The sequence below is a fragment of the Choloepus didactylus genome, chromosome 6, assembly GCF_015220235.1.
Source record: "Choloepus didactylus isolate mChoDid1 chromosome 6, mChoDid1.pri, whole genome shotgun sequence".
NCBI lineage: Eukaryota > Metazoa > Chordata > Mammalia > Pilosa > Megalonychidae > Choloepus > Choloepus didactylus.
Genome location: NC_051312.1, coordinates 51,655,067 through 51,943,424, shown reverse-complemented (window position 1 = coordinate 51,943,424; position 288,358 = coordinate 51,655,067). Strand labels below are relative to the sequence as shown.

Genomic DNA, 288,358 nt, shown 5'->3' with positions numbered 1-288,358 from the left:
TCTTTTCTAATAATGTTTTAAACCATACAAGCCATTATCTGATAGTCAAGGTTAGGTGGCTCTCAGACCAAAATCTCTGCTGTTTTTAGTTAGAGAAAAATTCAGGGACAATTCAGTTCTATAGAAGAGACTATGCTAGAGAGCTCAGTGAAAAGGAAAAATAACTTCTAGCATGAAAAGATCCATGTTGAGAAAAGAGCCCACATATAGCAACATTTTCTCTCCTTAGGACTCTGTCATTCTTTCCTTATAACTCACTAATTTCCATAGATATTTGCTTCTAAAACCTTTTTGGGTGGGGGGTTGCTTCAAAAATTTTTATTAACTTTACCTAGTCATATGGCATAACTATTGATCATTGTACAAATTAGGCTCTCATAATATGCTGCAAAAATGATGAATGAATGAGTGAAAGAAGCAAATTCTGATGAATATTCTGGGCACTGTTTGGACCACCACTAACTACAAGTTTCTTAAGGCAGAGCTTATGACTTCCAGTGCTCTTTGTGGTCACAAATTTATGGGCATATGATCAGTGACAAGCTGGACACAGGCTTGGCTCAGTGAATAGGGCCAATTCAATTTCTTGGTTTGTTGCATTCTTGGGTTCAAAGTTTCTGCAGTGCAACAGCCCAAAAGAAGAAAATATATTCTTTGTGTGCCAGTCACTAGATATATAAGCGTGAAATGGAGGCTAGGCCAGTCTCTTACCTCTCTAGGCTTCCTTTAACTTTGTCTCAACTTTGTCTCTGCTGTGTGAAATCTGATTAATACCTCTCTCTGATATTCAAGTCTTTACAAAATAATGATGCTGTATCCTTAAAACTACAAAACCCACCACAAACTTTCCTCTCCACACACTTCTGAACCTTCCTGTTCTCTCTCTTAACCAAGATCCTTCCCATTTAGTTCATGTCAAAGGAGCTGACTCTAGGCATAGCCTCTGTTTGGCATTGAACTGGGCACTGAAGATAGTGCACGGGAAGATGGATACTCAATCTCTGCCCTTCAGGATTCTGTAACTTAGTTTGCGGATAAAGGAGACCAACTTAGTAACTGGGGAGCAGTTAGCAGGCACTATGATAAGGAGTTAAATCATGTTTTAGAGTTCACAGAAAGGACAAATTATTATGGAGTGGAGTGAAATGATATATTCTCTTTCCTTTAGTTTTGTACCTCCCAGAAACCTTCTCCTGGTGGCTCCAATGGTTGCAAATATTAGTGTTTTCTCCATACACTAGTATTCTTAACTCCAATGACATTTAGTCATGCAGTATAAATTTTCAATCCCCATGGAAACAGAAATATAAAGTGTGTGTTGAGGTTAAAGGAGAAGTTTAATTAAAATAAAAGTGGAGAGGCTGCAGAGGAATAGAAACACTCATTCATTGCTGGTGGCAATGTAAAATGGTGTAGCCACTGTGGACAGCAGTTTGGTCGTTCCTCAGAAAGCAAGGGCGATCCCTTTGCTCAGTATATACCCAAAAGAATTGCAAGCAGGGACTTGAACAGATATTTGCACACTGATGTTCATAAAGGCATTAGCCACAATTGCCAAAAGATGGAAGCAACCCAAGTGTCCATCAACTGATGAAAGGATAAATGAAATGTGGTATATACATACAAAGGAATATATGGTAACAGAATATAAATTTAAAAATCCAAGGAACTAACTACATTGTGAACCCTAAGTTAAACCATGGACTATATTTAATAGTACAATTATAAAAATGTGCTATCATCAATTATAACAAATGTTCCACATCAATGCAAGATGTTAATAATAGGAAATAATATTTTATGTGTGATTGTTCTGTAAACCCACAATTACTCTAATAAAGAAAAAAAATAAATGCCATAAAATGGGGAAGAATTAAATTTCTACACATTTTTAATATCCTTCCCTATGTCTCCTTTTTTGAAGAAAAAACATAAATTCAAATGTTTTCTCTGTGGATTATAAGCTCTTTGAATGCAGGAGTCGACCATTTTATTAAATTTTTGCTCCAGAACCTTATACTCAAGAATCTAACACAGACATTTAATAATTGTTGAATTATCTATATATATAAAAAAGCCAAGCAATTATGTTTGAAAACTTCTTGAATCTCACAGATCTCCTTCTTGACTTTATTTGTCCTTTCCTTTTGTAATGACCAAGCTAAAATTCCCCCATTGGTTCATGTATCTCCATTATTTAGAGATTCACTCTTTTATGTAAGTACTGTCTACTTCCTGGTGTCCTTTCATTACATACCACAGTTCCTGGCCTAATGGTATATGAAATCTCTAACACCCAAGTTATGATGCACTTCTGATTCTTTGTGACAAAGCAAGTTCCCCACAAGCAAAGGCCACCAATAGATACCTAAATATTGCTCACTGTCCACATTCTGCACTCTTTTGCCTTGACAAATTTTTTTACATCATTTCCCATCTTTTTCTGATCTTAGCTCCTCTTATTCCTTATCTTATTATCTTGTATTCCAGATTCTAGGAGGTGGAGGGGGTATTTGGGGTGGTGGAGAGAGCAGGGTCTGGAGCTGTTTGCCTGGCCTCGACTCTACTGTAACCATGGACAAGTTATTTACCTTGTGTATTGTAGTCTCACAGCATTGGTGTGAGGAATAAATGAGATCTGGTATTTCTCCCCTATTTTAATCTCTGGCTTTCTCTTTTGCCTTGGATCCATACCTGCCCCATGGGTCTGCTGGGCTCAACCAGACCTGCTTGATCCTGCCCTACCCCTAGGACTCTTCCTTAGTGTAACTGATATTCTCCCCAAGCCTGTTCTTATCCTCTCCTACTAATGGGGAAGTTGGAAATACCCTACCCAAGGTCTCAAAGAGTAAATGGTCCTTGAGAAGTGTTTCAGGTGTTTAGCATGCATGCATACACGTACACACACTCACACAATAGTCATTATAACCTGCAGGTACGTCATTCAATTTTGCCTTTTTCCTAATCAAAGGAAGGTCTCTATAACCCAGTTAAGTTGACACATGAAATCAACCAGCACAACCAAGGTAATGGCCTTGGCTTCCAACCTAAAGAAATGGCAGGAATGTTTCAGCAAAAGCTACAAAACGTAAATATTGTTCATTAGTTCCCTTTATTCTTTGGATGATAACCGTTCATTTCAATTCCCCTGCCGAGTTATGATGCCAATCAAAATTACGGCCAAACTCAGACTTTCCCATGGCCTGAAGTCTGCTAAATAGTTAACTTCACCATCTTCTTCCAACTTGCTGGCACTTGATAAATTAATTCTTAGAATGATCATTTTGAGTGATGGTCTCCAGTTTACATAAATTACAAAACAATCACAAAGGAAAACACCGTGGGAGTTCTCTGAATCAAGAACTATAACTATAGTGGATCCTTGTAAACTTCAGTCTCTGAGTTCCTTGAATGGCCAAAGTCCAGTCCTTCAACAGTCATATGGGAAAGTAAGAAGAGAGGGGTATTTGATGAGATTCTGACGGTCTGCCAAGGCCACCCCACCACAAACCGGAATCTAACTTTACTGATGCATGTGGCATTCTGGTAGAGCAATTGTCCTTTTAGTTAAAAGTAATAAATATTTTTTTGTTTAGAGGGAATATGGTTAGGACAGCTATTTTTTTTTTTTTTCTTTGCCTGTGGCAAACCCATAATGTAAACCAATGTGGTCTGGATGGGAGGAAATAATCAAATACCAAGATGAGGTCCTAATCCTTCAGGAGCAGAAGCCCATGATATAGAAGCTCCTGTAATGGCCATGAATGGATACACACAGCCACTACATGGCAGAGCCAGGATTCAAACCCAGGGCTGTGAGACCCTGGAGACCGTCCTCTCGCTACCATGTGACATGGCCTCAATCTGAAGTTGATTCAAGGTGAGACTGTCTTCATCCAGCTTCAAATCCAACTACTTAATTTACCTGAAAGAAAATCTCACCCCTTAAAATACCTACCCCGCATCCGGCAGTGTGGATCCAAGAACCTTAATTTAGAGGAGGCTTAAAGGTGGTTCTTCTGCGTAGGTGGGTAGAGTTCTCATATTTAATTTCTTATGCATTTTTCATGGCTATCTGGTTTTTCTAATGGATTTGATCATGCACATATGTAATAAGAGCAATATTTTTGGAATCCCTTTTGCTTTTCAGTGTACATGACCTTCTCCTCAGTCAGCCCAAGGGCTACATCTGTCATGTGTTTCAGCAGGAATGAAAAGAAAGATAATATTCAGCTTCTGATACTCCAGTTAGGGTTTTCAAGGCTGCAACAATATAATAGTCCTTAAGCTTGAGCTCAGTTGAGAGAAAATAATATATTCATGTCTTTTATCCTCACATTTCTTCCACCCTTCCTTTTAACATATTAAGAGCCAGGACTAGTCGGCTTGATTATAGAGTAATGGTAATAGGCACCCTGAACACACAGGAAGAGAAAGGTGGACATACTCATTTATGCTAGAGGGATTGGGGAGGAAGAGAAGAGGCAGAAGTAGAAGAAGTAGATGGTTAGTTATGTTTCTTACTCTCCCTTCTTTAGAGGAGAAGTGACTATTAATGAAGATAATTCAATATACCTCAACTTCTCTCACTAGACGATGACATACTGAGCTGTTCATTATGCTAAAAGAATAAACATCTGATTTTACTCTTATTCAGCAAGATAGGTATTATCTCCATTTTACTAGTAAGATAATATAAGATAGTAAGATAGATATTATCTCCATTTTATTAGTGAGAACATTGAGGGTCATGGAATTAAGTAAATAATTCTATTCAGCTGGTAGGTGGTAAAGATTTAAATTCAGGTAGGCCTTCTTAATAGCTTGTACTCCTCAGTACTATATTATAATGTCCTGATAATTTATGATGTAGTATCTAGATTAGAGATTGCAAAATCGAATTTGTTCATGGGCCAGGCAGGTAATGTAAATGGGTGAAACAGTTTGAATAGGATACAATTTGGGCTGGTAGGGCTGTGGTAGCCTGGGGCAGTTGTAATTCATCTTAAGATAATTGTTACCATGTAGAAATGTAGGCCTGTTATTGCCCAATTTCCAGATTTTCATAAAGCAGTAAGAAATTTGGATTTTTATGTGAAAATCCTGATTTAAAAATATTAAAGACAATTCAAGATTTAAAAAAAGTTATGGGCTAGAAAAAATAATTATATCAAACAAACGTGTCCCACAGTCCAATGGTTTGTACTCTTAGCTAGGTTTTTTGGTGGAGTTTAACCAACCTGTTGGGGAACTACTAAACATCCGCTCAGATTATTGCCAGAGTGACAAAGTTTGAATTACTGAATTCACAGGATTGTCATCAAGGCGCATAGATGTGAGGCGGTAGTATACATACATTTTGGTTTGGAGCTCATTCAAATGCTTAAACAGCCATGGATTGATTTTCAGGAGCAAGCTGCTGCCACGTAACACACATTAATTCCTGCTTTCTCTGGCCAGTGTGGAGCTGTCGTCATTCATGGGGGGTGTCCCAAAGGAGGGGACAGCTCAGTGTCTTGCAGTTCAGGTCCTGCTGCACCAGACAACACAATCCCGCTGTTTGACCTGAGTTCATCACAACAGAACAAGTGGAAGGGCCATTCCCAGTCTCAGTTAAAACTGGCTTCTCATATAACTAGTCAAGCCTGAGACCGATGGGAATCTGGCTGCAGGGGCTCTTCCTGGGAATGTGATATCTGGAATTTATGAAGGAGGTGGGAAAGAGTCTAACTCAGTACTTCTTTGGGATATTTTTCTTGGGGTACATATCTCAAATATATTCTGGATCGATAGCTTTCAACAGATTCTCAAATTAATTTGTCATCTCCAAAATATCAGTGAAGCTTTTTAGTTTGAAAAATGTTTAGGAGGGTTTAGAAATACCTCCCACCCCAGACCATCTGTCTAATAAAAACATTCAAGGAAGGAAGGTTTATGGACCCCTAAACATGGGCCATAGTTTTCTGCTCTTTTCTTTCCCCTGGAATGCTTTTTCTGGCCATCTCGGGCTAGCCAACTGCCCCCTTCCCCCCGCCGCCCTTTTCATTGTAACAACAAAGTAGCAGCAACAACAAAAAAATCTACAAAGCATTTCCCCATTCCCTCATAGGATGGTTTCTAATTTGTCTAAGCTATGAGTACACTGTTTATGTAGCTCTCTGATAACACTTATATTCTACCTTTTATAATTTTTTTTTTTTTTTTTGCCTATTTTCTTATTTTCTTTACAGGACAGTAAACTCCATGAGGGTAGGAGGGATGTCTTATTCATCTGGGAATCACGTGTAGTTTCTAGCACAGTTGTCCAATTGGGTCCTCAATTTAGTATCTGTCATTTAAATTGAATTTTGCGGTCTGGTTGGACTCACGAAGTTAGTTGGTGTTATCAATAAAATGTTGTAGGTTCTTGGCCTATAAAAAGTTGACAATGTGATGATAATGGATTGAGTGTTTGTGTGCTCCTGGTGCTTCCTTGGACAGCCAGTGGGAAGAAGAGGGCATGCCTCTGCGCCTAATTCTTTGCAAATTCCCAGCTGCAAGGCAAGGGATGATTAAATAAAAAACGATGCTCTTTCACTCTGGCAGAACCGTCTTGCCCTGTAAGTATGTGAGAGCTCTCACCTTGCTTCTTCACACCTATGTCCCTCTAACTCAGACTCATACGTGCTCTAACCTCCTCTCCCTACTGCCAATTCTGAGTTTAATAATATTAGTGGAAAAAAATGAATGGAAGTGAATTCTCAGCATGTGCTCTCTTCTTGTTTCAGTGACCCATGTAACTCAGGTCTCCCTCACTGGGACGCTGCATTGCCTCTGTTTTGTAGTTGTTTCTGCTTGCCAGCCTCTATTCTGCCTGGGCCCCAGTCTGATAATGGACTTTGAAGCCAGATAAACCTGATTTTAAATTTCAATGTCATTGCTTTCTAGCTTTATAAACTTGGTTGGGTTCAATCCTAATTTAATCACTTGTAAAACATGACAAATAATGCCTATTTTTCAGCCTGGTCTTAAAGATTAAATGAAATCCTAATGTAAATGGTACAAAATAAGCACTTAATGAATGCTACCTATTATTGGCATTTGTACTCTGTCCTGTAATCCATTTACCTTTCAATACTGAAGGCTGCCCTAAACTGAGGTCCTAGTTTATATCTTGCTTGTATAAAACATTTTACCTGGGTTTCATATATTGCAGCATGACTCGTTTTCCTTTTTGCTTTGCTCAAACTGCTTGATTCATGGGGTTGACTGGTATCTGAATTGCTAACCAATATCAGCATTCTTTCCCACTGAACTCAGACTTTACTTCAGAATTCTTCTTAACACTATACTCCAAACCACTACCAGTCAACTAGCATATAAACTCTGACCACTCCCCGAGCTTCAAACTTACATACATAGCCACCTACATCACCTCTCCTCTTAAATGTCTAACACTAATCTTAAACTTAATGCCTCTATGGTGGAGTTCAAAGATTCAGGGTTTATCAAGGAAGAGACAGGACCATAACATGGCAGCCTCATACGACATGCTTTACTGGGTGGTGCTTGGACAAGTTCGCATGAGAGGGGGTGTCCCTCTCAGCAAGATACTTTCTAGAAACAGTGGCATGAGGCCACCAGCCAGAAGGGAATAGGTCAAGGGAACTCCTGGGGGAGAGGGGAATCAGAGAGGATGCTTACATACCTAGGTGATGTCACTCAGAAGCAAGGTACAGGGTCCCTGGGTCAGAGAGTTACAAAGGCAGTGATTTGGGGTATTTTATGGCTACAAGGTTTATCTTACCTATGGTTAAGAGCTGTTAGTTTTGCAGGGTAGGCAGGCTTTAAATGTCTTAAACACAAGAGGTCATTTGAGATATACTTAAAGCAATTGGATGGGTAAAAAATTGAGTTTGGGTCAATGGTCCTAGCCTGTTTTGAAGAAATAAACAACAGGGACCATTGATAAAACAGCTTCTATTATAGAAGTCTTGATTTCGGTCTCCAAAATGTCACCCCCTCCTCTTTCCCGTATCAGAAATGGGACCATTATTTCTTCAATTCTACTTAGCTCTCAATCCTGGAAATATTCTTTGATTATTCCTTTCCTTTATACCCAATCCACTAGCAAGTCCCCTTGGTTTCTTTCCTGATGACTTCTTGCCCCTTAACTGCTACTGCCCAGTCCCTGACTCCTCACTTCTTACCTGGATTATGATAAACTCTTCCCCACATTTCTTCCTCACCCCAATCCAGCTTTCATTACTCTATTCTCCATGAAGCTGTCAGAGTGATGTGATGTTTTAAAATATAGAGCAGATCAACTAACTTATGTCCTTGTTGGAAGATCGCCAAAGGCTTCCCCACTCATTACGAAAGATACAAAATCCTTACAGAACCGCTGAAGTGACATGTGGTCTACGTTGCCTACTCTAAACTTCATTGCCTACTACTCTTTCCTTGGCTTCCTCTGCTTCAGTTGCATGCTGGTTTTCCTTCTGCTTTTCAAACACTCCAAACTTACTCCCTCCTCAGGGCTCTCCCTTTGCCTGAAGATTGTTGCTCAGATGTCACCTTCTCAAAAAGTCTATCTTTGATCACTTGTTATTACCTCTACCCTGATGATCCTGTACTCCCTCACTCTGCTTTATTTTCTTCATAGCATTTGTGACCACATAAGTTTATTCCTTTGCTTGCTTTTTATTTTTTGTTTCTTCTCAGTAAATTTAAGGTCCAAGAGGGCTAGAACATTGTTATTTTTGCTGCTGTAATCCTAACACCTAGAACAGAATCTAGTACATGGTATGTACCCAACAAATATTTGTTCAATAAGTGAAAGACAGACTTGACGAATATATCCCTTTGTCATCCCTGACTTAGAATTTATTAAAACTGTCACTTTTAACCATGGCTCTTTTCTCATCTGTCTGCACATCTATCCATCCATCATCTATTCATCTACCCATGGAACATTTATTGGCACCTGTTTTATGCCCAGTCAACAACCTGATTAGAGAGACAGAATTGTCCAGAGTACCATGAGAGGACTGTGCTTTCACTTATATAGCATGATGGATTCATCTCTGTGTGGGGTCTCTTTGTCCCTTAGTCACTTTTTTTCATGGCTACCAACAAATAGGCTCTCTCAACTCTTGCAAGACTCACCTGTTTTAAGTATAGATAATCATCAGATTTCTCTTGGTCTTTGGGGGTGCTGACCTGAGAATGGGGTGCCAAGACCTCTTTCTTAGGGTATATTTTGGAATCCAAGAGTTCTTTCAAGTCAAGGAATAGTTCAGCCAAAAAGGTGAGTGGCACCACTAAAGGTCCCAGACTGGAAAAATCAAATGAGTTGGCATTAGGCCAAAATGGGCACAATACAGCAATGTTAATGTATAGACACATGCTATACATGTTGTGAATAAAGGAGTTTATTCCCATGTCTCTGGACCATGCTATTTACTGGCTCAGTTTCTCAGGTCTCTATTTAATACAATTAAGCAGCTAGTATGCCTCTTTTCATTGACAATAGCATTAAAAGGCCTCTCTGATGTTTGTTTTGCAATTTTTACCCTTTCTTGGAATAGGTAGTACCATAGAGTTGAAATGAGGCTGCAGCTGTTTCTTGTTGGTACATAACGTTGCCATTTGTTCTATGGTTTGTGAAATGGAGAACAAATCTTTTGGACATGGAGATGTCCAGACTCTTGGCTCTCGGTCCAAACATAAAGTGATTCTACTTTTACAAGAACTGTGAATGGCCTAAGGGTTTTGACCAAATAATCTTTGATCTCTGGGAACCAGACTAGTGCCTAACACAGTCTATGTGTAAATGATGTAAGATGAGTGAGGTCTTTCCAACTTTTTAAATTACTGGACAGTCATGGAACCAGTTCAAGAATAACCTATCTTCCTCTTGTTGCAATGTGAGTCAATCACATATAACTTTATTTTTCTAAATAAAATTTAAATAGTATCAAAGGCTCCAAAGAATCTTTTGAATGGTTCCTTTATGCCCTTACATCCCAGGCATAGAATGAGAAAAAGAAAGAGCCTTGGGTGGGAAAGCAGAAGACCTTGTTTCTGCCTCAATGTGGGCCAACAGCTGAATGTGGGAACTTGTGAGTTGTTTTATGTCTCCGGGATTCTGTTTCTTTATTTGTAAAATGAGGGGCTCAAATTAGATTTCCTAAGAGCTCTTCCACATTTCACATTCTGTGAATCTATTGCTTAGACACCACCAAACTTATGTCAAAGCACACTAAGCAAGAGCATATTATGGGGACCTCATTGCATTTCAGGTATTTTCTTCCATATTAAATTAAATCCCTTATTTGTCTTTGCCTTGTACCTCCCACAACTTTATTTTAGGATGTAGAGTTTGCTGCCAGTTTTTTTTTTTTTTCCTTCCTTTCCTTTTTGACCTAAGTAGTAAAAGAGTTACTATGACAACGGAGTAATTTTCCTGTATGGCCACATTCAATTTGCTTAAGTAGATATTAGGATTGCAACATGTTTCATTAGCTTGGAAGCCCTTGGGATATAGCACTGAAAGTGCTGGGCAGACCAGAGGTTCAGGTTAAGCCCATTGAAACCTGGGTCTATTGACTGTGTAAGAGATGACATTTTCTTTACAGGGCCTGTGTCTTAGTTGCTTGGACTCGGTAAGTACAAAAAGTAATTACTAAAGGAAATTGTAAGAAGATCTGCTATTTTATCTAACAAAAAAAGAAATGGAAGAAAAACTTTAAGCAGAGTGCTAGATACCATAAATCAGAAAGTAAATAGCCAAGATATTAAAAAGTATGTTTTACATCTGTTTGTTTATTTCGCTTTTATATGAAAGAGGAAAATAGACCTTTATCTAAATTAAAGCTTAAATTCCCAAAGGCAGTATATTAAGCAGATAGAAATTATATGCAGCTAATGTCTAAAAGTGAAGAAAAAGAATGAATTTGGTCATTTGAGTAAAATGATAATTCTGATTAATAATGATAAATGTAATAAAAATAAACATTGATATTAATAGTTGCAGTAGCAGCTAACATTTTTGAGTGCTTTCTGTGTGGCAAACATTATCTTTATGATGGTTTACAAAGTATATGCTATTATTATTCCCACTTTACAGATAAGAGAAATGGGGGTTTAGAGAGGTTAATATCTGCACCAAAGTCATGGCTCTTAAAATAGGCAAACTGTGTAGCAAATCTGAGATTATCTCACTGTCACCCTTTGTACTTAGCCCTGTACCGTACCTACATTCACTGGATATTTCGTGCAACTGGGCAGACAATTGAGGGTGATGAAGATAAAAACTGGAGAAGGTTTGAGGGTACATAAACTTAATCTTATTCAAGTTGTAAGCCTGTGTTAAATATGCATATGTCTGGGAACTAATTTGGAAATGACAAATTGGACAAGCTGATGTCAGTGCTGCGTAAGACTATAGGTTGCATTTATGGGATAGACTGGAAGATTTATGGATTTTTTTTCACAATTAAAGAGAACCCAGGCAAGCCACCAATTGTTAAGATTTTAAGAGCATTGGGAAATAGAGCACACACATACACAATCACATCTATACACTTGCTCTATTCAACGCAAGGATTGCACTCAGTTGCTGAGATGGTTATGAAGACCCACAGTGCATTTTTCCAGACTCTAACTGTTGATTCAGTATTCACAGCAAACATTGCCTGTAAGAGAACACAGCAGAGCCCAGTGTTCAGATGGGGCTTATATATGATTGAGACCTCTCCAAATGTGCAAGGCCAGGCTGTGGTGATAGCATCCTCTAATTTTGGCTTATCTCCATATCATAGTGGAACATAAGAACATGGGCTTAAATCAGCTGGAACTGTATTTGCACCCTTACTCTGCCACTTACTTGCTGCAGTGCCTTAGAAGAGCGATCAAAACGTTTGATTTTCTGTTTCCTCAACAGTGAATAAGGATGATTTCTATCTCACAAGACTGCATAACAGTGTGGTGGACATTGTGGATACCTATCTTGACCCACTCCAGTGCTTTCTCATTGCATGGTTAGTATGCAGATTAGGTGGACTCTAATGCAAAAACCAATCAGCATTTTCTCATCCCCTTTGGCACTGTAATTGTGTTAGGGACAGGCAGTAATTCAGGCCTAAGCCAATCCACATGTGCTCTTCACCTGACCAGGTTCATCCAGTCAGAATAGACCTCTGGAATTTTTTTTTTTTTCTTTTTATGATTGGGGTGAGAATAAGTCCCTTCTCTTGTTCTGAACAATGTGATGTGCAGTTGTGAGGTCTGGGGTGGCTGCAGCCACAAGGAAAGTCATTCTGAAATTATAGCTATCCTATGTAGGAGAACAGAGACAAGAGAATTGCGAAGAAATAAAGCCAGAGCCCTGCTCAAACCATTCCTAAATCCACATTACTATTTCCATTTAAATGAGATAATAAATTTCCTTCATTGTTTAAATCTGGTTGACTCGGGTTTTGAATTTTCTATTACTTGCAACTGAAAGCATGCTAAGAGAGACACTTACTTTCAATTGTTTGGTTGTCAGAGGGCAGAAACAGCTATGGGTTTAGAGTGAACCTGTCCCTTGAACCTGTTTCTGGCCAAATTCTCTGCCCTTCTCCCCAAACCTTCAACACATTTGATGCTGAAACCAGAGAACTTTGTAATTAGAAGCAAAATGAGCTTTTTGCTATACTCTGTGACATACTGGGCTTGGGCTTCATTGCTTTAGCAATTATTACCTCTAATAGAAAATAACACAAAAGAAGAGGCTAGGCCTTTTAATTTTCCTATAGACCACCAAACAGCCTTGGCAGATAATAGCAGTGCATTTCTGAGTTGCGCATAATGGCTATTTTTCTTCCCCAGGTTGTCTATAGCATCTTGTTACTGAGTTTCAAGAAATAATGCTATCCATGTACAAAGTAAATGTAGCCAGTACAGTTTTAAAACAGGCTTATGGAATAAAATATATCATGTTTGACCTCTTTTGCATTTGTCTACCTAATAAAGTATGAGAGAGAGTACAAGAGAGTAGGTAAAGGGAAAAACAAAACAAAACATAAGAAAGAATAAGTGATTCTAGGAGCCATAGCGCTTCAGGGAACTAGTGAGCCAAAGAACTAAATCTTGTGGTTCTGATTTAAGCTTATCTTGAAGGCTCTTTTAATTCACTTATTCAATTTTTAATTATTTTATTCTGAACTAGGATCATGTATTAGTAAACACAATGCTAATGGTTTTAACAAACTCCAAAATTTCAGTGGCCTAATAAAATAGAAGTTTATTTAGCACTCATGTAACAATCCAACACAGGGGTCCTTGCCTGTGGTGTCAGTTTTTTTCCTCCTGGGAGTCAGAGGCTCATGGTTCTTCCATTTCATGCTATCCTATAGGGCAGGGGGTGGCAAATTATGCCTATGGCTGAATGTGGCCCACCATATGTTTTTTGTAAATAAAGTATTATTGTTACACAGCCACACCTATTTATGTATATATTATCCATGGCTGCTTTCCCACCACAAAGGCAGAAATGCATAGTTGTGACAGAAACCATCTGGCCAGCAAAGCCTAAGATGATTACTGTCTGGCCCTTTAAAGAAGCAGTTTGCCAACCCCTGTTCAAGGGACCCTTTGTCAACTGCATTGAACCAGCAGGAAATAAAAGAACGTGGAGAAGTGATAACCACTTCTTTAAATCCCTGGATCAGAAAAGACACACATTTCTTATGCTAGTTCATTGGTAAAAACTGGTCACTTGGTCATGCTACATGCAAGGGGTGCTGGGAAATGCAAGCTCCTTTCCAACAACTTGACATTATGAAAGGGAGAGCACCCATTTTGTCAACAGTTATCAGTCTCTGCCACAAAGCTAATCATAGATTTGAAATGGACCATAGAAGTCATAAACAAATTCCTATTCGTCAAGAGTCTCCTACATTTTAGACATGTTGGGTTCTTAAAAAAGAGAGATGAACAAATTTGGTCAAATAAATGAAAATATCATATACACATTTACTTCTCACTTGTTACATGAAGTTCAAATTTAAGACAGTCATCCAGAATGATCCTGGAGGGGATAATGGGCTGGTGGGGTGGGGTGGGGATGTGTGGATTCTATGTGGTTTCTGGTGCAGTGCTGCTCTAGAGTTAGCTGTTGGCTGTCACCAGGTGGTCAAGGAGATTGGAAAATGAGTTGTTTACCTGAGAAGACTTGGAGCAGAGGTTGTCAGAATTGGGGCTTAGTGGGCAAGGACAGCTTATCTACAAAGACTATGCAATGAGACTCATCAGGTAACTTTGCTGGACACCAGGGAAGACTCCATACATCAGCAATAGAGTCAGCTGCTGGTGGTGAGTTGAGGAGGGAGAATAGACTTGCCTGTCAGGTCTTTGTAATTCAAGTTCAGTATTTTTCCCCCCATTCTGTTTTTTTTTTTTTTTTTTTTTTTTTTATTAAATTAAATTAAGTGTCTACTTGTTGCTTGGCAGTGAGGATACTAAGATGAATAAGACATCATATTGCTTGGAGTACACATGATTTAGTATAGGAAAAAAATTGTGTATGCCCAGATACATATTCCCACCTGGGGGAGTAGTTTAAGGTGTTAAGAATGACTTCCTTGAAGTGATTAGTTGTGTCTTAAGAGATTAGTAGGATTATGTATACAGAAAATAATGAATAAGGGAAGAGGGTCACCAAGGGAGATAGAATGTCATAAGAAAATCTATAGAGGCATAAAGTAGCACAGTGATTTGTAGGAAATTAAAGTTTCTGAAATTATTGGAAGCTAAAGTTCAAGGGGCAAAATAGTAGTACTTGAAGCTGGAATAATAAGCAGGGGCCATATAATATAGGTCTGGGTAGACCATATTGAAGACCTGGCATTCTATTCTTTTGGTGAAAGGGAACCATTGAAACATTTTATCTCTGTACTGCAATATTTTTGGTAATGTGACAAAGTAAGGGCATCCAGAATAGAGGCTGCTGACATATCGTGAAAATGATAGTGTTAAGAAGAAGCATAGAAAATGGGGGCGGGGGGGGGAGTATATTCCACTAAACAAATAAACCAAGATCAAACACTCAGAATCTCCAATAGGATGTCATTAATATGCCAACATAAGATATCCTTGAAAAAGCCACCCCAGAGATTCAGCAACTAAAAGGACAAATTCCACTTGTTTAGAACTCTGGAGGATGGTAGAGACTGGAGGACTCCACAAATGATGAATTGAAGAAAAAGAAAAATGTTAAGTAGGAAATTCCCACCCCAGACTTTCTGGTCTATTCCCTTCTCCTTCATTTGGTCCTGTGCAGGTAGGGAGATTCTCAGAGGTAGCAGCCCAGGTCCCTCCCACTGCAGAGGCACACTGTAGAGTCTCTCACAGCCATGAGTTAGAACCCCACACATATCCAGGCACAGGGACCCAAGTCCTCAGAAATCCAGGGCAGAACACAAGTTGCTGAGGAGTGCAGCACACAAAAGGAACCCCTGGGGAAGGGGGTTGAAGAAGAAAGACTGTGGTAGAATGGTTGGCAAGAAGTACAATGCTCACTCAATCCAGATTCTGTAGGCTGGACCACCTAAACACAAAACAGATGTTTCTGGAGTGACCCACCTTTCTGCATTGACCCCTTCTGGCTCCTCAGAGCAGGATATCCTACGGGAGAAGAAACCAGAGGCAGAAATGACTCACAGAATAAAAGAGGTGGTGCTAAACTGAACTGATTTAAGACAGGATGGATCCTAGAAGTGAAAAGTGTAAGGAAAATGGGGCACTGAGTTAGGGAAAGAATTTAAACAAATACTAGGATATGGAGAGAAAATTCTGCACAAAAACAAACAGAACAGATGAAGATACCTGAAGAAGCAAGAGGAAAGGAAGGTTTCTAATGGATGTGAACAATTGCACAAAGAGTACAATCTTAAAAATTGCACTGCATATAGAGGTCAAGAATCAGAGTTGAGAAAATCTGAACAGGTAACATGGGCTAATCTAAAGGTCTAAAATAGGTCAAACCACACATCAAAGAAGAGCCAATAAACAGTAAAACCCTAGACAAGAGAGAGAAATTGACCTTCAGAGTTAAGTCATCAAGATAATCAAATGCCTAGACATCAGCAAAAAATTAAAAGCCATACTAAGAAATAGGAAAATATTGCTCAGTCAAGGGAACAAATTAAAACTTCAGAGGAGACACAGAATTTGGAACAACTAATCAAAGAAGGTAAAACAAATACCCTAAATCAATACAAGAAGATGAAGAAAAATATGGAAAAAGAGCAAAAGGATATTAAGAAGAAAATGTCTGAGTATAAAGAAGAATTTGAAAGTATAAGAAGAAATATAGAAATGATGGGGATGAAAGGCACAATAGTTGAGGTTAAAGATACATTAGAGGCATACAATAGATTTGAATAGGCAGAAGAAAGAATCAGTGAACTAGAAGACAGGACAATTGAAATCATAGAGTCAGAAGAAGAGCTAGAGAAAAGAATAGAAAAAATTGAACAGTGTCTCAGGGATTTGAGTGACAGCATGAAATGCACAAACATACACATAATGGATGTCCCATAAGGAGAAGAGAAAGAAAAAAAGCAGAAAGGATATCTGAGGAAATAATGGCTGAAAATTTCCCAACTCTTATGAAAGACATGAATATACATGTCCAAGAAGTACAACATATGCCAAAGAGATTAAATCCAAATAGTCCTACACTTAGACACCTACTAATCAGAATGTCAAATGCCAAAGATAAAGAGAGAATTCTGTAAGCAGCAAGAGAAAAGTGATTTGTCATATACAGGGGATCCTCAATAAGACAAACATTGATTTCTCATCAAAAACCATGTAGGTGAGAAGGCAGTGGTATGATATCTTTAAGGTATTGAAAGAGAAAAACTGCCAGCCCAAAATTCTTTATCTGATAAAACTGTCCTTCAATAAACAGGTAGTGTTTAAGATATTTACATATAAATAGAAACTGAGAGAAACAAGAGAGCAACCGTACAAGAAACACTGAAGGGAGTTCTGTAGGTTGAAAGGAAAAGACACAAAAGAGTAACTTGGAGTAGTGTGAAGAAATGAAGATCATCAGAAAGGGTGACTAAAATGTTGAATGCAAACCCCAACAGTACTGTATCCTCAATTGGCAAATCCACTCTTTAATTCATATAAGAATCAGAATACAATTCAACAAGAAAAAGACATATTTCCTAATAATGGAATGTAAAATATAAAGTGGTAAAGTGGAACAAGGACAACATAAAATGATGAAACAGATGGATATGAAAGCAGAGCACATGTATGCTATTGAAGATAAGTTGGTGTCTTTTTTTAAGACAGTTTTTCAGTTGATCAGAAAAAAATCAACTACACAGTAAAGGAGATTGCAGTAAAGGAAAAGAGATGCAAACACACACACACACACACACATACACACACACACACACACACAAGATATGACATAAAAACCAAAGGACAAAATGGCTGAAGTAAGTACTGACTTCATAATAATAACACTAAATTTGATGGTTTATCCTCCCCAAACAAAAGGCACAGATTGGCAGAATGGATAAAAAACCATGATCCAGATTGAAAGAACCTAAGATGGTGGCTAGGGCAACCAGGGCAAAAAAACACTTCCATGAAAAATACTAGATAAAAGCCACAAAGTGACCCAGAACACCAGTTCCAGCAATGCACCAGCTGGACAAGGTCTGCTAAATCCACAGGGACTGTGCACTTGGTGAAACCAGGACTCTGCATTCTGAAATGAATGAGTAAGCCTGCTGAATATCTGGCAGCCATGCTGCAGGGTGGGGAAACTGTGGGTTGGCATTTGGCGGTGGAATAGTTCTTTTTTAAAAACCCAAAAGTGGCTGCAGATAGGGCAGCGACAATCACACAGTGAAGCATGGCAGGAACGGGCTGTGCGAACGCCTCAATATCTGGCATGGAAGATAGCCTTTCATGCACCAGCTGCTTATTGTCTTGGAGTGGAGAAGGCAGAGGTGAGCCAAAAGGGGTAAATAACCATGCCCTTGCAGCCATCTTCCCTGTGGGCTGGGAATGCTCCTGCCCAGTGCCAGCACCACAGCCCAGAGCCGTGCCAAAAAACCCAGTGTGACAGGAAGTGTTTCCAGCAACATGTGCACATGCCACAGTATCAGGCATGGACAGTAGCCTTTCACACACCCACAGCTACTTGTCCCAGAGCTGGGAATGTGGAGCTGTGTGAAAAGGGGGAAATTAACATGCCCCATACAGCCATCCTTACAGCAGGCTGGGAATTCCCCTGCATGGCCTGGTGGCCCAGAACTTCCCTTGAGAGACAGCGCACACTTGTGACATAGCACAACCTTCCCTCAGCAGAAGCCCTAGAAGGACATGGCTTGGAAGAGGGACCCACTCGGAAATCCCAGAGACCATATGCCAATACCAAGGACTTGTGGGTCAGCAGCAGAGACAACCTGTGGCAAGACTGAAATGAAGGTTTAGACTCTTACAACAGCCTTAAATCTCCAGGAACACCGGGGGGTTTGATTATTAAAGTGGCCCTCCCTCCCTAACTGCTCAGACACATGCCCCACATTCAGGATGGATAGGACCAACACCACACACAAATTTGGTGCACCAATTGGACCCCACAAGAATTAGACCCCCACACACCACAAAGACAAAGTTGGGAAGAACTGACTTGAGGGGAATAGGTGACTCATGGATGCTATCTGCTGGTTAGAGAAATTGGATGACACCAAGCTGTAGATCTGACAAATTAGAGGTAAGGGCTTGAATCAGGCTACATTTCCTAAAATAACCCTATCAAGTTAAGTAAATTCCAAGAGGCCAAAAACAACAGAAAATTTTAAAGCATATGAAAAAAAACAGGTGATATGGATAACCCAAACCCCAACACCCAAATTAAAAGATCAGAGGAGACACAGTACTTGGAGCAAATAATCAAAGAACTAAAGATAAACAATGAAAGCATGGCACAGGATATAAAGGACATGAAGAAGAGCATGGCATAGGATATAAAGGACATGAAGAAGATCCGAGAAGAGCATAAAGAATAAATTGCAAGAGTAAATAAAAAAAATAGGAGATCTTATGGAAATAAAATAAACTGTTGGCCAAATTAAAAAGACCTAGATACTCATAGTACAAGACTAGAGGAAGCTGAACAACGAATCAGCAACCTTGAGGACCACAGAATGGAAAATGAAAGAACAAAAGAAAGAATGGGGAAAAAATTCAAAAAATCAAAATGGAACTCAGGGATATGATAGATAAAATAAAACATCCAAATATAAGACTCATTGGTGTCCCAGAAAGGGAAGAGAAGGGTAAAGGTCTAGAAAGACTATTCAAAGAAATTGTTGGAGAAAACTTCCCAAATCTTCTACACAATATAAATACACAAAGCATAAATGCCCAGCGAACTCCAAATAGAATAAATCCAAATAAACCCACTCCAAGACATATTCTGTTCAAACTGTCAAATACTGAAGAGAAGGAGCAAGTTCTGAAAGCAGCAAGAGAAAAGCAATTCACTAATTACAAAGGAAACAAGATAAGACTAAGTAGTGACTACCCAGCAGCCATCATGGAGGTGAGAAGGCAGTGGCATGGCATATTTAAAATTCTGAGAGAGAAAAATTTCCAACCAAGAATTCTTTATCCAGCAAAGCTCTCCTTCAAATTTGAGGGAGAGCTTAAATTTTTCACAGACAAACAAATGCTGAGAGATTTTGCCAATAAAAAACCTGCCCTACTTCAGATACTAAAGAGAGCCCTACCAACAGAGAAACAAAGAAAAGGGAGAGAGAGATGGTGAAAGATTCAGCACTAAAGAGATTCAATATTGGTTCATTGAAGGACAATAAGAGAGAGAGGGAAAAAATATATCTGACAAACATAAACCAAAGGATAGGATGGCTGATTCAAGAAATGCCTTCACAGTAATAAAATTGAATGTAAATGGATTAAACTCCCCAATTAAAAGATACAGATTGGCAGAATGGATCAAGAAATATGAACCATCAATATGTTGCATACAAGAGACTCATCTTAGACACAGGGACACAAAGAAATTGAAAGTGAAAGGATGGAAAAAATATTTCATGCAAGCTACTGCCAAAAGAAAGCAGGAGTAGCAATATTAATCTCAGATAAAATAGACTTTAAATGCAAGGATGTTATGAGAGACAAAGAAGGTCACTATATACTAATAAAAGGGGTAATTCAACAAGAAGAAATAACAATCATAAAAGTTTATGCACCCAATCATTGTGCCACAAAATACATGAGACAAACACTGGCAAAACTAAAGGAAGCAATGGATGTTTCCAAAATAATTGTTGGAGACTTCAACACATCACTCTCTCCTATAGATAGATCAACCAGACAGAAGATGAATAAGGAAATTGAAAACCTAAACAATCTGATAAATGAATTGGATTTAACAGACATATATAGAACATTACATCCCAAATCACCAGGATACACATTCTTCTCTAGTGATCACAGAACTTTCTCCAGAATAGACCATTTGTTGGGACATAAAACATGCCTCAATAAATTAAAAAAAAAAATTGAAATTATTCAAAGCACATTCTCTAACCACAATGGAATACAATTAGAAGTCAATAACCATCAGAGACTTAGAAAATTCACAAATACCTGGAGGTTAAACAACATGCTCCTAAAATAAATGGTCTATAATGTATAATGTAGGGGAACTAGTGATAGAGAGCAATTAATGAAGGGGGAAAGATAACCCAATAAGAACAGATAAGCTATCATAGGTAAATTTAATGTTCTGGGAATGCCCAGGAATGACTATGATTTGCTAATTTCTGATGGGTATGGTAGGAACAAGTTAACAGAAATGTTGCTATATTAGGTTATTTTCTTGAGGTACAGTAGGAACATGTTGGAAGTAAAGTAGTTGTTTTAGGTTAGTTGTCTTTTTCTTACTCCCCTGTTATGGTTTATTTGAAATGTTTTTTTATTGTATAGCTTTAAAAAAATTTTTTTGATATAGTTAATTTAAAAAAATAAAAAAGAATGAATTAAAGAAAAACAATGAAAAAATATGCAGAGCCCTCTGAGGAGCTGGTGGAGAATGTGGGGGTGTTAGGCTTCCCCACCTTGTTGGTTGCTAATGTGCTCACAGACATAGGGGACTGGTGGCTTGATGGGCTGAGCTCTCTACCACGGGACTTGCCTTGGCAAGACTGTTGCTGCAAAGGAGAGGCTAGGTCTCCCTACAATTGTGCTTAAGAGCCTCCTCCTGAATGCCTCTTTGTTGCTCAGATGTGGCCCTCTCTCTCTAGCTAAGCCAACTTGGCAGATGAAATCACTGCCCTCCCCCCTACATGGGATCAGACACCCAGGGGAGTGAATCTCCCTGGCAATGCGGAATATGACTCCCGGGGAGGAATCTAGACCCAGCATCATAGGATGGAGAACATCTTCTTGACCAAAAGGGGGATGTGAAAGGAAATGAAATAAGCTTCAGTGGCAAAGAGATTCCAAAAGGAGCTGAGAGGTCACTCTGGTGGGCACTCTTGTGCACAATATAGACAACCCTTTTTAGGTTCTAATGAATTGGAATAGCTAGCAGTAAATACATGAAACTATCAAACTACAACCCAGAACCCATTAATCTTGTAGACGATTGTATAAAAATGTAGCTTATGAGGGGTGACAATGGGATTGGGAAAGCCATATGGACCACACTCCCCTTTGTCCAGTTTATGGGTGGATGAGTAGAAAAATGAGGGAAGAAAAAAAAAGGCACTCAGTGTTCTTTTTTTACTTTGATTGTTCTTTATCACTTTAATTTTTATTCTTATTATTTTTGTGTGTATGGTAATGAAAATGTCAAAAATTAATTTTGGTGATGAATGTGCAAATATATAATGGTACTATAAACAACTGAATGTACACTTTGTTTTGTATGACTGCATGATATGTGAATATAGCTCAATAAAAATGAATTAAAAAAAGCATGATCCAACAATATGATGCTTACAAGAGATTCACCTTAGACCCAAAGATATAAATAGGCTGAAAGTGAAAGGATGGAAAAAAATATTAATTGCAAATAGTAACCAAAAAGTTGCTTTACTAATATTGGACAAAATGGACTTTAAGTCAAAAGCTGTTATAAGAGACAAAGAAGGACACTATACATTAGTAAAAGGGACAACCCAACAAGAAGAAATAACAAAGATAAATACTTAAGCACTTCACCATGGTGTCCAAAAAATACATGAGGCAAACACTGGCAAAACTAAAGGGAAAAGTAATCACCTGTACAATAATAGAGATTTCAATACACCACGCCCATCAACAGATACAATATCTAGACTGAGGATCAGTAAGGAAACAGAGAACTTGAATAATGTGATAAATGAACTAGACCTGATATTTGCAGGACACTGCACACCAAAATGGCAGGATATGCGTTCTTTTCAAGGGCACATGGGTCATTCTTCAGGATAGACCAAAGGTTGTGTCACAAAACAAGTCTAAGTGAATTGTAAAAGACTGAAATCATACAAAGCATCTGCTCTAACCATAATGGAATGAAGCTGTAAATCAATAATAAGCAGAAGACTGGAAAATCCACAAGTATATGGAAGCTAAATAACACTGTCTTAAACAGTCAGTGGGTCAAAGAAGAAATTACAAGGGAAATCAGTAAATATCTTGAGATGGATGAAAATGAGAACACAACATATCAAAACTTATGGGATGCAGCAAAGGCAGTGCAGAGAGGGAAATTTATAGCACTAAATACTTATGTTAAAAACAAGAAGAAAGAGCTAAAATCAAAGACCTAACTGCACACCTGGAGGAACTAAAAAAGAACAGCAAACTAACCCCAAAGCAAGCATAAGGAAAGAAATAACCAAGATTACAGCAGAAATAAATCAAATTGAGAGTAAAAAAACAATAGAGAGAATCAACAAAAGAAAAGTTAGTTCTTTTCTTTGAAAATGTCAATAAAACAAAAAATTAGAGAAGACACAAATAAATAAAATCAGAAATGAGAGGAAGAGGCATTACTACTGACACTACAGAAATAAAAAAAAGCATAAGAGGACACTTTGAACAACTGTATGCCAACAAATTAGAGAACCTAGATGAAATATTCAAATTCCTATAAACACACAAACAACCTACACTGACTTGAGAAGAAATGGAAGACCTCAACAGACTAATTGCAGGTACAGAGATTGAATCAGTCATCAAAAACCACCCCAAAAAAGAAAAGCACAGGACCAGCTGGCTTCACAGGTAAATTCTACCAATCATTCCAAGAAGAATTAATACCAATCCTGCTCAAACGCTTCCAAAAAAATTAAGAAGAGGAAACATTACCTAATTCATTTTATGAGACCATCAGCGTAATACCAAAGCCAGATAAAGATACCACAACAAAAGAAAATTACAGGCCAATTTCCATATAGATGGAAAAATCTTCAATAAAATACTTGCAAATTGTATCCAACAGCACATTAAAAGAGTTATATACCATGATCAAGTGGGTTTTATCCCTGCTATGCTAGGGTGGTTCAACATAAGAAAATCAATTGATGTAATGCACCACATTAACAAAAGGAAGGGAAAAATTATGCAGAGAAGACATTTGACAAAATCCAGCATCCTTTTTTTGATAAAAACACTTAGAAAAATAGACATGGAAGGAAACTTCCTCAACATGATGAAGGGCATATATGAAAAACCCACAGCTAGCATTATACTCAATATTGAAAGACTGAAAGCATTCCTTCTAAAATCTGGAACAAGAGAAGGATGCCTGCTGTCATCACTGTTATTCAATATTTTATTGGGAGTTGTAGCCTAAACAGTTGGCAAGAAAAAGAAATAAAATAATAAAATAAAATTTCCAAATTGGAAAGGAAGAAGGAAAACTTTCACAATTTGCAGATGACATGATCCTATATATATAAAGTCTTGAAAAATCTACAGATCTACTAGATTTGGTAAACAAATTCAGCAAAGTGGCAAGGCATAAGATCAATATGCAAAAATCTGTAATGTTTCTATGCACTAGTAATGAGCAATCTGAGGAGTAAATCAAGCAAAAAATTCCATTTACTATAGCAGCTAAAGGAATCAAATATCTAGGAATAAGTTGAACCAAGGATGTAAAGGACTTGTACACAGGAAACCACAAAACATTGCCTGATGAAATCAAAAGAAGGCATACATAATTGAAGGACATCCCATGTTCATGGATTGGAAGACAAAATATCATTAAGATGTCCATTCTACCCAAAATTATTTACAGATTTAAGACAATACCAAGCAAAATTCCAACAGCCTAATTTGCATAAATGGAAAAGACAAATATCTCATTTATTAGGAAGGGTAATAGCCCCTGAAAAGCCAAAAACATCCTGAAAAGGAAGAACAAAATTGGAGGACTCACACTTCCTGACTTTAAAGCATATTGCAAAACTACAGTGATCAAAACAGCATGGTACTCATGTAAGGTTAGATATATTGGGCCATGGAATTGAATTGAGAGTTCAGGAATAGACCCTCACATCCATGGCCAAATGACTTTTGACAAGGCTGTCAAGTCCACCCAATTGGGAAGGAATAGTCTCTTCAAATGGTGCTGGGAGAACTGGATAGCCATATGTAAAAGAATGAAAGAGGATCTGTATATCACACCATGCATAAAAATTAACCAAAATGGATTGAAGACCTAAATATAAGCACCAGGATTTTAAAACTCCTAGAAGAAAACGTAGGGAAGCATCATCAGGATCTTTTATTATTATTATTATTAACTTTATTTATCAAAAAAAATTTAAAAAATTATTTCAAGATATTTATTTTTCCTATACCTTTGTTTTATTTTTGTCTGGAAATTTTTTTTTTTCTTCAGGATCTTTTGTTAGCCAATTTGTTTCTTGCACATTATACTGAAAGCTTAAGCAACAAAACAAAAAATAGATAAATGGAACCTCCTCAAAATTAGAAATTTTGTGAGTCGAAGAACTTCGTTATGAAACTGAAAAGACAACATACTCAATGGGAGAAAATATTTGGAAACCAGATGTCTGATAAGGGTTTAATATGCAAAATGTGCAGAATATATAAAGTTTAATACGCAGAATATGCAGAATATGTAAAGAAATCCTACAACTCAACAATAAAAAGAGAAACAACCCAATTAAAGAAATGGTCAAAAGGCTTGAGTAAAATTTCTCCAAAAAGATTACACAAATGGCTAAAAAGCTCATGAAAAGACGCTCAACAACAAAAGTCAAAACTACAATGAGATACCATTTCACACCCACTGGACTGGCTACTATTAAAAATAATGGAAAATAACAAGTGTTAAAGGGGATGAAATAGGAACACTCATTCATTGCTGGTAGGAATGTAAAATAGTGTAACCGCTGTGGAAGAAAGCTTGGCAGTTCCTCAGGAAGCTAAATATAGAATTACTATATGACCCAGAAATCCTGCTACTAGGTGTATACCCCAGAAGAATTGCAAGTAAGGACTTGAACTAATATTTTCACACTGAGTTCATAGCAGTATTATTCACAATCGCCAAAAAATGGACGCAACCCAAGTGTCTATCAATAGATAAATGGATAAACAAAATTTGATATATGTCTACAATGGAATATTATTTAGCTGTAAAAAAGGAATGAAGTCCTGATGCATGTGACAGCATGGATGAAACTGGAGGATATTATGCTGAGTGAAATAAGCCAGGCACAAAAGGACAAATATTGTCTGAGCTCACTAATATGAACTAATTATTATAAGCAAACTCATCGAGTTAGACTCTAGAATATAGGTTACCAGGAGACAGACTAAGGGTAGAGAATGGGGAGTAGATTCTTAATTTGAACAGAATTTCTACTTAGGTTAATTGAAACGGTTTGGAAATTCATGGTGGTGATGTAGCACATTATTGTTATTGTAATTAGCAGCACCGAATTATACATATGAGTGAAATTAAAAGGAGAAATTCTAGGTTATATATGCTACTAGAATAAAAATTAAAAGATAAAACAGCACTGTGTAACACAGTGAGCCCTATTGTAGACAAACTATATTTACTAGCAGAAGATTAAGAATGTTCTGTGATGAATTATAAGTACAACACTAATGCAAGGTGTTAATAATAGGGTGGTATATGGAAAAATACACCTAATATAAACTGTGGACTATAGTTAATAGTACTATTTTAATATTCTTTCATCATTTGTAACAAATGTACCACACTAATGCAAAGTATCAACAATAGGGGGGTATATGGGAATGCTATATTTTTTACACAGTTTTTCTGTAAATCTACAATTTCTCTAATTAAACAAAATTTTTTTTAAAACATAATAATAGGACTAATTTCACAGGTCCTGTATATTGAGTGCTTTAAATGAGGTAATCCATATGAATTGCTTTACACAGTGCCCAGAACACAGAATTTCTCAATAAATGCTGGTTATTCTTTTAAAAAAAGTAGAATTTTATAAAGTGCTATCATCAATTGTAACAAGTGTTCCACACCAATGCAATGTGTTGCTGGTGGGGTGGTTTATGGTAATCCTATACGTTATGCGTGATTGTTCTGTAAACTCACAACTTCTGTAATAAAAAAAAATAAAGAAAAGAATCTCCAGTAAGTTCCTCATCAATAGCAGCATCCTTAATTTGGCCATGGTTCAGCTAAGGATGAGGGGACCATTCCCAGGGTATTTTTTCTTGACATTATGAGAGGTGAGTTTGTACTATGAACATCCTTCTACATTCTGCTTTAATATTATATAATCTAGTTCGTACCTTCTAACGTGTTTCTCCCCATTATTTTCAACCTGTTTTACCTATAAAAAATTAAAATGCAATGTTTTGTTTTGGGGAAGCAACAATCCACTCTGGAGTTCTGGATGAGTCACTGCTGCACTCATCTGTTTACCTTTAGAACAATTTCACTTTTGGTCCAGTCTTGCTGGATGATGAAAGGCACTTTTAGCTTTTAGCAGAGATGGGACTTCTTTCCCTTTTTAGCAACCTCTCTTGTTTATAATAATGTCTTATTCCTATATTTCATTCCTACTCGCCACTCTTTCCATTCTCACTGTCATAGCCATTTGCTTTGGCAATAAATAAGGAGTAAAAGGCAAAACAAAGCAGCCCGCCACGGTTCCTGACAATGATAAGTCTGGGGGAAATTTTTCAGAAGCCTCAAAGAAGGGACTCCAGTGGTTTCTCAGCCCACAAGTTTCAGCTGTGCTGGGAACAATGACTCTTCTGCTTACCTCCAAAGGACAAGATGAGACATGGGCCTTGTTTTTCTTTTCTTCCAAGCTTCAAACTTGAGCAAACAATCTTTACTTAACCCACATGGAAAATTTGCAAACACAAACACATTCCTCTTCTCCCATTAGTGCTGGGATGAAAAGCAAACTTCAAATTAGCTAATGTTCCTGTAGTAAAGTGGTTCCCTATTGACTGGGAGTAAGTAGGTGGGGGAGCTGACTTGAAGAGGGGTTGTTGCTGTAGGGCCAACAGCTGAATGAAAGCCAAAATCACCCAGATTTCAAGAGAAGTTTAAAAAAGTGTCAAGAAAATCATCTAGGTGGCACAGAACCTCACCTCAATTGTATGCTAGAGTTCCCATTACACATGGTACACACATCTGGGTGGCACTGTGAAAAATGGAGGCAGACTCTTGGGAAACAACCATCTAGCTCCTTGTCATGGTCCATGAATATTTATGGAGCAGCTCTTTATAGGGGTTCTTGGCGCCACCACAGTTTTATTGTTTGGCAGATTGAGAATTAGTTCCAAATTCACTCTTTGGTCCTCCAAGAAGAATGTCTGGGCTTCCAACAATGAGGTGGCTGTGTCATTCCTGTTGGAAGACGACCCTCTCGTTCCACCAGCAGGAATGTCCATGCCTATAATTTGAGAAATGAACCAGTTTGAGAACTGAACAGTCCTTACAGCAAGAGTCTTTGCAAAGTATTAGCCAGTTTGCTGTGAGTAGGCCATTTCATCCTCATACCTGTAGTGAAGTAAGTACTAAGCGAAATTCAGGATAGCATCGTTCTGGTAATTAAAAAAAACCAAACACCCAGAAAAGAGGTACCAAATATTTTGAACAAATCAAAAACTGGATTTAAAGGTTATAAGTTGAAGGTAATCTTTGATTTAGTGTAATAGTCAGCAGCCAAGAAGGGGAGAAATGACCCCAGAAGGGGTCCTTCTCTAAAGAATCACCACCCTTATCTGAAATATATCACTGTTTGGCTATAGTGTTTTAACTATGGACCCATAGTTTTAACTGGATATGCAAACTCACTGAAATTCTAGGAACATTTCAAGTATGTGTATGTGTGTGTGTTTGCATTTTTCTCAGGGAGACTATTCATTGCATTCATCAGATCTCCAAGGGGTTGTGTTAAGTCTTAAATATTAAGAACCACTTTTAAAGTGTTAGAGTAGAATGGGTATTTCCGAAATATCTAGCTTGGTACTTTTCACTGTACTCGGCAGTGCTACAATTTTTTGGGTGCATGAGATTCACCTGAGGTGCTTATTAAAATGCAGATTCCTTATCCCCATCTCCAGACAGGCTGATCTAGTAGATCTTGGGGTGGAGCCAAGGGTTCTACTTTTTAGTAATCACCCCAGAGATCATGGATCATATGTGTGGGCCAGATATCATGCTTTGAATGCTGAATGAATTTAGGAGGTATGGGCAAATGGGATGGCCATGTGCACACGGTTGGGAGAAATCACCCACCCTTCGAACCAAAGCAGCTCTACTCTTCCTACTTTGCATATTGTGCTTCCATGTAACATTTTATTTACACAAAGGGAAACAATAGCATGAAAGCCATTGACATAATCCAACACCTCCATGTTATTGAAGTGGAAACTGAGACCCAGGAGGTAAAGCAACTATGTCAAAATCACACTAACTGTTAGTGCCAAGGTCAGAACAAGAATCCAGACCGTCTTATTCCTTGCCCAGGCTTCTTCCATCATGGCTCATTCTTCTTAAAGCTGCACATTGGAGTTAAAACACCAAACAACTTTTTAGCATATTATCCAGGAAAGAAAAAAGGAAGTATTTAAGCTTTCTTATCAAACCATATAAGGAAGTTCTCCTGCCTTGGAGTGTTTGAGATAGAGGGAAACTGAGTGATCAGGAAAGGCCTGGGTGACGTGTGACTGAAAACAACTTCACCAGTTTGTTTGGTGCCGGCCTTGCCACTCAAGAGACACTGCCTTCAAGATAGTGTCCCCCACCTCCCTGCTTTAATTTCTTTAAAAGAAAATAACTTAGTGTTAGGCCACCCTGTGAGTTCTATTCATCTATAAATACGATTCTTTTCTTTTGTTTGAGTATCAGCTGGTAATTAATAACTTCAAGGTGATCCTTCAGACCTGGATTTAGAATTCCCAACACAGTATAAAATTTCAATTCTGTTAATAGTGGGTGGTGGGGGGGGTGGGGGTGGGTGGAGGGTGGGGGGACGCTTGCAATTCTTCATGGAGAACTGTATTCATTTAGCAATGTGATCATCAAAAGTTTTCAAAGCCCAGTCAAAGTAAATTTGGTCGGTGATATCAATTAACTAGGCTAACAAGAGTTGTAAAACCTGTCTGAAAATGTTTTCTAACCTCTTTCATGATTTCTGATGCTGCCAGATTCTGACTTAAGAAAACAGTTTCCTTTCTTTGTTCTCAGTTTCCATTTTGGGTCCTAGCCAGTTTTGAGAACTAGGAATTTCAAGGCTAGTTGACAAACTATCAAACCTTTTTTTCTTTTTCAAAACTTTGAAAATTGTTAACATGCAGTGAAGTGCTATTTATCCAGGATGCAAATAATCAACTCCTTAAAAAAGGACAGAATTGTGTTCTATACAGTTCTGTGCAATAATTATTGGCTTTCAGAATCTTGACCTGAGGCTCTGCAGGATCCTGATGTATCTAACTCATTAAAGGAAGATTCCATTGTAATCAGTCCCTGTTTAATGCCAAGAACCTTGTCTCATATTTTTTTTGTGTCATGGAGGTCCCAACAAGGAAGTCCCAGCAAAGGTACCTCCAGCCAATTCTGACATATCAGAGCCTGCCCCAAAACCTCTATTTCTGTGATTAAACAAGAAGGAGGTTGGGAAAAGAAAAGCCAAAACATCATTGCACCTGATGTGGAAGGATTTCACCTTATGGAAGATAGTACAGATTTGTGAGGTGGGTGAGGCTATTAGAGAAGGCAGACTGTGGGATTTTTCCTGGAACCACCCACCATATGAAGTTAGTCCCTTCTGGAGCAGTGCCTAGATTTAGGAAGGTGGGCAATGTGCTGGATATGTTTCATTTGCAGCCTCTCCCGATTGACTCTCCACCCTTCCCCACCCTGCTCTGAACCCCTAGGTCAGAGGCTGACTTTGGACATAGTAAGGATTTTGGTTGTTTGTGTCTTTCTAAGGATTTGTGCATTTCATCTAGGTTACCTAATTTGTGGGCATATGATTGTTTCAGGATCCCCTTATAAATCTTTTCATTTCTGTAAGATTGGTAGCGATGTATGATCTTTCACACCTAATTTTAGTAATCTGTTTTCTATCTTTTTTCTTAGTCTAGCTAAAGGTTTATCAATTTTGTTGACCATTTCAAATAACCAATTTTTGGTTTCATCAATTTTTTCTATTGTGTCTATATTTTTATTTTATTTGTTTTCCCTCTAATTTTTATTATTTCCTTCCTTCTGCTGGCTTTGAACTTAGTTTGCCCTTATTTTTCTAGTTTCATAAAATGGAAGTTTAGGTCATTGATTTCAGATATTTCTCCTTTTTTAATATAGGCATTTATGACTACACATTTCTCTCTAAGCATTTCTGTATCTGCATCCCATAAGGTTTGGTAAGTCTGAATTCTGTAGGGCAAATTGTAAGTTGGGAACTCAGTGGTGGTATTGAATTCCCCAGGAGAAACTGACTGCTTGAAGCAGAGATAAAAATTCTTCCTTCTGACTGCTGAAAGCATCAGTTCTCCCTATAAGGCCTTCAACTTACTGGATGAGGAGACTTCTCTCACTGCTGAAAGCAATCTTCTTTGTTGATTGTAGATGTAGTCAGCCAAAGATGCAATCAACTGAGGAATGATTTAAATCCACAAATTACCCTTACAATAACAATCAGGCCAGTACTTGCTTGAACAAAATAAATGGACATCATAACCTAGCCAATAGCACATGAAATTTACCATTACAATGTCTGATAAGTCTAGTTGGTTTAGCATATTGTTCAAGTCCTCTATTTCCTTATTGCTTGCGTGTCTAGTTCTATGCATTAACAAAAGTGAGCTATTAACATCTCTAATTGTTATTGTTAAATTTTCTATTTCTCCTGTCAATTCTGTTAGTTTTTGTCTCATGTATTTTGGGGTTCCCTTGCTATATATGATTGTTATGTCTTCCTGATGGATTTGCCCTTTCATCCTTATATCATTAATGCCATTCTTTGTCTCTAGTATTATTTTTGTCTTAAAATCTATTCAGTTGCCTTTTAAATATATAGAAGAGTTAAAAACAAAAATAAGTTTATACTTTTATGCTCATCTATGTAATTACCTTTACTGGTGCTCTTTATTTCTTCATGAGGATTCATGTTACTGCCTATTTACCATTCATTTCCTACTGACGGACATCCTTTAATATTTTTTTGTAAGGCAAGTCTGATCAAAATAAATTCCTTTCTTTTGCTTTTCCTGGAGTATCTTAAATTCTCCTTTGTTTTTGTAGATGCTTTGCTGGATTTGTATTTCTTTGTTAACAGTCTTTTTCTTTCAGCAGTTTGAATATGTCATCCCATTGCCTTCTGGCTTTCATAGTTTCTGATGAGAAGTCAGACGTTACTCTTATTGAGCATTTCTTGTATATGATGATCACTTTTCAAGATTCTCTGTTTGTCTTTTACTTCTTGAGAATTTGACTATGATGTGTCTAGGCATATATCTCATTGTGAATTTGTTGAGCTTCTTGGATATGTAGATCAATATGTTTCATCAATCACTGGTATGTTTTGTCCGTGATTTCATCCTTCTTTCACCTTTCTCTTTTTCCTCTTTCCTTAGGACTCCTATAATGCATATATTGGTATGATTGATGTTGTCCCACAGGTTGCTAGACTTTGTTGATTTTTCTTGGTTTTTATTTTTGGTTTACCTCAGACCAGATAATTGCCATTGATTTATATTTAACTTTACTGATTCTTCTGCCAGTTCAAATCTGCTGTTGAACTCCTGCAGTGCATTTTTCATTTCAATATTGTACTTTGCTACTCCAGAATTTCTATTTTCTTTAAAACATAGTTTCTGTCTCTATTGATATTCCCTGTTTGGTAAGACATCATTCTCAGACTTTAATTTATTAGACATTACTTTTTTTAGTTCTTTGGAAATATTTTAATGGTTTATTTAATGACTTTTGAAGTAAATCTAACATCTGAGCTTCCTCAAGGACCATTTCTATTGACTACTTTTCCCCTTATATATGGGGAATACATATGTGTGTCTCAAAATTATTTTGTTGAAAACTAAGAACCTTATAAATAATATATTGTAACAACTCTGGAAATCTGATTAACACCCCCCCCTCCTGCCATCAGGCTTTGTTGTTATTGCTGCTTGTTAGTTAGTGACTTTCTTGGACTAATTCTGTAATTATGCACTCTTTGTCATGTGCAGTCCCTGAAGTCTCTGCTCAGTTAGTATAGTGGTCAGTTAATTATTGTACAGAGTTTTCCTTAAATGCCTTGAACCAATATATTTTTTTAGTCTTTGCCTGAGGAGTTCTCTGTGTATGTGTGTATGTGTTGGGACATTGTTTCAGTGCTTTGGCAGGCAGTTTACAACTCTGCCTTAGCTTTCATTTCCTGCATGTAGAATACTCAAATTCACCTAAATATGAGAAATCAGGGCCTTCTCAGGTCTTTCCTGGGTATATGCACAGGCCTGTTTATGTGAGTGGCATTCTAGATTCCCAGGAATATGTCTTAGCTATTCAAAGCCCTTTATGGGCACCTCATTCTCCAGTTTTTCCTTTTTAGTTTTTTTCATCAACCTCTTGTTAATTCCAACTGATATTGCCTCCTCAGGCAGCTGCAATGTTAAGCCATTGCTGCTGATTAATTTTGAAAAATGACCTGAGGAGAGGGCTGTTTACATAGAGTAAGCTCTTAGTGTGGTCAAATAAAGATAAGCCCTGAGAGTGGAGCTTTTCCAGGGAACTTCCAGATGGATCCAATAGTGACAATTCCCTTTTGGGGTGCTCCAAGCTCATGTCACCCTTTTAGTGGCTTCTAAGATGCTAGTTTTAACAATTGCCATGGATGTGAGGGTGTTGGTTTTTAAGGCTATCAAAGAGCTGGGTAGATGGGGATGGAAGTAGGGCAAGTACAAACGTCACAAAGTTCACAGATCTTACAGATCTCACAGATTTTCTTGAACAAATGCTCCTCAAATTGTTTCCAGCCTTTGCTTAATTTCAAGGGTTCTAAAAAGTTTAAGAATTTTTGCTAATGTTCGTGTTAATTTAATGGCAGCACAAATTTTCAGAGGTCTTTACTCCATCATTCTGGAAGTACTTTTCTCACAGTAATGATTTTGGACTTATCTTGATGATAAGCCATTAAAAGTGTTAAAAGGGGGAGTGATAAGTTCAGATTTGTATCAGATCCTAGTATAGTGTCTAGTCCCTGACATGGCCTCTGACAAAACAGGTTTGTTGAATAAATAAATGGCAGTCCTCAGGGATATTGACCTGTGAGAGCCACTCAGCATCTGCCAGTTCTGACATACTTCTTTCCTCTCCCGCTTTCAGCATGACCTGGAGGTGGTTCAGGAGCCTAGAGTGGCCATTCCTAGGGGAGCTCAAGCTGTTTGAAGGGCCTAAGAGCTTTAACACTGATTTCTCAGGGGTTTCTGCAGGTCTTGTTGCTACGATCTCGTTTGCAGGGAAACTTGTAGTTTCCGGGGAACTTTCTCTTTATGTTCTTCACTTAGAAGTTGGGTGGTAAGCTGTCAAAAATGCTCAGATATCCTTTTTAGGGTTTTCTGGCCTGTGCTCATTGCCTCCTTTGCTGTCTGCAAGTGATCATTTGACTACAAGGTCCTGGACCCCTAAGGTGAGGAAAGTCTCTGCCTCAGGACACCAGTGGAAGCTAATCCAGAAGGAACAATGGATTCAAGATTCCTAGTATGTGAGCTGATTGAGCACTCAGTGGGTAGTTTCAGAACGCCCAGAATCTTTTTCTGAGCCAAAAGAAGAGGCTCCTTGTTACAGCTTTATGGAGGAAAAATGACAGAGTTTTCCCAGGATTCAGGAAAATATCTGAGTTTGGCTTTCTGTATTAGAATGTTAGACTTGGTTCCATGGGGTAAGATAGATTGGATGAAATTGTACTGTCAATGAAGAACGTAGCTTTGGGACTTAGGCACTTGATTGGAACTGCATTGAAAAACTATTGAGGCCAAGGGAGCCTGTCTCTGGTAAGGTCAGGTTCATATGGTTCTGAGATTCCAGACATGAGTTTCTAGGATGCAGTGAATAATGACGCAGGATTGGCTGGATATGGGACATGGCCATACTTTCATATGATGACCTTTGGGGTTCTCACTAAGCTCCCAAACATTTTCAATATCTTTTCTTGTGTATTTGTAGCTTTGGACCTAGTTCATTCTAGTGGGGCACGGACATTCTCTTGCATCTTCCTACACCTAGAGAAATGTACATGATTTCCACGGGTTCTTCAGGTTGGGTTTCCAGGCTTATAGGCAAAAATAACTGATCCAGGCGATGACCTAAGCTCACAACTCTAGGGTCCTGTCAAACTAACCACTTGGCAAAAAAGGTTAGTTGGCAAGGTCTAGAAATTTGAAGATGCTTCAGGTCCTGATGCATCCTCATGTGCCTTCTCAAATGTTCAAGAAACCTCTATATTGGAATCTCATCTTGTTTCCTTCTGGCTTGTCTCAGTAAAAGATGTGTTTCAATTTTTCTTGAAAGCAAACCCTTTTAAGAGTGCTGATTGTCCCAGAATCCTGAAGGACTTTGCTCTTATATTGTTTTCCTTCCATCTCTAGCGTATCCTAGTTTTCACCTTCTCTTTAAAAGGCAAAACTTTTCCCAAGACTGTTTTAATCTTTATCCTCTTTTGTTTTTTTTACCACTATTCATCTCTGCTTTCTTCAAAGAACTTAAAAAATCTTCTTTCACCAAGATCACCAACAACTTCCTTCTAAATCTTATCCTCTTTTCACTTGATTCTGTTAGTCACATACATCTTGTAACTCTTTTCTCCTTTAACTTCGGCAACTCGGAACTATCCTGTTTCTGCTGTTGCTTCTCCTATGTCTCTGATTTCTCCTTCTCTTTCTTTTCTTCCTCACCCTGAACCTGAACTGTTTGTAAACTTAATGGTTTATTCCTTAACCTTGTCTCGTTCATGGCACTGAATACCAACTCTGAGAAGATGGCTCCAAAAATCCTGATCTCTACTTACAATCTTTCAATCAAGTTCAAGTTCTATATTTCCAGCAGTGTTGGGATATTTTTTCTCACATTATCTTCTGTAACATCAAATTTAACCTCTTCTTTCCTGTCACCATTTGCCCACAACAGCTCCATTTCTGTTGGTGGATTTACCCTTTTCTAAGTTCCTCAAGCTCAAAGATTCTCTCCCAGTCTTTATATCTAGTCAGTCACTGAAGACTGTCTAGACATTCTTTACAATTCCTCCTCCTCCCCAGTTGTTTATTCAGCTCTAAATCTTGCCCTGCAACCCTAGCTCAGGGCCTACCTCATAAGCCTTGCCTATGTACTACGATGGCTTCTACCACAGGTTCCTTCCTTGAGGCTGTCTTCCTTCCACACTGCACATACCTTTCAGGTTCATGTTCATAAAACATCATTTTCACCATATAAATTCTCTGCTTAAAAAAATAGACATACATTTAAAAACTCTGAATTTGCTTAAGGTTTGTATGGAATAGCTTTCCTTCACACTCCCTTAAAAATGCTATAAGAAATAGCATAATGATATTACTCTCAATTAAAAAAAAAGTTTCCTGAATATGTGTGTGTGTGTATGTGTGTGTATAATGCTTGTTTTGTATCTACTAATCTATCAAAAATACTTAGTAATACATATATCAAATGCTAACAATGAGAATCTTTAGGTAGTGGGCTTATGTGTGATTTTTGTTTTCTTCCTTTTTGCTAATTTTTAAAATCTGAGCATAAACTAATAATACTTTTGCACAAGGAATGTATTGTTGTAACAGTGAAAAACAACAAAATAAACCATAAAATCTTTATTGAGTGCATACTATTTATATGGTCTTATTCTACATATACTTTATGCTTCCCATTGGAAGTCGTTAATTCAAAATCAAGCAAGACTAAGCACCAGGTGAGAGTATTGCAGCCCTCCTTTAAAAAAAGAGCATGATTTAATATGCTGTATTGTTTTATAGCTGAAAGAAATATGGTTGGAAGCAAGGGTTCTACCCCTGAAACAGAGTTCATTTAATATAATTCTCATTTCTTAGTCATGATTTTCTCTTCTGCAAAATGATCTAACCATTTCTGATAAAAATTAAATGTGTATGTTATTGTTTAAAGAATAGCAAAGAAAACCAAAACCTTTTTTTTTCTTTCTAACTGGTCTATTTTTAGGAAATATCTTACACCTACTTTAAGCAGATGCAGCCTTATATACAATCCCTTTCTCCCCTCTTTTAAAAATCAAATATCTATTTTCTGAAGAGAGAGTTTCATTTGGTTGAATGTGTTTAACCCCACCCATACAAATAATCACTTACCCAGAATATTTCTGATGGTCTAAAAGTAGCAAAGAACACCTGATTTATTTTACTACCCTGGCTGGAAAACAAGTTTGACTAATTAGTTCATAATTTTTGTTGTATTGATTTGAGACCTTCTAGCAAATGTCTTAATGCTTTAGTTCCATAGCTGGGGGAAAAGTAGGACAAGAGTGGAGTTCACCCAGCTCTGTTACTTTAGTAACATTTATGGCTGTGTTATCATGGTTTACCTAACTAGATTGTTTAAGGTAGTTTACTACTTTGTAATCTCATTAATCTCATAGTTGCTTTGGCTGGTCTTTTATTCATAATTCAAAAATAAAGAGGTAAATATGGAGTGTTCCTGCATGCCAGCTCCTGTGGTAGATGCTGATGACTTTATGGAGATCAAAATTATTGTGTCCTTATGGAGCTTACACTCTGACGGGTGGATAGACATTTGTCAAAGAACTAAAAAAAAAAAATGTAAAATTGCAAATTTGCCAACTGCTACAAGGAGAGAGGCATGGCACTTTGAAAACATATCATAGGGGGATTTGACCTAATCACAAAGGTGTCTGAAGGTTTCTCAGAGGATGTGATAATTGAACTGAGATCTTATGGAAGGAGTAGGTGCTAACTAGGTCACTGGGAGGATAAAAAAACAATGGATATGAGATGTGGTTCTGTTTTCTTACTATCATTACTATTATTTGAGGAAATAGCCACCTACTGAGCTTTTTTCATCCAGTCTGTGAAATCAGAATGTGTCTTTTGACAATTTCAAGCCTGGAATTATGATAATTTCTTATCTGGAATAAATATTTCCTAACCTGAAATTGATATACCTACAAAAATAGTATATACAGACTCAAAGTAATTGACAACCTTCACATTCATGAAAAGAAATAGAAAAAAAAAAAAAAAAAAAACTTGGTGTAATTCATGGTCCTTTTATACTTTCCTTACTCTTTTAACTATTTCCTAATTCTCTATCTATATTAAGTAATAACTCTTACATCTACCATATTTCTCATGTTAAACCTGAATTATGGGATTCTTTCTGTGCCTTATTTCATATAGTGTTAAGAGGGGTAATACTCTTTAGATTAATCCTTCCTGGGTTAAAGTCCTTGTAATGATGTACTTTGTTTTTGGAGCCCCCGATCAGTAAACCGCATACTTCAAAAAGGGACCATCTAAACCCAATGCACCATTCAGCATCAAGCCAGCCAATCCCCTAATACCAGATAATTATGTAAGGACTTTACATAGATAATAAAACATCAGGCTTCCCCTCAGGGGAGGACTTAGTGGAATAGTCACCTATTCTGCTCCTTTCATATAAAAGAGCCACTTTTCCATCTGAACTGAGACCAAGTCAGCATGGTTGGTTAAGCTCTTCTTACTGAGAACAAACTGAACCCAGATGTGAGTGGAGGGAGGTGGGCCAAGTTTGCTTTTGGTCTTGGCAGTGCCAACAGGCTAATTTTTTCAAAGCATTGCAGTACCAGGCAATTTTGGGCCATGCTGTAAAGGTCAAGCTTGTTCATTAGCAATTCTTTGATAATTACTTTGTCACCTATTTTCCACACTGACAACACTCTTAAATTATTTCATCTCCCCCCTACCACCTTTTGAACAGTCCTTGTGTTGTGTGTGTTTGTACTGCATTGATACTAAATAGCTAGATTTTAGATCATTCTAAGGTGGCTTAATTGGGCACTTTTTAAAATGGAAAAGAAAGTGAGACTTTTAATTGGTGAGCAATTCTGAAGTAGAAACAGCTTAATGGGTCTTTTGATCTGTCTAATTTTGAAATATGTGTATAAAATGCCCTTTCAGAGAAACAAAATAGCATGAGTCAAATGTTAGACATGGCAACATAGCAGGAATGAGGTAGATTCCTTACCTCAGATTCAGTGGCTTTAATTTAGCAATCACTGGTCTAACTGGTGGGTTCATATTGCTAGGATGTTTGGAAAAGATGGAGACATAGGTGAAAGTCAACTTGAGTAGAGGAGAGAGAGACTTTAAGATCAATAAACAGCACTTAGTTGAAACCACTAATGAGGTACACAGCATGTCTCAGAAATCACAAGTTTATTTTGCTTCTGTGAGAAGTTGAAATAACTTGTGGCCGAGGCTGTCAACACACTCAACCACAGGCTTGTGGTGGCCTCTGGTTTTCCTAGCCACCTGAGAAGTGTAAGATTCCAAGAGAAGGGCAGAAGCCCTGGCATCTGAAGCATGCAGTTCATCAGCTTCATGATGGAAAACAACTTGATACGTATTATCTTAAAGCACCAAGGATTTATCTATGAAAACCAATTTCTTGCTATTCTCACATACTCCCACATTTTAAAGAAAAATACACCTCTTGCAAAGTTGGCACTATGAAAATGTGGAACACAGATTTCATCCTGATCCCTTCTTTTTTTTTTCCTTTTTTGTGAGTTAACTATTATCCTCAAGAAGATTTTTATGTGTGGGGGGTGGGATGGGGACAGGGGAATAAAATGAAATAAAGAACATTTATTTTTATTCATCCGTCTGGCACTTAGTGAAGACTTGAGTAGTCCTTGGGTGGGGGCATGGGGAGGATGGTTCTTTCTTTTCTCTGATTCTTAAGATTTCTCTTCAAATTGCCATAATCCTTAGCTCTATACTTGGAACATTATGAGTGCCCTCTGGTGGACAAAATGTCATTTTAAGTTTTGTGTATATTGACTGAACATGGGTAGGTATGGAGATAATCAGTCTTATGCTTCAAATGTCCCCATTGAACTTATGAAATCCCTGGAAAATTAGTTCCTGATGTCCTAGGGTGGTGACAGCAGAAAATAGTTCCATAAAATAAAGGGATAAAAGGCAAGCTGGGGTGGTACTCCAGACCCTGTTTGCCATCAAAATAGTGTCTTGGAACTGTACGTAATTTGGAACCTGAACAGGGGACTCAAATGTCTTAGGGGAAGACCAATAACCCTACTTCTTGGCCATCTATTCAAAGATCAGAAATGCTCTCATTAAGAATGAGGCACTAATGAAATAACTTGGGCACAGGCAAAGCCACTAAAGGTTATGACTGTTGGCATTTAGTGGTTAAAATTCTTGAAGAAAAAAAAAAAGAAAGAAAGAAAGAAAGAAAACCATAGGGATTATGTAACCCAGGCCCATGCCCAACTAATGCAAAGAGCCTAAACAACGCAGGCCTTAGCAGCTAGGGCTCATAGAGCATGTTTTCTCATTGTTTATTCAGAAGCCCCTTACCTTCTCTATTGGAGCATGACACATTAATGGCCTAAGGCATACAGCCTGGTTCTTCTTTTGCATCTTTCTCAATTTTTGACTTCTTCGAAGTGTAGCAATCTGATTTAAAATTCATCAAATTGAAAAAACTCTAAAGTTAAGGACAGTGATATGCTGGTAAATGTTTAACAACCGGTAGCCAGAAAACAAACAAACAAACTTACTTTGTAACATTTGCCAATCTCCATTGTGTAAATAATCTTACCAGGGCTGATATCAAAGTACCTACAGGAGATCACTGAACACATAAATGGAAAGAGAGACGTACAATTGGCTTTCGAAACTTGTACAAGGTTATGAAACACTGCATAGGGAACTTTTAGTTTTTTTCTGTAGCTTTAATATTTTGGACCAGGAAAACATATTATTTTTATAATAAGAAATGGAAAACTCAAATAGAAGTTATTTGAAAAGTTGGCCCTAACTGAAGAAATTAATACTTACAATAAAAAGTATCTCATATTGACATATATTACACAACATTAAATACTCTCCAAAATGTTTTCAAGCCCACTATGCCACTGGAATCTTGTATTAACTCCATAAAGTAAATAGGATAGATGTCTGTCTGTTCTGCTACTTTACAGGGGAGGAATGCGAAGAACATGGAAGTTTCAGCAATTTATAGAACTGGTCTTAGAATTCTAGTTTTCTAGCTGTGAATCCAGTGGTTTTTTCTGTTTCACACAGATGTTAAAGGGCAAATTCAAAGTGAAATTGCCAATTTTTAACTGCGTTTCCAGTTTTCGTCAAATTACACTGTTTGCTTTGCTTTAAACAGAATGGCTTATCCGCAGCTTTTACTTCAAGAAGCAAGTTATGTCTATATAATGCTATGCTACCACTGGCAGGCTTTCAGATGACTCCAAAAACCATGCAGCCCAGCTCTCATGGACCTGGAAAATAAGAGCAGAGACTAATTATATTGTCCAACCCCTATGCTCTCCTTTATCTCATTCGTTTATGGTTCAACCAAAGTTGATAGAGTCCTGGATAACTCTCATTTCTGCCAGTGACCCTCTCATCCTTGTGCTTAAGAAATGCCACCTGTCTAGTGTGAGTATCTCCTAGGCATCAGCAAACCACTGAGACATGAAAGTCAACAGCTTAGGACTATGGAAAGAGAATAGACTTGAGAATCAGGAAGATCTTAATTTGAATACTGCTTCTGATACTTACAGCAAGTCATTCAATTTCTCTGATCCTCTGTTTCCTCTTTGGAAAAAAATAATTTCCTATCTCACAGGAAAGTAGAGAACACTAAATGAGATGTATTTATTAAGTGCTTATCAAAACACCTGGCATAGTATAAATACTCAAATATGGTAGTAATAATAATTTCTATTATTAAAATGCTGAGTTTAATATGGCATTTCATAATAGTTCCTCAATTAAGATTAGTTTCTAAAAAATTAAACAGTCAGGCAGCAAATAGCAAAAGACACAGGGATGATGCACAGTTTCTTAAACCCAAAAAACTAATTTACCTCAAAAGTGCTCTAACTGCTTTTATTTTCTCTCTCTCTATACATTAACTTTTATTTACTCATTTCATGGCTATTTTATCTCCCTTTTACAGATGAGGAAAATCCCATGCTAAACTACCAATATTGCCTCAGAGAGGAGATGAGGCTTCCTAAAAAATTAAATTTCTGTTCTTGCAGCCATGACAAATATATTGTTAGACATAGCTTGTCCTATCTATCTATCTTCTTCATCATCTATCCATCATCTATTAGCTAAAGCTGTCTCCATGCTAACTGTAATCTCTGGGATTTATATTGTTGAATAACTTATTAATTGAAACGAACTAATTAAAACCCTTAATTCTAGTAGACGGCTTTTGCTCACTACTTTGTGATATCTGCACCCAGTCTTGATCAGGATTACTTTTTAAATGAGTATCAAGAAAGCAAAGCAAGAGAGCATTTCCATTTCAAAACTACACCATGCATTGGGCTTTTCCCTAAATTTGGAAATTTTGGCTGAATTCAATCATCTTTGTGCCTTCAATAAATAATACGAATTTTTCTCTGTGGAAATATTCAGGTTTGTTTTAGAGATTTTGAAGACTTCAGAAAAGCACAAGCAAGGTAGTACAAACCACTCATAATCCTATTTTTACTCAGAGGAAACAACTGTCCACATTTTTTTTGGAGATGTGTATATATGTGTTTAGGGTTTGTGTATATGTCTATGGGTATACACGTTTTAAAAATAAAATTTTTGTTTACTGTCTTATAACACTTTTTATTTTAACCTAATAATACATCATGATCATTTCTTGATGTCATTCAACATTTCTTGAGATTTCATTCTTAGTGGTGATATGCTTCTGCATTGTGGGGAGAGACCATGATTTATTTGACTAATTGACTCATTTTGGGTGTTTAGGAATGTGTTTACTATCTTTGCTGAGATTTATATTCTTGTTCTTAATTATTAGCTAGTGCTTGGTTTAAAATTAATGACTTAAAGGTAGAAGTACTCAGTACCACCCAATCTCTTATGTCTTCTCCCAGGCAAAAGATTTAGACCTTCAAACTGTGCTATTGCTGACTGGAGTGATCTTAAAAGATGGCTTGGAATTTCCTTTCCTAGAGACTTGAGAGCAAAAAAAAGTAGAGGAAAAAGATTTGCTTTGAGAGTTGACATGTTTGCTGTAGCCAGGGGATATATTACAGAGAGAAATAAGAAATACCATAAAAAAGGATTTGCTTTGTTCCTTGGGGTTGGTTTTCCTCTCAGCATCCTTGGAGAGATTGATTTCATTTCCTGTTTAAATGGAGGCGCTTCCTGTAAGAAGTAGAATGGCTTGCTCAAATGAGAAGGATGCAGTCAAGGCAGTCATGGCAGGTGCAGTTAGCACAAAGTGGGTGGTAAGAGCGTATGTGGGCTCAGGCTTGGGAAGGGTCATGGCAATGGGTCAGAGACTGCAATGGATCGACTGTAAGGCACAAGAGCCAACCGTGCAGTGTGTTAGGCTTGGAGGCAGGGCTAAAGCCCTGAAATAGTCATTCCTGGATTATGAACTGTTCAGATTGAAGGTCAAAACTAGACATATACCAATATGGTATATTTATAATTAATTATTTATGTTTGGCACAACTTCTCAAATGTATATGTGTGTTTATTTAATACTAGAATCTTTTAATGTGTCATAATAAGCATTCAATTAATAGTTTTTAAATAAGTTACTTCACTAAAGATTATAGAAGATATAATGTTTAAAATATTTATGATATATTAAATTATACATTATATATTTGTATGTGTGTATGAATATATGTAAGTGTATATACACACATGCATGTACAATTTAAATCTGAAAGTCCCAGTGGTCAAATAAATAAGAGATATTTGGTTAGTGTATCAGTCCTGAACATGCTGCAGGATCTGGTGCTGAAGAAGCTGCTTGCATTGCAGGAGCTGGGCGCTGAGGAAGCCATGCATGCTGTAGGAGCCTTCAGAGAGAGAATATGGGAACCAGAAAGCAAATCCCCTTTCTCCTGCTATATCTCTCCAACACCCACTACTGACAAGGCTTAATGATGCACCTGCTGGCAAAGGGAAAATATTCAATGGGCCCAGATCCATTTTTTCAGAACAGGCAAGAAGGCTGAATTCAGAGCTGAGAGACATTAAATTGACAAATGGAACCATCAGTTACCAAATATATGTTGTTGATACAATAAACACATATAAATTCTGAGTTGTTTCTCTCAAGGGTCCTCATAAAAATCCCTTAAAGGAGTGTGGTGGTTTGAATCTATATCTATCCCAGAAAATCATGTTCTTAAATTTAATCCATTTCTGTGGATGTGAACTCATAATAAGTAGGACTTTTGAAGAGGTTACTTCAAGGTGTGGTCCAGCCCAATCAGGTTGGCCATAATCCTATTACTGGAGTCCTTTATAAGCAGAATGAAATTCAGACACAGAGAAAGCCACAGGAAGCAAGAAGCTGAACATCAATGGAACTCAGAAGAGAAGGAAGACGCCAGGAGATTCTGCCATGACTCTTGCCATCTGACAAGCTAAGGACCAAGAGTTGCCAGTGGCCAACCCCAGAACACCTAGGAAACTAAAATAGATTTTGGTACCAGGAGAGTGGGGTGCTGCTATTGCAAGTACCAAAAATGTGAAAATGGCTTGGGAATTGAGTAACAGTAGAGGCTGGAAGAATTGTGAGTGCTCAAAAATCAGTGAGGACTATAGAGAAAGTTTGCATTGCCTTAGAGAACACATAATTTGTCATGAATGTTGGTAAACATATGAACATTGAAGGCAGTTCCAATGATGCCTTAGAAGGAGGTGACGAATATGTTACTGGAAACTGGAGGAAAGCAATCCTTGTTTTAAAATGGCAGAGAACTTGGCAAAATTGAGCTCCTATGTCAGATGGAAGGCAGAACTTGTCCATGATGAACTTGGTTATTTAGGTGAGGAGATTTCTGAGCTAAGTGTGGAAGGTACAGCCTGCTTTCTCTTTGAAGCTTATAGTAAAATGCAAGAGGACAGGGATAAGCTGAGAACTGAACTCCTGGGCACAAAGAAAACAGAAATTGACGGTTTGGAAAATTCTGAGCTTCCAGAAAGTGAGTCCCCAGATATCAGTGCTCTATGTGAGGGTTTAACTGAACATGGAACCAGTCAGTCATCTCAATGGAAGTCAGGATTGGAAATGCAGTTATGCAGAAAAGATCTGTGGAATTTTCTATTGTCTGATGGTTTGGACCCCTGTGAACTTGCAAAGTTCACATGCAAAGCTGACAATTTTTTTTTTTTTCTTTTTTTGCATAATTTGTATGAATGTAACAACTGCCAGCCTGGACTAAAAGGGGCAGAAGGAAGAATGACTTCAAGGGCAGAATCATGGAAGCTGATGTCTGGACAGAAGAGATCTCCTCAGGCCAAGGGACGGGTCTCACCCATTTGTGTGGAAAGGGTGCGTCTTCCCCTGTGCTTGGAGGGGGCTGCCTTCTACTCCATTGTTCTGGAAGAGTGCTGCCACTCCAGTGTTCAGAGAGGGTGGAGCCTGTTCCCTAGGGTTTGCGGAGAGCCTGCCCACCATCCTGATGCTTGGAGAGGGTGGAGCCCTTACGCCAGCATTCAGGGATAGCATGACCACTGTGCAAGTGCTTGGAAGGGATGAGCTGCTGCTTCGTCAGACCCAGAGGACAAAACATCAATCTATAGATGACTCTCAGACCTTGAAATCTAACAGAGTTTGCCCTGATGGGATTCAGAATTGTTTGGGACCTGTGACCCCTGTTTTCCTTCCAATTTCTCCCTATTGGAATGGTCATGTCTATCCTGTCTGTTCCTCCATTGTATATTGGAAGCAGATAACATGTTTTCTGGACTTTACAATTCTGCAGACAGGGGAGTTGTGTCCGAGGAAGAACTGGACTACACCCATAACAAATTTTGATGAGACTTTGTACCTAGTATTGTTACTGAGATGACTTAAGGCTTCTGGCATATTTTAATGGAATGAATGTATTTTGCATCTAGAAAAACATGTTTTTTTGAGTCAAGAGGGTGGGGTGTGGTGGTTTGAAGCTGTGTATACCCCAGAAATTTAATACCTTCTTGTGGGTGTGAACCAATTTTAAGTAGGACCTTTTGAGGAGGTTACCTTAGTTAAGGTATGGGTCAACCCAATCCGGATGGTCTTAATCCTGTTTTTGGAGTCCTTTATAAGCAGAATGAAATTCAGTCACAGTGAGAGAAAGCCACAGGAAGCAAGAAGCTGAACATCAACAGGACCCAGAAGGAAATGAGACTGGGGGATGCTGCAAAGTGCCTTGCCATGGCACAAGCTAAGGATGAAGGTTTGCCAAAGCCAATCCCAAAATGCTACAGTCTTTGGGAAGAAAGCATCACCTTGATGATCACTTGATTTGGTTTTTTTTTCCAGGCTCAAACCATAAGTGAATAAATCCTTATTGTTTAGCCCAATTCATTTCTGTTTAGCCCAAACATGGTATTTGCTTAAACAGGTTAGGAAACTAAAACAGGAAACATACAATGAAGTAATAATATTATGTAAAAAGAAATGTCCTCAACAAAACCCATGTGTAAAAGGTGATTGTAATATAAACATATATGTGTATATATTTTGCTATTTCTCACAGTACTTTCCTCAATATTTTCATACCAATTTATCCACAGTGGAATTATTCAACACAAATCTTATTTACATAAAGTTTCAGCTGAAGAATCTTAATCAGTTATTGTCCCTGATGGAAATATTTAAATCTGGTTGAATTTTACCAGTCATGCAATCCACAGCCTACTGTCTGTCAAACAGGACTGCATCTACAATTACTTGTATTTCCCATAGCAAAGATGGAGTGACATAATGAGCTCAAAATAGGAGTAGTTAGAAGGACAAAACCATTAAAGGATATATATATATATATATATATATATATATATATATATATATATAACACTATGCCCAAGACACTTTTAGAAAAAGCTTATGTTTCCTTTGGTTCTTTTGAAGAATCAGTGTCTACTAGAATAAAAAGGGGCATCCATAATGAGTGGCAAGCATCTTGCTACTGTCCTTTATTGCTGGGCCAGCAAACTTTGTTTTAAAATGCCAAATAGCAAGTGTTTTAGGCTTTGCAGATCATATGGTCTTCGTTGCAACAACTCAATTCAACTGCTATAGCTTGAAAGAAGTCATAGACATTATGTAATTAAGTGGCCATGGCTGTGTCACAGTGAGACTTTTACGAACATGTTACAGTTTGTTGACCTCAGCTTTATTGGGTAAAAGATACTATATAACTGCCTTAGATTTCTGGGGTTTTCAATCTATACTTTGCCAATGGAGAAATGTGGCAGTTCTTTCACTGCTTTTGAGCAGAGGTCAGCAAACCTTTTCAGTCAAGGGCCAGATATTAAATATTTTAGCCTTTGTCGGCTACATATTGTCTTTGTGTCTCCCCCTTTTCCTCCTTCTTCTCCTTCTCCCCTTCCTCCACATCCCCTTCCTCCTTCATCCTATTTTTCCTTCGTCTTCTTAACAAGCCTTTAAAAATGTAAAAACCTTCCTCAGCTCGAAGGCCTTACCAACTCAGGCCATGGGCTGTAGTTTTCTGACTCCTGATTTAGAAGAGTGATTTAGAACCTTTTGTTTTAAATACTAACGATTTGGTGGTACACATAAAGGGATTAAATGGCATCGACAGTTTTTTGATTGCTCTTCAGCATGATGTGGCTGTTTGAGCATAACTTTTTCCTGCCCTGACCTCACTCTCTTATATATTCATAATTCAAAGTTGTCTCATGCTCCAATAAACATTGAATCTTTATTTGGTCCCAGCTGACGTTACATAATATCTTTTATCTTTTATTCCTGGCAAATTATATACCATTCTATAGTCCATTGCCCGGTCCACTTAGTTTACCATTTTATCAGTCGATGCTACCTTAACATCATTATTCTCTGTTGAAGCAAAATGTTTTTTTACATATTGAAAAAGTTTGGCAACATGCCTTTGAAGGCTTTGCTCTATACATTTTTTTTTTTCCTATTAGGATATGGCAGTTTTTAAGCTATATAAGCCAGTTAAGCATGTTGCCTTCATTGTATCTATGGGAAGTTGTACTAGGACAAACTGAATTGCCAGGCAATGTTTAGCTGAATGCAGACAAAGAAAACAAGTTCTAGAAGTTGTTTCTCTGTCCATCAAGGTCGATTTCACAGGCTACAGCAGTGTATCCTTTGGGTATGTATGTGAAGAGCTGATAGGCAAGGGTTGAGGGTTATTTAGAGGCTCTTGTAATACCAGACATAAATCACATTCTCCTTAGAGCTGCAAAGAATTCTTTTTTCTTGCATCAGGTTAAGTGTTAAGAGCCAAATGAAGACTAGGCAAGTTGGCAATTTCTATTATAACTTGACTTCTTACTGTCAGTGCAAACTTGGGGCAACTCATTTATTCCCTCATTGAATTAGTTTCTTCACATATGGAATTGCAGCTAAAATCTTTTACTTATAGCTTTGTTATGATGATTAGACAACTTACATGTAGGAAAATCAAGAACTTTGTGTAAGAACCAGCACCATTTATTAAATACCAGCCCTGTGCCAGACATTTTCATGACACTCCTATCCCCTATACAAAGACCTGCATTCCTCATGTCTCATTACCTTAAGAATCCAATGGAGACAGGAACAAATCTATTTTGAAGGATGTATTCATGTAATTTTTTAATACATTCTCTCTCTCAAATCACATATTTTTACTTGAAAGAGGACCTAGAAGTCTTTCCTAATGAACATATGTTGAACAGAATCAAATTGATGATATTCTTTAGTATGTGACACACTATTATCAATCCTTTCTGTTTGTTAATTTTTTATATAATTGATGCATATCCATTTGCATTCCTCTATGACTCATAGACACCCATCCCTATCTAACATATTCATTACATGCCTTTCCAGTTGACCTTCATGTGTTTATGTGGATATATATATTTCCTTGAAACATGTATCTTGTTTTGTGGATATATTTGTCAAAAGCACAAAAATCACATTGTGTTATAAATATAATTTCTGATTTTTTTTTATTTCACATTTAATATTTAGATATATCTATCTTTGCTGCTATATTCAAATGCATCAGTAGTTCTGATGATTGTATAGTACATTAGATATGTTTGCCACATTTTATTCATTTCCCTTCTTTATAGATACTTAGGCCAGCTCAAACTCAAACTAATATAAACAGTGCTGCAATGAACATCCGCAGTGGTAGAATATCACTATTCATCATCAGTATTAATTGACCCTTATTGCGGATGATTGTATTTCTTCAATATGCTGACTTCAGACTTAGTTATGTGAATTACTTGAGCTGATGAATTGGGAGCAGAAGTGACATGGAGACATATGTAGCATGGAGAGCATGCACGTGCCTCTGCTTTTGTGAACGATAGATATTCCAGATAATTCCTGCTCTGTCAGCCTGGGTCCTGGAGTCAGGGTGATTAATAAACTCTGAGTGAGATACGCTGCCAAACAGTGTTGTATGAATAACAAGAGTGAGAAATAAACCTTTGCTATTAAAAGCCACTAAGATTTGGAAAATATTCATTACTGTAGCATTATCTATCCTCTTTTGACTGATAGAGCAATTGACATCACGATTATTTGGGACTTTAGAATTATTTCTCTTCAAGGGTGGGTTGAGGGTATTTTGTTTGCAGAAAGGAGAGTGAACCTAATATTTGTGACGACAAAGGTGTACTACAGTGGTCATTAGGACTGTTCAAAAATGTCAGTTTTCTCACTCTGGATATTTGGTAGGATTGTATTTGTTCCTACATTTTGACATGCCTTCTTGTGGATTTGATATGAGAATTTCTCTGGGTTATATAGCCAGGAGTCAGATTGCTAGATTATAATCTCCATCGCTCATCATAATTGGTATGACAATACCCTCCCTTTAGCAGAGCCAACTTTGTGCAAGAATTGATTGCTTTATTTGGGCTTCCTCTAATTGCTAGTGAGAATGAGTGTTTTTTTAATTTAATATTGGTCAGGTTGAATTGCCTTATATGCACTGGATAGTTTTAATTTTTAACCATTTAAACTTTGTGTTTCTTGTCCTTTTCTTGCTGATTTGCTGGAGTTCCTTGTATATTTTGGATGCTAAACCCTTGAAAGATTTTGATTTTGCAAATATCTTCTTCCAGTCTGCCACCCATCTGTTAATTTTGACAATGATGTTCATTAAACAAAAAAAATTTAATTTTTATGTAAATTTGTCAGTTTTCTGCTCATGGCCTGTGAGTTTGGAATCTTTTAAAAGCAATCCACCCCCCACCCCTAAGGTAATGAAAATAATTTTCTATCTGTACTTTTATCAGTTTATAATTTTACCCTTCTCTTTTAGGTCTTTAATCCATTTGGAGGTTAGTATGAAGTGGGAAATATAACTTACATTTTCTCCACATTATTCTCTAAATAATTCAATTTTCCACTAGTAAGTGATGTCACTTCTATCATATGTTATGTTCTCAGTTAAATGAATCTGTTTCTTAGTTTTCTATCATGTTCCATTGGTCTGTTTGTTGATTCTGTGCCAGGACCACGCTGTTGATTACTATGATTTATTAATGTTTGGACTGTTCAGGGATGCTTATTCTTCATTAAAAATTTTAGAATAAATTTTTTGAACTCCTCAGTCTTATTTATATTGGAACTACATTAAATTTATGCCATCATTTGTTGGAGTGTTGACATGTTTACAATGCTGTAATCTCCTCCATCAATGCAGCATATTTTTCTGAAGGGAAATGGGGGAGGTCATTTTTCTCCACAGAAGTCTCAAGCATTTTTACAAAGTTTAATTCTTAGATGTGTATATTTCTTCATTGCTATGTTATTTGTTGGTTATTACTTATGAACAGAGATGTTAATGATTTTGAGGAACTGATCTCATCTCCAGCCACCTTAGCCAACTCTTACTCTGAATGCTTTGCCTCTTGATTCTCCTAGTTTTGCATGTAACTATATCATTTAGTATGTTATTTAAAAGTGGTAACAACTCCTTTCTATCCCCCCCCCCATCTTATCATGTTGGTTAGTACCTCTAGTACCACATTAAACAGCTACAATAATAGCATGCACCCTCTTCTCCCCAATCTTAACAGAAATAAATAAAAAATTTCACCATTAAGTATGATGTTTGTTAAAGGCTTTCTGGCAGTTTATTATTATTATTAATTATTATTATTATTATTAAGTTAACTGTTTCAATCTATCTCTTGTTTTCTAAGACTTTTTCTTAATCATAATGAAATGTATTAATTTTATCAAATGCTAATTCCTTATCTATTGAAGTGACCATGTGAAATGTCTCCTTTAATTCACTAATATGGTAAATTGCATTGATTATTACTGAACCATACAGGAATTCCTGAAATAAACCCTACTTGTCATGACTTTTTGGTGTGCTATTGACTTTGGAGAGCTAATGTAGGATTTTTGCATCCATGTTTATTAGTAAAATTGCCCTGACTCTTCTTTCCTTATTATGATCTTACCCATTTTTTTTTTTAAATCTGGTTTTAATATAGAGGTTTTACTAGCCTTTTTAAGTGAATTGGCTGGCTTTTATTGCTTTTACATTTTCTGGAACAACTTGAATATATGGTGGCTGTCTGTTTCTTTAAAGTTTGTTAAACCTACTGCATAACTATCTGGGTCTGTTTTTTTTTTTTTTTCTTTAATGGGGTGGAAGAGGGAAGATTTTGAGTATTATCGTAATTTCTTTAATAGTTTCGGTTGATTCAGGAGTTCTTTTTCAGGAAAATTAAGTTTCATTTGTAACTTTTTCAGGAAATTTAATAATTTCATGTTGGTTCCAAATGTATTTCAATATGGTTGTTCAGTTCATAGAATTTTTCATAACTTTAAAAATCTCTGTTATAACTGCAGTTATTTCCTTTATTTCAATTTCTTATTTGCATCTTTGCTCCCCCAACTCAGTCTAAATTTGTTCCTTATTTTTTATTCTTTTCAAAACACTTGATTTTGCTTTGGTTAATAATCTCTTTTTTCTTTTCTTCTTTGTTTCACTGGTTTCTAGCACTATTTTTATTACTTCCTTTTTGTTTCTTTGGGTTTATGTCTGTGCTATTTTTTCTAGTTCTTGAGTTGAATTTATATTATTTGTTTTTAGTAGAAACTGGTTTCCTGAGCAGTCTGATTTTTTCAGGATAGAAGCATGAAACAGTTTTATTATTATTTTTTCAATTGCTTCCTTCAAAGATGCCTGCTGAGCTTCCCTTTTCCATCTCTTAGTAGCATCTTAGAAAGCTCCCATTGTTTCCTGGCCACTTCCAGGTTTTAAAAAGTCCAATCTTGTCTAGTCTAGTTTAAAAATTCAATCTCTTATTAACCTGGTGTTCACCTTCTCTATATCTTGATATTGGTCAGGAGTCATCCTGCCTGGGGAGGGGTGTCATTTGCTTTTACATTTCTCCCCTTTCACTATTTTACTTATAATTTCCCTGGTTTTCACACAAGGAAGGGGAGATTAGAGGAAAAGTTAGACACCAAAACAAATGCTTTTTTATGTATACGATTTATTGAAATCTTCTCTTGGCTAGTGATTCCTTCTGGAAAGCAACACCCTGAATGCTGTCTCTCATCAGAAACTCAGCACGGCCCCTCCCATTGTATTATTTCTTGATGGGGGATATTTACTCTGCTGAGAAATAAACTGAACCTCTCCTGCCTGTGTTCTCAGAAATACACTCCACAGTTTCTTTCTCCCAGGACACTTTTCCTTGGTAGGTAGCCCTTTTGAGCAAGATGATTCATGCCCAGCCACTTTCCATAGGGTCTACTTTGATTATGGAGCACTCATGCATGTTGATTACATAAGCTTGTATAATGTGTCCACTCTCAATATTAGGGATACTCCCTTTTAACATTTTGGTTGTTTCCATTCTGTTATAATTTTTGTATCCTGATTAATGTATTCAGAGCTAAAAATTTCTCTCTATGTACTGCTTTAGCTATGTTTTGCAAATATTGGAATATAGTACTTTTATTGTCACTCCACTCAACTTGTTTTCATATTTCTCTTATGTTTTTTTACTGAACCAAAAAGTAAGGTAGCAATATATACTTTTTTAGAAGCCATTCATTTATTATTCGTTTTCAACTTCATTGCATTTTGTAACTCACAGAAACATAATCCAAGCAATTGACTCTAACGTACCAATTTCAGGCACTGTGGGAAGGTGCAAGGGAAAAAAGACCTTGATCAGAAAATACTTATATATGATGCTAACTCTATTTCTTATCAGAGGAGGACATAAATAATGAGAAAGATATAAATCAAATTTACTCCCTTTGGAAGGATGGTTAATAGGAGGCTGACAAAAGAAGCAAGGCTAAGCAATATAGGAATAAAGCTCAGTCACAGAGTCCTCTATTAATTAGGGTTCTCTAGGGAAACAGAACCAACAGGAGATATCTGTAAATATGATATTTTATAACTATGGGGTTGCACAAGTCCAAATTCTGTAGGGCAGGCAGTTAACCGGCAACTCCAATGAAGGTCTTCGATGAACTCCCCAGGAAAGGCTGGTTGCCTGATTACATGGCTGAAGAAGAAATAAATGTTCTCTCTCTTCTCCCTTAAAAGTCTTCAACTGATAGGATTAAATGAGCTGATTGAATTCTCTCATTGTGGAAGGCACTCCCTTAATTGATGTAATCAGCCACAGATGCAATCAACTGACTGACGATTTAATAAACCAGCCATCTGGTTTATTAACTAGCCACAGATGTCCTTGAAGTAATGGTTAGCCAGTACTTGCTTGATCAGACACCTGGACACCATCACCTGGCCAAGATGACACATGAATCTAACCATCACAGTCCACCCCTTGTCAACTTGACAGCTATACACATCAGTTTATACCATACTTAATCTCTAAATAGACAAAAGCATACATATGTGTTGCCTAACAATACTCAACTGTCCTGTGTACAACTGGAAACACACTAAGTCTCTCCAGAATATGGTGAAAGTCCTTAGGTAACATTTACTCTTAAACTTGATATTCTATAACTTAAATACTACAAAATGAACAATACAGCTTATGGCATATTATAAGGGGATAAGACAGAGAAGAAAACAAAGATATTTGCTTTATGGAGAAATACAAACATATTCATAACAAAGCAAGGAAGAAATATTCATGTCATCATAATCACCATTTCTGTAACTGGTCATGTGGTCATAGTTCATATTTATCCCTATCTTCTTCCACTACTCATTCCATGTTCCCTTTACAGCCAGCAAGAACTTCAGCTGGCCATGGTTCTTTGCCTGGTGGAATGACCAAAATCTTCATTCTTGAGGTTTCTGGGCCACTGGTAGTCCTGCCTGAATTGAGTTGTTTCAGTTTTCCATTGACTTTAATCACAGGGCATGGTAGTACTAAGAGATGACCTAGGGTTTCTCCTGTATTCCAGGAAAATTCTTCTTTACCTCCATTGTGTAGTTGCAGTACTATTTCCACTTGATAGGATCAACCACCACAGCCAATACAGTAATCCCCTTCCTTGCCTATTGGTTCAGAGGCATGAGAAGCCCAAAGTGGCAGTCTTAACTTCCAGTTCAATGGAATTATTGTTATATCTCCTGGTGGGAGCACTCCTCCTTTGGATCTAAAACCTGTAGACCAGCAGAACTTAAGGATGCAGGGACAGGAAAAAAAAAATTTTCCTTCATTGTTGTAATCATCCATAGATGGAATCAATTGACTGGTGATTTAATAAACCAGCCTTCTGTTTTATTAACTAGCCACAAATGTCCTTATAGTAATGGTTAGGCCAGTGCTTGATTGACCAGACACCTGGGCACCATCACCTGGCCAAGTTGACTCAGGAAACTAACCACCACAAATCTTATCATCATATTAATCTTTCCATGTTTTTTTTTTTTTCCCCTGATAAATGTTGGGTATATTCTACATGAAAGGCACTGTAATAGATCTTTGGTAGGTTAGGTAGGGTGGAAGCTATGGTTGGAGAGTGTGGCAGAGACTGCCTAGGTGTTCACCAGACACATTTCTTCTTCTTTCTGGGTACACTGTAGCTTCCCTTCCCAGCTCACCTTTTCTAAGGTGAGGCCATGTGACCAATGCCCATCCATGGAAAGTAAGAAGGATGTGTGTTACCTCTAGGCCAGGGCTGTTAAAAGGGATAGGGAATGGGAAGTTAAGACTTAAAATGTACAGGGTTCCTATTTGCAATGATGGAAATGTTTTGTTGATGGATGGTGGTGATAGTAGCACAAAATCGTGAACATAATTAACAGCACTGAAATATATATCTGAACGTGGTTAAAATGGGATATGATAGGTTATATATACGACAGCAGAATAAAATTTTAAAAAATCCATGTAACTATGCAACACAAACATGAACCCTAAGTTAAACCATGGACTATCATTAATAGTACAATTATACAACTGTGCTTTCCTCAGTTTGTAACAAATGCTCCACACCAATGCAAGGAGTTAATAATAGGGTGGGATATGGGAATCTTGTTTTTCTAATGCATGATTTTTCTGCAAACCCACAACTTCTCTAAGCAAGAATAAAAATGAGTGTGTGCCTTTTCTCCATACTCTGTTTCCTTGTTATCAGTCAGATACAAAGGAAGATCACAAGGCCCCAGGAGGAAGGAGGCACTGCGTGGAGGGAGCATCCTGGGATCCCAGATAACTGGGAAGAGCAGAGTCACCCCCTTCCCCATCCCCACTGAGCCACACTGGAGAGGGCACAAGCTAGAAATAAACCTTCATTTTGTTAAGCCACTGAGATTATGGGGTCATTTAGCACAGCATCTATCACTTATCCTGTCTAATATAAGGAGTTTATGAGCTGGTAGAAAAAAAGACAAATATAGAAAACCACAATACTTTTGGAAAGTGAGACATGCTATTTGAGAAGTGAAGAGGAACTTCTGTTCAGTTTGGAAAAGTAAAGAAGACTTTATTGGAGGAAGTGAGAACTAAGTTGACATTAAAACTTTTTTTTTTTTTAAGATAAGATGTAGATAGCTGGAAATGGGAAAGGCAGAGAATGGGGAATTATTGCAGAGACAGAAATAAAAGAATAGAGAGGAAAATTGGGAAGTGTGCATAGGTCACATATCGGATGTTAGTTTAGGTGGCCAGAAAGCTATGTGACTGGAGGGAAGTAAGAAGTAAGGTTGGAAAAGTAGAGTTCCACTCAAAAGAGCTTGAATTGCGTTCTCTAGTTTTCTAGCATTTTTTTTTTTTTTAATAGAATAGAGAAGTAAAAAGCAATTAGTTTGTTCAAGATGACCAATTCAGATATGGAATTCAACAATATCTCATTGTTATAGTAAATCCCCCTAATCATAGCAATGTCTAATAATAGGGTAGAAGATACAGGGAGAAATTAATAAAAGATGAGGTCGGGGGTGGTGGTGGTAGAAGCCAGATCATGGTGCCCTATTCACGAGGGTGGGGTTTCTTCTGATTTCCATGGGATGTCATTGGATGGTTTCATGAAGATGAATGTTATGATCTGCTTTGTGTGTCTAAAAAACTGACAGCTGTGTGGAGAACAGACAGTGGGTGGGCAAGAGTAGGACACACATTAGGAAGCAATGAGTCTAGTGGGGCAGGTTCTCTCAAAGAAATTAAAGTCCTTGTTTCAGTGTTTTCATATGAGGAGAATAATGCATCTGTACACTGAAGGCAAGAGAAAAGAGCCTCAGAAACACACTGAGAAAGGTATTTTCACAATTGCTCAAAGTACAAGTATAAAATAAACAAAGAATAAATGAATAAATGAATACATGAATAAATAAAACACAGAGTAGTAGCAGAAAAACATAGTAAGCCGAGCAGTCTTTCCCAGGCATAGAATGTAGATTGATAACATCTCAGAGGGCAACTCTGATCACTTTATCTAATCCACTATGCCCCATCACTCTTAGCCTCCTTTGTTTTTCTTTATAGCATTCATCTTCACCTCAGATATTATTATCTAATTTTTTTCACTCATTTATTGTCAGTCTTGTTAAATCCCACTTGATCATAAGGTCCATCAGTACAGAGAACTTGTATTTCTTCCACTGTATCATCTGCTTTCCTGCTTAGAACAGTGCTTGGGAAAGAGGAGGTAGTATTTATTGAACAAATGAATGTATGAATAAAGAAATGAATTACTGATTGTTCACACCAATGTGTCTTCCTGGGCAGAATATGTTACTACAATGGAAACCTTTAAGACACAGGAAAAGGTAGAGTTGTATATAAGAAAGACTCTTAAGTAAAACATGTAATAGTGGAAAGAACATGGGCTTTGAAAATACACAGAACTGTAGTCAAATCACAGCTTCTTCATTCTCTAACTCTCTAATCCTAAGCATGTTAAATCATCTCTCTGCATCTCCATTTCTCATATATAAAACGGTGTAATTACTCTAATGTGTATAAAATATAACACATGGCTTATGCTTCCATTCCTGATTTAAAAAAAAATCATCTTTGATTTGGTGAAATGAATGTTTAAAGTTTTCTAGAATCCTTATATTTCACATTTCATTTCCTGACACTTTGGCTGGAACCGACTTGTATATCTGCCTTTGTTCCCTCCATCCTCACTCCATTAAAACAAATAATTTAATTCTTTTTCCCTTTGCTTTTCTTGAATCTTGCTTTCTACCTACTATTCCACACTGAGCCTGTGAAAATTTGTTTAACTGAACAGCGTTGCCTAGCAATGTCACGCTCCTCTCATGGTCTCAGTCTGCAGTACGGTAACTAGATTCCTGCTACTAATTCTCCCTTCTTCATATCTCTATATAGTCAGTCATTTAATAACAATTAGAAGGAACATTATGCTTTTATCACCTGAAGGTCTTATAGATGAGTCGCCATTGTTATTCATTCTAATAGTATTAGTGTGAACTGTTTCTTTCTCTTTTCTTTAAATCATTCAGGTTTTGTGTTTAAAGGTCAATTACATTTATTTCAAATTGGTAAGACAATCATTTCCTGTGCATCCTGAAAATAAAAAACCCCAATGGAGAGTTGCTTGAGAACTTTTTTTTTTAATTTAAAATATGTATCTGACACTCAAATGTTCCCTCCACAGTCTTAGGACTGTGATGAAAATGATATCGAGCATACGCTGGTGTCTGAAATGGAATCCATACCCCCTGGAAGCTGATACCAGGAATGGTGTGGGTATAGTGACCTGGCCCTGTTATTGTATCCATCACCACTAAATGATCATCTTGGCCATGCTATGAGTTTGCAAGCATTAAACAGAAAAAGCAACAGCCTACTCACAGTGCTACATCATGGAACATTGGAGGTGGGCAGATGTAAGAAATATAATTGGAAAGAGTAGTCATTTCAAGATCACTGATCTGTAGATGACAAGATAATCTCAAAGAACCAATCAATGGTCAGTTTCTTTTTAGAGATCCTCAGAGCAAGAATATTCAGATACAATAAAAAAATTTGGAGAGTCTCCTACTGTGTGGAAATGGAATTTGATCTCTTAACAATGGCTTTAGCAGTGCCCTCAGAATCGTACACTCTTTCATATGGATTCAAGAATCAGACCCAGGCCTGCCTGACTGCATACGTTTAACCACTACTTTATACTGCATGAGTTACAAACTTAAATGCCTCCTAGGGTAGTTTGGTAGCTGGGCCAATCTGGAAAGAGAGTGCTTGTTTAAAGGGTCAGCTTACTTTTTAGTTCTTAGAAGTGTGCTGCTGGTGGAATGCAGACCAGAGAGGACAGATCTTCTGATTGCTTTCAAGCAAGGCTGTTTATCTGATCTTTTCTATGAAATCTCTTGATTTTTAGTTGTTGACAACTAAGCAAAATTATAGGGCCAAACAAGTCTGGGACATATACAGCATAGGGCCTACTAGTCTATGACTCCTTGCTATGCTATTTGTGGGCATAGGCTGAATGAGATGAAGCTGATTCGTGGGAGCCCACTAGCTCTGCAGGGAAAGCACAGCTATGTTCTGAGTGAAGGACTGCAGGTCAAAGCCCTTCTAACAAAACTGACTCCAAAGGAACAAGAAAGCCAGAACAAATACTTCCTTTAACATATCCATTTCTGTCTCACAGGAGGACAAAAGGAAGTTTCCAGAGAAGAGAATTAGGAAAGAGGAAGGATAGAGAAGTGGCAGGGGGGTGGGAGAGGAAGTGAGAAGGATGCTGCGGTGGCAGCCTGGTTATGTTCCAGTCTCTTGGTCTTTCTGGGAGGCTGCTCGACTGCCCATCACTAGGCAAAGTTAAATTCTGCTATGGCCTTGATAGCTCTTGAAATCTAGATCTCCAGAAAGCTATTTAAATAGAACACTGTTGACTTGGGCTTCAATTTTGGGTAAACTCATTATCACTATGAAGGGTAAATAAAACCCGACATCAGTAATATTTACTCTCTTTTCCCTGCCCCTGCAGAAATCTGGTCTTTGTTTAGCTAGTACATTTCCCCATTTCTCCTGAGAGATGGAGAAAGGGAGACATTTTTCACTGTTAGAAGTGAGGCCCAAGAGAGGTGCTATATCTTAGTTAGATGAGATATATCACTGTCCTTGAATATATTGTTGGGATACTTTCATTCTGATAACTGGAGTCAAAATTTGTGCCTGCCTAGTCAATGTGGTAAAGATAGTGGATTATGTATCCTTGGAGCAGCCCCCAGAACATCCCATTCCTCCATCCTCATGGCACATGCTCAGGCCCTGGGATCCATCTTCGGTTTTATTTTCAGTCTCAAATGATTATTGATGAATGTCTGCAAAATAAAAAACCTATAATCCTTCACAAGTGTTTGCAATTTCAAAGGTTTGAAGATGAAAGATAGCTCAAAATAATGAAGCTATAATTCCTAGAACAGGGGTTTATTTAATAGAGAAAACAGCAAACATGACCTGGAGATGATGTAGGAGTGTGGAAAAGTCACAGTGGTAAAATGTTGAGGTCTGGGTGGAAGAGTCTGCCATCAGGGAGCTCAATATCACACTATGGATCAGGAATATCATTGCATGACCTTTAAAGCAAGGCAGTGTGGTAAGTGCAGGAAGATGTGTTGTTGAGAGCACAGAATAAAGGTGTGATATTGGGCATTAGTATCCAGTTATTGAAAATATGGCATAAGAACCAGCTCAAGACTGTCATGAGGCTAAGCCCCTGAGTTCTTTAATTTGACTAGATCAGCGGTTGCAAAATGGGAAGAAGTAGGTAGAATAATGGCCCCCAAAGATGCCTATGAACTAATCCCTGACACTCATGAATATGTTACCTTACATAGCAAAAGTGACATTGCAGAAGTAATTAAATTAAGAATCTTGAGATAGGTATGTTGTCTTGGATTATGCAGTTGGGCTTAATGTAATCACAAGGGTGATTATAAAGTGGGAGACAAGAATGTCAGAGACAGAGAGAGGATTGAAGATGCTGTGCTGCTGGTTTTGAACATGGGCAAGGGGCCATGAGCCAAGGAATGTAGATGGCCTGTAGAAATTGGAAAAATAGGAAAACGGATTTTACCCTAGAGTCTCCAAAAGGAATGCAGCCCTGCTGACACCTTGATTTCAGACTAGTGAGACATATTTTGGACTTCTGACCTATTGGACTGTAAGATAATACATTTGTTTTGTTTTAAGCTACTAAATTTGTGATAATTTGTTATAGCAGCAATAGTAAACTAATACAGTAGACAAACATGGCTTGCTTTAAAAAACAAAACAATTTGTCAACTTAAAAAAAATCATATTTCACCTAATCAATCCGGATTCCTGATTTTCCATAGAACTAGAATTCTTTCTTCAAAAAACAAACTGGAAACACTGTCAAGGCAGGTCATGTATTGTTCTGGAAACAGTCTGTCAGAGCTGCATTGTGCTGCCTCCTTTGGATGAGCCTGGACTTTCAGATTCATCACAGTTCCGGTCATTCTCTCCTGTCATAGTTATCATAATGGCTCTCTATTTTTGCATCCCATGTGCCCCTTTGGGCATTTGAATTTAAGCTCCTTGTCTGGGCAATTGTGCATCATCAGTAAGAGGGGTTCCAGACCTCACAGTTAGGCTGAATTTGCAGACTGGTGTTAGATGAGCACAGCTATCAATGTTGGAGGAGCAATGGAAAAGAGACCCCAAATGGTCAGTAAAATATCTGTAGAGTGACAGGAAATTAGTTGTTGGTTTGTTTCTTTTTAAAAAAAAATTGGTGTGGATAGACAATTGTGAATTTCACCTCCTTTTCAGGTTGGCTCTGTCAGTAGCTCACCAAGCCCAGATTGCTGACATCGTATAGTCTGTTCTGCCTATGAACGAATCCTGCAATGCCTCCTCTGCATGGAGCTCGGCTTGCTCCTCTCCTCTGGGAGAGGTGGAGGAGCCCAACTTCTGGAAATCAGAAACTCTGATGGTAGCTATATGGAGACAGTGTGGTGATGGACCCAGGAGCTGTGAGAAATGGCTGACAGTGGGTCAGAATTGCCCTTGTCGTGGAATGTGGGGGGAGCTCACATCACCAGAGGGCCTCGATAACTATGGAGCAGTAGTTTGGTATAGAACTAAGAGCCCCAAATGGCTCTGTTTTCATATTACCCAGCATGGTAATATGTTGTGAGCATTTGTGCTGCTCTGTCTAACATAATGGTGTCATGTTGAGTTTCCTAGGATTTTATTGGCACTGATACAATATAGCTGTATTTTTCCCCTGATGCTATAATTTTCCATGTTTTAATCCTGCAATTGTAGCACCATTTGGGTTAACTCAATTGCTTCGGTGCTTTGGTAAAGACAGCCCACACATAATGGCAATTTAAAAAATCATACAATTTTAATAATTGAGTGACTAAGACCCGAAGTGTCTGATACAGGAAGCTCATAATATTTTGTAATATGATTTTGAAAAGATAATAGAAGGTAGAGAAATGAGTATGACAAAGAAATGACAACACTTTCTTAAAGTGCTGCCATTAAGCGGGCATGACAAGCTCAGGTGGTTACTTACAACATTTAGCAAAGAAAGGTACTCTTCCGAGCTGCCGCCAGGGGTAACTTTCATGCAGGGAGGGTAATGTGATGGCCAGTTTGTTTTCTTTCCTCTTTCCTGCTGCCTTTATTCAAAGGATCATTTTACCATTCTCCAACTCCTGCCCTCTCTGAAAGGCCTGGGGGAGTTAAGGGGCACTAGGCAGTGCTGCCATTTTAAGCCTTCTGTTTAATTTTGTCTGCTTAGAGAAGTGGTTTTCATTTTTTTTTTTTTCCCCACAGCACTAGTATTCTTTCTTCAAAAGAGATATTTCATGGAAGTCTAATAGTGATACATTTAAAAGCAGCACACTCTGGTTGAAGATTTGGAGTGACAGAACGATTTCTTACAATCCAGGTTTTCTTCTTTCCCTAGCTCTTAGGGACCCAGGGAAAATGTTTGAAATCCATGGTCTTGGAGCTTGCTGAGAACCCTCAAAGATGCTTTGAAATGATATCTATAATCCAAGGGTGGATTCAAGTCAAGATCATAGGACTTGTAATTCAAATGGGCCTCTAAAAACTCGGTGATTTGAACCCTGTTCTGTAGCTAGGACCTGGAGGGCCTTGTTCAGATTAAAAGGGCACTTCTTTTAATTTCTTAGCTAAATGCTTTCTTTATTTGGTGAGATTGGGGAAAATCTTAGAATTGGAAAATTTTCTTCAGTGGTCTGTAAATATCATGATTTATCTAAAACATTTCCCTTCAGATGGAAGAAGTTCTTGTGAGAATCCCAGTGTTCTAGGCACTTGGTTTCCTCTCGTGTTGCATTCTTATCTCTAGAGGTGTTCCAGTTTGCTAATGCTGCTGTAACGCAAAACACGAGAAATGGATTGGCTTTTTATAAATGGGGGGTTATTTGGTTACACAGTTACAGTCTTAGGGCCATAAAGTGTCCAAGGCAACACATCAGCAATCGGGTACCTTCACTGGAGGATGGCCAATGGTATCCGGAAAACCTCTGTTAGCTGGGAAGGCATGTGGCTGGCGTCTGTTCCAGAGTTCTGTTTTCAAAATGGCTTTCTCCCAGGACGTTCCTCTCTAGGCTTCAGCTCCTCAAAAATGTCACTCTTAGTTGCTCTTGGGGTGTTTGTCCTTGCTTAACTTTTCTGGAGCAAAAGTCTGCTCTCAAAGGCAGTCTCCAAAATGTCTCTGTAAGCTGAAGCTCGTCTCTCAGCTCCTGTCCATTCCTCAAAGTGTCCCTCTTGGCTGTAGCAAGCTAGCTCCTTCTGTCTGAGCTTATATAGTGCTCTAGTAAACTAATCAAGGCCAATGCTGAATGGGCAGGGCCACACCTCCATGAAAATTATACAATCAGTCTTCACCGACAGTTGGGTGGGGTGCATCTCCATGGAAACAACCTAATCCAAACATTCCAACTTAATCAACACGAATACATCTGCTCCCACAAGATTGTATCAAAGAACATGGCTTTTTCTGGGGGACATAATACATACAAACTGGTACAAGAGGTTTATAAGAAATGGTTTCTACTTTGGCTTGATCACCCAGAGATTCTGGAGGGCCGATTTTTAGCTATCCTTCCTCAAAGCAGCATGTACTCATGGTCTTCTTACTCCTGTAATCAAATGGGTAAATAACGGGCCTGGGTCAGGTAGCCTTAAATGTCAGCTTTGCTACTGTCGGATGAGGGCCATGGATGTCCCAAGAGAACAGTTGGTTTTCTAATGACAAGCATTACACATTTGTTAGTTTCTAATGTGTCAAAATTAAAACACAGCTAAGCTACTGGAGAAGACTTGAAAAGCTCTAGGTGAGAAAGTTTTGATTTTGATAAAGGAGTTGTTAATACACTAAGATGAGTTAAAATTCACCCCAAATCATCAGTCAATAGGTAGAGAGCATGGATTTATCAGATGTCAAAACTAAACCACTTTGCTTAGCATTTCTACTATATTCACAGGATAACCTGGCATTGTAGAGATAGCTTAGGTGAAGTTTACTTGGAGGTGAGCGCTCACTGTAAAATTATAGAAAGCTGGCCTGCTTTTATTCTTGATCTCAGGATCAAACTCAGAAAGTAACCTTAAGGCAATCTCAACCCTTCAGGGGCTCAGTTGCTCTTCAAGGGAAAATCACTTGAGCCCTGTAGGTTGCTTTAGAGAAAAACTGGTGTTAATAGAAGAATTGCCTTTCTTACTTCAATGCTGTAGACTGTGAGTCGCCAATTTACTCAGACCTGAGGGCTGTGAGCTTCAAGAGGTGGCTTTGGATGCCCAGCCCAGCTCAAAGTCATGAGAATAGATCAGAGGCTGGATGGAGGTGTTTGGTGTCACCTCTAAATTGTATAGTTAACACCAGATATTTGGGCACACTGTAGGGGAGGAGAAATTTCCTATTCTTCTGCAAGCTTGGGTCAGTTTCTATTTTCTCCTCCCCTCTCATTCAAGTGCCTCTCTTAAACAAACTGTCAGATCAGCCATTCCCTTATTCTGAACCTCTTAGATAATGCTCCATATTGAAATTCAGCTCTCTGCAAGTGCTTAAATGGTTACTTTTATGGTGATTGGAATCAAGTTATTTCCTCTACTTAGAATATCCTTCCTCATTTCTCTTGTATAAGCCTTTCTATAATAGAATTCCCACTTACTGCTGTCTCTCCCTGTGGGAGCATTCCACTTCCCAGCTCCACTGACAGCAGACTGGGCCCTGTCAATTGCTTGGACCAATGAAATGAAAGAAAGGGATTTAAGCCACTTCTGAGTAGCAGCTTCAAGAGCCATTTAATGATTCTGTCATCAGACAGAGATAGGTACGTTCCACATAGGGCGTGTTCTGTCAGCCAGGTTGTAGAATGAAAAAGATATGCAGCCGAACCACAATGGGCAGGTAATACAGGAAAATAAAATAACTCGCTGAGATTTGCGGGCTGCTTGTTTCCATAGTACCATTATCCCTTCCACATCATGACTTTCCCCACTGTGGTTTCGATATATCACAGGTTATCATAAGAAATTAAATGGGAACTTTGGGGGGAGTTTTGTGGAAGTCGCAGATGACATGCGAAGGCTGCAGCTACATCTAAATCAACAGCTGCAAAGTATTTGCATAAACCATGAGATCCACATTGCTCTCACATAGAAAGTGCAACATTCTTTGGGGGTGCAGGATTGTTATAAAAAAGGCATTCTGGTAGACTCTGGCATCATACAAGAAAAGGCTAAGACCTTACATGATTCCCTAAAAAAAAACGAAGGTGAAGGATCTACCCCTACAGATATTGAGGTCAGTAAAGTCTGGTTTGAAAATTAAAAAAGAAGTTTAGTCTACATATTGTAAAAGTAACGGGAGAGGCAGCCTCTGCTGATCAAGAGGCAGCTAGGGAGTTTCCTGAAACCCTGAAGAAACTGATTGAAGAGAAAGGCTACAAACTAGAACAGATGTTCAATGCTGAGGAAACTGCCTTATGTTGGAAAAAAAAAATGCCTCAGAGGACATACATTAGCCCAGAAGAGAAGCAGAGCCCCAAGTTTTAAAGGTGCAAGGGATAACAGAACCCTGCTCTTTTGTGCCAATATGTCATCATAAATATATGTCATATGGTTCATCATAAAGGCAGCCCTGATATGTAAATCTGCTAACCCTTGAGCTTTGACAGGAAAGGACAAGTACCAGCTGTCTGTCTTCTGGATGTTCAATAAGAAAGCACTTTTCCTTGACTGGTCCCATCAGTGTTTTGTGTTGGAGGTTAGAAAATACCTTACCAGCAAGGGATTACTTTTAAGGTGCTATTCCTTCCAGACAATGCCCCTGGCTACCCAGAACCCTGTGAATTCCATGTTGAAGGTGTTGGAGTCATCTACATGCCACATAACAGAACATTTCTCATTCAGCCTCTCGATCAGGGGGCAGTACAGACATTTGAGGCACAGTACACACACTGTTCAATGGAGAGGATCATACAGAGGCCATCAATGAAAACCCTGTCAAAGACTTCTTCTCTGATATGAAGGGAGGGCCCAAAAATTTTATGGGGATTTTCCAGATTGTGGTGGGTGCCATGCCCCTAGCCCCTAGCCCCCATGATGTGGAAGGGATAACTGTATAACCTAGTAGAAGCTGACTAATTCACTTGGTCATTATTCAAAGCCCAATTCAATACCATCTCTTCCATGAAGCCTCATATGTCTGTAAAATGACATCCTGTATGTGAATGCTGAATTTGCTACTTATAAGTAATTTGACATTGAAAAAAGATTATTTTATCTTTCTAAGGTTCAATTTTTTACCTGTAAAATGAGGAGAATACTAATACCTTGAGGATTGACAGAAAGATGAAAATAATTCATCTAAAGCTCTTAGTATTCTGTAATTGTTAACTACTATTATTTATCTTTGTATAATTTATGTTGTCATGTCTAGTAGCTGGCACACTGCTTTACATTTAGGAGGTCTTCAATAGTTGTTGGATAAATGAAGGAATAAAAAAATGCTTATTTATATCCATACTGTTTTGCTTTCTTCTTAAGAGTCAAGATAAAGGCCATCACTGATTTACCAGATCTACCCTGAGATTTTGCCTTGAGTCAGACAGCTTTAGAAAAGAAAAGCATAGCTTTCATTCCTCACTCACCTTGAGTTCTTGAGGGGCCAGAGGAGAAAACAGAAAAGAATTCCTAGTCTCCAATCTGGCAGAGAATACTTGACAATCCCGTCCAGTAGAGCAAGGCATATTCCTATATACTTTCACTTAGGTGTCTTCTGCTACTCTTCGCCAGGAAACTCTGAAAGAGATAAATAGTGGCTATGGATTATAATCTTATTTTCAAAAAGAAAGGACGATTGTAAAGTAATATAATGTAAGGATGGATTTTATTACTTCCGAAATGCTTTTATAAAATGTTCTCATTTCATGTAAGAAATACTCCTGCTGTTTTTATGCTTACCCTTTAGGGTAATTTCCTTTTTCTATCCAGAATTAATTCCATTCTTTTATGGCTCCCCAAAGTCTTCATTTTCTAATGTTGCCCACCCATACCCATTCGTATGCCATCCTATAATTCCTGTTACAGAAAAACTTTGTCTCCATTGATACTAACTGTAGGACAGATAATATAAATCAACTTAGTGATTAGCTCCAAAATACTAGCATTGTAGATGACACAGTTCAGGAGATAAAAGAAATCATGAACAAGATGTATAATTAAGAATTTTATCACCTAAGTCTAGATCAGTATTTTTTCCCCACAGTTAGATACTAACTTTTCAGGGACTTCTTTTGTATGCCTCAGAGAACTTAACTAGAAAGATGGAAATCATTTCATCAGTTGTTTGTTAATTTAGTGATTACGTTTTTGCTCAAGTGATGACTCTTGCTTCTTCAATAATATAATCAAGTAGTTTGTTTAAAACCAAATGCTAACATTTTGTGGCACAAAATATGAGTGCAGTAGAAATTAATTAAATGATAGGTGTAATAGTGCCAAATATTGGGGATACTTGATAAGGAGGCATAGATATAGGTATAAGCTATACAGAAGGAGCATGGAAGAGTGGGGGAGTGCCTGAGCAGCTCATGGAAGGCTCCACATAGATCTATTTAAGCTGCATCTGGAAGGACAGGTCAAAATATAGCAAAGGGACAATGAAGAAGGGTTAGTTCCTTGACACCAGGAGGCACGCGAGATAAAACAGCAACAAGTTTTTGGAAAACTGTTCATTATTTGGAACTGCTGAATATGCGAGGATTGGGTTGGGAAAGGACCAAAAAGAGGCCTCTGCATACAGACTTAAAGGTATTTGGTAATTTTCAGGGTGGTAATTTTGATAGACTGGAAGATATGGATAGATGGAGAGAGCTGGATGCTCCAGGAATAAGGTTGGAGGAATGGAGAGGTAAAAGGAGTGTAGGCTGAATGTAAAGAATAAGCATGGTGTGTGATTGGGTGGATTCACAGTGGATTAGACAGGGTGCTCCAAAGAAACAGAAACACACACACATTAATATATGTTAAAACAGGCATGTATTTGCGTTATATATATATATTCACACACACACACATATATATACATACATACACATATATGGTGATTTATTATGGGAATTGGCTCAAGGGACCATGGGGATTAATGAATTCTAAATTTCATTGGGCAGAATTCAAACTGGAAACTCAGATAAAAATGATTCTGAAATGTCACATCTGAAGTTTGTAGGGCAGGCTACAAGCAGGAAATTCTGATGAAGGGGAAGTTGAATTTGCCAGGAGAAGCTTGCTGGCTGAAGTGGAGGCAGAACTTCTTTCAGCCTTCTGAAATCCTTGATTCTGGCTTTTAAGACCTCCAAATTATTGCGTGAGGAGACTCCCCACATCGCCGAGTGCAATCTCCTTTGTTGATTGTAGATGTAATCAGCCGTAGATGCAATCAACTGATTATAGATGTAAATCAACCTACAAAATGCCCTCACTGTAACAACCAGGTCAATGCTTGCTTGGCAAAACAACTGGACATCTCAACCTAGCCAAGCTGACACGTAAGTTTGACCATCAAATCTGTTTGTCAAAGATTCCTGAGACCAAAGATAAGCTCGTTTCTTCTAGTCCGGCTTCAGTGGAAAACACTTGTGGATTTGAAACTCCTTGAGGTCAGACCAATAATTTATCCTCTTGATTCCCAGAGACAACCACATACTTGGGGTCGTGCACAATGAATGCTTGGCAAAGGAACAAATTAGATAAATCTTTAAAATATTTTTCTGCCTTACTCATTCAGTGCCGCTTATTAAACACTCTTGTCAATTATACCCCCACATGCTTTGACAACTAACCCTCAGAGTGTCAGTTGTGGGCTGGGTTCTATTTTAAGTGATCTATGTGTGTTATCTCCTACAACCCATGAAGGAGATAGTAAAATTATCCCCATTATAGAGATAAGAAATTTAAGGCACATCAAGCAACTTTCCCAACTGGGGGAGGTGGGATTTGAACCCAGGTAATCTGGATCCAAAGTCTGCACATTTAGCCACCATGCCCTACTTGTTCCCAAAGACAGCAAACATTTGCTGATGAACCCAACAGTGCAAGTATTTTGTACAGTTTGCTTTGTAATAACCCTCCTAATTTTATGGCTTTCGGCAATGTGTTGTACCATTTTTGAAGAGACAGCATCATAGAATGGAAGGAAGACATGCTTTGGAGTTAGTTTGGACTCTATCAGTACTAGCTGTGTGGCATTTGGTAAGATATTTAACTTTGCATCTTTCCCACAGCTCATATTTGTAAACTGAGAAAAAGAAATACCCACAATGAAGGATTGGTATGAAGTGTATGACTAATTCAGGTAAAATTTCCGGCATACAGTAAATTCTCAATAAACATTAGCCAGCCATTAGAATTAGTTGCTCTCATAAATGTGTAGACCACCTGCTTCTCTTGCATTCCTAGGCTTAGATACTTTTTGAGAACAGATTAGGTACTAAATAAAGGCTGGCTGACTGGTTGACTGATATTTTTTGCCTTGTTCGGAGGAAGCTATCCCAGAACAATATGTTACTATTAGTCATCTTTCTCTTATTTGTACACAGTCCCTTTAATAACAGTTTGTACTTGGATAGTATTTTCTATTAACCAGAGTCAGTTTTACTAATTTTAATGAGGCTTGCAAATACTCGTATGATGGCAGGATTATGTTTTCCATTAAGGTTTGTCAGGTTAAAAAACGTTAGTGAGCCAACAGAGAAACCAAGATTAGGATATTTATATTCCACAGTGACTGGTTATCTTCACTTAGAAGACCGACTGCTTGAAAGTCCCATACTTTTTCCTTCTCAGGACGGTTTCCAACAGAAGTCCATTGCTGACATCAGTGACCAAAAATCTTGTGCAAATTACTTGTGCGTTCATTATTCTTCCACCTTTTTCTCAGAGTATGTTTATGCCTTACATTAATTTGTTATCTATCTACTTTAAATACTCCATATCTGCTAGGTAACATAAGATATATTTTTAGGTTTCAAATAATACAATTTTAAATGAATTCCTTTTGTAAAAAGCAAGCAACACTATTGACATGAACCAATGGTCTATTATATAATGACACAAAAAAGAGCCACCAATATTTGTTAAATTAATTGCTAGCTCTCTGGCCTGCCAATATTTCATTTTATAGTCTAAACACACACAATTTTGTCCCAAAGAGTAACACAATCTATTTATGCAATGTGAGCAATTATTTTTTTTAACTTAAGCAACAGATAATGAGACAGTCACTAATCCCAGGTGGCAAATCCTACTCAAAGAGTACTTTTTCTCCTTTTGCAGCCAATCTGTTGTTATTTTATTTTTTGCTAGTTAGTGTTCTTTTAAAAATTTTGGGTAGAGGACTCCTAACCTTTTGGTCTACAAGGCAGAAAAATTCTCTACTACTTGTTACTACTTGAGATCACCATATGTAGATCAGATTATTCAAAGCTGTTTTGTAACTCTTCTCATTAATTTTTTTTCTCTTACTATGTTACAACATCAGTGGTCTTCTGTGGCTTTCCCACCAGCTACATGTATACATTTTTGCTAGTTACTTCACTCCTTTTAGCTTCAGTTTTTTTTTTAATCTGAAACATGAGAGAGAGGTTATGCAATATTTAAATTTTTCCCCAACTCTAAATTGTAAACATTTTTGTCAAAATGCACTAAATAGTTAACTACTCAGTTTTATTTAATAAATATTTTTGAGCTAATGTCAATCAAGAAACATTGAATTTCTGTAGGCAAGTCAAACAGTAGTCTAGGTTGTTACTCTCTTATGACTACTGTAAACAAATTACAACAAATTTAGCAGCTTAAGCAACGCAAATTTAGTATCTTAGAATTCTGGAGATTAGAACTACTTTATGGGTCTCACTGGGCTAAAATCAAGGTGTTGGCAGGGCTGGCTTCCACACGGAGACTCTAGGAGAGAATCTATTTCCTTGCCTTTTCCAGTGTTAGATGACACCCATCCTTCCTTGGCTCATGTCCCCCTTCCTCCATATTCAAAGCCAGCAAACATTCAATCTCTCTGTGCCTTTCTTTCCTAACCATGTCTTCCTCTAACTGGCTTTCCTCTTCTTCCACTTTCTAGGACCCTTGTGATTACATAGCTCCCCCGAGTAATCCAGGATAGACTTGCTATTTAAAGATCAGCCAATAAGCAACTTTAATTCCATCTACAACCTTAACTCCTCTTTGCCATGTAACACAAGTTCTGTGGATTATAATTAGAATTAGATATTTGGGGGAGTTCAGAATATTCTACCTAACCTGGTTATATATGTATTTATTTAACATTTTTTTTTTTTTAAAGCAACTTGTTTTAGTTTCTTAGTCTGCTGAAAGCAGATACCATGAAATGGATGGCTTATCAGCGGGAATTTATTAGCTTACACTTTTGAGGCTGGGAAAATGTCCAAATCAAGGCATCATCAAGGCAGTGCTTTCTTCTGGAAGACTGGCTGCTGGCGATCTTGGACTCCTCTGCTACATGACAAGGAACATGGTGGCAGCTGTGGGTCTCTCCCTTCTCTTCCTGATTTCATTGCTTTTAGCTTCTTGCTTCCATTACTTTGTCTTATTTACTCCATTTATAAAGGACTCCAATAAGAGGATTAAGGCCCAACCTGAATGAAATGGGTCATCACTTAGCTAAAGTAGCCTCGTCAAAAAGTCCTACTTACAATGGGTCCATACCCATAGGAACAGATTAGCTTTAAGAACATGATTTTCTGGGGTACATATAGTTCCTACATACAACTGTCATAGTCCAGGCACACTGTTACACACTAGGAATATAGATAGCAGATACAGACATGCTCTCTGATATCTTGGAATTTGCAAGTAGGGGATATGAAAATTAAATTATCACACATTCAAGCATAAAATTGAAACTTTAATAAAGAAGGATGATATTTTGGGAACCTATAAAAAGGTTCACTGTACTAGCAAAAGGGGCCAGAAGTAGCTTCCCTCAGGAAGTAGTGGTAATTGAGTTGAGATTTGAAGGATCGGTTGAAATTTACTAAACACAGAAGAGAAGAAAAAGAGTTCCAGGCAGAGGGAACTGCATATGCAAAAGCCCTGTAGCAGAAGTGAGCATGGCCGGGAAGAGAGACAAAGATGAGGCCATGATGGCTGGAGCTCCATCAGGGGGTGCCATGAAGCCTGACAAGATAGAGCTGGAGAGGTGGGTGAGGTCAGGCCATTCTCTGCCATCTGCATTGATCTAAGAAGTCTTTATGGAAGAAAATAGACTGGGGATGACCATGGATACCTTTCAATATCCATACTTTACTAAGGACACTATGTAATTTTTCAATTGCTGTAGAACAAATTACCACAAACTTAGTGGCTTAAAACAATAGTTATTTATTATCTTATACTTGTGAAGGTCAGAAGTCCAACAGAGTGTGACTGTATTTTCTGCTCAGGGTATCAAAGGTTGAAATTAGACACTAGCAGAGCTGCTTTCTTTTCCGGAGATTCTGAGGAAGAATCTGCTTCCAAATTCATTCAGATTGTTGGCATTATTCACTTCCTTGCAGTTGTAGGACTGGGGTCCCTGTTTCCTTGCATGTGATCCTCTCCATCTTCAAGTCAGCAATGGCAAATTCTTCTCTTGCTTTGAATCTCTGACTTCCTCTTCTGCCATCCTCTTCTGATTTTAAGTCCTCATGCGGTTAGATTGGGATTAGATTGGGTCCACAGAGAGGTCCAAGATAATCTCTCTATTTTAAGGTCAACGGATTATTAACCTTGATTACATATGCTAAATCCCTTTTGCCAGGTAAAGAAACACATTCATAGTGCCAGGAATTACAGCATGAAATCTTCTTGGGCCATAATTCTGCCTAATATAAACACAGAGCTAGGCAGCATGGGCAATTCCAAGAGCCCCATCTTTTAATTTTTTACATTATGGCTGAGGAGGATAAGTTTAAGTACAATACTAATTGTGTTGTCATATGTGTGTGTTGTGTGTGTGTCTGTGTGTGTGTTTGATATAATCATAAATGCCTACTAGAACCAGGCATGAATATCTTTTTAAAAATAAAATATGGACAACTGGTTAATTGGAAAGCACATGGTCAACATAAAGGCTTTCAAATTCAATTTTTTAAAACAAAGTCTGTGCTGGACAAATAAAGCATATTTGTGGGTCAAATCTAGCCAAATGGCTTGCGAGATATAAACTTTGGATTAGATTCTCCATAAACTGTTGAAAAATAATGTAGAAAAATGACAACTAAAATTTGAGGCACTCAGACCTAGAACTACTTATTTCTTTTGTAACCACGAACATTTGATAAAATTAATTGCTTACTTCTCCTTGAAACATGCTCTCCTGGACTCCTTCTCTTTTGGTTCCTTTCCTACTTCAGTCTCCTTTGCCCCTACTCTTCCCAAACTCCAAAATGTGGGGGTGTCCCACAGCATGGTCCCCTGACCTTTTCTTGATCCATATTCATTATAGGTGATCTCATACAATCCCTTTGATATAAATGCCATCTCTTGGGTGATGACCCCCAAATTTATATCTTCGGTCCTGACTTCTCCTCTAAGTTCAGTTTTTCTATTCAGCTACTTCCTGAATATCTCCACTTGCATTTCTGATAGCCAGATACATCTTAACATGTCCAAACTGGACTCTTCTTTTACCCTCCCCAAACTGCTCCTCTCTAAATCTCCTCTGTCTCAGTAAATTGGCTACCCTGTTCTTCCAACTTCTCAGACCCCAAACCTTGGCATCATCTCTGAAGTCTTCCTTACTTTCAAATCCTATATCTAATCTATTAACAAATCATCTTGTCTTGATCTTTGAAATTTATCCAGGATCTGGTTCTCTCTCGCTATCCCAATGCCATCATCCCAAAACAATTCAAAATTATCCCTCCTTGGACTATTGTACTAGCCCCTTGCTTCCCTCTTGCTCTCCTACTGTCTATTATTCACACAGCCACCAAAGTGATTGTATTTGAAATTTAAAACATGTCAGATCATATCACTCCTCTCTTAAAACACTCTGGTAGCTTCCCATTTTACCCAGATTAACTTTCAAGTTCCTTGCCTTGGATCATAGTCTGGCTATACCTGTATATCCGACCTCATCTCTAAACTTTTTTCTCTTTTTTCGTTTTACTTCAATCGCATCAACCTCCTTGCTGTTCCTTGAACAGACCAAGCACTCTCCATTATTCTTCTCTCCACTTGTCTTACTCTCTTACTTCCTTTGGCTGTACACTAAGATATCAAATAATCCACAGACCTTCCTTGGCTACCTCAGATAAAATAGTGCCCCAGCCCACCACATTTTTACACCCCTTTTACTTTGCTGTATTTTTAAATAACACAAACACTGTGTGGTAAATTGAGTTAGGTACCCCAACAAACACATGCTCTTAATCTTATATTGCATCCCTGTGGGTGTGAACCATTGTAAATAGAACTTCTTCAAGCTTTGATTTTAATTAAGATGTGGCCCAAATGAAACAGGCTGGGTCTTAATCCAATTACTTGAGTACTTCTAGAGAGAACCTGGAAGTCTCAACACCGGAAAAGAGAGGACATCACCATGTGACAGGAGGCAGAGGTACAAGCCAAGGAGCCCCAAGGATTGCTGGCTACCAGCACCAGAACATACAGACTCTGGGAGAAAGCAAGTCTTGATGATATCTTGATTTTGAACTTTTTCTAGCTTCAAAACCTTGAGTCAACAAATTCCTGTTGTTAAGCCAAAACCATGTGTGTGGTGTTTGTGGTAGCAGTTCAGGCAAACTAAGACATAGTGCATGGAAGATGACACATATTGACATATTTGTTGGTTTACTGAACTCACCAGAACACACGATCTATGAGAGCAAGAATTTTATCTTTGTTGACTGAAACACTCAGTATCTAGAACAAGGATAGACATGTATTTGTTCAAGGAATAAATTATATGAGATTTGTGTGGCAGGGCTATTTTCTGAATTAGTGAGTTCTTAACTGGGCTGTGAATGAAGAGATGAGCTTAGATTGATAGGGGAGAAAAGTAAGGCATTTTTGTAAAGGGAGATGGTTTCAATACGGGCAAAAGCTAGAAATGAGCAAGACTAAGATTCTCTAAATATTAAATAATAAAAGTAGTAATAATGATAGATAATATTTATTCCATGCTTAGGTGTCAGATATGGCTTTACTATTTTATGTTATATAATTTTTGTGATGATGCTATCAGGTGGCTGATATTAAGCTTTAATACTGAAAGTTGGTTTATCTAACTGCTTGTTTAATAGCAAAAGAGTTCCATTCCCTTGATAATGAGCAATGATATAGGCTGTTGATATTTCAGGTACACACACCAGAGTATTCGATCACTAATTGACTATCATATGGCACCTTTGTAAAATCTTAAATATGAGTAAAGCATTATGTACAAAGATAGTTATTGCAACACTATATATGGATGAAAGATCAATGACAAATCAATCTTTCTAACTGAAGCACATCCAGCAATGTTAAAGACCACCCCCTCCCCAAAACACATAGTTTCTCTTCTAAAGGAAGATGGTAAAGTAGGCAACTCCAGTAATCAGAACCTCCACCAGAACAACTATTAAACAAGCAGAAACTATCTGAACCAACTATTCAAAAATTCTGGAGTCCAATAGAACACTGTACTGCATCCAGGGAAGAGATGGGGGAAGAGGCTGGTGAATCATGGTAAACACAGGTGAACTGCATTCTCTGTGTGGCTGCAACTGTTGCCCATCCCCTAGTCTTCCAGCTGGTAGCAAGGAAGTACTCAAACCTGGCCCCTGGTACAGCATGCTGGTGCCAGGGACGTACAAAAGACCTAGCTCTCCAAGATCTGGGGGTGTTCAGCCCACTCATTGATCATTGCTTTTGATTAATTACTTCAGTTCACTGAGGGCCTGGCTTTGAGGACAGTCATTGTACCCCAGACGAAGGTGGTGCAGGAGACTTAAAGACCATATGCTTCCTCAGAGATGTGGAGGACAGTGAAAGCCTGCATTTGCTGGGCAGGTGCTGAGTCAAGAAAGCACAGCTTTGGGGGAACCCTGGGGAAATCTCCTGGCACCCTTCCTGGCCCCTCCCCAGGACACTTTGGAGCTATCCAGTGCTCCCTTTGTGGGTCCCTGGCCTTGTTCTGGCTGGGAAACTCCTCTCTGGTATGCCCTCCCTTCCAGAATTTTCCTTCTAGGCAAAAGCAGCTTGAGACAGCTAAAGCAGAGTAAGAAACAATTGAGTTGGGTGAACTGGGGCAAAGGCTTACCTGCTTTTGGTTCTGCAGTGGAACACCTGGGATAGGAAGAAGGTCTGGGTCTTGGGAAGTAGAGGGGGCATTCAAATTCCTGCAAACAGGGGAACTCCTAAGATGACTAGCTAGCACAAGCCAGGACAAGACACAAGCTCAGAAAAGACAATGAAGACCCTGCACTTTGCATTTGCCTTGGACTGACCTTCTTCTCATTTGCCTTGGGCAGACCTTGGGCTTATCGAAGGGCTCAGCTCTGAAAGAGAGCACCAGCTGATGCAAAGTCAATTTTAAAGGCTGGGAAAGATGTTTTTTGCTTAGGTTTTCTTAGTTTTTAAGCTCCTGATGCTCAAGAAAATCTCTGTTGTATCATTAGCTGAATAGAAACTCAAGAAACAGACAACTGAGGGAATAAATCCTAGAGTTAACATTTTAAAAGAGTAAAATGTACCGTGTGCAACAAAAGATTATTATAAGACAAACAAAGAAACAGAAAATGATGGCCCAACCACAGGAAGAGGAAAAAAATTCATAAAACATCAATGAAGAAGACCAGACTGTGGACATATGGGACAAAGCCTTTAAAAAATAATCTTCAATATGTTCAAGGAGATGAAGGAAAATGCAGAGAAAGAACTGAAAGATATTGTGAAAATGATGAGTGAATAATATGAGACTCTCAAAAAAGAGAGAAATTTTAAAAAGGAACCAAACAGAACTACCAGAATTGAAGACCACAATAACTGAAGTGAACAACTCCCAGGATGGTTTCAACAGCATATTCAAGCTTGGATAAGGAAGAATCAGAAAACTTGAAATGAATCAGGCTGAGGAGCAGAAAGAAAAAAGGATTACAAAAGGCCAAAATAACCTAAGAGACTTGTGGGACACTATCTAGCATACCAATATATGCTTTATGGGAGTCCCAGAAGGAGAAGAAAGAGAGAAAGGGGCAGAAGGAATATTGAAAAACATATTGACAGAAAATTTCCCAAACTTAGCAAAAAATGTGAATATGCACATTCAAGAAGCCCAGAGAACACCAAAACAGTATAAGATTGAAAAGAAATACATCTGACACATACAAGTCAAACTGTCAAATACAAAAGACAAGGAGAGAGTTTTAAAAGCTGTAAGAGAAAAGCAACATGTTATGTACAAGGGAGTCCCAATAAGATTAAATGCCAATCTCTCATTAGAAATCATTGAGGCAAGAAGCCAATGGGTTGAAATATTTAAAATGCTGGAAGATCAGTTGTCAACCAAAAATTGTATATCCCGTGAGACTCTTTCAATTCGATGACAGAGAGATTAATTCTCAAATAAACAAAAGCTGAGGGAGTTCATTACCACTAGACCTGACAATGCAATGCTAAAGGGTTTTCTTCAGTCTGAAAGGAAAGGACATTGGACAGTGTTTCATTGTGGAATGAAGAAATAAAGACTTCCAGTAAATGTAACCATATGGATAATTATAATGCCAATGATATTTTATTGTATTTTTTGGTATACAACTCCACTTCTTACTTCTTACAGGTGCTAAAATGCAAATATGTACAAAGGAATGATAATTCTATTGTTTTGGACATACAGTATACAGATATAATTTCTTACAAGTACAACAAAAGGTAGGGCAAAACAGAGGTATAGGAACAATGTGTACATACACTATTGAAGTCAAATTGGTACCAAGTCAAATATGATTGTTATGTATTTAAGATATTAACTTTTAATACCATGGTAACCACAAAAAAAATATGAAAATACATCCAGAAAGAAATGAGAAGGGACCCAATATGGTACAATATAAAAAATAAAAAAATATGAAAGCAGACCATTAACAAAAGAATTGAGGGACAAAAAATGTGTAAGACTTACAAAGACTAAATAGCAAAATGGCAGAAGAAAGTCCAGCATAATCAATAGTTACTTTAAATGTAAATGGATTAAACTACCCAGTCAAATGGCAGAGATTGGCTGAATGGAAAAAAAAAAAAGCATCACCCAACTATATATTATTTACAAAAGACTCACCTTAAATTCAAAGACATAGTAGATTGAAAGTAAAAGGATGTAAAAAATATACCATGCAAGTAATAACCAAATGATAGCTGAGGTAGCTGTACTAATATTGGGCAAAATAGACTTTAAGTCAAAAACTGTTGTGAGGGACAAAGACAGTCCTTACATACTAATAAAGGGGTAAATTCAACAAGATGTAGCAATTATAAATATATATGCACCTAACAGCTGAGCCCCAAAATATATGAAGCAAATATTGACATATTTTAAGGGAGAAATAGATGATTCTAAATTAACAGTAGGAGACTTTAATATACCACTTTCAATAATGGATAAAACTTCTAGACAGAAAATCAATAATTAAATAGAAGACCTGAACAATACTCTAAACCTACTAGACCTAAGAGCCATATATAGTACATTTCACCCAACAACAGCAGAATACACATTCCACTCTAGTGCATATGGGTCATTCTCCAGGTTATACCATATCTTATGTCACAAATCAAGTCCCAATAAATTAAAAAATATTGAAATCATACCATATATCTTCTCTGACCACAATTGAATGAAGCTAGAAATCAATAACAGAAGGAGAAACGGAAAATTCACAAATATGTGGAAATTAAGCAATGTATTCTTAATCAGCTAAGGGATTAAAGAGGAAATTAGGAAATATCTTGAGGCAAATGAAAATGAAAACACAACATAACAAAACATGGGATGCAGCAAAGTCAGTGCCAAGAAGGAAATTTATAGCTCTAAATGATTACATTAGAAAAGAAGAGAGATGTCAAATCAGAGACCTAAAAAGAAGAGCAAATTAAATGCAAATTGAGCAGAAGAAAGGAAATAAAAATGATAGTTGACTGGAGGTAAATGAAATAGAGATTAAAACAAACAAACAAACAAACAATAGAATCAATAAAACCAAAAGTTGGTTCCTTGAAAATATCAATAAAATGACAAACCTTTAGATAGAACTGACAAAGAAAAAAAGAGAGAAAAAATGAAAAATAAAATCAGAAGTGAAAAAGGGTATTACTATCAACATCACACAAACTAAAAGGACTATATGTGTATAACTATGAAAAACTGTACTCCAACAAATTAGATAATCTAGATGAAATGGACAAATTCCTAGAAACACACAAACTACCTACATTGACTCAAGAAAAAATAGAAGATCTGAACAAATTACTAGTGAAGAGATTGAATCAGTAATCAAAAACTCCCCAACACAGAAAACTCAGGACCAGATAACTTCATAGCGGAATTCTATCAAACATTCCAAGAAGATTAACTGCAATCCTGCTCAAATTCTTCCAAACAATTGAAGAGGAAGGAATACACCCTAATTCATTTTATTAGGCCAACATAACATTCATACAAAAGGCAGATAAAAGACACCACAAGAAAATTACAAACCAATATCTTTTATGAATGTAGATGCAAAAATCCTCAAGAAAATACTAGCAAACCAAATGTAACAGCACATTATGAAAATTATACACTGTGATCAACTGGGAATTAATCCAGATATGCAATGATGGTTCAACATAAGAAAAGAAATCAGTGTAAGATACCACATTAGCAGAACTAAGGATAAACACACACACACACACACACACACACACACACACACACACACACAGACACAATGGTCATCTCAATTGATGTGGAAAAAGCACTTGACAAAATCCATCACCCCTTCCTTCTTGATAAAAACTCTTAGATAACTGAGAATAGAAGGAAACTTCCTCAAAATGCTAAAGGGCATATATGAAAACTCATGGAAAACATCATATTTAATTGTGAAAGACTGAAAGCTTTACCCCTGAGATCAGAAAAAAGGGCAAGGATGTCCACCGTCACAACTCTTATTCAACATTGCACTGGAAGTTCTAGACAGAGCAATTAGGCAAAAAAAAAAAAAAAAAAAAAAAAAAAGAAAGAAAGAAAGAAAGGCATCCAGATTGGAAAGGAAGAAGTAAAACTTTCCCTATTTGTTGATTACTTGCTGATGACATGGTCCTATATCCAGAAAATCCAGAAAAGTCCACAACAAAGCTACTAGAGCTAATAACTGAATTCAGCAGAGTGGCACGGTAGAAGATCAATACCCAAAAATCAGTAGTCATGAACAATCAGAAGAAGAAATTTTTAAAAATTCCATTTACAATAGCATATAAAAGAGTCAGATATCTTGGAATAAATCTAACCAAGGATGTAATGAACGTATACACTGAAAACTACAAAATATCGCTAAAAAAATTTTTAAAAACACCTAAATAAACAAGGACATTCCATGGTCATGGATTATAAGACTAATATGTTAAGATGTCAATCCTACCCCCAAAAATTTAGTTAATAGTGCTATTATGAACATGTGCTTTCATCAGTTGCAACAAATGTGCAACCTAACGTAAGGTGGTAACAATAGGGTGTTATATGGAAACCTGTGCTTTATACATGATTTTTCGGTAAACCCATGACATCTCCATTAACCAAAAAAGTATTTAGATAAGTAATTGTTTGAAACCCCAGAGTGCTATACCTTAAAACCAATAACTTACAGTTTTAATAAAAAAAATCTCAAGGATGCAGGTGTTAGAGCCATATAGATCTAGGCTCCAGACCTAGTCCCACAACTTACAAGCTGAGACACTAAGGACACTTCCCTTATATGTTTGTCAAGTTCCTCACCTGTCAGATGGACTTACCAGTCACACTATATCACAGGGGGCTTCTGAGGAGATATTTCTCCTTTCCTATGAAATTACACTGTTTCCTCTTCTATATCCCCAAACCTATCCCTCATCCTTAACATCTCTTGCATGATGTTCCCCATCCCTATATCCTGCCAACATCACCACCTATATATCTCTCAGAGCTAACCCATCTCTCTGGCTTTCCTTTCATTTCCCCCAAACTTTCTTTAGTATAGACCCTCAGCTTTTGCCTGAGTTACTGTAACAGTAGTCACACCTGCACTAGGCCTTCCCTCTCTTCATTTCCACACTGCAGTGAAAATAATGTTTTTAAAAACAGAAATCTGATCAAGTTCCTTCCTTCTCAACTACACAACTTAAAACCTTTCACTGTTTTCTCTTTGTTCATGGGCATATCCCCAAATCCTCACCTTATGTACCTCTCTTATCACATCACACATTCTTTGCCCCACCTCTTTCTGTTGTCCAACTCACTGGCTTTCTTTGAATTGGTGTACTCCCTCCTACCTTAGAGGTTTTGTGCTCTCTTTGATCAGAATGCTTTTTACTCCACCCAGCCCACTTTTGTTTAGTGACCTGTTTCTACTCTTCCTTCATGATTCAGCCTTTCCTCATCTCACAGACCATGTAAGTCTCATTTTTATGTGTTTTCTGAATACCTTGTAATTGTCCATTTAGAGCTCTGGTCTACATTTGTAATAATACATTATTACTGTGATCTCTTGGTTAATCCCTCCAGTGGCCTATAAGCTTCCAGAAAGTCACAACCTTGACTATCTCCACCGACAGCTCTGGTGGTTGCTCAGCACCACATCTTCTACACTGTAGGTTGTTCCATTACTATTTACAGGATGAATGATTAATTAAGGCCTTATGCAATGTTGTAGGCTCTCAATCACAGTGTTATTGCCATTGTCATCTTTAGCTGCTTCAAGCATAAGATCATCTCAGTACAATCCCTGGAGAATATGACTTCGAGTACACCTCTATCCTAATGGGCTCTGCCATTTTCCAAGAACAGACTGCAAATGTCCCCCAGATAGCTCAGACAACTATCCTGTTGTGTAGGGCTCTTTAAGCCAACATTTAAGTCTGAATTTAAATAGGAAGGAGTTAATGCCAAATAAACTGATTTTCATTTCTGTACAGTATATGAAAAAGTGTTTCTAGTCATTAGCCAAAGGAATCAGTTTTTTTAAGGCCACTCCCAGTTTATAAAAATAAAACTGTCGTCAGTGTGGGATAGGATGCCTTGCTTCTTTTGGTAAAGAACAATTTTTCTTCTAACAACTGAATCATGTTCATGAAACATAAATAAGAAAAGAAGGGGGTTATGACCTAACTCTTTCCTTTATTAAATGGAATTTCATCTGTTAAAAAAATCATATCTACTTTGATCTAGACTTTATCTTTCCAAACTTATTTCTGCTATTTTTAAATACTATTCCATTCAAATAGAGTCACTTGCTGTTTTATGTCTACACCCCCAAACTTTCCCCTTCTCTGCTTTTACTAATACCTGTTTTGCTGTCTACAATGCCCAAAATATATCTCTGCAAGTATACAGTTCTACATATCCTTCATTGCCCACTCAAAGGCAATCTCTTCTACAATTACTTTGTTGATCTCTTACCTGGAGAAGAATTTCTCCCTCTTGGGGCCTCCTGCAATAGGCCCCCAGCCCCCATCTTGAATCTTCCTGGAATCCTTTTTTTTTTTTAATTTAAATTTCTGCAATGGCATTTGTTATGTTATCCTTTGTAACTTAGCTATGTGTGCATTTCTCATCTTTTAGCCTAGATTTTAAGGTCCCTGAGGAAAGAGTTCATGTCTGAGTCAATCATGCTATTTGCATACTAAGGGAAATTTGAATAAATATCCATTAAATGAATAAATGAATGGGTAAATGTTTAAATAGTGGGAGTAATATACAGACTTTGAAGAAACACTGTTAACCTAGAAGAACCTAGACTTTATACTGATAGCATATGCCCATGCCATACCTGTCTATAAAATGAAAAACTAAAGAAACATCAATAAATCCTGACAGAAATTATGTATTAGTCCTAATCATTTTCTGAGATTTGAAACCAATTAAAGCTCAAAACAGTTTGTATATACATTTAAATTTCAGCTTTAGTTTTGCTTGTACTTCATAAAACATATTAGAAAGGGAAACACGGTAAAATATAGTACTAGATTGAACTGATTACAGCATTTCCATCCATAGACTTCATCTTTGGAGTTAACTAGGCCACATAAATAATGGGCACCACCATTGAAAATGGTATATGGATCAAGAATGGTAAATACGAGGTATACATACTTCTATGCCACACTTCTGTGGATAGACTAGACATTGCTAATCAAAGATGGCACTCTTTCCCACTCACAGCAATGGTGATCTCAGAAATTTTCTCAATCCAGTAGTCCAGACAGCCACTTCCAATATCTCTGAGTTGACACTTGAGATCAAACCTACCTGCTCTACCTCAAATCTAAATGATACTAAATGATAGTGACTTTTTACTAAGACTTTTTTTTTTTTTTTAAGTTTCAGGTGACAGATAACATGTTTCAAGTTGTGTGAAACTTCTGAGCCACTTACTCTTCTGTGATGCCTCTTGTAAAAGCCATTCTTAAGGCAACCCTGTTCCCCAAACTGTGTTTATTTTTTAATTTGATGGATGTCAGAGCCTCCTGGGCAACAGAGCTTAATACTCTTGGTTTCCCTGAAAAAAATTAGTTGCCCGAGAAAGGTTTGAATTTCATAAGTTTGTGGGTGACTTCATCTTAATTTTGTTAAGGTGTTGTGTCATAAACTTTTCCAGGAAACCAAAAATAGCCTGGAAGTCATTTTTGAACCAGGGAATTTGGGTAGCCCAGACTAAGAACAGAATAGAGAACTTCTACTGACTACAATTGCTTATTGGCATGTGGGTCTAGACTTAAGGTTCTCAACTGGGAGCAGTCTCACCCCACCCCCACCCCCACTCCCAGGGGACATTTAGCAATGTCTGGAGATATTTTTGGTTGTCAGAACTATGAGGGGATACCCCTGGCATCTAGTGGGTAAACACCAGGGTTGCTTCTAGACATCCTTGCAAGGCACAGGACAGTCCCCTGCAATAAAGAATTAGCTGGCCCCAAATGTCAATTGTGCTATCTTTGAGAAATCCTGGTTTAGAGAGTCACTCTAGCAGGAGAAATCAGGTATCTGCTTTCCACAGAATCTTTAGTACAAATCCTGGAGCATAGTAGTGCTTATTATTTCTTGAAGGGCTGAATGGAAGAATGAATGAACAGTGTTCTGTACATCTCTGGAACTCATAATGTTGCTTAGGTTGTTCTATAACTTCTCTGCTTGACTAGCATGACTTCACTTAAAGGCAGTAATGATGTAGGCCCCAGTATATTGAACAGGTAAACAAACACACTTTCTTTGGTCAAAATATCAATTTGTAATGTAGAGCTACAAAACAAAGAATTGATTATTGAAATATCATTGACACTATCTCTATAGTTAGAAATGTAAGACTTTCTCCTTAGACCATGTACTGGCAGCCATAAATTTCAGATTGTATGCACAAATTAGGTCAAAGTGTATTTTCCTCTCCTACTGCCCAGTTAACTTTAGTAACAATAATAATAATAACAGGGGAAAAAAAAAACAACTTTCCCAGCCCATGTGGTAAAGGGTTGACTCTGACAAAATTATTTCCAATTGTTTATTCACCAAAACTTATCATGCTAGTTAAAGAACTTTTAAGTATTTAAAGTTCAAGGTCTCCAGGAATTAGAATGTGTTATGAAACTGTCTTCCCAGGGCTTTCCGTTCTCTTGGAGGTGCTTTTGGCTTGGAGCTAAGCTACGGCACAGTTGGGTCCAAATCTGTAGGATTTCTCTGAGAGCCGTCTTTTATGTTTAGTGCTGTGACCTCTGGCTGGATCCAAAAAAAAAAGCATGCAATGGGGAATAAAACTGACATTTGTTGTGCCGCAGCAGTATAATAGGTTTACTAAATATTTTTTCCTCAGTTAATCCTCACAACTACTCCATGAATAAGTATTATGATTTTGCCCATTTTAGAGATGAGACTGATGCTCAGAGAAGTTAATAACCTCACCAGGATTATTCAACTGTAAATGGCAGAGTTTAGGTAGAACTCAGCTCTGCCTTATTCCAAAACCTCAGTTCTTTTTGGCTTCTCCATCTATTATTTGTTTCATTGGGGCTCTGGCTAGCTACATGCATGTTCCTTTATACAGGCACTTCCTCTTCCCTGTTTAAAAGAATAGACAAAATATGTAGAAAGTACAGCAAAGGGCAAAATAGATTGAAGTTAAGTTACAGGTTTTGTTTTGCTTTGTTTTTTGACAATAAAGCAGCAAGCAAATTCCTTTCCTGAGCTAATGTATTTAAAATCTGTTTTAAAATGCCCTAGGTAACTACTGCAATAAATCTGGTTTCTTTTCAAGAGAAGCGTTTGCAAGGGACTGGGTTACAGACCAGGGTTCTTCTAGAAAGTCCTACAAACAGCCTCCCCTTATCCATTTATACACACACACACACATACACACATATGCACACACACACACATACACACTCCTCAAGATAGGTTTGGGATACTCAGGACCTATGCCTTGTAAACTACTTAAATTCTCTGAGTTCAAGAGTAACACAGGAATAATAATTTGTACCTCACAGAGTTATTGTAAGGACTGAATAAGTGTATATGGATATGAGTTTAGAACAGTGCCTTACATAGCGGTTCCCTTCTCAGATCTTCATGGAGGACAAGTATCCCAAGCAGTGCATTGGTATCACATGTCAAGAAAAATTTGGTGGTATCTCCTTTTCCCATCTTCCTAGCGAATTGCCAAGGCACCTCTTGAAATTAGTTCATTGCCAATCAATGAGTTGTGCAAAATTACTCCTCACTTCTCTTTGCCACTTGGGATATCATTCTTAAGGTGTCTCCAGAATAATTTGAATCCGCATATAAACAAGAATTTATTCTCAGTATCTATCAATTACTAGCAAAGACAGAATGGAATCTAAGTGGTCATTAATAGTCCCACATAACTCCAAAACAATTGCTATTTACAATTTGGGTGTATATGTTTGTGTTTCTTGAACAAACTTTAGGAATCAAAATTTGAGGTGTGTATCATAAATAAGAAATGCCCTGTGGCTCTCCAACATGCCAGATTCTCTGAATTCCTTAAATAAACTGATCATGTTCCCATGATCACAAGCAGTTTGATCCCAATATGCCTCTGTAAAAGCTCTATTATAAATCAAAATTTCATTTATTCAGAAAGAAACATTTTGCTTTTTCTATGTGATCTTTCCCAAAGAAGATATTTTCTGAACTACATCTAGGGAAAATGTGTCTATATTAAAACTGACTCTTGTTTGAATAGAAATAATTGCATTTTTTACTCCATGGGCTCCCTGTGACTGAGCAAAGAAATTAATACTGAGAATTCCATTCTCCAACTGATGTCAGAGTTCAAGAAGTCTTGAAAAAATTGTCCCCTTTTCTTATCATTTTGATAACTGATTTTAATAATTCCATGTCAGATTTTCTCCACTAACCAAATGCTTACCTTAACTTTGCATGTTTTGATATTACCATAGAAAGCAAATTGAGTTTAAAAAGTATCACTAACCAATTTGCCTTATATAATGAATAACTTTGTTTTCTGCCAATCAAGTAAAATTATCTTTTAGGGTAAAACCTGAGATTAAACTTGAAGAACTCAAATTTGTATAAATCCTTAGATTATTTTTGAGAAAGGATAAAAATTGTCATCAAATAGATCCTGGCTTATTTGGGAAAAAAAGTTCTGTAGTTGTTACCATTTCCCCTCACTACAAAATGCTCCCTTCCATCCTGCTTTTCAGATTCAATCTTCTTTCCCAAATCATTTCAGCTAAATATAGTATTTTCAGGCTTACCAAGTTGTGATTTCCTGAAAGCTGATTTGGGAATATCTGTGTCACAGGTATTGAAAGTAACCAAAGCAGACCTTTGACTTTATTTCAGGGAGTAGTGTCTGGTGGGAAAACCAAGTTATGATTTATTTCAAAGGATTGTCACGGTAGTGGAATGTAGTGCCAGAAAACACTGTCCTTGTATTTCCTAGTCTTTCAGGTGCTCTTATGACAAGAACAAACAAACAAACAATTCAACCAAATGGTCACACACACAAATAATCCATAAAAGGAAATGTGACTATGTATTCCAGAAACTGAAACCTGCAGGGTTGATTAGTAATATAAGGTCTGTGGAATTAAAATAACATCAGAAAGTTTTTTAGAATAATAAACTCTCAAAAGTATACCACAGCCCTCAAGATTCTGCTTTTTTCTTGCAAAGTTTTCAACATATCACATATTCTGTAACCGGAAGAAAGTTCTCATTTGCAAAAGGGCAGCTAAAAGAATGGTCGGAGAAAGGAAGGACGCTTTGTATTTCCTTCTCTTCATTGTGACCATTGGTAAAAAATAAAAGAAAACAAAACACTCCAGGGCTGCCTGTCCCTGACCTAAGTCCTTTGGAGCGAGCCAGGAGGGTGCAGGCTCTGTTCAAGCCTTTAGTCAGTGATCTGTGAATAGCTCTCAGTCCCTTAATGACGTGTGCCCACGCTCCAAAGGGAGCAAGTGACTCAGAGCGCAGGAGGCACGGAGATTGCCTGAACAGCCATTAGCACGTCATTGGTAATCCCAGCGACACCTTTCACATCCGCGGCATTTGTCTCCATGCTCTCCACAGAAGGCTATGGGAATGTTTTATTTAAGGGTTCTGGGCTGCCTTCTGTCTGACGGATTGCTTGTCTGCAGGGCTTACTAAACACTTGCAGATCTTCCAAGAGGAGGGGGTGGGAGGTGGGGTGGGGGGTAAGGGATGCGGGATTCATAGTATAGTTACAGGCCATTTCCGTGAACGCAGACATGATGCTTCTGCACTTTAGAAACTGCACGGTGAAGGAAAACTGCAGCCCAAGTCCTTTGACTTCATGATAGAAAGAAACATTTAAGTTACGGCTCAAGTGAATTCTAATTACTTCCATAAATATTTGTTAAAACAGCCACTTGGGTGGTATAAAATAGTGATTAAGAGCACATCTTGGGTAGTCTGACATAGTCTGATTTGAATGCCAGCTCTGCTGCTTTCTAGCTGTGTGACTTTAAGTGAGTTACTTATGGTCTCTGAGCCCCAATTTTTTTTTAATCTGCAAAATAGAATTATCAGTGCCTGTCTCATTGGATTGTTGTAAAGGTTAAATAATTCAAAATGTGCATATTAGCACCTGGCAGATAGTAAACTTTTAAGAAGTCATTATTATTATTACTATTTACTGGGCATTGGGCTGGGTACTGGGCTACAGAGGTGCATGAGGTGCACAAGACACAGTTCCTTCTTGGAGAAACTCACAGTGGAGGGAGAGACAGGCAAGGAAACAAACAAGAGTAATGAGGTGTGATAGGTCTATATTAGCACAGTGGTTATAGTATCTTAGTGTGTGTAGGGATCACCCGGGGATCTTGTAAAAAATGCAGATTTTGATTCACTAGGTCTAGGGTGAGTCCACACTAGGTCTAAGGTGAGTCCTAACAATCTCTATTCCTAACAGGTACCCAAATGTTTATGATAATGCAGGTCCAAAGACCCTACATGGAGGAGCAGGAGCCAAAGCAATTTATCAGATAGTAAGGGAGCAAATAAAGGGGCAGATTCTGAGTGTGCTCATGTTCAAGTTTCTGTCTTATGGATGCTAGACACTCTCCATGTATTCCCCCAATTATTCTATCCCGTCATTGTACCTTCCCCTTCAACCCCACTCACATCCAATACCAAACACAAATGCAGAAGGCTTAGCGCTCAGTGAGGGGCATGTTTAGCCAGAGACGATTTTTGGAAAAGGTAAATCTTGAACCAGACCTTCAAAGCAGTGGTGGACATGGGCTGCCACCTAGAATGGTGAAATAAAGGGCAGCAGACATTTACGCCTTTCCTGTCAAAAGCATGAAATTGTTGTTTTAATATATTTCAAGAGCTTGAGAGTATGCAACAGGAGTTAAATATAGTTGTTGAACATTTGCCACATTTATGAACTTCAAAAATGTTAAGAGAACATTTTTATTTTTTTCTCTTCTCACTCAGGAGTCTTTGGAAATGTGTACAATTAGCATGGATTATCAACCTCAGCGGGTGGGGAGTTCCATGTGCACCTCCCACGATTTCTTAGGAGTGTAACTCCTGCAAGCAGCACCAAGCAAACACAGTGCTGGCTGCTTTCCTTCTGACAACTAAAGTTTCACTCCGAATCAAACCTAGAGGCATGTAGTAGGGCATTTGAGAGTTGGAGTGGTTAGGTTAGCACCCAACCAGTTTGCAAATCTGTGTTTGGGGATCTGGCACTTTCTAGCAAGGCTTCTCTAAACTCCTCCTCTGTTTTACCTGTCTCTCTCCTATTATTCTACACCTTCACAACTCTAATCATGCTGATTTTCCTGCCTGGGGTATTCTCTGCAAGCCCCCTTGACCAGTTGAATTACAAAGGCTAGTTTATGATTCATTGCTCTAGTCTAGGTAATCTTCATACCACATTGAACACATTCTTCTTTTCAATCATATTTTCCAGCTACAATTCTAAGGCTATGAGGTCTTTGAGTGCAGAACCTGTGTAGCTCTTATACTACCTACCTCCAAGGAATGTACATTCTGAGAGCCGCAAACCAACATCATAACAGTGATTAGGAAATTTTATTTGGAGGTGGACAGTCCTGGGTTTGAATCCCAGTCCTGCTACTCAATAGCTGTTTAACTCTGGCCAAGTACAATAGCAGCAACATAACCCACACTTACAACATTAATAGTGAACATTTCCTGAGTTCTGGCTGTGTGTCAGGCCCTTGTGCAAGGATTTTACACATACTCTCTCATTTAATCCTTATAACAACCTTAAATTGTATTGCTTAATCAAAGTCTTAACTTCTCCATCTGTAAAATGAGGGGAGGAGTAGCTACCTCTTCTGGAAATAAGATGATATATGCACAAGATTTGTCACAGTGTGTGACACTAGTGAGTATGTGTGAGTCTGCGCGTAGAGACACATGCACTTACATATATTCATATACTGAATCTATCCCCTTGGACTGCCCAACTACCTCAAATCATCATCTTAAAACACCTGTTCCTGTTCTTTCCTTCTCTTTCTCAGTTATTCACTCTACCACCCACCCACTCGCTCAAGCCTATAACCTAAAATGCATTCTAGTTGCACCTTGTTCCCATGACACCTGCGATGTGACAACAGTTGCAATAAGCACACTATCATAACAACCTATGAGGTCTGTACCATTAAAATCAACAGTTTACATTTTAGTACAACCTTAATACCCACACAACCAGGTGAGGTAAGTACTGTTAATGTCCTTGTTGTATAGGTGAATAAACTGAGGTGCAGAATGAATAAATAACTGGCATATGGTCCCATGAGGAGAAACTTGAATTTTAAACCAGCTTAGCCATAGAGCTATCCTCAACCCCACATGTAATTGATCACCATCTATTTACTCCACTTTCTAAATGGCTTTCTCATCCATGTCCTTCTTTCAGTCCCCATGGCCATCTCCTGCAACTATTGCAATAACCACCTAATTGCTTTCCCTGCTTCCATTTTTCAGCCCTTCTAAATCATCCTCTGCTTTCCACAACACTGAACTTTCTAAGGTGCACATTTAATATGTCAATCCTTAGTTTATAATCTTTCAATATTCCTATTTGCCCTTAGAATAAAGTCTGAATTTCAAAACCCTCCATCATCTGGTCTTTTCTCTTCTACTTTTCCTATCTTTCTCTAAGAGCCAGTTGAAATACTTGCATTTACCAGAATCTGCCATTACAGAAATGTTGGAAATAATAATAACAATAAGAGCCAGGTACTGTTTTGAGCCTTTTACATATGTTATCTACTCATTTAACCATCATGACAACCCTATGAAGTATGTACTACTCTAATCTCCATTTTATGCACAAGGAAACTAAGGCACAGAGTGGTTAGGTAACTTGTCCAACTTTACACAGCTGTGATTTAAATCCAAATAGTCTTGGCTCCAGAGTGCCTGTTCTTTGTCGCCACACTACATTGCCTCTCTTTGGAAAAGCAGCAGGGTATGCTGACATAGTGGGAATGTACTCAGAGAAAGACTAATTCTCTACCCAATCAGTCCCACCTAAGGAGGGTACAGTCTTATCTAAGCCCTTCCAAGTCCAGAAGCCAGAATGTACATTTACTAGATTACAGTGAATTCCATAACTTGCAGTTGGACCAGACATACCACAAGTACACAGCACCCTTTTATAAGCGTGATATCAGAGCAGGGGAAATAAGTTATGTAATTCTCATGTGCTTTATAACTTCAAGCTCTGAAAGCCTGCTGCATCCATTTCCATTACTGGGATATACCTTTGAGGTGAGCAGGGTACTTCTGTCAGTAACCCCTCCTCCCCACCTTTGGAAATAAGGTTTGAATGGGCACTGATCTAATACCCCTGCCTTATGCATCCTATGGGAACATTGTTTCTTTACATTAACGTTCCCAATCTCAAAGAATGGTAGCCATTTTTTCTTTAATGTTCATTTTAAATATCTCAACTTTAAGACATAATGTGTACATTTCATTTTTTAATTGCTGGAGGACAATTTTGTTTTCTCTCCTTTCCAAAACTGTGGTCATTCTGACGAACTGCCCCAGCCTAGCTTGCTCAGCACACTATACCTTTACACGTGCTGGTTGCATTGCTTGACAAACTCCTACAGTTAGAAATATACAATTCTTGCCCCTTTTGTGAAGTATTCTCTAATTCTGCTAAACCCACTTCTGTGCATGCACTCCATTCCCCTCTCTATAACATTTCTCAGGATGTATGTGTTTGTTTATTTACACTTACATTATTTACTTAATGTCTGAATTTACTCCACACATCTGGCTCAGAGTTTTTCAGAGGTTTCAGTCAAGATGTCAGCTGGGGCTGCAGTCATCTAAAGGTTTGACTAGGTCTGAAAGGTCTGCTTCCAATGTGGTTCACTAACATGTCTAGTTAATTTTGCTGGTGGTTGGTAGGAGGCCTAAGTTCCTTGCTGCTTGGTGCTCTCTTAGGGCTGCTTAAGTGTCCTTCTGAAACCACAGCTGGCTTCCCCCAGAGCAAGTGATCCAAGAGAGCAAGATCCAGTCTCAGGAGTCACACACTGTCATTTCCACAATACCGACTGATTGCACAGATCAGCCCTGGGTGGTCTGGGAGGGACATACACAAGGGCATGAAAACCAGGAGGCAGGGGTCATGGAGAGCCATCTTGGAGGCTGACCACTGCAGTCTACAACTCTGCCTTTGTCTTGTTGACCACAAGCACAGAGCCAGTGCCTGGAGGATAGCAGGGGCTCTATAAATATTGGTTGGATCCAAAGAAGAAAAGAAGGAAGATACAGAATGAAGGGCGAAAAAAAGAAGGAAGAGGGCAGGAAGGAAAGAAGGTAGGAAGAAAGAAGAAAAGAATTACTGTTCTTTCTTTATGTGGCTCCCTGATGAGATGATTAGCTGCTTGAGAACAATACTAAGCCTTTGTTTTTAATCACTTTAGCTCAATCAGTTTGCTCTCAGCTTAGCACAGGGTAGAATCATAATGAAAATGAATGTTAGTTGATGGAGTGATTCATTATATGGAAGATGGATACTTGAATGGGTGTGGAATTAAAGTGAATTTGTCTTGTCTTCTGACTTTGAGCAAAAGGTCTCTAAGGACTAGAACTGGATCATTTCCTTTTTCACTCTTATTAGGCCAATTATAGCATTGCGCTCACTAAGGCCCTAAAAACATCCTTGTTGAATTAATGCATGGATAAATGAACAGGTCACAGAGATCACTGTCTAATGAAGTTTTAAAATTTTTTAGAATTTAATTTGTGTCATTCAGAAATATTGTATATCAGCACAGATGCCCATTTTCTCTCCATCTTCTTCATTTCATTATTCTAAAAATTAAAATGGCAATAAGCATATAAATGGAGGACATTTTGTGTGTGTGTGTGTGTGTGTGTGTGTGTATGTGTGTGTGCGTGGTGGAGGTAAGCAGGGAGAGGATTATCTCTGTTATTTCCAAAGTAAATGTCGTACCCTTAAAAAGTCTACAAATTGATTCTCAAATGAAGCTTGAGTTCCCTGGAATTACCGCTTAAGATACTTGTTAACCCAGGCCTTTACAGTGTATTTCCCTATTTTTATGTAGCACTAAACAGTTTACAGAATACTTTCATATTCATTCTCTGGTTTAATCCTTTCAGTAACTTCCCATGATGGGTAATATCTTTGTTTTTCAGATTAAGAGCCTGAATTTTTGTGAGACTGTGATTGCCCAAGGTCACATTATTTTGGGTGTGGTAGAGCTGGAATTAGAACTATGGATGCTCTATTCAAATTCCCAACATCCCCCACCCCTCCCCAAGCAAGAAATTACAGTGCATGTATATGTGTGTGTGTGTGTTTGTGTGTGTATTGTGTGTGTGTATTTTCTGAAAACTCTCAAAGGGTTCTATTGCATTTTGGAAATGTGGATCCAACCTACGTCATCCATAGCCTTGTTACGAGGTCAGCTGAGAAAGCAGCCAACAGTAGTAAACCTAGGAGGTGGGCAGCTTCTGTCAGAGAGGTCTGGAACACATCAGAACATCTCAGCTGGAGGGCAGAGGCTGCTTTCAGAAGGAAACAGGCAAGTGGGAGGTGGTGTGGAGACAGCCTGGTAGGAAACACTATACTCAAGACTGGTTCAAAGATTGGACTCTTGGCCCAGTGTCGTGGGTGTGTTTGGTTGAAAAAAGAAATGAAAAGAGAAGAGAAAAAAAATAAAATACAGTCATATAACTTAAGAACAAGGGAGTGAATTGTATGGACATAGAAAAATTGGCCGTAAATAAAATTCTGGAGTTACAGCCAAGCCTCAAGGGATCTGGAAAATCATCTCTCTCTGTCTTTGCTCTGTTTCTGGAGGCTCTGGTCTTTCCTTTTTTGGCTGATAGTTTTTATCCCCCGCTCTCAGCAGATCGTTCTCTGCTATTCACTCATTTCCTTGCAAATGGCTCATATCTCCTTCAATGGGCAGTCTCCGCTCTGCATGACCTCTCTGGCTTGCTACACAAAATTCAGCCTTTTTGTTTTCATATTCCAAATGCATTGGGAGAGTCTATATGATTGGCCTGCATTGATCAGGTGTTTGCCACTAGTTGAGATAATGTGGTATGAATATTGGTATTTCAAAGGCTGGAAACTGGGAAGGTTCTGTAAGAAGGAAGTATGAGTATTGAGAAAATTAGAAGAATTTCTAGTTAATTTAAGATACTATGAAACCAAGGCACAGAGGAGTAAATCTAGGACATAGTTGAAGGGTACTATATGTAGGATTAAAACATGATCATTAGCAGGATGACTCAAAGTTGAACTTCTAAGATACTTATCTAGAGATCCTTAAGATGGCTCTAAGTAAGGATAGAATTGCCCACCTAGCCTGGGGCAGAAAAGAACTGAGAGGGGAGGTCAGGTGAGATTAGCTGAGAAGAACAGAGTGCCATAAGGGCAGCATCAGACAGATCATTAGGATTCTCTGAAGCCAGTAGAGCCAATTCCTTGTCTGAGATATGTCTTCCCTAAGATTAAAAATTTGGTTTTCTTGGTGGGTCCTACAGGTAGGCCTTGCTGCCTCAATAAAAATAGCAGCATAAAATCTCTAGGCAGCTACTAGAACAGTATTTGTCACTGAAGAAGGCAGAAAAGCAACATCTGATGAACAACTCCTATGTGCCAGGTACTTTCCCTATGTTATTTTATTTTCTCACAGCAATCCTCTGAAATAGTTATTAACATCACTCCCATTTTACAGAGGAGGAAATGGGTTAAATAATGAACAAGCAGCAGCTCTCTGCTGCTCAAGCTACTACTCCACTCTAAGCCCTTTTGAGATACAGCCCTCTGTCCCTCCCTTCACTTCCTCTCTTTTCCCCTCTGCTGTCCTCCCTTCTCCTCTCTCTTTGCCTTCTCTCCTCTTTATTTCATGTTCTATTTATTTTTTTCCCCTTCAAGATTTTGTGCTTCAGTTTTTGGACCCATATTTGGCAAGGAACATGATGGGTCTGATCTGTGAATGTATGATTTCCTGTCCTTGACCTGTCCCATTGGTGTTGGTGAAGCTGGACACTCAAGTCCTACCCATGGAGCCAGGTTACTTGTTTCCTGTTCCTAACTCTTGCCTATCCCTGCATGGCTGCCCATCCCAGGGAACTTGAAAGACCTTTTTTGTCCAAGCACCATCATTCCTAATTTTGTCATTTACTGTCACCATCACAGTCACTATTGATCACTGTCATGTTATGGAGCCTCTTTTACTTTGTGGCAATCAGCTGTTAGTGTTTCTTTCTTACACTAGAAATGTCCAAAGCATTTCTCATTATTAGAAAAAGGATCACAATACTCACACTTTCACTCCAGTCAGATTTGGGTCCAAACGTGATTATAGTGAGAGCAATCGTGATGATAAATCTGACCAGCTCCTCTGTAACTCAATAAGTTGGACCTTAACAAAGGGAATTGGAGGGGCTTCAGGGAAGAGCCAGGACAGAGACGAAGGGCTGGCCTTTAAAGGAGATATTGGAAATATTGAAGCCATTATGTTTGAGCCTGATGGCAGAACCAAAAGAGTTATGATTACATGTAGAATGCCAAAGAGTTATTTCTCATGTGCTGTTGGAGCCTGTGTGACTTTGAGGTTGGAGGCTGCGGTAGACTGAATTATGTACTCCAATTTAGACACATTCTTAATCTTAATCTGTTTTCCTTGGGGTGTGAACCCATTGTAAATAAGATCTCCTGAAGACATTATTTTTAGTTAAGGTGTGGCCCACCGAATGAAGGTGTGGGTGGGCCCTTGATTCTGATAACTGCAGACTTTTATATTCAGACATAGTCAGAGAAAGCCGTGGGGGAGAGCACAGAAGCTGGAAGTCAATGCAACCAGGAAGGGAAAGGAGAGGGCCTTGTCATGTGATGATAGCAAGCAGTTATACAAGCCAAGGACCCTCAAGAGTATCTGGCTGTCAGCCCCGGACTGTTACAGACTTTAGGAAGAAAGCATTGTCTTATTGACACCTCGATTTTGGACTTCTCCTGGCCTCATAACCACGAACCAATAAACTCCCATTGTTTAAGCCACTCTGTATAAGAGGTTTTCTGTGTGATAAAGAAGGACCTGATGGGGATATGACATGACTTACAGTATAAGTGATGTTCATGAGAGAGAGATACCATTTCACTAGCTCTCTAACCAGGTCTCCCTTTTAGTCAAGTTTTCTATGGTGAGTTTTTCCTTGCTTCCTCTTTATCTCCTATTTTTTTTTAATCGTAAAATACTATTTCTGTTGTTACTAGGAAAAGGAGACAACACACTAGAGTTCCCTCTTTACCCCATATATTTTGCTACCATGTCTTCTATTCCACTGGCATCTCTATAACATAAATGAAATGCAAACACTCCAGTACTCATTGTGTATATATATAAATGCTCAGCAATATCCAATACTCTTATCCACTGCCTTTCTAGTCTTCTCTTGACTTCTATTTTTCATTTTTCCTCCCTCTCCTGATTTTTTTCTCCTAGATCTTTGGCTATTCTTTTTTAGGGTCATTTGGGAGATTCTCATCTTCTATCTGACCTTTACCTAGCCAAACCTTATACAGCTCTTAATATGTGCTAGGCACTATTCTAAGCAATCTGTGTATTATCTTAGATAATTCTCATAACACCCTATCCTAGCTTTACAGATAAGGAAACCGAGATGCAGAGACACTAAGTAACTTTCACAGAGCTGAGGCTTTGAACCTAACTTATTCACCATAGCATCAGCAATACCTAGCCAGTGCCCGGCACATTTCAGGTACTCAACAATGTTTTTTGAATGAATGAGTAACTAAATGAATAGTTATGAATTTTTAAAAAGAACAGAAAGTCATTTTAAGTCCTATTGACACTTTGCACTTCAACTCTCTAATTTCAATCTTTGCATATTTTTTTAAAAAATTTATTCATAGAGAATTAAAAACTTAGTATTCTGTTCTTCTCACCTAACATTAAATCTTTAAGTAGTTTTCATATGTATTTTATCATGTTAACATTGCATGTGTTAAGTTGTTACTTTTTTTGGGCAGAGATTTCTTCCCAACACTTATTTATTATAGGCATATTTGTAATAAACATTTTTATGCTCAAAGCTTTAATGTTCTTGTGAAATATTTCCTTAAAATAAATCCCCAAAAGTATTCCAACTTTAAATGGCATGAACACTTGTATGGTTCCTGATATATATTATAAAATTACTATAAAAAATTCTTGCATTGGCATCACCAGCAGCAATGGATGAGAGTTCATCAAAACTGGCCATAATATCTCACCTTCTGCATGCAAACTTAGGGGAACTGCAGAACTGCAGATAGAATATTTGTCATAAGCAAAAGAAACTCGCTTCTGGTAGCTAATACTGGTCCAACTGTATTGCATTTTCACCCATCTCTTAAATATAGTTTTTAAATACTGTGATAAAATTCAGCTAACATAAAATTTACCTTTTTAAGCATTTTAAACAGTATAATTCAGTGGCACTAAGTACATTCACAATGTTGTGCAACCATCACCTCTCTCTAGTTTGAGAATTTTTTCATAATGCCAAACAAAAACTCCATACCCAGTAAGCAATCAATCTCCATCCTTCCCTTCCTCCAGCCCCTGGAAGCCACTAATCTGCTTTTTGTCTATGTGTATTTTCCTGGGTATTCTGGATATTTTATGTAAATGTGATCAAGTGTTCAAACAAAAACTTGTGTGTGAATGTTCATAGTAGTCCTATTCACAATAGCCAAAAGGCAGAAACAACCTAATGTCCATCAATAGGAAGATGGTTAAACCAAATATGGTGCATCCATATAATGAAATATTATTCTGCCTTAAAAAGAAATGAAGTGTTGATATATACTAGAACACAGATGAAATGTCATGCTAAGTGAAAGTTGCCAGACACCTATCTCTTTATATTACACTGAACAGTGTACATTAACACTTAGGAAGATGAAACACATTTGAAATGAGCAACAGATACAGCAAAAGGAACAACCTTGTGCTGGTTGGAATGTATTATGTGCCCCAAAACTCCATTATCTTTGATGTAATCTTGTGTGGGCAGAGGTATCAGTGTAGTGCTTCCATGGGGATGTGCCCCACCCAACTGTGGGTATGACTCTGATTGGATAATTTCCATGGAGGTGTTACCCCACCCATTCAGGGTGGGTCTAAATTAAATCACTGGAGCCATATAAATGAGCTGACAAGCAGAAGGAACTCAGTGCAGCTGAGAGTGACATTTTGAAGAAGAGCTACAGCCAAGAGGGACACTTTGAAGAATGCACAGAAGCTGAGAGAATAGCTACAGATGAGAGACAGTTTGAAGATGGCTTTTGAAAGCAGACTCTTGCTCTAGAGAAGCTAAGAGAGGACAAACACCCCAAGAGCAACTAAGAGTGACATTTTTGAGGAACTGTAGCCTAGAGAGGAACGTCCTGAGAGAAAACCATTTTGAAACCAGAACTTTGGAGCAGACATCAGCCACATGCCTTCCCAGTTAACAGAGGTTTTCCAGACACCATCGGCCATCCTCCAGTGAAGGTACCCAATTGCTGATGTGTTACCTTGGACACTTTATGGACTTAAGACTGTAACTGTGTAACCAAATAAACCCCTTTTTATAAAAGCCAACCCATCTCTGGTGTTTTGCATTCCGGCAGCATTAGCAAACTAGAACAAACCTGAAACAGTCATTTGCTAGGGCTGACATTTATTAGTACCAACTGGGAAACAGGCACTGCTTTATGTGCTAAGGCTACAAAATGAATCAAGAACACTCCTGATTTTATGAAGACCATACCCTTGTAGAGATATAAACATGTAAATCAATCATTTAGTATATTATGTAGAAGTATGTGTTGTGTACTATGAGAGTCCAGATGAAGGAAAAACTAATTCTATCTAGGAGGGTCAAGGACAGACACAGAAAAGGGGTTTCATTTTTGTTTGGCCTTGAGCTTTGAGTAGGCACGGTCAGGCAGTGAATTGGGGTACAAATTTGTGGGGCAAGAATGCATAGAGAAAGGAAAATGTCTTTAACTTTTTCCCTTCCTTTCTGCTGACCCAGATCTCCTCCTTCCTTGACCAATTGGTAGTTCATCACCTCATCACTACAGTTTCAACATAAACTGAAAATAATTTTGGTTTTACTTTAATAAAAAGACCTAAAGAGAAGGTATTATAGAATTGAACAAGATTGGAGCTTTGTGCATGCTCAATGACAGTAATAATTTGATGAACTTTAATCTGTTTCACATGGTGAATGTGTGTTGAATGCTACCTTTCTTCCGGTTCATTTTCATTGATTCATAAGAAGAGAGTATGAGTTTAGCGATCTTCTTACATGAAAGAGAAAAAATTCACTAACTTAGAATTATAATCATTTTCTTTCAAATGCTATGTCTGGCCTTACAATGAGTGAAAGACCGAGTCCACATTCTCTGATTCTGAGTCCATATAGTATAGAATGGGCATAAATCTGTAGCTTCCATGCCACTCTGCCTCCCTTCCATCCATGGCAGACATCTCTCATCAACAATGAGTCTGGACATGCCTCTGAATGCCTATTCAAATAAGGAGCCAAGATAATTAGTGTCAACGGGATAAAATCCCATTTGCTTTATCTGGTAAAGAGGAGAACGTATTGGAATCAGAAGTCAGAAGTTGAGGATTGGAGGCCTAGTTCTTTCTTTAGTAAGTTAGGAAACTCTCTGAACCTCAGTTTCTTCATCAGGAAAATACTATTAATACTATACCAAGGGTTGTTATTGGAGGATTAAATAAAGTCGAACATGAAAGGTGACAACTCCAATCACATAGTTATAAGGTTAGTGAAATCAGGATCCCTGCCACTTACATAAATCCCTTTTCATCTTGCTTCCATGCACTTCTGTCCAAAAGAGAAGTGACAGCTGTTCCCGTTGGTGCTGGTGTTGCTGCCAATCTTTCTTTTTCCCAAAAGAGCAAACTGGAAGCCATCATTTGCCTCCATCCCTCTCATCCTTTATCTCTAAATTCTGTTTATTTTGGAACAACTCTACATCTTCCCCTTCCTCTGAGCTGTCTTAGCACCCGCCCTGATACAGTGGTGGTTCATCCCCACGTGTTTGTAATATGTCATTAGCTTCCCTCTCTTTTCCTTCTTCTAGTCCAGAGGTTCTCAACTTCAACACTGCTGACACTGGAGCCAGATAGTTCTGGCTGGGGGGCTGTCCTCTGCCTTTTGGGATGATTACCAGCATTCCTGGCCTCTACTCCCTAGATAACAGTAGAGGCCATATCTTTGTGACAACCAAAACTACTCACAGACATTGCTGATTATCACCTGGGGGTGGGGTCTGGGGGAAACACTGCTTTAATCTTATCCTTTCCAACTGTTGCGCCCAAGCTGACAGATTAGTTTTCCATGAATGGTGCTCTTGCAATGTCATTTCCTCAGTTCAAGAACATTCAATAGATCCCTATTTCCCAAAGATTTGAATATTTTTGCTTCACTGTTAAGTTCATCAATAATTGACCCTAGTTATCTGTTCTTTAATCTTTAATGTGCGTCTCTCTAGGAAATCTTGTTAAAATGTAAACTCTGCTTTGGTAGATCTGGTTAGAGCCGAGATTCTGCATTTCCAACAGGGTTCCAGGTGAAAACAATGTTGCTGTTCCACAGGTGGCAAAGCTTTGGCAGACCTCAATGATGTGATTCAATATTTGCTTAGTGTTCAAAAGGAACCATGTCCTGCTTAAGAAGAGCTCACAGATTAGCAGAAGAGAGAAATAAGCAAATAAGTATAAGACAATTTGATAATTATTATCATAAAAATATGACTACAATGATATGGAGATGCAAATGAGCGTGAAATTTGTTCTGCCTGAGGCTGATCTGTGAGGGCTAGGTAAAATGGAAATTGAGTGATAGTCAGGGAAAGCTTTGGTGAGGAAGTGACCTTTGATTTGATATTAGAGAATAAACAGGTGATCTATTATGGGGAGCGGAAAGGGGAGTACTCTTCCTGAAAGTGGGAACAGTGGGAGCAAAAGCAGAGAGGTGTGAAAATGTGCAAGGTGTTGAAGGAACTCTGTTCATTGTACCAGTAAGATCCCTGACTGTAACTGAAGAGGCTTTTGGATTATGAATAGCTTTGTCTGTTTCACTATGTGTCTCATATTATGCAAGCAAGAGGGACACCTTGAAGATTTTTAAGTAGGGAAACAATGTGACCAGATCCATGTTTTTGAAAGATCATGCTGATGGCAGTATGGATGGTGGATTACAATGAGGAGCACCCAGGAGTCAAGCCAGGCTGCTAGAGGCTAGGATGAAAGTGGTGGAAGCAATGGTGAGCTAGAGCTGACTCACAACAGCCCATGAGAGCCGATCGTGGGCGCATCTTCCCAACTCCATGTGTCGTCATGTTGGTAGCTTAAAATCAGCCACAGAGGGCATATTTATGATACAAAATTGGAAAATGCTACAGATTTTTTCCTGAAAGCCAGCTGATAAACATTTACTAGCATACCACTAAGTAGAAGAAAGTGAGGGAAGATAGGTGTCCAAGCCACCTGGACATGGTTTATAAGATGCTGAGAAAGAAGGACAAGAATCCATCAGAGATGTCACCCCTTCATTTGAGCAATTGACTGGTTTCATTTATTTATGCAACAGTATTTATTGAGGGCCCACTATGTGCTAGGCACTGTTCCAAATACCTGGCTCCACAGAGCTTACAGTCTAGTGATATGGTGTCACTAAATGGGATGGGGAAAATGGAGACTGTGGAAGTACTTATTTTAATTTGGGGTATAGAAAATATGTTTTTTTTTCAGTTTTTCAGTTATAAACTTAACATCATATCATGTGCTATAACTTTCTAAAGCATTTCACATATAATTCTAATTGAAAGTTTACAACTTTGTTGGGCCAGATGTGAGAGACATCTATTGCCCAGATAGGAAAATAAGGTAAGGCTCACATATTTGACGTGACTTGTGGAAAGTCACAGAGCAAGTTGGGGTCAGAGTCAGGATTTGTTTGAGTCCTTGATTTCTGACTTCTGACAACTAGCCTCATCTTCTTTCCAAAGCTCCAAGTCCACTGTTTGCTCAATTACTGTTTGTACAAACGATCAGTACAAGTGACATGATGAGGACAGTTAAAGAAATCTTCACTTACATTCTGATGCCATTTTCTCTCTCAAAAGTGCTTCCCCAACTGTGATCTCAGTTATTCCTCACAGCCCCGGGTGCTACTCCATGGTGTGTTTTGGGGCTTGTTGCTAAGTACAGATTATTCGAGGAGTCACAGGATCCCTGCCACCCGCTGCCAGCCACGTGATTGCTCTGATTATGCTAATAGCTGTTTTGCCTGCTGTTGCTCTTAGCGAAGGAGCAATTCCCAGTCTTCTTCTGCCTTCTCTCTTCCTGTTCCCTTTCCCGATACTGATTTCTTTCCATCTCACTCATTTCTGTCTCCAAATGATGTATCAGTACCTCAGGGGTTCACTGAATAATAACAATAAAGAAAAAATATATATAAAAAAATAGGAGACTTGATGTTTGTTGAATGCTAAGTACAGTATCCATAACAATATCCTGAAAATAGAGAATGTACCAGACTGATTAAAAAAGTATATTACAATATAAAATTAGGAAAATATAAGCTCTAACATAGATTTAGAAAATGGAAGCTCCTTCTGTTCAAGAGTTGGGGGTTAAGAAAATCATATGCTTTTCGTATATAGGATTATTAAATGCCTCTCTATAGTTATTTAAGTGGACACATAGAACAGGAATTATTTCTCAAATGGCATATCACATTAACTTTCCCAAGTGCTGCTACTTTCACATAACTAGTTTTTTCTTTTGCTTTTGTAAAAGCATTTTTGTGTGCACATGAGTATATGTCTGAATATATATTTATGTATGTGACTATATATATAGATATGAGTGTATCTAAAGCAGCTACAGTAGTGTTGCTTGGCTGAGTGGGAGGTGATACAGGACTGTGCTATTAGTGAGCGGGAGGTAGGAGGTGGCTATGACTGATGGGCAGGAGTGTGAGGTAACTGCAGGGTAATACCGTCTGCAGGTATTTTTAGATGACACCAGAATGAGAAGATGTTGGCTGGTGGTGATGGGCTTTCTTCTTCTAGATGAAATCTGCATAATAAGAACATAAGGATTGCCAATTTGAAGCAGACCTTTTGTCCCTCTAACCTAGAACTATCGATGACAGAGGCATCAACAGCTGTGTTGTGGGAGAGTGGATTTTTTATCTTCCTTGGCATCCACTATAAATGTTAGGGACCATGCCCTCAAAATCCTGGGCTTTCCTTAATAAGTCACTGTAGATGTATCATCTTTCAATCTATTTCAGTCTTTCAAATAAATGTTGGCCTGGACTATTCCTTGGAAGAAAGTGTCTTGGTTTGGCAAGTATGCTATCTACTGAGTCAAGTCGAATATCTTTAATTTATTCTCCCCTTGTTTTTTCCAAGTGTTAAGAGTGCACACTAGTTCCAGTGCTCCAGAATTCAGTAAATTTTGTAGGATTCTAGCTTATTATCATGCTTTCACTGTGAGAAATATACCAACTCTAATTAGATGAGATTATGAAGGTAAAACTCTTCTAGAAATTAAGTTTCTAGAGAGTTACTATTTTTTTTTTTTTACAGATCTTACCATTATTTTTACTCATGTTTACAACCTAGCAGTATCTGCTCCACCATCCAAATGCTTTCCAGGTTCTGGTCATTTTGTCAAATAAGTATTTGTTTTATTTTTATTTTATTTATGCATTTTATTTTATTTATGTATTACTTGTTTTAACATACAATCTTCTTATAACTTTGCCATTTCCAAGTATACTTTAGTTTGAAGGCCTTTTTTTAATTTCTGTATATTTCTTCCCGTGTTTCTTATCTCAAAAATGGTACTTCCCACCAAATACTTACTCATGTTTGAAACCTAGTTGTCTTCCCACCCTCACATCCAATAATTTTCCAGGTCCTAAACAGTTCATCCACTTTTCTTCATCTGTACTCCCCCAACTGGGATCCATAATCTCTTATTGAGACTCCAGAAATAGCCTCCAACTGATCTCCTCATGTCTACTTTCGTTGCACTTCAATCCCTTTTAAAAAACAACAAACCAATCTGATGGTGTTAATAGTTTCCTCCTATTTTTAGGTTGAAGTCCAATATTCTTACCATAGTCTATAAGATTGGTCCTCACCCAATTCTCCAACTCCTCTCCCCTCAGTCACCAAGACACTACACTCCAGCCTCATAAACACTTTTACTTTTTCTCATTGTGTCAGAATATTTCTGTCCTCTCTTCCTGGAAAGCTCATCTTCTCCCCACCCCCATGCATGACCTGACACATATGGACAAACACACAACCCTGCAGTCTTCAGTTAGCTAACCCCTATTTGCTGTTTTCACTGTTTTAGGCTTCTCCTTAAAAGGGCTTTCTCAGAGGGCCCTCTGTTGACCAATCAACTCCCTGGATCCCCGGTCTAAGTTATTTTCCAAATTATAACTGCTAATAGCCCCTTTCTAATATTTTCTATTAAAGCAGTCAGCACAATTTTAAATATACACAACTCCAATTCCATGTGAGACCAAGGGAAGAGATGTTTATTTGGTGTAAGATCTTTATTTTCTAAACAATATGACTTCTACAGTCAGTTTGTTCAAACACCACAATTACATGGAACTGTGAATAGGAAGTGAGATGTGGTACGTCTGTACAGGTTAGAGTGAGATAGCAAAACATCCCAAAGTAACTTGGGTGGAGAAAAAAAATATATATTTGGGGCTCACTTGAGGAGGTGTTGAAATTCCTCACCTGGATTGTTCTCACAAAAATTGGGGACTGACGGCTTGATATGTTGAGCCCTCTGTCTTGGGACTTGCCCCTATGAAGCTTGTTACTGCAAAGGAGGGGCTAAACCTGATATAATTGTGCCTAAGAGTCTCCCCCTGAGTGGCTTTTTGTTGCTCAGATGAGGCCCTCTCTCTCTAGCTAAGCCACCTTGGCAGGTGATCTCACTGCCCTCCCCCCTATGTGGGACCTGGCTCCCAGGGGTGTAAATCTGCCTGGCAATGCAGGATATGACTCCCAGGATGAATCTGGACCTGGCATCGTTGGATTGAAAATGTCTTCTTGACCAAAAAGGGGGATGCAAAATGAAATGAAATAAAGTTTCAGTGGCTGAGAGATTTCAAATGGAGTTGAGAGGTCACTCTGGTGGACATTCTTATGCACTATATAGGTAACACATTTTAGGTTTTAATGTATTGTAATAGCTAGAAGTAAATACCTGAAACTACCAAATTCCAACCCAGTAGCCTTGACTCTTGAAGACAATTGTTTAACAATGTAGTTTACAAGGGGTGAGAGTGTTATTGTGAAAACCCTGTGGATCATAGTCCCTTTATCCAGTGTATGGATGGATGAGTAGAAAAATGGGGACAAAAATTAAATGAAAACTAGGGTGAGGTGGGGAAAATGATTTGGGTATACTTTTTTACTTTTATTTTTTCTTCTTATTGTCTGGTATAAGGAAAATGTTCAAAAATAGATTGGGGTGATGAATGCACAACTATATGATGGTACTGTAAACAGTCAATTGTACACCGTGGATGATTGTATGGTATGTGAATATATCTCAATAAAACTGAATTAAAAATTAAAAAAAGTACACTCAATGGCCACGGACTTGGCCCTGAAGGAGGGATTTCTGTCTCTATTTTGGCTCAGTGGAGAAAGCCTCAGCCATTTTCAGTTCCCAGTGCTTCGACCCAGACAAAGGTGGAGATAGCACAGGCAGGGAGAGACCACTGAAATGCTAATGACCTCTCCCTAGGGGGTCTATCTTCTCTAAGAGGAAAGGGTTGGGGTTCAGCTCTACTACCTGCCTTCCATTCAGAACCAGACCCCAGAGCCTGGGGGAAAACAGCCACAGGCCACACCTCCTTACACCAATCTGGAGTTACAGGCTGACAGGCACCACCTGCTGGGCAGAAAAGCACAGTGACCTGAGGCATCACAGGGTGTACCAATTTTCTAAGACACACCCTAATACTGAATATTTCTTCCTTCTGGGACCCGAGCCGGTTCTGGTCTGGGAAAACCTAACTGAGGTAACCAAGGAAACCATGTCTAGACAACAGAAAACTACAACCTACACCAAGAAAAATGAAGTTATGGCCCAATCAAAGGAGCAAACTTACATTTCAACTGAGATAAAGGAATTGAAACAACTAATAATAAATCAATTCAAAAAGTTTGGGGAAGATATGGCAAAAGAGATGAACTGTATATTGAAAACACTGGGCATACATAAGGTAGAAATTGAAAATTCAAAAAACCAACTGGCAGAATCTATGGAAATGAAAGGCACAACACAAGAGATGAAAGACACAATGGAAACATACAACAGCAGATTTCAAGAGGCAGAAGAAAACACTTAGGAATTGGAGAACAAGGCACCTGAAAGCCTACACACAAAAGGACAGATAGAGAAAAGAATAGAAAAATATGAGCAACATCTCTAGGAACTTAAGGACAAAATGAAAAGCAAGCATTTACTTATCATTGGTGTCCCAGAAGGAGAAGAGAACGGAAAAGGGGCAGAAGCAATAATAGAGGAAATAATCAATGAAAAAATTTCCCATCTCTTATGAAAGACATAAAATTATGGATCCAAGAAGCGCAGTGTACCCCAGAGAGAATAGATCTGAACAGGCCTATGACAAGATACTTAATAATCAGATTATAGAATGTCAAAAATAAAGAGAGAATCCCGAAAGCAGCAAGAGAAAAGCAATCCATCACATACAAGGGAAGCTTGATAAGACTATGTGTGGATTTCTCAATAGAAACCATGGAGGCAAGAAGGAAGTGGGGTGATATATTTAAGGTACTGAAAGAGAAAAACCAACCAAGAATCCTATATCTGGCAAAAATATCCTTCAAATATGAGGGAGAACTTAAAATATTCTCTGACAAACAGACAATGACAGAGTTTGTGAACAAGATACTTGCTCTACAGGAAACAGTAAAGGAAGCACTGCAGACAGAAAGGAAAAGACAGGAGTGAGAGATTTGGAAAACAATTTTGGGAGATAGTAGCACAGCAATATAAGTACACTGAACAAAGATGGCTGAATATGGTTGAATGAAGAGGGCTGGGACCATGTGGGACACCAGAACAAAAGATGAACGATAAATACTGGGACTACATAACTCAGGGAAACCTAGGGTGCTCAACCATTATAATAAAAGATACAAATATGTTTTTACATGAGGTAGAACAAATGAATGTCAACATTACAAGGTGTTAAAAATAGGGTGGGATTGGGAGGAAAATATAATCAATGCAAACCAGAGACTATAATTTACAGACTCATTGTATTATGCTTCGTTTAATATAACAAAGGCAATATACCAAAGCTAAATGCATATGGTGGGAGGGGGGATAGGGAAGGGTGTGGGACTCCTGGCATTGGTGATGTTGTCTGACTCTCTATTCTACTTTATGTTAATGTGCTTTCCTTTTGTCACTTTCCAGCTATCAAGTTTTTTTTTTTTTTTTTTTTTTTTTGGTTGTTTGTTTTTCTCTCTTTTTCTTTTGCCTCTCTTCCTTCTTTGATTCTTCCTCTGTTTTTGTGGAAGAAATGGAGATGTCCTTATATAGGGAGTGGCAATGGTGCTGAATACATAAATACGTGACTATACAGGGAACGAATGATTGTTTACCTAGGACGGAATGTATGGGGTGTGAACAAAACCATCTTAAAAGAAATGGATTGATTAAGAAACCTCGAGGGCACAATATTGAGTGAAATAAGACAGACACATAAAAGCAAATATTGCAGGGCTCACTGTACTAGTTATAATATGTAAACTCATAGACATGAAATATAAGTTACCAGGATATAGAATGAGGCCAAAGAATGGGGAGTGGTTGCTTATTATGAGCAGAATGTTCAACTAGGGCGAACTTAAATGTTTGGAAATGGACAGGGGTGATGGTAGCATGTTGTGAGAATAACTAACAGTGCTGAAAGGTGTGTGAAGGTGGTGGAAAGGGTAAACTCAGAGTCACGCATGTCACCAGAAGGAAAGCTGGAGGTTAAAAGACGGGAATGTGTAAAACAGTGGATCTTGTTGTGGACAATGTCCATGATTAACTATACAAATATTAGAAATCTTTCTCACTATAACTAAAAGTTAATAATAGAGAGGCATATAGGAAAAAAAAATATATACCTGTTGCAAACTATATACTACAGTTAGGAGTATTTTCACATTCTTTAATCAACAGTAACAGATGTGCTATACTAAAACTATGAATCCATAATGGAGGGGGGCATGGTTAGGGGTATGGGAGGATCTGAGTTTCCTTTTTTTGTCTATATTTCTTTTCTGGAGTAATGAAAATGTTCTAAAAATTGAAAAAAAATTAATTGTGTTGATGGATGCACAGCTGTATGGTGGTAGCATGGGCAATTGATTGTGCACTTTGGATCTTTGGATAAAATATATATTATATATAAAGTGCTTGATAAGCTGAAAAAAGCTTAACACTTGTTAGTTATCATTGCCATTAATTAGTAATATGGACTGTTTATACCATTGGCAATTACAGGGAATCTGATCATAAATTTAGCATCAGCCAAATGCTCTCCTAAGACAGCTTACATTTAAATAAACATGCCAATTATCTGAAGAACGAGAGACTTTACAATCTATCCCTGTATTGTCAAGCAAAGTATTTAAACTATATTATTTATATTATTCTACAGAAGTGCTAACAATGACCTTTAGTTTGTGATACTCTCTGCCTTTGTAGAGGCTTGATATAAAAATTATCAATTTAAACAGCCTCTCTCTGTCTCTTGTAGAACTGGAGTAGGAGATATCAACCATGCTGTTGTTACACAATGTCCCTCATAAGCTTTATATGATAAATTCCTCCTTAATTCTAATTTCAAGAGAAGTTTTGGCTCTGTCTAGATAAAATCCATCCCTCTGATGGGAAGTAGGTCTGCTAAAACTCAATGTTTTTATATTTTTGTCAAAACTTTCAGAATGTTTAGAGCCAAAGTCTTTGCTCAACCTATTCATTTTGGTTGCACAGGAGCAGCTATGCCTTAAAATTGCTCTTGGTTAAAGGGATATCTGGTTTTCTTTATGTTACACTGTGTATTAACAAGTAAGTTGCTTTAAGTCCTTTTGGAATCAATGGGGTATAAATCTTAAATATATAACTTACTTGTACTCAGGGCAAGGATGTTATATGATTCAGGGTTTCCTGTGTCTTAGTGAGTGAGCCACACGGTGTGGATTCAATTCTATATCCCTCCAGGACTCAAACTGATGCAGAGAAATTGAATACTTTGTGCAGTGAGAAGCTTTACAATAAAGCTTTACTACCTAAAAAAAATTGTTCCCACTATTTCATGTTTGAGACCTTTTATTTCTTTCAGTTGCCCCCCTTAACCCCCATAGCTTTTTAAAATCACATACATTTGGTTTTTCTTCTCTGCTCCCACAGAATATCCTCACTTAAGTCTCCCATAGCTTCTCTGTTCTGGTTGGGGTCTCCTGGCTACACTCCCTCTCTGAAATCTGGGAACCCCAAAGGATACCTGCCATAGGAGAGAAGCAAAGCAAGCAACACTCTGCTTATCCTATTTATCCTCTCAAGAAGCAAACTCTTGAGCTGGGCTTTCATGTCGTGTTAATAATCTCCCAGGGTCACATTCTTTTAAGCATTTGTGTTTTAAGTAAGATAAAAGAGAATTTGATTAATGTGAATATGCCTTAAGGTTTCTATCATACTAGGGCCCCTCTTATCAACTTTTTAGATTCAACTTCCCCGTGTCAAAGAATTCAGGGTCCAATTAAGAACCATCTGAAAATAAAGCTACATCTCATCTGACATTTAGGAACAATAAAAAGCATAACAAGTTACTTTAAGACATAAAGGAATTTTAATCTATTTCATTAAATATTTCAGAGCAGTGTGCCATATAAAAAAGTAAATCAGACATAGTCCCTGCCCTCAAAGAGCTCACAGTTAAATGATTGTCATAGGTATCAATGTCTAGGTTAATATCTGCCACATGGTAAACACTCAAACAATGTTAGTTCTCTTTATTAAAATAATTAGATGTTTAGATTTATAAAATTTTTGGATTAGCATAGTTATAGTATTTTATATAAATATTATCTATATAAAGGAATCAAAACCTACATTCCTAAGATGTCCTATTAGAGGGTTGAATAGTTTACTAGACTCTGCATTCAAGCTTAGATTACTCTCCCTGCCCACTCTGCAACAACAAAAAATAACCACACCATTTTATCAGTCAAAGCCAGGTAATCCTTTTGGGATTTTGCAGAATAGAAAGGAGGGGATGGAAATCATTTTGGCAGTTGGTCCCTTTTATAGCATGGAAAAATTTCTGACAAAAACAAAATTTTCTACAAAACTCTCAGCCATCATTCAGAGACACTTTCTGAATGGTTCTGTCACACTCAGTGAGGGCTGGGAAGTAGAAGACAACTCTTGAGAGTGATTCCCTGAGATGACATATTATTCCCTAGCCCATTCAGTCATAAGGAGAATGGCATGATCCTCAAGTACGGGGAGGGTATGCACAAAAGCACCTTGTTAAGAATGTGCAAGTTATATTTAGGGGACTGGTCCCACTCATGTGGAACGTTTCCTTAGAGATATAATAAATAAGAATCATAGAAGCATGACTTTAGAAATAGCTCAAAGACTAGAGAGTTTTGGAATTTGTATGGACCATTTTAGACTTCAGGCTAATCTTTGGTAAATGTCACTAATGTAAATAATCAGTAAAAATAGGCTGCTCTGTGTAAGCGATCTACACATTCGGTTAAATAACCATAGAGAGCTAAGCACTTTATTTTGGTCACACCAGATTCAATTGCTTTGTTTTACACTGTGAAACAAAACTAAACTCTGTTGAAATAACATCCTGTAAGGAGTAGCTGCTTACTTGGTTTTGCCCCAGCTGGGTACCATGATCTTAAATCTAGTAAACGATCATCCAAGTTATTTTATCCCTTTCAGGTATAAAGAAAATAACAATATCTGGAGCATTTTTAAACTCAGGTTGTATGAAACACCAAAACAGACTGTTTGTAAATGACTGAATCTACATGTTAGAATAAACACCCTTAGATTACTTAGAAGCTGTATTATTTGGGTGATTGGTTGTTTGAGGCACTGGCTTGAATTGTTCCAAGTTCACACCATTGGCTTCATCTTTAGATAATGTTTTCCTGAGAGTGTCCTGGATTTGATTTTTGGAAGCCATTTCTTAATTTTAGCATCATAGGTTGTCTGGAGAGACAGAGTTTTCAAACCCAGCAATTCTTAGCTCATTTTTAACAGTCCTTCCTTTAGCTTTTCTCTGTGCTTGCATTTTATTATAAACAGCAAAAAGAAACCAGGCAGCACCTTCAACACTCTGCCTGGAAAACTCCCTAGCCAGATCCCTCAGGTGGCTGGTGTGTTTTCTACTTCTCATTTTACAAAAACGGACGGTATTGCTAAACTCTCTGCCACTACATAAGAATACTCTTTCCTCCAGGTTCTGGTAACATTTTCTTCACATTCCTGTGAGCCCGCACCTGCAGCTCCCTCAAAGACTTCCATCAGCAAACTTTTCAATACTCTTCAGGCTTTCACTAACCCTTTTCTCAGAATCCTTCTAGATTCTGCCTTCTGCCTGTTTTCAGGGCTACTCTCACATTTCAGGCTTTTGTTATGGTAGCACCCCACTCTTGGTACCAAATTCTGTATTAATTATCCATGGTTGCGTAACAAATTACCCTAAAACATAGCGATTTAAACAATAACAATCATTTATTATTGCATAGATTTTCTGTGGATCAAGAATCTTGGAACAGCTTAATTGTGTGGTTCTGGCTTGGAGATTTTCATTAGGTTTCATTCATGATGTCAGTCATATGAGAACTCGACATGGCTGAAGGATCTGCTTCTAGGATGCCTCAAGTATGTGGTTTTGGCAGGAGGCCCCAGTTCCTCACTACACAGTTTTCTCCCTGGGGCTGCTTAGGTCTCCACATGACATAGCAACTATACTCTTTCAGAGTGAGTGACTCAAAAGAAAGCAAAGTGGAAGCCACAATGCCTTTTATGATCTAGTCTTGGGAGCCAAATATTATCATTTCTGCAATAGTATACTGGTTGCCCAAGTTTATTCACTGTGGGAGGAGACTGCATAAGGGCAGGAATACCAGAAGGCAAAGATCTTTGGGGGCCATCTTGGAGTCTGGATACAACCAAAGATAATCAGAAGTCTCTCCTACCCCAAGTGGTGGTGTGCTCATAAACCAGTTCTCCAAAATAAAAGGAAAAATAAAAGTGTTGCCATTTTAAATACCAGGTCCAATTTTAAGCTACTGATGGTTTAAAAACTGGCTTGCAGTATTCTCAGGTAATTAATCCCCTTTTACGAATTGGTAAGAAATGGCTCCAGCCTACCACTGCCCTCAAGGTTGAGGAGGTAAAGGGAGAAGGCTATGCTGTTAGAGGCTAGGGGATGAGGCCACTTGAGGAAAGCAGAAACTCTAGTGAACTTATAAATGGCAATTGGAGTCTCATGACAAACCTCAATAGCTGCTAGAGAAGCTGCTGATATTGGGGATTTGAAAATGAAGCTTGTAGAAGTTTGCCCTTTGAGAATTTGGTGGAGCAAGGGGATGGATGTGGCATGCATCCAAAGATAAGCAGGCTTAGGACTGGCCCAGTAAGGTGATAAAAAAATGGAAGATCTGGGGCAAATCCATAGTGACAGCTGGCACATTAGTTGTTGCTTGAGACTGGGGGTGAGAACAGGGATTGATTGAAAGTGGGCATGAGGGATCTTTTTGGGGCATTGGATTTTGGTGATTGTTGCACAACTCTGTAAATTTACTAAAAATCATTTTTTTTAAAATGGAGGAAATGGGATTCCATCTGGGTCTCTGTCTTTACCATGCCTTGCTACTATGGGGTATCAGAAGAAAGAGAAGGCTGCCCTTCATGCTGTATTTGGTATTCTAGACTTTACTGTGGCCCCAATGATGCCAAGCTCTTCTCATTCACACCATGTAGAATCCCCTCCTTTGAGTATGGGGAGGACCTGTGAGTTGCTTCTAACCAATAGAATAAGGCAAAGGGATGTCATTCCCAACATTATGTTATGTTATATGAGACTACATCTTTCTAGCAGACTCTGTCTCCCCCTCCTTGCTGACTTTGAAGAAGTAAGCAGTCGTGAATACTACACCCATGAAGAAATGAGTTCTGCCAACAACTTGAGTGAGTTTGGAAGTGGATTTTTCCCCCGGTGAGCCTCCAAATGAGAGTACAGTCCAGTTGACACTTTGTTTGCAGCCGTCAGAAACCCTGAGCAGAGGACCCATGTAAGCTGTGCCCGAACTCCTGACCCACGGAAATGTGAGGGGATAAATGAGTGTAGTTTTAAGCCACTAAGTGTAGTTTTAAGCCATTAAGTTTGGGGTATTTTGTTATGCAGTGATAAAAAATAATAAACTTTCCTTTGAATATAGTTACATCAAAATATATAGTTAAATTTATGTTCAATGTTTATGCAATTATAATTTTATAAACAGTTTATAGTTGAGTCGTCATTTTCTACAATTATATTTCCTTTATTTCATTTTTTAAAAATTTCCAGTATAAACAATTGTCTCATTTTCTTTGCTTTATTTTCTATATATCTATCATGAATTTATCCCAAACCCTCTGTGCAAATCTAGTCTAAAGGTGATCAAACAGATCAGGCAAACTATAAACTTAATTAATGCCATGGAGAAGTCTGATTCCATTCTGAATCTCTAACCTCCTGTAGCCGCGTCTTGGAGCTTTTAGATTCTTATCTTCATCCACTAAATTCTGAAATTTCATGATGATATTCATGGCAGTAGATCAGTTTTAACTATTGTGTTGGATACCCAGTCAGAACATACAATCAAAAAACTTATGCTAGATCTGGAATATTATTTTATTCTATTTTGGGATGGGGGTAGTATAATGTCTTCCTTTTGTCATGTGGGAAGAGCATCATGTCTTGTTTTGCTCTGTATCTCTCCCTCTTGCTTGCTTGCTTTCTCACGGACTTTATTTCTGCAATTATTCCCTGGGGTTCAGGAGTGCAAATTGTTACTTATCTGCTTTTCTCTTTTAGGATTCAGCACTTTCGGATCTGCTAAAACGGTTTTCACTCATCTATCTGCTTTCTAGCTTCCAAAATGCTGTCGCTGTCCCCCTCCCACCCTTTTATTTTGGTGAGATTAGACCTTTTAAAATGATCACTTCACTGTCATTTCACTGTATTTTTGAGAAGAGAACATAAACTGTTCATTATGATATATTTAACCAGAACCTGACCTCTCTACATTCAACCTTCCTGTTATCCTTTAATAATAGTCCTATGAGGTGAGCAGGTCAGATATTTTCCCTCTTTTACTGATAAAATACTTTACTTAAGAGTCAGAAAGTTTGAGTGACTTGTTTAGGGTTACTAAACAGATCCTGAAATAGTCAAGTCTCAATAGTAATAATTTGTTGCCCTTTTTACCCATAGCACATGGCTTCCCAATTCTGAGCAATGGATGTGAAGGCTAGTTAAATCGGAGGCAGCCTTTGGATACAGTGTTTCCCAAAATGTACATCACAGTACACTAGTCCCAAGAGAAGCTTGTGAAAAAAGATTCCATAATCAACAACTTTTGAGAAACATTATACATAATGGATTTCCTTAATTCTATAACCTTTAATTGTAGGATATAGTTATTAAGATTTAATAACAGATTTTGGTAGAACTGTGGGTACAGTGGGGGAAGAAACATATTAAGCACCGTGTTATAAGAAGCAGTTAGAATTTGAGAAACATAAACTTTTTAGAAGTATTTCTTAGAATTAAGCTAATGCAGTATATCTCCTTCCCATACATAGTCTTTCTATAGTCTTTAACATATTAAAGGCTGTGTGATAAAGAAACCTGTTTAAGAGTATTTAATTCAGTGTTTCTCAACCATATTTCATCACGAAACACCGTTTTCACTTAATACCTATTAATAGTCCAAATAATTCATTTATTCATGCAATAACTATTCATTGAGACTTTGCTGTTTGCAGAGCACTGTACTGTGTGCTAGGGATAACAATATGATGATAAAGCTCCTTATTGAGTTTAAGTAGGTGTGTGTCTAACAGGGGTCTTAATCTAATCTGCAAAGTTAATAAAGTTTACTCTTAGGAACTGATATTGATATTAAAACAAGTAGGAGGAATATGAATTACTTGGGTTCTTGAAGATTTGGAGGATTGGAGGGGTGAAAGAGCATTCCAGAAACAGGTAGTGTAATTCCAAACTGCACACTGAGAAATGCTGAGCTAGTTCATCCTCTTTTATTTACAGTCAAGGAAAGTATAGCCTAAAGGAACTGGAATTAAAGGATGTGAATATTGTATGGAATCTTAGACAGTATTATGATCAGCACACATTACTTTTATCCCATCTTAGATAAATAGATGTCCTTCTCCTTTTGAACCATAAAAGTATCAAGGAACCAGCATTTCTTAGAGGTTAAGAGAGACCTGAGTCATTTCTCTTTTTGAGGCCCCTAAAATATTAAAATATCAAAACAGGGTTATAAATGCCATTTTACTTTTATAATATTTGCATGTAATAAATTATTTTTTTGACATAAACATAAAAGTTCTATGAAAGAAATATAATGACTAAATATATAAATTTATGTAGAGATAATGCCAAGAATTTTTGCTAGAGCCTCTTGCGAATGTGAGACCCAGCCTAAATTGCCCTCATGGCTCCCACTCCCACATACCCTCACCATATAAACTTTACATATAAGCTCACTATTTGTCATGTCATATGTTGAACCTATTAGGCTACCTTTTGGTGCTAAATGGAACAGGTTCTCTCCCTCTTCTATCAGAAAACCCTTTAATATACATAGATGTTCATCATGGGTCCCCAAGGCTGAAATATCTCCAGTGCCTTCAGCATTCGTCAGATGCCATGGCTTCTAGGTCTTTCATTTTCCTGTTTCATCTCATAATCTCCCTGGGAAACCTAGACACTTCTTTCATTTGGCTCAAAGAAGCACCTCTGTCAATTCAGGGGCCTGATAACTTTCTACTTTTTAAAATGCAAAGTTCTCACTGAACCATTCCAGACCCCTTTGACTCATTTCATACTAAATGACAGGGAATTTCCTCCACTGAAGTTCTATCCTGTCATCAACTTCCAATAGTACATTCTTTCCCTGAGAGAGTGGTTTATTTCAGCAAAACAAAACGAGTTTTGCATGTTATTCTGCAATCTTGGTGTTCAGATGGAACGTGTCTTCCCTGTTTCTGTATTTCAGCCAGTCTGACGTGCCCATGGGCCACACACATGCCCGTCGCTGAAGGTGAGCCAAGGATGCTTATGTTTTTGGCAATTACCAGGACTCCCTTAATTGAGGCCATGTCTTTTTCCATCCAGTTTCTGCTTGGTCCCATCCCCTATTTTAGACTTGATGCTTTTGGAGTTTTCCCCTGATTATGACTCTCAATATTCCTTTAAGTTCTTTGATTTGGTCTTATTGATCTGATTTGCTCCCTTCCCAATTACCTCACTGAAGATATCCTACCTTTCATTTCGGCCTCTTGGAACACAGCCCCTGCAATACCCTTCTTCGGTGTTACATCGACCTGGCCCTTTTTGGCCATTACCGAAGACAAAAATGTACAGCATGACTACTTGGGAAAACCACATCCTATTAATTCTAGAGAGTTCTCCATCATACTGGGACATTTTACATCTGAGACATGTAATTGCTATACACTATTAAAAAGTTCTCCATGAGTAAGACCTTTATAAGGGCTTAGAGAAGAAAATTCCCAAAGTTCAGGGTCTCTGTTTTTGAGCTCCTTGGGAAGTCAATACGTGGTAATAATCCTAGTGGAGGATTGAATAATTGATGTAAATTATTCCCGCCTTTGGCCATATGCCTCTCACTAGAGTAGACAGAGTATCTTTCCCGGCCCCATTAGATATTGGGCTAGATCTTATGTATTGCTTTGGCCAATGGAGAGTCATCAGAATTAATGCAAGAAAAAACTTTAAATGTACTCGCATGATTGGCTTGACCTATAATGCTGTGGCTATCAACCATGAGAATAGCACATTCCAGGCAACCACTGATACCAGAACAAGATACATGGAAAAGACCTGAATCTGACCAGCAGCTTGGAGTAGAGCTGCCTCGGCCAAACAACGGACCCATTAGTGAGAAAAGTTTTATTGTTATTGAGTCACTGAGATTTGGGGGTTGTTTCTTATACATCTATCATAGCAGAAATCTTACTGATAAAATACTCTTTTATACTACTTTGAGAATGATCATCTTCAAAATGTTGCCTTTATCCTGGAAAGCTTTCCCTGATGACTCTGGACCCCAAATTTCTCTCTCACAAAATGCTTTGTCTATATCTCTATTAGTGCCTTTATCACATTCTGCCAGTTACCAGAGTTATTTTTGTCTCTTCTACAAGGCTGAGTACTGCTAAAGATACCTTGCAGGACTATTTCTGAGGCCACTGAATATGAATGGTGCCTGGCTCACAGTAGGTGTTCACCAGGTTGAACTGGAAAGAGAAGTGGATTTAAACTGAGAGGAAATTATTCCTAGGTCTGGATTTTTCCTTTAATTTCTGTGTGATCTTACATAATTTACTCAACGTCTGTGAGGTTCATTACCTTTGTTTAAAAAATAAGCATAAAATACTGACCTCACAGGCTATCCATGGGAATTAAATGATTAATCTATCTGAAAAGGTTTTGTAAAGTGCCAAACTATGATGCAATTTGTGATTATTGCTATGAACTGTATTGCATTCTAACATTTACACAGCATGCATTTATTGAGTGCCTACTATGTGTCAAGCATTGAACCAGGTGTACTATATGTCTGGAGTTGACAAATGGATAAACTCATCATGTAGGATTAAACAGGGTGCTCTAATGGAAGACAGTCCTCTCTGATGAGGTGATATTTAAGTTAAGATTGATGAAAACATGGCATCAATATGAAGAGTCAAGGAAAAATTACTCCAGGTAAAGGGAAAAGCAAGCCAAAAGGCTCTGTTTTAAGAGACTCTGGCCCTGTCTCAGGGACTGACAGAAAACAAAGTAGATGAGACCAAAGTGAAGTAGGCTCAGATCATATGAGCTCATGTTTGAGATGCAGGTTGGGGCCAGATCTTCCAGGACTTTGCAGGCTGTGGTAAGAAGTTTGGGTTTTAGGGGAACAAAAGGAGGATTTTACATAAGCATGGAACTTAATTTTTTTTTTTAATCATTCTGACTTCTATATGGAATAGATGACAGTAGGGCTGGGAAGAAGAGAGGGGAGATGAAGGGAGTAGGTAGAGAGCAAGCTGTGGTAGTTATGTAGGTGAAAGGTGATGATAGCCTGGACTCCGGTAATGTCAATGACAATTTCAGAAGCTTGGATTAGGGTAGATATTTTCAATATCGCATTCACAAGCCTTGCAATAGCTTGGATGAGGAGTTAAGAGAGAGAAAGTTAATGAAACTCCCAGGTTACTTGCTGTAGTAACTGTATATTTTGTGGTAGCATTTATTGAGGTGCAGAAGACGAGTTTTGGGGGAAATTCAGTAATTCACTAGAAATTTCTCTCTACATTTTCCTCCCAAATGCCAACTTTAGGCTTTAACATAGAGGAAAGACATTCTGACCCAATGTTCATGGAACTCAAGTTTCAGCTGGGCCTCATAGACAAGATGGAGTTGGAAAGCTTTTTCGTAAAGGGCCAGAGAGTAAATAATTAAGGCTTTGAAAGACAAGATGAAAAATAGAGGATATTTTGTAAGAACTTATATAATAACCCAAATGTAATAATTTGAAAATGTAAAATCTGTTCTTAGGTTTAGGAAGGTGTAAAAATACAGGCAGCTGGCTGGATTTGGTTGGTGGATAGCAGTTTGCTGACCCCTGGTCTAGATTAGGGATTGGAAAACTACTGTCTATGGTCTATGGACCAAATCTGGCCAGCTACCAGTTTTTGTAAATGAAGTTTTTTTTTTTTTTATTAAATTCAGTTTTATTGAAATACATTCACACACCATACAATCATCCATGATATACAATCCACTGTCCACAGTATGATAACATAGTTATGCGTTCATCACCACAATCTATCTCTGAACATTTTCCTTACATCAGAAAGAACCAGAACAAGAATAAAAAATAAAAGTGAAAAAAGAATACCCAAATCATCCCCCCATCCCACCTCATTTGTCCTTTAGTTTTTATCCCCATTCCTCCACTCATCCATACACTAGATAAAGGAGGTGTGATCCACAAGGTCTTCACAATCACACTGTCACCCCTTGTAATCTACATTATTATATAATTGTCTTCAGGAGTCCAGACTGCTGGGTTGGAGTTTGGTAGTTTCAGGTATTTACTTCTAGCTATTCCAATACATTAAAGCCTAAGAGGTGTTATCTATATGGTGCATAAGAATGTCCACCAGAGTGACCTCTCGACTCCATTTGGAATCTCTCAGCCACTGAAACCATTTCATCTCATTTTGCATCCCCCTTTTGGTCAAGAAGATACTCTCAGTCCCATGATGCTGGGTCCACATTCATCCTCGGGAGTCATACTCTGCGTTGCCAGGGAGATTTACACCCCTGGGAGTCGGGTCCCACGTAGGGGGGAGGGCAGCAAGTTTACCTGTCAAGATGGCTCAGTTAGAGAGAGAGAGGGCCACATCTGAGCAACAAAGAGGTACTCAGGGGGAGACTCTTAGGCACCATTACATACAACTTTAGACTCTCCTTTGTGGTAATGAGCTTCATAAGGGCAAGTCCCATGCTCGAGGGCTCAGCACATCAAACTGCCAGTCCCAATGTTTGTGACAACACCAACACCAGTCCAGGTGAGGATGTCCAACACATCCGCACCTTCCCCCAGAACCTCGGGGCTGGGGAGGGGGAGGCTGTAAATATATTTTTTATTATCTGCCCAAATTACTCTAGGATGTGTCACTATTTCACTCCAGCCTATACTAACCTACCGTATCTCACTTCCTATTCAAAGTTCCATGCAATTGTGGTGTTTGAACAAATCGACTGTAGAGTTGTACCATTTAGAAAATTTAGATCCTGTACCAAATAGATATCTATTCCCTTGGTCTCATATGAAAGTTGAAGTTTTAAAACACAATCAGTTTCAGCCTTTACCCTTTGGACTGGCTTGCCCTGGTATCAACCAGACCTGCTTCATTCGTATCACTAATTGAAGTCTGGGGTCTTTGTCAGCTTTTTTTTTTTTTTTTGACAGTGGCTGTATGCGCTAATACTGACATTCATATCTGCCAAGCTCTAGCTCTGAGTTTCAGGTGTCTCAGAGATATGCATTGTTTCAGAGACCAATCAGGTTGTACGCTAGGGGATCAGCATCTCAAAGTTTAGAGATAGGCCTTACAATTCAGGGATAGAGTTAACTGCTGTAAAAGCTTACAATCTAGGGACTATTACAATTATTGTGTCCACGTTAGGCTATGTTCTAAGATTCAATTCTGAGTTTACACATTGTAGTTAGTCCATATTGGTGAGGCATCATCCTCTCACCATGTTTTCTCCAACACTTTTACTCCTATATATATATTTTCCTACAATTTTATAGAGTTATATTCACATACCACACATTTATCCACAGTGTACAATCAGTTGTTCATGGTATCATCATAAAGTTGTACATTTATCACCACAATCAGCACTTGAACATACTGATTACTACAAGAAAAATTGTTTTTTTTTCTTTAGCAATGAGAAAAAATGATAAAAAGAAAAATAACATGTCATACAATACAATATACTACTAAGGACAGCAAATAACACCACTACCAAGAATCCCATATTACTCCCCTATATCCCCCTCTCATATACATTTAGCATTGGCATATTGCCTTTTCTTACATTTAATGGAGGTATATTACAATGTTACTGTTGACCATAGACTCCAGTTTGCTTTGATTATGTTTTTTCTTGAATACCATCCCTTTTTCAAATTTCTACATGGTTGACATTCATTTGCTTTCCCACATGCAAAAACATTTTTCTATTTGTATATTTAGTAACAGTCATTGGCCACTCCAGTTTTTGCCCGTTATACAGTCCCAGTCTTTATCATCTATCTTTACCTCTGGTGTCATACATTCTCCTATCCCACCTCTTTCAGCTTTACTCACAGACATCTTTGTTCAGTGTACTTACAATATCATGCTATCATCACTATTATGCGATCTATTTCTGGATCTATGCAATCAATCCTAAGCATTCTGTAGTCCTTCAGCATCAAATGGCTGATCTCTGCCCTCTTTCTATCTCCTGGTCGCCTGTGTTGTCAGCTTTTAACTCCCAAAGTTTGTTTATTAATGTCTGTTCATATTAGTGAGACCATACAGAATCTGTCCTTTTATTTCTGGCTAACTTCACTCAACATAATGTCCTCAAGGTTCATCCACATTATTACATGATCTATGTCTTTGTTCTGTCTTACAGCTGCATAATATTCCATCATGCATATATACCACAGTTTGTTTATCCACTCGTCCTTTGGTGGATATTTGGGCTGTTTCCATCTCTTGGCAATTGTGAATAATGCTGCAATAAACATTGGTTTACAAATGTCTGTTTGTGTCTTAAGTTTCAGTTCCTCTGAGTATATACCCAGCAATGGAATAGCTGGGTTGTAAATGAAGTTTTAGCAGCACACAACCTCACTCAATCCATTTGCATATTGTCTATGGCTGCTTTCCCACTAAATGGCAGGCAGAGTTGAGTAGTTGTGCCAGAGACCATGTGTACCAAAGACTCTAAAAAATTTACTATCTGGCCCTTTTCAGAAAATGTTTGCCAGCCTCTGGTCTAAATAACAGTGCCAGAGCCCCATTCTCCTGTCCTGTGAGAAGTCCGTTACCTTACCCCAAATTTCTGCAAACTCCCAGAGGGTTTATATTCTCATAGACCTCTCTGAATCGGAGAGTCCTTGTACTCACACATGGATTATCTCACCATTTCACTGTTAATAGAGAGGAAAATTCTAGTTCCATTTCTCTCTGTCCACAACCAACCCCCCACCCCCACCCCATACACACACACAACTAAACCCAAGTAACAAAGCACTCCTTCAGTAACTCGTGTGGGAGTAAGCTGAACAGAAGGTTTGAGGAGATGGAGGGAGCTTAAATCACCAAATAGAAAGAACCTAAAGGTGATGACTCTTCTTTAAAAAGTCCCTTGACCACGTTGACTAATTTGATTAGGCTCTACTCTCCCACAATGATACTCCACTGTCTCCATTCTTCCCTCTTCTCCTTTTCTATTCTATGCTTTTCTCCACCCCAAATTCCAGTTTCTTCATCTTGTTGAGTGGTTGAGCCACTTTTAAAAATCACTCTCTACCATTCTATGATGGGTTTCATCTTCTACCCCTAAAAGTCTTGTTAAGGTTTTTTTTCTTAAACAAATTCCTCCTTAAGAGGAATTCTATTGCTAATCTTAAGACGATAATTTATTTTTATTTCACCCCTAAAATGTAATGGTCTGTGAACAGCTATTTCAGCTTTCCTTTGCACAGTCACCTGCTCTCCCATCTTGCCATGGTTGATTATGACATTTCTATAATTGGAAACACTGTTGATTCCCTCTTATGTGTCACACAATATGTTGGATATGTGACCTCTAGCACACTATCTCATTTAATCCCCCACCCCAACTTTATTTGGTCAATCCTTGTGTCTTCATTTTGCAGATGAGAAAATTGAGGTTCAGAGGTCCTTGTATCCAAAGTTAAATAGATAATAAAAGAGGGATTTGAACTTGTCTCTTTCTACTGCTAATTTTCAAGCTGTTTTCACTGTATCACACAGTTTCAAGTCTGGCAAATCTTTTATGGAACACCAGATACAAGCAGAGAAAATACATCATTTTCTGGGGAGTAAGACAATAATGAAGTATTAGTTGATATTTTTAGATACTTTCAACTGTTGGGCCAGATTGTGGAGAATGGGGAAATGAGAAATATCATATTTCTGTTCCAAAAAGAACAATAAACCACGTAAGTAGTCCTCCTTAGGTTAGTGTACAAAGCAGGTGTCGGGTAAAATATGAGAAACAACCTTGTGGGCTCCAGTGAGGAAACACTTCAAAAAATATCATTTGATTAAGAGACAGCCGCATGATTCAATGAGGAGGCGGAGGTATTGCCTTGGAAAAGCATCAGATAAAGAAATACTAAATGCCTGTAGAAGTGTCGTGGGTATGGGGGCTAAAAACAGCTTGGCAAACTTTCTGAAAAACATGGCAACAGCAAGTGCCCATAAATGGTAACTTCATTCTCTGTGGATGAGTGGGAAACAACAGAGGGTAATTTTTAGATTGCTTGTTTTTTACGTTAGTGGAGTGCAGTGATGCCATTGGAAATATTAAGAAGGATGAAAAATGTGTTGGTGATGAAAGAAAACTTATGAAAATAGAATAGCACTGGGACATGGTAACCTGATAGAGATCATTCAATGACTAAATAGAAAATTTTGTTGATACCTGCAAAATAGTACTGTTAACCAGTTAACCAAAATATACTCCCCTCTGAAGCACGTTGATGTAAAACAGTGTTCTCAACACTAGAAGGCCTTTTGGAGTTTCAGTTATTATATTCAGGTAATAGATAATCTCAATAAACCAGAATGCATGAAGATTGGATGATTTTGGGCAATTGCATTTACTGATTATTCCTTTGCTTACTTTGTTTCACAATTATTCAAATCTTCTTTTCTCTTTCAATCTAATGGATGATTAAGACCTTGCTATGCTTCAAGATTTCTTTGGATTAATAAAGACTCATTCATCCATTCAATAGATTTTGATCGAGCAACTCCAGTGTATTAGGTTTTATGGTGATTATCGATGACCTAAAGATGACTAACCTACCCTAGTAGTGTTCAAGGAATAGTAAAAGTGGCTGCCGAAGGTGAAAGTGATTAGGATGATTACAACTTGATAATGAAACATACCCTGGAAGCTAACCTAAGAATATTAAGACACTATCTTTTGGACATTAGGAAAAAATGAACACTCAAGTGTTCAGAAAATGGATTGATAAATAGCTAGATAGGCAGAAGGATACATAGAAGATAGATATATAGATATATAGATAGATAGATAAATGGATAAATAGATGGAATGATACAACAAATGCTGCAAAATGTTAAAATTAGTGGACCTAGGTATCTGGGAGGATTAAGGAATATTTGGAGTTTTCTGTATGGGATTTGTATTATTTTTGTAACTGTCCTTTAAATTGAAAGTATGTCAAAATAAAAAGCTTTTTTTTAAAAGTCAGTAAAAAAAGACAATATCTTTTGTTATCGTAGGACTTTGCCTCCTAAATATGGAAGGCAAACTATGTCCGATTGATGGTTCTAGTTCCTAGACTGTGATTGGTTGAGCTTAATGTGTACTAAAGTATAACGAAGAAACTATCAAATTAAAGTATGATATTCTCCTTTCTTGGATTAATCTTCATTATTTCCTTAGATTCAATGGTAAGAAGCCACTATCTTGGATTATTAGGATGGAATAAAATATTTCCACCTTTTTTTTTTTTTTTACAAGAAAAATTAAACATTCATTTAGCAAAGGAAGTTTCCCAGGGAAACCTTTTGATGGGTAGGCATATTTTGGGAAGAAAAAAGGTATTTGAGAATTCAAGATTAATATCTATTTCAGAAATATTGCAAATTCCACAATCATGAAATCACAGAGAAGTCCTACTTGATATCGTATTTGTGTTGCACCAAGTAATTTCCTTAAATTATAAATACTTGGATTGGAACTTTTGAATTATGATCTATAAATGAGACTACTGAATGAGGTCTATTTAGCGCATTGTGGTATCAAAGGCTCCACTTTCCTTCCTCTGCTTTAAATTTCTTTAAAAAGCAAAATTGCAAAGTTACATAAAATTGTATTTTGTTTTTCCTCCCCCCTCCCCCAACACTCTGTCTACTCATTCTCTTTCCCAGAAGCCTTGGATTTTTCTCGTTCAGCCAAATACCTGTACTTTGAACTTCTCCTTTCTTTCTGTTTTACCCAAATCTACATTAAACTAATTGTTTTATTGGAAAGGATTTTTTTAAGCCCTAACTTGTACTAAAGTAACTTACAGCAGTTTACTATATGTGTGGCATCAAAAGATATTCACACCTACCCAAGACTTAGTATCTTAACCCAAAGATATGGGACCCTTGTGAAAAGTTTTACAGCCAGCTTTAGTTGAATGAATGCTCATTAAATACCAACTCCTTTGTGAAACACACTCTATAAGGCATTGGGTAGGAGTGCGGAGCAGAATACAAAGACGGATAAAACAGAACCCAGAATGCAGAAGAGATTGGAACTAAGACCTTTCATTCATGTCTAGAAATCAATGTAGAATAAAGCAGATGTTGTAAGAGAGGATCTAAAATTCAGTTGGGATTCAAAAGCAGAAGAGTTCACATCTAATTGAAGGGATATCAGGCATGATTTCCTGGAAGAGATGGTGTTGAAGTTGAGCCTTCATGGGTGAATAATATTTTGACAGGTGAAAAGGTAGGTGAAATGTCCAGATACAAAGAACATTGTGAGTACAAAAATGGTAGCAAGACGATTCAGGGTATGTCTAGGGAATAGTTTAGGGTTCAGTTTAGCCAAGCAGTAGGTATTCAAACTTTGGTTAATAGTAAAACTCCTTTTTTTTTTCTTCTTCAAATGAAAGGTTATGCTGAACTCCAAAATATAACATAAATCAAAATAGCCAAGCTGCTCTACTTGAAGTGTGTGTGTGGGCGAGTGTGTGTGTATGATGAAGAGAGGACAACCAGAGATTCTGAGTTCCCCTTATTGCAACTACTCCCCTCCCTGAAAGTGACCATTGAAGTACCTTAACTGAGCCTTAGGACTGCCCATCTGAACACTGAAAACCACTGGGATAGCATTGTGTTCCCACATCACCTCATCAGTACAATTACCTAAGGTACTTCTTACTCAGAGTCTTTGAACCCAACCCTGATCTTTTGAATCCACAGATCTTGGAATCTGTGTTTCTAGCAAGAATTCCAAGGCACTATTATAATTGATTAGTCAAGTTCATGATAAACACTGAGCTAGATAGAACAAAGGGACATTTTTAAAAATAGACTGGAAAGGCAGCTTATGGAGAACCTTGATACAAGGTTGAGGATCAGCAACTTTGAGGAAAGAGAATTTGCAGTGAACTTCTTCTGATACTCATTGTATCACATTACATTCAGGTTTCTCACTGTGTCAATTCAGGGCAAGTTTCTAGAGATTCCTCCTCCCCAGGAGGCAGCCGTGGTGCTGTGAGGTTCTAAGAGTCTACCTGGAGTTCATAAGGTTCCACTTTCTCTGGAAGGGCTCCAGGGCAGGAGGGGAGGGGCAGCCTGTGCTGAGGGATGACCTGCTGGGCTCTGGGTCCTGGGCTGTCCCTGCAGGCAAATCTGCTGCAGGGGCTCATTTTGCCGGCTGAGGACGAAAGGCCTGCTGCAGCAGCTGCATCGTGTGTCCTCATTAGGGTTGCCTCCACCTTGAGCACACGTGTGGGGTAGAGTGAGGGAACTCAGCTTAGGTGGAGAGCTGCGGGGCCTAATGGGCGGAAGGGCCGCAGGGGAGGGGAAGGCCTGCTGTTGGTGACTCAGAGTCAGCAAGAGGTGGATATCGCCAGCAGGATGTTGAAGTCAGGAGGCACTGCCGGGTACTTTTCCATCCTCCCCTCTGATGATTCTGTGGTCCAGGATGCCAAAATACACAAGCCAAACTCAGCCTTTTTCCTAGAGCTGTACAAATTGTTTGGACTGACTTGAGCTGGTCAAAATAAAACAACTGAAGAACCTGTCAGAATCCAATGAATAATAGAAAGCCCTGCTTGTGCAGATGGTTGTTTTGACTGATGAATTAGACCAGGTGTTTTTGACCCACAATCTCCCAGTATTTCTCACTATCTGCAATACTCTGCTCCAATCAGGAAAAGAGAAGAATTTATGACAGGTGCTCTTTTAAAACTATTACTTGTGTCAACAAAACCTCATAACAAACTTGGAGGCATTTATCCCATTTTATAGATGAGGAAGCAGAGAGGGGGAAATTTTCCTCCACTCCAATACTATCAGTATGTTGCAGAACTATAATTTATATTCCAAAGCCTATAAGTTCTCAAGTCCAGGCTGCCTTTCAATCAAATCCTGCTCCACTCTGACTCCGCTGTGCACCTTCTTGTTCCCTATTTCTACTACACATTATGCTAATTCATGTGATGATTCTTGGCTCAATTTGTTTTTCCTCACTTGTAATGGCTTCTGTTCTCATCACCTTCACTGTTAAACCCATCCTTCAGAGCTCTATGCAATGTGAACAAACATGAAAAGTCTATAATAAGACAGTTCAAATCTGAGCTTGGTCCTAGTTTGTGACGGGGACATGCTATTCAATTTCTCTACGTCTCCTTTATTAATATGGAGGCAGCAATAATAATTACTTATAAGGTAGTTATGAGTACCATGTAAAAGAATACATTGAAAGTGTTTTATGTATAGGTAGCATACATGTGTTATTACTCAAGTCTAACTCTTTTTTTTCCCAACATCTATTTACTTTTTATACTTCCTTAATCAATGCCTGACTTTGTGGGTAAACTTTTTAGGAATGATGGAGTTTTCTACCCATATTTCCAAAAGAAACAGGCCAAGCACACTCACAAATTGTAAACAAGGTTGTCATCTTTTTCTTGTTTGAATTGGAGTCTTCCAATTACAGTGAAGGTGATGCAACAGAAAGACTGTAGACACATCTACATGACCTGTCCCCATTGCAACCTCCTGGGCCAACTTCATGGGGGAAACAGATTCTAGGTTGTATGAGATGGAGGGTACCATGCTTACAGAGTTGGTGCTCGTGGCTGTGGCCTGGACGGAGTCACTGAGGGCACTATCAGACATCCCATTGACTCAACTTGTGAGGTGGTCTGTCTCCATGACCTCAGGGATCTGCAGGCCAATCCCATGAATGGGTATCACACCACTATGTCCTACTATGTTGGCTGCAAGGCTGCTGCTCACAGAATCCACAGACAGAGATTCATGACGTCTGGAGCCATTTGGAATTTGGGAATGCCCTCTTGCAACACATTCCATGGCAAGCACCTCTGCCATCCCATCTGTAGAGATCGGGCTGTTAACCCTAGAAGCATTATCCATAGTGATTTTTGTACTCATTGAATCACTGGTATGAAGACTTAGGGCACCACGTGTGTTCACAGAGTGAGAGTCTATTGAAAAAATGCCTGGTACTAATCTAACATTTCCATTGGACTGGTTGGGATCTAGTGCTGAAGGGTTATTGGTGATAGACAATGCTTTATTACCATAAAAAATTATAAAGTTGAGGTGGATATACTGAGGAGATGGTCTGTCAGCTAAATAAGATAAAGTACCAGGTAGAATGGTTCTGTAGGTGAGGGTATGGTGGTGGAGGTAGGGTATAAATTCTTTCAGGTAACCCACACATTAACCCTAGATCCTCAATACCCATTGTGAGCATCAGAGACAAAGCAGAAGGCAGAGCGTTTAGGGAGGAATCAAGGTTTGGAATTGCCATTGGCAGGCCTGAGACAGAGATGGCATTGGGCGTGGGTGAAGCAGCCAATCCCAGATGACTTCCCAAGGCCAACAGCCACGCACCTAGCTTAAGGATGGGGCATGCCAGGGGCCACCTGAGGCCCTTCCTCCTGAAGCTTCCAGAGGGGGCTGTCCAACCTGTTGGCCGTGCAGAGAGACACTCACACCTGCCCTGCCACTTTGCTCTTCATCTGGGCAGAACTTGCCGTGGGGCCCTCCCCGAAAGCCCGCCTACCCCTACACCCCATAGGCCACTGGATTAAAGTTTCCCATCCAGCTCCTAACTCTTTCTTGAAGGTTATTTCTCTGTTAATCCTGGCCTGTTTGCCATCTAATTCCTTTTGCATTCATTGCTTATATGACATTATTTAGTAGCTAGACAATTGTTTTCTGTTTGCTTCATGTATGTGAAATTTGTCTCCCGCAAGAGGATTTAAAGTACTTGTGGTCATGAATCATAACTCATATTTTTAACTACATCTTTTGCTGGACATTCACTTAAATGCCCAAAGATGCAGATTAAGGATCTTTTGTGAAAATCAACTCAATCAGACTGTTTTCTATGTGTAGACCTGCTTCAACTTATAGGTCATTGTTTTTGTTTTTTACAAACAAACACTCCCCTCTTCCCCCCATCCTCCCCATCATTATTAATTTCACAGCATCTCAGATGGAAATGTAGGTTGTTTCCCCATCCCTCCTTTCTTTCCCATTCATTCTTTTCCTTACTTCCTCCTTTCCATAAGCATTTCTTGGGTACCTGATGAATTATTAATCCTGGGAAAATTGCTTTGTTTTCTCTCTAGGCCTGCTTCAACTTATAGGTCATTGTTTTTGTTTTTTACAAACAAACTCCCCTCTTCCCCCCATCCTCTCCATCATTGTTAATTTCACAGCATCTCAGATAGAAATGTAGGTTGTTTCCCCATCCCTCCTTTCTTTCCCATTCATTCTTTTCCTTACTTCCTCCTTTCCATAAGCATTTCTTGGGTACCTGATGAATTGTTAATCCTGGGAAAATTGCTTTGTCATCTCTCTAGGCCAAAGAAGAAATGTAGGTACTAAGTGGCATGAACATTTGACCAGCCACTCCATATAATTAAAACTAGTACCACAAAGTTTCCAGAGATGACAAAGAAAGAGAACAGTTCAAGTCACACTTCCTTGGTATTTTGCTTTAAATTGCCCTGGGCTAGCCAGTAATGCTTGGAGTTGCAAGGAACCATTTCAAATATACCAGGTTTTCCTGAAGCATTGTCCTCAAATCATCTCCTTAACAATAACATCAGGAAAATACCCCAAGATATGTTAACCACATCAGTTTCAAAGGAATACCATGAGGAAAATAGCCCTTAAAGATGCCAGATGGGCCTGTAGGCCCAGGAGAAACTATCTGAAGAGAAACTATGCTTTGGAAAAATGTCTTTTAAAAAGAAAACATTTTACCAACTGTATCTTTATTTTAATTTTTAATCAAAATATCTCATGGGCATATTTTAAGATACCAAAGAGGATATATATATATATATATATATATATATATATATATATATATATATATTTCACTATATACATAGTGAAAAACATCAATTCCTTGCCCTACTCTTATATATCTTTTCATGTCCTCCAGTCCCACCAATTAAACTCTTACAGTTGTTTATTTTGTTTTTTACCTCCAATTGCTAAATAATATGCTTTTACTGCTATTTCTTGACTTGTTAGTTTTAGATATTAGCTTTGCACTTCCTGTGTTAAAGTAAATAAAGATTTTGCTTTCTTACATTTTTTACCTATCTTTTTTTCCCTAGAGATTCACATTCAATTCTAGGAAATTTCCTTGTATTTTTTCTCTGATAATTTCATCATTTCTATTTTTTTTTTTCTGTATCTCCCTGGTACCCACATTTGTGGCATATCATTTTGCATTGACCATCTAGTTTTACTTCCTGTTTTCTTCTCCTTTCCTATTTTTTCTTTGCTCTTTTATTTACTTTCTTAGAGAGTTCCTTGAATCTCTCTCTTCTAAACCTCCTGTTGAATGTTTGATTTAATCTATTTTTAACTACCAAGGGTGCTTTCTTCTTTTCTATTTGTTCCTTTTTCATACTGTCCTCTCCTAGTTTGATGGAGGCAAAACTGTCCATATCTTTTCTTAATTCTAAGGCTATTTATTATAGTTTTATTTGCTTTTTTTCCTGTTTGCCTGTCTGAATCTATTTCTTTCCTGTTAGAGGCTTTCCTAAAATGCCTACTAATCCTTAACTGTCAATTTGGGGTTAAATGTGAGCCTCTAAGAGGCCAGTGCAAAGTTCTGTGTATGTGGAATGGAATTCTGGAGTGGTGGACACCATTGCTGGGTGACTGCTGGTGAGTGAGGCTTTTTGCTAGGAGGGTCCATCAAAAGTCATGGATTTTCTGGAGGTTATTCAGTTTTCCAAAGGGAAAAAATTATCCAGTATTTCACTTGGAAAGCAGGTCTTATGGAGTTTGATAAGCTGTGGCAAGTAATTTAGGTTTTATTTGAAATAAAATGGGCAGCCATAGGAGGGTTTTATGGAGAAGAATGATACTATTTGATTTATATTTTTAAATGATCACTACGACTGTGATGTAGGGGGACAAGCGGGGAATCAGAAAAATCAGTCACATCACTATTAGTGCAAGGGAGATTGAGTGCTCTATTTCTTATCACTGTGGCCCAAATATTCCTGAGGAATTTATCTTGTCCTTAGAAAAAGACTTGAGGTTCTCCAATAGAACAAAAATTACAAAGCAAGACAAAGCAAAACAAAACCATAACAAACAGCAGATTAGAAGTTACTCGTTTGGAATGCTTGGGCCATTAAGAGTCCAGAAGGTGACGATGGGGCTCCTTGGGTTTGTTTTTGATATTTGGAATAGGCTAACATTTTATCACCTACCTCCAAACTGTGGAACTGGCTGAAATTATACAAGCTAAATATTTTTTTTCATCCACTCATTAATTTATTCATTCACTCAACAAATAGCTCTAACAGAAATTACATTCTAGTTATCACACTGGTTAACCCAACTTTATGGCTGGGAGTTCTTTATAGCTTTAGTTAATTAAAAAACAAGTAACAAAGTCATTATTACTGAATAAATCCAGGTAATTAGTTTATACAGACACATGTTACAAAACAAGGTTTACATGGAAATAAAAACATGATTAAAAATAATCCTTGAGAGATTCCTCAGAAAGTTAAATAGAATTACGTTATGACCTGGCAATTCCACTGCTAGGTACATACCCAAAAGAATTGAAAGCAGGTACTTAAACAAAAGCATCTACATGCAAGTTCATAACAGCACTATTAACAATAGAAACGTTTTGGAAACAGCCTAAATGTATATAAATGGATAAACAAATTGTGGTATACACATACGATGGAACGTTATTCAGCCATATAAAGAAATGAAGTACCGGTACATGCTATGAGGTGGATGAACTTTGCAACATTATGCTAAGTGAATGAAGCCAGACAGAAAAAGAAATGTATGATTCCATTTAGTATATGAAATATCCAGAATCGGTAATCCATTGAGATGGAATACAGATTGGTGACTGCCAGGAATTGTGGGGTGTGGGGAGGAAAAGGGAGCAACAGCTTAATGGGCACAGGTTTCCTTTTGGGGTAATTAAAGTATTTGGAAGTAGGTAGAAGTGGTAGTTGCACAACATTGTGAATGTACTAAGTGCTACTGAATTGCTCACTTTAAAATTGTTAGTGTTATCTGAATTTCCCTTAAAAAAATCCTTGAGAAGCAGTAGAGGGTAAATGAGACAGAGTACCTGAGTTCAAAGCTCAACTCGTCCTCTTACTAGCTGAGTGCTCTTGGGAAAATGACCTAATATCTCTTAACCTTATTCACTTTCCTAAAGAATGGGAACAATAATAATAGATCATACTAATGGAATTCTTGCTATCACTTGGTTGAAGTTATTATTATCACTTTAAGGGCAAAATACTTGGAAACTCAATACTTCAGATGATATGATTTGAGAAGGTGTCTAGTTGGGGGGTATACCAGTTTGTACATATTATGTCCCCCAGAAAAAGCCATGTTTTTTGATGCAGTCTTGTGGGGGCAAACATATTAGTGGGGATTAAGTTGGAACGTTTGGATTAGGTTGTTTCCATGAAAATGTGCCCCACCAATGGTGGGTGATGACTCTGATTGGATAGTTCCCCTGAGGTGTGGCCCCTCCCATTCAGGATGGGCCTTGATTAGTTTACTAGAGCACTATATAAACTCAGACAGAAGGAGAGAGCTTGTGACAGCCAAGAGGGACACTTTGAAGAAAGCACAGGAGCTGCAGATGAGAGACAGTTTGAAGATGGCCGTTGAAAGCAGACTTTTGCTCCAGAGAAGCTAAGAGAGGACAAACACCCCAAGAGGAACTGAGAGTGACATTTTGAAGAGGAGCTGTGGCCTACAGAGGAACGTCCTGGGAGAAAGCCATTTTGAAACCAGAACTTTGGAGCAGACACCAGCCACGTGCCTTCCCAGCTAACGAGGTTTTCTGGACACCATTGGCCATCCTCCAGTAAAGGTACCAGATTGTTGATGTGTTACTTTGGACACTTTATGGCCTTAAGACAGTAACTGTGTAACCAAATAAATCCCCTTTTATAAAAGCCAATCCATCTCTGATCTTTTGCATTCCAGCAGCATTAGCAAACCAGAACAGCGGGGCTGGATAGACATTTCTAAATCAACTGGAAAGAAAAATAAGTCTGTAGTCAAATAATCCATATTGGAGTACTGAGAAGCAGGAGAGGTAGGGTGTGCTCAATTTGATATGGGGTTCATCAAGGGAAAAGTTCTGAAGGAAGTGAGTCTTGAATTTTACCTTAAAACCATAGAACTTTTGAGTAGAAGTGAAAGTAGAAATCATCCAGTTCAACATCTTCATGCAGCCGTTAAGCTCTTCACCTGTTTTCCATGCCTATTATTTCTATCCTAACCTATTTAATAGCTCCTTGCCTCCAGTCCTCTTATCCTTCACTCCACTCCCCACAATACTAGAGTGAACATCTTGAATTGTTAATCTGATCACATCACGCTCCAGCTCAAAACCCTTCTAAGACTTCTCAATGTCTACAAAGTTTAGTCTAAACTCCTTCACATTGCCCATAAAGACCTTCATGATTTCCTTAGTTTGGGTCCCTCTCCCATCAAAGCAGACTCTGCTTATAAGTGGAAAGCAAGTAGTTTATTTGGAAGGTGATGCCAAGAAGTACTAGTGGTAGAATGGAGAAATAAGATGAGGAGGGGAAAGAAGCCAATAAACAGAAAGATTAATGTGCAGGTTACTGCCGTGGATAACTGGGCTCCACCCTGCAGGAGACCTCTGGGAGAATAGGTGGAGTTGCTTCAGTTGTCCATTTGAGGGAAGGAAGCTGAGGAATTTCTTTTGTACATCTTTGTTAAGGGCTGTTTCTAGCATGGTAGGCTTACTCTCTGTCAATTCCATCCTGCCTCATGTGTGGGCAAGGCATGCTACTGTATCAACCAAAAGCCCTCAGGCAAAATCACAGGAGCTTGCAGTAAGAAGCTATGGGCATACCCAGGAACAAAGAGTGTAGGGAGATATGGACAGAGCATCAGCAGCATCTGCTACAGTCTACCCCTTTCATCTCTCAGATCCACTAGTGCCCCATATTGTTTACTATGTACTGTTGCTGATTATTCAATGTAGTGGGTGGTCATAACAATGTGGGTGGGTGATCAAAAAAAAAAAAACAAAAAACAAAAAAGATTAGTGGAACAAGCTACAGTCCCCATGGCTGCAGTTGGTCCTGAAGCTACTACTGATACTTATCATCTTCTTCCTCCACATCCATCTGGATTCCCCTCATACTCAGTTAATACTTCTGCTGGTCTAGGTTGCTTGTCTTATAAGGTAACCCTGCCATTACCCTTGAAAGATTCAAGTTCCTTATTCCTGGGTCCTTGTGAGGCAGTGGTTGCTGCAATTAATTGATAATGTTTATCGACAACCTGAAAGCACCAAGAGGTACCCCAGTGAATATCCTGAGTTCCAAATATACTCTTTACTACCCCAGTTAACCTCCTCATGATAACTAGGGTTAATTACCACTGACAACATAGAAACTATCAACCAATTACCCTGTCAATATAACACCCAAAATGAACAGGCAGCAGGTGTAGCTTGGGGGTTAGAGGGACCTTAATGTGTTCCATGGTAGAAGTGTCTCCCCACCATGGAAACAACCAGAACTTACAATTTGTGAAAAGGGGAAGTGCAGTTTCCTTTAGTGGATCACCAGATGTCTTTATTCCCCTTGTTCCCACCCTCAGTTACAAGATTCCTGTTCTACTTCTTGGGGACACAGCAGTATATAGTGGCCATTGGTTCAATGTATATACTGCATCTTGAAGAACAGCACCACACTTCTGCAGGGTTTATCCCCGAGCCATTGCATTAACTATGCCTTTCAGAGGCTATTCCAGCATTCTATCAGGCTAGTGGCTTCTAGATGATGTAGTATATGGCAGGAAAAGTGGATATCATGGTCATGTACCCATTTTCACATCTGCTTTGCCTTAACACGAGTCTACTGAGTTTTGAGACTTATATTTTTATTTTTATACTTTTCATTATATAAGTCAAGTGGGATCTTTGTTGGGTGCCCATTTACCTTGATTCTGGAACATTTGTGGATTATTAGTAATCACCATAGAACCCTGTGGCTCAAGGCCCATGTTTGCCACTTTGGACTTGCTTCCCATTATGAGTCCCAGTTTTGGCCATGCTGAAACTTGATCCTAGATATTAGTGTAGAGTTCAATGATGTCAAATAGAATTTTCTGTAATAAATAGAAAGGCCCTATATATTTTGACATGATTACACCATCATATTTGAAAAGTAAATGAATTAAAGCTGTATGTATCTTTGTTCCTTTTTTATTTTTATTAAATAAATAAAATACAGAAGTTTTATAGTAAAATCTATTTTAAAATCCAGTGACTTCATGCAAAATACTTGAAAAGTATAAGGGTTTGTATTGGTTAGGGTTCTCTTGGGAAACAGAATCAACAAGAGATATCTAAATATAAGATTTTATAAAAGTACCTCATGCAGCTGTGGGTATGCACAAGTCCAAATTCCATAGGGCAGGCAGCAAACTGGCAACACCGATGAAATGCTTGATGAACTCCTCAGGCAGTGAAATGTCAACTCTGATGGTGTTTTATGAATTCCTCGGGAAATGCTTTGCTGGCTAGCCAAAGAAGAAGTGAAGGTCCTCTATCTGTCTCGCTTAAAAGTCTTCAATGGATTGGATTAAATCCAGCGGATTGAATTCTCTCATTGTGGAAGACACCCCTCATGGATGTAATCAGTCATAGCTGCAGCCAATTGACTGATGATTTAATAAACCATCCTTCTGTTTATGAACCATCCACAAATGTCCTTGCAGTAATGGTTAGGCCAGTGCTTGCTTGACCAGACACCTGGGCACCATCACCTGGACAAGTTGACACATGAACCTAACCATCATAGGGTTCTTTTAACTGTACACAGTAAAAGGCACAAATATCCTAAAATATAATCTAACAATAAATCCTCTCATCAGTTAAATATATTTTCCACTCCTCTGATAGCAATGAAAGGAGGTGAGGGCAGACCCTGAGGAGGACAAATATAATTTTATGAGAAATCTATCTCAGATGAGGGCTTTTGCATGGTTTTGAGCAATGGAAGTCTGTACTTCTTTATCTGTGGGGAAGTGGCCTGTTCTGTTAGCCTAGAGGACTAAGAATAATCAGAAGTATCATCCTTATTTCTTTTCTCAGGGTCCCCCTCCTTCCTTTTCAGGCCTTGATTTTCACATAGCAAACTTACTAGAGCTGTGACTTAAACTCTGTCATTGGTAGTCTAATCTTGGGCCCAATCTTCAGCATAGTCTGCTATCCAGATGCAAGAAATAAGACTTCTTGCAAGAAATGCTGCCATGAAGACCTGACTGTCTCATCATGCCCTGCATTGATAGTTGGCTCTTCTATTTGTTTTTTCAAGTCCTCTATTGCCTTTTAGAAAGTTCAACCAACTCCACAATGTGTGTCATTAATTTTGCCTCAATATCTTTAAAATATTAGAGCTATGGCATAAACCTTCCACTCAAGTTTCATCCAAGACCTCAAGAAGTGAACACATCAGTGACTGTAATGCCACGGGTATCACAGGCCATGGGTAGTTTCCAGCATCTTACCACCAGGACAGGATCCTAGTTGCCAACTGACTGATGAGTGGTACAATTCAAGACTCTCATCCTGAGGGTCTGCTTCCCAAGTCCACTTCCAGTATGCAGTTCTTAATTTGAGTTCCCCCAGAAGTGGACACTGAGACAAAGATTTCAGTACAACCAATTTATTTGGGGAGTGATCCCAGAAAACAATGTTAGGCAAGTGGAGAAGTGAGATAGAGAAGAGAAAGAAGCTAAGAGGTGTGTTTATGAGTAGGTTACCACAGGGGACCTCAGAGCACCATGTAGAAACTGTCTCAGAAACTGAGTTTGTTCAGGTACTTTTTCAGCCAGCTGACATCCATCATTGTTGCCTGGGTGCTCCTGGTGGCTTACCTCAGTGCTCCAATTCACCCTGCTTGGGGGTAGAACATGCTTCTGAGACCAGAGAAAACACTCAGGAAGAATTGCAGGTGCTGGCAGAAAGTGGTCAGCATGAACTGGAACACAGAGTTCTGGGAAGGATAGAGACAGGACCCTGGTCTACCCCTGCATTTTGTTCATCATCATCCTGTGCAACTCATTACACCCTACGTTTTATGGAAGATTTGCAGCTGCCTTCTAGAAAACACTTGTTTTCTAGCCTCTCTACCATTGCTCATCTTGTGCCTTTGTCTGGAATGTCCCCTGTTCCCTGAGGCCCACTCTACTGCCCTGGTGAACTCTCAGTCTTCTTCCAAGTCTCAGTTCAGCTGTGACTTCCTCTTGAATGTTCTCCCAGCCTCCCTCAGGCAGAGTTATGTCATCTTTAAGCCCACTTAATACCCTGTACATATTTCTAGCATAGCACTTACTGTGAAGCCATTGTTAACTAACACTTGCTTTTCTTGTCTATCACCCCAAAGGAAATTTGAGCATCTGGGAGGCAAGGGATTTCTCTCATTCATCTTTATTTCCTCAGAAGATAGCATGGGGCTGGCATAGTGTAAATAATCAAAGACCATTGGATGAATAAACAAATGAATGTCGTGTACTATAGCTTGGATCTTTTTCTAGGTCACACAGCCAGCTAGTTGCAAAGCTGGGAGTAGAATTAATGTCTTTTGACACCCAGTCTTGAGGGAAGTAATTTTTTTTTCCTTAGAAACTAGAAGGCAAAGAAGACAGACATGGATTTCATGGATGTCCTTTGGAAAGAATACACTAAATGTCCTTTTATTTACTTTAATATAGGAAATCATGTGATTATCCTGCTGACCTGGAGAACTTCAGTTTCAGGGCCATATTTGCAGTGGGTGTTGGAACATCTAGGAAGCTTCATGCAGCAGCTTCTCCCTTTAGTTAGGGTTCTCTAGGGAAACAGATTCAACAAGAGATATCTATAAATATAAGATTTTATAAAAGTGTCTCACGCAACTGTGGGTATGCATGAGTCCAAATTCCATAGGTCAGGCAGTAAACTGGCAACTCCAATGAAGATGTTCAATGAACTCCTCAGGCAGTGAACTGGCAACTTTGATGAACATGTCTGATGAACTCCTCAGGAAATGCTTTGCTGGTCAGCGGAAGAAGTGAAGGTCCTCTATCTGTCTCACTTAAAAGTCTTCAACTGATTGGATTAAATCCAATTGATTGCATTCTCTCATTGTGGAAGGCATGCCCTTCGTGGATATAATCAGTCACAGCTGCAGCCAATTGACTGATGATTTAATAAACCAGCCTTCTGGTTTATTAACTAGCCACAAACGTCCTTGCGGTAATGGTTAGGCCAGTGCTTGCTTTACCGGACACCTGGGCACCATCACCTGCCCAAGTTGACACATGAACCTAACCATCACAGATGTCAAAGCAGGAAAATCCTGGTTGAATGGAGCTGCATTAAGAGAGCAAATTGTTTGCTTTTTGGAAACTTTATGTGTAGTTTTTGTTCACAAGGCCCTTTCCATGAAGGCCCTTTCATGGGTGTGGATAATTCATTGGCTACATTTCATGCTTTCAGAATACAAATTTCTTTCCAAATAAATGCAACAGAGTCTCAAAGTGACTAATTTGATTCCACACCAGTACCTTATTTATTACCTTTGTTATCATCCCAAATAATAATCTTTATAGGTGCTCATTTGGGGTTCCCCCCCAAAAAAAGCCGGGGTTACTGAACCACCACATTTCCTTCAACATGACTTTCCACATTCCCCAATGTCAGCTGCCAGGTAAGCTGAGTTTTAGCTTGCTGAGAGTTTCATGTAAGCCCTCACAGGCCTCGTTCAGAATTAAACAGTGATTTTCCAGTTAGCAGCCCAAAGAGGTGAATGGAGGGCAGGGTTGGAGGTGGGGATTTAGTGGGCCTCCAAGGTTCTGCAAGACAGACACCCAACTTGGTCAAGTGACTTAAGTCCAAGGTCTTACCCTCTGCTTCATCACTTCAGAAACCTGATTTTTCAGCTCATGGAGGCTCAAATAAGTCAAGTTCAAAGAGACTGCTGGATAACATAGAATATGCATTTATTACTTTTTATTGTCTCACACATCTCTCATGTGCATTAGAAAAACTCATGTCATGGTCTCTCTGTGTCAAATTCTAGAAAACCAAATTCTAATCAGAAAAGAATTTGGTGAGCATGGAATTGGAGAAAGGGGAGCTTGCAATGTGATTCGAATGCTTTATGGCATCTTGCTGATAGCTGTGATCCACTATCCAATAGGTGGCCTGGGTGACATTTTAAAAATGCAAATCTGAACATGTCATTTCTCAGCTTAAAGCCTTCAGTGGTTTCAAATTGCTTTTGAAATAAAAGGGAAAGTAAATGAACTTTTTCCATAAAGTCCGACATGATCTCACCTCATCTTTACTCCAGCTACTTGGCTTGCATTTACTGCCTTGTTACTTGCTCTGCTCTTTATATAATGGCTTTTCTCTCCTTTAACCTAGTTAACTCCTACTTCTCTTTCAAAAATTCATGTAATACATGTTCTCAGATCATCTTGTAGTTTTAATTCACACATCATAAATATGTATTAGTGCCTTCTATGGCTACTGGGGATATAGCAGTGAACAAAGCAGAGCCCATGCCCCCATGGAGCTTACATTCCAGCCTTCTTTGAAGAGAGGCATACAATAGAGAACAAAAACCAAAAGCCAATCTATTATATAAATGTATTGCATATAATATATATGAAAGTAATAATTATGATGGCAAAAATGCAAGCAGTGCTATTTTATATACAGCATTGTTAGGGAAGGTCTTGCTGATAGAATGATGGTTGAGCAGAAACCTGGAGGAAGGCAGTGAGGAAAAAAGCCTTAAAAGTATCTTCAGAAAAATTGTTCCAGATGGCTAGAGGTAGCAAGTGCAAAGGCCCCAGGGTGAGATTGTGCTTTGTCTATTGCTTTACAGCGTTTATCACACACTAATTAATTACAACAATTATATTTTTATATGCACAATTATTTTATTAATGACTGCCCCACTCACTAGACTTCTAAGCCCCCCACCCCACCCCAGAGCAGAGACTATGTCAATTTTTTTAGTTCAATATTGTATCCCATCAACATAGGCCTGATGCCGATACATATTTATGGAAGGGAGAAAGGGAAAGAGAGATAGAGGGCAAGAAGGTGGGAAGGAGAATGGAGGGTCCTAAACATCCTCTCCTCTGTTTGGACAAAGATGAGCACCACCAATATTAGCCCCTCACACCTCCCCCATAGCCCCCATCCTTGCTTCTGTTGCTAAGAAGCCTATCTGCTGCCAGACATATTTTCTCCCTTTTAAATGTGCTAGTAATTTCATCTGGGTTAGTGTCAAATCTTACAGTCCTGTAGGAGCTCTTCTGGATTTTTAATGTGACTTTTCATATTTTTACTTCTTCATTTTGTGTTGATTTTATAGATTAATTCTCAAGAGGCTTCTACTTATCCTTGCACCAAACTCTTAGGTGCACCTTACTTTTGCCCCTAGTCTCTCCTAAACAAGCATCCTTTCTAATTTTTTTTGCTCTCCATTATCCAACAACAACGGGCCAATGCCACAGACTAGAGGCTTTCCAGACAGATGTCTATTTTCTAGGACAGTTCAGATTCTTCAGACAGTTGGGCAGGGGGTTACTGCCTGCATTTTCAAAGCTCCCCTAATTTTACGCCAAGATTGTAATAGACACTATATGACCCAAAACAAGGATTCTCAGGATGATTGGCTTTTTATCTAGTAAGGTGATCTGGACCACAAGCCTGGTCTGAGTTACAGGATGGGTGAGAATAACCACATACCCAGAGTTCAAGGTTGCCTTAACTTGGGTTTACTCGTGAACCATTGTGCCAGTTGTGTACAAGTTATACCTGAGATCAAGGATATAGAATATGTGGAAAGAGTTTTGTACTTGCAGAACACTTCATGTGAACCCACCTGGTTCAGATCTCTCCAAATCTCTCTCATGTGCCAGAATAAGGGGATTTCCTGGGCAAGTCCAGCCCCTCTCCTGTCACGAGAAATGATGAAGGATTTTTGCCCCTACTAAGCAGTGTCCTGGGCAGCATATTTGAATTTCAGAGCAGAAATCTTAAAGGTACCTAAGTTGAGAGTCAGTGATACCCTCAGAGGCTAAAGGTCCACAAACTTATCCTGTAAAGGTCCAGATAGTAAATATTTTAGGCTTTGAGGGTCATATGTTCTCTGTAACAGCTACATTGTACGAGTCTGATGTTGTAGAATAATGAACAGCTCTGACATTACAGCATAAAAGCAGACATAGACAATGTAAATGAATAGGTGTGGCTGTGTTCCAATAAAACTTTATTTATAAAAACAGGTGGTAACCTGAATTTGGCCCATGAGAGGTGGTTTGCTGACCCATTATAGGCCATAAAAGTCCTTCATTTTTGCTCTGATTGAAATACTATTTGACTGCAAGCTACCTGGTGGCCAGTGTGGGAGAAAATTTTGATTAGAGTTATCATTAAACATGCATTTTTAAAAAGTAGTTGATTATATAGTTATCACTGTACATATTTTACAAGATATCTGTTAATCTTTGCTCCCTTGGATTCTATCATCTATCACATTTAATGGGAAATCTGTGATGGAAAATAGTTATATCAAACAAACAAAAGATATTTTAGCACTTTGCTTCTCAAAGTATGGTTCAGGGACCAGCAGTATCTGAGTCATCCAGGAGCTAGTTAGAAATACAGGATTTTAGGCCCCATCCCAAATCTACTGAATCAAAATCTGCATGTTATCAGGATCCACAGATGACACATATGCATATTAATTGTGAGGAGCAGTGTTCCAGCACTCAATACTAACTGCAACCTTTCATAAGCAGCTTCATACTGGACAACCTAAAGATGGGATGCACATTTTCAACAACTACCTAAAAAACTGGAGTAATAGGTTTCAAATTTTGTTAAAGAGACTACCATGGTGAATTTTATTTTATGTGAATAGCCATCCATTTACGTACCTGTTTTGCAAATGATTGATTTCACACAATTCCTTGAAAAGTCTGGTGTATTGCAGCTTTTATATCTTGGCTTTCTCACTTTTCATGGCCTAGAATGACCTCACATTTCCTCACTCACTAACTGAATCCCACACATCCGCTGGGGCTCAACTCAAGTGTTTTTCCTTTGACATGTTCACTCCCTTTATGAACTTCTATTGTCTGGTTAACTCATGCTTTGCTGAGCACAAGTTCTAGACATAGTTTCTCAGGGCATTGACCTTCATCTTGATCACTCTTGAAGTTCTAAGGGCTTCTAGCATCCCTTCTTTTTTTTAATGCAATTTATTGAGATATATTCACATGCCATACAATTATCCAAAGTATACAATCAATTGTTCACAGTATCATCATATAATTGTGCATACATCATTACAATCAATTTTTGAACATTTTCACTACTCCAAAAAAATAAAAAAATAAAAATAAGAATAAAAATAAAAGTAAAAAAGAACAACCCCAAAATCCTCCATCCCCCATCCTCCCATTATTCATTTATTTCTTGTCTCCATTTTTCAACTCATCTGTCCACACACTAGACAAAGGAATGTGAGCCACAAGGTTTTCACAATCACACAGTCACATAGTGTAAGCTATATAGTTACACAATCATCTTTGAGAATCAAGGCTACTGGATTGCAGTTCAACAATTTCAAGTATTTCCTTCTACCTATTCTAATACACTAAAAACTGAAAAGGGATATCTATCCAATGCATAAGAATAACCTCCAGAATAACCTCTTGACTCCATTTGAAATCTCTCAGCCACTGAAACTTTATTTTGTTTCATTTCTCTTTTCGCTTTTGGTCAAGAAAATTTTCTCAGTCCCAAGATGCCAGGTCCAGGCTTATTCCCGGGAATCATGTACCATGTTGCCAGAGAAATTTACACCCCTGGGAATCATGTCCCATGTAGCTGGGAGGGCAGTGAGTTTACCTGCAGTGGTGGCTTAGAGAGAGACTGGCTACATCTGAGAACAAAAGAGGTTCTCTGGGGATGACTCTTAGGCACAATTATAAGTAGGCTTAGCCTCTCCTTTGCAGTAACAAGCTTCTTAAGGGCAAGCTCCAAGATTGAGGGCTCAGCCTTCTAAATTGGTAGTCCCCAGTGCTTGCAAGAATGTCACGAATTCTCCAGGTGGGAAAGTTTAATATTTCCACATTTTCCTCCAGTCCTTCAAGGGGGTAGCATCCTTTCTTGGATATGGTAGGAGACATAAATATTCAATGATTCCTGCATCAAAGGGCCTCTCATATTTGCAAGGTCAGATTCTTTCTCTGGAACAACAGACACCTCAGTATGTCTCAATTCACCTGTCTCTATCAATCACATCCAAACCAGACAGGGACCAGTACTAGTGGTACTTAAGCCTAACCCTAGGAACTCTGTATATGGCACTGCAGATTATGAACTAACTGTTCTTGACATAAGAGGACATAGCTAGATAGCATATGGTATAGGTTCCACGGAGAAGCTCATATTTTCCAGCACCTGATCCAGTCTATCAAATATCATTTGGTTGAAGGTAAAGCTAAGATCTGCCACTGATACCCTGTTGTTTTCAGGTCAGGAGAAGCTTATTCCTGCACGAAGGGAGAGTTACCTGTGTCCACTTAGTAGAGGCCTGTATAGTGAGCCTTTCTCTGAATGAATGAAGCAGACTTGATTTATGCATTCATCTATTGAGAGATTCTTAATATCTTAATCACAAACTTAGCACTGTCCTTACTGCTGTGAATATATTTATCTTTAAGACATATAAAGAAGTATATGATATGGTTCCTGTCCTTTCATGCCAGTCTGGTGGCTTCCATGGATAAATAACAAAATGCCTGGAAACTCAGCCAGAGCTGTTTGTGGCAAAGTGGACAGCACTTAGTACCAACAAATGTGTGGTCAGTAAGTACTGTGGTAGTCAGTAGGAGAGCCAAAGAGATTACCGGATGCCTGAGAATTTGGGAAGGATTAATGGAGGCAGCAGGTTCAGGATAGGCCCTTAGGAAAGGCCACTCTTTGGACAGCCTTGCATGAAAAGGCTTGTGTTGCACAGATCTGGGATGAGATCAGCTCCCTGAAGAAGCCATGGTCTCCCCACTTCCCCATCTCCTTGTGCTGTGTGACCAGGGAAAGTACGCTTCTCCCTCTTTTCTAGAAACTGCACTGCACCATTGGGGGCTGGTCTCGTAGTCTTCCTTCCTCCTTGCCATCACCCCAACAAATGTGACCCTTCAGCAGTCTGGCTGGACCGATGATACTGCAGAAAACCCCCTTCCTTGTCAGAGTACAGTTCATTCACTTGGTGCCATTTGTCTTTCCTCTGGGTGCCTGGAGGTGGCCACAGAAGAGACTGCATAGCAGCCTGGGCCCACCTGAAAGTGAAAGTGAATTCTTGCTGCAGGAAAAGAGCAAGGAGCTGCATATGCTGCATCATCTGTTCTTGCTTATTTTTCCCTTCTACAGCAAGAAGACCTCCTCTCAGCTCTGGGGGAGGCAGCAGCTAAGGTTGACTCCCATCTTCAGGAGAGAATATTTATCCACTTTCAGATAGAATATTTTTTCAAGTTACTATACCACTTATCATGAATTGAACAGACATTTATTAGGCATTGGTTTTGTGCCAAACAGTGTGTCAGATGTTAGGGATCTGACACTAAAAAAGACACAAATCCTGCCTTTTGGAATTTCCAGTATGTGCAGGAAACAGACAAATTAAGCCAGGAAATTACAATGTGATGATAAATGCTATGAAAGAGGTTCATACACGGTTATGTAAGCCCACCCAGGCAGGCTTCCCCACACAGACCTGGGGTGGTGCAACAGGAGAGGCTTCCAGATACACGAATATGTAAACAGAGTTTTGAAGAACTGATAGGAGATGTTAGGTAAAGTTGGATGGGGAAAGGGGAGACAGTAGGAAAATTATTCCAAGCCAAGGGAACTGAATGGACAAAAGTCAGGGGATGAGAGAAGTCATAGAGCATTTAGGAGACTGTTTATAGCTCATTGTGCCTGGGAATAAGAGTACAGTGCTTAGCAATAAAGCTAGAGAATTAAGTAAACACCTTATATGAGGTATTAGTTTTGGACATTTTACTACAGGTAAGAGAGCAATACTGAAAGATTTTAAAGAAGTCAGTGATATGATCATATTATATATTTTAGGGAAATTCCCTAATTCTCATCTTTCCACTGTTTCCTCTAGACTGGTTCCATTCTTAGGCTCAGTGTGATGCCCCTGACAGGCTCAGGCTAACATTATTGCAGTACCCAGCCCCACAGAAGGGAGACTCCACTTCTCCAGTGGGTCAAACAACAGTCATGGAACTGAGCCTTACTGACACTATTGGTTGGACTCAGATCACCTGCCTTCCCAGAGCCAACCACTGTGGCTGGCAGGATGAACAAACATGATTTGGCTTAGACCAGGCCAAACCACCTCCCCTAGAGTGTGCATCTCCCCTGAAGTCTGCACTATTACAGAAACACTTGGGCTGAGAGTTTGACAGGGACTCTCCTCCACAGGGAACTCATTGGGTACAGCTGTCAGAATGGAAGTAAAATGCTTCTGGGCAGATAAACAATAGAAGTCCGTCTCATATAATGTCTAATTTTCTGGTTTGGGCAACCTTGGGGGTGGTGGTTTCATTCACTGAGACTGGAACCATAACAATAGATAAAGATTTTGTGAGTGCTGACCCAGTGATAAAACACAATGGCTTAATACATTTAAAGTTTGACTCTTAGGATTTGACATTCAATATGAGTGGAAAAAATTACCTATGCCTTTGAATTTATTATGTAGATAAACATTGTCTTCTGACTGATTAGGCTGGCTCCAGAATTTCTCTCTCTCGTCCACACTCCACATTGCCATTGTCCCAGACAATGTGCTAAATGCCGACAAATACAGCAGAGAGAGTCAGGATCCCTGTCCTCAAGGAGCTGATAGATAGTGTGGTGGAGATGCAGAAGATAAATAAGGCCCTATGCTATAGTGAACTACATATTATTAAAGAAGACCATAAAAGCTACAACATTAATACAAAGAAAGGGGTGACTGGTGGACTCTGTTGGGGACTTGGGGAGGTCTTCAAAGAGAAAGTGATTTCTGAGTAGAGTTTTGCTGAGGATGGGAAAGGGAGTGGGAACTTGAAATAGTATGTGTGTGTTTGCAGAATTGCAAGTAATTCTGTACAGTGCAGACATAAAGGGGTTCAGCTATTGGCAAGAAGCTTTGCCCAGTGATAATCTTATTTCAAGGAAAAGCATGACCACCTACCTATGTGGTACAATTTGAGAAAGAACAACCCTCTATTCTTCCATATCTTGACCTATCCAACATTTTACAATATTTATCCTATGGGATGACTAAGATTTTGAGCTAAAATTAAAATACTTATCTCAAAGCAAGTAAACAGCCAGGTGGTTAGTTATTAGCCTTTAACATGTATTTTTTTTCTCATTCAGTAATCACATAAGATCAGGGCAAGCAGGGATTGAGGAAAATGTGCTACTGCCTTTCAACATTCTCTTTCTGGTAGTTCCCCTCCCTCTCCACATTATTAAGATCCCAATCAATTTTTGTAAATCAAAAGCTCAAGGGCATTGTTTGCTGCTACAAAAAGGCCTGTGATTACTCATCAAGAACAGTTAATCATACACTCCTCCACCAAGTCCCTCCTATCTTCTTTAATTAGCCAACTCCTATTCATCCTTCAAGATCCTAAATTGCAATACTATATGCCAAGATATGAAGTAATATTGCTACTTCTCCAAGAGCAATTTGTTCATATCTTGGCACATTACATTGCAATATATCTATTCATATATCTGTCTTACTCATCAGACCATAAGCTCTTTCTTGGGTACCAAAAAAGGAGTCATATTTATCTTTGTAACTCATGTGTCTAATGTAAGGTGTGGAAACTCAGACAGAAATAAACTTTTTAAAAGACAGTGTTCCATAAAGGGTGTTGTTTATCTGGCTAAACCATTTTCTGTCTCTAGAAGTTTCTCTATTGCAGTCCAGAAGAGACCACCTACCAAGAAGCTTTGTTAAATACAGGATTATTGAATCCAGTCTGGGTTCTTCCTCTTCCAAATTCTGTCAGTTCTTATCTGGGTACCCAATATCTTTTTGGCCCCAAGCTGTTTTGTTAAGGGTGACTGTCTTCATGTTGTAGGACTTTAATTCAACTGCAGAAAGTTAATAATCTTTATATAAACTGCTCAAATTTCACTATAGAAAAACTTTAAAATAATGTATTGTTATAGTTTTGTAATTAATCTGGGCTTTTTTTAGAACATTCACAAAATATAAGAGCAATTAGTAAACAGATACATTCCCTCTACTCTTTCTGTCCTCTTACCAAGCTCCCTGCCCAAAGATGACAACTTTATTCTTCCAAAATTATTTCTATGCATTTACAATTTCCTCAGTTGTGTACTCACCAAATAAGTATCGAACACCTACTATGTGTCAGACTGTGTTCAGACACTGGTATCACAACTTGTAATGAAAGGGACAAGGTTCTTGTTTTCTTGGAGCTGACTTTCCAGTGAGGAATAGATATAGATACATAAATAGAACAATAAACAATTTTTTAAAAAATGAAAATATAAAAATGATAGATGCCATGCAGAGAATTAAAACTGATATGGTAGAGACTGATCGAATAACTATGCATACAAACACACATTGGGGTTATTCAATACATACTTTAATCACCTTGCTCTTTGGATCTTAATAATATATTGTAGATCCGCCCCCCCCCCTTCTCCTGTCACCACTTATGAGTCTATCTCAGTCTTCACCTTTAAGAGCTGCACACAATTTCAGGGTGAGGATGTGGATGTTGCACATTGGTAAACGTGTTAGCCTTGTATAGAAACCATTTTAAATAAATTTCTGTTGAGCGTATGTCTTATCCTCTGCACTAAAGAAAGTGCTAAACTGCTTGGTTGCCTTATTAACTTCAGGTTGGATGGCTCAGATTAGCCTCTCAGATGCAGTCTTTCTGTCTTTAACCCTAGCTCTCTGGATTGCATCAGTCTCTGTTTTGTCCTGTAATCAGAATTGGGGGGTGAGAGGTGTTCTTTTGGCAGGTTGATTCTCTGCTGTACTTCCCTCATGGGGGAGGTCTGTTCCTTTCAGTAGAAATCTCTTGCCGAAAAAATTTTTAAATGGATGTTTTATTGCAGAGTGCATATCATTTCCTAAATGGCACTGCTAAATAACCCAATAGCAGCAGTAGCTGTGATAATGTCCTTTCTCCCGAAGTTTCTGGCTGGCACAGAGAAATTGAATGTCTGGCACATAGTAGGTACTCATAAAATAACTGAATGAATGATTGGTATCAGGAACCTCAAGGGAAACCCCACAGTCATCAAAGTGGAGGGAGGTACTGATTATCTTTTCCTGAAGGAAAAAAGCATTCATTCATTCTTTCAGCAAATATTTGTTGAGTACATTCTATGGGCTACCACCATTCTAGGTATTGGACATGAATGGATCCTGAAAATAGAATTCACCTGCTTCATAGACTCACCAGAGACCCCCTCCCCCAAATAATCTGTAATTTGCCTTAGCCACTTATTTTTTTTTAATTCCATTTTGTTGAGATATATTCACATACCATACAGTCATCCATGGTGTACAATCAACTGTTCACAGCACCATCATATAGTTGTGCATTCATCACCCCAATCTATTTTTGAACATTTTCCTTGTATCAGAATCAGAATCAGAATAAAAAATAAAAATAAAAAAGAACACCCAAATCACTCCCCCCTCATCCCACCCTATTTTTCATTTACTTTTTGTACTCATTTATCTACTCATCCATCCATATACTAGATAGAGTACAACCCACAAGGTTTTCACAATCACACTGTCATCCCTTGTAATCTACATTGTTGTACAATAGTCTTCAAGAGACAAGGCTACTGGATTGGAGTTTGGTAGTTTCAGGTATTTACTTCTAGCTATTCCAATGCATTAAAACCTAAAAAGTGTTATCTATATAGTGTGTAAGAATGTCCACCAGAGTGACCTCTCGACTCCATTTGAAATCTCTCAGCCACTGAAGCTTTATTTTGTTTCATTTTGCATCCCCCTTTTGTTCAAGAAGATGTTCTCAATCCCATGATGCTGGGTCCAGGTTCATCCCTGGGAATCATATCCTGCCTTGCCAGGGAGATTTGCACCCCTGGGAGTCAGGTCCCACGTAGGGAGGAGGGCAGTGAGTTCACCTGCCAAGGTGCTTAGCCACTTATTTTAAATGGAATGCCACAAAGTTCACTGGGTAAGGAGAAATGAGGATAGAACAACAACAATTAGGATAGTAACATTATGAGAGTGCCAAATATGATATATTTAAAAATCATTTTAACTAGGTCACTCTAGGAAGAGACTTTCTGTGTCTGAAGGACCTTAATCCTCCCAGATAATAATTTCCTCTAATGTGTCACTCCAAACCCATTCTTTTTTTTTTTTTCTTTTTTCCCCAACTCCTTAAGCCTCATCAGAGGCTGCTGAGCAATCTTTTTGAACACAAGAAAGAGGATCATTATTATCATTATGCTGTTATCCTTGAAGAAAGTATATAAAGAGGCTGAAAGAGGATGCATAATTTAAGAAAACATGGAAACTCAAGATTGCATAATAGCCTCTTGATTCTTCCAACTCCCACTAAATCTAATTGAGATTTTATATGTGTCTATGTATTTAACGTATGTGTTTATACATATGCACACACACACGCCTATTATGGAACACAGTTTCGACATGTTCCAGCAGACTGTAAACTTCATGATAGTAGGGACCGTATCTATTTTGTTCACCAGTGTATAATCCAGGGTTTAGTATAGTGCCTGGCAAAGAATAGGCACTTAATAGGTATCAGTTGAATGGACAAATAAATAAACTGCATTTCCAACCCCTCTTCTCAGATATGTCTTATGCCTATCTTTTCTCACAATTTCATTTCAGATGTTTCTCTCTGCCCTCCCTCCTTCCCCTATTTTCCTCACTGGAACTCCTGTACTTTTAGAGAATTACTGCTCATTATTCTGTCTCTACCTGGCTCATGGGTTTAGGGAGGGGTCAGCTCTTCATTCTGCTCACTCTCCCTTTCTGTTATTTCCCAGAATTTTCTTGCCTTTCTACCACTGGAATGTGACAGATTTCCTGGAGACCTTTGGTCCCTCCAGAGTCTTTTTAGTGAGTTGACGGCAACCACGGCCCCAGGACTCTCCATTTGTCTACTGATTGTGAGTCAATATTCTTACTCCTGGGGTCCAACTTCAATTCCAATTCCAAGTCAGGAAACTATGGAACAGCCACTGAGCAGCTGTGATGTGGTGGAAGGCACACTGGAGTCAGTCCTGGGTCAGTATTGGCAGTGCCACTTTCTAAATGTTCTGCCTTGGGAAAGTTATTTAAACTCTGAGCCTCAGTTATCTGTAAAACAGGATTAAGCACATTAACACATGTAAAGATCTCAGCACAGTGCTAAACTCATAGGAGATGGTACAGATTCCTTTCCTTTCTTATATCATCCCTTGGTTGGTTCCCTGCATCCCCGTAACTCAGAATTTCTCAACCTCAGTACCATTGACATTTTGAGCCAGATAATTCTTTGCTGTGGGGGCTGTCCTGTGCATTGTAGAATGTTTAACAGCAATCCTGGCCTCTACTCACTAAATGCCAGAATCCACCCTACCCCCAGCTGTTACAACAACAATGTCTCTAGACATTGCCAAATGCCCCTCAAATTGCTGCCAGTGGAGAACAACTGCTGTGAACTTAGAAACTGAATTTCTTAAACTCATTTTGCAGACTGAGCCTGATTCAGATACCTCAACCAATCCTGCCATAGACCAGAGGATTTAAGATTCCTTTTGGCAGTAGTTTATTATCCATCCACCTGCTTTTCATTCATTCATTCATTCATTCATAAGCTTCCTGAGGTCAGGTTTGTAAAAATTTGTTCCCTGCTACATTCCCAACGGCATGGAGTTGAATCTGACACATAGTAGGCACTTGATATATGTTTGATGAATGAATGAATGAATGGGTTAATAAACTCATCCACCCATCTATCCATTTATCCAGTCAATATTTACTAAGCATATCTGCTATGAAAGATAAGATAAACACAACAAAGACTGTATTAGGGAGCTTAGAATTTAATGACCAAAAACAAAATTTATACAAACTAATTGGGTTTCAAATCCGAAAATAGAGTTATAAAGAAAGTACTCTGGGACTGAAAAGAGGGAGAGAAGAATTCCAATTCTGGATAGATAAGAGCGAGAGGCAATTAGGATTAGTTTCTTCAAGAAGCCTTGAATGATGAGTAGAATTTGGGCTAGCAGGGATATGATAAGGAATAACCATCTCAGGCTGAAGAGACAGAGAGTATGAAAAATGACAGTCCCCTAGCTTGGCAATGACATGGCACACAAGCCACCACCCCTTCCCTGACTGTTATTCTATTCTGGTTCATTTTTCTTGATCCCAAACATCAGTCTGAAAATCTTTTTCAGTGCAGCACTCCAGGAGGCTGCTGCCAGTCAATCAGACTGGGCACCCAAGACAAAACTTATTTGCTACTCCAGCTTAGCGGCAAGGAAATGTGTTTAAATAACTGAGTTCAACGTGGCTAAAACATAGGGCCCACAATGTGGTGGATGGATGAGGTGATTGATTCAGCTGCAAAGGCTTTTCTAAGAACCCAGGCTTAAGTCTTTGTTTTGCCCTCTTTCCTCTTTCCCTCTCTCCTTTCTTTCTTCCTTTCCTCTCTTCCTCCCTCCTTTTCCTTCTTTCTTTCCTTCCTTCCTTCTTTCCTTCCTTCCTTTCTTCCTTCTTTTCTTTCCTTCCTTCCTTTCTTCCTTACTTTCTCTCACAAGATTCTATGAGATTTCTATAACTTTATACTAACTGTCCTTCTCCCCTTACCATTGTTTTTTCCTTCTCAAGCTGGTTTGATAACGTTACAGTTTCTTGAAATTAAAAGAACACCAACCAGATAAGTCCTTGGGGAGTGTATCAGTTTTCCCTTGCTGTGTAACAAAGTACCTCAAACTTAGCAACTTAAAACAACCACCATTTATTATCTCACAGTTTCTTTGGATCAGAAGTCTGGGGACAATGTGGCCAGATTTTCTGTTCCATGTTTCACCAGGCTGATAGCAAGGTGTTGGCTGTGCTTTCAGTTCTCCTTTGAGGCTTGGGGTCCTCTTCCAAGTTAGCTGGTTGTTGACAAAATTCATTTCCTTGTGGTTGTAAGAATGAGGTCCCAGTTTTTCTGCTAACTGCTGGCTCAGCTCCCAGATGTTGCCCGCAGTTCCTTGCCATGTAGTTCTCATAGTCAGTTCTCTGCATGGGTGTTGGCTTTCTTCTAGGCAAGCTGGAGCAGAGTGTTGCTCTCTGACTTCTTTTACTGTGACTGGCTGGACAGACTGTTTTTAAGGAGCTCACCTGATTCGGCCAGAATATTCCCTTTTGCCACATGAAGTAACGTCATAATGGGAGTGATATCTCATCATACTCACAGGTTCCACCATGCCCATAGAGGAGCAGATTATCTGGATTTTGGGGTGTCATTCCAGAATTCTATCTACCACAGAGCATATTCTAGTCAGGGTATTCAGGTTCCATAGCAGGACTGTGACTGCCTGTAACCTTGGACATTATGCTTTCACCTCCATGGTCCCCACGTGTTTTCTCTTGCAAAATGAGGGAGCTGTAGTTGTTAAGGCAAAGGTCCATACCAGTTCTCAAATGTTAGGAGTCCTCTGGACTCATTTGTGTCCATCGACTCCTGGAAGCTCATGAAAGGTTTACTGGTCACGCTGATTATGGGGAATGAGCCACCCCTGCTCCTTGTACCACATGAGGTTCATCAAGCCCTTTGATTCCTGCTCCACTGCACCCTGCTTGTTTGTTCATAACACTCATCCCAGAGGCAGAGAGATGGATAGGGACCATTCTGTCTATCCCTCTAATCCTGAGAATACTTACCACAGCTGGGGTGATTTGGGAGCCATTTTTAATGTGGAATTGGCACAATCTGCAAGTGACTCTGATCCCATCCCAGACTTCTGCCTCTCTCAAGCTCTTCCAAGGCAAGGCCTAGATGAATTAAATCATAGTTAATATTTTAAACTTTCTGAACATTACCACTATTGCCGCTGGCAAGAATTGATAATCCACTGAGCTCCACATGACTCAGATTCTAAACAGTTTTATATTTGGTGCAGTGTGAATCACCCCATTTTTCTACAGGCTCTACATTTTAGAGGAGATTTTTTATGCCTTTGATGGCACTATAGATGTTTTGATTAATATGAACTAATGTCAGGAATTTCTATTTGATCTGCCTGTCTCCATTACAGTTGCTCATTTAATCAGAATTAAATTAGAGGAACAAATGCTCTTCTGTTTCCTTTCCCACATTTCATGCTGGTTATTGTCAGTGGTGGCCCAAAAGGGCAGAGTCTCTGGGTAGTTGGGTCATCCGATGAATTACGCTTAAATATTCTACAAACAAGCTGGAAGGATAAATCTTCTGAAGATATATGTTCCACTCACCAGACATTCATAAATGGAGCCAGAATATTATATTCACTAGTGCACCCTCCCATTTTCTGTTTCCAATCTGGTCCTTGCATATTTTCCATGGAGTGTACAGATGGATAGAGATGGTATGCAGAATGCTGAATAGGTGAAGAGGGAGAGGAAATTTCCCACTGTATTTACAATGTGCCCTCTCTCCAATGCCTTCTTGGAACGACTTTCCATATCCTCGTTACAGAGTCCGCTTCTATCATCCTTCCCGAGCAGACAGGGAGTCATGTGACTCTGTCTCCTGGCCTACTTGCTTTTTGATTGGATAACAGAACCACCCAATCAGCTCCTTGGATCCTCTCTTCTTGGAATTTAGAATTGAAAATCAGAATTGAGAACTTAGAATTGAAATTTTGGTAGGCACTACGTTTACAGAGGCATGGTAAGGGCAAGGGCTGCCAGTTTGGAGTCTGCATAAAGAATCAGGCAAAGTCATTGAGAAACAGAGACAGACAGACAGACAGACAGAGAATACAAATGTGACCATAGAAGCAGCGTTGAGACTCTTTGCTGTGTTAACCCAGAATTTAACACAGTGCCTGGTGTGTAGTAGTTCAATAAATGTTTGATGAATGACTGGCTGAACTATGCAGCCCTCTAGAGTTGGAGAGAGTGACTGTGGGGGTCCCTTTACACCTCCTCCTCTTAGGTCTCTTGAGATATCCTGTATCCTCATAATATTTACTCATTTTTATTAGATATCTCATTTAAGTGGGTTTCTATTCTTGTGCCTTGATAATCCCCAACTAGGACACCCAACAGTCTGAGCACTTGATCCCCCGTTCTTCCTTTTTCCTACTTCATACTTGGACACCAGCTCAGACCCTCTGAAAGGCTGGATGTCCATTTTTATTGCATGCAGAAGGCATCCCCTAACATTTATGGATGTGGCCTGTGTCTCCCCATTTGTCTGACCTTCAGACCTTGTGGAAGAGTTCAACACTGAATGAACAGAAATCTAGTTCCTCCTTACAAGCTTCTTTCAGGTCTGGTTTTTCTTCTTGGGCTCACTGCTGATGTTTGGTTAGAGGCCCCCATCAAACCACACCTAGGTGATTCCTGGTTGTTCCGATGTCAGTCTCATGCTTTTTACCTTCCGGGGCATATTTTATTGAGCACTCACAGTGTGCGAGATAATGTTCTAGATGGTGGGAAATGAGATGCTCAACACAAAGTTCTTATAAGTGGTTATTCTCTGTTTATTTCTCTCTATTCCCAGATCCATTCTCCACCCTTCTCTGTCCTGTTCTGATATTGGAAAGTTGACCGCTGCAGGTGGCATTACCCAGGTTCTCTTGCTGGCTGGATTCCAACTGGGTTTGGCCAAGGAAAGGCTGAAGATGTAGAAGATGGGAGGGTGGAATGGTGGGAAGTTGGGGTATTTCACCTATGCTTCCTCTAGGCTGGGAGGTCATGAGAAGTGTCCATCTACTCTCTGACCACAGCTCTTGCTGGGAAACCCCTCCTTCAAGCTCCAGTTCTCCAGTTCTCACTGTGTCTTTCTTCCCTTTGTGCTTTTAAAACTTACAACTTCTGGCTTCTGTTTATTCCTCAGTGCCTCAATATTACTTCTTGATTCCTTTAAACCTGTTGACACATCTGAAAATGCCTCTCTCTTTCTCTCTCTCTCTTTCAATCTCAGTTGAACCATCTCAGTGGAAGTCTATTTTCTGTGGAGACTGCCTGATACAGTCCCTAACATACATGGAGCTTACAGTTTAGTGCGGAAGATGCAACTAACAGATGAAAATCAAACATATTGTCAGGTAATGATAAGTGGTCCAAAGAAAAATAATGCAGGAGAAACAGAGAGTGACAGTATTGGGGTGCTGTTTTAGCAAATGTAACCAGATGCCTCTGAAAGAGGTCACTTCTGAGCAGACATTTGAATGAGGGAAGAAGAAAGCTAAATAGGTTTATGGGCAAGTGTAAAGAACCTGAGACAGGAACACTAGCATGGAACTGGGTGAGCCAGGGGGGAGATTCACAGGAAATTAGGTCATAAGGTTATATTACTTATCTGATCCAAAACCCTGGCAGTCACAGTAAGAGAGCCTGTGGTGTGATGGAAAGAACATGGATTCTGGGGACAAACAGGCCTGCGTTCAAATCCAGGCTCTACCATTACTGAATAGCCAGCCTTTGATGGTGGACAAATTATTTTAAATCTCTGAGTTTTAGTGTCCTTGTTTACAAAATTAGGATAATAATGAATTCCTCAAAAGGCTGAGACAGAATTTGTAAATGCACAGCTCAGTGCCTACTCCTCTCCCACCATCTGGCCTTCTTCTTACATGCTGGATTAACCCCAAACTCCCAGGCCCCGTGAACGCTGTCACACACCCGTGTTGAATGCCTCCATGGAACCTCTTATTCATTATTCATTCACCCAACATGGACCATCACAAATATTACAGTTTACAGCTATGATTTTATTTGGGGGATGATCTTTTGATGTCTCTCCTCTCCACTAGACTGTAATCTCCAAAGAGCACCTCCCCAGAGACTTTTGTTCACTCTTGGCAACCCCGATTCTAGCACAGTGTCCGGAACATGATGAACACTTAATACATATTTATTGGATGAAAGGAAGGAAAGAAAGAAGAGCATCTACTATATTTTCAATAAGAGCATATTCTCCTAGAGATTTTATTCTCCTGGGGAATGAAAGTTCACCCAATAAGTACTAGTTAATTGAAAGGAACTATATGTAAGACCTTATACTTATTTCTATGGGGTATATAAAGAAGAAAATTATGTGGGAAAAGATCATTTTATCTTTTTCATCTTTACTTCACTAGGGCTTAGCATAATACCTGATACTTAGCATATACTTGGTATATATACATATGTGAATAGAAGTAATCTAACAAATGATTTAAAGTCTGGTATATGTCTGAGTGTGTATGGGGAGGGGAGATTACAAAACAGACTTTTTTTTTTCATAAAAATGTGGTGGGACTTTTCAAAACACTTTTTCTTTCCTCATTCAACACACAAAAGAGGGCTCTTAAAAGAGGCTCCTTTGGAAACTGTCTAGACAAGGTGTCACTTAGGAGGGGGCAACACTGTGAAACATCATTTTCCTCTTTTCTCTGTATGGAAGAGATTGATAGAGGATGTGTAAAAGACAGAGATGAAGTGATTTGGTTGTCCTGGGTGGAGGAGGGGGGTTAAACCTGTCATGCCCTGGGTGAGGGGAACAGAGAGAATCCTTCCTGCTTGCTGGTGCTGGTTGCCTGGAGAAAGCACATTCCAAGTCCAGAGAGCCTCTGACACCTCTCTGAGAACAAAGCCCCACACACTTGGGACACATGGATCTAGTTAAGTGGAGACTGTGTTTTTAAAGGACAATAATATTTCCCCATTATATGGGCCTATTTCAGAGGGGTTCCAGAGCTTCCCCGGCAGGACTTCTGCCCCAGTGGCGGATCTACCTGAAAATCACAGACAGGGACAGAGTTCCCGGTCTCTGCCAAAAGCACCTCTCTACTAGGACGAGGGCTGGGTTCCTAGAGGCTAAGTGTGGTGGTTTGAAGCTGTGTGTACCCCCAGAAAAACATGTTCCTCAATTTATTCCATTCCTGTGAACCCATTGCAAGTAGAAACTTCTGATGAGGCTACTGCAGTTAAGGTGTGGCTCACCTCAATCAGGATGGGTCTGAATCCTATTACTGGAGTCCTTCAAAAGGGAAAGAAATTCAGACAGAGAGAAAAAGTCAGAGGGATCAGCCAGAAGCTGAGTATCAATGGAACCTGGAGGTTCCTTGCCATGTGACAAGCTAAGGACCAAGGATCTCCAGCAGCCAGCCCTGGAACACCAGCTTCGGGGAAGAAAGCATCACCTTGATGGTGCCTTGATTTGGACTTTCTTTTAGCCTCAAAATGTGAGCAAATAATTTCCCATTGTTTAACCTGACCCATTTCATGGTGTTTGTTTGAGCAGCCCAGGAAACTAAAGCACCAAGTTTCTGTGGTGGCTGTTAGAGAGCTGTGGGCATGTGGTATTCATTGAAACTTTGTCTCATCCAAGTCCCAAGATAACGGCCCTGACCAAGCCACCCTTTCTCCCCATCTATGAAGTTCTTCAAAGGGCCTGTGCCTGAGAAAACCCCACAGCAATAAGGAGTTGACAGATGCAATTGGTCAGATGTGTCTGTGCCCATGCATATTATTGTCCCTGGAGGAAGCATAGACTTGAGTATTAAAAAAAAAAAAAAATACTTGAACTATTGAATGTCTTGCATTTCACATCTGCAAAAACCAAGTTTCTCTGAGAGGCAGGAACAAACATGGCTTTCTGCCTGCCTCATCCTGTTCTTGATGTATTAGTGCTCAAAATGTGTCTTTGCCTAATGAGGATAACTGGGTCTCTGTTTCTTTTGATTATGATGGGGAATGCTCTATCAATTTTACTCTGAAGAGTAGATATTCCTGCCATTGGCAGCCCAGTATATTAATGTCCTCCCTATATTTGAAGACTTCACCATTGTGTGAATCTTGGTGGAAGGCAGGGTTTTACCTCCTGTTGTACAAACTTCAAAAGCCAGACACTCACTTCCCTTTCTTTCTGGCCCCTGAGGTAATGTTGCCAGAGAAAATACAGGCACCTGGTTAAATATGAATTTCAGATATAAAATAAATAAATTTTTTTTAGCATTAAGTATTTCTCGAATATTGCATGGGGAATACTTATACTAAAAATTCTTTTTATCTGAAATCCACATTTAATTTGATATCCTGTCTGTTTTGTTTGTTTGTTTGTTTTGGCTACATCTGGGAATCCTACCTCTGGGCCAAGACATGTGACTTAAGGTTGACTAATTGGATGCTCCCTCCCTGGACTTTGAATACAAATTAAGTGATACAGAGAAGCAGCAATTGTTTGGAATTTATTCAGCCAGTGGCAGCAGAGTCGGTGGCATCAATTCCAGTGGTGGCCATTGTCCAGTGAAAGTTGTGGAGTCTAGTGTCCATTGGTAGTGGCAGCAGCTGCACCCAATCAGACTTTTTTTCTGAGGTTTAACCTTGTTTCTTGCTAATTTTCTAAGCTTTTCCTCTAGCCTTCCCATTAAACCTGTGAGATGCCAGACGCCCTTCCCATAAATTCCTTTTATTTGTTTAAGTTAACCAGAGTTGATTTCTGATTTTTTTGAACACTGGCTTGTAACTATTATGGTTGGGGATCATGGCAGCCATGAAATGCATCTCTCAGATGTCGCACTCTGGGGGGGCCTCACTGGCTGATGGCTGTAGCTGCTGAACTTCTGGATCTACGACTGTGTTGGCATCCCTACCACACTTCCTGCAGGCTGCTCCCAGCCTTACTGGCAATATGCAGAACTTTCCAATGAGTAACTTTGGATGGGCTATTCCTCATCGTCCTGGCCAACACTTTCTTGAGTTGGCCTGAGAGTCATTCTACCCAATCCTCCTTCCTTCCGTCTCTCTTTGCACAGGTGTCAGGTCTACATCCTTATCTGAGGGTTCTCCCACCTTTTCCCACTCCCTCCTGTAATACATGCCTTTCCCATGTAAGAGCATCAATAGCAGACCTGAACTAACACAAAAGTGGGGGAAAAGGTCACTTAAGCCTGCTACGTAGCTTTGGTCTACTTTCTGGTATTTCTTGGATAAGTTTGCGTAAGGATAAGAGATAGAATTGGAAATAGCAAAAATGGTTCACACCCTCATCATGGTCTCCTCTCTGATACCCTCTTGCAGTCTAGAAAGACTAACTGTAGATATTTTTGAAATGCATGGCTGATGATATATTTACACGCCTGAAGGAATCCAGTTCTTCCTTTTTTCTTTGGCTCTCTGGCACAGAAGACTGCTATACTCTTCCATGTAATGAAATATTGCTAAAGTTTCCATTATGTTTTAACATAGAAATTAATTTCTTATAACCACTTTGGAACTGAAGTTTGACTTCTGGTCATGTTGCATCTTTGAGACAAGCTCCACTCCAGGTGCAACTGCTGCTGTTTTCTTTCACAGTGATGGCCATTGTGGGGGTCTACTCTTTCCTGCCATATAGCCCAGAGTGGCTGGTGCTAAGGATAAAATCATATTGCTGTATTTTGCAATTTAGCATGATGAGGAGATGTAGCTCTGCCTGCATAGTCTCCAGATCAGAATTAGCTTTGAGGAGACTATTTCTAGACTGTAACTGAAGCTGTGTCCTGGCCAACTGACTGATCCAGGGCTCTGCTGCAATAACCTGAAATACCAAATCCTTCCTATAGCTCTGACCTGGAGTCAAAGTGACCTGAAGAATAGGAATGCAATCAGTGTGCAGTCCATGTGGAATCAGATAGGTATTCAGTTCTGACACTATCTCCAGGTGGCTGCATGGCCTGGCTGTAGCCATTGGACTGTCTGGAATCAGTTCACTCCGACACCAAGGATGGGAACACTGCTAGTATCTACTTTAGAGGTTTGGTAGCCTCTGCTCATTGGGTGTGACAAGTTCATCTCTCTTAGGAAGTCTTATCACTGGTGGTCTCTTGTGAAACTCCTCTGGGTCTTACTGTTGGCCCTCAGCTGGAGGCCACAGGCCACATCCTTTGAAGGTGGCCTCTTTGTTCAACAAAGCTTGATCTGGCAAGCTTGCAACCCCAGTCTGAAACCCACTTTCTGAGGGACCTTAGGGCAAAAATGATATCCATTCTTTTACCTCTTGGAAACTTGGGACCCATGGGATTTTTCTGGCTCTGGCCCCATCTGGCTGGACCACCACAGCATCCCTGTATACTCTTTTCTCTATCCCAATAGTTCAGGAACAGGTTAGCAAAAGCAGACACTGACTGGACATTCAAACAGGGTATGAGGTAGCTAGCTTCTCTTTTTACCGATACTACAACTTCCATACATGGTACTTGTGAGGTGGCTATAGAGCCAGTAAAGCGCTCCCATCCCCTTACAAAGGAGAAGAGATAACATCTCTTCCCAAACACTCAAGTCTCCAAAGGCAGTCTTCTGGGTTTCTCATCCCCTCTTATATCTCTCTCTGGGAAAAGTGGTCAAACAGACTTTCAGGCTCTTAGTAACAAGGGTGAAGGGGAGAAAGGACTGCAATTGAAGGCCCAAACCTAGCCTACTCTGAACTGGGAAAACATCGTGGCATTGTTTTCAACAGAGTCTTCTATACATAACTTCTGGGGAAGGAAGATCTAAGTTAGTTCATCACAACATTCACAGGTTTTCCATGGTAGAATCCCACTCTCATGTCTTTCCTTCCTCTTGTCAGACCTTAACTAGTTAATTGATCATGGATCTCCTAGTTTTTATTTTAGGTTTTCTGTTTCTTCTCTCACAATTTTACTTCCTACCTCTATTTCTTCCTCCTTTCCCTACTCTCTCTCCTTTTCTTTTTTTGTCCATTGTCTTGATCTCCCAGTCCTTATGTACAGAGGTATTGAACTACGGTTAAGGGCAGAGATTCTGAAATTAAACTTCCTCAGTCTCTCCAGCCATACAATAGGGATAATAATAGTCCAATATTGTAGGATTGTTGTGAAGTTTTAAATGATAATGTTTTAGTGCTTCAACAAATACTTATGTAGCACTTACTTCATACCAAGTGCTATTCCAAGCCCTGTACAAATACTAACTCATTTAATCCTCATAACAACCCTATGAGATAGGTATTATTATTATTCCCATTTCACAGACTAGTAAACTGAAGCACAGAGAAGTTATATAACTAGCCCAATGTCACATAACTAGTAAATGGCAGACCGGAGAAACAAACCCAGGCATCTGGATACCAAACCTAACTGACTACACAATGCTGCCCGTCTTTAAAGCACTTGTTTGCATGAATAACACTTGACATAGTCCCTGGCACATAGTATGTGCTCGGTAAATGCCAGCTTTTATTACTTGTAATAATTGATGCTACTCTTTTTAGCTGGAAGCATTTTGGGGAGGGTCTCAGAGAAGTGTAGGATTTGAGAGAAGCTTTAGACCAGTGTTTTTCAAGTCGAGCTCCACCTTAGAATAATATGGAGAGCTTTTTAGAAAAACTTTTTATTTTGAAAGAATTTCAAAAGGAAAGTTGCAAAAATAATACAAAAATAATAGAGAGAACACCAATATATTCCCTACCCAGATACCCAAGTTTACCAATTTTAATATTTTGCTACATTTGTTACATCATTCTATCTACCTATCTATCTATACCTATCTATCCATCCATACATCCATGCATCCATCTATTTTCTTAATATTTGAGAGTAAGTTCTATATACCATGCTGCTTTACAACTCAATACTTCCATGTATCTTTCCTAAGAACAATGATATTCACTTATGTAACCATGTTAAGTACAATTTTCAAGTTCAAGAAATTTAACATTGATAAAAAGAATGCAGTCTATACCCATTTTTTTTCAATTGTCCCAAAGATGTTCTCTACTCCTCCATTATTAAATCCAGTCCAGGATCACATATTGCATTTAATTGTTGTGCTGGTTTGGATACATTATGTCTCCCCAAAAAACCATGTTTTAATCCAATCTTGTAAAATATTTGGATTAGGTTGTTTCCGTGGAGATGTGACTCACCCAAATGTAGGTGACACTTCTAATTAGATTATTTCCATGGAGGTGTGGCCCCACCCATTTGGCGTGGGTCCTTTAAAAGCAGCATAACCAGATGCTGCTGATGCTTTGAGAGGCTAGCTCAGAGTTTGCTCCAGAGAAGCTAAGAGAGACAAGCCCAGAGACATTTTGGAGAAAGCCATTTTGAAACACAACCTGGGAGCAAAGGAAAAGCAGTCGCCAGCCACATGCCTTCCCAGCTGACAGAGGTGTTCTGGCCACCACTGGCCATTCTTCAGTGAAGATATCCTCTTGCTGATGCCTTAGTTTGGACACTTTTATGGCCTTAGGGTTGTAACTTGCAGCCAAATAAACCCGCTTTATAAAAGCCAATCCATTTCTGGTATTTTGCAAAATGGCAGCATTAGCAAACTGGAATAACTGTCACCATCTCTTGTCTCTTTAGTCTCTTTCTTTTTAACTGTGTTTACATATAAAAAAACCTAAAATTTTCCATCTCAGCCACTCCAAAGCATACAGTTTTCTGGCATTAATCATACTCATGATGTCATGCTACCATCACCATCACCCACTACCAAAACTTTCCATTACCTAATAAGAAACTCTGTACCCGTTATGAATAAATTCCCCATTCTCTGTAACCCCTGCCCCTGGTAATCTGTACTCTACTTTCCAAATCTATGAATTTGCATATTTGGTTTATTTCATATAAGTGGAATCATATAATATCTGTCCTTTGCGTCCGGCTTATTTCACTCAAAGTAATGTCTTCAAGGTTCATCCATGTTGTAGCATGTATCAGAACTGCATTACTATTTATAGCTGATTAGTTTTCCATCACATCTATATATTTTTTGTTTATCATTCAACTATTGGTGGACACTCAAGTTGTATGCACCTTTTGGCTATTGTGAATAATCCTACTATGAACATTGCTGTACAAATGTCTGTTTGAGTCCCTGCTTTCAACTCTTTTTGATTTATGCCAAGAAATGGGGTTTGCTGGTTCATACGGTAGTTCTATGTTCAACTTTTTGATGAACTGCCAAACTTGTTTTCCATAGTTGCTATACTATTTTACATTCCTTTCAACAATGTACAAAGGTTCCAATTTCTCCACATTCTTATAAGCACTTGTTATTTTCTGTTATTTTTTTTTAAATAATAACCATTCTATTAGATGTGAGGTGGTATGTTATTGGGGTTTTGATTTGTATTCCCTTATTGGCTAATGTTGAAAGATAAATCAGAGTCAAGTTTGCAGATTACAGCATTTTACTCAGGACACCAATAGTTTTGCTGCAGCAAGGGAATAGATTATTTGTGAAAACAGAAGCAGCTTCAAGCTTCTAGGGAGGGCAAGTGATTTTCAAAGACATAAAAAGGAAGTTAGCTTAAGCCCTATAGATTGGATGAGGAGGTTGTCCGTTTTATAGGAGTAGGTTTAGGGCAGGTGGGTTTTATTTTATATTAGGTCAAATGCAACTAATTGGGGGTCTATTTGGTTATCTAAGTTGGCTCTTTGGTGAGGATTTCAAATTCCAAAAGATTTCAAGAAGAAATTCAAGAGGGAGTTTGAAGAGGAAGTAGAGCGTGGGTTTTATTTTGTTTTGGCTCCAAGGGCTTTCTCTATATAATTTATTACTAATGATGTTGAACATCTTTTCATGTACTTATTGGACATCTTTATATCTTCTTTGAAGAAATGTCTATTCTAGTTCTTTGCCCTTTTTTTTTAAATTCAGTTTTACTGAGATATATTCACATACCATACAGTCATACATGGTGTGCAATCAACTGTTCACAGCACCATCATATAGTTGTGCATTTATCACCCCAGTCTATTTTTAATATTTTCCTTATACCAGAAAGAATCAGAATAAGAATAAAAAATAAAAATAAAAAAGAACAACCAAATCACCCCCCATCTCACCCTATTTTTCATTTAGTTTTTGTCCCCGTTTATCTACTCATCCATCCGTACACTGGATAAAGGGGGTGCAATCCACAAGGTTTTCATAATCACACTGTCAACCCTTGTAAGCTACATTGTTATATAATACTCTTTGAGAGTCAAGGCTACTGGCTTGAAGTTTGGTAGTTTCAGGTATTTACTTCTAGGTACTCCAACACATTAAAACCTAAAAAAGTGTTATCTATTAATGCATAAGAGTGCCCACCAGAGTGACCTCTCAACTCCATTTGGAATCTCTCAGCCACTGAAGTTTTATTTCATTTCATTTCACTTCCCCCTTTTGGTCAAGAAGATGTTCTCAATTCCATGATGCTGGGTCCAGATTCATCCTGGGAGTCATATCCTGCATTTCCAGGGAGATTCACACCCCTGGGAGTCAGGTTCCATGTAGAGGGAAGCCTTTGACCATTTTTCAATTGGGTTATTTGTCCTTTGTTGTTGAGTTGTAAGAGTTCTTTATACATTTTGGATATTATACCCTTATCGGATATGTGGTTTCCAAATTTTTCTCCCATTCTGTAGGTTGTCTTTTCACTTTCTTGATAATGTCCTTTGATGCACAAACATTTTGAATTTTGATGAAGTCCAATTTACTTATTTTTTCTTTTGCTGCTCATGCTGTTAATGTGAAGTCTAAGAATCCATTGCCTAAAACAAGGTCCTGAAGATCTTCCTTATGTTTTCTTCTAAGAGTTTTATAGTTTTAGTTCTTATATTTAGATATTGCATACATTTAGAATGAAATTATATACCAATCCAGTCTTTCTTTTGCCCGCCTAGTTTTTCTAGCACCATTTGCTGAAGAGACTATTCTTTTTTCCATTGAGTGAGCTTTAAACTCTTGTCAAAATCAATTGACCATAGATATGTGGATTTAAGTCTGAACTCTCAATTCTATTCCATTAGTTGTATGTCTGTCCTTATTCCAGGACCACACACTGTTTTGATTACTGTAGCTTTGTAATACATTTAGAAATTGGAAAGTGCATCCTCCATTTGTTCTTCTTTTTCAAGATGGTTCTGGTCATTCAGGGCCCCCTCCCCTTTCTGGAGATCTTTTAAAAAACTCTGATTGCCTGGGTCCCACTCCAGTCCTATTGAAAGCCCAGGAATCTATATTTTTAAAATATGTCCCTGTGACTCTAATGTGCAACCAGAGTTGAGAGTCAGCTTCAACAGGCATAGATAGAGGAAGGGCATTCTAGGTTGAAGAAACAGCATAAACGGAGACACTAGGTAGGAAAGAGGAGGCACCTTGACTAATTCAGTGTGACTATTGCATTTGAGAACCCATAGGGATGTAGTGAGAGATAAGGCTGGAAATATAGATATAGATGCTGTACTTAGGAAGGCCTTGATGATACTGGGATCTCAATGTAGGCTGGTGCTTGAATTCCACTACTCACCCTTTTTCACCTCCAGTTGTGTGATTAAAGAGCCAAATAGAGGAAGGGGTCATTTTTAGGAAGGGGTTTCTGGAAAATAACTGCACTGGAAAAGAGTGAGGACTATACTTTGAGGCCTCCTGTCCCAGATTCTGCTCCCAACCCCCCATCTGTTTGCAGGAAAAGAAGCTGGAACAGGAAATCAGACATATGCCTTTTGATCCTGGGTGCCCACTGTGACAGGGCAGTAGGGTGACCTCACTCTTTGGTTATGGTTTTCATCAGTTATATTAGTGACTTCAACAGAAAAAGACAGGAAGTGTGCCTCCAATGTTACTGCCATTTCTAAAGTAGACAAAAAGGATCTTCACATTTTAAATAGGAATCCATGGAAAGGAGAGTAAGTATTGCCTACTAATGGTAAAGAGTTAGGAGTTAATTTTATCAGAAATAGGAAGGCTTTGAACTTTTCTAAGCAAAGGTATGAAACTGTCATTGCTTTGCATTGAGATTCATAGCATCATACCATATATCGATACAGTATTTAGTGTTTTCAAAGAGGTTTTAAAATACATGACCGTATTTGATATATACTTTAGCAAATGAATCAATTCAATTTTGAACTATATATACAAGACAGGGACTTCCTGGGCTGAATTCATAAGCAAATCAATCTTCTTCTTATTTTTTATTTTTCCTGGTAAGGTGAACATGTATCTTGAGAAGCTGAACTTAAAAAGGGCAACCTGTCTTTTAGGCACTGGGTGCCTGGGAAACCACACGGCTGTGAGCACTTGTGAAGGAGGGTTATCTCTGCCTGGAATCAGATCTATATACATTATGTCAACCTCAGCCAGTTGTCCAGTGATGAATGTGGTGCCTACCTCGGGCAGCTTTGTGTTCTAGGGGTCCGCTGTCTTCCAGCTGATGGAAGGGTAATTAGTAAGCATGACAAAGGACGGAGGAGGGACTTTTGCTTGGAGAAATCTGTCCACATGTGTGAGTGATTGCTCTGGAACCTTTGTGGCAAATACTTTTTCTCCAATGTGAGACATAACAACTGTAGCCTCTTAGTTGGAGCTTTAGGTCACATGTGAAGGGGAGCCAGCTTGAAGCTGAAACAGCTCATTCATGTCTTTTCAATGAAGGACACGAAGCATAAAGGTAAATTCCCCTGGGAATTCAACTGCAACCCCTCCAGCTACCCACCAACTCCCTGGATGTAATTACTGAACTTGGAGTCCGTATTTCAGAAGTCAAGAAGTCAATCTTATCCATGTTGTTTCCAGTTGGGACACAGCCATCTGCTCTACTCCTTGTGACATCCTTTAAATCTGGAGCCCTCACGGCAGTAATACGTGCACACACACTTTCTCACACACACACGCGAACACATTCATGCATACATACAAGCCCACAATTTTAGATTAATTTGTGGCATTTGTGTGAGTTAAGACAAATCAGTGAAAAAGAATGATTTGTAAACAATGGTCCATAAAACATCATTTCTAAACAATGGTTAGTAACAGAAGACTGAAACTTTGGATTTTTTACAATATATTTTAATATTTCTCAATACTCTAAGCTCCATGGAAGAGGAACTATATTTCATTAGTGTGCTTTTATTATTATTTTGTCTGTTTTTCAGCTTGGAATGCAGACTAGCAGAATGGCCTACTAACAGTAGCTTAAAATATAGGGGTATTCTTCTCTCATAACATAAAAAGAAGTTTGGAAGTGGATGACTGCTGGCCTTGTGATAACAAGGACCTTGGAAATTCTCATCCTTCTGCTCCTCCTTCCTCATGCATTTTTTCTGTAGACTTAACTGCTTCATGGTCTCAAGATGGCTACAACAGATCCAGAAGTCATAACTGCATTACAAGTCAAGAAAGCAGCACTGCCATGTGGTGGGAGCCTTTATCCTCACCCACCATTTTCTTTTCCAGAAGTGTCTTTTTCCTGAAAGCTCCTATTGTCCTTCCCCTTGTGAAGACTCATGGCCAGCCCCACAATGGAGGCTGAGAAAGTATGTAATTTGCTTTTCTAACTTTCTGAAAGAGGTTACAAAAAAGTTTTAAGTTGTAAGTTGTTTTGGGATATGTGACTTAAGTATATGCCTAAAATTCCATCTCTTAGTGGCTGATATGGGGCTTGATATTTCTCAGAAAATAACTGTTGAAAGATTGAATGGCTGAGCAAAATAATGAAATAAAATGACGAAATTCCTCAATTTTAACTGTTTTTGCTGAATATCTCTCTTTCCATCAGTTCAGCAGTCACTCTAAAACCACAGAAGCTCAAAGCATTGGTATTCTTTTTTTCCAAGTCTCAAAATTCCCTCTAACTGGGTACCAGGTCATTTGGAGTCAAAGTTAGTCTGCCCTCTTTCCAAAACAAGAGCAAGCATTTTGTTAACTTTTGAATTTATCTATTTTGCAGCCTTTGTAAATGGGGGCATTTTCATCTATTTTTTCTAATTTTTCTTTTTTTTTTGTCATGCCTTTTGGTTTCCTGGGCTGCTCAAGTAAATACCACGCGATGGTTCATTTTAAACAATGGAAATTCATTGGCTTATGGTTTTGTGGCCAAGAGAAAGTCCAAATCAAGGCATCATCAAGGCAATGTTTTCTTCCCTGTGGTATTCTGGGGCTGGTTACTGGTGATCCTTGGTCCTTAGCTCATCACACTATAAGGCACATGGCAGTGTCTCCTGGTCTCTTCTTTCTCCTTAGGGTTCCCTTGAAGTTTGCCTTCTGGCTGCTTCCTCTGTGACTTTCTCTCTCCCTTCTGAGTTTCATTCTTCTTATAAAGGACTCCAGTAATACGATTAAGACCCATCCATCTTGATTGGGCTGGACCATATTTTAACGAAATAGCCTCATCTAAAGTCTTCCTTACAATGGGTTCACATTCAGGAATGGATTAAGTTTAAGAACATGTTTTTCTGGGGTACATATAGCTTCAAACTATCACAGCATGTTTTAAGGCCATTTATTTCTATGTATGAATTTTGTATATGGCTATCATACTAAATTCTCTTTAGTCTGTAATAGTTTTTTTTCTATGCTCTGAGTTTGCTACAAAATCACACTTTTGCCCCATGTAAATAATAATGTCTTTTCCTTTTAAATGTCTATATCTTTTTTTTTTTTTGCTCTTCCTAATTGCATTAGTTAACTCCTCCACAAAAATTTAAAATACTAATAATGATAAAGGCATTCTTATTTAGCTTTATACTCTATTGGGAATGGTCCTATTGTTCCCCCATTGAGGAAGATGCTGGCTCTGAGTCCTCTTCTACTTCTGTTTTATTAAGAGGTATTTTTCTAGAATGGATGTTAAATTTTATGAACTGCCTTTGTCACATCTATGGAAATAGTTATGTTTTTTATTTTTATTATCTAGTAAATAATGATTAATCATAGATTTTTCAACAATTCATTTATTTTATTCTTTCTTATTAACTTAGGTTTTATTATTTTTTATTAGAGAATTTGTGGGTTTACAGAAGCAACATGCATAAAATACAGGATTCCCATATACCACCCTATTATTAACACCTTTCATTGGTGTGGTACATTTGTTATAATTGATGAAAACACATTTTTATAATTGTACTATCATCTACAGTTCATTGTTTACAGTAGGTTTCACTGTATTTTACAGTCCTATATTTTATATTTTAATTTTTATTCTATTAACATATATGACCTAAATTTTCCCCTTTTAACCACATTCAAATATGTATATATATTACAGTGCTGTTAATTACATTCACAGTGCTGTGCCACCATCACCACCATCCATTATCAAAACATTTCCATCATTCCAAATAGGAACTCTGTACATTTTAAGACTTAACTCCCTATTCTCTATCCCCAACCCATCCCAAGTACCTATACTCTAGATTCTGACACTGTGGATTTGCTTATTCTGATTATTTCATATCAGTGAGATCATACATTTGTCCTTTTGTGCCTGGTTTTGTTCACTCAACACGATGTCTTCAAGGATCATCCATGTTGTTGTATGTATCAGAACTTCATTCCTTTTTATAGCTGAATAATATTCCATGGTACATATATACCACATTTTGTTTAACCATTCATCAGTTGACAGAAATTTGTGTTGCTTCTATCTTTTGGCAATTATGAATAACGCTGCCATGATCATCAGTGTGCAAATATCTGTTTTGAGTGACTTCTTTCAATTCTTTGGGTATATAGATTGGTCACTTCTTGAATGGATATCTATTCAAGTCTTTTCCCCATTTTTTTAAGGATTTTATCATGAAAGGAAAATGACAGCCTCCACAATGGGAAAACATTTTGAAACCATATACCCAATAAAGGTTTAATATCCAGAATATATAAAGAAATCTTTCAATTTAACAACAAAAAAGACAAACAACCTGATTATAAAATAGGCAAAATACCTGAATAAACATAAGTTTTAAAGACCATGAATTTCTCTTTGAGCCCTGCTTTATTCCATAACTTTGAATATACAGAGAATGAATTACATATGCTTTCAAGGTTTTTTTCAAATTCAATTTTTATTTATTTGGTCCAATTATCTTTAAAAGCTTAGAATTTCCAGGAAGTGGGTTTCTGTTATTTTCTCTTTGTTGTAGATTTCTCTTTCTTTCTTCCTTTCTTGATCAGGGAATGCTATCTTAACTGTTTTCTGTATTTTGGAATTCATAAAAGCTTCCTGTTGACCTAGTATCTCTTAATTTTTGTAATTTTTTTGGTTTACTTGAAAAAAGATGTATTTTATAATTTTAGAGTATGCACTTGGATATTGTTCTAGTTTGCTACTGCTGCCAGAATGCAAAATACCAGAGATGGATTGGCTTTTATAAAGGGGGTTTATTTGGTTACACAGTTTCAGTCTTAAGGGCATAAAGTGTCTAAGGTAATGCATCAACAATCGGGTACCTTCACTGGAGGATGGCCAATGGCATCTGGAAAACCTCCATTAGCTGGGAAGGCACTTAACTGGCGTCTGCTCCAAGTTCTGGTTTCAAAATGGCTTTCTCCCAGGACGTTCCTTTCTAGGCTTCAGCTTGTCTCCAAAATGTCATTCTCAGTTGCTCTTGGGGCATTTGTTCTCTCTTAGCTTCTCCGGAGCAAAAGTCTGCTTTCAAAGGCCATCTCCAAAATATCTCTGTAAGCTGCAGCTCCTCTCTCAGCTCCTGTGAATTCTTCAAAGTGTCCCTCTTGGCTGTAGCAAGCTCGATCCTTCTGTCTGAGCTTATATAGTGCTCTAGTAAACTCATCAAGGCCCACGCTGAATGGGCAGGGCCACGCCTCCATGGAAACTATCCAATCAGAGTTATCACCTACAGTTGGGTGGGGTGCATTTCCATGGAAACAACCTAATCCAAAGTTCCAACTTAATCCCCACTAATATGTCTGCCCCACAAGATTGCATCAAAGATAATGGCATTTTGGGGGACATAACACATTCAAACTGGCACAGATACTTATCAATTATATTTACTTTGTTAATTATGTTTCTCAGTCTTGGCTTTACTAATTATTTAATTCACCTCATCTGTCATGGTCTGAGATAAGTGAATAAAAAAATGCCTACATTTAATATGTTTCTACCTATTTTTCCTTACATTGCTTGTCACTTTTCATTTAGGCATTCTATACTTTACTTAGTTCAGAGAAATTTGCAGCTGTTAAGTATTCATTTATCATTATGAGTCTTTTTTTTTTTCATTTAATGCTTTTTTCTGTGACTTCATGATCCAATCACAAAGTTATTTTTCTTTGAATAGGTGATTTAACTCATTTTAATTTGTTATTAATTTGTTGGTGTGATACATATTGTTTCGGTTTGCTAAAGCTACCAGAATGCAATTATACTGGAAATGGGTTGGCTTTTTCAATGGGGTTTTTTATTAGGTTTCAAATTTACAGTTCTAAGGCCATGAAAATGTTCAAATGAAGGCATCAAGAGGAAGATACCTTCTCTGAGGGAAGGCTGCTGGCATTCAGGGTTCCTCTGTCACATGGGGAGGCACATAGTGACTTCTGCTGGTCCTTCTCTCCTGGTTCTGGTTTCAATGGCACTCTCTCTCAGCTCTTGTGGGTACTTGCTTGTTTCTCCCAGGGCATTTGCAACTCCTGTGGGCTTTCACTATCTTTTATCCTCTTCACAAAGTGCTCCAGTGAAGGATTAAGACCCACCTTGAATGGGTTGGGCCATATCTCAATTGAACTAGTCTAACCAATAGGTAATACTCACAATAGGTCTGCTCCCACAAAATGGATTGAAAGAACATAGTCTTTCCTTGGATACATAACAGATTCAAACCAGCACTCATATGTTTGTTTTTGGTTCTGTTCTCATATTTTGTGATAGGCTTTCTTTTTTTTTTTTACTACTTTTTAATTTTTCATTGCATAGTATACATTTTGTGTTTTTTCTTTATTTTTTTCCTGATAATTAATTAGCTTTTATTTTATTCTAGTGGATATCATTTTAAACATAATTTTGTGTAATAAATCCAATCCTCTAATTTTTAGAAAATACCTTTTGACTCCTTATAATAAGCACTGACAGTATCAGCATGTGTCCTTTTTTTTCTCATCATCCCTATATCCTCTCTGCTAGCCAATTTAATTTATGATATTTTATTTCTTCATGTTTAAATCTTTAATTAAACTAAAACCTCACCTACTTCAACCTTTAGTTCATTAGCTTTAAATAATATCATTTTAGCTGGCTATAAAGATGAAATCATATTTTTATACTGCCTCCCAACATAGTTCATTTCTCTCTTTTATTAGCTGGTTTTTTAACATTTATATTACTTCAGAACTATAAGCCCTGTCTTTTTACTCAGTTTCTACTTTTGTTTCCAGCTTTGTTTAAATTTATCTTTTAGTACTTTTTGGAGGCATTCCTGAAAAATCATCCTTGCATCTTCAAAAATGTTTTTTTCTGTTGTCTTTATATTTGAGAAATAATTTTACTGGATATAAAAGTCTTCCTTGAAGATTGTTAAAGGCATCAAATTCTTATGCTGTATTTTTTTTTTTTTATCTTTTGAATATTTGCTCTTTTAATTTGCATTTTTTTGGATTACTTTTTTTTATCTTCATTTTATTGAGATATATTCACATACCACGCAGTCATACAAAAGAAATCGTACATTCGATTGTTCACAGTACCATTACATAGTTGTACATTCATCACCTAAATCAATCCCTGACACCTTCATTAGCACACACACAAAAATAACAATAATAATAATTAAAGTGAAAAAGAGCAATTGAAGTAAAAAAGAACACTGGGTACCTTTGTCTGTTTGTTTCCTTCCCCTATTTTTCTACTCATCCATCCATAAACTAGACAAAGTGGAGTGTGGTCCTTATGGCTTTCCCAATCCCATTGTCACCCCTCATAAGCTACATTTTTATACAATTGTCTTCGAGATTCATGGGTTCTGAGTTGTAGTTTGATAGTTTCAGGTATCACCACCAGCTACCCCAATTCTTTAGAACCTAAAAAGGGTTGTCTAAAGTGTGCTTAAGAGTGCCCACCAGAGTGACCTCTCGGCTCCTTTTGGAATCTCTCTGCCACTGAAGCTTATTTCATTTCCTTTCATATCCCCTTTTTGGTCAAGAAGATGTTCTCCGTCCCACGATGCCAGGTCTACATTCCTCCCCGGGAGTCACATTCCACGTTGCCGGGGAGATTCACTCCCCTTGGGTGTCTGATCCCACGTAGGGGGGAGGGCAGTGATTTCACCTTTCAAGTTGGCTTAGCTAGAGAGAGACGGCCACATCTGAGCAACAAAGAGGCATTCGAGAGGAGGCTCTTAGGCACAATTATAGGGAGGCCTAGCCTCTCCTTTGCAGCAACCGTCTTCCCAAGGGTAAAACCTATGGTAGAAAGAGCCTCCTCCCGAATGCCTCTTTGTTGCTCAGATGTGGCCCTGTCTCTCTAGCTAAGCCAACTTGAAAGGTGAAATCACTGCCCTCCCCCCTACGTGGGATCAGACACCCAGGGGAGTGAATCTCCCTTGCAACGTGGAGTGTGACTCCCGGGGAGGAATGTAGACCTGGCATCGTGGGACGGAGAACATCTTCTTGGCCAGAAGGGGGATGTGAAAGGAAATGAAATAAGCTTCAGTGGCAGAGAGAATCCAAAAGGAGCCGAGAGGTCACTCTGGTGGGCACTCTTATGCACACTTTAGACAACCCTTTTTAGGTTCTAAAGAATTGGGGTAGCTGGTGGTGGATACCTGAAACTATCAAACTACAACCCAGAACCCATGAATCTCGAAGACAGTTGTATAAAAATGTAGCTTATGAGGGGTGACAAGGGGATTGGGAAAGCCATAAGGACCACACTCCACTTTGTCTAGTTTATGGACGGATGAGTAGAACAATAGGGGAAGGAAACAAACAGACAAAGGTACCCAGTGTTCTTCTTTACTTCAATTGCTCTTTTTCACTCTAATTATTATTCTTGTTATTCTTGTGTGTGTGCTAATGAAGGTGTCAGGGATTGATTTGGGTGATGAATGTACAACTATGTAATGGTACTGTGAACAATCGAAAGTACGATTTGTTTTGTATGACTGCGTGGTATATGAATATATCTCAATAAAATGAAGATTAAAAAAAAAAAAAAAAAAAGACATAATGCTGAGCAAAATAAGCCAGGCACAAAAAGAGAGATATAAAAAAAAAAAACAAAAAACCTATGGTAGAGGGCTCAACCCATCAAACCACCAGTCCCCTATGTCTGTGTTCATGTTAGCAACCATCGAGGTGGGGTAGGCCCATACCCCTGCATTCTTCACAGGCTCCTCAAGGGGGCACTACATCTTTTTTTCCTTGTTTTTCTTTTTTTTTTTTTTTTTTTAACTTTCCTTTCTTTTTTAAATCAACTGTATGAAAAAAAAATTACAAAAAAAAAAACATACAAGAAAAGAACATTTCAAAGAGACCATAACAAGGGAGTAAGAAAAAGACAACTAACCTAAGATAACTGCTTAACTTCCAACATATTCCTACTTTACCCCAAGAAAGTTACCCCATATAGCAACATTTCTGTGAACCTGTTCCCACTATATCCACCAGAAGCCAACAGACCACAGTCATTCCTGGGCATCCCCAGAATGTTAAATAGCTTATCTGTTCTTCCTGGATTATTGTTCCCCCTTCCTTAATTGCTCTCTATTGCTAGTTCCCCTACATTCTACATTATAAACCATTTGTTTTACATTTTTCAAAGTTCACATTAGTGGTAGCATATAATATTTCTCTTTTTGTGCCTGGCTTATTTCGCTCAGCATTATGTCTTCAAGGTTCATCCATGTTGTCATATGTTTCACGAGATCGTTCCTTCTTACTGCCATGTAGTATTCCATCGTGTGTATATGCCACATTTTCTTTATCCACTCATCTGTTGAAGGACATTTGGGTTGTTTCCATCTCTTGGCAATTGTGAATAATGCTGCTATGAACATTGGCGTGCAGATATCTGTTCGTGTCACTGCTTTCTGATCTTCCGGGTATATACCGAGAAGTGCAATCGCTGGATCGAATGGTAACTCTATATCTAGTTTTCTAAGGAACTGCCAGACTGACTTTCAGAGTGGCTGAACCATTATACAGTCCCACCAACAATGAATGAGAGTTCCAATTTCTCCACATCCCCTCCAGCATTTGTAGTTTCCTGTTTGTTTAATGGCAGCCATTCTAATTGGTGTGAGATGGTATCTCATTGTGGTCTTAATTTGCATCTCTCTAATAGCTAGTGAAGCTGAACATTTTTTCATGTGTTTCTTGGCCATTTGTATTTCCTCTTCAGAGAACTGTCTTTTCATATCTTTTGCCCATTTTATAATTGGGCTGTCTGTACTATTGTCATTGAGTTGTAGGATTTCTTTATATATGCAAGATATCAGTCTTTTGTCAGATACATGGTTTCCAAAAATTTTTTCCCATTGAGTTGGCTGCCTCTTTACCTTTTTGAGAAATTCCTTTGAGGTGCAGAAACTTCTAAGCTTGAGGAGTTCCCATTTATCTATTTTTTCTTTTGTTGCTTGTGCTTTGGGTGTAAATTCTAGGAAGTGGCCGCCTAATACAAGGTCTTGAAGATGTTTTCCTACATTATCTTCTAGGAGTTTTATGGTACTTTCTTTTATATTGAGATCTTTCATCCATTTTTGAGTTAATTTTTGTGTAGGGGGTGAGGTAGGGGTCCTCTTTCATTCTTTTGGATATGGATATCCAACTCTTTTTAATGTGGCAGTACAGAAGTGCGAGACCAGCCCACATTTTTCCCCTTATAAATGATTTCTTTTTATATCCAAGTATCCAACTTAATATTTAATTACTATATAGTCCAGAAATTTTACTAAAGTATGTTTCAGTATTAATCATTTTCTGTAAACTTACCTGATATATTATTCCCTTTTAATTGGTAGAATCAGGGCTTTTCTTTTAAAAAAAAAAAAAGCTAAATTTTCTTCAAGAACAATTTAAGCATTTATTTCTGGTTTATTATTTCTGTCCTTTTGGGTGGAATCACCATTCATGTATATGTTGCATCTCTAGCCCTTAATTCATATATGTCTTTCTCTTTTCTATACAGTTATTTCTTTGTTCATTTCCATTTTATTTCCTCACTTTTCTTATTCCTGTACTATATGTACCTAACTGCATTTTCAATAGTGTTGTAACTGTCTTTTGTGCTATTTTCATTTTGACTTTAATTTTTAAGTCAGTTTTATTGATAGATATTCATATACCATACAATCATCTACAGTGTATAATCAATTGTTCACAGTACCATCATACAGTTGTGCATTCATCACCACAATCAATTTCTAAACATTTTCATTGCTCAAAAAAAGGATAAAAATAAGAATAAAAATAAAAATATAAAAGAATATACAAACATTCCATCCCTCTCATCCCACCCTATTTTTCATTTAATTTTTGTCCCCATTTTTCTACTCATCTGTGCACACATTGGATAAAGGAAGTGTGAGCCACAAGGTTTCACAATCACAAAGTCACACCATGTAAGCTACACAGTTATACAACCATCTTCAAGAATCAAGTTTACTGGGTTGCAGTTTGACAGTTTCAGGTATTTCCTTAAAGCTATTCCAAAACACTAAAGACTAGAAAGGGATATCTATATAGTGTATAAAGAATACCCTCCAGAGTGACCTCTCAACTCCATTTGAAGTCTCTCAGCCACTGAAACTTTATTTTGGTTGAGAAGATATTCTCAATCTCATGATGCCAGGTCCAGGCTCATCCCTGGGAGTCATGTCCTATGTTGCCAGGGAGATTTATACCCCTGGGAGTAATGTCCCATGTATAGGGAGGGCAATGGGTTTGCCTGTTGTGTGGGCTTAGAGAGAAGGAGGCCACATCTGAGCAACAAAAGAGGTTCTCTGGGGGAGAATCTTAGGCACAATTATAAGTAGGCTTAACCTCTCCTTTGCAGTAACAAGATTCACAAGGGCAAGTCCCAAAATTGAGGGGTTGGCTTACCAAATTAGTAGCCCTCAATGCCTGCAAGACCATCAGTAATAACCCAGGTGGGGAAGTTTAATATTTCTGCATTTTTCCTCAGTTCCTCAGGGTGACCTGCAAATACATTCTTATTCTCTGCCCAAATTACCTTGGGATGTATTGGGATTTCACACTAACCTATACAAACCTACCATATCTCACTTCCTATTCAAAGTTCCATGTAATTATGGTGTTTGAATAAACTGACCATACAAATTAAATTATTTACTGTGTGTTCCAGTTTGCTAATGCTGCCATCATGCAAAATACCAGAAGTGGGTTGGCTTTTATAAAGGGGGTTATTTTGATTATAAATTTACAGTCTGAAGGCCATAAAAATGTCTAAATTAAGGCATCAACATGAGCATACCTTCACTGAAGGAAGGCCAATGGCATCCGAGAAAACTCTGTTAGCTGGGAAGGCATGTGGCTGGCATCTGCTGATCCTGGGTTGTGTTCTGGCTCCTATCTCAGCTCCTGTGCTTTCTTCAAAATGATGTTCTTAGGGCATTTTGTCCTCTCTTAGATTCTCTGGAGCAAACACTGGGCAAGCATCTCCAAAGTGTCAGCAAAAGTCTGCTTTCAACAGCCATCTCCAAAATATCTCTCATAGCTGCTCTCCAAAATGTCACTCTCAGCTGCTCTGCGGTTCTTCTGTTTGTGACCTCTTTTATAGGACTCCAGTGATTAAATCAAGACTTACCCTTAGTGGGCAGGGTCCGTATCTCCATGGAAATAATTTAATCAAATGGTTCACCCACAGTTGATTTGGTCACACCTCCTTGGAAACACTCAATCAAAGGATTCCAACCCAATCAACACTAATACATCTGCCCCCACAAGATTTCATTAAAGAATGTAGCATTTGGGGGGACATAATACCTCTGAACCAGCACAGTGTGCTACAGAAAATATAGATCCTGCACCAAATAAACATCTCTTCCCGTGGTCCTACACAGAAGTTGAAATTTTACAACATAGTCAATATTGTTCTTTACGCTTTGGCCTGAAATGCCATATCCCTAATCAGATTCTCTTCATTTTTGTCTCTAACTGAAGTCTGAACTCTTTTTCAGCATTTTAAACAGTTGCTGTATAAGGTAATACTGACATTCATAGCTGCTGAACTCTAGCTCTGAGTCTCAGGTTTGACTTTGATTTATGTGATGGTTTTAATTTTTCTTCCACTCGATTTCTGAATTTTGTATACTAATGTTTCATCTTCTGTTACCTTATGATATCTCTATTTTCTCATTTTTTTTAGAAGCGGTTGCTATTTTAAGTTTTAAAAGGTCATAGTGAGAGTACAAACTGAATTAGGGTGGACCTTAATCAGGTATGTCTGGAATCCTTATAAGGAAAGGAAACTTGGGCATAGAAATACAGCCACAGGAAGAGACAGAAATTGACAGATGATGATGCGATGAAGTCAAAGAATGATCGCTGGCAAGGAACTGCCAGAACTTTGCAGACTTCAGAGAAAGCATGGCCTACTGATACTTTGATTTTGGACTTCTAACCTTGAAACTGTAAGCCAATAAATTCTTGTTATTTAATTAAAAAATGTCATAAAGATATATTTTGTTATAATTTTCTTCTGCTCCACTATTTATGGTATGTGACATTTGTTTGTATTTTTACCATTCCTTTCTCCCTTTTCCATGTAATATCCTTGAGTCTTTAAAATGGACAGCTTTACAAAAGGCTAACATGAGAGACAAAAGTCCTAGTCTAGACCGCAACGTAAGTGAATATTCTTAGCCTTAAATTTATATTCTAGTCCTGTGCACTCTAAAGGAGCTGTCTCTTTTCCTCTACCTCACCAACAAGCTGCTTTCCATATATATTACATTTTGTTCTCCCTTCCCAGGTTTTCTAGACATCATGCCTAAATTGATTCAAGGAAGTTTTCACCACCAGCATTGTGCCAGTTTGGATGTATTATGTCCCCCCAAATGCCATATTTTTTGATGCAATCTTGTATGGGCAGACGTTGTTAGTGTTGATTAGGCTGGAATCCTTTGATTGAGTGTTTCCATGGAAATGTGACTCAATCAACTCTGATTGAAACATTTGATTGGATAATTTCCTGGGAGTTATGGACCCTGCCCATTCAGGGTGGCTCTTAATTTAATCACTGGAGTCCTATAAAAAAAGCTCAGACAGAAGGAGCTTGCTGCTGCAATTTACAGAGACAAAAGACAGTCATTGAAAGCAGAGTTTTGCTGATGCTTTGGAGGTACTAGCCCAGAGTTTGCCCTGAGAAGCTGACACAGAGACATTTGGAGAATGCCAGTTCAAAACAACATGGGAACAAGCAGATGCCAGTCATGTGCCTTCCTAGCTAACAGAGGTTTTCTGGATGCCAATGGCCTTTCTCCAGTGAAGGTACCCTATTGTTGATACATTACCTTGGACACTTTATGGCCTTAAGACTGTAACTTTGTAACAAAATAACCCCCTTTATAAAAGCCATTCCATTTCTGGTATTTTGCATAACAGCAGCATTAGCAAACCGGAATAAGCATACTTCCCCTCCTCCCCCCGTTTATTTTCCAATGACTTTTGTTTCTTAGGGTGTGCCACATACTTTGGAGAAATAACTCTGTTAGCTTTGTTTGAGTTCTAAAGCTATGGATATCCTGAGTTGGTGTTTTTTCATACCCTACTATGATTTTTACCGTATGGGTCCTCCCTGGCTTATATACTATGGTTTGCATTTCAGATAGGTATTGCTCTGTTGAACAAGGATTTTGTCTTGTACTCTTGTTGCTTTGGAGGTTTTTCTTGAAGGAAGGTTTTTTAGAAATGGATTGGCTTTTATAAAGGGGGTTATTTGGTTATGAAGTTACAGTCTTAAGGCCATAAAGTGTCCAAGGTAAGGTATCAACAATAGGGTACCTTAACTGGAGAGAGGTCATTGGCATTCTATATCCTTTCTACTATTTAAACCTTGCAATTGTTTTATTTTATCTTACGTTTAACATTTAGATTATAATTGCAACTGTGTGTTCAGTATTACATCATAGACTGTATTGAGTATTGATTCCATTTTGGCATTTTTTTTCCAGCATAGTTGTAGGATAGTATGGTATTACAGCCTTTACTTCACATTTAACTTTCACTACATGATAGTTAAGAGGGTCACATTTACAAAATATTCTGGAGTGGCACTAATTTTCCATAGGATTGTTTGATCCTTTGACATTCAACTTCTCTTTTGGAATGCAGATCTCACCAACCTTGTTGATTTCCTTTGCTATATCAATTAGCTGGTCTAATTTTACAAGATTCTCATGAGTCAATAACCTTGGGATGAATTGAGAATTTCTGTATTGAGAATTTAACATATTCCATGAAATCATGAATCTCTTGTAATTAATGTAATTTCATTTGTAGTAAATTTACATTAAGCTTCCATTTTTGAATGTTTAATATATTACAAACAGCAGAAAGTGACTCAACATAGATAATATAACAGGTAGGAAAAGACACTAATACTAAAAAGGAAGGAATGTTAAAGTGGAGAAAATGTTTTTACCTGTGGTCAATTCATAAGAGAGTGTTTTAATTTTATGATGATTTTTCTTCCCTATAAAGCCTTGTAATAACCAGGACTTGAATAATGTATATTGCTATAAAGAGGACTTCCTACACTACCTTGTTTAGGCATCATGCAAATTCATAAAAGTATAGCTTAAGAAAGGAAAATAAAACTTCACTTAACTGAAATTGGGTTTTGTTCTATTCTGATGAGATCTTGAATAAATACAAATTGTTATTATTTAGATACAATATTTGTTTATCTTTTTTTCATGGCTAGTTCAATATGACTGTGAAGCTAAGATAATGGTTATCTGTTTCCTCCTTAAAATAATCCTATCTCAGATATTTTAAAGTAATTACATTTAGCTACTTTCAGAAATTTAAACTTAACATTTGCTTTATTCTAGATGGTTCCTCAATCCATATGAGTGGTTGAAACCTTCCTCAAACATGTCACGTGACTGTTGCCTCTTCCTGGAATGTCCATCCACACAGAGTCACAAGACTTATCACTTTACTTCATTTAGGTCTCTGCTTAAATTACCTCTTTAGTGATGCTTCCATGACCACCCTATTTAGAGTGTTATCTTCTACCCTGCTTTATTTTTCTTTATGGCACTTGTAAATACCTGATATTATATATTTTTATTGCATTTCTCCCCCATTGGTATATAAGTACAACAAGGGCAGCAACCTTGTTTTGATCATTGTTTTATCTGCTGCATCTAGAACAGACCCTGGCTCATAGTAGCATTCAATAAATTTTTTGCAAGATTAAACTTCTATGACAGAGATAGAGATAAGCAAAAGGTATTTTATGTCTGCCCCTGTAACAGGTCTTCATATTCATTTATAATTTCATGTAAGTCTCACAACCACCCATGAAACAGGCATTATTATCCCCTTGCTAGCAATAAGGAATATGAGACATGAAAAAAATTCATGTGACTTTACTCAAGGTTACAATGAGTTCAGCATGACAGGTGATAAAGCCTAGGTCTTCTGAGACTACTTTCAATGGAAAGACTATTTCTACTACACATGATCTGTCCTGTAACTAAGAGATCAGGTAACAAGTTAAATATGTAAGCTTCATCACTTAAAATTTCGGAAGAAATGTCCTGTCATTGCTTTTGCTGAGACTCTCCTCACAGGCCTAAAAAAATTCTCACCAATATGGATATTTTAAACATATGTCATAGGTGAAAACCTTAGATGATTTCCTTACGTTGAGTTTTTATGAACCAGTAGCTCATCCCTTCCATTTATTTCAGAATGGGATGACAGAATCCAAAATGTGGAAAGAAACTAAAAGGAGTCACATAATTCATTACGTGGGTGAAGTCTCTTTTGGTTGCCAGTTAGAGAGTTCCAACTCAAATTGCATTGGCTCATGTAAGTGGAATGACAAAAAAGTAGGTATTCATTTTTAGCTAGATTCAGGTATTCATAGGATGGCACCAAGAACTCTTTGAACTCTCTTTGCCTTTCCCTTGGCTTTATGCTTGGATAGTCATATAATGTAATAGGCCACAGTTTCTCTCTCTTATTAGCAAAAGGCCCATGACAGTTCCAAGTACAAGCTCTTTAGAGTACATGAACTCAGAAAAAGAAAGGACAGCTTTCCTGATTGTACTGGCAAAATGTTTAGGGATCACCTCGACTGGTCTGACTTAGATCACATCCATTTACCTGGCTCCATCACTGTGGCCTGGGAGGGAATGAGCTCCTGGGGGCCAGACCTGGTTCGGGTATATATCTCTGCCACCATAACAGGTGAGGGTTATCCTTACCTGAATCTTTTGAAGTGAGAAAAAAATATTACGGAATTGGAGAAAGGCACTTCCCTGAAGGAATGAATGCTATGCAAGCAAAATCTCTTCAACTACCTCACTGATCTTCCCCTACTATGGACCTTATTCTTATAGTAAGCAAATATATGTAGAAATGCTCCCTATGCCAAGCCCTGGGCTAGGCTCTGGGTATTAAAAAGCTAAGGGACTAAGCAATAATCCTGCCCCTGATGATACAGATATGAAAAGAAACATCCATAAGGCAGAGAGATAAACACAATAACTAACTAAGGTACAGATTGCTTTGGGCACTTGGAAGAACTGAGAAAATATGGACTTGCTTTCTGATCCTTCCTTGTAAAGGAGAGACAGCTCCTTGACCACCATCAATAATTTTCATATGGGAGTCTCTTCGCAAGCACTGGTGTATAATCGAACATACTCTTTCCTGCATCCTTTCTGTCATCAAAGATACTGTCTCTCTAAGTCATCTCAAACTGCAACAAATGTCCCTTTCCAAAGTCATGGTTTTGCAATATTTTAGGATCTTATTGTCCTCTCTTTATTGCATGCAACTGGCTTCAGTAATGTTTTGTTTTGAGACACGAGGGACTGTGGCTGGGAGTGGGAAGGGGTGGGGGAGGGTTAAATTGTGCCGGAAAGTAAAGAAGGGGTTATCTTCAAATTAGATTTATTTATTAGCATGATGACTCACAGGATAATAACGCTACTTTGCCAGTGGCCAGGATAGAAAGCAAGACTATAAAGGAATAACTGGCTGATACTTAGAGGGATCCAAGTTATATCTTTAGGAAGTTAAAAAAGTACCTCAGTGTCTGCTTACTCATCCCTGGGCCGGATGTGCTAAGCTGGGAAAAAAAAAAAAAAAAAGTGAAAAAAAGTTTTCCTTTCCTCTGAATTTGATTGTCAAGGACAAAAGGAACAAGCTCTGTCACTAATTAGATTTTTGACCTTGAGAAATCATTCAGCTAGCTTAATCTCCTTCCTTATTAAGGAAATGGGGGTGGATATTATATTATACGTTATATCTATTTTATAGGTTGGTATCATGAAATATATCTACATATCTATCCATATATCTACCTAGTGTTTCATTATCATATCTACTGATATATATGGGGGGAGGGAGAGGGAGAAAGATGAGAGAGGAAGGGAGACTGGACTGAATCAACTGATCACTATATACCTTACCCCCGGTATTCTGTTTTTTTTTTTCTGGATATTTTTGTACCTTTCACAAGAACAATGGCATGAAGTAACACATCTTCTGCTCAGAAGCACTCTCTGTATTCTCATGTTCAATTTTTTTTTAACCATAAATATATCTAAAGAATCATTTCTGCTCAGTTTTACAATAGGGCTTCTCAAGACGAGCAGGGCAGGTGGTCAGACAGATTTCCGGGAGGCAGTAACAGCCGTTGGAGGACAGGACTCACCTTCCAGGCACTGCTTTCACAAGAGGCTCCCTGAGAATCAGCTCTTCATTGGTTTCCAAGTATACAATCACTGCAGAATCTCTTACTGCTCATCCTCAACCTTGCTTTGAAAGGATGATCAGAGGACACTGGGATAGAACATTTCTTCTAAAGCTAACCTTACCATCATCACGTCAGCACTGAAGTCAGCTTTGTGTTTCCTGCCAAACTTGATGAGTTCATTTCCCTGTCATTTTCCACTTCTCTGGGAAGAACAATCACGATCCACAAACAGATCTGTAGAATGATAGAATAAGAGAACGATGGAGTCAGAAACATCTGAAACATCATCCCATTCATCCCCGGTTGTAAGGATGAAGATCTTGAAGAGCATTGTGGTTAAGTGACTTTCTCTACATCTCACAATGAGTTAATGATAGAGATAAGCAAATGAAAATATCTTCACCCTTCTCCAATCAACATTTATGTAACACTTTCATTTACAGACTGCCCCTTCCATATATGTCTTATTTAACCCTACTTGAATTTATTTGAATTATTTATTGAAATAATATTATTTATTATTTTTATAAACAGGGTAACTAATTTGAGGTTTAAACAGGTTAAGTCACTATTTCTGAGATCATCTATCTAGGAGGTAGCAGCACAGAGATCTGCATTCCTGTTGTTTTTATTTACTTGTGTATGTTTGTTTCCTTAGTCATCCATTCAATCAGTGAATGGTGTGCCTTTCTTTATCAAAGTTTAATTAAGGGAAAAGGCAAGGAAAAGTATCTGTAAATTAGACCCTGACAATTTAAATGGAAAAGAAATCTATCAGGAAATCAGTGGTTTTAAATTTACAGTAGACAGACTTGTATTTTATTTCTGCAATACCATGACTTTGAGAAGTAAGTACCTAATAAATAAATACTCTCATATCCACTTCTGATTTGGCTTCAGTATGAGACACGTTAATTTGCCTTTTGTTAAGGAAACTGGTGACTTTTTATAGAGAAACCAATAATTGTTCCTTGAGGAAACCAGAAATATTGATAAGAAAAGGGAAGAGTATAAAAATCACCCATCTACAACCCTACAACCCAGAGAAAACATTTGTTAAAAACGCCTTCAGATTTTCAAAATTATCTTACACATATGTATAATTCTTTAAAAAAAAATTTTGATTGTACTATATCTACTCTTTTTTTTAAAACTACTTTAAAACATAAAAGTGAATTTATGGGCATTTTTCTATGCAAATATATATTCATATATATTCATTTTAAATCACTGTTTAGTATATGTTTCATGGATTACAAAAAATTATTTAATTTACTTTTGCTACACATTTCATTTACTTAGTTCTACATTATTATAAATCATGCTGTTTTCAAACATCCTTGTTTGCACATTTGTCTGATTATTTTCTTAGGGGATGTTTCTAGAAGTGGAATTGCTAAGTTACAGAGTATGCATATTTTTACAACTTTTCATACATCATGGCAAATTGCTTTCCAGGATGGGGAGGGGTGGTGCTCTTTCTATCACACTACTCTGTCTTAATAATGCCTGTGCCTGCTTTCTCTGTCCAAATATCATTTTATGAGTTTAAGGAAATGAGATGGAGTCACATTAGCAGTATTTACCACCAAACACTTTAGGGAGGTGGGGGGAGGCTCTTACATTTGAGCTTAATTCACATATTCTGGTTCCTGGAAAATTGCAGAGTCCCAGCCTTTAGAACAGATAGATGGGAAGTCTCCTGGTCTGCCCTTACCAGCAGTGTGACTGTGGGCAGTGTGGCATAGTGGTTAAGAGCCAAGATTGTAGAGCCAGACTATCTGGGTTCAAATGCTGGCCCTAGGACCTACTGGCTGTGTGGCTTTCAGTAAGGTACCCAATTTCTTGGTGCCCATTTCCTTACGTTTAAATGAGGAAATAATAGCCTCTAATATACAATGTTATATGTGGACTAAATGAGTTATACATGTAAAGCACTTGTAATGATGCCTGAACGTAAAAATGCTAAAAAAAAAAAAGCTAGCCATTATTATTATTGCTGTTCTTATTATTAAACTGTAGCAATGATTATTGAATACAAAGTAAACACTCAAAAATGTTTGTTGAAAGAATAATGAAGAAACGGTGAATGCATTAAGACAGCGACTTCCTAGCTAGAGACAAAGATTCAGGAATCACCTACAGAGCAATGGTAGTTGAAGTAGGTGAGGAAGTGATGAAGGGTAGAGCAAAGAAGGATGACAGGAAAAAGATGGCATGCTCAAACTGAGAAATTCAAGGAGAGTTTAATAGCAGAGCTAGTTTTGGTGATGAGGGCAGGTACAAGGAAACCACAAAGGATGGCGCAGCACCCTGGAGCTGGTGACAGAGCTCAGCAACCACCCCTAGGCCTGAAGGAGGGTGGTATGGAAAGGGCTCCTTTACAGGAGTTGTGACCTTTGGCTGGGGCACTCAGTCACTGCAACTCCACGGGGAGAAAACTGAAAGAATAAACACCCTGACCTTACTCTCCTCTTTCCCTCCACTCTCCTGCTCAGGTCCCCATTGCCTGGACCAGACAGGAAGCCGGAGGGTGGAAGAGCCTGTTAGTGTAATCCACCCAGTCAGCCGTCCAGGTCTAGAAGGTTGCATCATGGATCTGGAGGGTCAAATGCAATCCCCAGCGCTGCCCAGCCTCACCCTCTCTCTATCCCAGTTACCAGACAACCAGAAATGACTTGTGCTTTCTGATTCTGAGGTCTTCGACCTACTGAGGGAAGCACGGAAATAGAAACCTTCTTGTTCTCCCCTCTGGTCTGATCATTTCCTTCTGTATTCTTGCAGAGAGACTCTGGGAAGTCTTTTATTGACATTTTTCCCATGTCGGAAACACACTGCTTAAGTTGCACCTGGTGGATTTTATTTTGCATTTGGAGGGTCCAACTTTTTTTTTTTTTTTTTCTTTTCATTACATTAAAGAATTACCCATCAGTTAGATATTAAAATAGACAATACAAATCACAACCAGGCTTGGACATAGCCTCCGAAACTGAGGCTACGGGGTGAGGGAGACTGAGCACAAAAGCCCTTTTTCACCATGCAAATGACTTGGAGAAAATGTGGAGTTAAGTAAGGGAAATATCTGTTTCTTTTTTGATGTCTGGATACAGCCATCAGGGAGCTTTGCTTTTTGAAAGTTAAATTGGGGGAGAAATATTATACATTTGATTACTGAACTTGGACCCCTCACAGACAGACTTTTACTACTGATATTTCAATAAGTGATTCAAGTTAATTGAAGAAGGAATTCATATTAAACTTGAGACATCTCTTCACCCCCACCAAAATAAAAATTGTGTAGCTCTTTACAATGTGCATGGCGAGTATTAATACTATTATTATCACATTTTTGAGATGTGTAAATAGAGACTCAGAGACGTTAAGCAACTTGACCTGGATTTCAGAGTTAACTGGGACCAAGACACTCAAAGCCTTCCAATAAAAAGATGGCAATCTTCCACTAAATATGTTCTGGAAGATATCAAGAAAGGGTATCACTTATTTCTTGTTTTTGATGAATTTAAAATTCAATCGAAAAGAAGAGATTTATACACATGTAGCAATTAGAGGATACCGTAAACTGAAATATACTGAGGACTTGTAGTTCCTTCTATAACCAAACTAATTTTCTTTCCCTCCAAACATGCTTCTCTTCCAGTGCTTCCTGTTTTCATTACCACTATAACCTTTCCAGCCACAGAAGCCAGAGAACTTGGAATAAAAGATATTTTTCTCTTTTTCTCAACTCCTACTTCCAGTCCATCCTCCGACTCCTAAAAGTTGTTAAAAATCTATCTTCTCTTCCCCAACCCAACTACTCTTCTCTAATTCAAACCTTCCTTATCTCTTAACTGTTACAGAAGCGTCTTCTTTCATCTCCCTATCTCCTGTACTCCCCCAGCAAGATACATTTTCCATGCTGGTCCCTTGGAGATTTTCCTTTAACCCACATCTGAGCATGTCATTCCTCTGACCATGGCATTTATCTCCTAACTCCAGCCATTGTAGTCCTCACTTCATGGTTCTAGTCGTGGTTGCAGATCATCTATACCCAGGATGGATTCAGCTCATGTGCAGCAACATTATGGTTGGGAAATAGTCTACAATAACTTACTCTTTAGAATTTGCCTTTTTCTAATTGATTGTATATTGTGAATGATTGTAGGGTATGGAATATACCTCAATAAAACTGAATTTAAAAAAACAAAAAAATTTAAAAAAAATTCCCTTGTCAAAGTGATTACTGAACTCATAAGTTGGAATATGCCGGGCACAGTGCTTTTGTATGAGGATAATTAATATAAATACATAACTGCTGACTTTTAAAAAGAGTTATCTACACACCATCTAAAATCATCTGAAGGTATCGGTTTCATCATTCAGAAAATATTGTACTCTAGAAGAGTCTTATCTCCTTAACTTGACACAAAGACCCACTAGAATCTTAATCCATTGGACACATTCTCTTTCACTGGGTCTTACATGTTTTTTTTCTGTAACTTCAGATCAGTTTTTTTATATTCTAATTAAGTCAGATCCTAGTGCAGAGTAGATGCTCAACATATATATATTCATTGAAAAGAAAATGGAAATAACCCACCTGCCCCACAAGATGATGAGATTCTTTAAATTAGGGATCACAGTGTTGGCCATTTTTTCTCTCTTTTCTTCTCCACAGTGCTGTATATATTATCAATGTTTGTTGGATTGAAGTGCAAGAAAATAGGTATATAAAATGCACCACTGAATATAAGAAAAGGGAAGGAACAAAATGGGTCAGTGTGATCAAGGAAGATTATGAAAGAGGAGGTGTTACTTGAGATAGATCTTGAACTGAGGGTATATAGAGAGGAGATACAGAATTTCAGGTGGGGGAATGAAGGAAAGTTCAGGGTGTGGCAGATCATGATTGATTTAGCTAGAAAGGATAATGTGTGTTTGAGAATAGCTCTCAGGCTTATTTTAGATCTGAAATGATTTTTAATAAAACTAGATGTTCTATGGCAACTCAATATATAGAGCAGATGCAAAGGAGCACAGGTCCAGCACTTCGCTAGTTGTCCTTACTCTCACTTGCCTTGGTATCCTCTGCAACCCCACCACTGAAAGCTCTTCAGAGCACCGTCAGAACTCCCTGTTCCAGTTTGCTAATGCTGTCATTAGGCAAAATACCAGAAGTGGATTGGCTGCTATAAAGGGGGTTACAAATTTCAGTCTGAAGGCCATGAAAATGTCCAAATTAAAGCATCAACAATAGGGTACCTTCACTGAAGGAAGGCAAATGGTATCTGGAAAACCTCTGTTAGCTGGGGAGGCATGTGGCTGGTGTCTGCTGATCCCAGGTTGTGTTTCAAAATGGTGTTCTCCAAAATGTCGTCATCAGCTTCCAAAGGCCATCTTCAAAATGTCTCTCTAAGCTGCAGTAGTGGGCTCCTTCTATCTGAGCTCTTATAGGGCTCAGGTAAACTAATCAAGACCCACACTGAATGGGCAGGGTCACACCTTCATGGAAATAATCTAATCAAGGTATTACCCACAGTTGGGTGGCTCACATCTTCATGAACAACCTAATACAAAGATTCCGACCTAATCAACACTAATATGTCTGCCCCCACAAAGTTGCACTGAAGAACATGGCATTTTGGGAGACATAATACATCCAAACCAGCGCAGTCCCCATCGCTGAGAGTGTCGGGAGACCTTCTGTCAGAGGAAAGGGAAGCAACATTTTCCAAATGCTTACTAAGCATGGCCTTGGGAACTATTTCATTTTATCTTATTCTGCACTCACTCTCCAGGTAGGTATTTGCTCCTTTTAGTGCATAGAAAATCTTGGTACATGTAGGGGCTAGCCCAAGGCCATGCAGCTAGGGCAGAGCAGAGCTGGAAATTGAAAGTCAGTAGAAGTTGAACTTGATCCGTCAATAATATGGAGATATCTCGGACTTGAGCAAGGGAGGGATTTCACAAAAGAAGCACTGGAGGAATATTTGTTGTCAGTGTGGGGCAGATTGAAGAATGGAGATGCTGGGAGATGGTGATAAGGTGAATAGACTGCTTCAACCAGACTGCTAGTGATACAACATAGATACAATGTAAGTTCATAGAGTAGTGACCTGTTGGGTCAGCACTGAAGAAAAGAACCTCCTGGAACATTGTTCAGTGCCCCACCCCTTAAATAGTGAAGAAAAAGAAACATTCTTCTATGCTTAAATAAAAAAGGTATTTCATTTTAAGTCACTCATGATTTCACCTGTTAAAGGGCAGGCTGTCTTAGAACTGGGAAAAAAATATGAATAAAACCTAGGGAAGATCACTAAAGAGTTCTAAAACATGAAAGTGAAATAACAACTTACTTTTTGAGATGAAATTTCTTGACTTGGAATATTTTACACATAAAGTAACAACTGGAAAACACAGTAGGAAATGGGAGAGCAGATACAATGAAAAAATAGCTAATGAGTGTTAAACATTCATTTGGTGTTAAGTGCCCACTGTTCATTAGCTCATTTAATAGCCTGTTTGTGAGACAGGTATGTTTAGTCTGTCACAGAGGTTACAGCACAATTGCAATTAAATCATCAATTCATAATTTGTTGTGTTGTATATATGATTTCTAGAATATAAGGTTCTTAAAAGTAAAGATCTAATCTGTTTTACTCACTGTTGAATTCTCTAAAGCTGACAATGCCATACACCTAATTGGTGCTCAATAAAATTTGGAGAATGAAGAGTTAGTATGTATATTGCAGACAGATTCGAACCCAGTTGACCTTGGTTGGGTCTTAGTTGCCTGACCACCTGGAATCTAAGTTTTGCATCCATGAAATGAAGTGCTTGGGAAAAACAGTGCCTCAGGTATCATGAAACTGAATCTGTGAGTTACACTAGTTGGTGTTTTAGTTAAGCTCATCTTTAAAAGAAGCAAAACCTGTCATATGTGACATTAGTCATGCTGCAAGCATGCTTTTTCTATATGAGGAAGTTTTTATCTTCTTGAGCCAGGAGAGCCTATTAAATCCTGTAAAATTAAGAAATCATTTCCTTAGGTGTGTTTTACTGGAAACAAGAAGATGTACCTTAATTTTCTGATTCTGTGATCACCTGATGAAACTGAGTATCTTTGGTTTTCAGGTTCTCCATCTGTCAGTAGTAATAATAATAATAAACAACATTTACGAAGTGCCAGGTACTATAAAAGCATATGTATATATATGTATGTATGTGTATACATATACATATATATATAACTTTTTATAGTAGTAACATACAAAAACTAAAAATTTCCCATTTTAACCACTTTCAAGTGTACAATCCAGTGGTGTTAATTACATTCACAATATTTTGCTATCATCACCAACATACATTACCCAAACTTTTCAACATCTCAAACAGAATCTCTGTACCTATTAAGCAATAAATTTGTTTCTCTCACCTTCCTGTCTCTGATAACCTAAAATCTATTATCTGTCTCTAAGAATGGGCTTCTTCTAGGTATTGCATTTCAGTGATTTCATACAATATTTGCCCTTTTGTGTTTGTCTTATTTCTCCCTACATAATGCCTTCAAGGTTCATCCATGATATAGCATCTATCAGAACTTCATTCCTTTTTACAGCTGAGTAGTATTCCATTGTATGTATGTTCCATATTTTGTTTATCCATTCATTCAATAATAGACACTTGGGTTGCTTCCATATTTTGGCTATTGTGAATTATACAATTATACAAGTAATTGTACAATTAAACAATGTTTTCAATTCTTTTGCGTATATTACTAGCAGTGGAATTGTCGGGTCATATGATAATTCTGTATTTATCTTTTTGAGGAATAGCCAAACTATTTCCACAGTACCTGTCCATTTTTACATTCCTACTAGCAGTGCACAAGGTTTCCAATTTCTGTGGTTCTGAGAGTTTTGATGCGATAGGTGTTCAGAGGAGAAAGAGGTTGCTAGTAGATGGAGTGAGCAAGGCAGGCTTCTTGGCAGTGGTGGTGTTGAGCCAGACCTCCAGGCCTACATGCCATTGGACTTAGTCAAAATGCTTATCCTTCCAGAAAGTTTATTTTGGTCTGACTTTTCCCCTTTCCCCTACTTGGGTTTTGTTCATTAATGCCCATTTCATTAGTCCTGTGTTTTATTGGCCGTATTGTGATGGACAGAAGTTCTGCCGTCTGGTGTTGGCAGACCTGGTGTTTTCTTGCAGGTCTGTATACACTGGAGAAAGGCTGACCTCTCTGCTCTGGAAAAGGCAATGTTTGGGTTTGTGTTTGCTGTTTGTCGAGCTGCTGACATAACAAATGATCATTTCAAAACTGTGAGGTGCATGGCTTCAACCGAGAAGATGCCTGGGATTTAGCTGTCATTTCATCTTTTTTTGCGATGTCCAATCACATTGCTTATCTTGTCACTCTCATTCCCAACAAAGAATTCTATTTGATAAGCAGAACTAGTGATGTAAAAGGCTTCAAGAGTGAATCTGCTGCCTTCCTTGTGGGAAGACTTTCTGAATGTTCAGCCCATTCTGAGCCTGAGTCTCTTCTTTCAGTCTGCACCTCCACTTCTATCCTCACAGTTAACAAATGTGAACTTTCTATAGCACAGCTCGTGATCAAAGCCCGGAAGAGTTGTCAGTTTTTACATCTCCTTGAACTTCAATCCCAAAGAAAACTCCAGTTCCTGTTAACCTTTTTCTGCAAACTAGTTCTCCCATATTTATTTGTACCCACAGCAGTGATGAAGGGCTTCCATTCCCTGCCCAGCAGATATAAGCAGGGATGACCCTAGGACCCCATTGCTTGTAAGATTGATTTTTAGATCTACAGCTCCCATTCGTGACTCCTGGTATATCCTCCTCCATAGAGAGGAAGACTTTGGTCTTGATAAAAACTTAACTACTAGGCAGGTGCTAGAAATTGGGCAGATATTCAGGGCAACAGTAGGTCCCCATATTCCAGACACTGTATAGGCTAGGGCTTTTTAGTAATAGTTCTTAACGCTAGACTCCCATTGAGTAGGTAGCATCCAATGCCACTTGTTATGTGTATCCTGTACATAATATGCCAATTTCTTCTCCTCACAGATGCTTGTTATAAAGTGGGTACAATGCACATAATCATACAGAGCCTCAAACGACCGATTAGTAAGGCACACACTGTCACAGCCACTAACAATTCAGACTGATGATCAGTCACATACCTGCCAAGATATTAACACTACCCGACATAGCCCAGGCCCTGGGCAATCCAGTCATGCACCCATACCCCGACCTCTGTTCCCAGAGACACTGCACCCCCAGCAGGGTGGTGTCCTGGCTGGCTTTCCTGGTCCTGGGCAAGCTATAGCCAAGGGGCAATGTGGGTTTCCTCCATTCCTTTTTAATGATGAACTATATCTCATTGTATGTATGTATCACATTCTGTTTATCTATTCTTTGGTTGATGGACACTAGGGTTGCTTCTATCTTTTGGCAATTACGAATAATGCTGCTCTGAACAGTGGTGTGCAAATATCTGCTTAAGCCCCCATTTCAGTTCTTTTGGCTATACACCAAGTAGTAGTATTGCCAGGTCATATGGTAGTTCCATACTTAGCTTTCTATGGAATCATCAGAATGTCTTCCATAATGGCTACACCATTTTATATTGCCACCAGCAATGATGAGTATTCCTATTTGTCTGTGTCCTCTGCAGCACTTGGTTTTTTTTTTTCTGTTCATTTTTTTTAATAGCACCATTCTAATGTATGTGACATGATATTGCACTGTGGTTTCATTTGCAATTCCCTGATAGCTAATGATTTTGAATGTCTTTTCATGTGCTTTATGGCCATTTGTGTATCTTCTGTGGAGAGGTGTCTATTCAAGTCTTTTGCCCATCTTTAAAATTGGGTTCTTTGTCTTTTTTTTTTTTAAGTTGAATGATTTCTTTATATATTCTGGATATTACACCTTTATCAGATACATGGATTCATGATTTCCAAATATTTTCTCCTATTGTGCAGGTTGTCATTTCACTTTCATGAAAAGTCCTTTGAGGCACGAAAGTTTTAATTTTGATGAGGTCCCATTTATCTACTTTTTTTCTTTTGTGGTTTGTGCTTTGAGTGTAAAGTCTAAGAAACTGTAGCCTAACACAAGGTCCTGAAGATGCTTTCCTGTTTTCTTCCAGGAGTTTGATAGTTCTGATTCCTAGTCATATTTAGGTCTTTGATCAGTTTTGAGTTGATTTTTGTGTATGGCATGAAGTAGGGGTAACTTTTTGTTTTGTTTTGTTTTTTCCAAATGGAGATCCAATTTTCCCAGCACCATTTGTTAAAGAGACTTTTCCTCCCAATTTAGTGGCCTTTTCCACCTTGTCAAAAATCAGTTGGGCATAAATATGAGGGTTTATTTATAAGCTCCCAATTTGATTCCATTTTTCTATATGTCTGTCTACAGCCAATACCATGCTGTATTGATTACTGTGGCTTTGTAATAAGTTTTAAGACTGGGAAATGTGAGTCCTCTAACTTCATTCTTCTTTTTCAAGATGTCTTTAGCTATTTGGGGCCCCTTATGCGTCCATATATATTTGATTATAGGCTTTTCCATTTCTACAAAGAAGATGGTTTGAATTTTAATTGGGATTGTGTTGAATCTGTAAATTGTTTTGGGAAGGACTGACATCTTAATGATATTTAGTCTTCCAATCTGTGAACATTGAATGTCCTTCCATTTATTGAAGTCTTCAATATCTTTTAGTAATGTCTTGTAGTTTCCTGTGTACAAGTCCTTTATACCCTCGATTAGATTTCTTCCTAGATATTTGATTATTTTAATAGCTGTTGTCAATGGAAATTTTATTGATTTCTTCTTTTCATTGTTCATTTCTTGTGTATAGAAATACTACTGATTTGGGGGTATTCATCTTCTACTCCATCACACTGCTGAATTCATTTGTTAGCTCTAGAAGCATTGTAGATTTTTCAGGATTTTCTGTATTTAGGATCTTGTCATTTGCAAAGAGGGAAAACTTTATTTCCTCCTTTCCAACTTTGATGCCTTTTATTTCTTTTTCTTGCCCAAGTGCTCTGGAAAGAAAGTACAGGACAATGTTGACTGACAGTGGTGACAGTGAGCATCCTTGTCTTGTTCCTGATCCTAGATGGAAAGCTTTCAGTTTTTTACCATTAAGTAGGATGTTGGCTGTGGGCTTTTAATATATGCCTTTTTTCATGTTGAGGAAGTTTCCTTCTATTCCTAGTGTTCTAAGTGTTTCTATCAAGAAGGAGTGCTGGACTTTGTCAAATGACTTCTCTGCATTAATTGAGATGATCATGTGGTTTGTTCCTTCATTGTGTTAATGTGGTATATTAGATTAACTGATTTTCTTATGTTGAGCCAACCTTGCATATCAGGGATAAATCCCATTAGATCATGGTATACAATTCTTTTAATATGATGTTGGGTTTCGTTTGCTAGTATTTTGATGAGCATTTTTGCATCTATAATCATAAGAGATATTGGTCTGTAGTTTTCTTTTCTTGAGGTATCTTTATCTAGCTTTGGTATGAGGGTGGTGTTTGCCTTGTAGAATGAACTAGGGAATATTCCCTCCTCTTCAATTTCCTGAGAGAGTTTGAGCAGGGTTGGTATTAAGTCTTCTTTGAATGTTTGGTAGAATTCTCCTGTGAAGTCATATGGTCCTGGCTTTTCTTTGTTGGGAGGTTTTTGATTACTGATTCATACTCTTTACTAACAAATGGTTTGTTGAGATCTTCTATTTCTTCTCGAGTCAGTGTAGGTAGATTTTCTGCATTTCATCTAGGTTATCTAATTTATTGGCATACAGTTATTCTTAGTATCTTCTTATAATCCTTTTTAACTAAGTGGGGTCAGTAGTAATGTCTCTGTTTTCATTTTTGATTTTCTTTATTTGTATCCTCTCTCTTCTTTCAATTTCAGTCTAGCTCAAGTTTTTTTCCTACTTTATTGACCTTTTCAGAGAACCAACTTTTGGTTTTGTTGATTCTCTCGATTGTTTTATTTATTCTCTATTTCATTTATCTCCTCTGTAGTCTTCCTTATTTCCTTCCTTCTGCTTACATTGGGTTTAGTTTGCTCTTCTTTTCCTGGTTCTTTCAGTTTTGAGGTTAGGGCTCTGATTTGAAGTCTTTCTTCTTTTTTAATGTAACATTTGGAGATATAAATTTCCTTCTCAGCACTGCCTGCACTGTATGCCATAAGTTTTGGTATGTTGTATTTTCATTTTCATTTGCCTCAACATAATTCCTAATTTCTCTTATGACTTTCTCTTTAAAGATTGTTTTTTTAAGAGTGTGTTGTATAATATCCAGATATTTGTGAGTTTTCCATTTGTCCCTCTGTTGTTGAGTTCTAGCTTCTTTCCAACGTGGCTGGGAAACATACATTGTGTGATTACAGTATTTTTAAATTTATTGAGACTTGTTTTTGATCTAACATGTGGTCTATCCTGGAGAATGATCCACATGGACTGTAGAACACATATTCTGTTTTTGTTGAGTGCAGTGTTATATACATGTCTTAAGGTCTAGTTGATTTAAAGCAATGTTCAAGTCTTGTGTTTCCTTATTTTTCTTCTGACTAGATGTTGTATTCTTTATTGGAAGTGGTGTATTAAAGTCTCCTATTATATAGAACTGTGAATTTCTCCCTTCAAAACTATAATTGTTTGCGTCCTATATTTTGGAGCTCTGCTGTTACGGAAATATGTATTTATAATTATTACATATTCTTGTTTAATTGTCCCTTTTATAAGTATATATGAATATCTTTGTCCCTTGTAACTTTTGACTTAAAGTCTGTTTTATCTGTTATTAGCATAGCTATCTCTGCTGTCTTTTGGCTACTACTTGTATGTTATATTTTTTCCTATCCTTTCACTTTCCACCTACTTTTACCTTTGAATTTAAGGTGACTCTCCTGCAGATGTTTGGGTCATGCTTTTTTATTCATTTGCCAATCTCTCCCTTTTGACTGGAGAGTTTAATGCATTTACATTTAAAGCCACTACTGATAATGTAGGACTTATCTTATGCCATTTTCCTGTTTAGCCTTTGATGTCTTATGCCTCTTTTTATTTCTCAGTTCTTCTGTCAATGCCTACTTTTATATTTATTTGATTTTTTGTGTTGTACTATATTGAATGCCTTTTTTTTCTATCTGTATATACTTTTCATCTGTTTTTCCTTGTGGTTACCATGGGGATAAGAGTTAACTTACTAAATATATAGCAACCATATTTGGTTTGATAACAACGTATCTTCAATAGCATACCCAAATACTTTTCCTATACCACTCCCACTCATGATTTTTGTCTTGTTACCACTTATATGTTTGCCCATTGTGTGTCCAAAACATCGATTTATCAATACTTTTTATGGATTTGCCTTTTAGTACTTGTAGGAAGTAAGAAGTGGAATAACATATGAACACTACACTACAATAATACTGGCATTTATAATTACCCAAATGGTTACCTTATCGCAGGTCTTTATTTCTTGATGCTACTTCACACCACTGTCTAGTGTCCTTTCCTTTCAGTCTGAAGAACTCCCTTTAGCATTGCTTGTCGGGCATGTCTAGCGATGATGAACTACCTCAGCTTTTGTTTATCTGAGAATGTTTTAATCTCTGCCTCATTTTTGAAAGAAAGTCTTGCCAAGTATAAAATTTTTGACTGACAGTTGTTTTCTTTCAGCAATTTAAGTATTTCAACCCACTGCATTCTTGTATCTATGGTTTCTGATGAGAAATAGGCACTCAATCTAATTGGGACACACTTGTATGTAAAACACTGCTTTTCTCTTGCAGCTTTCACAGCTGTCTCCTTGTCCTTTGCATTTGATAGTATGATAAATACATGATGTTTATTTTTTCTTCATGTTGAACCTGTTTGGTGTTCTCTGGGCTTTTTGGATATGCATATTCATGTATATTCCTTCTGCCCCTTTCTTCTTCTCCTGGGATCTCCATAATGTGAATACTGGTACACTTCATTGTGTCCCAGAGGTTTCCTAGGTTATTTTTGCTTTTTATAATTCTCTCTGCCTCTCAGCCTGACTCATTTCAGGTATCTTTTCTTTGAGTTCACTGAGTCTATCTTCTGCCAATTCCAACTGCTCTTGAAACCATCCTGGACATATTTCATTTCAGTTACTGTGGTCCTCAACTCCAGTAGTTGTGTTTAGTTCCTTTTAAAAATGTCTGTCTTTTTACTAAGACTCTCATATTGCTCATTCATTGTTTTCCTGATATCATTTAGTTCTTTCTCTGTATTTTCCTTCATCTCCTTGAGCATTTTTTATGATCATTTTTCAAAAGGCTTTGCTTTGTATGCCCACATTCTAGTTTTTTTCACTGATATTTCCTGGATTTTTATCCTCTTCCTGTGTATGGGCCATCATTTCTTCTTTCTTTGTTTCTCTCTACTCTAGTTGCACACTGTACATTTTAATATTTTAAAATGTTAACTCTGGATTTATTCCCTGAAATGTCTGTTTGTCGATTCTGTAAACAGATAGTGACAAGACAGAGATTTTCTTGAACTTCAGCCCTCTTACTAGGAAGGTATACCCAAGGTGAATGCAGTGTGCAGGGTTTTGCTTGTCTTTCTGGGCTGTGTCTTGATCTGGGATTTTGCTTGTTAGTTGTTTTTAAGTTCCCCTGTTTACAGGAGTTTCTTTTTCTCTTCTGTTTCCCAGGTGACAGACCTCCCTCTGCTGGTGTTTTATGCCAGCAAGACTTTGCCCCAGACTTTCTGCCTCTGTAGTTTCTTACACTCCTTTCATTTTCTCAAGCTGCTTTTGTCTGGAAGGTAAATTCTGGGAAGAGGGGCAAGCCAGAGTCAGTCTTTCTCAGATGAAACAAGGTAGTAGACCTGGAGGTGGTGAAGACTAACCCCACAGTTCCCTGAAGAGGTAATGAGGAAGGATGCCAAGAGATTTTTGCGTGGCTTCTCAAAGCTGAGCTATCTTGGCCTGCCCTGCAAATGTAGCCCTTCAAACTAACTGTCACCTGCAGCCCTGAGGAAGTACAGCATCTTTAAGTCTCCACATCCACCCGCCTTTACAGGGTGGTTTGAAACAATGGCAGCTGCTGCCCATGTCTGGGTGGGTTGAAACAATGGCTGTCCTCAGAGCCAGCACCTATGATCCAAAGTCACTAATCAAAAGCTGTGATTGTGATTGGCTGTGCCCACCCCTGATCTTAGGGAAGAGGATTTTTTAGGTTCCTTTCTGTCATCAGCAACTAACCAGGGATGAACCCCTCGGAAGCATCCAGTGAGAGTGGAGAATTGGCACTGATAGCCACCACAAACAGAGAGAGGAATTTTCTGTTTTTACCATATTTTATCAGCCTTTTCCTCCTACTCTTCCCTGGATAGTGTGCAGTGCTCTTCTGGCCTCTGAAGTTTTAAAATAGTTGTTCCAGACAATTCCTGCCTGTTTAATTGTTGATCTAGTGGAAGGATGGAGGCCTGGAGCTCCCTACTTTGACATCTTCCCATCTGTTGGGAGGTTTTTGATGACTGATTCAATCTCTTTACTGGCAATTAGTCTGTTGAGATTTTCTCTTTCTTCTGGGGTCAGTATGGGTTGTTCTAGCATGTCTATGAATTTGTCCCTTTCAACTAAGTTGTCTGATTTGTTGACATATAGTTGTTTATAGTATTCTCTGATGAGCCTTTTTATTTCTGTGGGGTCAGTACTAATGTACCCCTTTTGTTTCTAACTTTATTTATTTGCATCTTGCCCCTTTTTTCTTTAACAGTATAGCTAACGGTTTGTCAGTTTTATTGATTTTTCAAAGAGCCAACTTATAAGGTTTGTTAATGGTCTCTTGTATTTTTAACTCTCTTTTTCATTTATTTCTGATCTAATCATTGTTATTTCATTCCTTCTGCTTGTGTTGGGTTTAGTCTGTTGGTTTTTTTTGTTTGTTTGTTTTTGTTTTTAGTTCCTCCATGTATGCAGTTAGGTCTTTGATTTTATCTCTTTCTTCTTTTTTTAATGTAAGCATTTAAGGCTATACATTTCCCTCCCAACACTGCCTTTCCTGCATCCCATAAGTTTTGGTATGTTGTGTTCTCATTTTCATTCATGTCAAGATATTTACTAATTTCCCTTGTAATTTCTTCTTTGGCTGATTGTTCAGGGATGTGTTTTTTAACTTCCGTTTATTTTTGAACTTTTCGTATCTCTGCCTCTTATTGATTTCCAGCTTCATTCTATTATTGTCAAAGAAGATACTTTGTATAATTTCAGTCTCTTTAAAGTTATTGAGCCTTGTTTTGTCACCCAACATGTGGTGTACCCTGGAGAATGATCCAGTGCACTTGAGAAGAATGCATGTTCTGCTGTTTTGGAGTGCAATGTTCTGTATTTGTCTGTTAGGTCTAGTTTATTTATCATATTATTCAGGTCCTCTGTTTCCTTATTAATCTTCTGTCTCTATGTTCCAGCTATTGAGGAGAGTGGTCTGTTGAAGTCTCCAACTATTATGTAGAGATCTCTGTTTCTCCCTTCAGTTTTGCCAGTGTTTGCCTCATGTATTTTGAGGCACCATGTTTAGGTGCATAAATATTTATGATTGGTATTTCTTCTTGGTTGGTTAACTCTTTTATTAATATATATTTTCCTTCTTTGACACATATAGCAGCTTTTGACTTAAAGTCTAATTTGTCTTTTTTGGTTAATATTTGCATGGAATATCTTTTTCCATCTTTTCACTTTCAACCTATTTGTGTCTTTGGGTCTAAGGCAAGTCTCTTGTGACCAATATATAGTTGAATCAAGCTTATTTATCCACTCTATAAATATGTGTCTTTTGATTGGGGGGTTCAGTCCATTAACATTCAGTGTTATTACTGTAAAGCAGTACTTACTTCAGTCATTTTACCTTTGGCTTTTACATGTCATATCTTTTTTTTTTATTTTTTTGGTCTCCTTTTTTTTTTCCTTTATTACAAAGTACTTTTCTGTGTATTTGATCTTTTGTGATGTATCTAACTGATCTCTTTCTCATTTCAGTTTCCAGATATTTTAAAAATATTTTCTTTGTGGTTACTCTACATCTATAACCTATTAATTTGAAAAGATACCAACTTAGCTTCAATAGCCTACATGTTCTCTACTCCTAAAGCCCTCTGTTTCTCCTCTTTATGTTGTTTTTCTCCCACATTACCTCTTTGTATTTCACATGTCCATTATTGGGAAATATGCCTTTTTCTTGTTCAATTGTGTTCTGACTTTTACAGGAATTAAAGAGTAGAGTTGCATATTGAAGATACAGTTGTATGGGGTTTTACATTTACCCATTTAGTTGCTTTGACTGAAGATTTCCATTTCTTCACACTACTCCAAACCATTCTTTCCCTTCTTTTCCTTTTTACCTGAAGAACTCCCTTTAGTAATTCTTTCAGGGCAGGTCCTTTGTTGAAAAACTCCCTTAGTTTCTATTTGTGAATATTTTAAATTCTATTAGAATTAATTCTGTTTGTAGTAAGTTTCACTTCTCAGACGTGTGTTTCATGAGAGTTGGGAAAGTTTCAGCCATTATTTCCTCAAATATTATTTCTATCCCTTTTCCCTTCTCTTCTCCTTCTGGGACACCCATGATGCAAAAGTTTGTATGCTTTATGCTGTCACTCAAATCCCTGAGACTCTGCCCAATTTTTTCTATTCTTTTCTCTACCTGGTCTTCTGACTGAATGATTTCAATTGTTCTGTCTTCTATTCACTGATTCTTTCTTCTGTCTGTTCAAATCTTCTATTTTATGTCTCTAGTGTATTTTTAATCTCCATTATTGTGCCTTTATTCCCAGTAATTTTTGTTATATTTGTTTTTTTTTTTTTTTTTTTTTTTTTTTTTTTTTTTTTCTGTTTTATTTCATTTTATTTTTAGCTTTACCAAAAAATTAAAAATATCACACATAAAACAAAAAACATCATTTTTCACACAAAACAAATCAAATGATTACAAAAAACAAATGCCCTTAAGTAAATACTTTTCCCCAGCATCATGTTACTAGCTTGCATTAATGGGGCATCTTCGATGCAGTTGATTAAAATTACATTTCTAATAGTATAAAGTGTACCATTTATTCTGGCCAAGTATTTTCTTATGGGACAGGTGTATTAGTACACACTCATCTATTTCTGATTTTCCTGTCTTTACTTCTAGTTACATATACACTACTTTATTTCCAACTTACCCAGTCTCAAATATGTATTTCTCTGCTGACCATTATGTGCATACATTTCTACAATCTACACCAACAATTACTGACTATTTTCCATTAATCCTACCAGGAATTACTAACTCAAGAGGAGCCCAATATATAGCAGGGATTCCCGGTGCTATGAAACCTCAGGAAAGAATCCATATTTCAGCTAGAATCTGGAGAGAAGACAGCCTCAGACCAAGTTGTCAAAGTGGCCTAGATTTCAGGCTGTTCCTTGGAAGGTGCATGGGCAATCGCCAAGCCACCTGCCAACCTAACAGTGAGCACCAGATTGCCAAGTGAAAGCCCCAAATACAATGGCTCCCTCTGGGGACTGAAAATTAAAGGGACCTCATGTGGGAAGACATTTGTAGGAGGAACTGGGGCCCCAGAAATCTGAAGTAGATGTATGGGGATGTTTCTGCAGCCACAAGATCAGCTGCACCTGATCCTGCTGAGCTTTTGCCTCTCCCAAGAAGATTCTGTCCCAAAATTCCCCGGGGGACTTCCTGGTAGGATTTGGCTTCTTGGGGCTTTAAGATAAGTATGCCTGGCTGAGTTGGGGCCTGATTAACTTTTTCATTGGCACAGAAGTTACCAATGGATTTGAGGCTTTGCACTCAGCATCCCTGGTGCTCACTGAGCAGAATTAGCAATGGCTTATGCACATGTCCATTCCAAGATACTGCCCAATATCAAGGAAGCTTTCAGAACCTGGGAAGAGTCCATGCTGTACAAAGGTTTTACCTGAAATCCTGTTTGTTTACTGCTCTTAATGCCAAGGGTTGGCTGTTGTATTATGTTCCTGCTATAGACCCCTGTCTGGGCATAAATGCTGACTGACTTTCAAGGGAGTCCAGTGATATAGTGCCAAAATTGTGATGACCTGTTGTTAAATTGGTTTTGAGTGTGTTGGTAGCATATATTGGGAGTGGTGAGGGGTATCACAGAAGACAAGAATGATGGTATCCATGGAATACTGTTTGGTTCTGGGTCCAAGTAATTTAAAGGGACTTAAGGGAAAACCATCATCTGGGAGCCAGCATCTCCTTGCCCTTACATGATGAGTTTTCCTCCAGAAATTGTGAAAGCACACCGTGCATCTCCCTTATACATGGTGCTGTCCCTGGGAGACGGTGCACCCTATGGAGCACATTGTTGTTTAAGCCTCTAGAACCAATGTTATTAAGAAAGTAAATTCCAAGAAGACTACCCTGGCCATCTGAACCCTAATGTGCTAATGCCCAAAAGATTAGCTCCTGGTGGCACTGAATCTGACCACTGTTCAGAAATCCATTGAAAGTCAGGTCAGAGTAAGTTCACCCTGGTCTGACACTCTGCCTTCATGAGAAGGGCAACCATCTCATCTGAAATTGATTTATTTTATTTTTTTCCACCAAGTTAACAATTGCTTTATTTTCTGTTAATAATATATCATTTTTCTCAATCAAGGATATTAATGCATAAAAATGTTTCTATCTTTATATGTTCTTGTAGAATTTCATCTAAGAACAATGAGTTTTCTCATGTATTCACAGAAAGATTCTCACAATCAGAAAATTAACCTTGATCTTGTATTAATATCTCATCTACAGGCCTTATCCATATTTCACCAACTATCCAAATAATGTCCTTTATAGCAGGCAAAACTTTAATATAATAATGATAGAAATGCAGGAAGAAAAAGGAAAAAAATTATAGGTCACATCTCATCTCATATATTGCATTCTGTTTTCAGGTATATATATTTGCAGGAATCCAAATATATTATTTTACCTTTTTCTTGACATTTGAAGAGTGCTGAAGAATCATTTTTTAGAATGTTCCTCAATTTGCATTTATTCAATACTTGTTCATGATTAGATTGAGTTTCTGGATTTGGGGCATGAGTGGCAGAAATGTAAGGTGCTGTCAGTGTGAACATGTATTCAAAGTTAATTTTAAACTACTTTTTGTTTATTTCATTTTATTTTTAGCTTTACAGAAAAATTAAAAATATCACACAGAAAACAAAAACACACCATATTTCAAACAGAACATACCAAGTGACTATGAAAAGCATATAACCTAAAGTAACTTCTCTTCCTCAGCATCATTTTACTAGCTTATATTAATGTGGTACCTTCAATGCAGATGATTAAAATTACATTTCTAAATCTATAAAGCATACAGTTTATATAAGCCATGTATTATCTTTTGGGTCATGTGTATTGCTACACAATCCTATGTTTCTTATTCTCTGGTCTCTCCCTCTAGTTCCATATATACTATTTATGTCCAACTTACCCACTTTCAACATATATTTTCTGCCTAACATTATGTACAGATATTTGTACAATCTACACCAACAGTTACTGAATCCTTTCCATCAATCCTAATGGGAATTCCTATACCAAGAGATGTCCAATATACAGCAGGAATTCCCAGCGCAAGAAACCTGGGGAAAGAAACCATACTTAAGGCAGATCCTGGGGAGAAGGTAGCCTCAGGCCAGGGTCTTAAAGCAGCCTAGATTTTATGAGGTTCCTGGAAGTGATGAGCCAGCATCCCACCCAAAATTGAGCAATTTTTTGCTAAGTGAATGTCTCAAATACAATGGCTCCATCTGGGGACTGATTATTTAAAGGGTACCTCATGTGAGCAGGTATTTGTAGGAGGAATTGGGGCCCCAGCACTCTGAAGTAGCATTTTGGTATGCTTGTGCAGCTTACAGTATTGGCTACACAAATGATGCTGCTGAGCTTTTGACTCTCCCAAGCAGTTTCTCTCCCCAAATTCCCAGGGGGACTTCCTAGTAGGATCTGGCTGATTGGGACTTTAAGATAAGTTCACCTGGCCTAGTTGGGGCCTGACTAACATTTTCAATGGTGCAGAATCTACCAATGGGTGTGAGGTTTGGGGCTTAGCATCCCTGGTGTTCATTGTGAGCAATGGAGCATGTGTATGCACATTCCAAGAAACTGCTTGATGTCAAGTAAGCTTTCAGCACCTGGGATGCATCCGTGCTGTCCACAGCTTTTACATGCAATCATGTTTGTTTCCTGAGCTGTCTTAATGCCAGGGTTGGCTGCTTTCTTACGTGCCCACCAGAGGTCTCAGTCTCAGCATAAATGCTGAATGACTTTCCATACTGTATCACCAGTGTGGAAATGGTGATGACATTATGCGGTATTAGTTTGAGTGGGTTGGGGGCATATACTGGGAGAGACAAGAGGACTCCAAGAAGGCAGGAATGATGGTGTTCATGGAATATTGGTTGGTTCTGGGTCAAAGATTTTTAAAACCCTAAAGGATTTCCCTGTTCTGGGAGCTAGCCTACCCTGGTCCTGCCACTGAGAGGTTTCCCCTAGAAACTGCAAAGGACCACCCCACATCCCCCTTGTTTATGGTGCTCTCCTTGTGAGACAGAGCACCCAGTTGGGGCACATTGGTGGTCCAGCCTCAGAAATCAATATTAACAAAGTAAATTCCAAGAGAACTTCCCTGGCCCCTCTGATCCAGAATGTGCTGATACCCAATAGATTACTGCAGGTGGCATGATTCTGACCATTCTTCACAAATCCAGTGAAAGACCTGTCCCTATAAGTTCACCTAAACTGACACTCTGCCTTCCAGTGGAGGGCAACCACCTTGTCTAAAGTTGATTTCTTTTCTTTTCTTTTTTCCAGCAAGATAAAATTTGTTTTACTTTCTGTTGATAATATCTTCTTTTTCTCATCATGGATATTAACGCATACAAAAGTTTCCATTTTTATATATTCTTGCAGCATTTCATCTAAGAACAAAGAAATTCTCTAACGTATTCACAGGATACTCACAATCAGAAATTTAACATTGGTGTAGCACTAGTATCTCATCTATAGGCCTCATCCATATGTTCTAGTTTGCTAATGCTGCTTGACTGCAAAACACCAGAGATGGATTGGCTTTGATAAAAGGGGATTTATTTGGTTACACAGTTACAGTCTTAAGGCCATGAAGTGTCCAAAGTAACACATCAGCAATCAGGTACCTTCACTGGAGGATGGCTAATGGTGTCTGGAAAACCTCTGTTATCTGGGAAGGCATGCGGCTGCTGTCTGCTCCAAAGTTCTGGTTTCAAAATGGTTTTCTCCCAGGACGTTCCTCTCTAGGCTGCAGTTCCTCAAAAATGTCACTCTCAGTTGAACTTGGGGTATCTGTCCTCTCTTAGCTTCTCCAGAGCAGGAGTCTGCTTTCAATGGCTGTTTTCAAACTGTCTCTCATTTGCAGTTCCTGTGCTTTCTTCAAAGTGTCCCTCTTGGCTTTAGCTCCTCTTCAAAACATCACTCACAGCTGCACTGACTTCCTTCTGTTATGTCAGCTCATTTATATGGCTCCACTGATCAACTTAGACCCAACCTTTACGGGAGGATGGCCAATCACATCTGAAAAACCTCTCTTAGCTGGGAAGGCACATGGCTGCCATCTTCTCTGGAGTTCTGGTGTCAAAATGAATCTCTCCCAGGGTGTTGACCATACCAGATTCTGCACATCATGTTCAGCAAAGAAATCTATATCTGAAGACATCTTTTGCCCACTCTGGTCCAGCTCAGACCTGCCTTGAATCTTCCAAACCTTTGTTTCTTGGGTCTCCTATGGTCTCAGTGGCCTGTTTCCACCCAAATCAGAGTGTAGCTTCCAAGATGCTCTCACAAACAAATCTCTTCTCCAGAGTCTCACCATGCCGGAAAATTCAGAATGCTGAGGAGGGCCCGTGGACCGGTGGCTGGAGGGGACGCTGAGCCGGGAGAACATTGCAGGGCCGGAGCAGTTTCTCCACAGACGCGCCTCTTCGCCGTCCAGCCTCACATCTCCCGCACCAGGTAGCCTATATTTGTTTTTAAACTCTCAAACTCTTCTTTTCTGCTCACACATTATCTTCTTAATAGCCTTTAGCTCCATATATTTAATTTCTTTCATCTCCTGGCTTGATCTAGGAGATTTGTTTGAACTTTGATTAGTTTTTCCAATTCTTTATTTCCTCTGAAGTTTTAATTCATTCCATTGACTGAGCCATATCTTCTTGTTTCTTAGTATGATTTGTAATTTTTTTTGCTGATTTCTGGGCATCTGATTGTTTTGATGAGTCAGCTCTGAAGGTTAATTTCTCTGTCTTATATAGGGTTTTATTATTGATTGTCTTTGTGTTAAGGCTCTTCTTTGATGCATGGTCCAACTTATTCTGGACCTCTAGGGTAGAGGTTAGATTTCTCAGCTCTTCTTCACCTGATTCTTGCTCTGTATATGCAGTAAAATTTCTAAGATTGCACTTTTTGTGCATTTTTTTCACCTCCAAGGGAAAGCTTCCTTTTCTCTGGTTCTTTGGGAATCTTGATCTGCTTTGCTTGTTTTTGTGTAGAATTTTCTCTCCAGCTTCTAAGATTTGTTTAAATTTTCTCCTCACTCAGTGCCCTCTTTTCCTAATAGTTTTCAGTTTTGGGACCCAACCTGTCTTGCAGTTCAGTCCACCTCCCACCTTTTGTGAGGCTTTTCTATCTTGGGTTTCTTCCCTCTTAGTGAATCCTGCCTTAGGAATCCAGATGTGGTCAACCCAGAAAGGTGGATCAATCCGGAAAAGTCCATTTTCCATTTAGATGGTCCAGCCTCAGGGACCAGACTGAGGGAGTGCAACTCTTGCCAACAGTTCTGTCATGGACTCTCTATTTTTCCTCCTGGGGGCCCTTTTTCATTCTGCACTTTCAGTTTCTTATGTTCTGCTCTAGGTCTCTGTGGACATGGGTCCCTGTTTCTCAGCATGCATTAGTTTCTAACTCACTGTTGTGAGGGGTAACTCTTAGTCTGCATTAATGGCAGGAGGGACCCAGGCTGTGCTGTCTCTATGTGACTTCCAAGCTGCATAGTACTAAGTGAGGAGTTATCCAGACTGGTGGGTCTAGGACAGGAATCTACTATCTGGTCTTTTTTTTGCTTTGATTCAGTATTTTTGGAATCCTTCCCTAGACCCTATCATCCTCCAGAGTTCCAAGAAAGTGGAATTCATCCCTTATTAGTTGATTCTGAAGGGAGACTTTTCCATGGGTTGGCTTACAGCACCATATTGATGACATCACCCATCTCATAATGATTTTGATTTGCATTTCCCTGGTGATCAATTAAGTCGAACATCTTTTCATGTGCTTATTGACCATTTGTATATCTTCTTAGGAAAAATGTCTTTTAAAGTCCTTTGCCCATTATTGAATTGGCTTTTTTCTTTTTTTGTTGTTGAGTAATAGCAGTTCTTTATATATGCTGGATTTTATACCCTTTTCAGGTAATATGGTTAGCAATTATTTTCTTTCATTCTATAGGTTCTCTTTACACTTTCTTGACAATGGGCTTTGATATACAAAGTTTTTAATTTTGGTGAAGTCTAAATTATCTATTAACTGTAAATGGATCAAGGACTAAATGTAAGAGCTAAACACATAAAGCTCTTAGAAGAAAACAGGGGGAAACCTTCATAATCTTGGATTTGGCAGTGACTTCCCTTTATATTTTTAATTCATCTAATTTGTAAGACAATGCTATGAACCAGATAATATTTTTATTGCTACAAATGAATGTGAAAACAAAGATTTAGAATTAACTTGCTGAGGGTCTCATATGTTATAAGTAGTGGAGAAAGGACTTGAAGGAGGTCTGTCTGACATACAGATTTAAAGACTTTGCAGAGTGATTTGGACTGGATGTTGTTTATTTATTGATTTATTTTTGAGGTGCATAAGTCTTTGTGAAAATTGTAAGAAAGTTATGGTATGCTCTCCCTAGAAAAATATATATGATTGCATCATTCAGTATTTTGGAGTCAGTGTCAGAGGTTTCATAGACTGCCTTAAATACAGCAATTGCTAAAACAACAAAGAAAAAAAAAACAGAAAAGGAGGGAAAAATAGGAAAAAAAAGAGAGAGAGACTGAAAGAAAAGAATGCTCAAACTATGGGCTACATTCTTTCTAAGAGTATTTTCTACAATGGACTTTCAGAAGCCAATGGGGAAAACTCTTAAGAGAAATCACAAGGGGTACAATTAACCTGTCACCTAAATTTCCTTATGCTATGGGTTTGGTTATACTGAAGGCCACAACAATCTCCTCACTTAGAGGCTAGAGAATTAAGCTTGGTTGCTGATTACCACCATTATCACGAGTTTCCATGTTTGCTCCAAGTTCTCAGATTTCTGTTTTTCAAGTTTAATTTGCCCGGGACATTGCAGGAAGAAAAATCGTGGGGGCATGATTAAAAGCATATGGTGTATGAGGTGGGGAGGGGGAGCAGTGAGCACAGCAGGAGGGAGGAGGATTGCTAAATTGAGTGTTTCTAATAAAGGAGAGTGGGAGAGTATTTGCTGCTTTTGCCTGGGCTAAATTATACTGTGCAATATCCCTCTCTCCTGCCCTCCAGGCCTATAGTATAAGATAGAGAGAAAGGTTAGGAAACTGTGATGTTAGGGTGTCTTGTCACATCTGGCTGTCATTAGATAATATGTAAAAGCACTCCAGGGGAAAGTATATAGACATCTACATCTAAACAACCCAAAGGACAGCCATGTTTCCCAAACATGACCTAGCATCAGAACCTCCTTGGAGGCACTCTGAAAATACACATCCGTTATTGCATCCTGGACTTACTAAATCTGTCTTTTTAGGGGAAGCACTATTTTCCCTTATGCATGCATTCCCTTGGATTGTTGATTACTTCACTCATATTTTAGAATTCTTTTACTATATATAACAAATGTCTAGAAGAAATCCCAAGATGTTACTCTGTAAAAGATTTTAACACCTAAGGAAGTGGAAACTTATGGATTTTTGGCTGCCCAGAGTCCATTCTACTTTCTTTTGGTTACAGCAGCAGTGTTTCAGAATGAGCTCTTCCCCATCAGGTGCAGATGTGATTGGATTTATAGTGTGCTAAACTTGGTCTCAGTGGGCCAGTGGGCAAGCCGAATGATAAATTAGGTCAATAAGACTCTTCCTCAAAGTATTGTAAAGAAGTGATAGAAACACAGGGGGGAAAGTGTTGATGCTTATTCACTCCAGCACTGACATCTTGATTAGGCTGTGCAGTAATTCCTGCTCCCAAGGTCCCCAGAGCCTCTCTAGTTCTCTTTCTGGCAGTTTTCTCCAGGACTTCACTCAGTTCTGTGAGTGACCTGAATCCTTCCAATAAATTTCTTTCAGACTTAGGTTAGCCAGAATCCACTTCTGCCACTTAATTCTAGCATCAGCCTTTTAAATCCAATCTCTATTTTATGCATAAGGGGACAGACCGAAAAAACCCTAAGTGATTTGCTTAAGAACACTGGGTTAATAAGTGGTGGCATTGGGCCTGGAATCTGGGTCTCTTGATTCCAGGGCAAGTGGAGAGTATTGGTTTGCCTGTATCAGAGGTCCTCAGTTTTCTCTTTAACCTCTGTGTGGGACTTCTGGAATCTTTTTTTTTAATTTTATTATATTGAGTGCATACATATACAACATAACATTTCCCATTTTGACCACTTACAACTATGCAATTTAGCGGTATTAATTATATTCATAATGTTGTGCTACTATCACCACCGTCCATTATCAAACTTTTCCATCAATCACACAGAAACTCTGTATCCATGAAGCATTAACTCCCCATCTAGATTCTTTTGAAAGTTAGGCCAATGGGAATAAGAAGAGCCTCTTTTTGCGCAAATGCCAAATTTGTAAACAGTTTCTATAAAGTCTCAAAATGATTCATGGGCCAGTGGGCTTTGCAGCCTGGTGTGGCTGCCTCTGGCAAGTGCCTAAATTAGATGTTTCTAAAGAAGATGAAACCATCTCCTCTCTGTTGCACCTGGTTCAATGTGCCAGTCCTATGGGGAGAACATCCTTTCTGCCCACAGCTATTGTCATCTTCATGCCCCATGGTACAGATATTGATCGGGGAAGGTTAGACTGAGGAGGTGGGTCAGTCATGCTATTTTAATCTTGACATTTTCCCAAAAAGACACTATTGTACACATTATGTAGAAACATTTGTACTAGTTAAACCTCATTCCAGAGATGGAATATGAGCTGGTTGAAGCCTTCTGGCAGGGGGAATTCAAGGGCACAGGGAATGGAAATTTTGGGAAATGCTTGAAAAAAATGGTTTCCTCCCAATCATGGTCATCCCATGCTTTTATTTCTGCACTGCGTTAACAATGGCTCTGTTTATTTTAACCCATTCTTCACCATTCCACATACTTCTTTACATGTAAACAGTACTTTACATTTTGTTTACTTTTCATTTCACATACTATTAAATTTTTCCACCACCCTAGAAATTAGGCTGCTAGGAGGGAAGGAAGACTTCTGGAGGAGGTTAATAACATGTTCAAGGTCATTTATACCTCCTAAGTATCAGTATGGGGACAGAATTCGGATGTATTGGCCTTAGCTCTTGCTGTCCCTCCTTCTACATTTCATTGCTATCATCAAGGTGGCAGTGTCTTTGGGGGAGGAAAAAAGAGATGATTGAAAAAGATGAAAGAAGAAGTTTCAAGTTGGATATGATAGTTTTTTGAATGTGAATAAGACTTCACCACTTGTTAGATACTGAGTAATTTGTCAATCCAATAATTAAACTCCTATTGTGTGCCTCCAATCTTAAGAAGAATAAAACATTGCCACTAATCTCAAAGAACTTGCTGTTTAGTGGAGTTGTTCTAACACTAAGATCAAGGAAGAGGAAATTAACATTTTGGGGATAGCTAGCATAGCCTAGTTATGTATATATGCAATTTCAGAAAATGTCTGACATTTCTACAAGAGAGTTATTTTCCCCTGTGTATTCATAGTGTTACATTTACAAAGTATTTACCACATGGCCCAGAATTTAGTAAGATCTCATAATGGTATCTATTAAATAATTACTTAAACATGTGTGATCATCCCTCACCCCCAGTTAAAACTATCATTTTATTGCACGATGGTGTACAAGATAAACATCTAAACTCCTGATAGTAGTTTATAACAAGAGCCTTCAAAAGCCGACCCAGACATCTTCCCCAGCCATTCCTCCTGCTCTGTGACCTATGTTTAGTATGCTGAACTTTTTGCTATTTTGTATTTTGCTTTGTACAACTTTATGCAAATTATTTTCATTTGCTGGAGTGGGTTGACTCCTATTTATCATTCAAAGTCAGGCTCAAAATTTATCTTGTTTGGGAAGGCTTCTCTACCTTTCTCTCCGCAGGCAAATTAAGTTTTGCTTTCCACTGTATTTCATAGACATATCCACTCTATAACTTTGCAAAATATTGTAATTATGTATTTTCATAACTGACTCACTAGATAGTATGTGCCTCAACATAAGAGACTCCTTCTTAATCTCTTTCCTTTCAATTTCAGTGCCTGACCTAATACCTCGTATGAGGTATGGGTTCAGCACATGTATTATCCATGTTAAATTTGGGGGTCTTTTAAAAAAAATTATATGGAGATGCAAACCTTTTTCTACTAGAAATGTGGCTTTTTTTTCTTTTCCTTTTTTGTCAGAAAGGAACTTGGAAATCATTTGAAATCATCTCGTTTCCATGTCATTCAAAGGTGGATGGAGTGCATTAGCTCCCATGGTGAAACGACAGTTAAATATTTGTCACATTTATTCTACTATATTCACAATGGGTCTCTTCAATGTGATATTTTGGGTATATGTTGAATGAATCTGTGATTCAGCAACATTTTATCCAACGTGGATTGAGTACATGTTATTGCCAGGAATTGTTTAGACATTTTAATGTAGATAGAGGTGGGTAAAAAAAAGAGTTCCTGTCCTCAAGAACTATGGTCCAACTGTGGAGACACATACATTTACAAGCATTTATATATACTCCATTTTGTTGTAAGAAACAGAAACTGATTTCATTTGGCCTAAGTTAAAGAGAGGGACCCTACTGAAAGATGAGAGGATCATCCTACTGAGGCCAAGGGCAGGAATATAACTGGGACTGGAGAAGAGACCAGACAGCCCAGGAAGCCATCAACCCTCTCCCCACACCGTGGATTCTCCTCCCTATGTGTCTGCTCCTTCTGCCCGCCCAGGTCACAGACACCCGTGCTTCTCTGATATCTGCGAAGGAAACGGGTGACCACCCTGTTGGAGTCTTTGCTTCCACCTCACAGTCCAGCCTCTTAAAGGGCTTCTGAATCGCTCCATCCCTCCCTTTCCGGCCCTCTCCCTCTCTCTCTTTCAATGCTTTCCATCTCTTCTCCCCTCTCTCTTTTCTCCTAATTCAAAATTCCCAGGAAAAGCTCTGCTTGGCCCACCTTTTCAGGTGGCTGTCTTTGAGCCAACTGACTGTAGAAAGGGGTGGATTATATTATAAAAAGTGGATCTGGAGAATCCCACTGAGTTGATCTGTGGCTCTCAAAGATGGGGATTGACATAGTAAAGAGTCAGGCAGATGCCCAATAGACATCTTCCACACAGAAAAGGATAATGTATTGTGATAAGCACTAACCTTAGTAGTATGATAGATGTAGGGAAGAGTGCTTAGTGCCTACCAATTCTGCTTTTTAGGTGCATGATGTAGGGCGATGTTGTTCATAAAATAAAGACTTCACAGATTAGCTTGGTATTTGGTGGGTCTTTAAGAAAGATATAATGTAGCAATCCCTGAGTTAAAATACTTTAAAGCTGTAATGGAGTAAGTAAAAATTAATGGGTTCCAAGCAAATCACCTAAGTACTTGCAATTCTGAACACAATCTCTGAAGGGAATGCACCTTATAAATCTCATAAAAAGAAATGAAAAATAATGTTGGTTATCATAAACTAAGTGGGAGAGTATACTGAGTACCCAGGAGAGACTATCCTTTTTCCTTCCTCCTAGCACGGTTACAGAAAGTATTAAAACATATTACCAGCCGGGGCCCTTGATTTGGAAATGATCCATGTGACATGAAATATTGGTGGGAGTGAGTGTACTAGTGCTATGACCATTCTGGGATATTAAAATGCCATTGACATCCATAACTACCAATGTATAAAAATAACAAATGCTAATGAAATGACCCGAGTGCTGAGAGCCTGCAGTTTGGCCCTTGTCAACATTTCGCTTCATGAAATATAGGCCATTCTGTTTCCTCTGCTTGCATCAGGCTGTCCAGGAGAATATGCACTTCATTATTCCTCTGCTATCCATCACATCTTCTGTGCTCGAAAAGCGTTAGGAGGAAACAGAGTTTTCTCTTTTCCCTTTTTGTAGGTCTGAGAGGTTGTTGAATAATGGAGTTAAGGTTAGAGTAGGCAAATGTTTCTCTGAGTCAAGATAGTCTGTTTAGATTTAGTAATGAATCCTATTCTTCCCTCACCATACCTCAATAATACACTCTTTGTAATAATCTATGAGTTTAATGTTTCTATTAATGAAACTGGGTGGCTATAGTTTAGAGCATGACGGGAAACATATAGATAGATGAGTTGAAGAAGAATGACGTCTCCTTTGGGTGATTTAGCAAGTAAGCAATTATTATTGAACACCTATAGTACACAGAGCATTGTTTTCGGGACTAAGAGTTGTCAGGAATGGATAATAAGGAATTGCAAGATAAAGTTCTTGTTTATAAAGAAGAGGAAACACATATGGATTAAATAACGTGAAGACAGTTATAGAGGAATGTATCAGTGCATGCTAAGTATCATCCAAGTAAAAACGGAGCACACAATGCCAAGAGTTAAGCAGTGTTAGACTGATCAAGACCTCAATGGATGCATAAGCAAAAACCATGAACTGATCATTGAAAAAAGTGGAAATACTGCTCATTTGCAAACATGGGATGATGTTCATTTTCAATAGTAATCAAGGGAATGCAAATCAAACTGGCAAAATTGATATACTAGCTCCCTCTAGCAAACTGGTAATGTTTTCTTTTTAAAGAAAATGATACCTTGTGGAAGCCAGGCTGCAAGGTCCTTTGGGGAGTAACTTTGGCAATATGTAACAAGCTTCTTCAAATATTCACACCCTTTGAATCTGGTAATTTCAATTCTGGGAACCTCTTTCCTAAAGAAATAGCTAATTCTAAATAACTAAAAAGCTTTTTGCACAAAGAGGTGCATAACAGTGCCGCTTATAATAGTGAAAAATTGAGAACAATATAAATTCCCAGATCAGGAATGATTAAGTAAAATATGGTAAATCTACTTAAGAGCTAACATTTATTGAATACTTACTCTGTACCAGACACTACTCTGCATACTTTTAGTGTTCTAATGCATTTAATTCTCATAGAAACTTTATTACATTCCATTTCCATAGATGAGGAAACTGAAGAATAGAGAGAATAAATAACTTGCCTACAGTCATCCACGCAGCAAGTGGCAAGGCAAGGATTCAAATCTGGGTGACCCTATACTGATGGGATATTCTACAATACCTTATTAGGTATTTGTAGAATTTATGATATTCATATATTAGAAAAATGCTTATTAAATTAAAGTAGCCCAATGCAATGTGACACTATAGTCTGACTAAAAGCTATTTTCAAAGTCAAACATACATGCATATATATATATATATATATATATATATATACACACACACAGATATAAATATAGATATATTCTAAATTTTGCTGGCTTTTAATGCCTTTCTTCCTATTCCATATCACTGCTTTGCTGTATGACTATTTCTCTACAATTTAGTTTGCCTCTGCTATTCCTCTCATCTGTTCACCGCCACCACCTTATCTGCTCACATGCACCATGTAAATTATAAATGACTTCTCTCCCTTTGCTTAGGTTCTGACCCTTCTGTAGACATCTCTTGGAGCCCAGCATCAGTTCTCCCTCCTCCAAGAATGGTAGAAAGATTGTTCCAGCTTACGCCGGCCCCTCAGTTCTCTGACATCCATTGCACTGATGGATGACACACACAATTTACTACTGTGCCCCACATTGTCCCATTACTCATTGTTTCATGTGTATTTGTGGACTCTCTCAATTAGCCTGCAAGCTCCTTGTGGATATGTCTCAAATATTTCCAGCAGATCATATCAGTGTATTAAGCACAAAGAAGACCCTAAAAACACATTGATTTATTTGAAACAAGTTTTAATAGTTCAATAACAAAACTTTTTTTGAAGGTCCATTATTGCTATATATATTCTTTTGCTTTTGTTTAGCACAGAGGAAATTTGTTTAAATGGGGCATATTTTTTTTTTTCAAAAAAATTTAAGAATTATGGAGAAGTCAGACTTCACCCCTTAAAATAATAATATATATTAACATTGGAAAATATCTTTAAGGTCATGGAGTCTGACTCATTATTTGACCAATGAAGAAAACAAGACCCAGAGAAATTCAGTACTTGGACAAAATCCTACACTGGTAGAATTGGGACCGGAGCCCAGGGTTCAAGCTTCCCAGGTGAGAGTCTGGATTGACTTGATGACACTGCATCTTCCTGATCACATTTAGATGACTCGTGGTTTTCCCTTTGACTCTCCTGCCCATTCCTTCCCAGTTTCCCTTTTTTTTTTTCCTAGTTGAAAACGTGGACCTTGCAGCCAAGTCCTTCCTGCATTGCAAAGGTCCTGAAGTAACCTCCTTTCCCCCTGAGGAAGAGAAGAGAGAGTTTATTGAATGTCTTTCTCTTTTCTGATCCCTTCTGACGCCTCCTGATTTTCTGCATACCCTGGCACAGGCTGCCCTTCATGTCTGGGCGGAGGTGAACCCTGCCAGACTTTTGCATTCAAAGTTTTAGGTTTTATTAGAAAGAGCTGTAACACTTTGACCACAGTACATCAAGCCCTCTGACATGCAACCACATGGTTGGCTGAGAGCCTTTGAACCCACAATTTGATGCTTGTTTTTATTTTAAAAAATTCATTAATCTTCATTAGGCATCCCACTCTCCACCTATGTCCACAATGGCATTTCTGGACCATGATCTACATTGAAAAAAATATCTTTTCCCTGATCACTCGGATGGATGAGTACACACAAGCAGAAGAGCATGGTTCCTAAATGATGTTTGTTATGTAACGTGGCGGAAAATTAAAAAGGCCTGCTAGTCATTAGAATGCATGGGTCAGCAGTCCCTCGTTGATGGCGCCGCCTAGTGGTCCACCACGGCCGGAGCTGCGGCCCCTGGCAGCTCACTCGACCCTCCTGCTCAGGACGGTATGCTCTGAGAACTGATTGAATATGACTTTTCATGCTTCCCTGAAGCCTGCTAATGGAACCTCGCATGATGAGGCAGAAGGCAGCTTGCATTGCAACACACTATGATCTGACTGGAATTAAACAAGCTTAAATGACAAATGCTCAGATCGTGGTTACTAATTAAGAGTGATGCCAGAATGCCTGTAAGTTTTACATATGTTCCTCATTTGGCTGAAATTTTGACAATGAGTAATGCAACACAGACTGGGTCACCTGACCTCCAGGCAGCCACGATAGTTGTCTGGGAGCTAAGATTCTGGTGAGAGCTTTGAGGCCGTGAGTCAGGCTGTGCGCCAAAGTCCACCGCTTTGACCAGGGGTGACCAGTCCAGGCATGTACGTGTGAGTGTGTTTGTGCATGGTGGGGGTCCCGTATATGCCTGTTTCCATAAGTCTCTTTACCTAAAAGGACTTTGTAACTCTGCTGTTACAGTTTGATGGCAAACAAGACAGGCTTACTATCAAGGATGATATAATTTTGAGCTTTGCCAGTTGGGACAGATGACTTTTTCTAAGTCTCAGTTTTTCTTTTATAAAATGAAGATAATAATACCTACTACACAAGACTATTATGAAGATTAAAGTGAATAATGTATATACCATAGTTAGCACAGGTCCTGGGGCAAGCAGGCTATCAAAAATGTTAACTACTGATAATGTAAACATTTCTCTCCTCCAGCTACCCCCCTTTTGACCTGAATTTTTGTTGTGAGTCAACAGTGCCGGATAAGCGGAACAGAGATGAGTGCTCTGATTGAGTTGATTGTTGAATACACTGAAAGTCTTCAGGTCTATGCAACTACTGGGTCATGGTTATAATCACCCAAACTTCAGACTTTTTATTAAAAAAAAAAAATCCGATAAGACAGTCTGCTACCCTCATGTTGGGCCAGCCAGCCCAGAATATCTCTTGTATTACCAGAATAAAGATAGTGTGACAAATCTGGCAGAATATAAACACTACTATTGGGTTAGGGACTTGGGAATTCCAAGACCAAATAGCAACTCTAGTCACTGTACAGTATGTAAGACAAATGTTAAGGACCAACGATGCAATTTCCTCTGTGCTAAAGCTGCTGAACCGTAGAAGATAGCTTTAACTAAAGAGAAAATCTACTGAGGTCTCCTGCAGGGAGTTGTGTTTTGTGAACAGAGTGAGTTTTAATTTTAGTCTGTAGACATGAGCTCTGTAACATAGCACCAGTGTCAGCAGCAGGCCCTGGCTTTGTCATGATGGCTCTACCTCTTTGTAATCCTAGTGGTTTGGTGTCAGAGTCTAGAGTTTCAGCTTATTAAATATTTATCAACAGCCTATTGGCCATATGTCATTAGAGTGTGTGTGGTGACAGATTCACTACTCGGCACCTTGTCAAGTGGATTCTGTAAGATCTGCAGGGTTCTGTAGGCAACCAGATCCTTCTTAATAACCACGTCTTTTGTTCTTTTCTGTCCTCCTGTTCATGAAGCTGGTTTGATATCATCTGCAGGGTTCTGAGGGAGTGAACTTGTCCACTTGTTTCCCGTTTATAGTCTTTCTTCCTGGTGTTCCATGAAACTTGTCTTGTTTATTTGTCTGATGCTATTTTACAGGTGCAGAGGCATGTTCCTTTAGAAAGTGAAATTGTTCTGTAGGTTGAATTCAGCTGAGGCTGCTTATTCGCCAGTGAGTTCTAGTTAATTTTATGCTGTTTGATGGAAAACTCACCTGAAATCATGAACTTTGGATTCAGACTTGTTGGGTTTTGAATAAAAAATTAACCCCTGGATTGTAACAAAGGTAACACACTAATGTAGATTGTTAATAATGGGAGGGCCAAGGGAGGTATCTAGGAATTCTGTTTTTTCTGCATGATTTTCATGTAAAATATGATTTCCATAATAAAATAAGTGAAAAAAAATTATGTGGGGAAAAAAAATGCAGCAGTTTATGACACTATCACTTGAGAAATGTTTTGAAATAAGTTGTATTTCTGATAGGAATTTTCTAATCCTATGAGGAAACAGCTATTCTCCATTACAATAGCTCTGTTTGAGCTCAAATCCATTCAACAGATTTTTACTGAGGACCCACTATGTGTCTCTCCTTTTGCTAGGTCCTGGAGCTAAAAAGATCAGTGAGAAACATTCCTGCTCAATGGTTTTAAGGCAGGGGGGTCTATCAGTTTTTTGAAACAGGTAGCTTGTCTCTCAAATCATGACTTATTTGAAATGACCATTCTTTTTTTTCCTTAAGAAACTTACTCAAAGCAAAAATACTATTAAGAATGCATAAATCCACAGCTTCATGAGCTATATATTGCCAACATGAGTTTTTGCTTTCTTATTCTCATTACTACAATAACAGATCTCCTTTGTTTACTTACTTTTTGTTAGTATATGAGGTATTATTGACTTTGGACTCTGCAAGGAACCTGGGGATTTGTCATTTTCCATGGGGTGGGGAAAAATGAGAATCTTGTTCTGAGTTTAAACTTATGGAAGACCTTAGTATTCGATACTTCTCAGTGGATGTTGTTTTGTGCATTTGGTGTGAAATGAAAACATATTATTAGCTCAGAGTCTTAATCTATTCTGAATTTGAGCATCAACACAAGTCCTAAGAATTAAGTATGGACCAAATTTCAGTCATGACCTCAGTATGTAACTTCCCCATTGTGTTGCACCATATATGTACTCAATACTGTAAAGTAATTGTGCTTCAAGAATACAAAAATCCTGATAATGCAAGTGATAATACATTATGTGTTCTTGACCAGAGAAATGAATCACAGTTAATCCTTGATTTTGGTTTGTAATGGTGCCATTATGCAAAATACCAGAAATGGATTGGCTTTTATAAGGGGGGTTTATTTGGTTACAAAGTTACAGTCTTAAGGCCATAATAGTGTCCAGGCTAAGGCATCAACAATAGGGTGCCTTCACTGAAGGGTGGCCAATGGCGTCCAGAAAACCTCTGTTAGCTGGGAAAGCATGTGGCTGGCATCTGCTATCATGGGTTGTGTTCCAGCCTCTCTCAGCTCCTGTGCTTTCTTCAAAATTTTGCTCTTGGGGTGTTTTGTCCTCTCTTAGCTCCTCCAGAGCAAACACTAGGCTAGCATCCCCAAAGTGTCAGCAAAAGTCTGCTTTCAGCAGCCATCTCCAAAATGTCTCTCTGAGCTGCTCTGAGGTCCTTCTGTTTGTGAGCTCATTTATAGGACTCCAGTGATTAAATCATGACCCACGCTGAATGGTGGAGCCCACATCTCCATTGAAATAATCCAATCAAATATTTCATTCAGCTGATTGAGTCACACCTCCATGGCAACAATCAAAGGAGTCCAATGTAATCAACACTAATACATCTGCCCCCATAAAATTGCGTTAAAGAATATGGCTTTTGGTGGGACACAATATATCCAAACTACCACACTTGATCATAGCCAATCACAGTTAAGTATGTAATATTTTTATGTATCAGTAATGTAATGTACAGATAGGAAGTTTTGTCTACCACCCTAGAACAGTCAAAGGAAGAAAACAACATGTTTCAATATTAATAGCAAGCATATGCACTGATTGTATTATGTGTGACACTTTATGTTGTGATGAATTTCAGTTAACTTTGTGTGTTCTCTCTGGAAAATATTTAGGCGCTTAAGAAATGTGGTTCTTTGGTTGTTGTAGATGTATTATCAGTGGAGAGAGCTCAGAGAAGAGTTAAGTGCCAAAGTTGTTATTCCTGGCTTTAATACTTAACTTTGAAGACTCTGCCATACTCAATCTCATTATTTTGTTATGATAAAGATCACGAAATTGCCCAGAAATTGATGATTTCAAAACAACTAGTTAATAAGAAGTGATAATAGTATTAGCTGAATTTTATGTTGTGCTTCCTATGTGCCAGGCCCTTTCTAAGTACTCAGTGTGCATTTACTCACAACCTTACTAGGTGGGTGCCGCTAGCTCCCCATTTTACAGTTGAGGAAAATGAGGCACACAAAAACTTACTTGCATGCAGCTTCAGGCTTGTATAGAGAGAATTCAAAGCTTCCAGCCCTTAGCTTTGTGTTCTTAATTACCTTAGTCTAACACACATATCACTAGTTCATTAATTCAGTTGACTTGGTTAATCTACCCAGAGCTTGCTCTAGGTGGGGCACAGTCCTCCACTGATGTAACAGCAGGTATGTGATCAGTTCCCTCAAGAAATTATAGCCTAATGAATGATAAAGACCAACAAGAAGATAATCCCATTACAGGGCTATGATCAGGTGCCAAGGAGCATACCAGAGGAGAATATGACTTTGCCATGCAAAATGAGGTGCCTGTGTGTGCACTCAGGGAATGAAGATATAGCAAGATTGGGGGAAGTGGAGGTGGAGGTCAAGAATATTTCTGGCTAAAGAAAATACTGTTATGCTATCTTTGAGGCAGTGAAAAGAATTCATTTTGGTTAGAGCAAGGTCAGTGGTTGAAGATCTGGAAGGTGTGTGGGAGAGACAGGAGAAGTCTATGAAAAGCAGATCATGAAGGCCTTTATAAACCATGTTAAGGAGTTTGGATTTTATCATGAAAGCAACCCCCTGTCTGTCTCCATGTCCATAAAATTCATTACTAATCACCCATGTCACTGAGCTTCAGAATCCTTCTCAACACAGCACTATGGGTAGCCATAAGCTGGTAAAGAAGTTGAATTTATAAATAGTATAGTTCTCAACACACTTTTAGAAATATTTCATTTTATTTACTTTTTATGATGAGGAAATTGAGGTTAACTGAAAAAGTAGGAGTGAACTTCTTCCACTTAGGCCTGAGCTAAGCCAAATGTACCCCCTGGTTCTCCTCCCAAAACGATGCTCTAAGTCCTTGAGAATATCACTCCCACACTTGGGTCTAGCTCCACAGCTCTAGCCATCAGAAAAATATTATGTGAGACTCGTGTCCATTCCCTATGAACTCAGAAACTTGGTTTTCTTAAAAATATTATTTCAGCTAATGATTTGGCTCTTTTCTTTTTCAACTTCTGAACATAAAAGTGTTCATTCCACTTCTTCCTGTCTTAGATAAGAGATCTTGCTGCTTCCTATTGCTCTCTGGTCCTTAAAACAAAGTGTTTGTTCATAATCCTGGGTTTGGGAGGTCGGATAACACAGCTATTTTACAGCTCCTCCTCCTTTTCTTTAAATATAACAGCTGATTATGTTCCCCCTCTTGGACAATAGAGATTGAATGCTTCAAAAGAGAGCTTCAAAACACAAAAGGTTTATCTACAGGAGTAAGGGTAAGATAACTCCCATGCCTCAAATATCATTTGCTCTTCCAAGAATGATCAGAGAACTAGCTAGAACCTTTGTTTCTAAAATTTGTGGAAATAAAATCAAGTTAAGGTGACTCAAATGAAGAAACTAAGGCTTAGATATTGAAGGACTTCCCGACAATCACATAGCTAGAAAATGCACGTTCAGGCTTTGAATGTTCCTCCTCCTGATTCTAAATCCTGGGTTCTGGCCCTGGTACTGGTGGCTGCTAGAGTACAGGTGTTATCTGTGAGGAATGGGATGTTATTTTCAGTCGTGATTATTATGATGTTTTGGGAGGCAACATGGACTTGAGCCCGGCTCTGTGGTCAGATTGACTTGATATTGAATCCCAGCCTTGCTATTTACAAATGATGTGATCTCAGGCAAGCTGCTTGACTTCTCAAACTCAGTTTTCTTACCTGTGTAATACTAATCATGGTTATCTGGCTGGCTTGTTAGGAGATTGCATCATATTAATTGTCCTCAAATTTGTGGGTGCATCTGCATCAGAATCACCTGGAAGACTTGTTAAAACACAGAGTTTTTAATACCTTAGGTCAGTGATGAGACTCGATAATTTGCATTTATTTTAAGTTCCCAGAAGATGCCGACCCTGCTGGTCCAGGGATCACACTATGAGAAGCTTTGCTTTATATAATTCAGTGCCTAGTTCTGGTGAGTAGTTTACTCAGCATTAGTCATCCCTCCCCACTTTTTTTACAAAAGACGAAGGCCTGGAGGGACTGAATCCGCAAACAATGAAGTATTGATAGAAAGGGATGGGAAGAAGGAAAAGCTGCTTATCCATATCACATAAGGCAAACTCCAAAGGGAAAACCTTAGGGGCTGTAGGTCCTGGAAGGAGGGGCATAGGAATGCCAAAACAAAGGGGGAAGCATCTCAAGAAGGGAAAGGGAGGAAGCCAACATCAAAGCTCACCAACTTCTTGTACCCTTAAAAGCAGAGCTAGCTGGGACTTCAGACCTATTTCAAGGTGCTATTTCCCCAATCTACTTCTTCATTGACCTTCCCTGGACACTGACCATGAACAGTCTTAATAAACTTCCCAATTTGCAAAGTGCATCCACATGATTATCTCACTTGCTCATCTCAATAAACTTGCATGTTTGGAGTGAATATTCCCATTCTATAGCTGTAGAAACTGAGGCTCAGAGATGTAAGTAGGAATTTACCCAAGCTCAAAGAGACAGTCAGTGAAGATTCTAGACTTAGATAAGGAGCTATCAACTCCAAATTCCTTTTTCTTTCCTCTCTATATAGATACTCCTTGTGTTCCTTTTCTTGAAGTGCTATGTCCAGTCTCTGAACAAAGAAACTAGACCCAACAAAGTCTGAGGTGTTCAAAATCTGATCCTGATCCAAGGCATCTCTTGCACCCGGAGAGGATAAGAATGCTTGAGCTGATCTTTTTTTTTTTTTTTTCTGTTTTTCTTTTTTCTTTCCTTTTTTTTTTTTTTTCAGGCCTGAGTACTGGGCTCCTTTTATCTGAACAGCCCCTGCCCAGGCAGAGCCCACACCCACAGCCTGGGTTCATCCCGGAGCAGCCCTGGGATTTTCCGGGATCTGGTCAGCCTGCTTTCTTGCCTTTTCATAACACTTACTCTTTGAGGATGTACATGCAGCTTTCTCTTTGCATTATTTAGGAGATGGTTTCCAGTAAGGGAAACAGTTGAATTCTAAGTCTCACTGTGATGCTAGCTTTAGGATTTTCTAACTTAACAATACAATTGCTTTTTCCTCCTTTGCTCATTTATTTGCCGAAATACCAGTAAATGGTGTCATTTTTTTTCCTAATCTGACGCTACTGCTGTGAAAACATGGAGGTCCAACTTGGTGACCAAATGCTTTGTGTAGTACCCCTTGTGAGAAAATACCAGCTCTAAGCTAGTCTGTAATCTTTCGCATCACAAGCAAGACTGATGATCAATTAATTGGTTCATATATTCCTCCAGCCCTGTTTTAGTTTGCCAGTGCTGGTGTAACAAAGTACCACAGACTAGTTGACTTAAACCACAAAAATGTATTGCTTAATGGTTCTGGAGGTTAGATGTCCGAAATCAAGGGGCTGGCAGGACCAGGCTTCCTCTTAAAAACAGAATCCGTTCTATATCTCTCCTGACTCTTGTGGGTAGCCAGCGATCCTTGGTGTTCCCTGACTTGTGTTGGCATAACTCAGTCTCTGCCATTGTCACATGGCTATCTCCCCCCACCACCCCCCACCCCTCCTGTCTCCCTCTCTCTCTCTCTCCCTCTCTCTCTCTCTCTCTCTCTGGGTCTCCCTCACTGTGTCCAAACTTATTCTGTTTAAAAGGACACCAGCCAAATTGTTTTAGGGCCTACCAAATCCAGTCTGGCCTCATCATAACTAATAATATCTCCCCAAATCCTATTTACAAATAAATTCATATTCACAGGGCTGGGGATTAGGACTTGATCATGTCATTTTGGGGGACATAATTCAATCCATAACAAGTACCTCCCATAAAGTTGAGTAAGAAACTATTCCTACCCTTGGGAGGACAATCTTGAGGAGTCAGGTTGGATGTCTTCTTATATATTTTATGTAAAATCTTAAAGAGGAATCCTTGACTGTCAGGCCCCTGGTGTTAGAAGATAAACCAAAAGAAACTAGTTTTATCAGGGAAATAGGTAGCCCTCCTCTCAGGGAAAGAGCCCCTTCTAATTTCTGCAGGCTCCTTGCATTCTCATTGTTTTTCCTCCTCAAACTTTTGGGGTCCCAAATAGTTATTTATTTTCTTTTCAGACATTTGTTAACCTTTCCCTTGGTTCTCTTATAGTTTCTCTATCAAACTAGCTGCATGGTTTTATGCATTTCAAGATGCCCTCTATCTTTGCTGTCTCTGAATACAGCTGGGTGACACTAGAGATGCCCTTTTCCTAATGTTTCGTTCCATGTGGATGTAGCTTCACTAGTGTAATCTTCCTGCCTCTGATTTCTTCTCCTGGTGGAGCAGAGTCTTAATCTGATGGGTGAATTTGAATAGCTCAGCCCTTTCCTCTCCTGTTAACTGTGGAGAGCCCAACTGCTTGCAGAGGGCATGATTTTACTGAGAAAGTCCTTGTTCCTACCTGCAGAAGTCTACAGCTTTCCAAAATTGTCTGACTGTACAGATGTCGTGTAATTCTGGAGTTTAATATAAAAAAGCCCATCACGAACAGGTAGAAGCTGCATTTTCCAAATTCAGCTTTCTCAGTTATAAAAATGAGAGTTTAGTGCTCGTCTTCCTTATTGTTTTGCCTTATTTCTCAAAATGTTCAGAACTTGGGTGGGGAAGAGTGGTACTACTGATTGAACCCTTTTGAGCCCCAACAACCCTCTACCCCCACCATGGCCAAAGCCTTTGCATTTAAATAGTTTATTGCTATTTAATATGAGAAAGTCACATGTTATTTATTTATTCACTAGGTATGTTTTTTGAGTGCCAAATCTGTGCCAAGCAGTATGTCAGTTGCTAGAGATAGAAAGACAAGGTTCTCTTTCCTCAAAGAATTTATAATCCAGTGAGAGGATGCCATATAAACAGGATTGCTTTGCACTATGTTTGCTATAACAATACAACTTTGTACTAAGTGCAAAAATTTTAAAAACAAAAACAAAACTAAACAAATCATGATAGAAACAGCAAAGACTGGGACATTATACATGCTCCAAATACTTACAGTAACCTTAGAGTCAGGGTTTCCACTCCATAATTTTCTTCTTCCCAAATCATAATCTAACATTTCTTTTGCCCTTGCAGAGCATAGCAAGTAAGATCTTAGGCTCAGGATTCTCAACTCTGAAGTTAGGCATATTTAGGTTCCATTGCTGGCTCTGCATCTTTGGTTTTGGGCTTAGGGTTTTCTAACTTTATCTTCAACCTAGTTTTATCCTCTGAAAAATGGGAATTAAATAGTACCTACCTCTTGGGGTGGCTGGGCAAAATAAATACAGCAATCCATGAAAATACTTACTCTGATAGCTGGTACAGATAAAGCACTCATTAAATATTAATATTAACTTTCATTGTTATCATCTTATTGTTCATTCAACATTTATTCAATAATCTTCGTTGAACACATCTTACATGGCGGGCACATTTCTAGGGTCTGAGAATCAGCCATGAATTTATATGGGTTCTTCCTCCTCTCTCAGGATTTCACTTATTCCCAGTCTCTAGGTATAGGAGACATTTTTCTACTTAAAGGATCCACTTTTTGAAGATTTGTAGGTAAGTTTAGACAGTGCAGAAGGTGTGGACTTGGGTATTTTGAAATAGATTCTAATGACAAGTGGCTAATTTTCATTTGGAAGGACTTCAGCCTGGGAATTGTCTGTCTCCATATACTCCTTGATCCTTTTAGGAAGTCTTGCAACCATATTTTCCAAATAATAAGTCAAGACCCATGGTCTGACAGTGATGAGAATAAAAACAATCCACATCTATACACCTTTCTCTTCTACATTAATATGACTTTTTCTTCCAACTGTCTTATTCAACATGATTTTACTGTTTCGAAAAGTCTTGCCCAAGAAGTTAAAAGTTCTACAGAACTTTGCTCTTCTTACTTTCAGGAATTTCCCCCGAACTCATTTAAAACTGTTCAACTTTTCAATAGATAGCATCAAATGACTGTTAACTCTCTAAAACTCCTTGAAACTCTTGCCTTAAAATTCTTACTTTGCTATATCCATCATTCCTAAAGTATTATATCACAATGCTTGTCCAGGCAAATCACAAGTTCCAACTTAAACCAGTCCCAAAGCCTCATTAATATCCCAGCTTTGCCCTCCTATGTTGAGATGTTACTATGCCTCTATCAAGTAGTAATCTCTTTTTCTCAGGTTTGCCTGATCAACAGGTTATTTTGGTGGTATTTCAACAGTAAAACAATATTTTAATTCTGGATTCATAGTCATGATTTCCATCTTCATCTCTCACTAACTGCTTCATTTTGGGCAAGTGCCTTAATTTTTCCAAAGGGAGATAATAAGAATAGAACCAATTTATGGAATTGTTGTGAAGATTTAGTGATACAAGCCATCCAAAGTTCATTCAGCTCTGAGCTATGACTAGCACCAAAGAATAGTCAGAAAATAAAACTTCATGATCTGTGGGCCTTTTGGTCCTTGCATTCCTTATTGGGATTTGGTAGCTTGATTATTACAGCAAACTTTGCACTGTGGCCACAATAAGCTTATGAACAGAACATACTGCACCTTGTGGTATACTGCTTGCATCCCTAAGTGGAGACAAAGTTCAACAATGGGAGAGTTGAAACATTCCTCCTCATCTTTTCCAATCCTCTCCCAGCTCTGCAAATTTGGCCAGGATGAAAAAATCTTAAGGAAATATATTTTCAGGAGAAATAAGCGGAGGAACCATTTTGACATGACAGAGCTGTTCATGCCGTTAGTGGAATGGGTTGTCCATTGGCTTCATTTAATTTAACTCTTGATCCCAGACAGAGAGAGTCTGAAGTCAGGGGGTAGGATCATACAGCTGCCTGAGAGCAGACCCTGTGACTTGACGAGAACACAAGTTTGCAGCCTCAAATGGAAGGAAATGGGTATTTGACTAGAAACTTCACCAGTTCTGGGTCTTTGTGCCAACTACTCTGCACAGGATATTTATATAAACTGCAACAATTGGGACTCTTTTTGTTGTTCAGAACTTGGTTGAGATTTCACAAGTCTTCGATCAGGTAGACTCCCCCTCTCGTATCATTTTGGCTTATTGAATATATGTTTGATTGATTTATTATTCACCATATATTTATTGAATACCAACTCCATTTGAGGCATATTGTCTCTCAACATCATCTGGTTATATAAAATAGGTAAATAAAATTGTTGAAGTTTGCTGTGCGAAATGTTATAGAATGTCATTCACATAGACCTGGAAGGGAGGAGGCAGCCTGGAAAAATGAAGAGCTTAGTGCCATATTTTTATTCTATCCTATTTTAATTTATTCTAACTCAACTATATAAGACAAGAACACAAAAATACAATCACAATATTTCTGCATCACACCAGGCAAGACTAAAAGAGGGTAACTGTCAATATGCAGCTGAATTTAATGCGGCTTGTTATTTCACAACCTCAGATAAGCTGAATTTAACAAGGTTTGTTATTACATGTCCTCAGATAAGTCATAACTAAATCTTAACTCTAAAGCATAACAGCAGTATGTGTCAAAGACCTGATTATGGCAAGGCGAGCCTAAAACATTCATATTTGTCCTATGCCCTGATATAGACTTTACAAAGTCTCTGCATTATCTTCTTTAAATTACAAATACCTTGATAGTCTAGGGCATGTCTACACTATGGAGATGAGCTAGACTTCAGGAGTCATGATATATTATTGCCTGACCACCAAATTGGAAAATATTTTGCCTGACAGAAAGTCTGTGTTGGGTAAGAGTAGAAAGGAACCGGGGAGGCTCAGTGTCTGTAATCTTAGTGCTGATGAATTTTACAAAATCCTTTGTTACAAGCATAACATTGTCTATAGTCTGCTTGTATGTGCTGTCAACATAATCACTGAAAAAGTCACCAAACATTGTTTTTAAGATTATATAATGCCAAATAATGAATTTTATTTGACTATTTTTCTCATCTCATAAATGTATCCAGGTGACTGAGTTGTAGTACTTGACTAGCTGTTTTGATCATAGATAGTTTCTAACTTTGGGTTCTCCTAAAAGAAAAACCTAAATCAAGGACTTCTGCACTTGGGAGGTGGTCCAAGGAAGTAGGGGAGAAGAATCTGGGAGAGGGTGAGACAGGGAAGAAAGAACCAATGGAGGTTGATGTGGGTCCACCTAGGGTGATGGTGGGGTCTCCCCTGAATTTCTGGGCTGCATTTGCCATCTGGCTGGGCTCCTGTTGCCTTAGAGAAGGCCTTCCGGCAGACTGCTGAAGATGTGGGATGCTAGCGGGGGGAGATGAGTCTCAGCTCTCTTAAATTATCCACCACAATTGCAGCTGAAATGAGGGCTGGACCAAAGGGATGTGAAGAGGGGCACCAAAGATATCTTCTATAGGTTCATGTGGCCTTTCCTCTCTAGATGTCTTACTTGTCCTGCTTCCCTCAGAGTGTGTGTCAAATAGAACCAGATGCTTGAAAGAAATAATCTTCATTGGCCTTCCATAAATAACCCTGTATTCTCAGAAGTGGGTATGGAGAGTCACAGAAACGAACTGTTGTTAAAATGAATTTCTAGAAGCACATATGATTCAATACATCTGCATCAAGGGACATTTATATCACCCCAACTTCTATAAAAAAGGGTCGGGAGATAGAAAAAGAGATTTTCCATGTTGGGGAGATAGGAAGTCTATTTTTATCACTTAAGTAATGGCCACAAAAGGAGCTTGGAGGGCGTCTCCATAATTATTTAGCACACCCAGGGCAGGCTGGTTCCCTTTCTCTAGAGGAAGTTTGATTGAGGACACTGGAAGCCACTGGCTATGGCTAACCCTGCCCTCTTCCCTTCTCCCCACTGAGGACATCTGGGCACCTGGGCATTTACTCCTGATCTGAAGTAATAGATAACCTCAATGTCAGAAAGAACTCCCACAGTGAAGAGTTTCTTGCAGACAAAAATCCATGCCAGTGACCCTCCCTCTGGTGGAGGCATTCTGGGATGTCAAAGGGGCTGGAGGGCTTGGCTTACCCAAAGGCAAGGTGCAGAGGTTTCTCTTTACACTTTTATTAGCATCAAAGCTTGAGTTGTCTGAAATTCCCTTTGCAAATGGTTTCAAAGACTGCAGAGCCCAGAAAAAAATTGCCCAGAAAACACTGACAATTCAGATATACTCAAAATCTTGTGAGGTTCTCCCTAGCCTGATGGGAGAGGTGGTATGAGTCAGAGCCCAAGAGGGCAAAAATGAAGGATTTTCAGACATGTCTTTTGTAGAGCTGTTTTGCTGTTATGGCATTGCAAATGGTCAGTAGGGGCCAAAGGAGAAACCAGGGGCAGAAAAAGCCACAAAATGATAAACTACCTCAGAGTTGATGAATTTCATCCCAGTTCCCTCTTGGTCCCAGGGAGAGCAAGTTTCACACAGCCCCAAGCTGAAAAATGAAATAATTTCATCCTGTCCTTTGCAGGATTATTCTTGTTTTTATTATTGTTTTCTTTCACTGGGCAAAATTGTAAAATTCTTAAGGTTAGGACCCTTAACCTAGGGTAAAATATAGCTGTTTTCTGCCTGGCACATAATAGGTGCTCAGTAAGTATTTGTTGAATGATTGGATGATGTATTTTAGTATAGAGTAAAGAAAAGTAGATTCAAGTAGGAGAAAATCTAACATAGTTCTTGCCCAGGCTCTGTCACTACTACTTTCTCTTACTCTCAATTTGTTTAGCTATAAAACAAAACAATGGAGAATCAACTTTGGACAAAGCTCAGTGCTACAAAGATAGAGTGAAGAAATACAAACTTAAGAAGTCATCTTCGTCTTCAAAAAGATGATAATTTCCTAGGAGAGACATTTTTGGATAGTATAGTGATCAAGATCCATACTCTGGTGTCAGTTTAACCTGAATTCAAAACCCAAATCACCTCCCAATAGTAAAATGGAGATAATAATAAACTGCCCCAAGTTTTGTTGGGAATATTAAATGAAATAATGCATATGACACATTTTAGCATATAGTTCAGGAACATGGTACACACTCAATACATGTTAGCTACTAATAATCAATTATGAACAACTGATTATAATAAAAGTCATATGTAGCAGACATGTAAGTGTGTTCTTTTGGAACCAATGGAGAGGGTAGGAAGCTTTTTACCAACCATGTGAATGGAGTAGGAGAGGGTGTCTGCAGAAGGCTTCACAAAGAGAGTTGCTTTTGATTTGGCTCATGAAGCATGAGAAGGATTTAAATGAAAAATATGGGGAAAATGGCTTCCCAGGGGTTGGGGCCATATTATGTATGTCAAGATAAGGCAAAGGCATCATCTAGTCATTTTTGGTGTGAACAGAGGATTGGTGTTTTATGGGATCCCAGGGAAAATTCACAAGTTGCACTAACACTGTAATAATTTTTCCTTCTTACAGGAAAGAATGGATATGCTGTTTTTCTTAAGCGTGGTACTTAATTTCATTTCCCTCCTTCTTCCTGCTTTACCACCAGAACTCTATTTTGAAAAAGGGTGACAAGGTGCCCAGTTAAAAATACTCACCACACTGATCCCTTGAAGCTAGGTATAGCTATATGACCATGCTCTAGCCAATAAAATGCAACTCAAATTCTACTGGGTGATGGGGTACTTCTGGGAAAGCAATTATTTTCCTGAGTAAAAGGAACAGTTTCAACTGGCAAGCAATTTTTGACATTGCCCCATTCCCCAAACATTCCCTGCTTCTTTCCAGAACACAGAAACAATGCCAAGAGGAAAAGCAAACATCTTGCACAATGAGGACAAAAGCCATACACTATGGAGGTGGACCAGATGCTTGAATGAGTCTGGCTCTTGATGAGGTCCTTGAAGAGTTGTACTGGTCCTAGGATGCTTATCTCAAACTTCTCATTCCTGGAGGAAAACAAGGTCTTCACTGGTTAAGCTGCTGTAACCAGGTCTCTGTTACATGAAGTTGTACACCATCTTATGCATTCCTCTAAACAGGCCATGGTTGCTGGGCCTTTCCTGTGTGATATGCTCATAACTACCCTAAAGGAGACATATAACATATTACCCTTCCTTGCAGTACCTTTGTTTAGGCTCCTTATATGTATATTTCCTTTAATAGATTAGGGAGGAATTAGTTTCTTTGAATCCCAAATATATAAAGCAAATAAGTTAAAGGAAAATTGTAATAAAATTTCATCATAGGAGGTGATAGTCATTAAAAACCAAACTAAATTTATGGACCCATATTCCTTGCCTCAGGGGAAGTTTTGCAAAGGGTTAAAAACACCCCTTGTTTTGCTAGAAGTGTGGCCCAAGACTCTCTACAGTGACCAACTATGAGCTGCAGCCAATTCCAGTGAGCAACGCCAGCTAGTGAAGATTCTCACCTTCTCTCAGTGGGACAAATTAGAGAAGGTGGCACTTGGAAGTTTATTTGATAGAAAATAAAGGGCTCCTGAGACTCTTTGAACTATTTCAATCTCTTGGTGACCTGAAATTTCAGCTTCATTTTAATGGAAAAAATCAAAAGGAGAGAAAGGAGGCATCAAGTCCAGCAGACCCCAAAGCAACAGGATATATTGGAGACTGGGGTTGAACCAATAAGGGAAGACAAATGAAAACAACTGCTCCTTATTCAGTAGGAATGGAGCAGCTATTAGAGGCATTTCTCAGAGCTGAGGTTGATTATAATTGTTGTCAATGTTCTTATTAATAACAATACTAATTATCATTTATTGAGTGCTCACTGTATCTCAGACACTGTGCTCTTTACTTTACATGGGTTATCTCAGTTAATCTACAACAAGCCTGATGAAAAGGTGCTATCATTAGCCCTCTCTTAACATGTGAGGACTTTGAGGCTTGGAGATGTTAATGACTTGCCCCAGTTCACACTTTAAAATGAAGCGCTTTGTCATCCTACTTGGTTCTAGGGTAGTTTATTTTGGAGAATCCTATGTTTTCATTAACAGACCTATTGCAAACCAAGGGCTTTCCAATTAAGAAATCAAGTTCTACTGGCGAATTTTAAAGCTTTCCCAGACAGATGTTCAAAGTGTTTGTCAAAGTCCCTCTCAATGTCCTTTTGCACAAGGATCACAATTTTAATCTTTGCCTAGAGGCCTAACTGGGAGAGTAATACAGAGAACACTACTCCCCTTCTCAGATCCTGCTCTAATTATTCATTTATTCCTTCATCAATTATTTAAGTCCCTAATATGCATTAGATTGAGTCTGGGAGGGAAGGGAGAAGACCACACTGGTAAATTCAATGAAGTCCTGAAGACGCAATGACAGAGGAAAGACAGACATGTAAAAGAATGTGAAAGAAAGTGGTCAATCAACTAGAGAGAGCATGGTCCAGGGTAACACAAGAGCATCATCTTATTAGATGGCTATAGGTCCATGCCATCGTAGCTAATGAATTTCCATCCTGCTTCTCTAATGATGCGCCACATATATGGCTAAGTTTTCTACATTGGATGGATGTGCTCACTGTGGTCTTCCAAATAATAGAACACAAACATCTACTTTTTAAGAACATAATATAACCTTCTTTGAGAAGCTTCCCAGAACCTCCAGAATATGCAATGATGACTGCTCAGAATACCAAGTATTGATTCTCATTATACTAAAAACATAGAATCTTGCCTGTATATTTGAGAATTTCTGATTGATAGGAAGAGTCTTGTTAGACATTAGACTAATTAATAGAACAACATTTGTTCATTATATATTTTTTTTAGTTTCTCTCTCTCTCTTTCCCTTTTTTTTTTTTAAAGTTGTGGGTTTACAGAACAATCATGCATAAAATACAGGATTCCCACTCACCACTCCACCACTAACACCCTGCATTGGTCTAGATCATTTGTTACAACTGATGATAGCATATTTTTACAACTTCGCTATTAATGAAAGTCCATGGTTTAACACAGGGCTCGCTGTTGTGTACTATAGTTCCATAGTCATTAATTTTTTTTTAAATTCATTTTTATTGAGATATATTCACATACCATGCATTCGTACAAAACAAAGCATACATTCAATTATTTACAGTATTATTATATAGTTGTGCATTCATCACCAAAACTAATTTTTGACATTTTCATTACCACACACACAAAAATAATAAGAATAAAAATTAAAGTGAAAAAGAACAATTAAAGTAAAAAATAACACTCGGTGCTTTTTTTTTTTCCTTCCCCCATCTTTCTACTCATCCATCCATAAACTGGACAAAGGGGAATGTGGTCCATATGGCTTTCCCAATCACATTGTCACCCCTCATAAGCTACATTTTTATACAATCGTCTTCAAGATTCATGGGTTCTGGGTTGTAGTTTGATAGTTTACTGCTAGCTGTTCCAATTCATTAGAACCTAAAAAGGGTTGTCTATATTGTGTGTAAGAGTGCCCACCAGAGTGACCTCTCAGCTCCTTTTGGAATCTCTCTGCCACTGAAGCTTATTTCATTTCCTTTCACAATCCCCTTTTGGTCAAGAAGATGTTCTCCATCCCACGATGCTGGGTCTAAATTCCTCCCTGGGAGTCATATTCCACGTTGCCAGTGAGATTCACTCCCCTGGGTGTCTGCTCCCACGTAGTGGGGAGGGCAGTGATTTCACCTGCCAAGTTGGCTTAGCTAGAGAGAGAGGGCCACATCTGAGCAACAAAGAGGCATTCAGGAGGAGGCTGTTAGGCACAACTATAGGCAGGCCTAGCTTCTCCTTTGCAGCAACAGTCTTCCCAAGGGCAAGTCCTGTGGTAGAGGGCTCAGCCCATCAAACCACCAGTCCCCCTATGTCTGTGAGCACATCAGCAACCATCAAGGGGGGGGAAGCCCAACACCCCTGCATTCTCCACCAGCTCCTCAAGGGGGCTCTGCATATTTTTTCATTGTTTTTTTTTTTTTTTTTTCTAATTAACTCTTTTTTTTTAAAAAATCAACTATATAAAAAAATTTTTAAAAACATACAATTAAAAAAAAAACATTTCAAACAAACCATAACAAGGGAGTAAGAAAAAGACAACTAATCCAAGATAACTACTTTACTTTCAACATGTTCCTACTCAACCCCAAGAAAGTAACCTAATATAGCAACATTTCTGTGAACTTATTCCTACCACACCCATCAGAAATTAACAGACCACAGTCATTCCTGGGCATTCCCAGAATGTTAAATTTACCCACAATAGCTTATTTTTTCTTATTGGGTTATCATTCCCCCTTCCTTAATTGCTCTGTATCGCTAGTTCCCCTACATTCTACATTATAAACCATTTGTGTTACACTTTTCAATATTCACATTAGTGGTAGCATATGATATTTCTCTTTTTGTGCCTGGCTTATTTCACTCAGCATTATGTCTTCAAGGTTCATCCATGTTGTCATATGTTTCACGAGATCGTTCCTTCTTACAGCCACGTAGGATTCCATCATGTGTATATACCACATTTTATTTATCCACTCATCTGTTGAAGGACATTTGTGTTGTTTCCATCTTTTGGCAATTGTGAGTAACATAGTCATTAAATTTTAAAGTTAAGTGCCTGCTACGTTCCATACCACATGGTACAATGCCGACAATCCAGAGATTCATGGGAGAGAGTTCCTGACATCAAGGAGATTTCAGTTAGATGGGGAGATAAACATATTCAGATAATTATAATAACCTAATTTAGATGTTATAATAGAGGTGTGTTTAGAGTTCTTTGATTATTTCTGCTTCAGAAAATCAAAGAATTCTTCCAAAAAAGTGACATTTCAACTAGCCCTTGAAAATATGAACAGAAGTTTCCAGAGTTTGCCAGATACAGCGCTGTGTGTATATTGTAGGGAGGCACATTTTATACTGATGCAAGAGCAAACCAGGGAAGTAGGAAACTTTGTATTGTCTGGTTAGGCCATGAAGTGCACAGACAAGTGGTAGTAAAGAAGATGAGAAGGGCAGTTGGGAATTTGTTTTGAACAACTGCAAATTCCCTTTCACCTCTGCTCCTTTCCCACAACTCCCTAAATCTTTAATGACCAAGATGTCTCTGCTTTCATAATTTCAGGAAACCAAATGAAGGCAATTTATCACAGCAAATCCACAATTGACAACCCTCCCTAAAATTATTTGTTTTTAATATCTCTGTCCTTTCTTTTAGTATCACTTTGGACTTACCGGAATAGCTGACAACCTAATCATGGAACATCCCAGCAGGGCTGACTTTATAAATGGTCCCCACAGCATCAAGAAGGAAGTGTTCTACCTCTGTGGAGATCCATAATTTTGAGCTTTAATAATTTTAAAAATACTTAACCACTGTTTTTCTGAATACTTGGCATGATTTTCCTTTTTCCAGACGAGCTAAGATCCTGCCAGCCTTGAACTTTCTAGCCTCAACCCTTTGTTAAGTTAGAAGTGTAGAAAAAAAAAATCATAGCAGTCTTTTTTTAGAATGGAAATTTTTATTTTATTCATTCTGATGTAGCTGAGAAAGGCAGTGAATGGATTCCCATAAAACTTTTTAAAGAGTTCAGATGAAATTTGGACACCTTTAAGTTAAGAAGAACTTATTTTTAAGGACAATATGGGAAAACTTGAAAAGTGGTTTGGGATGGATCTTCTCTTTCATTTGAGCAAGGATATTCCCAGAAGGATACTCTCTCTCTCTGCCCCCCACCCCACACCCTCCACCCTCTACCCCCAACCATGCAGGCATACACACATTTGTATACACACATATCAAATCTTAGTTACGTGAAACTCACTTAAATTGTAAACTTGGCAATTGGCATGTTCCAGAAAAATGAATTTTCTGGATAACAAGAAGTCAATTCTTCACCCTTTTTAACTTTTATACAATATTTAACTGCTGTTCGTGAGAACGTTTCTAGTTTTTGGCATACTTATCTCCCTTGTCTAATGAAGTGTAATAAATACAATTTAACCTTTCTAGTTCCTCCCCTACCTACATTATGACTTCTTGGCCACATCCTTAAAATCTCTGAATTTCAGTTTTCTTATTTTCTCCCTTCCATTCTCTGCAATAAGAATAACTATAGTGTCCTGGGTATCCAAATTGTCCAGCCATCCTTCAATCCAGGGTGTGTCTCAAATTCCCAGCCTCAGCTGCTCTTTGCTGTCCCCTGCTGGCACTTGGTGACACTACCTTCTACTTTTGCTGTGGGTTGCCCTCTTTAAACCTTTGTTGGCATCATTAATCCCTCACATTCCAATTGCATTAGTTCCCTGTACAGGGAAGAAAATAGATTCTGGAAAGTATATATTAAAGAACGTCACATTAATCCCCAGCAAAATTCCAAAGTAGATTATTAAAGTGTGGCCCGTGAGCATTTAAAAGCAGCTGATGGTCATGCGGTGTGAGTAATGGGTCTCTAAAAACACATGAAACATATTAACCCCACTAACCCCATCTTCTTTTAGGTAAGAATTACTAGCCTGAATTAGTTCAATGCTGCAGTCAAGGGTCATACGGATTTTGCAAGGAATTTAGGCTTTGTTGCTATCTTTCAGGCCCCTTTTTTTTCCTTTAGCTTTTCTCTAGTTTGTGTTAATCAATCCCTTTTTTATCCACATTGAAGCAGAAATGTTAGCTGGGGGATTGTGTGGTAGTTTCGATGCTCAGTTGAACAAATCTTAGCTGCTTAAGGGGCTTATGTTTAAAATATTTTGTGTCTGTCTGTATATAACCTATACCAGTGCATGGTATATATGTCCTCAAAGTTTATTGAATTTTAGTAACCTAGCAAAATGATGTTGGAGAAATTATTATTTTTTGACCTATATTCTTACTACCTGTATAATGAACTGGTGAACCAGATCTCTAAGGTCCTTACAAAATCTAAAATTCACTGCACAAAGGCATAACTTTCTCAGCTATTCTGAGTGGGGCAGAACTCATCATACCCATGCTTAATGACCTCAGGTTTGAGTGATTTTTTTTTTCTTTTAGAGTGGTGCATTTTTTTTAATGCTCCCATCTCTATTTAATATTTATACTTCTGTCTCCTACACAGCTGATAGGCTGTTAGCTTTCTATTCTCATTACACCCTCCTCTTACGAAATGATTCTAAACTTCTGTGTCTGGGACACCAATACCCATGTTTATTTTTTATAATAGTAAACAAGAATGTTTAAAATCATAAGACCCTTGTCTGAGCTTGGCTGTACTTCATCCTGTGGAATAAAGTATATGGCCTTCATGAGAGTTATTTTAGTTCCTTTTTTTTTTTCCTGTTTCTACTACCCTCCTTTAAGTTCTGTTTTTTAACATATTTCAGATAGATGAGGTTATCACAAATCTGATCTTTAAATGAATTAAGTGGGGCCATTATCACAGATAGGCCATCTATTTCTATACAGAATACAATGATGATTGAATTGTAGATAGATCAGTGTGTCAATCAGTGAACAAATATTTAATGAGAGTTTCCCTCACTTCGTGTACTCTATTCATGGAGACCAAAAGGAAGTAAGATAGAGTCCCAATCTCAGGAAGATATGACACAAATAATAACAATACAACAGTTAAATAAAAAATAAAAATATTAGAAGCCACAGAGCAGTATGTGATTAACAGTCCAGTGCATAGTTTAGAGATCTAGCTCTTTGACTTCAGAGGATTCAGAGAGCAGAGTGGATCTCTGATTATGAAGGTTCTGACTGGAGCTCTGCCCTTTTGTTCACAGAGATGTGTTCACTGATTTTTTTCAGAGAGGTTTTAGCTGCCATCTTGTGTCCCCTTTCCTCTGAGAGTACTTGATCTGTTACTTCTTTTTGCTTCAAGAAGTCCCTATCTCTCCATTCTATAGCTTTGTGCTTGCCTCAGTCTCCCTGTATGGTGGACCTGTTTAAGAAGTTAGGGTGCACTTCTCCTGATAATCTTAAAATAGACTCCCTCATACCTACTGCTCCTCTAAAAAATGACCTGGTGATTTTATGACCATTCAGGTTTCAAGATGGGTGGGGGGCATGGGAGGGGGAGGATGAACTCAATGTCAGATGAACCTGGCTCTGAACTGTGTTCACCATTTCTTGGTTGTGGGACTCTTACCAATTTTCTTAAACTAAGCCTCAATTTTTTCATCTGTAAATACAGGATAACAAGGAGCTGTGCTTCAGGAGAATAAATTTGGAAGACATACTTATGATAAACTGAAGAGCAAGAGAAACCAGTTGAGAAATTGATGGTTGAAACAAATGATAAAAGTCTAAGTTAGGAAATTGGCTGAATAGTCTGACATAGTGGCAGGTTTTTGAAATAGAAACTGACTTGAAAAATCCAGAGTACATGGTTGCTTTCAATTAAAAACTAAACAAAACAAAACATGCATGGTATAGATGTTCACATTGGAAGTATCAATGGAAAAGACTAGAAAATATATGGTTTTGAAATTTTATGAGGGCAGGAATTAAGTTAGTCTTGTTGTAGCATGTACCACAATGCTTGATTTCTTATAGATAGTCAATACTTATTTGATGAATGAAAATACTAGGCCCCCTCTGCCAGTTTAGATGTACTAGGTCCCTCAAAACACCATGTTCTTTGATGCAATCTTGTGGGGGCAGACGTATTAGTGTTGATTAGATTGGAATCCTTTGAGTGTTTCCATGCAGATGTGACTCAATCGTGAGTGAAACATTTGATTGGATAATTTCCATGGAGGTGTTACCCTGCCCATTCAGGGTGGGTGTTAATTAGATCACTGGAGTCATATAAAGGAGTTCACAGACAGAAGGACCTCAGCGCAACTGAGAGTGACATTTTGAAGAGCAGCTGCAGCTAAGAGAGGACAAAATGCCCTAAGAGCAACATTTTGGAGAACATTTTGAAACGCCACCTGGGAGTGTGGATGCCAGCCACGTGCTTTCTGAGCTAATAGAGGTTTTCCGGATGCTAACAACCTTTCTCCAGTGAAGGTACCTGATTGTTGAATGCCTTACCTTGGACATTACATGACCTTCAGACTGTAACTTTGTAACCAAATAAACCCCCTTTATAAAAGCCAGTCCATTTCTGGTATTTTGCATAATGGCAGCATTAGCAAACCGGAACACTCCCTTGCGACATCCTAGCTCAGTGACACACCTGGAGTATAAATGGAGGCCATGGCAGTTGGCTTAGGTCCAGTGTTAATTATGCCAATGGTGGAATCTATTATTGACTGGGTGGCTTTACTTGATAACATTCTTGAAAGAGACCAGACTTTGGGTGAGATGGTCCTGAGTTAGGATCTTAGCTCTACTATTTGTTAGCTGTGTTGAACAAGTTATTGAACTTCCCTGAGCTTCAATTTCATCTCCTATAAGATGGGGATAATACCATCCACCTAAAAGGTGTTATAAAGATTATTGATAATGTATATGAATTGGTCAGCAGACTGCCTAGCACATGGTAAGCAAGCAATAATCTTTAGCTATTTATTAGTTTTAGTGTTGTTGATGTTGTTAGGACTGCTGTTCCCAACCCCCAGTCATTTCACAACTGCCAACCTTTGTTTATAATTCAGACTATATGAACGAATTGAGCTCAGTGCAAAGCTCGTGTCAGCCAGGCATCCAAATCTCAAGTACCAGAATTATTAATAACACCTACATCTTGGCATTATTAAAATGGGGGCTTTGCATCATTCAGGGGCTGAATATCTACCTTGTGGTAGGCTGCCCTTTTATCCTCTGGGGAGTGTCTGAATAAAAAAAAAAAACAAAAAACAGAAAACAAAACAGCAACTGCCTTCCCTGTTGCTGATGCCGGAAGTCAACAAGCTACTAGTTCCCATGGTAATCTCCTCTATCTTCCTCTATCCAGAACATCAGTCTCCCATGATGAGGAAGAGCTTTTGACACTGCACTCAGGGCATGATATATATGCTGCCTCCCCATTGGTACTCTAATTGCATTATTCTATAGAAATGATATAGATGGGATTTAGCTATAATGAGATTTTATCATAGAACTTTCGTTCCAATAGATTACAAATTAAGTAAGCTTTGGAGGGCTGACCTGGAAACTATCACACATCCCAACTCCAGAGGTGTGATAATTTAAAGACTATCTTCAAACCCCTTCTCTGGTCCCCAATCTCCCACCACCATGATTTCTATAGGAGCAATATTTTCAGTTCGAATAGCCAACATACAGATGGTTTCTGGACCACACCTAGTTGGGGAGTTGATGTTTTCCTTGTTAGTATAATTTTTGTGGAAGGTAGTGTGGTGCAGAAGACCCATTCTGGTGATACTGACTCTGTGTCAGGCTCTGTTACTTTCTTGCTTTTTGACCTGGAACAGTTTGCATCCTCCCCTGGGACTCAGTTTGCTCATCTGTAAGTAAGGGGTTTGGCCTAGATGTTCTCCCAAGCCCCTTCCAGCTCAAATGGACTTTGAATCAGCAAAATTATTATTAATGTAGCTATTAGAAAAGGCCTGTTGTTGGTGGCCACCCCTTTCTGAGCCTGTTGTAATCCTCATTTCTTCCATTTCCTCTCACGTCCTTGTGGTATTTTGGCACAGAATGAGTCACACTGCCGGCTGTGGCAAACATCCGGAAATGCACTGCCATCCTCTTTCCTGGCAGAGGGAGAGAAGATGGGACTTTTTATATCCCCTTCTATTGATTAATGACATCTACTACCTAAGAATTATGATTGCTCTGTCCTCATCAAGCCACATCTCTGAATACAAATCCTACGTGTTACTGCAACCTCAGGATGAGCCTGGCCTCGGAAAGGTTTTGGAAATTCTTTAGAAAACATCTCTCTCCCACAGCAAGGGTCATGACTATTGTTTTCCTCTTTCTGACTCATCTTTGAATCAGTAAATTAAATATGTATAACTTGTGAAGATTTAATGTTTGTGAAAGCAAGGTTCTTTGCTGAGCAAAGTCAGGGTTTAGAAGTATTCAGCTCTCCTTTTCTCCCTTCTCAATGATTTTATTTCCTTTAGTTTGCAGGAGGGCCTTGAGAGAGCAGCTCCCTTTTTCCATCTCCCTATGGCTCTGGCTGTTCTCTGTAATATGGAGAAATCAGCAATGAGCTATCATCTGCTCTCATAAAGGAATGGCAAGACTTGAAGATCCAGAGGCTGTTTCTCAAGTAAGTGCTGGTCATTGTGGCTTCTGGGGGATTGCGTCTTCCTATGCAATTGGGGAAGAGTCATATTTTTTCATTATTTTGTTTGTGAATACCCTTTCTTGGTGAATCTCCCATATGGGAGTTCTTATGCCCCCACCCCCTCCATCTGCCACATTATCAACTCCTATCCCCACTTTTTCCCCCAAAGTGACTAGTTCATTTTGTCACCTTTCTGTCTGTATTATGGTTTCCTAACATGACTCTCCATACAACTTACTGTCTTTTTCACCTTTCAAGTAATTTGATTGAGTAATATATCAGAATTTTCTAATTTTTGTTCTAGTGTGGAACTCATGCCTTCCCAACCAGATAAGAGGTTTTTTGAGCACAAGAAAATTTAAGTTAATCAATACATATTTGTTGAGCTTTTTTATGTTTATTGTACATATTATATATTTTTTCACCTTTGTGCAGTAATTAGCATGCTTTAGGTGTCACCAAAAGCCTTTGTTGACAGCTAATTGAGTAACCCATGACATCACCTGTAAAAAAATGCAACATTTTTTTATCTGTTAAACCATGAAAACAATGGGGATCATAGTTTTGAGTTGGTGATTTAGATCAAACTCTTAACTTTTTCCATTCTTTTTAGTCTATTCAGTTTACCAAGCATGTATTAAGTGCCAACTAAATGCCAAACACTGGTCTAGGTAACAGAAATACAAAGAAAATCATCAAGCTCCCTGTGCTCATGTAATGGCCACTCTCTTTGAATGGGTCATTTAGCATTCAAACCTATTTCTTATCAAAACAATGGGGTTCTGCTTACAGAGAAATATAAAGCTTTTTGAAATTGAGAAATACTGAATTACTTTTTTCTTCAACTCATTGAGAGGAACTGCCCTATGAAAAGTGATCTTTTCTTGAACCCAAAGGACTTTCTTCTCTTCATTTATGATATTTTTTCTTTCAGTAAAGGAGACATTTAGGTGAATGGTAGTCTCATGTACTTAGGGTAGAAAGTATGAGTGACAATGAATCGCCACATGACAACTTCAATTTTCCTCCTCCTTCTTCAATTCTTATTTCTAGAAGACTAGTTAGTACTGCTGATTTTTTTCTTCATTTCTCTTTCCTTTGATTTTTTTCTTCCCTTCCTTTTCAAACCATATTGCTACCATAGTCCAACTCCTTATCAGATTTCATTCATTTCTTCCATTCATTCAACAAGTGTTTATTGAGTTCCTATTATGGTCACTGTTCCAGATACTGTTCTAGATATAATGCCATCTTCAGGAAACTTACTTTCTAGTGTAAAGGCAGAAAAACAAAATAAATGAGAAAAAAAAAGAAAAAAGTAGGTTGGGCAGGTTAAGTGCCACAAAAGAAAAATAAAGCCATGAAGATGGGTAGGAAAATGCTGGAGGCGATCACCACAATTTTAAGTTAATAATAAGGGAAAGCATGGCTGAGACGACAACATTTGCATAAAGACCTTAGAAGTGTGAGGGTGGAAACCATACGGATATCTGGTGGCAGAACATTCGAGGGAGAGTGAATAGCTTATAGCAGAAGCTCTGTGGTGAAAATGAGCAAGGATGAAAGGGAGCAGGAGATGCAGGGAAGGGGGCCAGGTAAATAAGGCCCTGAAGGCCATTGTAAGGGCTTTGGCTAAATGAGATGGGCAGCCATTGGAGCACATTGAGAAGAGGAAAGCCATGATCTAACTTGCATTTTAATGGAAGTACTCTGCCAGCCATATTGAGATACACTTTAAAAGAGCAAGTGGAGAAGTAAGGAAACCAGGTAGGAACCTACTGTAGTCATCCAGGTGGGAGATAATGGTGGCTTGGACCAGTGTAGGAGTGGTGCAGGTTGTGAGGGGTGTCAGCATTCTGTGTATATTTCTAAGGTAGAGCCAAAGGGATTTGCAAAACAATTGGACATAGCATGTGAGGAAAGATGAATGTTAAAAGATGATTGCAAGATTTTTGGTCTAAGCAGCTAGAAAATGGATTTGCCATTTTGTAAGAGGAGCAAATTTGAGATGATCAATGCTTAGTGGCAGGTGTTTATAAGAAAATGGAGCTCAAGGCAGTGGTCCAGGTGAGAGATTTACGTTTGGAAGTCACCAGCATGTAGACGGTATTAAGAGCCATGAGACTTGATGAAATAATTAAGATAGTTAATGTAGACAGAAACAACAACAACAAAAAAATGAAGACCTGCAAGGACTGAGCTCAAAGGCACTGTAAGGTTAAGAATTTCAAGAGATTAGAGGAACCAGCAAAGTAGAACATCTTGAGAGGTAGTAGGAAAATCAGAAGATGACAGTGTCCTATAAACCAAGTGAAGAAAGTTTATCAAGGAAGAGGGAGTGATTTTGACAAACGCTGCAAGATGAGGATTACTGAAATGTTCCTTGAACAGAATCCTATTTGTTTTCACCCCAACTTTCTCTGTATCATTATATTAAGCTCCCTAGAACATGGCTTTCATCATGTCCTACTCAGAATAACTCTTGCTGGCTTTTAAGATGGTCTAAAGCCCCAAATATTTCATCTTGTCATTCAAGGCCATATCAAGCATTAACACTCATTGCTATCCAGTAGGAGGTAGGCTGTTTGCTTGAAGGTCTCCGTACTTCACATGTTCTTTTCTCACTTTGTGTTTTAGTTATCTAGGCTGCTTGAGCAAATACCATGAAATGAGTTGTGTTAAAAAGTAGGGATTTATTTGTGTAAAAAGTGGGTCCAAATCAAGGCATCATCAAAGCAATGCTTTCACCCTGAAAACTGTGGCATCTGGGCCTGTTTTTACAGATGAAGAATTTAAAACTCAGGGGCAGTTTATACAAGTAGTAAATAAAAAGAGAATTCGTGTTTCCAATTATTGCTCTTTGCTTTGCATTAAATAAAACTAATTAAGTAATCAGTAAATGAATGAATGAAAACGAAGAGATGAAGTACAAGATAACTGATATTCATTAATTGCTTCCTGGGGACTGGTGTTCTCCATAACTTAACGTGACCCTTTCAACAGAAGGAAAGATTACGAGTCCCATTGTATAGATGAGGTTTGGTATGTGGGGGTGTTACACAGATTGCCTCAATGATAAGAGATGAAGATGCAATTCAAACTTGGGTTTGTCTAGTGCTAAAGCTTGCATTCTTTTCACCTTGGCACACCCCTTCTGGAGCAGATTAAGTGACTAAATAGAAATAGGAATTATTTTCAATTTCTGCACTAAAATCTCCTCTAGCTCTTCTCCCCTCTCCTCGTGCTCTTTCTCTCCCTCTGTTACTAGTTACAATGTTAGTACAAGACTATTGTAAGGATATTTTTTAGTAAATAGCTATAGATTACTACTACTTACAGGCCAGAATCTAATTTTGTGTTGCAGAATTGTTTTCCCATTGAAAGCATATTTCATAAACTTAAAAATCATATTGGGTGGGGACAAAAGACAACATCGACTATTTTTCATTTTTGATTTATCCTGCAAACACAATCTCTCGAATTCTAACATGCCCTATATGGGGTGGAGGATTATTTTCAACTGGTGTCAGCTGATAGTATTAAATGGAATCAGACTACAAACATTACTTAGAGAGGGTCTTTGGAATATTTAATGTACATTTGCAGAACATTTTGTGACATACTATATTTTTTGTAGTCCTGTTTGGATTTGGCTAGATATCCTGCAGACTATTAAAAATTAAGTGAAATGCCTTCTTGAATGGAATATAAAATACAACCTTTCTGGGAGCTACTGAAGTGCTAATTATAAGAAGTTCTGTAGTCTAAATTCTCTGCATTAGAGAAACTAGGTATTTTAGGCACATGGGAAGAATAATCATATTTTATATCTATGTAATGGCTCAGTTTTACATGTCTTCTCTCATTTAATTCCCATAAAAGTTTTGAATTGTAAGTGATATTACCTCCACTTTAAAGATGAATAATTTTGGGATCATAGAGGATGATTTGTCCAAGGTCATAGAACCTCAAGCTGATGTGTCATAAGTACTACATGTGATGGTACCATGTATTTATTATGTTGCCATATTACTTATAATAATGATGACACATACTTTTTCCCTTCCCAGGTAGCAACTCCTTGGGCCTTCAACACTAGTATTTCCTTTCTTTAAAAAATACATTTTTATTGTAAAATTTAACATTTATGCAGAAGAGTGATAACTTTCAAAGTATGATTTAACAAATAGTTAGAGAGAAAATTTCAAAGCATGTTACGGGTTACAGTTCCACAATTTCAGTTATTTCCTTTTTGTGAAGTAAAACATATATACAGAAAGGTGATAAGTTTCAAACTACGATTTAACAAATAGTTATACAGGTAATTTCAAAGAACATTATGGGTTATAGTTTCACCATTTCAGTTATTTCCTTCTAGCTATTCTAATAACACTAGCATCTAAATATGTACAGATTCAGTATTTGTAATCCTTTGTTAAATCCTATCTTGTCTGTGGCTATCCCTTCTCGTTAAATCACTTTCTTGATTTTCAGGGGTGTCTAAGCAGTGACCACCCTAACTTGTCCATATAAAAAGGGGTGTCAACATTATGTGGAAGGGGACTGCATCTGGTTGATGTTCTTATAGAGGCTCTTGCCTCTGGGTTTTAGGACTTGCCTGGCATAGGAACACTCTGGTGGATTTAAGTTTCTGAAAAATAAACATAGTGAGTGAAACTCATAGTGTCTCAGGTAGGGACCTATGTATTTCAGAACCACTGTTGGTTAGTGCTTGACATACTGTGGCCATTTGGGATATCTAGCTGGAGCTTGCATATGAGTAACCTCCCTGATAGCCTCTCTACTCTATTTGAAATCTCTTAGCTACTGTAACTTTACTTTGTTACCTTTCTTTCCCCCCTTTCGGTCAAGAAGTCATTTTCAATCCCTTGATGCCAGGCCTAGGCTCATTCCTGGGAGTCATGTCCCACATCTCCAGGGAGATTCATTCCCCTGGGAGTCATGTCCTATGTAAGGCAGAGTTTAATGAATTTATTTGCTGAGTTGAGCTTAGAGAGAGAAAGGCTACATCTGAACAACAAAAGAGTTTCTCTGGAGGTGCCTCTTAGGCATAATTATAGGAAGGCTTAGCCTCCCTTTTACAGCCGTAAGTTTTACAAGAGCCAGCCTCAAGATCAAGGGCTTGACGTATTAAGTAGGGGTTTCCTAATTTCACGTAGCATATATATTCTGTCCAAAGTAAATAATCAGTATCTCAAATTATCTTCACTTATTTGTACAATCATCATCACTTTCAATTTTAAATGACTATCATAACACAAAACATCCCAAAGCTCTTATCAGCCTCTAATTGTTCATCCCTAATATTAGTGTACTACTGGTAAGGTATTCCTATTAAATACAGTCTATAATATGTAATGGGTAGTTTTTCCATATACCACTCTGTTGTTAACTCTTTGTACCAGTGTCATACATTAGAAGTGTACCATGCAAACATTTATATTTGTAGCGCCATTCTGTGGGATACATGCTTTTAACCAACCCCTTTTGATCATGTTCACCTTCAATATGGCACTGATACTTATACTCCATTAATGAACAAACATCACCCCTGTCCATTCCCCTCATTATCATGTCTGTACATATTAGGTTATCATTCCCCTTTCACTAGCTTCTGTCTATCTCCAGGTCCCCTATCTTCTACATTATAAGAAACTTATTTTACATTGTTCCGGGAGTTCACATTAGTGATAGCATACAATATCTCTCCTTTTGTGTCTGACTTATTTCACTCAGCATATACCTTCAAGTTTTATCTGTGTTATCATATGTTTCAGGACCTTGTTCCTTCTTACTGCTATATAGTATTCCATCATATGTATACACCACATTTTGTTTATCCACTTGTCTACTGAAGGACATTTGGATTATTTCCATCTCTTGGCAATTGTGAACAATGCTGCTATGAACATTGGTGTACAAATTTCTGTTTGTGTCACTGCTTTCACATCTTCTGGGTATATACCAAGAAGTGAAATTGCTGGGTCATAGGGTGATTTGATTTTTAGTTTTCAAAGAAACCGCCCAACTGTTTTCCACAGTGGCTGTACCATTATACATTCCCACCAGCAATGAATCAGAGTCCCAATTTCTCCACATCCTCTTCAGCACTTATCAACAAAAATCAGTTGATCATAGATCTGGGGGTCTATTTCCAAACTTTCAATTCAATTCTTTTGATCCGTATGTCTATCTTTGTGCCAGTACCATGCTGTTTTGACTACTGTGGCTTTATAGTAGGCTTTTAAGTCAGGAAGTGTGAGTCCTCCCACTTTGTTCTTTTTTTATATTGCTTTTAGCAATTTGAGGCCCCTTTCCCTTCCAAATAAATTTGATAACTAGTTTTTCCAAGTCTGCAAAATAATTTGTTGGAGTTTTGAGTGGAAGTGAATTGAATCTGAAGATCAGTTTGTGTAGGATTGACATCTTAATGATGTTTAGCCTTCTATCCATGAACACAGAGTATCTTTCCACCTATTTCGGTCCTTTTTTATTTCTTTAATAAAATTTTGTAATTTTCTATGTAGAGGAGTTTACGCCTTTGGTTATGTTGATTCCTAGGTACTTGATTTTTTTAGTGTTGCTATGGTAATGGAATTTTTTTGTTCAGTGTCTCTTCAGTTAGATCATTTCTAATGTATAGGAACATTACTGACTTTCGCACATTAATCTTGTAACTTTCCACTTTGCTGAATTTTCTTATTAGCTCAAGAAGCTATCTTGTTGATTTCTCAGGATTTTCGAAATATAAGATCATATCATCTACAAATAATGACAGTTTTACTTTTTCCTTTCCAATTTGGACACTTTTATTTCTGTGTCTTGCTGGATTGCTCTGGCTAGAACTTCTGTATCATAATGGAATGCAACTAATAGTCAATAACCACCAAAGAACCAGAACATTCACAAATATATGGAGGTTTAACAACACACTCCTAAACAATCAATGGGTCAAAGAAGAAATTGCAAGAGAAATTGGCAAATACGTAGAGACAAATGAAAACAAGAACACAACGTATCAAAACCTATGGGATACAGAGAAGGAACTGTTGAAGGGGAAATTTATATCTCTAAACGCATATATTAAAAAGGAAGAAAGAGCTACAATTTAAGACCTAACTGAAAAATTGAAGAACATAGAGAATGATCAGCAAACTTACTCTAAAGCTAGTAGAAGAAAAGAAATAACAAGGATTGAAGCAGAAATAAATGACCTGGAGAACAACAACAAAGACAACAAATAGAATCAATAAAACCAAAAGTTGGTTCTTTGAGAAGATCAACAAGATTGACAAACCCTTAGCTAGACTGACAGTCATAAAGAGAGAAGACCCAAATAAAATCTGAAATGGGAGGAGGGAGAGTTGTACAATACTGTGGGAGAAATTTTAAAAATCATAAAAGGATACTATGAACAATTATATGCCAACAAACTAGAATATTTTGAGGAAATGGATAATTTCCTGGAAACACATGAACAGCCTAGACTGACCTGGGAAGAAATAGAAGACCTCAACAAACTAATCACAAGTAAAGAGATCCAATCAGTCCTCAAAAAGCTTCCCACAGATAAAGGTCCAGGGCCAGATGGCTTCACAGGGGAATTTTACCAAACTTTCCAAAAAGAACTGACACCATTCCTGCTCAAACGCTTCCAACAAATTGAAGAAAAAGGAACACTACTGAACTCATTTTATGAAGCTAACATTACTCTAATACCAAAACCAGATAAAAATACTACAAGAAAGGAAAACTACAGGCCTATCTCCCTAATGAATATAAATTCAAAAATTCTCAACAAAATACTTGCAAATCATATCCAAAGACACATTAAAAGAATCATACACCACGACCAAGTGGGGTTCATTCCAGGCATGCAAAAATGGTTCAACATAAGAAAATCAATCAATGTAATAAAACACATTAACAAATTGAAAGGGAAAAATCAAATGATCATGTCAATAGATGCTGAAAAAGCATTAGACAAAATTCAGCACCCTTTTTTGATAAAATTACTTCAAAAGATAGGAATTAAAGGAAATTTCCTTAATATGATAACGGGCATATATGAAAAACCCACAGCCAGCGTAGTAATCAATGTTGAGAGACTGAAAGCCTTTCTCAGTGTATAGATGATCTAATTTAAACCTTGAAATCACCCTGTAAGTTGGATACAATTATTATTTACTCTTTACAGATGACAAAACTGAGGCACCGAGAGGTTTGGAAAGTTGCCCGGAATTGCACACCTAGTAAATGGGATGGAACCCAGCATTACAGTTCTAGAACCCATGCATTTGGAAACAATGCGACGCCTCCTCCAAATATGTGATCACAATAAACACCTTCTCTTGTAACAGCTATTTAAATTCCACAGAATTAGTTTCCTGGAATACATTTTAAGGAACACTGACATAGAGCAGAGTAGAAGAGGAAAGAAGCTCACATTTATTTATCTTTTTTCTTACTAATAGTGACCTTTTATTGATCAATGTTCCATCAAGCATTGTATATAGAAATATAATTTCATTTGTTCCTCACATTGTTATTAGAATACTTATTAATATCATTATTTTATTGTGAAGAAACTAACACTTATAACTATTAAGTAACATATCTAAAGATACATCTAGTAAGGTTCCCAGTTGAGATATATACCCAGGAATGTCTGATACCCTCCAAAATAATTTGTGTATTTTTTTAAAAAACTCATCCACTCTGCCTTCCACAATGAGTTTAGCCTAATAAAGGAATATACATCCAGGAAGAAAGTTCCTAAGTATTACAGGCAAATATTAATTTGTATATGAATAGATAGCACCATTGTAATAATTTATAGAATTTTCTCTTGGGAATATAAGGTTTTAGAGTACAATGAGGGTACAAAGTAATCATCTTTTAATTTGAATAAGTAGAGTCTATTATACTACACTTATTCAAATCCTTTGGCCATCATTTACCAAGCACTTCTTAAGTGAAGTCACTAATCTTATTACTCCTTTTTCCTCTTCTTAGGAAAGCCAAAGAGAGAGATTGTGTTCACTGATTTTCTACTTTGTGCCAGACACCATGCCCTTCTTGGTCTTAGTTTCCCTATCTGCAAAATGGACATAATAGTAGTGTGGAAAATCAAGTAGTACCTGAAAAGCACTTATAACAGTGCCTGCCATGTATTAAGACTTTATTCATCCATACATTCATTTATTTAACAAATTGGGCATACAACTAGGTGCCAGGCACTGTTCTGTGTGCTGGGGATTTAGCAATGAAAAAAGTAGACAAAGACCTTGCCCTCCTGAATCTTATTTTCTGATAGAAGGATTGGACAATACACTGATGAGTAATTAAATATATATCAGGTGATAGATTAGTCAGGACTAGATGGGATGTACTGCAGCAAAAAGCAACCCCCAAATCTCAGTGACATAACCCAATACAAGTTGACTTTTTTACCCATTCTCCATGTTGAAAGCAGACCAGCAGAGGGGCTCTGCAATTCACATGTATATAGGGACTTGAGCTAGAGGTTCCAACTGGACAAATGCCATGATCATCAAAGGGGACCTGGTGAACTGTGCAGGAGTTCCCAGTACTCCTGCCAAGAAGGGACACATGGCACATTTGACTGGAAAAAGCAGGTCATATCTCTGTGTTTCACATCAAAGGAGGTCAGGAAACACAAGGCTGCCACACACGTGGTAGGTGCACAGAAAAGAACCGAAGATGGTCACATACAGTGATAGGAGTTGAGAGAGAAATAAAACAGAATAAAGGGGACTAGGGAGTGCAGGAGGAGAGAGCTGTTTTATACAGGGGAGTCAGGGAAGGCCTCAATGATAATGTGATATTTGAGTGGAGATATGAAGGAAGTAAGGGGATAGGTCTTATGGCTATAGGGGGAAGAAATTTCTAGTCCAAGAAGAAGGCCAAGGCAAAGGCCCTGAGTCAGGATAATTCTTGACATGCTTGAAAAACTGCAATAAGGTCTGGGTGATTGAAAAGGAGGGAGCAAGGGGGAACGTGAAGGAGAGTAACCCCAAGTGATAGCAGGAGCCAAATCAGGTAGGGCCTTGGAGATGATTGTGAAGACTTTGGGTTTTTCTCTGAGAGAGATGGGCAGGCTTTGAAGCATTCTGAGAAGAGAGACATGGTCTGACTTACATGTTCATAGGTTCACCCCGGATGCTGTGTGGAAAAGCAGGCTATTGAGTTATCCAGGTGAAAGTTAATGCTGGCTTGGATCATAGTGGGAGCAGCGGAGGTGGTGAGAAAGGGTGAAATTGTGATATATTTTGAAAGTAGAATCAAGAGGATTTGTTCACCAGATGTGGGGTGTGAAAGAAAGAGAGAAAGGGGTCAAGGACAAAGCTTTTAATTAGAGTATTTGGAAGGATGAAGGAATTTACTAAGAGGGGAAACTTTGAGGGAAGAGCTCACAAAGTTTCTTAAGTGTCTTAATTATTTAATCTTTACAGTAGCTCTAGGAAGAATATTCCTAACCCCCCCTTTTTTTAAACAAAGAAAATTATGCTCTGTAAATGTTAAGTGGGTTATCCAGGAAAATAGTTGCAGATCATTTCCTGACTCCTAGAATAGATACACTGATGAATACAAAACATATTCTATTCTTTTGCTTTGGTGATTAACTGGATTCTGGTATATTTTTAAAGTTTATATGATGTAAGCTAGATTTCTTTAACAATGACTAAAGACACCAATGTAGAATTTTTAAAGGGATTGGTATAAAATCATTAGAGAAGAACCTGAAATTCCTATCAAAGCTATTTGTGTAAAATTAACAACAGCACCACTATCCTTTGCAAAATGTAAAAAATACAGGTAAACTTGGCTCATGTTTATTTCAATTCCTGATCAGGGCATGTAACCAGATGAGTAGGATGCATTGGGGTTTCATTTTCATATTGCAAACCAATATTTAGATAGTCAGAAACTCTCTATCTGTATCTATCTATCTAGCTAGCTATCTAATCTATCTCTGTTTATCTGTCTATCTATGGTCTATCAGCTATCTATCTAGTTATATAACAATGTAAAACCTATTGTGTTAAACATGTTGGAAAATTTGCTTACTAGGTATAAGATCTGGGACACAACTGAATCTTTGAATCTTTTTTAAATTATGGAGCAACTGTAATTTCTTAGTATTGTCCTCAGCTCTATACATAGAGCTTCTAGGACTTGAACCCCTCCATTCCCTCTAGTTTTGTCTCTTCCCCATTCTTTCTCCTCCAGTCGTATCAATTCTTTCCATTCCAGAATTCTTCATTCTGGTTTATAACTTCACAGACTCACAGATGCTCTTCTCCTTCTCTAAAATGCATTTTTCCCCAACCTTCATTAACTTCAATGAAGTCCTCCTTATCCTTAAAGATTCACAAGAGAACCAGCTCTTTTAGAAACCCTTCCAAAACTTTTTCTCCAATAAGGACTTGGTATCTCTCCTCTGTCTTTGTAGCATCTTTAGTATCTGGTGCTGTAATTAGTAAATTATTTTCTATCCCTCCCACTAGTTTGTAAGCTTTTTGGACAATCTCATTCCAACTACCTCCAGATCCCTGTCACCTAGAAAAGTGTTTACCACATATAAGGAACTCAGTACATATGTACTGAATGAATGAGTAAATGAAGGTTTCTGACTACAAGTTCTCAATGACAACACCTGCAGATTTTGAAAGAGAAGATATATTACAGGGATACAAAGTGCATTTCATCCTTTGTGCAAAGCTGGTCAGTTGGTAGTATCAGTTCAAGGGCCAAATGAAAAAGATACTCTGAGACTATTTCTACATTTGTATGAAAGAGAGAAGTGTGGTTAATTGGGGATGCCTGTGATGGATATGAGAAAGAAGTGAAGGCATTCTTTTTGAATTATTTGACTTTCTTGGGGTAGAATATTAGGCTGAATTTATGTAACTCCAAGGACTTGTATGGAAAGTTTATTTTCTGATTAAATGCCAATTATCAACTTATTTATATACATGATTGCTACTGTGATTCAGCTCAGAACCTATTACTAATTTCATTGCTGAGCAAGTTTTTCTGCTTGAGCTATAATCTGTTGAAAGGGGTATTTCTAAAGAAAATGCAAGCTGAACTCTTGCTTTGACTTAAATTCAAGCTCTCTTATAAAGTGGAGGGTACACTTGGACATATTTAATATTGTTTTAGATTCCTCACTCTGTTTTTTTGGGGGGACTGATGGGAAACATGGAGATTTATTTTCACTGATTTAAAACTTTGTCTGAAGTGTAAGAATATAAAATGAACCAAAAACAAGGAAGGCAGGTAAATTTTTTATTACACCAACCTTACATTAGTGTTATACCTGCTATGCCTTCCTCTTCTAAAAATCTAACTGTGCAAAACCTAATTATAATAGTTACCATTTTATCAAACATATTCTAGTGTCAGGCACTGTGCTGTGTTTATTTATAGACTTACAGTACTTACCTATACATGTAGAATCTATCTGCCTATCAATCTATCTATGTCTATCTATAATCTATCTAATTATCTATCATCTCTATCAGTATAAGGTTGTTAGCTGGCTTAGGAGAGAATGCTTTTTTTTTTTCTGAGATTGTAGATTTCTCACTTTTCTTGGTGTTAAAATGCTGTTTCTTTTCTAAACTATGGAGATAGCAGATAGTAGGCTTCTTTATTTCCTTATCTGGAAAAATGAAAAGTTGGCAATCCTATATTTTCCTCCTCCACTCACAGTTTTCTATTATTATCATTGTTATTATTAATTTGTTTTATCAGTTTTACTTGACCGTGATCACTACTTGCAACTGAAAAAGACATTTTCAATCACTCAGCCATATTGGGTAACCTTGTGCTTTTTCCCCACTTTTTCTATTAACCAGCATGGGTCAACATATTGGTGCCTCCAGAATTATTTTCTGGCTTTTGAAGAGCCATAAAAATCACTTTTGAGAGGTGACAGCACACCACGGGAGCTAATCTGAGGAGTAGATCTTTGCCTGAGCCTGTAATTCAGGGTCATTTGGGCTGAGGGTGACAAGAATTACGTGAACCACTTCCAAACACAAATTTTAAAATTAGTTTACTTTGATAATCTCCCCATTATCTCATTATCTCTTCCGGAACCTATATGTAATATTGGGGTTCTTTACTCTGATAGAAATTTGATGTGGGAAAAAAATTAAATGCAGTCAATAAGGAAATGTTAATGATAGAATTTCTAAAAACTCTAATGCCAGGGTAATAAAGATGTTGCTTCCATTCTGGAACAAACTGAAAATCAAATGTAGTTCCCTTGCTTCCCATCCCAGACATCTGTGTAAATATTGGGTATGTTTGTCTGTTTGGTCCAGATCAACACACTGAAATAGAATTATTATCAACAGTATTGTAAAGGAGAAGTCTTTTATGTGGATACTCATAAAGTAAAGGCTTTTAAAAATACACATTGTGTTTGTCTAAATGGAAGCCTTAATATGAGCTCTTCACAACTCTTCTTACAAATAGAAATTATTCATCAAGCCATAGTTTTGTTTGTCTTCCAACCTGTTGTGAAAACTTCACAGAACCTTTGTACTTAAAATAACTCCTGATCCATGTAAAGAGTTCCTAAACAACCTATGCTTTTATATTATATCAGTTAAGGGGTTATTTTATTCTTTAGATGAAGATCCTAGGTGAGTGCAGAGATCTCACTCTTGGCTTAGGTATATGATAGCAACGTTTTTCCAAATCTTTAATCTCAGGGGCCCCCTTATACTGTGAAAAATTATTGAGGATCCCAAAGGGATTTTGTTGTGTGAGTCACAATGTATTGATACTTTCTATATTAGAAATGAAAACTAAGAAATATGTATATCTATTAATTTTTAAAAATGATAATGATAAACCCATTATATGTTAGATGAATAACATTAAAAAATAAAATATGGCTATATTTTCCAAAACAAAAAATATATTTAGTGAAGAGAGTGGCATCATTTCAAATTCTTCCAAATCTCTTTAATGTCTGACTTAAAAGAAGAGTACTGAGTTCTCATACCTGCTTCTGTACTCAATCTATTGCAACATATGGTTTTGGTTGCAGTAAAGGAAGAAGACATCATGAAAATACATGGTTAAAAAAGGAGGAATACTTTTATAGCCTCCTCTGATGAGTCAAGATATTCTTGCCTAATGCTTAATGTTAGTTTCAAGCTCTGTTCTGCTGTGTTTCACTTATGTTTCATTAGTGCTGTACTGGCTTTATGTTTTACATATATAATTGAGGATATTCTTCTTTGCTACTATGCCAAAACTTCACAAGTGGTACTTTATACATTAAAATCCACTAGTCTTCCTTGTACTTTGAGTGGATATTTTACCCACGCATGATTTTGTAACATCATTCAGTGGTGGTTTGGAAAATATTAGTTCACTGAGAGATGTAGCTGTTTTAAATGTTGGCACAGTCCAATATACAGTATGAAACAGTTCATTTGTTAATATCCCCACTAATCTCAACAGAAAAGTCTTTAGGCTTTGGGCTGCTTCCAAACTCACAGTGGGAGATACAAGTTTTCAAAAATTCTAGTATTTGCTTCCAAGCTCAAATTTTATCATTAAGTACTGACAGTTGTTTTCCTTGAAGTGACAGGCTTGCTTCATTCATTTTCAAGAAAATGTCTGTCAGATTCCCAAATCTGAATAACCATAGTTTGTCAGTCATTCTCTCAGGTAAAACTGATGTTCAATGAAAAAAAAAAGTAGCTGATTAAGTTTACAACTCAAGCAACTGCACAGGAATTTTTCCTTGAGAAGACTGGAGTATGTAGCAGAAGTACTTCATGTGCACTTCCCATTTTGTCACAAAGAATATTTTTTAAAGAAACATACACTCAAGGGTTAAGATTTAATAAGATTAATAATTTTATTGCTTTATCAATGACATTCTAGCATAAAACTGGCTTTTAATGTGATTATAAACACATTTTATGAAGAATACAACTACTGGTACAGTTTAGTGCCACTGGCTTCATTCATCTAAACAAAGGCATAAGCAGTTTCAGTCTACATTGTTTTTTCACCATCAGTGCTAATGTTAACATTGTGAAAAAGAAAATAGCATCATAGTGTTGTTATGAAAATTATCTTGATACTGTGTCTGAAAAGTTGTTGGGTACCCCTCTGGGTACATAGACAGGATTTTGAGAATCTCTGTATCTGAAGCATGGGTAGCTCCTGGTTAAATTTTGCAGTAGGTTAAGGACTGCTTTTGGTTCCCAATTGCTCTCACTGGATGTCCCCCACCCACCCACATGTACACATAGCACAATATTCCAAGTGGGATCTCTGGGTGGATACTACCTTTGAATGGCTTAGTTATTAGCTTCCCACCTTTCCCCCATTTCAAAATCTATTTCCTCATGTCCTGTGCTGAAGAACTTACTATTCTCCAGAAGTATCTGAGCACCCTGATATGAAATGTCATGCAGCATCTTCCTTTTCAACTGCTGTATACATCGCTGATTAAACTTTATGTGTTATGCTTACATAGGTAAATATTTGCAATATTTTTAACACAAGGAATGAATCTCCAATGGAAAAAAAACTTTTAAATATCAGTCTTAAATTTAACTTTGACTCTCATACAAATCTATAGTGAGCATGTGCCAAAGTTTTATTTACCTCATTAATAAGGGAACCAACAGGATAGTAAACCTAGGCTCAAAGGAGAAAATAAGGAAAAAATAATGTATGTTTAGTAGAAAAAGAAGTACTAATATAAGGTTGCAAAATTAGATTCAAAACTGACTAATGACCTACAGTACAATACAATCTTAACCTTGGGAGTTGTTACCTAATGGACAGAAATTATTTGCATCTCTACTGGATGAAACTAATTTGCAACTTATCCATCTTATCCACCTTCATCTAACTTTCCAAAGTTCAGGACCTAATCTCGTACAAAGTACAAAGTCAAACACAATTGCCTTCCCTTAGAGCACAAGTTACATATATGTGGGTTTGTTCTACAATACTCCTGTATGGCTTTGCAAAGAAATGAGGAAATCTTTTTGCCTTATTTCCAAGTTTCAGATAGTTTTTCTTAAATCGGAAGCAAAATTGGGGAGAGGGATGCTTGGGGGCAGATTTCCAGGCTGTTAAAATGATGCAGTATAGTTGAATGGAGAATATTCATTAAATATTTGCTGAACATCTACTGTGTGAGAAACAATACATGAAAAGATTTCATGTATCATTTCATTTTATCTTCATGAGGTAGGTTTTTCTTTTTTTGACTTTCTTAAAGAGGTTTATTGAGATACAATTTACATACCATAAAAGTTCACCCATTTACAGTGTACTATTGATTATGAGTATATTTACAGAGTTGTACAGCCATCACCATAATCCAATTTTAGAACATTTTCATCACCCCCAAAAGAAACCGTGTACTCATTAACAATCTCTCCCCATCCCACCCACCCCCCATCTCACCCCTACCTCATACTGAGCAACCATAGTCTACTTTCTGTCTCTATAGATTTGCCTATTCTGAATTTTTCATTAAAATGAAATCATACAATATGTGGTCTTTGGGGACTAGCGTCTTTCACTTAGCATAATACTTTTTTGTTTTTTTATCCATGTTGTATCATGTACCAGTATTTCACTCCTTTTTTAATTGCCTAATGATATTCCATTGTATGAATATACCACATTTATTTTATCCATTCATTAGCTGATGTATGTTTGGGTTGTTTCTACTTTTTGGCTATTATGAATAATGGTGCTATGAACATCTGTGCACAAGGTTTTGTATGAGCATATTTTATGGACATATACTTTTTATTTTTATTTTTATTTTTTTATTTTTTTAAATCTTCATTTCATTGAGATATATTCACATACCACGCAGTCATACAAAACAAATCGTACTTCCGATTGTTCACAGTACCATTACATAGTAGTACATTCATCACCTAAATCAATCCCTGACACATTCATTAGCACACACACAAAAATAACAAGAATAATTAAAGTGAAAAAGAGCAATTAAAGTAAAAAAGAACACGGGGTACCTTTGCCTGTCTGTCTGTTTGTTTCCTTCCCCTATTTTTCTACTCATCCATCCATAAACTAGACAAAGGGGAGTGTGGTCCTTATGGCTTTCCCAATCCCATTGTCACCCCTCATAAGCTACATTTTTATACAATTGTCTTCAAGATTCCTGGGTTCTGGGTTGTAGTTTGATAGTTTCAGGTATCTACTACCAGCTACCCCAATTCTTTAGAACCTAAAAAGGGTTGTCTAAAGTGTGTGTAAGAGTGCCCACCAGAGTGATCTCTCGGCTCGTTTTGGAATCTCTCTGCCACTGAAGCTTATTTCATTTCATTTTATCTTAATGAGGTAGGTATTTTTATTTTTATTTTACAGAGGAGGAAACAGGCTTATGGATGTTAGTGATTTGCATAAGGTAACATAGCTGGTAAATATTAGTGCTAAGATTCATATATAAAGTCTGACTTTTAACCAACATAGTACACTGCCACCTATAGTCCTCTACTAGTGTCAGATTGCTGCTCTCATCCGTAGGACACAGAGTGGATTGCTTTTTAAACACCACTCTTTGCCAAGCAAACTTAATCCATTCACTAATCCATTCATTTTATAAAAAAATTGTTCTGATTTTTAAAAAATTATAAGATCATGTAGAAGAGATAGCAGATAAAAAGAAAAATTAAACTCCCTCAAAATTCCACTATCCAGACACAAATCCAATTAACATTTTGATGGATTTCCTTGCCATTCTTATTAAATGTGTAAGTTGATGGATTCATGGTTTCAAACTGTACTGTGATCTATAAGATGAAGGCATCATTTAAATTACAATATTATATAATGTTGAGTGGATAAACCATAGTGCATTCCCTATAATTGGGTATAGGCTGTTTTCAATATTTAATATTGCATATAATACTGAGAGAGGCATCTTTTTATAGAAGTACAATTTAATCTTCATGTCAACTCAATGAGTAGGTATTATGATTATCTGTATTTTTTTTTAGTTAAGTAAGTTAGTTAAGTCAAAAGTAAGTTAAGTAAGTTCAGTTAATTACACTGCACAAGGACACAGCTGGTAAGGGGCACAAGGACGTAGAAAACCAAGCCTAGATTTATAACCACTGGTGGAGCAGATAACTGGGTTTAGTTTTTTTTACCTCCACATTGTATTCCAGGTCTCAGACTTGGAGCCATGGAACAGTCTGGCATTCATTGTACTGTTTACACACACAAGTTGTGTTAACTGCTGTGATTTGTGAGATTTTGCTTTCTTGAGACAAAATCATTTTCTCCCTCTATACACAGGGCTAGTCAGCATCCACTTTGCTCAGAAGAGCCAATAAAACATGCCCTGGAAGGTGGTGCTTTCCACATATGCATGCCATATGCTGCCACTCACAATCCACAGGTTTGTTTTATCTGATTATTAATGCTTTTCAACATACACAAAGCTTCAGTCTGTCCAATTCTGTACAACTCGTTCCTTGAGAAGAAGGATTTGTTTGTTTATTAGCTCAGAAGAAAAATTATCTTCAGTTTTGACATATACAACATATGGAATTGCGCAGCATTACTTGGCAAAACAAGAACTCAACCACAGCTGTTAACACACCAAATTCCACCAAATGTTCTGGATTTGGGAGCTTTCAAAATTTTTCAGTGCAAACAAGATGTTAAAACACCAGAGAGATTCTAAATTTCATATAATATTTTGTCCCCAGCAATGGAAAGCAGAGATTGTCTATATCCTGAACCTAACGTACACTTTAATAATGTAAATAAATTTGTTTTCTGATGTAAAGGAGATTTCTCTGTCCTCTTTGTAGCTGTGGAGGATGTAGTTTCAAACCTCTGTGTATTCTTTTGAAATTATATTTCCTAGGTTTTTGTCAATTTGACTAATTCTTTTGTTTTCTTTTGTTTTGTTTTTTAAACACATTTCCTAGCATTACTAGTGTTGAATGGATTACTGAGAAAAGCAAACAAGGGTATTTTTGAAAGGGGCCGATGTGTCTCCTTTGAGAGGTATACTGAGGTCAAAAGGATCTTTTTAGTAGTCTGGCTATATCCATTTTTCATTTATTAAAAGCCCAAAACAATAAGATGATCATCAACAGCAACAAGAAACTCTTCTTCCAGCTATTCCTCAATACAAATGTTCATTATTTTGAAAGCTCTTCTTGCAGAAGCAATAGAAATTTTGACACAATTAGTGGTAAACTACGACATCTGTTTTCAAGGGACTCACATAATTCCCCAAAGTATTTCAGCCGTATATGGCATTTTCTTTCTGGCCTGTTTGAAAGGAAATCATATATTATGCCTCCAATTTGGGGGAGCTATTTATGACAGAACAAAAGCTACATGTGCATATCTCAATGTAATTCTGATGCTGCTTCCAGAGTCAATGCAGAGAGGAAAAAATTCATGATTTTTATGATTGAACACAGGAAATTCCTAGTGATATTGATGTATTCATGTAGTAACCAGAACCTCCCCATAGCAGGCCAGGAAAGCTGCTTCCTGAGGGCCTGATGTCAGGAGCATCTCTTTTCTCCAATAGGTCCTAGATATTACACTAAATTGTGGGATGAGCCATTAGGAAGCTAGAAAACCATAACTGGGAGCAACCACAGGTAGATATTCCTCTGGTTTGATTTTCCGTACCATCAGTCACCAGACTTAGGTCTGTGAAGAAACACATAAAACAAACAAAAACAAAATGAGGCCATCCTCTCCCCTACATGGGACATAACCCCCAGGAGTGTAAATCTCCCCGGCAATGTGGGACATGATCCCAGGGATGAACCTGGCCCTGGTATCATGGGATTGAGAATTTCTCCTTGCCCAAATAGGGGAAAAAAATGAAACAAAATTAAGTTTCAGTGGCTAAGAGATTTCAAATAGAGTCAAGAGGTCATTCTGGAGGTTATTCTTATGCATTATATAGATACTCCTTTTTTGTTTCTAGTATGTAAGAATAGCTAGAAGGTAATACCTGAATTTGTTGGACTGTAATCCAGTAGACTTGATTCCTGATGACAACTGTATAATTATATAGCTTTTATCATGTGACTGTGATTGTGAAAACCTTGTAACTGATACACTGTTTATCCAGTATATGGGTAAATGAGTAATAAAATAAAGATAAATATATATATAAATAATAGGGGGTAAATAAGGAATATGGGATGTTTTGGGTGTTTTTTTTTGTTTTTTTTGTTAGAATCACATGGTATATTGGATCAATTTAAAACACAAAGTGAGAAGTAAGACTAATAACATACTTAGTATAGGGTGTAAGTGGGGTGGAAGGACCACACAATGTGAATCTTGGGTTGCACAATGTTCATATATTTCCCCTTCTTTCCTTCTTCCTTGCCTCCCTCCTTCCCTTCCTGTATCCTTCTGTCCCTGCCTCCCTCCCCTCCCTCCCTCTCTGCCCCATCAGCCTTTCATGCTGATGGCATGGTTATGAGGACCAGAGTTGAGGTTGGAATGAAGAGGCTCAGTTGGAGAAACAAAGGGACAAATGTGTCTGGTTACAGCTGTAAGCTCACCAATTAGTCTGTGAACCTGTTGACTTTTAAAAAAAATTTTTTTTTGAGATTGTTCACATACCATACAACCATCCGAAGATCGAAAGTGTACAATCAATTGCACACCATACAGCTGCACACCCATCACAATTTTTTAATTCAATTTTTAGAACATTTTCATTACTCTAGAAAAGGAATAGAGACAAAAGAAGGAAACTCAAATCTTCCCATACCCCTAACCAACCCCCCTCCATTATTGATTCATAGTATTGGTATAGTACATTTGTTACTGTTGATGAAAGAATGTTAAAATACTACTAATTGTAGTATATAGTTTGCAACAGGTATATATTTTTCCTATATGCCCTGTCTTATTGACTTCTAGTTATAGTGTCATGAGAGAGATTTCTAATATTTGTACAATTAATCATGGACATTGTCCACCACAAGATTCACTTTTATACATTCCCATCTTTTAACCTCCAACTTTCCTTTTGCTGACATGTGTGACTCTGAGCATGCGTGACCCTTTCCACCACATTCACACACCATTCAGCACTTAGTTATTCTCACAATAACATGCTACCATCACCCTTGTCCATTTCCAAATGTTTAAGTTTATCCTAGTTGAACATTCTGCTCATAATAAGCAACCACTCCCCAATCTTTAGTCTCGTTCTATATCCTGGTAACTTATATTTCATGTCTATGAGTTTACATATTATAGTTAGTTCATATCAGTGAGACCCTGCAATATTTGCCTTTATGTGTCTGTCTTATTTCACTCAATATAGTTCCCTCAAAGTTTCTTCATCAACCCATTTCTTTTAAGATGGTTTTGTTCACACACCATACATTCTGTCCTAAGTAAACAGTCAATGGTTCCCTGTATAGTCATGTATTTATGTATTCAGCACCATCACCACTATATATATATAAGGATATCTCCATTTCTTCCACAAAGAAGGAGAAAGAGTCAAAGAAGACAGATAGACAAAAGAGAAAGAAACAGGAGAGAGAAAGAGAGAGATAGCATTAAACTAAAGTAGAATAAAGAGTCAGACAACATCACCAATGCCAAAAGTCCCATACCTCTCCCTTATATCCCCCTTATATGCATTTAGCTTTGATATACTGCCTTTGCTACATTAAAGGAAGCATAATACAATGTTTCTGTTAATTATAGTCTCTAGTTTGCATTGATTGTATTTTCCCCCCATCCCACCCTATTTTTAACACCTTGCAATGTTGACATTAATTTGTTCTACCTCATGTAAAAACATATTTGTACCTTTTATTACAACTGTTGAGCACCCTAAGTTTCACTGAGTTATACAGTCCCAGTCTCTATCTTCTTTTGTTCTGGTGTCCCACGTGCTCCTAACCTTCCTCTCTTAACCATACTCACAGTCATCTTTGTTCAGTGTACTTACATTGCTGTGTTACTGTCTCCCAAAATTGTGTACCAAACCTCTCACTCCTGTCTTTTCCTTTCTGTCTGCAGTGTTCCCTTTAGTGTTTCCTGTAGAGCAGGTATCTTGTTCACAAACTCTGTCATTGTCTGTTTCGCAGAGAATATTTTAAGCTCTTCCTCATATTTGAAGGATAGTTTTGCCGGATATAGGATTCTTGGTTGGTGGTTTTCCTCTTTCAGTATCTTAAATATATCACCCACTTCCTTCTTGCCTCCATGGTTTCTATTGAGAAATCTGCGCATAATCTTATGAAGCTTCCTTTGTATGTGATGGATCGCTTTTCTCTTGCTGCTTTCAGGATTCTCTCTTTATCTTTAATGTTTGACAATCTGCTTATTAAGTATCTTGGCATAGGCCTATTCAGATCTATTCTGTTTGGGGTATGCTGCACTTTTCAGGTCGGTAATTTTATGTTTTTCATAAGAGATGGGAAATTTCATTGATTATTTCCTCTATTATTGCTTCTGCCCCTTTTCCCTTCTCTTCTCCTTCTGGGACACGAATGACACTTACATTCCTGCATTTCATGTAGTCACTCAGTTCCCGAAGATGTTACTCATATTTTTCCATTCTTTTCTCTACCTGTTCTTCTGTGTGTAGGCTTTCAAGTGTCTTGTTCTCCATTTCCTAAGTGTTTTCTTCTGCCTCTTGAGCTCTGCTCTTGTATGTCTCCCTTGCGTCTTTCATCTCTTTTGTTGTGCCTTTCATTTCCATAGATTCTGCCAGTTGTTTTATTGAACCTTCAATTTCTAACTTATGTTCACCCAGTGTTTTCATTATACGCTTCATCTCTTTTGCTGTATCTTCCCTAAACTTTATGAATTGATTTAGTATTAGTTGTTTAAATTCCTGTATCTCAGTTGAACTGTAAGTTTGTTCCTGTGAATGGGCCATAATTACATTTTTCTTAGTGTAGGTTGTAGTTTTCTGTTGTCTAGGCATCTGGTTTCCTTGGTTACCCCAATCAGGTTCTCCCAGACTAGAACGGGTTCAGGTCTAAAAGGAGGCAATAGTATCCTTTTCCCTGAGGATGTCTTTGATTGATAAACCCTGTGATGACTCAAGTCACTGTGCTTTTCTGCCCAGCAGATGACGTCTGTCAGCCTGTAGCTTCAGACTGGTGTAAGGAGATGTGGCCCGTGGCTGTTTTCCCTCAGGCTCTGGGGTTTGGTTCGGAATGGAAGGTGGGTAGTAGAGCTTGGCCCCACCTTTTTCCTCTTAGAGAAGATACACCCCCTGGAGAGAGGTCATTTACATTTGAATGGTCTCTCTGCCTATGCTATCTCTACCCTTTTCTGGGTCAGGGTGCTGGGACTGAAAATGGCTGAGGCTTTCTCCACTGAACCAAAACAGGGACCAAATCTCATCAAAAATCTGTGGTCCAATGCCCCCATCTTTTCTTTTTTCTTTTTTCCTTACCATATAAAAGTTGTATTAAATAAAAATGGATTAAGCACTATAATCAAAAGGCAAAGATTGTGAGACAGGACAAAAGAAAATACAAGATTCAATCATATGCTGTTTACAAAAGACACACTTTAGATTTAAAGATATACACGGGTTGAAAGTAAAGGAATGGAGAAATATATAGCATACAATGGATACCAAATAGTATAGTTTGGCCTTTTGTAATATCAGAAAAAATAGTTTTTAAGACAAAAATTATTATACATAGTAAGAGGTAAATTTTGTAATGATAATAGTGTCAAATTGGCAGGATGATATTGTAATTGTTGACATCTACTCACTCAATAAACAGAGTCACAAAATACATGAATAAGAAACTGTCAGTAATTGCTGTAAACATCAACACACCACTCTGAATAACTGACAGTACCACTAGACAGGAAATCAGAAAGGACACAGAAGATTTGAGCAACACTAACAACCAACTTTACCAAATAGAACACTCCACTCAAAAACAGCAGATTATGCATTATTTTTAAATACACATGAAAAAATCTACAAGAAAGACTATATGTTAGACCATTAAACAAACCTTAAAAATGTGAAAAGATTTAAATTTTATAATAATGTATGTTCTCAAAACACAATTAATCAAATCAGAAATTAACAACAGACAGAAATTTGGGAACAATACAAACATCTGTAAATTAAACTACACACTTCTGAATAATCCATGGGTCAAAGAAAACATTTCAAAGGGAATTAGTATTTTGAAGAGAATGAAAATGTAAACACAGCTTATGAAATTGATGAGATGCAGCTAAATCTGTGATTAAAGGAAAATTTATAGATTTAATCCATACATAAGAATAGAAAACTAGATATCAATCTAACAATCTGAGCTTTCTACAGGTAAATAATGAACAATTCAAATAAGACATTAAGGATTCAATTCCCTTAAGAATGGCAGCAAATCAATTCAACAAAAGAAGTGTCATACTTATACAGTGGGAATTACAAAACATTGTTCAGTTACATTGAAGATTTAAATAAATCGAGAGATATTCCACAGTCATGTACAGGAAAGCCCAAAGTTGCTAAGATGGCATTTTCTCTCCATATTCAGCTACAGGCAATTCTTATCAAATTTCCATCAGGCACCTCCTGACTGACAGGCAGATTGTGAAATGTATATGTTGATGCAAAACACTTAAATATCCAAAACAATTTTGAAAGAGAAGAACAAATTTGGAGAACTTTCATTTAATGATTTAAAAGTTTACTATAGTACAGACTGTGATTAACTGTACAAATATAAAAAAAGTTCTTACATGAACTAGAACAAATGTATGACACTGTTACAGGGGGTTAATAATAGAGGGGTGTATATGGGAAAAATGTACCTTTTGCAAACTATGGACTATAGTTTATAGTAATATCTTAATATTCTTTCATCAACAGTGACAAATGTACCACACCATTACTAGGGGTCAATCATGGGGGGATGAGAGGTATGGGATGTTTGGGAGATTTTTCTTTTTATTTATTTTTCTGGAGTAATGAAAATGTCCTAAAATTGATCATGATGATGAATGCACAACTGTATTTTACTACTGTGAGCCATTAATTGTGTATATCAAATGGATTGTATGGTGTGTGAATATTTCTAAATAAAATTGCATTAAAAATGGAAAAAAAAAGTTTACTATAAAACTACATTTTACCTATTCAGTAAGGTATTGGAAAAAAATGATAGAAATATACACCAGCAGAATAAAATTGAAGGTCCTGAAATAAATTTTTATATTCATCATTGAATGGGACAGTTGAAATGAATGAATTTTATGATATATAAATATGCCTCAATAAAGTTGGAAAAAAAATGAAGATTGATTCTAATTAAACTGTAATCTTGCCCCAGCAGAACTCAATTGATGACTACATTGACATGATCATCCTCTCACCCTATCTATGACAGAAAAAAGAAAGAAAATTCTGGGGGAAAATATCAAATTCAGACTCTAAAACTCTTTTATAAACAATATCTGGAATAAAATTTGAAAAAATTGAGACAGATGACTAGGAGGGAAAATAGGACTGATCATCATAGCAAAAATCAGATAAAAGAAGATCCAGTGATGATTCAGATGCTGAAATTAGCAGACAAGGACTATAAAGTAGCTATTACATACATTTACAGAAAAAACGGACAAAATGGGTGAAAAGATTTTAAAAGGACATTGACATATATAGAAGAACCAAACTTTAATCATAGAAATGCACAATCTAAACCCATGACACAGCAGAAGACAGGGTTAATGAACTCCATAGCAGGTAAATATAAAACATCCAAACTGGAGCACAAGACAGTAGGCAAAAAAAACAAATTGAAAATAGAGTACAGAGTATAAAGAAACATTAGAGAAACATTCAAATGATCTAACGTGTGCTTACTTAGAGACCAAACGACAAGAGAAAAAGACTGAGGCAGAAAGAAATAGATGATGGCACTGAATTTTCAAAAAAATAAGGAAGATATCACCCCTCAGATTCAGGACCTTCAGAAAAGCTTAAGCAGATAAAAATTAGGGAAGAAAAAAAAAACACTTGGGCAAATCACAGTCAAACTTCTGATAAACAGAAATAGGGGAAAATCTTAAGGAGAACTGGGGACAAAAGATACATTATTTGTTGAGAGGCAAGCTTAAGATTTCCAAATTACTTTTCCAGAGAAAAAAATATGGTCATCAGAAAATGATGGGATGGCATTTTTAAAAGACTAACTTTAAAAAAAGAAACATAAGAAAATCAAACATCAAGAATTTTATACCTCACGCATTTCTAAATAATTTTTTTTTAAAAAAAACTTTCCCAAAAACATCCTCTAAATATCTCATGGGTCAAAGAAGATGTGGAAATTTAAATAATTAAAATTTCTTGAAAATGAAAATACAACATATATAAACTAGTATTCAACTAAAGCAATAGAAGAACAAAATCTTCAAAAAACTTACCATGGAGGAGGGAGAAACACTGCAGAGGGGACGGCTGCCACTGCTATGCTGCCACCTTGCTGCTGTGCCGCCATCTTGCTGCCGCTGAGCGCCCACGGTGGAGCGCCGCGAGGGGGAGGAGCCTCAGGGGGCGGGGCCCAAGCGGAACCTGAGCATGCACACATCCCTACTAGTTTTTTTTTTTTCTTTTTTGGATGGGTATTAAACATTTTATTTAAAGATTTTATTTTTTTTTGTTATTTTTTTTAAGAACAGTTTCTTTTTTATTTGAATCTCTTTTTTTATCTTCATTTTACTGAGATATATTCACATACCACACAGTCATACAAAACAAATCATACTTTTGATTGTTCACAGTACCATTACATAGTTGTACATTCATCACCTAAATCAATCTCTGACACCTTCATTAGCACACACACACAAAAATAACAAGAATAATAATTAAAGTGAAAAAGAGCAATTGAAGTAAAAAAGAACACTGGGTAACTTTGTCTGTTCATTTGTTTGTTTCCTTCCCCTATTTTTCTACTCATCCATCCATAAACTAGACAAAGTGGAGTGTGGTCTTATGGCTTTCCCAATCCCATTGTCACCCCTCATAAGCTACATTTTTATACAATTGTCTTCGAGATTCATGGGTTCTGGGTTGTAGTTTGATGGTTTCAGGTATCCAACACCAGCTACCCCAATTCTTCAGAACCTAAAAAGGGTTGTCTAAATTGTGCATAAGAGTGCCCACCAGAGTGACCTCTCAGCTCTTTTTGGAATCTCTCTGCCACTGAAGCTTATTTCATTTCCTTTCACATCCCTCTTTTGGTCAAGTAGATGTTCTCCGTCCCACGATGCCAGGTCTACATTCCTCACCGGGAGTCATATTCCACGTTGCCAGGGAGATTCACTCCCCTGGGTGTCTGATCCCACGTAGGGGGGAGGGCAGTGATTTCACCTTTCAAGTTGGCTTAGCCAGAGAGAGAGGGCCACATCTGAGAAACAAAGAGGCATTCGGGAGGAGGCTCTTAGGCACAATTATAGGGAGGCCTAGCCTCTCCTTTACAGCAACCATCTTCCCAAGGGTAAAACCTATGGTAGAGGGCTCAACTCATCAAACCACCAGTCCCCTATGTCTGTGGTCATGTTAGCAACCATCGAGGTAGGATAGGCCAATACTCCTGCATTCTCCACAGGCTCCTCAAGGGGGCACTACATATTTTTTCCTTATTTTTTCTTTTTTTTTTAGCTTTTTTTCTTTTTTAAAACAACTGTATGAAAAAAAAAGTTAAAAAAAAACATACAATAAAACAACATTTCAAAGAGATCATAACAAGGGAGTAAGAAAAAGACAACTAACCTAAGATAACTGCTTTACTTCCAACCTGTTCCTACTTTACCCCAAGAAAGTTACATAATATAGCAACATTTCTGTGAACTTGTTCCTACTATATCCATCAGAAATTAACAGACCATAGTCATTCCTGGGCATCCCCAGAACGTTAAATAGCTTATCTGTTCTTCTTGGATTATTGTTCCCCCTTCCTTAATTGCTCTCTATTGCTAGTTCCCCTACATTCTACATTATAAACCATTTGTTTTACATTTTTCAAGGTTCACATTAGTGGTAGCATATAATATTTCTCTTTTTGTGCCTTGCTTATTTCGCTCAGCATTATGTCTTCAAGGTTCATCCATGTTGTCATATGTTTCACGAGATCGTTCCTTCTTACTGCCATGTAGTATTCCATCGTGTGTATATGCCACATTTTCTTTATCCACTCATCTGTTGAAGGACATTTGGGTTGTTTCCATCTCTTGGCAATTGTGAATAATGCTGCTATGAACATTGGCGTGCAGATATCTGTTCGTGTCACTGCTTTCCGACCTTCTGGGTATATACCGAGAAGTGCAATCGCTGGATCGAATGGTAACTCTATATCTAGTTTTCTAAGGAACTGCCAGACTGACTTCCAGAGTGGCTGAACCATTATACAGTCCCACCAACAATGAATAAGAGTTCCAATTTCTCCACATCCCCTCCAGCATTTGTAGTTTCCTGTTTGTTTAATGGCAGCCACTCTAATAGGTGTTAGATGGTATCTCATTGTGGTCTTAATTTGCATCTCTCTAATAGCTAGTGAAGCTGAACATTTTTTCATGTGTTTTCAGAGAACTGTCTTTTCATATCTTTTGCCCATTATATAATTGGGCTGTCTGTACTACTGTCATTGAGTTGTAGGATTTCTTTACGTATGCAAGATATCAGTCTTTTGTCAGATACATGGTTTCCAAAAATTTTTTCCCATTGAGTTGGCTGCCTCTTTACCTTTTTGAGAAATTCCTTTGAGGTGCAGAAACTTCTAAGCTTGAGGAGTTCCCATTTATCTATTTTCTCTTTTGTTGCTTGTGCTTTGGGTGTAAAGTCTAGGAAGTGGCCGCCTAATACAAGGTCTTGAAGATGTTTCCCTACATTATCTTCTAGGAGTTTTATGGTACTTTCTTTTATATTGAGATCTTTCATCCATTTTGAGTTAATTTTTGTGTAGGGTGTGAGGTAGGGGTCCTCCTTCATTCTTTTGGATATGGATATCCAACTCTCCCAGCCCCATTTGTTGAAAAGACAACTATGACTCAGTGACTTTGGGGGCCTTATCAAAGATCAGTTGGCCATAGATCTGAGGGTCTATCTCTGAATTCTCAATTCGATTCCATTGATCTATATGTCTATCTTTGTGCCAGTACCATGCTGTTTTGGCAACTGTGGCTTTCTAATAAGCTTCAAAGTCAGGGAGTGTAAGTCCTCCCACTTCGTTTTTCTTTTTTAGAGCGTCTTTGGCAATTCGAGGCATCTTCCCTTTCCAAATAAATTTGATAACTAGCTTTTCCAAGTCTGCAAAGTAGGTTGTTGGAATTTTGATTGGGATTGCATTGAATCTGTAGATGAGTTTGGGTAGAATTGACATCTTAATGACATTTAGCCTTCCTATCCATGAACATGGAATATTTTTCCATCTTTTAAGGTCCCCTTCTATTTCTTTTAGTAGAGTTGTGTAGTTTTCTTTGTATAGGTCTTTTACATCTTTGGTTAAGTTTATTCCTAGGTACTTGATTTTTTTAGTTGTTATTGAAAATGGTATCTTTTTCTTGAGTGTCTCTTCAGTTTGTTCATTTCTAGCATATAGAAACATTACTGACTTATGTGCATTAATCTTGTATCCCGCTACTTTGCTAAATTTGTTTATTAGCTCTAGTAGCTGTATCATCGATTTCTCAGGGTTTTCCAGATATAAGATCATATCATCTGCAAACAATGACAGTTTTACTTCTTCGTTTCCAATTTGGATGCCTTTTATTTCTTTGTCTTGCCAGATTGCCCTGGCTAGCACTTCCAGCACAATGTCAACAGTGGTGACAGCGGACATCCTTGTCTTGTTCCTGATCTTAGAGGGAAGGCTTTCAGTCTCTCACCATTGAGTACTATGCTGGCTGTGGATTTTTCATATATGCTGTTTATCATTTTGAGGAAGTTTCCTTCAATTCCTACCTTTTGAAGTGTTTTTATCAAAAACGGATGTTGGATTTTGCCAAATGCTTTTTCAGCATCTATTGAGATGATCATTTGATTTTTCCCTTTCGAATTTTTAATGTGTTGTAATACGTTGATTGATTTTCTTATGTTGAACCATCCTTGCATGCCTGGAATGAACCCCACTTGATCATGGTGTATGATTTTTTTAATGTGTCTTTGGATTCGATTTGCAAGTATTTTGTTGAGGATTTTTGCATCTATATTCATTAGGGAGATTGGCCGGTAGTTTTCCTTTTTTGTAGCATCTTTGCCTGGTTTTGGTATTAGATTGATGTTAGCTTCATAAAATGAGTTCGGTAGTGTTCCATTTTCTTCAAAGTTTAGAAACAGTTTGGGTAAGATTGGTGTTAATTCTTTCTGGAAAGTTTAGTAGAATTCCCCTGTGAAGCCATCTGGCCCTGGGCATTTATTTGTGGGAAGATTTTTGATGACTGATTGGATCTCTTTGCTTGTGGTGGGTTGATTGAGGTCTTCTATTTCTTCTCTGGTGAATCTAGGTTGTTCATATGTTCCCAGGAAATTGTCCATTTCCTCTACATTATCCAGTTTGTTGCCATACAGTTGTTCATAGTCTCCTCTTATAATTTTTTAAATTTCTTCAGGATCTGCAGTTATGTCACCTTTTTCATTCATTATTTTGTTTATATGGGTCTCCTCTCTTTTTGATTTTGTCAGTCTAGCTAGGGGCTTGTCAATCTTGTTGCTCTTCTCAGAGAACCAACTTTTGGTGATATTTATTCTCTCTATTGTTTTTTTGTTCTCTATGTCATTTATTTCTGTTTTAATCCTTGTTATTTCTTTTCTTCTCCCTGTTTTAGGACTGGTTTGCTGTTCATTTCCTAGCTTCTTCAGTTGATCCATTAGTTCTTTGATTTTGGCTCTTTCTTCCTTTTTGATATATGCATTTAGTGCTATAAATTTCCCCCTCACCACTGCTTTTGCTGCATCCCATAGGTTTTGGTATGTTGTGTTCTCATTTTCATTCATCTCTATATATTTAGCAATTTCTCTTGCTATTTATTCTTTAATCCATGGATTGTTTAGGACTGTGTTGTTTAACCTCCAGGTATTTGTGAATTTTCTAAGTCTCTGATGGTTATTGACTTCTAACTGTATTCCATTTTGGTCAGAGAATGTGCTTTGAATAATTTCAATCTTTTTAAATTAATTGAGGCTTGTTTTATGTCCCAGCATATGATCTATTCTGGAGAAGGTTCCGTGAGCACTAGAAAAGTATGTGTATCCTGGTGATTTGGGATGTAATGTTCTGTATATGTCTGTTAAATCTAATTCATGTATCAGATTGTTTAGGTTTTCAATTTCCTTATTGGTCTTCTGTCTGGTTGATCTATCTATAGGAGAGAGTGATGTGTTGAAGTCTCCCACAATTATTGTGGAAACATCAATTGCTTCCTTTAGTTTTGCCAGGGTTTCTCTCATGTATTTTGTGGCACTTTTATTGGGTGCATAGACATTTATGATTGTTATTTCTTCTTGTTGAATTGCCCCTTTTATTAGTATGTAGTGGCCTTCTTTGTCTCTCAAAACATCCCTGCATTTAAAGTCTATTTTATCTGAGATTAATATTGCTACTCCTGCTTTCTTTTGGCTGTAGCTTGCATGAAATATTTTTTTTCATCCTTTCACTTTCAATTTCTTTGTGTCCCTGTGTCTAAGATGAGTCTCTTGTATGCAACAGATTGATGGTTCATTTTTTTTTAATCCATTCTGCGAATCTGTATCTTTTAATTGGGGAGTTTAATCCATTTACATTCAGTGTTATAACTTTGAAGGCATTTCTTGAATCAGCCGTCTTATCCTTTGGTTTATGTTTGTCATATATATTTTTCCCCTCTCTCTATTAATATCCTTTATTGTACCCATACCGAATCTCTTTAGTACTGAACCTTTCTCCAAGTCTCTCTGTCCTTTCTTTGTTTCTCTGTCTGTAGGGCTCCCTTTAGTATCTCCAGTAGGGCAGGTCTCTTGTTAGCAAATTCTCTCAGCATTTGTTTGTCTGTGAAAAATTTAAGCTTTCCCTCAAATTTGAAGGAGAGCTTTGCTGGATAAAGTATTCTTGGTTGGAAATTTTTCTCACTCAGAATTTTAAATATGTCATGCCACTGCCTTCTCGCCTCCATGGTGGCTGCTAAGTAGTCACTACTGAGTCTTATGCTGTTTCCTTTGTATGCGGTGAATTGCTTTTCTCTTGCTGCTTTCAGAACTTGCTCCTTCTTTTCTGTGTTTGACAGTGTGATCAGAATATGTCTCTGAGTGGGTTTATTTGGATTTATTCTATTTGGAGTTCGCTGAGCATTTATGATTTGTGTATTTATGTTGTTTAGAAGATTTGGGAAGTTTTCCCCAACAATTTCTTTGAATACCCTTCCTAGACCTTTACCCTTTTCTTCCCCTTCTGGAACACCAATGAGTCTTATATTCGGACGTTTCATATTATCTATCATATCCCTGAGGTCCATTTCGATTTTTTCAATTTTTTCCCATTCTTTCTTTTATGCTTTCATTTTCCATTGTGTCATTTTCCAGGTCACTGACTCATTGTTCAACTTCCTCCTGTCTTGTACTATGAGTGTCCAGAATCTTTTTAATTTGGTCAACAGTTTCTTTAATTTCCATAAGATCATCTATTTTTTTATTTAGTCTTGCAATGTCTTCTTTATGCTCTTCTAGGGTCTTCTTGATATCCTTTGTATCCCGTACTATGGTCTCATTGTTCATCTTTAGTTCTTTGAGTAGCTGCTCTGGGTGTTGTGTCTCTTCTGACCTTTTGATTTGGGTGCTTGGGCTTGGGTTATCCATATTGCCTGGTTTTTTCATATGCTTCATAATTTTCTGTTGTTTTTGGCCTCTTGGCATTTGCTGAACTTGATAGGGTTCTTTTAGGATTTGTAGACCAATTGAAGTCCTTATCTCTAATTTATCAGATCTACAGCTTTGTGGAGTACACTTTCTCTAACTAACCAGCAGGTGGCATCCACGAGCCACCTGTTCTCCACAAGCCAGTTCTCCCCTGCTTTGCCTTTGTGGTGAGTGGGGGAGTGAGTCTTGTGGGGTCCAATTGGTGTACCAAGCTTGTGTGTGTAGTTGGTGTTGCCCGCCCTGTATATGGGGCGTGTTTCTGGGCAGTCAGGGAGGGGGGGGGTGGCTCTAACAATCAAATCTCCCTGGTGATCCTGGAGTTTTAATGCTGCTGCAATAGTCTAATCCTTCAGTTCAGTCCTGCCACAGTTTGTCTCTGCCACTGACCCACAAGTCCTTGGTATTGGTGTATGGCTCCTGAGACTTGCGAGTGGGTCCCTCTTCCAGGCCGTGCACCCCCTGGTCCTCTGTTGAGGGATGATTGTGCTATGTCACAGGTGAGTGCAGTCCCCCCAGGGCAGTTCTGGGCTGCTGGGCTGTGTAGGGAGGCTCCCAGTCTGCTCAAATGATGGCTGAATGGGGCTTTGTTAATTCACACTGCTCCACCTTCCCAACTCTGGGACAACCAGCTCAGTTTTGTAGTGTGTGCCTGTTATTTGAAGCACTTCCTTCACACTAGGTTGTCTGGGGCAGCTCTGGGCTATGGGGCTGGCAAAGGGCAGGAGTGTTTCCTGTCCACCAGGATGATGGCTGTGGGCGGACACCCCCCTTTTCTTGGGAAGTTGTGGTGTTTAGTGAATTTTGTCAGCCACTGGATTATTGCCTTTTGTCTCAGAGCTCTCTTAGTTCTGCTCTTGTCTTGACCTGCCCAAATTGCAAGTCTTTGAAGCTTTCTGTATTGGGCTTCTTAGAGTAATTGTTTTAGAAATAGAAAAAAGGATTAAAAAAAAAAAAAAAACGGGCCCTCCTCACAGATCTAATGGGTTATTGAAATGTTAAGACACAAAGCAATTAGGGCCATGAAGGAAAGGTCCACAGGGCAGAGAGATCAGCTTTTCTTCAGGATTTGCATATGAGCCTCAGGGCCTGAGCTCTGCCCTTCCCCTTTCTATGTTCACCAGAACTCCAAAAATCCTTCGCTTTTATTTTGGAGTTTTTCGTGCTGTTTTTTTCTGTGCCTGTCTCCTCTCTGCTGGGCTGGCTGCTCTCAGATTCTCTGGTGTCTGATCTCAGTCTATCTATGGTTGGAGTTTGGATCAGTAGAATGAGTTTCCGATAAGGGCTGCCACTGCAGTTCTCCCTTCTCCTTCCCGGAGCTGACAGCCCCTCCTCCCATGGGAATGAGCCTGGCAGGGGTGGGGTCCAGGTCCCATGGCCACAAAAACTTACAGATTTCGCTGATCTCAGCAGTTCCACATTTTCATGAGTGTTGTATGAAGTATGCCCAAAGTCAGATTGCTCTGTGGTGTCCAGTCCACACAGTTCCTGGCTTTCTACCTACTTTCCTGGAGAAGTAACTAAAACATACAGCTCACCAGTCCACCATCTTGACCTGCCTCTCCCCCATCTTTTCATGTTAATAGACAAGAACATATTTTCTCATGAAACAAACCACTTAATGCCTCCAAGTCAGAGATTGGATCATGTGACAATATTTAGGAACTGAATAATATGGCTATGATTATTTTATTTGTGAGAAAAGGACAGGAGAAAGTAATGGGGACTTAATACTTCTTTAGTCCTCTGCATTTCATTGAGCAATGCCTCCTTTCCATCGATGGGCTGTGACCCCAGTCAAGCTTCATCTTGCAAGGAGCTCTGAGCTTCATGTCTAGATGGTGAATACATCAGAAGACGTGGTACCAGTCCCAGCTTTGTCACTTTCTCCCTGTGTTGCCTTCTCAGCATTGGCCTTCAGTTTATCTTCCTGTAGAATGAGGGGTTCAGATGAGATGTTCTTTGTAGTCCTATCTGAATCTAGCTTTCCATAATGTGTGCTACTACATTCTAAGTTTTTCTTTACCTTCTCCCTTTCTAATAAGTCATGGAGACCAATATATTGGAGTGGTTAAGAGTTTGGCCTCTGGAGTTTGTCTCCCTGGGATTGAATTGTGCTCTGCAGGTTGCCAGCTACTGCACCTCAGCAACTTACTTTTTCTCCCCCTATGCTTCAGTTTCCCTATCCATGGACTAGTTCTCCTACTTCATAGGAATTGTATATGATAAAGTGAGATCATTCATGAGAAGTGCTTAGAAGAGTGCCTGTGGCATTTTAATTGTTGAATAAATGTTAACAGTTATTTTTAGATGAGCTAATATATGTTGGGTAAGTAGGACAGTGTCTAGCATATAGTAAGCATCTAACAAATGTTAACTATTTTATTATTGTCATCTTCAGAAAGGTAAGATTTTATTTTTAAACACTTCAACAGTGTTTTTGGTTTGAAGAAAGGTGTTTTCATCATCCCTTTATAGATCTATATTATATATATGTGTGTGTGTATATATATATATACATACATAAAGATGAGGGGGTATCCCACCTTCTTTTTGCTTTACTAGAGAGAACCTGCTGATGCTGACTTTAGAAAATAATTCTCCAAACAAACTGTGAGCTGGACAGAGGGCACAATATTTTTCCTTCTCTCTTTTCTCCTTTTTTCCCTTTATGCATTAAGTAAACAGAGGTCAGATAAATTCAATTCATGCCCTCAGGAGTTAAGTAAACAGACTTCAGATGACTTCAATTTGAAGACAGCCTCCTGCAGCTGCTGATGGCTGCAGCAGCTGCAGTCTGGGCTAGGAAGGGACTGCTGCTCACTTTAATGGAAGAGCAGATAATTAATCAATCTACCCTAGAGGAAGACCAGCTAATTGAAGCAGCTAGTAGAAGCTAATGAAAGAGATGGAGGAAATATGAGACAAATTAAAGATAGATAGATAGATAGATAGATAGATAGATAGATAGATAGATAGATAGAGCTAGATATAGATATGGGTAAAGAAGTAGTCATTTGAAGCAGATTTGATCCCTGTATTCTGCACTTTTGTGATCTCATAATTCAGTGGAGATAAGCAACATCCATTTCACCTTTCTTAGGGAGGGCTGCCCTGAATCCCTGGACTTTGTCATCTCTACCTACTATGTGCAGTCATTGCCCTAATTAGTTCTCTCTCTTTACTTTTTTACTTACTCCTGGTATTCAATTAATGTCTGTCTCCTATTGCTGCCAGTCCCTGCACTCTGCACATGGCACAAAGGAAGTGAACCAGTTACACGAGTCTTCCTATTTTTCCTTGAACACACCAAGCATGTCTCTGCTTCAAGGCCTTTGTATTTTAAATCCCTCTGTTTGGAACATCCATACCCTAGATATTTGTAGGGCTGACACACTGGATAAATCTCTGTGCAACTGCTATCTTCTCTAAGGTACTTTCTGACCATACTATAAAAAACTCTCCCCTCTCCTTCCCTGCTTTATTTTCCCTCAAAAATCGTTTCAGTACCTAACCACAGTCTATTTAGTATACTTACTATCTTCTGCATTAGAAATCCAGCTCCAAGAGGGCAGGATATTCATCTGCTTTATTCACTACTGCTTTGCTCTGTTCACTGAGTACAGAGCCTAGAAGGTAGGGTGGAGTTTCTCTGTGGAAAGCTTTGTTTACTTCCTATGTGCTTACCCCTAAGGGATGTGACACAGTCATTATGGACATGTTTTAGTGATTTTCTCTGTTTTCTTTCTTAAGAGAAACTGGTCAGTGTATCATTTAATGCTTGTTTTGTTTAGGATTAGGAGCCTTTGTGTTCTTACGCAGTATTCCAAAGAATTGTGTGTCCCTACTCCCCCAGCAAGCCCAGTTGCTATTGACGAGCGGCTTAAGCTCTTTTTGTATTATAATCTAAACCTGTTCTTTCTGTGCTGTCCAATGAATCAGAAATTCAGAACCCTAAAAAAATGTTTGCCAAATAAATGAAAGAACAATAATTTGATAAGGTGAACAAATGAAACTTTTGAATTTAGCTCTTGCACAAAGGGGTATATTCCACAATGAGAATAGGAAATATATTAATTCTCCTCCATGAATACTCCTCCACCTCCTTTACTCCTTCTACTCATCCTTTAGGTCTCCAGGAGAAGTTACGGGTCCCTGAGGTTGGGAGCAGGCATCCCTTACTTATACTTCCTTACTGCTATGAACTTACCCCTTGTATATGCATCATACTCCTCTGTATCCTCTTTATTACTTACTGGAATACACATTATGTGAGGCTGGCACCAAGACAGCTGGCACAGAGTAGGAGCTCATTAAATATTTGTTGAACGAATGTTTAAGTTTTTGGAAAATGGGGAAGGGTCTTCCAAGTCATAATCAACTCAAATGATATATATTTTTTCTCGCTGAAATTCAATTTTCTATAGGACCATTCTCTGCTACCCTTAGAACTATTTATGCTGAAGAATCCTCTCCCAACGTTACCTATATATAATGAGGCTCCATGTAAAAGCATAATACCAGAGAAATCAGAATACTAATGGGTTAAATTGTGGGAACTTCCAATGGAAAAGGGATCTGTAGACTAGTTTGAGTGAAAAAGACTTAATATAAAAAACTCCTTTTTGTAATGAAAAAATATTTTAAAATTATTTTTTATTGGGACCGTGTCCCAGGCACCACATTAATAAACTTATGCCCAATTTCTAAGTTAGTCTTTAAGCCCTAAAGTAGATATTATTATTATTAGCACCACATGAGGAAATTGATGTTTAGAGAGATTAAGTGAGTTACCCAAGATCATAGGCCAACCGAATGGCAGAGTTTGATTTTTTTTTTCTTTATTAGATAAGTTGTGGGTGTACAGAATAATCATGCATAAAATACAGGATTCCCATATACCAACCTATTATTAACACCTTGCTTTGGTGTAGAACATTTGTTACAACTGATGATAGCACATTTTTATAATTGTACTATTAACTATAGTCCATGATTTAACTTAGGTTCACTGTTTGTGTAGAGTAGTTCATGGATTTTTTTAAAAAAAATTTATTGTTACCATATATACAATCTAACATTTCCCCCTTTAATCACATTCAAATATATATTTCAGTGCTGTTAAATATGCTCACAATTTTGTGCTGCTTTCACCATCATCTATTACCAAAACATTTCCATTTTTCCAAGTAGGAACCCTATAGATTTTAAGCCTTTAACTTCCCATTCCTTATCCCTACTCCATCCTCTTGTCACCTATTTTCTAGATTCTGGTCCTATGAGTCTGCTTATTCTAATTATTTCAAATCATTGAGATCATGCAATACTTGTCCTTTTGTGTCTAGCTTATTTCACTCAGCATGATGTCTTCAAGGTTCATCCATGTTGCCACACATTTTAGAACTTCATTCCTTTTATGACTGAATAATATTCCATTGTAGTCATCTACCACATTTTGTTTATCTGTTCACTGGTTGAAAGATACTTGGGTTGCTTCCATCTTTTGGCAATTGTGAATAATGCTGCTATGAACATTGGTGTACAAATATCTGTTCAAGTTCCTGCTTTCAATTCTTTTGGGTATATCCCTAGAAGTAGGATTGGTCATTTGTATATCTTCTTTGGAGAGATGTCTATTGAAGTCTTTTGCCCATTTTTTAAGGTCTTTATTATGAAAGTAAAATGACAGTCTACACAATGGGAAAGAATATTTGGAAGCCACATATCCGATAAAGGCTTAATATCCAGAATATATAAAGAAATCCATCAGCTTAACAACAAAAAGACAAACAACCCAATTAAAAAATGGGCAAAAGACTTCAATAGACATCTCTCCTAAGAAGACACAGAAATGGTCAGAAAGCACATGAAAAGATGCTCAACATCATTAGCCATCAGGGAAATGCAAATCAAAACCATGATGTGATACCATTTCACACCCATTAGAATGGCTGTTATTAAAAAAAGAAAGGAAAATAACAAGTGTTGGAGAGAATATGGAGAAATAGGAACACTACACCCATTCATTGTGGGTGGCAATGTAAAATAGTGCAACTACTGTGGAAAAGTTTGGCAGTTCCTCAGAAAGCTAAGTATAGACCTACAATATGACTCAACAATCCCACTACTAAGTATATACCCCAAAGAACTGAAAGCAGATACTTGAACAGATATTTGGACACTGATGTTCATTAAGGCATTATCCATAGAGTTTGGATTTTAATCTAGGTCTATCTGGCCCAAAAATGTATCCTTGCCATTATTGCTACCCAAATCATTTTCTTGTTTGTTTTTTCTATGTCATATAATACCTAAGAGATATTATTTGATTCACCAAGCCTATAAAGTGTATCTGCAAAGCCTTGGAGAGACAAAGAACTTAGAACGTAAGAGAACTTAGGGAACCAAACGTGGATTTAGAGTTCCTAGTAACCTCTATCTGTTAGGCTTGGCTTCCTCAATAGATGCACAATCTGAGAGAATTAAAGGTGGAAAATGTTTTAAAGATCACCTTGTTTAATGTCTCTATTTTGGAGCTTAAGAAACTGAGGTTTTAGAGATGACATGTCTTTCCCAATGTTATCTAGATAAGTTATAGCTCCTGATTTTGCAAGAAAGAAGAAAGAAAGAGAATAATCTGTTGGTGGCTTGAACACAATTTAAAATAAGTCTCAAGCTGAGTTGAAAAATGACCAAACATGCTTGATTAGATTGGCTGTCAGGTGTTAGGTGCTTGTAGAGCAATTTAATAGGAAAGGATATATATTTTAACTTTAGTCTATGCATTTGATAGTTTTTTGAAACCATTGTTTTAAAAAAATGATTCATTTAACCCTGCTCATGTTGAGGTTGTTTATGAGCTGGTGAGAAAATTGATGAGGTCGTGCTAAAGAATGATGTATGGATTTGCTTGCCTAGTTTTGTTGAATCAATAGTTGATACTTGGATCTTGTCATTATATAATTTGTTATTTGACATGTTCATTGGGTAAATTTATTATCTGCCTAATCGGTAAACTCACTGCTAATATCAGATCTGAAATAACGTGAAAAATGTGTTTTATACATGCTACCTCAATAAATTTAATAAGTATACACACACACACACACACACACATATAGCCAAATATGTTGTCAGCTTGCAGTAGATGGTCTAATGAATGGTATTTGCTTGTTCCTTTTAAGCTGTACTGAAAATGATTCTAGATCCAGATTTTCATATCCACATTAATAAGTGTGAGAAGTAAACCGAGAGAGAAAATCTGAAAATAAGCACATCAAGAGAAAAATGATATAAAATCTAAATATTCAGCACCATCATAATGTCAAATAATCTACCTGAATGACATTGAGAAAGCTATCCCATAGGCACTGACTTCTAAAGCTGTCAGTGCTGCTCGTCCTCAAGTCTGAATTTTGCAGCAGACTGAAAAATTATACTGAATTCCCCCACTCCCACTCCACAACTTTGTAATTTGTTGAAATTCACCTATTAAATGAGTTGTAGGCTTTTCCCTTATTGCACGGAAATGTATTTCAGCCTCTTTATTTACTGTGCTGGAGTCCCTTGGCTTTGCTAGCAATGGAGAATACAGTCCAGATGACTTCTTTGCAGCCGGATCTCCATGATTGTGTCTCTCCGCTGAGAAGGATGCTTAGCCAGGAGTCAAAAGACATTACTTGTTCTCATCTTCCTCACCTTCTCTTTAGCATTTGGGGAGTTCCCTAACTGCTTAACTGCTCTTCTCTAAGTCTTCTCAGGTATAAAATGTTGATAGTGAAATCTTCCCTCAGAGACATGAGGGAGAAACTGAGGCAAGAATAGTAGATACAGCTCATTTAGTATCTACCATGGGCCAGTGCCTGGGTTAGGGACTTTACATTTTTCTATTCAATATTCACTACAACTCATTTTGTAGATAGGGAAAATCTATAAAAAGCATAGCCAGAATGAAATTAAGAGGCTGCCCAAGGACACTAGGTAGAATCAAGGTTTGAATCTAGGTCTCTCTGATTCCAAAGTTTTCCTAACCACTCTGCCTCAGGTAATGTACACATAGAAAGCATTATAAAATGCAAGTAATACAAGCAGTAGGGAGGTGAATTACTGAATGCCTTCAATATACTCAACATCATAAAAGACGCTTTCACATTTATCCTGTTTAATCCTCATGACTCTAGAGATAGCAATCTTCTCACTTATTATTCACTTACTTTTTCTCTGGCTTCAACATACTTCTTTAACTTGCTAGTGTAGAAACTAGAACATTGATGAAATCACACTAACTCTACAACATTAAAGTACAATGTTATAAAATTGGAATTGCTACATTGTGTGTGAAAGAATGGGTTATGAAAGGGAATAATGATTTTTCATGACATTCATGACAAAAGTTTACTTGAGGGCATTGAGATTTTTCTTTGGACATATTGGGAAAAGTAGCAAGCTAGAAGAAAATGATTGAGTATAATAGATTGAATTGAGTACCCCAATTAGTCATGTTCTTAATCTTAACCCATATTCCTGTGGGTGTGAACCCACCGTAAATAGGATCTCTTGAAGATGTTACTGTTAGATAAGGTGTGGTCCAATGAATGAGGTTGCCTCTTAAGCCAGATTACTGGACTCCTTATAAGCAGAAGAAATTCAGACATTGTGAGAGAAAACCATAGGGAGGGGCCAGAAGCCGGGAGTCAATGGAATCTGGAAAAGAAAGAAAGGACACCACCATGTGATGTGAGGAGGCATACAAGTCAAAACAAACAAACAAACAAACAAACAAACAAAAACCCAGGGATTGTAGGCAGCCAGCACCAGAATGTTACAGACTTTGGGAAGAAAGAACTGTCTTGCTGATGGTAGATTTTGGACTTCTCCTAGCCTCAAAACCAGGAACCAATCAATTCTCATTGTTTAAGCCAACCCATGGTGTGCTGTTTGTCATAGCAGCCTGACCAACAGATGAGCATGGCTTTTCTCTGTGAAACAGTTAAAATTGCAGTCAATAGCCTGGTTATCTTTTTGCATTTCTAATAAATTTGAGGTGAGATTTATGAGGAAGACTGAGTAAGCTGCTGTTTTATTTGGAGATGTCAATTTGCAAATAAAAAAGTTTCAAAGATAGAAATATTACGTTTTGAGAGGGAGTGTCTTACTTATATAGTAAACTTTATAATCTCTTGTTCTGATAAAAAGAAGAGACTAAGTGGAAGAATAAAAAATTGATGTGATCAACAGGATATTGTTATAGGTTTCTGTGAAAGCAGTAGCAGGAATATTGATATCATGTGGCTAGAAAGTATAGGATGATTTTCAGAAGATGCAAAAACAAAAGAAAACAAAGGAATCAGAATTAAGATTCTCCCTTTGGCCAAAACATTCATAAAAATAATCTAAATATCAATTGGCTTTCTAATTCTTGGTTTTCAGAAGTGTTTATTTATGGATGTGTATGTGTGTGCATGTGCAGAGAAAGGTTTCAACATTTTCTTGTTTTGCCTGGATTCGTCTATATTTCCCTTGTCAAATTAGCTTTTTTTGAGAGAAGATTTTAATTCTAATTGAATTTGGCCAGACCAGCAAAACTCTGAAAAGTTTTCAGTGAGTGCCAATTTTTAGGCATGTTCTCACTTCTGGGAAAATAAACCAGTTTCCAAGCAATGTTTCCAAATTGAAGTTCTTTCTGAATGCTTCTCTATGCACATCAGGTCATTGGAATTTTGATGCCTATACTGTCAAAAGCATTTGCCTCACTCATTTCCAGTCACTGTACAACTTGCCATAAACCTACTCCTATCCTGTCTAGGTCTACTCAGAGGCTTTGGCTTTTGAGCTTCAGTCCCAGGCTCAGTTCTTTTTCTGATTTGCTCTCCTGTGTTTGGCTCTAGCTACCATTTAACTCCCTTTGATTCTCTTGCATTCTCTATTGTATTTTTACTATGGAAGTCATTGTGTTTTACTAACAAACTGAGACCCATCCTATAAAACCTTCTGGGGTTTCCACTTAAAGAAATTAAAAATACCTTCAGGGCCTGAGTGAAGTATGTCTTCCCTTGGTTGACACACTTCATCCCTGATGGAGACTCCAAAGAGCTGGCAAACAAAAGCAGCATAAGGTCAGTGGAATGACTTCAGTCATACTTGGTGGAGCCAAGCTCTGTAGCCTGAGAATGAAAACCTCTCTAAGTGCTAAGATAAGAGTTGAGTAATACCTAACTTTAACTCTACCTAATACCTCTAATTCCTCACTTTAACTCTGAACCAGTCTGACCAATCAACAAGAAGACTAGAAAAGAATGAAAAGCCTCAATTATACCTGGCTGGAGTACATGAGAGTTCTGTAGTGAATATTTGGCTTCCATCTACCTTTCTCATCATTACCTGAAAAAAACAAGTGGTTCAAATGTTTTCAGGATTTATTTCTCATACATTATATGACGAACAAGAATGGGTTTTTTTGAACCTGCCTGGTGCTTGTGTATGATGGGTAGCTGTGACTTGGCATATTCTAGAGTATCAGTTCTCTGAAATACAATGTTCCCAGACTCTGTGCTATGCTTTGATTTTTAAATGTCAAAAATGAGGGGGAAAAAGCTGCTGAATGCATTAACTGAGTAACATTTATGTAGGGAAATTTTCAGGTGAAGAGCTAATTCCAAATTGAGACTAAGATAGTAATTAGTTTATGGTTTCATATAGATAGAGAGCTATAATTCTGAAACTTTACATTTTAATTAAAAAGGTTAGAAAACCTTCTCCTAGGCTTCAGCAAGTATTGTGATAAGCATGAATAATATTATGGTATATATGAGTCCCCAGCCTTCATGGATTCTTGGTTCTCCATTAAATAATATGAGACTCAAGCCACTGGCTTTAGAGTGGTGTGAAAAACTTTAACTGCTGCATAAATGAAAGAAAGAAAGAAAGAAAGAGAGAGAGAGAGAAAGAAAGATTGCTGTGCAAAATTAAAAAGAAGGATTTTTTTCAGGAAAGAGAATACATGATAGAAGAGGAAACAGATTTTAAAGGAAAGCCCATTCTAGATAAGATTTTAAGAAGGATAACAATATTATAGAACTGAGTTAAGATAAATCGACAAAAACATCTCATTATTAGGATGATACAATGGGATATTGTGATGAGTGAAGGATACTGACAGCTGCATGCACAGAAGGGGATGATAAGGTGGGTGTGGAAGCTGAGTGTCTGTGGGCCTGATATGCATGTAGGGGGAGATGGCAAACTGGGTAGAAAACTGATGTTAGATGCGGTGAACACGAACACACAGAGTCCTAAATCTTAATTAGTGATTTAGTATGTTTGGGTAATCCGTTGACAATTGGGTAGAAAATGAAAATTAATTTATATAAAAGCCATTATTTAAACATAAAGGACTCTAGAATCAGATTTTGATCTAACTTCTCAATGCTCTAACTTGCTCCTTATTTCTAAGAAGACCCAACTTGTAGGATTTTTTTGGGCGGGTTATATGGGACAAGGATGTTTAGGCCCAGTATGTGCCCAATATTCATTAAAGGTTTATTCCTTTTTTACAATTCATGTTTTAAAATATTTCTTGTCAATTTCATGAGAACTCCTGTTAACTTTGTGTTGAATACTATTCCAGTGTGTAAAGGGTGGAAAGTTACCACAGGGAGTGGGTGTATTAATCACGAATTTTGGCTTTAAGAAAAGGTTACTTGCCAAAAAGTATTTTATTTGAGACCTCCTTAACTTCAATTTTCATTGCTTAGGATATCCACTATGGCCCTTGCTCCTAGACAACTTGGCCAGGCTGCTGTATAGATCCCTTCTCTGCTGGAGGGCCCATGAGGTTCAAGTTTGGGGTCACCAGTTCACTGGGGATAAAATCCTTTAAATCCAGTCATATTGATCAGTAGCATCCAAAGGTTTAATTAGGTACTTGCTTGTCTAACCTCTATTTTCTCTATTTTTACTGTTTTTACTGTTTCTCCAAAGTTTATAGTTTTAGATCACCTGGATCACATTTTTTTCATTATTGTGTGACCTATCAATCCCTTCCCCCCCCCTTTATAATTACTATTTTTGGAATTTCTTTGATTGAACACCTGGCTCTTAAGCGCTTCCATAGGGTACAAGTTTAGCAGTAATTGCTAAATTGGTTTAATAAAGGAGGTTATGACTTAAACAAATACGTATGGTATGAAATCGAATGTTTCCTACCAACTGATAAGGGTACATTTCACTGCTCTTCTTACTTGTCATTTGTTAGCCTCTGGGCATGTTTAAAAGAAGATCCCT

The 288,358-nt window shown here is 38.1% G+C and overlaps 2 pseudogenes; both read right to left on the bottom strand.

The window, feature by feature from the left end:
- LOC119536929 overlaps positions 1-116,850 on the bottom strand; it is a 178,381-nt pseudogene extending 61,531 nt beyond the window's left edge.
- A 9,756-nt stretch (positions 116,851-126,606) lies between these two features.
- On the bottom strand, positions 126,607-269,780 carry LOC119536928 (annotated as a pseudogene).
- Positions 269,781-288,358: the final 18,578 nt, after the last annotated feature.